This window comes from Falco peregrinus, chromosome 5 (assembly GCF_023634155.1).
Source record: "Falco peregrinus isolate bFalPer1 chromosome 5, bFalPer1.pri, whole genome shotgun sequence".
Taxonomy (NCBI): domain Eukaryota; kingdom Metazoa; phylum Chordata; class Aves; order Falconiformes; family Falconidae; genus Falco; species Falco peregrinus.
In genome coordinates, this window is record NC_073725.1 from 32,467,488 (window position 1) to 32,669,366 (window position 201,879).

At 40.3% G+C, this 201,879-nt stretch overlaps 6 protein-coding genes and 2 long non-coding RNA genes across 17 annotated transcripts; 5 read left to right on the forward strand and 3 right to left on the reverse strand.

Annotated features, from left to right (window-relative positions):
• The first annotated feature begins 416 nt into the window (after nt 1-416).
• On the forward strand, nt 417-11,379 carry LOC129784504 (uncharacterized). Its single transcript, XR_008747326.1, has 3 exons — nt 417-552; nt 722-3,228; nt 5,306-11,379. It is a non-coding gene; the product is annotated as an uncharacterized LOC129784504 (long non-coding RNA).
• Nucleotides 11,380-11,439: 60 nt separating this feature from the next.
• AGR3 (anterior gradient 3, protein disulphide isomerase family member) lies at nt 11,440-24,105 on the forward strand. The gene is made up of 8 exons (XM_005235630.3): nt 11,440-13,337; nt 15,871-16,003; nt 18,103-18,166; nt 19,462-19,514; nt 20,165-20,241; nt 20,493-20,556; nt 21,593-21,676; nt 22,623-24,105. Exons 2-8 carry the CDS (start codon nt 15,898-15,900, stop codon nt 22,670-22,672), a joined length of 498 nt encoding a protein of 165 aa, XP_005235687.2. The 5' UTR covers nt 11,440-13,337; nt 15,871-15,897; the 3' UTR covers nt 22,673-24,105.
• Nucleotides 24,106-50,056: 25,951 nt separating this feature from the next.
• Nucleotides 50,057-56,340, forward strand: AGR2 (anterior gradient 2, protein disulphide isomerase family member). 2 transcript variants are annotated; one of them, XM_055803484.1, is made up of 8 exons: nt 50,057-50,641; nt 52,224-52,361; nt 52,609-52,672; nt 52,748-52,800; nt 53,858-53,931; nt 54,315-54,378; nt 55,324-55,407; nt 56,013-56,340. In XM_055803484.1, exons 2-8 carry the CDS (start codon nt 52,232-52,234, stop codon nt 56,060-56,062), a joined length of 519 nt encoding a protein of 172 aa, XP_055659459.1. In that variant the 5' UTR covers nt 50,057-50,641; nt 52,224-52,231; the 3' UTR covers nt 56,063-56,340. The 2 variants fall into 2 exon arrangements, with proteins under 2 accessions (XP_055659459.1, XP_055659460.1); XM_055803485.1 differs by lacking the exon at nt 50,057-50,641 and having other exon boundaries at nt 52,148-52,361.
• A 4,749-nt stretch (nt 56,341-61,089) lies between these two features.
• On the reverse strand, nt 61,090-78,074 carry TSPAN13 (tetraspanin 13). The gene is made up of 6 exons (XM_055803483.1): nt 77,769-78,074; nt 65,481-65,648; nt 64,118-64,198; nt 63,149-63,262; nt 62,701-62,811; nt 61,090-61,550 (listed from the first exon to the last, which is right to left on the reverse strand). Exons 1-6 carry the CDS (start codon nt 77,829-77,831, stop codon nt 61,476-61,478), a joined length of 612 nt encoding a protein of 203 aa, XP_055659458.1. The 5' UTR covers nt 77,832-78,074; the 3' UTR covers nt 61,090-61,475.
• Nucleotides 78,075-78,336: 262 nt separating this feature from the next.
• Nucleotides 78,337-95,937, forward strand: LOC114011633 (uncharacterized). Of its 7 annotated transcripts, XR_008747144.1 has the most exons (6): nt 78,345-78,430; nt 87,162-87,450; nt 88,444-88,480; nt 91,391-91,541; nt 93,772-94,663; nt 95,348-95,937. It is a non-coding gene; the product is annotated as an uncharacterized LOC114011633 (long non-coding RNA). The 7 variants fall into 7 exon arrangements; XR_008747145.1 differs by lacking the exon at nt 87,162-87,450 and having other exon boundaries at nt 78,346-78,430; XR_008747148.1 differs by lacking the exon at nt 87,162-87,450 and having other exon boundaries at nt 78,350-78,430; nt 91,459-91,541.
• Nucleotides 95,938-96,321: 384 nt separating this feature from the next.
• Nucleotides 96,322-152,844, reverse strand: BZW2 (basic leucine zipper and W2 domains 2). Of its 2 annotated transcripts, XM_055803480.1 has the most exons (13): nt 152,709-152,807; nt 146,699-146,740; nt 133,028-133,092; nt 126,550-126,726; nt 125,298-125,401; nt 122,324-122,389; nt 115,899-116,034; nt 112,430-112,539; nt 109,748-109,918; nt 109,122-109,268; nt 104,959-105,097; nt 98,415-98,537; nt 96,322-96,778 (listed from the first exon to the last, which is right to left on the reverse strand). In XM_055803480.1, exons 3-13 carry the CDS (start codon nt 133,083-133,085, stop codon nt 96,750-96,752), a joined length of 1,260 nt encoding a protein of 419 aa, XP_055659455.1. In that variant the 5' UTR covers nt 133,086-133,092; nt 146,699-146,740; nt 152,709-152,807; the 3' UTR covers nt 96,322-96,749. The 2 variants fall into 2 exon arrangements, with proteins under 2 accessions (XP_055659455.1, XP_055659456.1); XM_055803481.1 differs by lacking the exon at nt 146,699-146,740 and having other exon boundaries at nt 152,709-152,844.
• Nucleotides 152,845-153,112: 268 nt separating this feature from the next.
• On the forward strand, nt 153,113-178,183 carry ANKMY2 (ankyrin repeat and MYND domain containing 2). Of its 2 annotated transcripts, XM_005235626.4 has the most exons (10): nt 153,113-153,333; nt 156,420-156,484; nt 164,900-165,038; nt 166,901-166,999; nt 169,036-169,196; nt 170,452-170,666; nt 171,748-171,883; nt 173,683-173,811; nt 174,243-174,384; nt 176,625-178,183. In XM_005235626.4, the coding sequence occupies exons 1-10, from the start codon at nt 153,267-153,269 to the stop codon at nt 176,846-176,848; spliced, it is 1,377 nt and encodes a 458-aa protein (XP_005235683.1). In that variant the 5' UTR covers nt 153,113-153,266; the 3' UTR covers nt 176,849-178,183. The 2 variants fall into 2 exon arrangements, with proteins under 2 accessions (XP_005235683.1, XP_027639917.1); XM_027784116.2 differs by lacking the exon at nt 156,420-156,484 and having other exon boundaries at nt 153,114-153,333.
• Nucleotides 178,184-181,375: 3,192 nt separating this feature from the next.
• On the reverse strand, nt 181,376-201,130 carry LRRC72 (leucine rich repeat containing 72). Its single transcript, XM_055803762.1, is given in 14 exon segments — nt 181,376-182,428; nt 184,188-184,215; nt 185,469-185,541; nt 185,543-185,631; nt 185,925-185,927; nt 187,720-187,763; nt 187,765-187,807; nt 192,177-192,290; nt 193,768-193,849; nt 196,724-196,771; nt 196,773-196,792; nt 200,226-200,276; nt 200,279-200,323; nt 201,022-201,130. Coding segments are annotated over 14 exon segments (915 nt in total). The 3' UTR covers nt 181,376-182,262.
• Nucleotides 201,131-201,879: the final 749 nt, after the last annotated feature.

The following is a 201,879-nucleotide window of genomic DNA, read 5'->3' on the forward strand; positions in this document are numbered from 1 at the left end:
TAAACATTTCTGCTGGTTGGTTGGTTGGGGTGAGGAACTAGATGCACCTTGTTCTAAGCCTAATTTAATGTGATTATATTTCTGGAGAGTCATGAAATTAAAAAATAAAAAATGCAAAGTCCTGAACCTGGGAAGAGCTAACCCAGTGCAGTGGTGCAGTCTGAAGACTCGACAGCTTTATGAGCAGCTCTGCTGAAAAGGACTGGGGTCTTCCTTGACAATATGCTCAACATGAGTCAGCAGTGTGCCCTTGCAGCAGCAAAGGCCAACATCATCTCGGACCGAATTACTAAATGTCCTGCTACTGATTATTTCTCTTTACTCGGCACTTTAACAGACTGCATATGTAAACTTGCATCCAGGTTCTCTACCCCGAAGTACATGAAAGGTGAAGACAGGCTTTAGAAATATATTTAGCAAGACGCCACCAAGGTGTTCAGGAGCCAGAGCAACTGTCCTGTAAGGAAAAGCTGGAGGATTTGGGCTTAATCAGCCTGGGGAAGAGATGTTTTAGGGAGGACCTAACAGAAGCCTGCCAGTGCCTACTGGGAGGTAAGGAGAATAAGCCAAGCTTTTCACTGGGGGGACAATGGGTATAATTTGGAACAGGGAAGGTTCCAACTGGACTCAAGGACAAAAAAAAAATAAAAAAAAATCCCTGAAGATAATTAAGCATTTAATTAGGTTACCCAGAGAAGTCATGGAATCCCTTCTCTGGCAGGCTTTCAAGACTCAACTGGACTAAGCCCTGAACAGCGCAGTCTGAATTCATTGTCAAATCTGCCCTGAGCAGGAGATTGGACTAGAGACCTCCCAAGGTAATTTCCAACTTGAATGTTTCTGTATTTAACCACCAATGAATCTGGAGTCTGTTAGGAAATGGGAAATAGATTTATCTTAAAATAATTGAAGAAAACATTGATTTTTCCATTTTTAAAAGCATGCTTTGGAAGAAGTCAAAATTTCATGACCTGCTAGCCAGGAAAGCTTTGTGAAGATGAAAGGAAGGTAAATAGGCAAGAAATTATTAGGGTTTAAAGTGTTATCCTGTTACCCAAATGCCATCTCAGAACTGCAGCTAGTTTAGATCTCATGATGCCCCTCTGAAATGTGTTCAGTGTTGTACAAGCAATAGTACAAGCAATAGCTGTTTTTTCCTGTTCCTATCACGATTCACCTTTTGCTTATGCTTGCTTTTTAGTTTGGTGGACATTGTCAGTCTGAGAGACCTCCCTTCAGTAAGAACCCAGGGTCAGCTTGCTGTGTATGAGGATGGGTTAGTTTTAACAGTCCATTCCTCCAGAGGATCCTTCCACTGTGCACTCCCTCTTGTCACCATCTGAAACATATGGGGTAGATTCCCTGCACGCAAGTGCAGATGTCCACAGCACAGATTTCCATATTTGAGCTAGCCAATGTACCTTCCACGAACATGCCTTATGATTAGTGAAAGCACAAAACGTAGAGATCTCCACCACCCAGTTTTAGACTTCTACATTAGAATAAGACTAATCACAGTGCGGGTGTCTGCATTTGCCAGAGGGAATATCACCATGGTATTTGCATTGTATTGGGACTGAGTCTTTCACCTCAGCTAGAATACAAAAGCATGGGAAATTGTGCTATGGCATCCATATAGCACTCTCATGCAACTTATGGCTACTAGCAAGCTAAACTAGAATTAAATCAATGTGCAAGGGAAGGTAAAAGTCTTTGTAAGCCACTAGCATTCTCCCACGCAGCCCATTTCCCATCAATGAGATGCTGTGCCAGTGACCTCCACAGTAACACTACACTGCGGACCTAGTTGAGCATTCAGTCTAATTCATGCTCTTATGACAAACAACAGATGTTCTTTTCAGCACATTTCCACTGATCTTTGCTATGTCATTTGTGCTGGATTTTCCTGCCATAATTAAATATCGTAATTAAATATTTTCTTTCCTTTTTTTATTAATTTATTTGAATTTGTCTTCCCTGCAGTATGGGCAGATTAACTCAGCCATTGGCAGATATTCTTTTTCATTCCAGTCTCACCACTGAAATCTTACAAGTACTGGTGAAAACTAGGTAATTTTCCTCCTGTCTTCACCCCTCAAGGAATGTCACAGATCACTGTGTAATTTGTATGCACATATCAAATGAAAAACTGAAAAATTTTCTCAGTTTAAAAGTAAAAATGTCCCTCCGTGTTCCTCCAATGGGACACCCTGTAGACTTTTTCTGAAAACTTTTCTTTCTTCTCCCTCATATATGATCTTCCCTTAAAAAAAAAACCAAAAAACCAAAATTAAATTAAAAACCATTTCTGCTGTTTTACAGTGTCAATAATACTTTTGGGCCAACATTAGAATTGTTCTTATATATTATCCCAAATAACTATGGTTAAAATAGGGATTTTTCATCACTTAGAAAAACCTAAATGTCAGGAAAGGAATTTTCAAACTTTTTTTTTTTTTTTTTTAACTACCAGAACTGTTAGGAAACTCTCTGAATAAAATTATATGCTGTCAAAAGATGGGCTTATGTTTCAGAAGACATACCACCACATTTCCAAAAGACAAAGACCTCTGGATGTGACGGTACAGCTCCATTAACATAAAGGATAAAGCTGCCTTTTATTGCAGTGAGATTGCTCCTTTTTGTTGAAATGAAAGAAAAGTACAGAAAATAGTCCCAAAATCTTGTGTAAAGTTGATATCTAAGATAAATACAAGACCTACATGCTTTCCTAGGATCTGTTTCCCCGCGTATTTGGGGGTCATGTGGTTTTTCCAGACATGCTGGTTTCTGTTTAAGCAATAGTCCTTGCAGAATATGGAGGAATCTACAGCTACAGCCCAAGGCACCTCACTTTGCAAGTCTCCTCAGTACCTGCCTTCAGCCAACTGAGAAGGAAGGGCTTTCCCAAGAGGGTGACTTGAGGAGTCTAGCTTAGCCTAGCCACAGTACCTTCCTCACTAAAAGCCACACAAAGTTAAGAAATGTGAATACCACTTCACAACCTTTAATGTGAACACGGTGTCTCCATGGGCTGTCCCCCATTTGCAGTGGTGCAGATGTGGGAGAAAGTTCATTAATTTCCTTTTCCTCATGGAAATGCAACATGGCAGAAGATGAGCAAACAGAACCTCAGGGTAATTGCAACCCATCCCTCACCACAAACCACACTTCCTGAAACAATGCACCGGAATCTTTAAGCCAAATACCAGTTGCAGTGCTTTACAGGTACGTGCAACAATAACATGTGTCTTATTCAAGAAAAGGGAAAAGATAAGGTCACTGGAATCTCTTACAATGTCTTCTTTTGTGCAACATCACTGACAGAGATAACAAAGAACTGCCAGGTTACACCTGTCTACTGAGTCATCTCACTAATTCAAACAAAAGATCATCCTTTATTCCAAAACACATTCATGGGAATGTGCCACAGCTGGAAGCTGTCATGCAGGCCTTGGATATGATTGTCAGCAGAATATCGGTAAAATGGGTGTATGGTGATGACTAGGGCACCTTGTCAACTCCTTGAGGTTAACTTCAGTATCAGTAACAGATTTTAGTGTTTCGAATTTCTAGATGTTTGGGCTTGAAACCTGTTAAGTTTTTGGGGGGTTTGGTTTGTTTGTTTTGGGTTTTGGGGGTTTTTTTTGAGGTCTAACATCATCCGTTTCACTGTACTTGCTAAGGAAGAATGCAGATACACAAGAGATTCCAAAGATGTGACTGGAAAGATAACTAAAGGGACTAACATCAGCTGATGGGAGCCAATCTCCCAAGCTCTCTTTATCTGGTGCCTCCCATCCAGGTCCTATGTGGCTTCTCCAGATAGTGATTTAGAGTAGACTTAACCTATGTGTTTGCAGTCATCTCTGTTCATCTCCATCACCTAAAGTAGTGGCTTTAGGGAGACCATACTGCTTTAGGCTATGTATAGCCTGAGTGAATACTCCTATAGGGAAAAATGCAAGTTGTTCCAGTTTTCCTCACTGTAGAGGCCAGCTCATCCACATCTTACAAAGATTGTTAAAGACAAAAAAAGACACTCCTATAAAAAATTCTTTTCACAGAGATTACTGGCAGACATTTCTGCTCAAACTTTGAGGCCTGTCAATTGCAAAAGATCCTGGAAGATACAGATGTGGGTAAAATCATGGTCAGCCGTAGGGTGGATCATACTATTGTTGATCATTATTGACTAGTATTTAAAAAAAAGGCTGTAAGAGAGGCACATGTGACACTAGGAGGTATCAGACAACGGATTTCCAGAGAGACAGAGTAGTTGTACAGGCACACGTAGGACCGTATCTGTAACATAGTGGTAACATTTCTGCTTGGGAAAGCTGAACTCCTACTAGAATAGATGCAGAGAAGGACATCTAGATGAGGTGAATGAAGAAGTTTTCTTGCAACAGGAAACTCAAAATCCCTTCTTTGTTCCATCCAGAAGAAAGAAGACCAAGCTGAGATATTATTTCCCTGCGGAAATACTTACAAGAGAGAGAGTAATTATTTAGAGCAATGCTAGCAAAAGAGCATTTGATTAGAAGCTGCCAAGTGTAAGTTTAGGCTACTTAAATCAGAGTTTGTCTCAAAGGAGTGAGTTTCAAAAGCAGGCTTGAGAAAGAAGAATGGGCAAAATTCCTAAGTAACTTTAATGGATATATAAGCAGGATATTACAGTGTGGTTGCCCCCAGGAGTGGAGGACAGCACTTGATGATTCACTCAGTCCTATGTTTCTGTCTGTCTCCTGTTAATCTTTGGCTTTAAAAAAGCAACAGCAAGAAAATACTCTAGCTAGAAGCTAATCTGAAGCTAAAGATTTTTCTGCATTAACTACATGGGCTTACAAATGTAACAAAATAGCAAAAGGTTATGTTTGGCCAGGCTAAAAATATATTCCAAAACTAAAAGTGAATTGTTACTCAATGGAAGCCAGACAGTGATATTTAACAGCTTTTAATACGCATGGAGATAAAGAAAAGCAACAGCTCAGATACCCGTCAACATTTCAAGATACTCACATGTACTTTTAGATGTCCCCTCTCTCCATCTCTGCCACTCTACTCAAAGTGAAATTGTTTTCAATTAGGTAACGCTAATTTCGTCCTGCTTCTCAGATGTGAATCCTAACAATAGGAGACCACAGCAAGCCATAAAACCTGTGTTTGCTGGGGTTTTTTTAAAACTTCTGATTCAAGTGTTCTGAATATACTAAATATTCACATATATTATGGAGGATAATATATGTGAAAGCAGCTTTCTATTTTAGGAATATGAAAGTCTGTTGTCACTTACCTTTTTCAGACTGAAAGAAAAGTGTTCCACGTCACAACAGATCGCAGATGAAGAGACAACAGCTCCACGAATCAACCACAGTGAAGGAGCTCAGACCTAGGGTAATGGGTGAGCACCACCGAAGGGGTTAGTGCAGGGAATTCAGGTTGTTGCTCTACAAGATGCTCAGGTGAGCTGTTCTACATTGCAAGGACCAAAGCTGAAACCTTTCTGTGGGTAAGGCAGCATGGTCTGCTCAGTCAGTGAGGAATGATCAGCCAGAGCCCCTTTCTAGCAACTGGCTGTTGGGGATGAGCACGGCCACTCCAGGACAGGTCCACATCAAAAAAGAAGCTTGTTTGGCTTCTTTAGGAGAAGCCTTCCTGGGGACTTGCCAGAGACCTCAATCCCATCTTCTCTGATGCAGGATAGACACTTGAGAACATGCTTAACTTTAAGCATATGAGTGGTCCTATGGACATCAATGGGGTTGCTAATGTGCCTAAAGTTAAATATGTATCAAGTGCTGTGCTGGAATAGGGCCAAGGACTCAAAAAACTTGCAGGATCAAGGTTTGGCTGAAGAACAGAGAGTAAGAAGGGAGACAAAAGCGGAGAGATACCGAGTTGCTCTCATGCCCTCTTGCATCAGTCCCTCATGGAAGCAAGCCCGAGGATAAACCCCGTATTGCAGTAAACTTTAAAGACGTACCTGTAAAGAAATCTCATACACTAAAAGATACTGTAAACACATTTTACAGCACACAACGTCTTTTGATTTTGAGATGGTATTACATTTTACAGCAGATACAGTGATGTCACTGCAGGAAAACATCACAGAAACATTGCAGCAGGGCTCCCAGCGCGGGCCTGGCTGACTCACCCTCACAGCTGCGGCAAAGCAGTCCAATGTGTTTCTGGAGAGCAGTCTTGCTTGTGAAGTCTTGATTGCGACACTCTGAGTGCAGGGGAATGCAGCCGTTTTTCGTTTCTTGTGGCAGTCAGAAAGTTTCATTGAATATTTCTGAGCTCTCAATCTCTTCCAAAACACATGATGAATTTCCTGGCTTTCTTCCTTAAAATCTGTTCTGGGTTTCTACCCCTGTCCCCTCTCAAACTACTTTATGTGCACATAAATTAAAAAAAAAATAATATATATATATATATAAAGCACCCTGTATTTTCAAAATTTATTTTTAACTCTTTTTCCAAACTTTGTCAATTTTTATATGCGATCACTTTTATGTTTAAATTATTTGTATTCTGAACTTATCACTGGAATCCACCAGCAAAGTTAAAATAAAAAGTTGTCCTTTTGCTATTAGTAATGCAACACTGCCAACTAGAGGCATTGGGAACGACCAAATTCTTGTCTTATGGACCGCATCGATAAATCTAAAGGGTTGTATAACTATAAACTCTGAAAGATTTTATTTGCTCTACAGAAATTCCACCTGAATCCTCCAACTACATTGGTGTTTGCATTTTATTTTCTTTAGATTTTGATGCTTCATTAAGTCATTATTTAACCCAAACACCACATCACATCATCCAGAAACTCAAACATAATCAAGTCAGATCTCCAATTACTTCAGGTTCCTCAAAGAGTTACTGAGCCATTCTACCAGCTTTTGGAAATATGGCTCCACAAGACATTGCAAGTATTTAAAAGATCAAAAATTTATAACTTTGAGGGAAAAATAAATACTAGCTATCATTTTCTCAATGCACAATTGAAATAAGACTTCATAATCTGTTGGAATAAAGAAATAATAATCTATTCATGTGGGCTAAAATCCAGTTTCTGTAAGTTTTCAGCTCTGTAAGATGGCGTACACTTTGAGGAGAGGTATTTGTTCACTGCTGAAGCAATAAGATTGAACAGAGAGAAAACATGCACTTGACCAGAAAAAGCTTAGTTACTGCCCACTGCGTGTGATTCCCTGACCTGTACGTGCTTGCTAGTTCATTGTATTGGAAGAGACTCAACATGAAGCTGCCGATGTTCGTGCACCGTGCACAGACTGGGGCTCCGCTGACCCTGCCCTCTTCCCTGCCATGCCCATGATGGCAGGGCACAGCACCGTGCAGCTGCCCACTATCCAGCAAGAGGCAGCTGGAGCAGAGGAGGACAGGGACCTTCTGCAGGTCCTCATGCCGGCCAAGGTCCAACAAAGCCTTGGGGAAAGGCTCTTTCAGGTTGCCCCCCATTCATCTTCTGCCATGTGACCAGATCAAACACAACCCTGTGTGCAGGCAGAGTCTACTGGTAGGGAGAAAACTGCGAGTCCTGAGGATGCACCAGGCTTCCAAGCTTATCCACTGTGCTCCAGACTTAAAAGGTACTCCTGCCTTTTCTAATTAAGGACTGTAAACAGAAAACAGCTTGAGGAGCTGTACCTGTAGCAGGTCCCCTGGGAAAAATGTTTCTAAGGGACTCTTCTGAGATGGCAAAATGAATGCAGGCAGGTGGCAATCCTTCATGCTCCTTCACTGCCATCAGGATCCGCCCAGCCATGGCCAGGGAGTGTGCTGTACCCCTCCTGCCTGGCAGCATCTGCCCTGGGGTGCACCAGGAGCTTGGGAGGCCAGAATGGCTTCCAGGGCTTCCCCTTGCTATTGCTCTGTGCTGATATTCAGATGAAGAGAGGCCTGGATCTAAATAAACATGGCTTTTCTTTAGCAGAAGCCTAGAAAATTGGTTGAAAACTACACGGCTAGCACCACAGTGTAGCAGGAAGATCTGCTGGTAGAAGGGCAAGCTCTGCCTGTCAGAGCTGACACAGCATTAAACTAACATACCGTGCAGAACAGTTTGTACTTTCAGACTGAAAGGAGGAGCCAACAATCCAGCACTGTTTCCTTTTATTTACCAAAACACATTTATTCTGTAAAACTCAGCAAAATTCATGAAAAATAATAAATTACATTTTTCCCCCGACAGCCTTCAAAGCTTTATATCTATAAACGTGTCTGTGACATCTGAGAAGCCTGGAGGGCAGGAAAATCATCTCATTGGGAAGTGGAAGCCAGCAGACAGTAGTGACTCACAGATGCACAGAGCAGCAGAGCAGCTGACAGCAAGGTGCCGATTAAGCCTGGAACCAAGTTTTTCAGGGGCTGTCCCACGAGGCAGCTTAAGGATGGAGGAGCCAGTTTCCCAAAAATGTAGAGAAAACCCTGAGGGGGTTGGAGGTGACAGTATTGGAATAAGATGAAGGCTTAGAACCGAAAGCGTAGACATTGGCCTGGGAAGCAGAGAATATGGTTTCCAGCCAGTATAAATCACTGTAAAAACTAATTCAATAAATGTTTTTCCCATTATATTATTATGCTCATGTTCCATAACAATGCCTTTACAGGAATACAAAGCTAAAAAAGTACAGTGGTCCCGTGGAAGCAAACCACTGGGCCCAGGCAACACTGGAGCAGTCTGCCCACTTGAGCATTACCTAGAGCAATGCTTTTAGGAAAGGGGAAAAAAATAAAAAAGGAGGGGGGAAATAAAAAAAAAAAAAGCATCTGTTGTGAATCAGCTTGTAATACCAGAAGTTGCATTTCCATAATGTTGAACCTTTTGAAAGACACACACAGAAACAAAGCAGTATGTCATATCTAGATTTCTGTTAACTTCTGTACTGAAATGAACCAGAAGTTTTCTAATAATGATTTTTGGCTGTGAGTCAAAATCTAAGCCAAATCGACACTTGCAAGGTTTTTCCATTTATTCATTGTTCTGTTTGGCAGTAAAAGTTAATGCTCAGCACTCTAAGCCCAAAGCGTAGTTCTCAGGTCTGGTACTGTGCCCTGAGGTCCAGACCCACTGCACACCGGTTAGCTGTGTCAGAAGTACCTCTCTTCCATGAAAATATGTGCTCTGTGAAGCTTTCTCATATTGTTTACTGTAAAATTTGTTTGGGCATTATGTCTTTCTAATCTCCTAATTAATTTTGTATTGATTTGCAAAGGCAGATTGGGCATATGTAAAAGTCTTTTACAGAGCTGCTGAAGGATGTTGCAGGAACAACACTGAATTACTGTCACAGGAGCTGTGGTCTCATCCCTTGTTTATGCATGAACTAAGGCAGAGCTGGACAGAAGAACTTTGTCAGCAGCCTCCCTTTCTAGGGAAGGAGATCAACAACAAATGTTTAACCCTCCAAATCAGCCCATGATGATCAGTCTTGCTGTTAGTGAGCGCTAGCTGGAGGTACCATCTAAGACAGACTCAAGGACTCTTCAGCTTCTTGCCATCAACCTTTTTTAATTCTAATGTCCTGTTGAAAGGATTATTATAAGTTGCCTATTTATAGTCTCCTGAATCGATGTTTCATTTGATGAGTCTGCCTGCCTGAAGCAGCCTAGCGAGGTAAAGCCTTTAAAACTCAGGGCAGTCACTGGCTTCTCTCTGAATGAACACAGCTCACCTCAAAGTTATGACATAAGTCAGAAGGAAATCAGACTTTTAACAGAAGAATTTTAACAGGGTTTTCAGGATGCCAGGGTGAAAATCAGCTACTTCTGTTTACATCAATATTGTGCCAGAGAAAACTAGCCATTCTGACTGTCAAGGGATAGGCATTAATATTTAAACACAAAAGGCCTTCTGGTGTTTTGAAGATTTTCTTCTCATAAGGCTTTGAAAAATTACAGTACTGACAATGTTGGCTTGCTCCACCATGCACTTGAGTTAGACACATTCTTAAGACAGTTCTCTTTAGCAGGTTCAAAAACAAAGAAGAAAAATCTACCTGCCACTGTGCCACAGTTAATATCCTTTACAAATGTATCACAGCAGTTTTTAAAAGCAAAACTAGGAGCTCTGTGATATCAACTTTCAAAAATAAATTAAAAAAAAGCTCAAACATTGCAATGTTGTCCATCATCACTTAATTCATGATAAGTCTCGCCACACATATGCCTGTGCAATTAAAACTGTAAGGATAATATAGCAGGTATATATTACAAAACCACACAGAATAAAAGTGTCACTATGGGATCTTTTTCCCTAGAAATTCCCTCAGATGTGGACTTTTTTCTTTTATCTTCTGTTCTCATACTAGGAATTTTCATATTCAGCAAATTCAGATCTGTACTCAGCTTAAGGGTTCAAATAAAGACATTCCCACAGGCTGGCAAATCTGATACGGGTATCATGGTAACTAAGCCCAACGTTGCCTGCACTGGTGCTCATGGCCCACAGAGTTCCTGCAGCTCAGTGAACACCGAGTAGCTCATTACACCATCATAACTGAATCACGTAAGTGAGCCATACCTGTGAAAACACTCTGGAAAAGACATAAGTTGAACTACAGAGCCCTAGGGATCTCCGCAGCCTGTGGATAGGAAAGACTGCTCAGACTGGCAGCGATGCTCATCCTCTCACTGACTCGTGCTGCAGACTGCAGCAAGCTACTTGGGTTTGAAGACTCCCTTTTCTGTCTACACCATGGCACCACTTTTGGCACTGAAGGTTTTGTGCACCTTACCCAGGTAAGTATTTTGTCTAAGTTTTGACTCAATAAAATTTTATAGGAATAAATTTTGTTTCTCTTATGCAGTCATTTCAGCTTATGCATAAATGAAAGAAAATGTCATATGGGGTTGTCCTGTTACACCCTGATCAGCTTGTTGTTCCTTGCATAAGGGTATACCCTGCCTTGTGCTGGAACAAACACTAATGAGGCCGCAGAAAGGATGAGATCAGGGAATTGATTAATACAGTTGGTTGGGCTTTTTTCTGAACTAGCATTTGCGCAGCACTATGTAAAGCAAAATTTAAGTCAGTTTCACATTTTGTAAATGGGCTACATGTATAGATATGTACCTAAATCCACTGCTGCATGACTCGCACAAAAGCAGTGGCATGCGATTCCAAGTATCAGTTACCCTACAATGTCTTTTGCTTTCTAGAAGTCTGTTCTTTTCACACGCTTTTTTGCTGCCTTGCTCTGCCCCATATTCAGCTAATTCTTACATTTCCTAATTTTCACCTCGATACAACTGCATATACACAGTTAACCTATAGTTAATTGTACTTCCAAAATGAATCTTTTAGAACGGAAGAGAAAAATAGGAACACCTTCTGCCCACATTACCCTTGAGACTAAGAGCATGCTAATTCAATAAATGAGTGTAGAAACATGTCTTCAGTGCAGGGATTTAATACTTGGTTGGTAACTACACAGACTGGTGATTTGAACACCAGGCAGCACAACTGGTGGCTGGGATGGAGGCACCTTTGCTAGCATGAGCTCTGGCTTCACACTCAGTTGAGGTGTGGATGCTGAACACATGCAGCAGAAAGCAGGAACAGAGAGCTCATAACATCCCACCTAACAAGCACTGATTGAACAGGTATAGCGAAGGCATCCAGCTTGCATTTACAAAGTATTACAGTAACTGTTTTCCAGTATTAAACCTTGACAAGGTCTATTTGACCAGGACTGCCAATCTCTCCATGGCAAGTCTGACAAAGGTTGAAATCCTGATCTTCAAACATAAGACAAATTGCTGAATATCATGCTGCCAAAGGACCCTTGCAGGTAGCTCAACACTAATTTTAATCTGTTTGATTGAATGTCTGTCCCTTTACTCCTTACAATAAGAAATCCGTGCAGCGAAGAATACAGTATCTCAGGGCTGAATAACACAATATCTTGGGGTGGAGCAGCAATACGCTTCAATACACTTGGAAAAAAATCTGTATTTCTAACTACTTAATGTTCTGTAATTAGTTGAAGAGTAAGAAGAATTGAAGCTTCATTGCCTGGAATTGCTGTGTGAAAGCCCAAAGTTTGGATGGAGGAAGGTCCTTTAAATCACTTTTGGTTTGGCATCAGATAGTCTTTCTTACATGCTTAAATATAAATGAATAAATGCATTATAGTACTTTGATTTAAATATCTGCCGCATTTCTTCTGTGACCAAACCACATTCCTTTCTTTTTCATCCATTCCAGGAGCTAAGTGTACTATGGATTTAAATATAGTTACTATACTTCTTTAACTGGAAATGCAAGTTTGAATTGTCCATTACAAATGTCAAAGATAACCTGGCCCTAAAAATACAGAAAGTTACATTTTGTATTTTTTTATACAAAAATAGTTGATAATGCATAATACAAGAACTGTATGTCGTTAATGTTATACATGTCAGTAACAACAGACATCAGGAGACCAAAACGTTAAAGACAAATAAGAATACAGGCTACACATGAAAAGGAGGAGGAAAAAGTGTAACCATACTGTCCATACAAACAAATATACGGAAGAGGAAGAACCAAAAGAGGATTGCTTCTGATTCTCTTGCAAAAGCTATCCAAGGAGGAGGGAAAAGGTGATCCAGCTAATTCCTTCTTTGTGCAAAGTCGATGAATAAAGCACTTTTGCTGTATTAGTCAAATTAGGTCAAAATTATATCAAGCACCATGTCCAAAGAATCAGACCATTTTCAAACTACAGCTCGCAGAAGCAATAATCAAGTACTTTCAAACATATTCTTTAAATCAATAGTTTTATTTCCCCCTCAAAAAAAAGTTCATTTTATTTGTTAATTACATTCCTCTACACAAAGTAACCCTTGTGTTTTCCTATTAGGTTCATACCTATCTTCAAGCACCAGTGAACCCAGCCATTCACTGGGAACAAAAGCACCTACAGTTCCAGCTTTCATTGGTGGTTTCCTTTTTCACTGGACACAAGCCAGACTCAAACTGTTTGAGGGGGAAGCAGCAGACACACATAAGCCGCTATTTATTTGCAATCTTCATACAAGACACCTGATACAAGCCAAGATGAAGAGAAATCCAGGGATTCAATGCATAAGAATGGGAACTCACAAGAGCGAAAAGTTGGAGGGATGGCAGAAAAAGAAGGGGGAGGGTGGAAACACATGAATTTGATTTTCAGCTAAGGTTCCTCTCATTTTTTTCCCAGGTGAATGTGCTGTTGTTGCTACGCAGAGACCTGGGCAGCTCAGGTGTTCTGTGCTTAAATCACACTGATTTTTAACTGAACAGCTCCAGAAAAAGGACCTTCCGTCAGGACGATTGTTCGCTGCTGGTGAGCAAGTATTTCTCATTCTTAACTTTTCTTTAGTACAGCAATGAGGTTTGGTTGACAAATGTGTTACAAGACTAGTTAAAAAAAAAAAAAATAAAAAGGTGATAGATGCTTAGAGATCAGCTAGCAAAACATTTGTTCTGACAGAGAATTGAAGGCAATCTATATGGTGTTGGTTGTCATTTTTTCTCTTTTAATCAGTTAACTAACACTGAATCATGTAACATCAAAAATTCAGAATACCGAATTTAAACTGCCTCCAGCTACATCGCTATAAATTATCCTTCCAAAACCTTATTGGTCTTCAATAGGATGAATCAATTATTTAAACTTCAGATAATTAGTGCAACCTGAAGAGATTTGCACTTTGATTATTTTAAATGAATACATCATGAAAGAAAGAATTGATTCATGCATTCCATACTTGCGTTATAGAGACATTATCTGGTGTGATTTCAAAGCCATAAGTATTTATGTTTAAATAGCATTTTAACATGTTAGCATAGATGCTAGATTTTATTATTAATTTCTGACAGGTAAACTGATACTAAAGATAGTTATTAACTTTCACATAGAATTGCTACAAATACCCTGTCGCCAAGAGTATAGTAGCAGGGTGCAATGATCTGCTTTTGCTGACTGAAGTTAGTGGTCTGCACAAACATAGGGAAAATTTGAATGGAATTTTTATTACAAAAAAAAATCCTCATCCCCCAGACTTAACTAAAAGTCATAGTCTCTCTTTAAGAAACACTGGAAAACTTCACACTCTCTTATTAAACATTGATAAACACCAATCATCAAATTAATGTGCATAATTAGTAAGCCTCAGAGGACATTCCTTTCTAAAACTCAATCAACAATAGGTAACATGAACAAACCTAAAGAAGTTATGTGAAACACAGAACAACTCTGGAGTTGTGATGCCATGTGAGGGGAAAGGGAACTGTTGTGGACAAGACTGAGGAGAAAAATGTTACAATGATCAATTATGACATATCGGTTATTAATTTATGATTAATTTATTGTTGATAATTAATAATGCATTGAATATTTTAGCAATCTAGGGAAATTTCTGCAGAAATACAAGATTCTTACTATAAGATGATACTTTTTTTCTTCTAAAATTTTGCACATTTTAATATGCAAATTGTTCACCAGCCACTTGAATAGAATGCATTTCTTGTCTTGAGATTGCCAGTTATTGAAAGTGGCATTTGAATTCGTTCACTAGAATTTGAACTGTTAACAGGGATGTTAGTGATGTTGAGATTCGTTAGAGTAAGGATAAAAGCTGCTGCACTTTTCATACCTCTCTGTCCTAAGGAGCACAAAGCATCTTCTTTGCCAGTGCTCAGGGCTGTAGCTCCATATTGGATATCAATTTAAATTCAAGTTTGAAATTTTCTTTATCAGTACAGGCACAAGTGCTTTGAGAGGCGTTATTTATTTATTTATTTAAATCAAAGCACTCTCTCAACAGGTCATCCTGGTAACTCCTAAAGCTCAGCCTCTGAAAAACGGAATCTTCAGTGAGAACTGATAAGCCAACTGGATGGTATCCAGGGCTACATGATTTATATTTTTAACTTAGTTCAAACCACCCAGTCATCCACCTGTACATCAAAGCTTTAATGCCTAAAGATGATTGTACCAGGTAGAAAGAAGACTTACCAATTAAAAAAACTTGGCTTTGTAATGCTTTTTCTCAACCATTTCTTTTGTTCTCTGACTTTTACCAAGACCAGTAGTTACTGCATTTCTTATAATGATCTTTGTCAGGAACAGAAGCAAACATCTTCAGAATACTGAAACAGCCAGGAGCACAGATGGATTGCTTTATTCAGCAGGAGTTGAGCTGAAAATCAGTTTTTAAATGTCATGAAGAACGGGGAATTTTTTTGACTTTTCATTGTGAGAAACAGCTGGAAACTTCTTTGATGTTCCTCTTACCATCTTTAACATCCTGGTTCACAGAGTGCAGGCTAAAAAAATGATGGCAATTTCAACATTCCAGAGGGATTTACCAATTTAAAATGTATTATACCTGGAGGCAAATATTGTTCAATATTTCTATTTTATTGAGGATATCATGAGACATCTTTTGACCAAAAAAACTACTATCCATAAAAAAGATCCTATGGTGTTAGACTTCACTGAAATGAAAAAAACTAACAGAAAACAAACCAACTAGTACCACTGACTTGAAATTGTCACGATCCAGTATTGCAGCACTGTACTAGTTTGTAAGAATCAAATACTGGGTGACCAAAAGTGAACTGAAATGAACTTTGTGCCCCTGATCACACTGTAGTGAGAACCATCCCCTGCAGCCTAATTTTGAGAGCTGAAAGCAGTGTTGCACGATAAAAGCCAGCACCTCCATTTTGCATTTTTTGTACAAAGAAAGGCATTTCTAGAAACAACCAAAATTGTCTCTGTAGCATAGATTGTTAGGATACCACTAACACATTGATTTACACTGTGCCAGGTGACAAATCCATGGGACTAAAGCTGTTGCTTTGTTTTCCAGTTTCCTTGCTGCATTGAAAAGGAAATAATGCTCCACTCAACACTGGCCTTGTCCCTCCTGCTAATTGCAGTCTCTTCCAACCTTGCAATGGCAATCAAAAAGGAAAAACGAGCACCTCAGACACTGTCAAGAGGTATTGTATATTTACAGTATGTAGTTACCTCCTTATCTTACCACGTAGGTCAGCAAATATTTTTATTTAGGATGTACATGGAAGCACTCACTAAGGTGTGTTTCTCTAGTGTTAAGTGACACTCTAAATAGTGCATCTTATTCCATGCCATTTCACTTTGTCAGTTTGTTTTTAAGGAGATGGCTGAGGGCCTCATATAAGCTGCATAATTTATATAACTCACAGTGACCCAGTAGAAGCAAACAACCTAAACTGAGCCTATCAAATCAGGATGCACTTGGAGAACTACCAGTGAAAAATTATTCTTTCATATACTATTTAGAAGATACTTTGTTATGGTAACTTACTAACTACTGAAACACTGTTTCATAACTTTAGTTGCTATGACACATTTTTTCTACAGACCCATTTTTATACACAGAAACCCAGTTTGAGTGAATAATTCACTTCCTTGTGGTGCACAGTTTTCAACCTGGATGTTGACTAAAGACCCTATTTTAAGTTATTTATGTCTGATCAGTCCTTAGAAATACAAGCAGAGAAATAGCTTACCAAGGTCTTTCCCTCTTCTCCATCTTCCCTTTCCTTTTGGGCCTATTCACCCCCAAAAAAATCTTCAACTCCCTTCCTGACCTCTTCTGCAAGCTACGCAAAGACTGCTGACCCCATAATTTGCTTCTGAGAAGACATCTTCCCATACAACGTGCTAAGAAAGCCCTGCCTGTCACAGAGGTCCCATCTGAGCCTAGTTGCTCAGGGACCACTTGGCAAAATCATGCAACACCCAGACTAACCAAAGAGAAATTGCAAATCACTCGTCCTAAGTGGTATCCCTAGAGAAAGGTTATAATCTGTCCAGTATCTATTGCCTCTCTTGCCTGGACCAGGATTTATTTTTCCCACTAAGCCCAAATGCATAAAAAGACAACAAAATCCCTTCAATTCTGGCAATTTTGAAAAAAAAAAATACTCACAGAAAGCAAGTGCCAGTTTTCTCATTCTGATGTCAGGCCTTTGGGGATGCCTTAAGCGCTTTGCCTATAATTCTCACAGATCCAAGGGGAACACTTGAACCTGCTGTAAAATGACCCTTGCTGACTCTTCCGTGCAGTTACGTACGCCAGCAGCTGACTTGAGCCAGGGCTGGAAATACGCTGGCCAACACGCCAGAATCCCACCATCAACCAAACAGATCTGTATCCAAAACCGAGTGACTTGGTAGCATCACAAACAATTGTCCCATGAGAAAGCTAACAACAAATCCCTGCACAACCAGGGCTGGTCCAAGCGCTGTGCAGGCAGTGTAGAAGAAACAGAGCCTTGACTTGGTCCAGATCCAGAAGCTGTTCTACAGTTCCCGTGAGGGCTGTCATGAATGGAGCAGCACTGCCTGGGAGGCAGGGATCTACTACACAGGGGCCGGCATCTTTGGGATCGGAAAGCATGGAACCAACTGTAAAATGTGCTATTTGAGATCAGTACATCACCAGCTATGGATGAGCTATGAAGCTGATGTTTTATTAGGATTTTGGTTTGGTGGACATTTTTATTTAACAGCCATTTTTAAATTAGATTATTTAATTAAATGAAGTATTCACAACTCCGAGAATTAAAATTCATTACTCAGGACTTAAGTTTATAACCCAAGACTTTTCTAATGACATTCATATTAAAGCTGATCTTATTTGAGCTGTCTTTTTTTTTTTTTTTTCTCTCTCTTATAAGCACACTTTCTCTTTAAGCCCCAGAGTCTACATGAAATATGGAGCAAACAATATAAAGATATAAAGGATTTGGGTGCTCATTTAGGAATCTCTGAGTATTTAGATAGACATCTAACAGGTTTGCCAAAGGACTTGCAAACTGGACATGCAAGCAGCTGAGGTTTTTGGGGGGGGGTTGGTTGTTTTGGTAGGTTTTTTTAGTCTTCCAGTGCATCTATCAGGAAATGTAGAATTAGCATATCCACAACATTTGGGAACCTTTGACTAAAAACCTCATATCTGATTTGTATACAACTATTGATAAATATTAAAAAAAAGGAATTTTTTATAAGTTACTTGTCTAACCACTAGTTAATCCTTTTGTTATATTTCCAGGGTGGGGAGATGAAATTACCTGGGTACAAACTTATGAAGAAGGGCTCTATCAGGCAAAAAAAAGGTAAGAGATTAAAAAAAAGTTTGCAAGACAAAGCTGTTAATCAGTCACGCCTGAATGTACTGTAATGAAACAGAACCAAGAAACACCATGACAGCTGATCTGCACACCATATAGTTAAATACAACAGATTTTGTGGCTATAAATAACAGCCGTTGTAGGGGTCTGAAGAAACACCATGGGGTGATACTTTAACACTGTCATTTCTTTGTCACAACAACTGTGCTGTCATTTGAATAAGCATTACTAAATAGATATTATAATTTTAAAAATACAACTGTTCTGTTTTTTTTTAGTATCATGTACCGTTGATTACTTCCTTATTCAACAAATGGAAATTGGTTATAATTGCTCTTGCATGGCATTCTACTGCCTCTGGTGTTTTCCCCAACACTTTATTAGTTGGCATATGTGTATGATGTACTCAGAGTTCTTTGCTATCTTTGTAAAAATGAAAGTTCCAATTTGAATCTTCTCTGGGACTTAGCTGAAAATATATATAGAATTCATAGCAATGCTTGTTTAAATCTCTTTTACAGTTAATTTAAGATCATAATACTGTAGCATGAGCTACTGCTAAATTGAAGGCAAATTATTTTTAAGACAAAAGTCAATTAATTTCATATACATTATGTGAAAAGGGCTAGAAACTGAACAATTCTTAACAGCGACAGCAGATCAAGCATTTGTAATAGATTTGCTGAACACTAACAGTAGATTAAAAGAAATACAGGAGAAAATTCAATGAATTGTTTTGTGTTTTGGCATCAAAAATATACAATTTTGGTACTTCACCACACTAGAGAAAATATGATTTTCTGTATATCTGCTCAAGAATGCTTTAAAACCATGAAAGTTTTTATGGGAAATACTTGATGATAAACCAAATTTTATAAAAATTATTTTATTCCAGTTCTTACAGATTATTTTTATTTTCTCAGTCATGTAGAACTTCACACCTAAGCAATATTAAATAACTCTTCAGTTTGATTATATACTAACTGGGAATGAAATGATGGCAAAACTGTTTTTTCTTTATTCTAGAATCTTTTACTTTAGAAAACCTATTTAGATATATAGAAACTGTTACTATATTTCATTCTTTTACAAAGGCGATATGTTCTTTTCCCTTGCTCAAAAATTACTGTAATTCTTTACAGAGTGTCTGTATGGTTATACTGTGGGTTAACATAAGATTAAACATAATTTGCCTTTTCCAGTCCACTAGTAAAATCATCCATTTGTATACTTGTCAAATGATCTAACTACATATTTTATTATTATTATTATTAATAAAGTAACAAGCCACTGATGGTAATTCATCATTTGGAAGACTGTCAATACTGCCAAGGTAATTTTGATTTTTTGAGTGTTAAATTTTTCTGAATATTTTTACAAGTAACTGCATCTATCTATATATTTACCTTGCACTTACTGAAAACTACTTAAAGAAATAGGTAAATGAAAATGTATTTGAAAAGTTAAGAATTTATTACCATAATTTACAAATACTGGACTATGAAACTACCCAACAAAGAACATGAAAAATACTTAGTGCTGTTGTCCTGCTACCCCTAATGCAGCGCTCGTCAGTTTAAATTAGAATACACAGATTTGCTACTGACTCGTTGAACAGATTTAATATTGTTTGGCTCCCCTGAACTGGTAACTAAAGAAGGGAAAGAGGACAGGGCTGCTGAAATCGATCTAATAAGAATTTTCTGAGAATAATGCACTTTTGTCAAGCTGAGACATGGTATCAGTTGAGACGACAGGCTTCATAAATAAATAACAGAAGAGAGCTTCCACTTTCATAGCTGGGAGGTTGTACTGACATGGGTCAAAAAAACAAAAAGCAGTGATAGAGCCCCTAAGTGTCTCCTCAGGAATGCGAATCCGCAGAGACGGGAACAATGTGGCTAGTCTGGCCAACATGGTGCCTAAACACAGATGGAAAGGCAGAGTCTGAGACGGACTTCAAAATGATTGTATCTTTTCTAGCACTGAAGAAAGCTTTTGCAGAAAACGAAGAGATACAGGAAATGGCCCAAAATAACTTCATTATGCTGAACCTCATGGTATGAAGGGTATGGGGTGGTTTAGCTGGTATCTTTTTCTAGCCTGTGTTTTCTCTTCCTTTGTCTTGTGTTTTCATGTAATTTTAGCTAAATATCTCTGGGATTTCAGTTACATGCAAGCACAGGCATTTGTGCCGGTGTATCCACGCACAAGTAGTACCTTTTTTGGTTTTGTCCTCTGGTACAAGGAAGTACTACTTCAGGAAAATTTACAGAACTATTGTATTAACAAGCTTTAATTTCCCTGCCAGCATGAAACCACAGACAAAAACCTGTCACCTGATGGACAATACGTGCCTCGAATCATCTTTGTAGGTATGTACCTTCAAAGATGTGATATCTGAATCTATGGCAGTGTTCTCCTTTGGAGACATCAAAATCATTCATTTTGCAAAAGGAAAATAGCTCAAGATTTATCATTACCATGGCATTAGTCTGAAACTTGGCAGATCTGAGTTCAGTTCTCGCTCTGTCACAGGCTTTGGCCCTCGTAAACTTCCTCAGATTACAGATATGTGCTGGAGGGTACTGAATTTGTACCTGGTGGCAAGATGCTTAAATATCTGTTAGCATCTGGGCTTTTGCTCTCTGTGCTTCTTGCTAGTGCTGTTATAAGACAAATTTTATTCTGAACAGTCTGAATATAGATGTCTACAGTACGGACATTACCACAGAGCAAGTGAATAATCAGTGACATCTAAGGAATGATTTATCCCATCATAAAAGTGACTTCTAGAATAGATCAAATGAATTACGCCCCAGAGTGCCTGTTCCTTTTTACTGACTGTAGAGGGAGCCCAGAGTGAGTAGCTTTGTGGTGGCATCCGAAGTTAGGTAAGATGAAGCCCACAGTCAGAGTGATGTAGTAACAGAAGTCAGTTAATTGACAAAAAGCTTGGAAGGAGAACTGGGAAAAAAGATGTCCACAACAACTTGCTCCCATGATGGAAACATCAGGAATCACAAGATTTTCATTCTGAAGGTTCTAGGTAGGTCATGCTAGTACTGCATTAGATAAACTTCACCCTTATTATGTATGCATCCAGTCAAATTAGCCTTTCCTGATGTAACCCCAGAACTTGTAAAATAGGGGATTTTTCTTTAAATATGGATGAAATGTTGTGTAATCTATCCCTTAAAAACAGTTGCATAACATACAAAGAAGCATTAGCTTTTGTTCAGGATTCCTCCAAGTAAAGAGACGTTGGTTGGAACAGTGTAATGCCCTCATAATTGCCTTGTTGATGAAATCAAAACCTCTCAGAAACAGGGCTGTCAAAGTAGTGCCACAGATATCACCTTCAGCTGCTGTGGGAATGGAAAGCAGTGTTCAATACCATTACTTTTTCAGACCCGTCTCTCACAGTAAGAGCTGATATCACAGGAAGATACTCCAACCGGCTTTACACTTACGAACCACAAGACATCCCATTCTGTAAGTGCCCCCTTTGATGTGTTACTTTGCATTTCACATTGTAAGTAGCCAGATATACCCCATCCCAATCATTTGGGCTTGAGAATCCATTAGGATCTCAATGTAATGAATAAAGGCTGTGTATCTTATAAATTATAATAGCCTAATCCAGGGGTCCTCAAACTTTTTAACCAGGGGGCCAGCGTGCAGATGCAGTGGCAGGCAGTCATCTGCGGCTGCTTGGTTTCCCCCCAACCCCCGGCGGGGGGGGTCTGTAAATACCAGGGGCCGGATTGAGGACCCTGGGGGGCCGTATCTGGCCCGAGGGCCGTAGTTTGAGGACCCCTGGTTTAACCTGTTCTAGCAAAACACTTAGGCACACCTATTGTCTCATTTAATTTATTGGGACTACTCAGGCAAGAAAAATTGAAAGATATGGGTGAGAACTTTCAGGATCAAGATCTGAGCAATGTACTGGAGAGTGGTGAAAGTCACTACACTCAAAGGTATCCAACTACATAATGTAAACAGCCAGTGGTGGGAGGGAATCAGTAAAGAAATGCTGGTGGTTACCTGGGTACCACCTAACACCCATATTTCAGAAAGGAATGTGATTTTTCAGGTTGAGCTAGTCCCTACTCTACACCATCTATCTGATACCCATGCAGTATCTCACCACAAATATGCACATCACATCTGATTACCAGGTTTGCTGTTGAGAAATGAGGGAATTGAAAAGAGTCTTGTCAAATCCCTTTAAGTTAAACATTTTGATTCATGAAACTTTTTACCTTCTACTTTAGTATCAATGCCAGAATTTTCACAATAGAAAGCTCTAAAATATAATGTGACCATAAACTAATTTCAATGTGAACAATTTACTAATCAAACTAGGTGGTGGGTTTTTTTAATTGTACAAGTGCAACTTTAAGTACATTTTTACAGTTCTTATTTATTTTTCTTTCAGTAATAGAGAACATGAAGAAAGCACTGCGCCTCATTCAGACAGAACTGTAATCAGCAACAGTGAAATGACCATAGCTTCTGAGAGGTGCAGCTGCACCTCTTTGTCTCTACTAGCATTTTGAACTCTTGCCAAGCAACTTTGGTATATCAGATTTCATAAGAAAATTCTATGTACAATTTGAAGAACTAACACAGAAAGACTATCATATGTCCATTTGGAAAACAAGAGGAGAAATCTATTACATATTTTGAAATTAGTTATTTGAATAACTGAAAGTGATGGTTATAGGCGCAGTAACTTTGAGCTGTATTTTGTCAATCCAGCTATGACTTTGATAAGTCAGCTATGACTTCTGACCAAGAGTTATAACCAATCTTTTTGATGTCTATTTGCAATTTGTTTTATAATTTAATAGCTGCATCTCAGCTCCCAATTTTTATTTTTATTGCACGAAGCTTGTTAGTCATTAGTGTCCCTCTGCCTTTTGCACTTATTTCTCATTAAAGGAAAAGAAACCTTGCTGGCAAATCGGACAGGAAGGCTCTTCCTATAGATTTTGGAATAGCTTATATAGAAAAAAAACCCAATGATCTGGACTCAGCCTTCTTATGTATAATTCTTTCAATGTAATTCTGAAAGCTGAAAACAGAACAGCCATGACATTTCACGCTGAGCATGTGGTCTCAGTGAGGTGATAATCATCAAATTGCACATACAGGTTTTACTAAGATAAAGATACAGTGAAGCAAGAAAGATGGAAGGAGATAGCCCCAGAACTCCACTCCTGAGGCTAAGTGATGCTTGTAAAGTCTGGTATGGAAAAAATGAGCAGGCTTGTCCTAGCTCTTTTCATTTAAATGGCAGTAAGTCAAGTGAAGCTCATCCCAGGCCATTCCCTCTCTTTCTGTAGCATCCCAACCCAGACATCACAGTGGTAGCTTACTGAGGGGATCTTTACATACAAAGTCTTCACAAAATTTCCCCAGGATCACCACAGGAAAAGGCAGACACCTGTTTTGAGTAAAAAGCTGAAGTTAGTTGAAATAGTTTGTTATCCCAGAAATGTGCTTTTCCACTAGAGCAAGATCATGATTCATCCGCAGTAAGAGCATGTATGTTATATTATGTGCAAAGGATCAGTGTCACTTTTTTGTCTACATGCCATTTCCTACAATCCTGCCCGTATACACATACAAAAGATGAAGCAAGGATCTTTGCAGGACATCTTTGCTAATTTACAATACCTAGTATTAATTTGTCATAAATGAGTTATATTGCACCTATCTATGTCTTCATAATTATGTAAAATTTGGATATAAGCGTATATTCCAACAGTGGTGATAAATGACTTGTAGTACACTAACAGAAAAAAAAAAATCTTGTATTAGTCCTTAACAATACATTTTCATAATCAGTGAAATGATTTTTTAACCTATGGGAAAATGCTAGAACAAAATTAAACTGGTAATCACATTCCTTTGAATTGTGTTTAGCTTTACTCATTTATGTCTGTATCTATTCCAGATTTGGCAACATTTTCCAGTCTGTGGGCATACCATCTTTCAGGCACACCAGACACGTTCAGGAGAAAGGAGTGTGAGCTAGCTGCCAGAGATGGCACAGGATAGCCATGGCAGCACTTTCAAAATAGGGTCAAGAGCAGATTTACTTCAGAGAGAAGCACAGCACAAAATAACTTTGGAAATAATTGAGTATGGCACATTCAAAATATTACCAAAAAGAGTAGGTGGGAAGCAGTGGGTCTTTGCTGTCTTTTTTTTTTTTCTTTTTTTTTTCTTTTTTTTTTTTTTTTTGTCAATTTGCAGGGGAAATTTTTCCCTCCATATATTCACTTTCAACACCAGCCGAGATCACAAGAGACATTGGCCTGAAACAGCCTCTGCTCTAACTCAGACAGGAAATCAAATGCGTAATAGTCACACCACCAGCCAAAGCCTGCTTCACCTACTTCCGATTCGGAAGGCTAAGACTGCAGGCTACCTGGATGGGTATCTGAGGGAAGGCTGCACTTGTGGAAGTATTTGCACAGCTATGCTTTCACTGCAATGCACAACAAAACCTTCCCATATCAGATCTGGAAAGCAGCTGCAAAACAAGCCTGTTGTCCTCCCTTCAACTCCAGTAAATACATCTTTGTCCAATGGTATTTCTTTGGCTACTACTACCATTCCATTAATTGTAAAGATGACAGTGTCTGCCGTAAAAGACTACTGTCATGGATTACCCTAGTTGGTCCAGATATTCCATCAGCCTTTCTGTAAAGGAAGGGCATCGTCACACATACGCATGCTGAAGACCATAAATACACTGAGGGATCCTTTGGCATTACACAGTGGAGGAGCACTTTGCCTCTTCTTTCCTGTTAAGTAAATACATGCACATCCATACAGACCAAACCCAGGGACAATGTCCTTTTTGTGCTGACTGCTGTGACTCCTCATACTGAAGTTCTATACAATTATTCTATACCAAAGAGAGGGAAGCCACAGTCACAGTCTGATATCAGACCACTGCACCATGTAACAGAAAGTGCAGGGGGCATCTTGTTAATGTATATAAATACCTTAAGGGAGGGAGAAAAGAGGATGAAGCCAGGCTCTTTTCAGTGGTGCCCAGTGACAGGACCAGTGGCAATGGACACAAACTTAAAAACAGGAGGCTCTGTCTGAACATCAGGGAACACCTTTTTATGGTGAGAGTGACTGAGCACTGGCACAGGTTGCCCAGGGAGGTTGTGGACTCTCCATCCTTGATGATATTCAAAAACCACCTGGACATGGTCCTGGGCACCTGGCTGTAAGTGGCCCTGCTTGAGCAGGGCATTGGACCAGACGACATCCAGAGGTACATTCCAACCTCAATCATTTTGCAGTCAGCAGTCCCAACTCAGGAGCATTATTCAGTTGGATTTATAACTTCGCTGCTTTTAGGGAATTGTCAGCTAAACATACAAGTCACTGCTTTCAATGACTAGAAAACAACACTTGCTTGTTTAACTGACTGGAGCAAAACCGCAAAAACAAAATAATTCACAGCAACAGGGTCTTACTTTACTTTTACAGTTTAAACAGTCAGGATCATAGAGATGAGGAGTGGCCCTCACAGAAAGTGAATACCTAATAGGCAAGAGCTATTCCAGGATACAAGGACATGCTGTAGTCACTCAGAGATACCAAACTCAACCCATATCTCATGGTTGTCCTCAGTGAATTTACTGTACTGAGAAATCCTGATGTGTAGCCTTTGCTTTGGTTTCTCTGGAGACAACACATGTTGGCTACCCCCACTCAGTCATCCTTCACTGCTGATAACAATTGCTATCAAGATACACACTTGTATATATTTACTTTGGCTGGTGCAGCTTTATATTAAAGTGGAGAGTATTGTCACGCTTCCCTCTTAGCATCTACGATACAGCAGGATATCAAGTTAAAAGACTAGATACCCAAATGAAATACATCTTGGTCCTTACAGAAACACTGAACTCCTGTATATATCCTGTGCTGTACTCAACTTATTAGTAGTTGACAAGTAGTAACAAGGTATTAGCTTGCTTGATCTGAAAGGTGTATGTTTACTATTGTTTTAGAGAAATATTTACATACTTAGGGATTACATTTGGGTCACTTAGAAGCATAGAATCATTTAGGTTGGAAAAGATCTTTAAGATCAAGTCCAACTGTTAACCCAGGACTGCCAAGCCCATCACCAAGCCATGTCCCTAAGTGCCACATCTACATGTCTTTTAAATACCTCCAGGGATGGTGACTCAACCACTTCCCTGGGCAGCCTGTCCCAATGCTTGACAACCCTTTCAGAGAAGAAATTTTTCCCAATATCCAATCTAAACCTCCCCTGGTGCAACTTGAGGCCGTTTCCTCTTGTACTATTGCTTGTTACTTGGGAGAAGAGAAGGACAGCCACCTCACTACAGCCTCCTGTCAGGTAGTTGTAAGGACCCGTAAGGTCTCCCCCAAGCCTCCTTTTCTTCAGGCTAAACAATTCCAGTTCCCTCAGTCACTCCTCACAAGACTTGTTCTCTAGACACTTCACCAGTTTCATCGCTCTTCTTGGACAAGCATCTGCCTTGTTGGCCTTCCCCCAATTCTTCCCCATAAACATTCATCCTTATCATCACTAGCATTAAGCTCTAGACAATCAAAACACTCCCTAACATACAGGACTAGCCCACTGCCTGGCTAGCCATCCATTGCAGCACTCCAGTTGTGCAAGTCATCCTACCATGATGCCACCATGATGGCAACTATATCATAGTTTTCCTGCTGCACAGTGGCTTCCAGCTCCACCTGCTTGTTGCCCATGCTGCATGCATTGGTGTAGATGCACTTCAGTTGGGCTATTGATCCTGCCACCTTTTTTGAGGGAGAAGCCCTAAGTCCTACATGACCATTTTCAGGCACTTCTGTGGTTTCTAATATGTCAATAACCCTTGCAACCTTGCTGCCACATGGATCTCCATCCCCTACCTCCACTGAGACAGCAGACTGAAGGACTTTGCTAGCAGAGCATCCCTCAAACATCCGCATGCTGCCCCCAGGCTTATCCCTAACAGGTTGGTTTTAGCTCCTTCCCCTTTCAAACCTAGTTTAGAGAAAGCTCTTTCTTCTTTTAGTGGATCCATTCATAAGCAAAGACATGGCTGTTAGGAATCCACGAAGCTGGAATCCCAAAAGATTTGTAATTCAATATCACAGTCCAGAACTCACCTGGCCTCAGAAATACTAAACTCCATAGTCTGACTGACCTCAGTGCTGTAAGAGAAAATAAATGGTAAAATTATCACTTACTCAGACTGTGGAAGAAACAAGTAATGCAAGCCCTGGGTCTAGAATTCTACTGTTGTTCTTCTTTTGGGCATTTGGTGTTGAGCCAGCAGGCAGGAGATTAACTATGTGAATTAAATAAAATGCTATATTATAAATAACAAGATTTTCAGAACAATACAATGATCAGTGACTTCCATTCTCAAATGAAAGTTAGCCTTAATATCTACACTGCAATGCATGTTACTTTAACATTTAAATAAAATCTGGATTAATTTCTGAAGGTACTATTGATACTGGTTGCATCTGTAATCTAGAACAGCATTTTCCTCTGCAGAACTTTTCAACGGCTTTGACAAAACACTCATCCAAGCAGACAGCAGCCACTTTCCACAAATGCCACAGGCACATGAAATCCTCTGTGTCAGATAAGTTCTCTTTGCAAAGTGACTAAAGGGAACTTCACCCTCTTCTTTCCTTCCTCAAATCCCCCTAGGTCCCAAGCTGAAGTGTATTCTCAGCTATAGCCTTGAGAAATGAGACTAAATCTTCGTGATTCTTAAAGATTCAGTCCTTTTGGTGGAGCTAGATATTCAGGTAAAAACCACCCTGTATGTTGCACACACATTGTCCATTCACAGCTTAGTTCAACATTCATCCTTGATTTTAGAGCTGCTGCTGTATTTCTGCCTTCTCCCCTTTGAAGATTATTTTGCCAAGTAATACCTCTCCTGATGGAAAGAAACTCAGAGCTCAGATTAAAGTGTCATTGCTCTGGGATAAGATAATAAGCCTGTAGGCTGTGCAATGACAGACACAACATGATTCTTTCCCCTTTTTTCCTCTGAAATAAATAGCATGAGACACTACACCTTCTTTTCTTCCCTTCTTGTCTGCTGGCATGCCATGCAGCTTTATTCACAATATTAGTGGGCAAATTTTTATTCATACTCTTTACTTCCCTCTCTTAAGAAAGAGTGAGAAACTGTTCCTTTTGTTCCTTGGTTAACTGGCACTAAACCAACCACGTTTATTTGACTTCCACTGTTTGGGTTAAAGCCAAAGGAAGAGAATAAAAGACTGAAAATATGAATGTGAGAGCAGAAGTTGTTTTACACAGAATAAATTCAGTCACAATGTAAGGACCAATAGCTGAGAAAGCCTACCTGTGTAGACTGTGTGCTTTTACAGAATTCATAACCTATATACTACATGTATGGAGGCTAATATTAACATGAGCATAACACAGCATCACTGGTGGAAGCACGTTTTGTATAAAGTTGTATAAACTGCTCCAAGTTTTGCCTTTGCTATGAATGTGACGCATTCCAGGAAGCAAACTTTATTGCTACTTGTTCACATACCCCTGCTTACTTTACTGTCTTGACATATCTGCTGTAATCAGACCAAGGGTAGCCAAACAAACGTGGACTTAACGTCAGTGAGGTGAGGCACAGGAATCCGAGAACTGACAGAACAGGATCCTCCCCTCTGTATCCGTCTCAGCCCAGAAAGGTGTTGGCTTTTCTAGGCAGATGGCTGATGTATTGGTCTGCAGACCTAAAGAATTTTCCTGTGTGCAAATATTTGCGCTTCACCAGAACAAAAGAAAAGCCACCGTATCTTTGTGTACCATGGAGGTGAGAGACTTTGGGACACCTCAGCACTTAAAATGCAAAAGTAACTTGATCTTGCAGAATAAGGCTGATATACTTTGGATTGTTTCATGTGCTACACATGTTCTTGCCAAAGGGGGACACAAAGAAATTTCCAAATGCTGAGGTGACCTGCACAGGATCAGCCATGTCACCAGTCTGCTGCCTTTTGTCTCTTCCTTTGTTTAAATGGATGCACAGATCCACAGTAAGAGTCAGGTGGAAACAAAAAGTCTCCATGGCAATTAAAAATTTCAAAAACACCAATCAGAAGGGGAGGAATATTTATTCCTCCACCAGAAAATCTGCGGGATTTGCAATCTACGTACTCGTACCTTTTCCTTACTGTTTGAGATGCTCATGCTATTTATCACTTACCGTCTTGGGTTGCTACTGTGTATTGTAAAGTAACTGACCCACTAGTCACTAAAAGTGGATCTATTTCAGCAGACCGTTTTCTTTCAAGAGGTATCAGATATTTGTTGATACCTTTAAAATAACAGAAGATAAACAAAAACACAGCTTCCCTTCTCTTTGCATAATAAGAAAGAACCCAAATACAGTGGAGTGTACACTGCATTGTAAAATTTCCCTGTAATTCCAACCGCAATTGTTCTTGAGTAGGTGTTCATCAAGTCACCCTTTGTACATGTCTAAGTGTGACCTGTGAGAAAGAGAAAAGATACCACAGGGAGTAATTTTTCAAGGTTGTAACACTCATGAGACATCATTCCTTAGGGATTTTTATGGTGCTTAGACTTGGTTATTGCTTCAGGAAGAAGCCCCAAAATACTCAAAAACATCTACTGTGTCTTCTGTTACCCTCCTGTGCACACTGAAGATCACTCATTACTGCTTTGCACACCCTGTTTGTAGAAGGTTGGCACACATGAACCCACCCTGCTATTTATCGCTCAGCCAGCTGGGGAGAGCTGCGTTCACGGGTACATGCAAACCGCTGGCTTCATTGCTTCTGTTCACATACAGGGAAGAGGACAGTGACTACCTGGAGAAGAAGCTACACCCTAAGGTGAGGTGTACTGTACAGGATGGGAAGAAAAGGAGCCTTGATCTGCTAAGGTATTTTTTGCTCCAAGCCTACAAGCAGGTGGAGCTGTGATTTTACACAGCTCTTGAGCTTTTCTAGCTGAGCCCTGTAAGAGCAGAACAAAAGCCTGCATCTCCCAGACCTGCACTGCTTTGCTTGGAAGACAACTATGTTACTGTTATCAAATATTTTCACATATACATGCCCACTGAGGAGCACTCTCACCCTAATTGAAAGAAATGTTCCTTCACAGCCTCAGTGGCTTTAGTTCTCATTAATTTGTATACTCTTGACCTTGACAAAAACCCACAAAAATTCCAAAATCCCACAATGATTTCCCAAAAGGGAATTCAAATAGTCAGAGCAGCAGTTACACTGGGCCTGGAAACTCAGTCTTTCCCTCCTTGGAAAAACACCCTTTCTTATTCACTAAACAAACAAATTAATACACAGGGAGCCACACTCCAGTGAAAAACCTTACAGGGTGTTCTGCATTCTTGGACTAAAGATATGGGATGTGGAACAACTCCTTTAAAGAGAAAGAAAAAACTTTGGGGTTTGTTTGGTTGTTGTTTATAAAACCCAAGAAACAGCTTTGTTGATGTCTCACGGAGATTTTTAAATAAATAAGTATTCTTTCATATGATATTTCTAGAAGGCAACAGTGCAAACATAAACCTGTCTTAAATGTTTATGTGGTATCCACTCACTAACACCATCAAGTATGACTGCTGGGGATACCTCGAGGCTGCCTTCCCTGACCGAATGTGTTGACTGCACAGATGGTGAGCTGAACTTGTACAGCCCCAGGTGCAGCTATAGGGCATCTCTGGAGCACAGAGCACCAGGCAGCTTAAGCATCAGGCAACGCTGTTATCCACAGGCAGGTACGCTGCCTGAAGGTTGCCAGTGATATGGGAGTAGCATTAAAGAGACTGACAGATCCTTTGGTTATTTACCCTGAAGAGAGTCACAGGAGCTAAGGATGTTTAGCTTTCTTTCCATATTTTTATACAGAAAGACCTAAAACATAGGCAAGTTAAAATCACGCAAAAAGCATGTGGCAGGACAAGGAACCGAAAGTGTATTTATCCAGCTAATATGAATGAAAATAAGCACAAACTGATTAGCGCTGCCTCCTCCTGACTGTGAAGTGTGTTCTATTAGTCATTTGAATTCTTGAAATTCAGGGGGAGAAGGCATTGTGCTAAGATAAATGAAAGAGAGCGTCCGCAATTTTGTAACCAATGCATAAACCTTAAAGCATAAAACCTTCCCTTCCTGCACTGAAACAAATCAAAGGATACGTGTCCCTCTAGAAAAAGGATGACTCACCAAGAAAGCTAAAGAAAATTCTTCCTGTGCTATATAGTTTCATAACATGCTCTACTGAGCCATAAAGAAACCCAGAAGTAACAACGTCTTTGAGAAAGAGTAAATTCCAGAAATATTTGTGGTAAACAGATAATTCCACAGTTTTAGCTACAGTGCTCGAGGTCTTATGGTAGCTACCATGTCTCCAGGTAAAGTCAAAATCAATTTAAAGAAGAAACTGTGGTTCCAAGTCTGACAATAACCAGTATTGCCAGTGCCAGTAAATACTTTGGCATTATTCAATGTGTATATTTCAGTCATGTAGACTCAATACATTTGTGGTAGTATCCTGAGAAATCATGGAAATGTTCAAACTTAATAAATACTAAAGGGCAAGTTGCCAAAAAGATGTCAGGCAGATAACCACATTTTGAAACACCAAAGTTGAAAAACAAGTAAAATCTTCCACAAAAATAATTACAGTAACTTAGAACAGTGTGGGGGAAAAAGAAAAAACTTAGGTATTTGTATGCTTAAATTCTGAATGTATTAGCAAAACTCACTTGAGAAACCTAGAATAAAAAATATACTTCTACTGTATATCAGCTTTGCATGCTGATATGGAGGTGGGAGAATTATGGGTAGCACTGTTATGGCTCCCATGCCTTCTGTAGGTAGCCAGCACAACTGCGTGCCTCTCTGAAGTGTCTGCCCACGGACACACACAGCATGGGGAACAAATAGGAGGAATTAGAGGTCTGTGTATGGTTGGTGGGCTTACTAGGACTGTAATGGGGGGCAGAATTTGGCCCCAACTGCAACACTTAGGTGGACATGAACACGTTTCCCCTTTTGGGCCATTACACCCCTAGCAGACAATACTGGCTCTGTTCAGATGAAGGGAAGCTACAGTACAGCTGCTGTACTATTATTGTTATTCTTGGTTCATTTTGACACAATTAAACAATAATCATAATCCCTTGGTTGATACAACCTTATCTGAAGTTTATCCAGTAGCTAAACACTAGATAGCCTTGTCCAAAGTAAGGAGAAGGGTTATGTTTAAAGGCAGAGCGTCCGCTACAGCTTGAGGCAGCCTACAGGAGGACTGGTGGGATGGCACTGTATCTACCACATATGGAGCTAACTTCTGTTTAGAGAATAGTGATTGCTTTGGTTGTCAGTGTGCAGCTAGTTACCAAACAAATCTTGAAGTTTTCTTACAAGATTTTTTCTCTTATTTTAGCTGTATTGCTTTAAAATCAGAATAACTGTTAGCATTAAGTGCCTGAATTAGAACAGATGCAGTGAATTCCCTATTTGTACCTGAAGGTGAATGTAAAGAAGCATGTGAGGACCTATCACTCTACGTGATTTACCTACACATCAAGTGTGTTAATGCAATTTAATTACATACTTGTAACTTCTTGTCTCTCCTGTAATGGGTGGTAGTATTTTTAATTACTACTTTTATGGCTTATAAGAAGGATATAAACTTATTGCATGAAACATCAAATGCATTGTAAGTGTGTTTCTGTGATTAAATTGTGGGGGTGGTTACAATCTCTTCTTTTAAAACGCTTGCTATAGAAAGGCTGCATCCTCCTGGTATATGTTAGCTTTAATCATTACTTTATGCACTTCTTAGGGGAACAAAACATACCTCCCATTATCCACATAGTTACCAAGGCGATAACCATGCAACGATTAGAGAAAATTTTCAGATTCGTCTCCTATATAAGATAGGCTTTGTGCAACCAGAATAGAACAGCAGACAGGGATTAGCTTGTTTAATAGAAAAAGGAGAGCTTACACAGCTGAAATCATAACACTAGGCAAGAGTAGATACTAAATTAGAATACAGATTTCCTTTTTAATTTTAGGTGCAAATTGATGTAAATAAGTGGTAACATAAAAATGTAACTTATAAGGAACTTACATAGGTGTAGCCACACTACACATTAATTAAGCTTGAAAAGAATATTATTTTTCTACAGTTGTTTATTTTCTTCTTCATTTTCACAAAACCACACATACCACATGGACCTGAAATTCATCTTTATATTTCAACTCATTCTTCAGGTGAGACAGCAAAGGAGACTATAAGTGGACATGATGATTTAGCAATCCATGCTGCTAAACCATTAGTTAATTTACTGCAAAACATCAGATACTAAGGAACATGAGAGTGATATATTTGTTAATTTGTTTTTAAAAAGAATATATGCATCTCAATTCCTCTGGTCATTGGTATTTTGTCTACATAAAATTTCTATCCTCCCCTTATTAATGAGGAAAAAGAAGAAATAAAGCAATGTCAAAGGTAAGACTGAATCCAGAAGACAGTAGAGGAAGAAAGGATAAGCTATTCACCAGAAATTTCCTCTGTATAACTGAAATTATATTTTCCTGAACTTGAGCCAGAATCAAAACAGGAACTAAAACCTTGAAGCTGTCATTCTCTAGGAGAGAAGCAGCATGAGTCAGCTGTCAGTGGCTGCCAGGGGGAGGCAGGGCCTTCACTCTGACATGTATTTTTAAAAAATACTGTAACATATAGTCTTGTCCTACTCAATGAAAGATGGAATGACCGGGGATAAAGCTTACCACAGGCTGTAAAGAACAACAATGTAAAACATGTCTTTAAGGGTGTTTTCTCCATGCAGACCATCCTTGTGAAGTAAAAAAAAAATATATTCTTTGCACCAAAGAAGCTGGTCTGAGTTATTTTAAGCAGCCATTTTCCATCACGGATTTGCCAGGGAAGGAGCTCGGGAATCTGGCCACCCCATTAACAGCAATTACACACTGCACTCTCTCTCATGTCACCAGACCATGCAGCTTCCCCACGCAGGCAGGTTGTGCCTATGTCTTGGTCCTTCCCAGGACAAAGAAAAGGAATTATAGACATGACCAAAGAAAGGCCACTTGGATTTCTTGAGCTGGTAAATGAATCAAAGGTAAGAGTGGCAGCTTCTACAGTGAGGGCTAATTTCTCTCAAAAGTGACTAGAATATTATTTTATCACCAGGACAGATAATGTAAGTAGTATTCATAAAGCAAAGAAATTTTCACAATCAGAAAAAATACCGTAACTAACATGTTTACTTTTAGGTAAAATGGTAGAGGGATTTTTTCACTAAAACAGCACTTTGACTTTTTCTGTACTATAAAACTAGCTGCATAAATTAAAAAAAAAAAAACTAGAAACGAGCATGTATGCATGACAGCAAAATTTTCGTGCCTGCATAGAGTTTTGGTTGTTGCTCAACTCTTCTTTCTCATCAGCTGTTTTATTATATTACTGATTGTCTTCATTTACCTTGAGATCCTTCTTTCTGAAACACCAGTGAGAACAGAAGCGAGCCAAACCCTTCACAATGTAGCTATTCACTGCGGACTCCACTAAGTGGTTGCTCAAGGTTATTCACATCAAGAGCAGTTGCAATTGTTCCTACAGGGTTTGTGGGAGATAACAGCATCCTTTCTCTGCACCACAGGAAGCATACACACCACAAGCATGTGTATCACTGCCCCGATTCTTTGCTTCCTCCTCCAGTGCAGAGCTGCAACCAGCAAGGAAACAGCCAGGAAGGGCTGTCAGTGACCGTCACACCCTCCCTTTTCGGCACAGAAAGCTCAGGGCAGGTTTCTTCCCTTTTTGCTGCATGATGACTCCTGTGTTTTGTTAAAGATTCTACACGTGACAGGCAAACTGGTCCGAGCTCCTATCCACTTTCCTCTTGTCTCCGAGCATCCACCCAGCTCAGCAAACACAGCAAGGCAAAGCCATGTTCACTGCAGCCGCCAGCTTGCACAGCGACGCCACTCCCTCTGCAGAGGCACGGTTGAGGCAGGGATGCAGACACTTAATTTCCGGAGCACATCTATCCTCCCAGGTTGGTTTGCACAAAGCAGCCTGTGTCCCTGAATTCTTTTCCACAGATACGATAACTTTACTGAATGCCCAGCAGGGCCTCACCCTGAGCAATGAACTTAATGTGACCAGCTTAGGGATCAAAGGTCTTACTGAGCATTTACAATACAAAAAGAGTAGGCAAACAATATGGCAAGAATGATCAAGCATTCAAGAACCATTCCCTACCGTTTTATTTGATAGGATATGCTGTTTCCTGTGCTCCCTCAAGCCCAGAACATTACAGGGGGGAAAAAGGCAGCATATTAATCTGCAATAATCAAGCAAGAAGGAAACAGGATGGGTCAGGATGACAGCTACTCCCCCATGTCAGTATATTTAATATCTTTGTTGAACAGGCTACCCCGTGAAAAACCTCCCTATAGTTCCCCCAGTACAGCAGCTTGGTGCAGTTGTTTAATCTCTCATTTCTGGGCTCCTCGGAAGCAAGAACACCATTAGAGCCAGCACTGAGGCACGCCTCAGCCTGGGCTGGCAGACCTGATCCCCTGCCCCTCCCCCACCGGGAAGATCACGCTTAGCATCAGCCACACCATGGACATCACACCAGGCACCATAAGGGGAGGCCTGACCATCTGCTGAAGACAGCATGTCCCCTCTCAACGGCAGATTCGTTCAACTTGACTGTCCCCCTTCCCAGACATGACTTACTGGTTTGGAATAGATTCACCCGTAGGGGAGCAGGCATTGGCTCTGCTTTAGCATTTCTTCTCCAAGGTAATGCCACCTTTGGCAGTGTTGTTAGTGCTCAATGCTGGCTGTTGATCATGATGAAAAGACCCTCAGATGGATAGTCTTGATGTTACTCTACAAAAGACAAGCAGGAAGGTCCATGAGGCTTTCCAATTTTGCAGCAGCAAGCAGTGGTCTTAACGGATACCAATTGTTTGAAATAGCGAGGAAACAAGCTTGTCTTCCATCCCCAAATATTAACCAAAAAAGAGGTCTACTGTATCACTGCTTCAGCAAGACCCCTTATCCTTTCTGGAGTCTGCATGTGTATAGTCATACATATATATTAAAAATATATATATATGTAGATTTGACAGAGAGACACAGTAATTTGAAATTTTTAGAGTAGCTTTTAGTGGTATATGGAGATTTGCATTTATTAGGAAAAGGAATGAAAGTAAACAAGACGTAGGACAGGTCTGAGATTTAGGACAAATCATTTAAAACTAATCATCCTATAAATAATTGCTTAATACCAAAGGAAGTTCTTTGCAACTTAAATAAGCAGCAGCCTGAGAAGCGGAAACCTTCATGGATAAGTATAGCATGGGTATAATGTATCCCTGGAAATGCTCTTGAAAACATCAAGGCAGCAAGGAATAGGATGGCAGCCATTCACCGTCTGACACGTGTTCTTTCCTTCAGTGAAAGTGTTTTGAAAGGGACTTGCATGGCACAAATTCTCAACAGATCTGCTATCGCTTGGCAAAACATGCTGCAAGCAGAACATTTGCAGCAGACATATTATCTAACCTAGGTCACCTCCTGATTAAACATACATAGACTGGAAGGAGATGAGTCATTAAACCAGATAGAAATACAAGCCAAGCTACAGCTTACGTGGAGAAACTATATCCAATTAGCTATGTAAGTGAGCTAAAAGCAGGAATTAAGAGGAATGTAGTTCTAGGACACTCCTGCCAGCACATCCGGTTCAGGATGCCTGAACATATGCACGCTCTATCGCATGTGTGATTTATATTTCCACATTCTGTGCCACAGGGACGGTGTTTCAAAGATTATTAAATCTTGACATCTCCATAACTGGGAAATATGAAAAATGAAGGAATTAAAAGAGTTGAAGCAGATAAAAACAGATGCTTCACCACATTATTTTAAAACCAAGTTATAATCACACATATATGCACCATTGTGCCCCCAGGTCATTCAGGGAGTGGGCTGAGATCTTAGTCTAAGCTGGTGCCTCAGTTCAAAGCCAATCCCCAGAAACTGGACAGGAACCAGGACATAACTGAACATTTACGTGTGACACACAGGCATACCTCAGCCAGCTTAACCTTAAAACCATGTCTGGCAGAAGTGAAACTCTTCATATAGTGCTGGGAAAGAAAGAGGGGTTGAGCAATACAGCAAAGCTCACCCAAGAAGGGGAAGTTCTCCAGCAACTGAGAGAAATGGACATCATCGGAATGAAGGCACTTGGCTAAGCAGTTACCTGATTACCCGTAATTATGAAGCCAAGACACTCCATCTGTCAAACTGACAGTACCATCACTGCTATCTCCCCAATAACCACAGTGCTGCACAGGCCAATTTTATTCCTTCCGGAATTAAAATAGGTGACAGCATCATATTGCATCACCTAAGATTTCCCATTCAAAAGCTTTTCCAAATGTTCATGTAGCTGTGCTGTGCCCAGATGATTCCTTCACAGCTGTGTGCATTTACAACATTGCTCTGCTCCCATAGCTCTGGAACAGGTGACAACCTCAACCTGGCAAGCACTCTGTGCTCCCACAAATTATATTACTTCTCTTTTTGTTACTATAATAGTACAAATTTCATAACTGAATCATTTCATATGTTCATGATTTTTGGTTATTTGTTTCCCTTTTTTCAGGCATAAAAGGTAGGAGTCCTTTAAAGAAAAAATGGATCCAAGTTGTAGATGTCATATTGAGATGCCCAGCAAGAACTCTAGAATGACCCAGGTTCATATCTGAAACAAACTCTTCTGGAAAGGTAAAAGCTGTAGTCCTTGTTCAGTGCTAAACATCTAACGCATGTTTAACAGTTTCTAATCAACAAGAACATGAGGGTGACTGAGTAGAGTCCTGAGTAATGACTTAACCTATTTCATCTAGCCAATCTCCCACCAGACTGTCCACCTGGTTAAATCCTTTCTAAAATGCCAAGTTTGTAACTGACTCATGTTTTCACTTACAGAAATCTTCACACTGCCAGTTCTTAATAGATCTCCATGAGTTAGAGGCAACATCGGCAATTCTCTGCATCACAATTTCACTTTGGGAAGTGAAGCCAAAATAGTTACTTTTTCAAAACAATTTTTATTCCTTTTGCATGAGAAATTTTGAAAGAGTCTTACTTTTCATTCCCAGATTATTTTTTTCCAAAATGACAATTTGACACAATAAAAATCCTATTTTTCGATCAGGCACTCAAATATTAGGCACAAAAACATTAGCATTTCCCAAAACACTTTAGTGATACCACTATAAAGCTGTTATGCTTCAGACTGGAGCTCTGCAGCATGAAGTAAGCAGTGAAAAGCTTAACTGGGATTTATTTTTTTTTACAGATAGTTTTTTTAAAGGTGTTTAGTTGACAAGCAAAAAACTCTCTGCATCTCCAGCCTGCTCTTTCAAAAAGGTTACCCAAGTCATAGTTTTCATCCTTCTGCAGAAGTTTTAATGAAATGAAAAATGAATGAATGAAAGAAAGTGCCCTCCACCCTTCCTTTGATGTTTTACATGGTGCAGAAGCTATGAATAGGCCATGGGGCAGGCAGTATCTTCACTAAAACAAAGAACTAGTGCTATTATTACAGCCTCCAAACATGCATTTATTTTCCAAATTATCAACACTAGCATCTGCAGCTAACAGGGAAAGAAATGTTGCTGGGTCTTTCACTAGTATCTTTAATATTGACCTAGCATGAACTGGAGAATAATACAATCTTAAAAATGGAGAACAATGAAACAATAAACCAAAATTGTAGGGAGGAGCTTTTATTTGCATTTAGTTTTATATCCAGTTCACTTCCCATTAGTAAAATTGCAGTAGCACTTTTTGTACAACTGAGCTGCAATCTATTGTTTAACCAACACAATAAACCCAGCATTAACTTTTAGCCACCTCAGATTTGCTGAGTGAGAACGGCATTCCTGCATTAGGATGCCCTCTCCAGTATGTTCAGAATGCCATTCCATCCTGCATAAAACACGTAAAGAGAAAGGAAAAGGCTATCATGCTTCAGGAGTAGAAAAAAGGTTTTGCCATTCATCTGCCATAATATTTAAACCTTATTACGGTGATAAGCCACAGGTGCACTCTCACTTGCTCTCCCCTTCCCTAATAAAACTAAAGGCAGAAAGTAGAGTATTTTGATTATTAATTAAACAAAGCCACTCCCAGATTGCTATGGTTCTAGAGAGCAGAGAGCCAACACCCAGGGCTGCTGCTATGAGAGATTCCTGCTCACCAGCTCTGCGAATCATCCTGGACAAGACTTGCTCACCAGGCAGAATTCAGTGAAACAAAGAAAACTGGAGAGCAGCACTGTCACACAACTGGTTAGAAGGTGTTACAGAATTCAGCTCCTGCCACGATGCATCTTCCACTTGAGCCAAAGCATTTTATCAAGCAAGATTTCTATATAAACCAGTTTGCAAGGAGAGCCGACAATTTATTATACCAACCAATGCAGCCAGAAAAGCAAGGGGTGTTCAGTCTGAGATTCACTTGACAAGGGCTGACCTGTAAAAATGGAAATTTTTTCATGTCCCCTGACAGACCATCACAGTAGAATTCCTTCAAAAAAATGACCTTTTGACAAGTGGTACAGAGCTCGGTTTTAACCTAAAAATGTTTAGAAATTGCATTACAATAGATTTAAGAGGGAGTGGCACAGAGAACTTGGAAGCTTAAATCTCTCTGCTTATTATGAACCGGATCACTGAATGAACTCACAGAAAGTTTGTTTGCTCACCAAACAGGCAACAGGAAAGAAGCATGGCTACATGGTGTGCTCTCTTGAAGGCAAAACTGTGACTTTCCTGGAGGGGTTCTTTCTAATAGATTCAGGTGTTGCAGAGTCATTCTCCTTTACATGAGCAATGTTAGTGACAGGAAGAAAACCCCAAGATCATGCAGTAATAATACCACCACCTCTGGAATAATTTTTCTCTTCAATTTGAAATATCTGTAAACACAAAGCACCAGTTTAATTTTCCCCACACTTCTGTGAATTTAACACTTCTTCCCTTAAATGAACATCTTTACGTATCCAAGGCACGTCAGTTGGAAAAGATTTGGTAAATTAAAATCTTCCCCCCCCCCCCGCCCCCTTATTTCCCAAATTAGAAAGAACTAAGAAGCTTGCAGGTAATTCAGACCCGAGCTCTGCTAGCCAAATGTACACGCAGCAAATGGCCCTGCTGACTTCACTGGAGCACCTCAGAGTGTGTGGTACAACGCATTTTCACAGCACAGGCTCTTACAGACAGATTCAAACACTATGGCAGCTCCCAGAAACTCTTACAGTCTGCAACTGAAATAGTTAAAAGGAAGAGCTACTTGCATTAGGAGTTTTATATTCCTACATTTCCTGTATTGCTACCCCAGAAGAAATGGGGTGGTTTTATTTCAAATCCAGTCTGAATGCCTGAGAGAGACAGTTTGAAAATTCCTATTATTATGGTGCACCCATGCTTAAGTTTCATTAACATAGCAGTGTCAATCACCAAAAGGATGATCTCGTAGTTCAAGATGCAGCTTGCTACTGCTTATATGAATTCTCAGGCTTTTATGATGACTCTACTTTAATCAACCAGTTATAAGAATGTTATTTATTTTGGGGGCTGAGTCAGGACAGTAAAAGCAGAAAGTGGGACTGGTTCTACACAATACCTACATGAGTGACAAAGTCAAGCAAACTAGGTACTGGTACGTTGCACTTATCAACCAGTAAGCTTGCAAAGAAATACAGGTGTGACAATCTTACTGGTCAACAGAAAGAAGAAACCCAGGTATAACAGACACCTCTCAAAACAACAAAGACATCCTTAGTTGGACCCACTGTCTGGTAGACTGTCATTTTCTTTTAAAAGGGAAGAGAAAGATTTTTATAGGAGACCATGCCAAAGGTCCTGACACCTAACCATAGAGAACAGCTTTGCAAGTACACAAGCATGACATTTGCAACATATGAGAGTCCATGTGAAGCTCACCTAAAGCTGCAAATCATTAGATAAGATCTTTGCCTAGTCATTTTAGGGTTTTAAAACAGAAAACATAGGGAGCTAGAACAGATGGTAGAGCTTACCAGCTGTTTATAGGTTATTCTTTGACATCACGTGAGACAGGTGAAAGTAACATTTATCATATAAACCTTTAATGTTTAGCTGGGAAATATATGGTTATTATATGTATATATATAAAAAAATATTATATACATAATACATACATTAAATATATGTATATATGGGAACATATAATGTTTTATATGAGAAAAGCTCCCATGCCTATGGTCTGTTGGCATGTGGCACCCATATAGTTACAAATTACTGAAGAGTATAGCACAGGCTATTTGTTTCTCTCCAGGTAAGTGACATCATCTACTTGACTGCTATTCATTGAATTCAGTTTATTTTAGCTTTTTAGAAAGATATTTGACATTTAAAACTTACAGTCAGTGGAGGGATCAGCACCATGTATTAAATTAGCAACTTGGATGTCAGCCCTGCCAGCCAATATACCAAAGTAGCAGACACCAGAACTTCACACCAACCAGGCAAAACCAGACATTTCCCCCATTCTTCCTGTGCTGATGATTTACACCCCCTCCACCCATGCCAGAAAGCAGGTGGGTGCTACCAATTGGCCCCAGGTTACTTCTGCCCAGTAACAGCTGCAGAATGCAGCAGGCTGCTGGTCGCAGGCAACCACTGGCTGTAAGTTTTAAATGGTCTAATCTCTGCATGACATGCAATAGGAGTACAAATTGCTGGCATTTGTAATGACTCAACGTATTTAAACTCTGAGAACTCAGTCAAACTAGGATAGTTACAGATCTTTCAACAGAGGACAAGAAATGTCACTGTATTTCATCTTTTCCACTCAGGCATTAAAAGCAGAAGTAGCTCCTAACAGACGGTTGACATAGCAACTCTAGTATGTGCATTTTTACATACGTATGACTCCTCAGGAAGTTTTAAGTGGTCTACCTTCAGATCACCCTCCCTTTTCCATCTTTCCCACCCAAGTTCGTTGTCATGCAGAGATTAGACCACCTATGACTTGACTACATGGAAATTCCCTGCCTCCCAGGGACTCTCCAAGTGGTACAGCTGGATGTAAACGACCGCATTGCCTAAGCTCATTATTTCAGGCATTCTCAGCTGCTGGAACGACCTTACGGGGAGGGAGAGGAAATGAGAGCTGGCTGCTCTGCCCCAACTTTTCTGTGCTAAGCAGAGCTGAAACACATCTCAGCCCTTGGACTGCTGTAAACTAAGGATTTCACAAGATTTGGGATAGCGTTGCTTACACCAGCTACAAAAAACGTAGCTTTAAAGGAGCATTTTGCATTTGAATGCCAAGATAGAGCCACGTTATCACTATGCCACTGGCTGGAACTGGGCCAGGAGAAGAGTGGGAACACCCATCCTCCTTTCTGCTCCCTGTGACTGACGCTGCTTATTTGGTGGCACCACCTGTGGGAGGGTGCTTACCATTTCCAGGCCATAGCATTCGAACAAGACTTTAGGTGCACATTGCCTGAAGTCATTCTAATTGGCTTAAATATCCAGCTAACTATTCTGATAGGGATATTACAACTGTGTTTGTACAGTGTATGACCCACATGGTGGTGAAACATGAGCACTTCATGGGTAAAAGTTAATAACCATTCATTACTGCTCCAGCAATAATATCCTAATCTGTGACCACAGTATGGCATGTTTCCATTAATTTAGCGTTTATGTGGCAACAGGTCGGCTGTAGCTGAGAGCGGAATATGACTGGGTTCGCTTATAAGTCCACCTTTGTACTATTTAACCTTCCTTTCATATATGCTACATATGTAGAATCATAAAATAACCAAATTGTTGGATTTGGAAGGCATCTCTGCAGACTGTCTAGTCCAAGACCCCTGCTCAAAGCAGGGTCACCTACAGCAGGTTGCTCAGGACTGTATCCAGTCGTGGTTTGAGTATGTCCAAAGATGGAGATTCCACAAATTTTCTGGACAGCCTGTTCCAGCCTTCAGTCATCCTCACATTACGGAAATAAGTTTTATCTTACATTTGCATGGAATTTCTTGAATTTCAGTTTGGGGCCATTGCCTCTTGTCCTGTCAGAGAAGAGTCTGGCTTTGTCTTCTTTACTTCCCCCACATCAGGTATTTATAGACATTGATGAGATCCCTCTGAGCCACCTTTGCCACAGAATGAACAGTCCCAGCTCCTTCAGCCTCCTCTCAAAGACAGATGGTCTAACCCTTCATCATCTTTGAAGTCCTTTGCTGGACTTGCTCCAGTATGCCCATGTCTCTCCTATACTGGGGAGCCCAGAACTGGACCCAGCACGCCAGATGTGGCCTCGCTTTCTTTGTCCTGCTGGTGATGCTTTGCCTAATGCAGCCCTAGGAGCTGTTGGTCACCTTTGCCTCAAGGGCATGCTACTGGCTAATGTCCAACTTGCTGTCTACCAGGAACCCCAGGTTATTTTTGGCAAAGCTGCTTTCCATCTGGCTGAACCCCAGCGTGCACTGGTGCCTTCCCAGGTGCAGGTGCTTGCATTGCTGTTTGTTGAAGTTCATGGCGTTCATTTCTCCAACATGTCGCGGTCCCTCTGTGTGGTATCACAACCATCTGGTTTACAAAATGCTTCTCCCAGCTTTGTATTGCCTGTAGACTAGTTAAGGGTGTACTCTTTCTGTCCATTAATAAAGATGTTAAGTAATATTGGCCCCAGTATTAACCCCTGGGGTACACCATTAGTGACTGGCCTCCAGCCCATGCGTTGCCAATCAGAACCCTTTGAGCCTGGCAGTCCATGTCACTCTCCTCTTACTTAGTCCATATTTCATCAGTTTTTCTGTGGGGATGTTATGGGAGATATATCTTCTCTCATGCAAAGTGACTGTGTTATGCATACGTTCCCTGACTGAGGAAACGGCTCAGCTCCTTCAAGACAGATGATCTTTGAGAAGCCACCATCATTGATGCTACTGCTGACAGCTTTCTGCACAAAAACATTCTTTAGCAAGAAACTCAGGGTAATTTACTGGCAATGTGTGCTAAGAGATTATTAGCAGTAAAATGCGATTCTTCAAAGAAATAGAGGGAAAGAGTCTCATCCCTGTGAGATGGGCTATTTTTGCAGGAAGTGGGGTTTAGACAGGAGGAAGATTGAAAATTCAGCAGAACTTTATACTCACACAATCATGGAATGCAAAAAGAGGAAGGATTCTGCCATGGGACTATGTCAGCTGTACAGGGATTTTTTAAAGTGATCTTGGTTAAGACCACTTTATGTCCCTAACATTTGTGTTATATTGGCAAAGTTATATGTCCCTAACATTTGTGTTATATTGGCAAATAAAAGATTATTTTTGGAGGCAGAATATCACCTTAGCATAGAATATAGGCAACCTAAAAAATAAACAATAAGTCCTCAAACTGACGGAATAGTTTGGATCCTTCATCTTTGTAGCACCTATTTAAGTAGTTGCAGCCTGCTATTAGATAGTGCCTTAACCTCCTCTTTGACATATTAGACAAGCCCAGCCAATTTCCTCAATTTTAGTAGAGGAGGTCAGTTAGACAGAAATTTAGAGCACTGCACACTGTGCTAAGAAGCTAAGAAGGTGAAAGCATAGAGGACTTTACCCTTGATCGAAATTCAGAGAATAAGTTTTACAACTTTGTGTCTGAGGCCCGGATAAAAAAAAAAAACAGATTATACTCAGGATCTGGGAAATCCGACTCAGAAAATGAGACTGCTAAATCTCAAATTTAACCTTGACAAAGCAACTGGAATTGTCAAAGCAAAGACCCTCATTCAGTTCAGACTGAAGTAGAGGGAGAAAAAGCTACTGTGATGTGGGCATGGTGGTGACACGGTGGAATATCTGAGATATGACAACTGTGCGATCTGCTGCAGAACAGCAGCTGAACGTCAACACTGGAATCCCTTAAAACTGTGCAGTCTGTGCGATTGACTAAAACTGCACATTCTGTGACAACTACACAAGCCAAGGCAAAGTCAAGAGTTTGGGAGAAGATGGAGGGTGCTGAGGAGCACATCACACAGGCCAGAAGGTGTCAACACCATGAGAGTCTGTACAGCTTGGAGAAAAACAGTGACAGAGACAAACTCAGCAGAACAAATACACTTCATTGCAGAGGTAATGCTGATTACGTTACTGGCCCAAAATCAAAAGCAATATTAAATAATGTGAGATTATCATACAAGCAGTAGTGGGGCTAGGAAAGCAGTTGTGTCAGTGGGTTCAGCTGGAATTTCACTGAGCAGATGTATTTACTGTTCATTAATAAAAAAATTAAAATACAATTAAAAAAAAAAACAAAAAACAAAAAAACAAAAAAAAACCAAAACAAACAAAAAAGAACCCCAAAGAATTACCAGGATGGGATCCTTTTCTTTCTTTTTGTAAACTAAGGCAAGTTGGTAGGAATAAAAAAAAAAAATAAAGACAATCCTGTCTCTTACTACTTAGGGACCATTTCTGGGAATCAGAGCTGGCATCATGTCACTGATATTTACTAGAAGCCAAAGTCTTCTGATCTTCAGGGTAAAGCATTTGGAAAATTGAGAGGGCCTGGGCTGCAAATAACCAAACATAAATTTGAAATAAGAGCAATGAATACAAGGAGCCACACGGAGAGATGACTGTAAGGTGGCAGCTCCAGGAGACTCACTGAATTACGGACATTGTGGCTCAGCTACTTGACCATAACGGAGTTTATCATCCAAGGACCAAGGGAGGCAGGTTTTCTTAAAAAGTTATATTAACAGAAAGGAGTTAATTAAAAACACTCCATGTCATACTAAGTACAAAACTAAGCTGTTCAATACACAAAGGTCTTCCCACCATACCCATATATCACAGTACAGTAAAAATAGGAGACTGCTGGCTTAGAGATTTTGAACAATACTGAAAGCTGACTATCAGTTGCTCAGACAGGGGAGGAATCATTTGCTTTAATCTTGGAGTACAGCAGATTTTCTGGTTTTAAACACAGGTAGTTATTTCCATTAATTAAAATGGCTTTACTTAAACTTGAATTTTAAATAAAAGAAGTATAAAAATTTCAGGCATGAAGCCCTGCTGATCATAACTGACCTGCCCAGTTAAGAAGACCTGATAAACAGTCTTCTTCATAGGCTGTGGTCCACCCCCAGCTTCCCAGTCCCCCTCATCAAAGAATCGCTCTTCACTCATTCACTTCTTCCCTGTGGGTCTGAACAAAACATTTCAAAGTTAAATCTATATGTTGTCAGGACCAGGCTTTCTCTTACCAAACAAAAGTTGAGCAATGAAGTCCCACATACACTGAAAACCTTGACACTCCTTGGTGTAACAGATCATGATAATTTCCTTACTGTTGTGGAAAAGGGCACTAAACAATACAAGAGCGAGTACATCTACTACAGGTGTTCAAATGACTTATTGAATTGAAAACACATCATTCAGCAATGCCTTCCAGACATCCTAGTACTTCACAGTTCAAAACAGAGTGTAATAGAAGAACTGGTTACATTATCTGAAGCTATGTAAAGGATGCTCCATGCTTTTCACACCAGTCTGTCAATTTATATCAAGTGATGGTGATTTGTGTTATAAAAACGCACATGCAAGTGGAAAAGAATACTTTCTTTTATATCAAAAGAGATACCAAAATCCTTATGAATTGGTCTTATGTTTTGAAAGCAGTGAGCAAAAGGTCAGAATGTCTTATTTTATATTCTAACCACCTCTTCCGCTATCCGATTTGAAAATTATGACCAATAAACTGTAGGTTTATTGAGTTAAGTTATGCAATTTAATTGAGTAATTCATTCAACAAAAAAGAGGAAAGTGTTGAGCTGACATATTTGGGGAAATCATCATCCTTCAAACAAGATCATCAGACTCTTAGCAGGTATTTACCTGAACTCCAGTTACCATTTTAAGTGTTCAGCAGTAGAAATCTGCTGAACTTTTGACTTCCCGGCTCTACATTGAAATGTGGCTTTGTTCCGAAAATAGAGAGCAAAATGGTTGAACCATGGTCTTCCACCTCTCAGGAGAATGTCTGAACCACTTATAGGATACCAAGTCCTTCCTCAGCTCTCCTTTAGTAGTGCTCTCCATTTGTGTGTATTAGCAGACATTTCCTGAGGCAATGTGAGAAAAACTGCTTTCTTGCCTAACGGACCAAGAGCTAAGCCAGGATGTGGAGTATCTAGGGTCTGGTACCTGCTCCAGCATACATGACTGCTACAGAAAAAGAAAAGGTCTTGACACGAGTGACTGGGAACATTGCTTGTAATGCCGTATCCCAATCTAGAAAGCACCTGCCTGTAACCTTCCAGATAAGGATTCAAATTATTTCAGGGGGAGAGGGAAACAGAATGAGACCTGCACCTGCTATAGGTGCCAGAAGTGTCTCAGCTCCTAAATTTTGGGGTGAAAGGCTTTCCAGAAAAAATATCAGGCAAATTTCATCCAAGCAGCTTTCAATGATAAAAATTTACTATTCAGTTCATGTGGTTAAAGCACTCACAAAAAAATTCTGACCAGTTCTCAGATTAATGCATTGTACTTTCAACCGCTGTGCCTTACAATATACTGCAACGTTCACAGCACTGGAAGCTCACTGACTCCCAGGTACAGCTGTCTCTGGCTTTGACTCAGAGCACTGCTAGTCTGGGTCTGACTGTACCTTTCATTCATTACTTGTATTCCTCCGATGTAAAGTTGTGCTATTTATTCTGAGCAGCAGATCACAAGACTTGGAGGCACGCCATTTGTTATGAAATTAGAAGAAATGGCTGAATTCTAAAACTTATGTATTACAAAACACAAGGAAAAATTATGTGTTTCAGAAAATGCCTTCAAAACAGCTCTAACATCAGTCACCCGATGCTGTGCTGATTTCTTTGAAACATAATGAGCAAAGGTACCTTCAGACCAGAGAAAAGAATGTCAAAGGAATAATCCAAAGTCTAGTTTTGTAAGGATGTTAAATATTAACAGTAATGGGGTCTATCAAATCTTTATAACAAAAGAGGAAAAACATTCTGGGATAGTCCTATTTTGTTCCAGGCTCTCCTGGGGCAATTCCTGCAGGATTTAGTCACTGAGGTGGAGAAAGTACCCCCCGATAAACAGCCAGAAGCTAGCTCAGTGGCTGGGTACGGTCTCAGGACCCAAGCAGGGAGCTGTGGGAAAGGCTGAGCTCCCCTTCAATAACAAGGCACAAGGATGGTTTAGAGATATGTTCAGCTACCTCCATTGAGATCACTGGGTTTGGGCCGACAGGGCAGTCCCTGTGAGTAGCTGTGTTTGAATTACTGAGTTTCTTGAAGGCGACAATTCTGCCAGAGCAGCACAAAGCTACGCAGAAATAGGCAAAGTTAAGTGCATCTCCTGAAAACAGGAGAAAGCAAAAGGGCAAATTAAATGGAAATACATGTAAGCAGGAGCCAAGGAGCAGGTGGGGGCTTGGTTTTGAGAATGCATTTTTAGATAAAGCCCTATTTAAAAAAAAAAAAAGTGTGTGAGTGGGAGCCTACCTGCTCATTATCTCTTTGCATCACCAGAAAGCAACTACAACTTCTGTTACAAGCTTTAAGCCTACCACATGCTGTTAGGTGTGATCTGAGAAGACAATCAGCAAAAGTGTGTTAAATTACAATCACAAATTGCCTAAGCTGAGACCAGGATTTCAGAAATGGGTACCTAATGTTTGACTCCTACATCTCCACTGAAGCGGATTAAGGATGTAACCTGATCGTCCAAAGCGAGCGCTCGCTCCCATGTCCAAACATGGGTCTTGGAAACTTACTTTGGTATATGTTTTATATCAAATCTATGGATTTTCTGTGGATGTGATTTGGATACGCAGTACAGAAGCTAACAAAATACATCTCTGAATCTTCAGGGAGAAGTGCCTGAGGAGGAGGAGCAGTGATTCATATACAATCTCTCTCATTTAATTTCTTTATCAGGAGAACATACATTTGTCATGAAACATCCAGAAACAGGAGTTAAAATGACTGACTTCCCTGAGAGCTTTGGTTTCACCCTTCTAATAAGTCAAGAGTCTAAGCAAAGCATGGTACTACTGTACATTTGTAAGGAATAACATTTTTTTCTTTTTTTACTGGAGTTCACCATCTTGCTTCTGCACCTTGTTTTCCTAATTACTGTTGACAAAAGATTTTTTTTTTAAAAAAAACAATCATCATCATGATCCAAAGCACTAAGCATGTTCTCTTAAGCATATTCATAAAAAACGGGTGCTGTTAGCAGCAATCAGAGAGTACTGTGAATTTCAAACAGGAAAATCCGTATCTGATGGATTTCATCTACCCAGCTGAGTAATGCTAAGTGTTCACTGCCCGTGAACATGAGATTTTAATCTCACTGAAATATATGAGGCATGCACCAAGGAGAACACACTGTCGTTTCAATATACATTGTTGAGGACAGAATCACACTGACCTCAGAGGAAGGACCATCTGCAGTCAGCACAACAGTAGGGATGGCCTTCCAACCACCCAAAAAGGTCTCGTTTTCCTGAGCACTGCACTGTATTACACATGTATCTGAAACCTACAATGGTCAATTGTCATGTTGTAGTTACAAATAAATGTCTACACAACTAATTAAGCCTGGAATTTGAACTACATATTCATTTAGACCTCTGCTTACAAAGGCAGTTTATTGCTATAGCTTCCACATACATTTTTGTGGAGATCTTTACAAACTTTCTTTTAGGTTTTACTACAGTTTTCCTATGGGCTGTTATATGTGCGTGTGTGCACACATATCTGTATAATGTGCATAGTTAATTATCTAATTAACATCTAAAGTTCTGAGTCATCAATTTAAGTTTTTCAAAGGGCTAAAAGAACAGCATACCGTATTGATTTTCCAGCCAATCGAAAAAGGACAAATCACTCTTCAGGCAAATCAGGAGTCTGGACTTAAGCTTACCTGGACTTGGATCTTTGCCAGCCTTTTAAAATCACCTTTCATTAAATGTCCCAAAAGACTGTAGAATCATCTCTAAGCTTTAGATACAGCGTCGGACAGGAAACAGTAATGATATTTAATCACAAAATTAACCTTGAATGCTTTGGCGGGGAAAAAACTGGAAAGTTTAGTTCTTTGGAAGTAGTATTCAAATTCAAAGCTTGTGGGTGGAGCTGGGGTGTGTGAAGGTGCATAAATAGGCAGTAGGAACAGCCCTGTTCACACTGTAACCGGGACCACCTTCGCGCCCTGGCAGGTGTCTGGGAGAGTAAACAAGGTAAGGCACGGCACGGTGCGGCGCAGCACGGTGCGGCACATCTACTGCTTCAGAAAGTACCTGAGGGAGCTGGGAGCCTGGGTTACCTGGGGCGGGGGCAGCCTGGTCAGTGGGAAGAAAAGACTGCAGCAAAGTAACACAGCTCAGCACAGCTCACAATGAGGAAGAATGTACAGAGAAATGTTGGCTTTGCAGGTTAAAAGAACCAAGAGAGGAGGGTTTTCAAAGAGCATATTTAATGTTCCTCTGTCTTTGCTTTCTGCATCAGCAACAGCATAAAATTTGCCTGCTCTTTGATGTCCTGGTCATCCCATACCTTCTTTTTGCTTTTTCCCAAGGAAGCATTACTTCCGCTACACAGCTTTAACCAAAACAGCTCTCGAGGCAATCCTGAAAATCCACTGGGTTTAAATTAATTTTATGCAATTTTCTTCCTTGCCAAAGAGACTTTTCTTAAGGCAGAAAGGCAGTCTGCGGCAAGAGCCATATTTCATGCCCTTGAAACATGCCACAAAACAGACTTTTTGGATGTCTGAGGTGTGTTGGGTATCTTTGCAAAAAAGAGCACTGCTGGAAACTCAGCTAGCTTCTCCTCCTGTAGTTCCTACCCAGAAAAATGCTTCTGTTTCCCCGGAATTTAATTTTCATCATCTGAATTTTAAAAACTGTCAACCTGTTGTAATTTTTGCATGAATCTTTAGAATTTTCTATATTGCTTTTGGAATATCCGGGATTTTCTTACTGTACCTATTACATTGGTGTTCTAGCTTCTAGGAAGAAATTTAATGGGTAAACATAGGGTCATGTTACTGAGGTGATTTCCCCCTTCAGAGAAGCATCCCTGCTGAAAGGCTGAGGAGCTTCCTGACAGACGAGTCTCACCTCCACCGCCATGCCCCAGAGCCTGCCTCAGGAAAAGCCCGTGTGTTGCTGAAACCAGCAGGCTGCACTTCGGTTCTCAGTGGTCCGGTCCACACAGCAACGTCTCCCCACTCTTTTTATTAAACATCCTACTGGGTTTGAGGATTAGATGATACTTTTAAGGGGGAAGACATGATAGGAAGTTTCAACACAGCATTAAGCTGTGCCAGGGGTTCCCTGTAAAGCCGAGCTTAACACCCTGGCCTCATCTGAGTCACTCCCGCTGCAAAATGGAGGAAGAGCTAAGACAAGCTAATTTTTCAGCACCTGCTGAGTTAGGTTACTACAACACTGAGAGATCCAGGTAAAACTGTGACTTATTAGGACTGGCAAGTACTTTTGGAATTGCCAAAATGCGGTTGTTTTACTGAGCAAATCCAATATATGTAAAAAGGAAAGAGAAGCTAGCGCATAGGCGCGCATCTTAAAAGGATGGCAGCACGACGGCATGAACAGGGCAGCAGAAAGCAGCCAGGTCCTTCCTGGGAACGTGCTCAGCAAACGTGACACTGGCCAGGCCCCCAGCGCAGGCCCCTGCTGGAGCAGCTCCTTCCAGCCCGACTCACCCTGCCACATACCTGTGACCCGGCCTCTGCTGTGTGCCGCAGAGCAGGCGACAGCCTGCGAGGCCCCGCAGCGTCAGGTCTCTCACCTGTTCCAGGGGCAGCCATGGAGAAGAGTTACACGTCCATGTTCCTGCTGCTCATTGCCATCTCCTCTGCTCTGGCAAAGGATATGGGCAAGAAGGAGACAAAGGAGACTGCCACTAAACCGAAACTGCCTCAGACACTCTCCAGAGGTAAGCAGAAGAAAACAAAACAAAACAAAAAAAGGGCAACGCTCTCCTACGCTGTTCTACTAAATTACTTTTCTTGCAACTCGTTCTGCAAATACATTTTCTAGTATTTCCTAGCGTGTACACAGACACACACCCCTTAATTCCTGCTCTGGCAGCGGTTCGGTTCAAAGCCCTTCGCGGCAGAGGCAGGACGCGAACCCGCGGGCTGAGAGCCCGCATATAACGCGCCGCTGTCCTTGCCCCGCAGGCTGGGGAGACCAGCTCGTCTGGACGCAGACGTACGAGGAAGCGCTGTTCCGCGCCAAGCACAGGTACCGCGCCCCGCCCCGCGCCCCCTGTCGCCCCCTGTCGCCTCCCCGCCCCTGACGCGACTCTTCCTCTTGCAGCAACAAGCCGCTGATGATCATCCACCACCTGGAGGACTGCCCGCACAGCCAGGGTAACCGCTCCGCGCCCACGGCAGCGCCAGCCGCGGGGAACCGAGGCACCGCCTGGTCCTCGGTTGCCGGTTAAACGCTGCTTTCAAAAAAAAAAAAAATTATATAAAAAACGCCGGGCACGGTTCTGCCCGCTGGGCAGGCCGCAGGGCAGGCCGGGTGGCATGGGGATGGGGGCGGGCGGACGTTCGTCATGCCGCTGTCCCGCGGGGGTGTCTGCTGGTGTGCAGAAACACAATAGGAACGGTACCGCAGTGCATCCGTGATGCAGAAGCGGGCAGGGGCCAGCAGGCACGGACCCGTCACAGCCAGACCTGGGGCACGTCACAGCCCTGGGGCACGTCACAGCCAGTCCTGGGGTATGTCCCAGCGCTGGGGCATGTCCCAGCCAGCCCCAGGGGGCATCACAGCCAGCCCTGGGGTATGTCACGGCCCACCCTGGGGTATGTCACAGCCCTGGGGCACGTCACAGCCAGCCAAAGCCAACAGCAAGACTCAGGGCAGTGAAGAACAGTGATTTCCTGCAAGGACACACGCAGCCCTCAGCACTGCTGTGATGGAGGCTGAATCCAGCCAGGGACTAGAGCGTGCTGGGCTGGAACTACTGGCTACTCTGCTGGTAACTGGGAGTGCTCTGCTCCCAGCGTTCCCAATTTACCTGAGGGCCCTTCCTCCCGCAAGCCGCGGGGAGCCCTTCCCAGTGCGCCAGGCTGGGCCCCGCACCCCGCCTGGTCGGTGCCTTAAGGGCTGGGGCCAGAAACCACAACAGGAGGCTGGAAGGGTCAGATGCTCAAACTGCGACTGAGGCGGACAAACCCGGGAGCAGGCGGCACTACCCGGAGGAGGGAGGGCCGTGGGTACCATGGCAATTACTCTCCACCCCAGAACATAAGCGGGCTGATCAAATTCCAGTGGAATGAACTCAAAAATTTTATTTGCTCTAATTGCAAACTGTGAATTCTCATTTTGATTCCCTCAGTTTGTCTGAATTTCTTTTTCAAGGACAACATATTTCAGGGGCATATTTTTAATTTTCGTTCCCGTTTGTTTTCACTCTAGCCCTCAAGAAGGTCTTTGCTGAACATAAAGAGATACAGAAACTGGCTGAAAAATTCATTCTCCTGAACCTGGTGGTAAGTTTCCCAGTTACATTTCATTAAGTGAAAGCAACACAGTTCTATTTTTAATTACGGCTTCTCTAGCTATAATTAGTTTAATAGCTGCGGTTGGCTGGGAAAATGGCCAGTGCTGAAGCATAATAGATTTAGTAATAAGTCTCTTTCACCTGTACCTCCCATAAACTCAAAATACGAGGGAATTCAAAGGTTAACATTCACATGAGGTGTTGTCATCAATTCGCAATGCCAGCTGTTAAAAGATCACATCCCAGACAGTGCATCTCTTGAACCGCAAAATGTATTATTTGAGCTGTATTTTGTAACACAAAAGTACATTGGAGAAAAAAAATAATTCTGTAACATGCCCTCCTTAACTGGGAACCTCTGTTTTCTTCAAGTATGAAACCACAGACAAGAACCTTTCCCCTGACGGCCAGTATGTCCCTCGGATTTTGTTTGTAGGTGAGTACCGCAAGCACCACAGCTCATCTCAGACTGAAGGCCCTGCTGTGCCACCCATCCCAAATCCTCAGGCTTACAAGCAGGAATTTATTCCATGAGAAATACAAAATTTCTGCTTGGTTTTGTTGGATCAAATTTCCGAGCAACCCCTGCCAGGTCACTAGCTTCACAGGTCCAGCCTGTGAATCCTCCCTCATGGACTCCTCAAACGATGCAATTCCATCTGCTGTGTTATCGAAACGGAAGTCGCTGGAATGGGTGGGCACTGGCTCAGGCTCCCACACCCTCCTACCTCTAGAAATTCTGTAAACCCCTTGGGTTTTGGTTTGTAACACAACCTCAGACATCGCAGGAGCAGCAGTGATGCCGGCTGCTTCAGGGGCCGATTTCCAAGGCTCAGCGCTCGGTCCTGTCCCCTCCTCACCTGCACAACCCCCTCCCGAGCATTCACGTTTTGGAGACACATTCGTGGCCATGCATGCACCCAGGTATTCCCACTCCCAGCACAGATACGTAGCCTCATGCACTGCACACGTGCATCGTTCACCCATACCTTCATAAATCTAGGTCATCGTGACTATTTTCAACAGACTAAAACAACTGCATTTTCTCTCTTCCTTTATTATTTCTTTTTTAATAATACTCGTTGCCTGGAAGCAGCCTCAGCTCGAGGAGTTGATTCAGGTACTATGCAGTGGCACAGGGTGCAAGGCTGATCAGCACTGATCAGAATTAAACGTATGCCCTGTTTAATAAACGTGCAACTGCAACATTTAAAATTGAAATGTCGGTGACTGTGCAGAAGAACCATCTCCTAGTTGTTCATGGAAGCAGATGTGTCTTGCAGAAACATTTACGAAACAAGCAGAAGTGCAGGAAGGGTTGTTTCCTTCTGCTTGAAGGTCAGTCCTGTCCTCTACAGCTTCTCTCATCCTTTTTTCCCAGATCCTTCCCTGACTGTGAGAGCAGATATTACTGGAAGATACTCAAACCGTCTCTACGCATACGAGCCCTCTGATATTTCGTTGTGTAAGTAGTGTATTCTGAAAATATTCTGAAAGCAGTCACATCTTTCACGCAACAAGGAATAACACCAGGCATTACAGACTAGCTGAATCAGTACTAGCTGAAAAACCGTTAACTAGGATTAAAACTAAACAGGAGGCTAGACTTAAACTCAGCGAGGTGAAGAGAATGATTGCAGAGCCCCGGAGCCTTAAACATCCATCTGTTTAAAAGAAAGCACACGTCAGTAGGAACTTGCATAATTCAGCAGCGTTCACTGTAAGCAACAACGAGAATTCTTGCAAGCAAGCCCTGCCGGGCCAGGTCAGGAACCCTTCTGGGAGCAGGGAAGAGTTGTTTGCTGCAGCCTCCCCCACACTGCTGCCCAGCTCCCATCTCTGCCCTGCGAATGCCTATGCGTTTGCATTAACAGATTTATGTTCTTACCAGTCACAATTAAACAGCTGACTTGCACAAAATGCCTGGAAGAGCACAGTGCAACAGAATCCATACAGCAATGCACATGTGAGCAAAGGCTTTAAGCATAACAACATTTTCTCTACAGTATTTGTAGTCGCTGGCAGAGGAAGCTGGAACAAAAATAACATGTATGAATATTTCATTTCTAGTGTATTCAAACATGCAGAAAGCGCTGAAGCTCCTGAAGACTGAACTGTAAGGGGAAGAAGGAAGCCCTTAAACACTATGAAGTCTGATCTTCCATCTCTTCTCCACTCATTGATGCTGGTGAAGAGACTATTTAGAGTGATACTTAGTGATGTGTAGTGCTGGTTTATATACAGAAACACTACAGTTTTACATTAGCACTTTTGTACTGGGCAGCATTTGTAAAAGCTGGAGGCTTTTAATTTAAGGCATACAGGAGAATACTGTATGATCCAACTGTAAAAATGATTTTTTTTTTAATAAATTCATTTCAAGTGTTTACACACAAAACATTGCTGTGTTTTGTATTTTTTCCATATTAACACCTACCACTATTAGAAGGAGTAAGATCACTGTGTTACCTGAGACCACAGCTTGCAATTTTACATCTAAGCAGTCTGGAAGGAGAAGGGCTCTTGTGGGTTAACCCTGGCCATCAGCTCAGCCCCACACAGCCGCTCGCTCACTCCTCTCCAGAGGGAAGGGTGAAGAGAACTGAAAAGGCAAGAGTGAGAAATCTCATGGATTGAGACAAAGAGAGTTTAGTAAAGCAAAAGCCGCACACACAAGCAAAGCAAACCAAGGAATTCATCCACTATTTCCCGTGGGCAGGCAGGGGTTCAGCCATCTCCAGGGAAGCCGGGCTCCGTCACAAATTAAGTTACTTGGGAAGACAAATGCCATCAGTCTGAACGTGTGAGTGTGTCCCCTTCCTTCTTCTTCCCCCAGCTTTTATTGCTGAGCGTGATGACGTATTGTCTGGCATACCCATTTGGTCAGCTGAGGTCAGCCGTCCTGGCCATGTGCCCTCCCAACTTCTCCTGCACCCCCAGCCTACTTGCTGGTGAGGTGGTGTGAGAAGCAGCAAAAAAAGCCTTGACTCTGTGCAAGTATCAGTAATCACAGAAAACATCCTTGTGCTATCAACATTTTGGTCACAAATCCAAAGCATAGTACCATACAAGCTACTATGAAGAAAATTAACTCTACCCAGCTGAACCCAGCAGAGGAAAGCAGCTTTTGATCTCGTTTCAGCAGCTAGCTAAGCCCTATATTGCTCAGCCTATTTTACCTCCATTTATTTTCTTGTAGCACCAACCTATGCCAAGCTCTCATGATCAGCCCTTTCTTTATGGTTAGGAAAGTGCAAATCTTTTACAGAAAAGTACTCGAGACTAGAGGATGGGATAGTTTACACGCGGGGTTTTTTGGTTTCTTTTTTTAAACTGGCTCTATTCTGAAGTGATCCAAAGATCACCTTATCTACACAAAGATTATTTTTTAACAAAGATAAAAACTGCTTCCCTTACAAGATTCCTGCTTAGATCAGATTGCAGTAAAGCCTTGAAAGGATTAATAGAAGTGACACTGTATTGAGTACGTGGCTGGTGTCATGACTACATCACGGGTTTTGATTACTTATTTGCAAGGCCAAAAGTGACAAGAGAAGTCAGAACTAAAAGAAACCCCACAGCTGAACATCATGGAGTACACACCACTTCAAGGCTTAGGCCGAACGGAGACTTCCCAACCTCAAACATCTAAGAACTCAGCAGCAGCACCAGTGAGAAAAACTTTGCCCAGGACTATACACCTGTATCTTCTCAGCTTTTTGGCAATGTCAGCCATTATTCCCACTGCTGTTACCATTTCTACCACTACTGGTCAATGCGAGAACCACAAGAGAGGAACACACTCGGGAGGGCAGGGCAGGTAAGAGAAGCAAGGGTTTCAGTTCCAGGGAATCTCTCAGGAAAATTAGAAGCAAGGCACCCACTAACACATCTTTGGCAACCCTACCAACCAGAAAATCTCAAGCGGTACCTGGAAATGGCCCCAGACAGGCAACTCGGCACTCCTTCAGCAGTTCAGCAAGATGTTCCTTTCTGTTGCAGCATCCAGAAGACAGCGGAAGAAAAGGATGCAGTGGGGCAGAAATATTCTCTAGAAGCAGCTATCAGCCACAAAAAGCAAAACCAGTGGTTACACCACTTAGCAGAGGGAGGCTGGGGCAACTGGTTATCATAATCATCTTTATCTACTCAACTTGCTAAGGCTGTATCTCTGACATAAAACAAGAGCTGCCTGTGCCATCACATTTTACAAGTCTGTTTTTGTAACAGTACTGAAGTAGCACCATTTTCTTAATCACATGTACTGATGCTATGGATAATATCCAGCAAATGGATATAAGGTATAATCTACAAGGGTCTAGTAGTCTATGTGCTACAGATACAAATACACAAGCTAGTTTAGCCTGCAAGTATCAAGGAATTAATTTTTGAAACTGAAATCAATTTTTTGCACTCAAGGCTATGCTTTTGTCATTTGCTTTTTACCTTAGCCAAATTTTCAAGAATCTTAAAACACAAATGGTCAACTGAATTCTGCTCTTTGCATCCCCTCCACTAAAAAGATTATTAAGTTTACAGAGGCATCAAGCCAAGCTGAGATACATAAAAATACCTCTTCTCATTTCTTTGGAAAACCTGGGAAATCATTGCTGAAGTACACATGGTTGGTAATCTGAAGTACATAGGATGGATGGGGTTTCCAGAATTCCACTACCATTCAATCTTTATATAAAAATCATTTAAATAATGATGCAAGCTAGTAACATTAGCACATTCCTATTCATTTTCAGCTATAGATTTTAAGGTACATTTTTACAGGTATCAATTCAAGTTAGGCAAACCTTCTCTTTTTGTAACAGTTATTTTCATGTGAAAGGAGGCAGACACTGCGCCGTGGTATCAGAATGTTAGTTAAGATCTGGATTTACTTTCTCACACAGGTGCAAAAGAATTGTATTTTATTATTTTATAGCCAGTTATTTTTATTGGATAAAAATGTGTAGGTGTCTTGAAGGAAATCAAGACAGCTTTCTACACATTTCCAGAATAAACAACTTTAAGTAAGCATTTCAACATAACTAAGGTCAAAAGGCATCTAATGTAAGCATTAAGAATGCTCCAAGTTAAGCCACTTTGTTACTTTGATACTCCGTCACTATAAACAGCTTCTAGAAAAGTACACTAACGCACAAGTCAGACTTCCCCTGAAGGAGGCTACTCTCTTCCCCCTGAAAACCAAAGTCAGACTGGATGTGTTTTATTGCCCCCCCTTAAGAATTACCCTCTGAAAGTGAATCCTCACCTCTGATGTGAATTTCAAGGTTTTTAGTGGTTGTGCGGCTTTTTTTCAATCACAATCTTGAAGAGACAAAGTATTATTAATGATAGAAAAACTTTAATCAATCCACACAGATCCACCGATCTGTCTTTTGACTACTAAACCAAATTCATGTTATGAGACATAGTTTGTAAAGCGGTAGCATTTTCAGTATTTTCTCAGCAATGCACATTCACACTCCAATGTCACCTACCACATTGATGAAAACAGACCCGTCCAAAACTAAACACCAAAAACAATTAGGAAAAAAAGTCACAAAGCAGCAACGTGGTATTATTTTAAGCTTCATACACTTGCTCCATCAGACTCCTCCTTTAATTTATTACAGTCATGTACAGAATACAGAGCCCACCTAGACCAGGAAAGTTACTGTCGTTAAAGTCAACCACAAGATGATCCCTGTCCTCTTGCCACATACTGAGAACAGCTGGTAGGTTAGTTGCTTAAACAGGACAGCACCTGGGCGAAAAGAAAAGCTGTGTACATTTACATTATCCTTCAGTAATAGTCTGGAGGCTCCTGAGGTCTTTCAGTACATGAGTGGGCTCTTACACCGAATGTGCAAGTACGTGCCGGAACCAGACGCCCACACGTCTCGACGCACGAAGCAGCGATTCACAGCCCGAGCGCCAGGAGATGGCGCCGGCAGCAGCTGTTGCAGCATCAGCTACACCCGAGGAGCAGCTGGCTGTAGCTCAAGTTCTTGACATCCCTCTGCGATCAGGTTCAACTCGTCCCCTTCGAAACCTCGAGACAATTCCTTCTTTAGAACCACTGGCACAGGAAAGCCTCAACGTGTTCTGATGGGCGTGTATTTCAACCTCTTTTTGCCTGCTCTGCAGGAGTAAGGAGACACTTCCCTAGTAAAGGGAGATCGTAAGAGGACCCACTTCTGTCTGCCCTCACAGTGTCCCTTTCCACCTCGCTCAGCTGCTGTACTCCTTGGCAGATGGCCTTAAAAACTCTCGCCCTTTTCTTCCTGCAGAGCCATCTTTCAGGAATATACTACAGGTACAGCCGCCTACCACAGCAGAAGCAGCAACAAAATGAAGGTGCAGTGCACGTCTGCAACTCAGTGTGATTAGAAACAAATGGAATGTTACACACCTCAGGTGTTTAGATGTCTGATGTGCCAGCTGATGCATCACTTCTAATACAGGTTGGAAGAGAGACTGTGCCTTCCTTCTGCTCAGCAACACTTACACTACATGACAATGTACAGTTCTAACTTCAATTCTTTTCTTTAGAAAGAAAAACAAACGAACTACTGGAAACCATCACTTTTTTAAAAAAAAAAAAACACAACTTTTTTCTTTTTTACACATCTCATGAAACCAAGACTGTTAGCTGGACGACAGAGGAATATACACTGCTGAGTTATTACAGCAATAATTTTACACCATCTGAAAAAATAGCTGTACAACAATTTTCCAGACAAAGTTTCTTACATTAAAGTTGACAGACCACTATTGATTCTGATGTTGTGCAAATACCAAACTTCATTCACTTGTCAAAGAAAAAAAGTTTCAAGTTAATCAGCTGCAGATCACATTCTCCTGGCTTTCTTCATTCATAGTTTTCATAGTGAAGATATCCACTAATAACCAAAAAGATTTATTTTTATTCTCAACAAAATGCTAAAGCTACCAGAAATTCAAAACAAACAGGGAAGGGAAGGAGTGAAGACAACAGTGGTCATTAACACACACTTACGTGCACTACAGAAAACAGTATCTTTCGCTTCTATTTTTAACTTAATAGGAAAGTGGGAGACCATTATTAAGACAAAAAAGTTGACTAGAGTTCAACCTAAAGCCTAATCAAATCATACAGTCCAACCATCCACCATGTATTTTCATCATTTTAATGAGCAACTGTGAATTTTTTGTAATCAATGAATACAGCAGAAAATACTTGTGGCTTTTTTTGGATACCAGTAGTGCTATAAAACCCACTATGTAGAGTTCACCACATCAATTACCAAAGTCTTACCAGAGTTATTTAACAAGCTCAGAGCAGCAGTTTGACTCTGCCCAGCTACTAAATACACCGGTCTACTTCAAGACAGATTCTCAGAAGAAAAATAGTGGGAAATTAAATACGAAAACTACAAATTTCTCGTAACGTTTTATTTTGGGTACATGTAGAATCCCTATTATGGACAAATATCAAACTACAGAGAATCTGCATTTTGAAGCAGAGGGTGCAGAGACAAGATTCAGTCATTTATAAACTCAAAGAAATGCACTAGGGTTTGCACGAGGATCCTTTTGGTTCCTGTATCTATAAGTCAGCCAGACTCCCAGAATCTGAAAACAAAACACAAAGATATTATTAAGCAGGCGGTCTCCACCCCATCTTCTATTTGTTTTAAACATAAAATCCTGACAATTCTGAGTATGCAAATTTAGGATATTTTACTGTTGCTAAAATGGCACCACACACCAGCTTTCTTAATTAGAAAAAGAATACACCTTCTCAGAAAGTATTCATAGCTAGCAACAAACAAAAACCCCAACACTTTATCTGCAATGCAAGATATTTTCCATAGGCATGTCTAGTGTTAAATTATTCTGCCCCTTCCCCAAATTGTAAGTAATAATAAACCTGGTTTTAGTGCAATGATAAATCCTCCAAATTGTTTTATTTTACAGTTACCACTTAATTATGAGGCTATTTTTCTAGTACATTTTCAAATCGTGTTATCCCCCCCAACCTCTCAGCAGCTTCGCATTTTTAATAAAGAAATTGAGGGCAGAAGTCAGAGTGATTCTACTTAAGTTGCTGTAGTACCTACAAACCTTCTCAAAACTGCACTATAGAGCAGGAGGAGTATTTTCACATGCTTTACTGTGGGGTTATGAAAGACCTGCTCTGAGGGTTTTTATCCACTGCTCAATAAAGCCAGTACCCAGTACCATCTGGGTACCAAAGCAAAGACTCAAAGACCTTTTTAACCTGATGTTTAAAGTACATTTCACTCATCATGAAACTGTATCTTTGCATTACAGAAGGCATACACAAAAAAAAAAAAACAATCCCCAAATAAAAAAGGCCCAAATGACCTGCGGGGGGGGGGGAGCGGGAAGTGTAGGCAGAAGAACAGGGAAACAAGGTAAAGTAATGGCACACTTTTAATTATGTTTGAAGAATGGTAAACCTGAACAGCTAACTTTCTGCAAAACTTTAACAGTTTACAGCACCACATTTTAATGTGGTATCTAGTTGCAGTTTGTAGTATAAATAACAAAGATGCAAGAACTCCCAGTGTTGAATAAAGACAAGCCCTCCTCCTGGCAGACTTCAGCAAGCTGACAGCCTAGAAAAATTTGATCTAATTATTTGACTCCTGAGATAGTACTGAAAGTTCCTGTAATAAACCTCCTAAAATTAATTGCTTCCTAAAACAATGCCTTAAAATTGGGGAAAAAACACTGCATTTTCTAACCTCCTACTCACCTCTGTGAAACTGAAGAAAAGTCCTATGCCTCCAACAAATGTCAGCACCATTCCAGAATATTCTTCTATTATCGGTGCACATGGTTGACACTGGCGACTTTTAAAACAATCCTGTAGCAGATACAGAGAATTTGCACTCCCTTGTCTGATGACACTTCATTGACTGAAAGCACCTAGCTAGCCCTCTAAAAGACTGCCAGGCATGAAAAAAACTCTAGCAGTTTTAAAGGACTCCAGAAAAGCAAGCATACAAATAACAATGGGGTACAACCTTTGCAGGGTGCTTTGTGATTACACTTCAAATAAGTTAACAAAAGAGCTTAGTATCATTGTTAACAACTACTTTACACATTTGTTAAAAAGCTCTGCTTTCTGACACTACAAAAACAATTGTACATTTTCAAACAAACAGAATGAGAAGAAGTTTTTTCACACTTGAAACACTTACAGAGGAGCAGGTTTCATTCTGATCAAAAACTCTGAATCCACAACAATTCAGATTTCTCTCAATATCTGTTCTCGCACTGTTAGTGTTATTCCATCCCACCTCTAGAAGTTGACTCTAGAAGGCATAAGCAAACACATGTTAATTGAGCTGTTTTGCATTTCACTGGAAACCAATACACTAGACCAAGTTGAAAATTCCCTAACTAAAACCTTCAGATCCTGAAGTCTAAAAGGATAATACATTAAAGAATAACTTGAATGTTCAAACAGCCTGTGTAGCCAACGAAACAGCAGCACTTAGCAGCAGCACATTCATGGTTGTAATTAATTTTCTTCCTTCCTTTTTCCTAAATACAAGAGCACTAGTAATGGGACATGCAGCTAATCTAACTGGGACTCCTCAGACTTTAAACAAAAAGTGTGTTTACATGTAAAAGCTGATTATTTACCCACTGTACTTTTGCCCACTTCTTATGCGGTAAGAATTAAGTCTCCATACCTCATGGAAGCTGGTTTTACTTTCACATTTAAGGGTCACCTCTGTTCTTAATGTAGTTAACTTTTTCAGTTACACAAGAACAATTCAGTGGCTTTATCATCTTTACATTATGATTACTGTAGATTTCATCAGCTTATCTGGAATTGCTGAACACATGACATAGCCAAGATATCATGCTCCTACGCTTGTGACCCTAAACCTAGGCAGGAAGCTTAAAACCAAATTAATTTTTTTTTTTTTTTTTTAAAAGACAGCTGAAAGTCACTTTAGGACTCAGATGTTATTTCCTTCTAGCTACTACAGCCAAGCACTGCCTAATTCTAGTACTTAATTAAAAGGATAATGTTGCTTTTCTTAGAATAGCCTCTCTCCATTTTGTGGAAGACTATATATAAATATGTGTGCATGTATGTACAACATACGTATTTACAGTATTATGCTATAGATTAACTGAGAAGTCAGGAAACTTACCTGCTGTTCCTTGTTTAGTGCCAAACAGGCACAGGAGACAGAAAACTGGACAATAAAGACTAGCAAAAGAATAATCATGTACTGGAAATAGTTAAGGATATACTCTCAAATTAATTTTGCTTTTATAACACATATGCCTAACGGTATTCCTTATTTCACTGGATAACAGTAAGTGCTTTAAAATAAAAGAACTATAGAAGTGAATTCTCACTGGATGTGGAAAAGATGACCCAAATAATGTTCGCAGACCTCAATCACCATGTATTGCCTCTTTCTGGCTACTACTATACATAGCTGTTATTTCTGGGTTAGGTGTTTCTTGCCTAGCAAGACAGCATGAGCAGAAACGTTAGTAAGAGGAGGTTTCAGAGAGAAAAGTCTACAGCCAATTTCTCCAGCTTTAGGGACTCATGTTGTCATTACTTCATTAGTAATGACAAGATACTTCAATTACAAAATTACAAAAGATACTTAATTACAAAAAGATAACTTTAGCCTAAATGTAAAAAAAAGTGAAAGTTCCTTTTGGAACACAGCCTCACACACTTCTGAACTAATGCATCTGAAGACAGTGTAAAACAAAAAGAACAAACTGCGATTACTAAAGATGACGTTTTGAAAGTCAAGCACTGCCTTCACAATCTGGCTGCTGTGTTCAGAGGTAAATACGTAACTCACAGAATTAAATGGTTTGTAAAGTGGAGGTCACTATTTATTCATAGACTATAACCAGAAAAATAAACAGTTTTATCGAATAAATCTCTTTTCTCATCCAAACAGGCTGATTTTGTTATGCGAGGCAGCACCACAGACTGCATACACACTGTTGGTGTGCACAAAGGGGCAGGAAAACATACTGAGAAGGTCTGCACTCATTTACAGTCTGGGTTCGCAATTAAAGACTAGGTATGAAAAGAAAGTGCTTCTTGACAGGCTGTATTACCAACAATGCACTCTCCTGCCAGCTACGACCAGCTCACTATCTGGAAATACCACCCTTTTCTACTGTTAAACATTAATAGTTCACATACTCTAGCTTGGTGTAGGGTTGAGCATACAGTAAGAGGCACCTGCGACACAGTGAGCCACCACAAAAAGCCCTCAAAAATTTGAATTATTTTAATTTTTAAAAAGAGGAGACATGAAAACTTCTGTCTTCAGAGCACAAACAAGGGAGAAAAAAAAGAAGCTGGAATAAAGTTACATGGGAAGGAAGTTTAATGTAGCCTACATTTGCCCAAAATAAGATTGTGAATTTCTGTTCTCTTTCTGAAGCACCTTCCACATCAGTCTCAGCTGACAGACCAGGTTGTTTACATGGCTTGAACCAAGCTGCAATGCATGTAATGCATCAAAAGGATACAAAGAACAGCAGTACTTGATGATGTTTCACCGCACCGATCAATCCAACTAAGGCAATAAGGAAGAGGAAGATTCCTACTGCAATTGCCACTCCAACAACTCTGAAGCTAGAGATGAGGCCGAAGCCAATTCCCCATGCCGCAATTCCAATCAGCAGCAGGCTTACCAGCTGGAGGGGAGAGAAAAAAAAAGTTAGTCTGCATATTAAAAGAGTCAACCTACACACAGCTACATTCTTTACATTAAAGTTGTTATTAGAAAGGTACAATTTTTCTTTTCAGTGAGAAGAGAAGCAGCACAAGCCTAAATAAACCAATCCTCCACTTCATCACAGAGGTAACTTCAGTTCCAGATGCTTTAAGGAACACATGTTCTTCAACACTGTTAATGTGGAACTGTTACAACTTAATCTACCTACAAAGTCAAGTCATGTTGCATTATCTGTGACTGAATAGAGACATTAAATTGAAGCGCGGATTATAACAGAACCAACAAATAAGCTAAAAACCATTAGCTCATTCAGCTTTAATTCACAGAATGAAAATTCCAAATGCTTTCTGAAACAGAAGGAGTGTATTTAAAGAAAATAGAACATAGAGCTCCACATACATAAAAAAAGCCCACTTTGCCAAAATTTACTGTAATCAGGAATACAGCTGTATTAATTCTACAGTTGATGATGTAACACAACAGTTGGCAAGATCACACAAAAACACTTTTTAGATCTGTATCTCAAGGACTTCACGTAGTAAAACAATAAAGGTGCCCTGTCTCTGCTACATATTTCTTCAAGAAAATAGCTCCGCTATGAAGTCAATCCTATTCCAATACCCAAAACACTCTTACGTCATTTCCTTCCTTCTAAAGATGGTATTCAAGGAAGGCAGGCAGAATCTGTCCCAGTTAGTTTACTCGGATTTATTGTTTATACAGGCAGGAAACTCCAGCCTTTCCTGTTTCCATGCCAAAAACACAGAAGAAAAAAAAAATTCCAACATGAAAAGCTGCAGAGAAATCTGTAATGAGGTACAGCATGAGGGAAGCAGCAAAGCCAATCCAGATGTCCAATACACAAGATGCCTAATACTCTCTTGCTTGAAACAGTTAAACCTATGTGTAATCTACCACCCATTACATTCTCAGTTAAATAAACACCGATTCAACATGCAAATTTTAACTTCCCAAAACCATGACCTCACCAAAATGTACCCAGAAATTGTATCATTATTAAAAAAAAAAAAACCAACAACAAAACTGTAAGCATTTGGTCTAGTCCAGCCACTTGGCTTTATTCAACAGAAAACACAGAGTGAGCACCTACACTTGCTCACCAGTTGCCATTCAAACAAGATGCACCTCATGATGTTTTACTACTTACCCTGAGGGATGGGGAAGAAAAAAAAAAAAGAGGACATTTCCAACTTATTTCAGTATATTTACCCTACAGCAGGGCATTTTTGTTGATTTTAATACCAAATACATCTGTATATTTTTTCAGCTTAAGTACATCTTAGAAAACTGAGCTATGTAATGCTGCTTTTGAAACACGGAACTCTAAAATAACATCAAGAAAGCTAGTAAAACAAGTGGTGATGCTTATCAAGATCAAAATACAGTGGGTGGTTTTTTGTGTGTTCACGGAAGAACACATCTCAAAAAATATTTTTACCAAAAGCCAGTAAACCACATAAGAAATTTATGAGTCTGCAAGAAGAAAAGGAAGGTATTTGTTATACCTACACCTCTCTCTCACCACAAGGAGAGACAAAAGAACAACATACAATTTCAAGCAATTCTTCAATAGCAGTAGAGTTTTAGGATTAATTCACATTTGTCTTTCTTTCTCTTAAACAAAAAGCCTTAACCACCATGTTTATTTAAAACGAAAACACCAGGCTAAGCTGTAGTGAAACTAAATTATGAAGAGGGGAGAAATAAAAAGTAAAACAAAACAAGAAGCCTTGGCTCAGCCACAGACAGATTTTCTGAATGCGCACTGCACATTCCTGATGTCATCATGTTAAAAATTAGCCTTGCTAATCAGACAGTTATGTGCAAAACCTACCTGGTTTGATCTATGCCCATTCACTATATTTCTTCATGTCATACTACCGGGAAGATTTATTTTCCCACGTAAGCATCAGAAGTGAACAACAAAAGAAATCACATAACCCAGTTTCCAGTCAGAAGGTGCTGGCTGACGTCCCATACTCTGCACCAACTTAAAAGCACGGAGGTCACACTGCCAGTAAACAGCTCTTCAAAGTGTTACCTCATAAAAAAACCTCAAAGGCAATGACAAATCTCAATTAACAAAGAAAAGCAAAAAAACTTTGTCCCTAATGATTTTCACCAATACTTCTTCCTTCTGCCTGAGCTATGAGTGTCAATCTTTATTTTCACCAATCTGCCTCCAGGATACCAAAAACTGTATTTGTTCAGCTCTTTCCTCATTTCATAAGAGGTCTAACCCAATTTGATGCAATTACTTTCAGTCTTGAAGTATCAAAATCAAAAGAAGAGACTTGAACAATATCTGTGCCTAAAACACCTACTGGATAAATGCAGTGTGTGAACTGCAGGGTACTGGTTTCTTGCTACTGTTACTCATCCCAGCATCCATTATTCTGACAATATGTACAAGAAATGAGTGCGTATGACACTAAAAGCTATTACCATGACCCCCTGGCCCAAGAAGTTTTTCTGGCAGACACATTATGAATCTGGAACTGCCATGGTTTTCCAGTTGAAAAGAAGCCTCTCTGGCCTTTAAACCCATTCTTGAGCCCTGGATGTTCAGGAATTGTGTGACCGACTTTGAAAAATGAAGTATCATAAAATAGTTCAGTTTCTCTTTTGATCACATTCCAGTTTTAGAGCTATCAGTCTCATTTTCAAGCTTTACCTCCATAATACCAAGGCTGTATTTTCTCTTTTCACATGACAAAGTTGTCCATTATCCAATTCCTTAAAACATCTGGAAATTCAGTATGATCACAGATCCAGGCTACTGGGCTCTGCTTGGCAAACTAAGTGAAAATGCTGTATCCAGTCAGGCAGATACATGATTTAGATAAAAGTAACTATAAGCTACTCCAATTCTGGCCATTTAAACTAATGGAAAACTGACTTCATGTTTCAAAACTGGAGATGGCAGGTTTACAAACCATTCTAGAAACAGATTCAGTATTAAGTTCCTGACTCCTCAGCATGTTGATGTAAAGATGAAATCATGGTTATTCCTTCATTTTCAGGTTTGGATTGGACTATCTGAATGTTGAGCAGTAAAACTATACTTAACACACACACATATATATAGTGCCATAATGTGAAAAACTAAAGTAAACATACTACTACAAGCAGGAAAAATAATGTAAGCTGCTTGGGGAAGAGGTTTTAGAAGTCTGTAAAACAATGCAAGGCTCATAGCATTAGGCACTGTTCAGCCACTAGAAATGACTGCTCTACAGGGCTTATTCCAGTGTTTTGGAACAAAAGGATTTAGATGAAGTATTTCTAAAAGTGAAGCTGCTAAGACTCTGTAGTAAAACGTACTTGAAACGAAAGTACTTAGTAACCATACTTTTAAATGAGTAATATGTACATTCTAAATGGATAAGCTTTATTTACTTACAAAAAAAGTAAAAAAAAGTTCCTTTATTTCTGTTAAATAAAGGAAAAAGGACTGTCTACAGAGCTTCTGAATGTCACATTTTCTTTTACTGAAATGACATTTCACAGCACCAGATTCCCCTGAAGAAAACAGCATCATCACTGGAAGATTGAAACTATATGTGAAACTTCATTTTATGTATATGAGTTGACTTACATAAAGTTAGGCTTGGTTACCAACACTTCAGATTTTTGCTTGGTACATCTATCAGAAATGTATGAAATCACAGTTCAGTTTTTAAGTGATTAGGACTGATCTGGTTTCCCACAGCAGTCTCATAAGCTGAAAAGATTGGGTTGGAGAAATGGCCAGTTAGACTGAATGACAATAGGTTGGACTGCTTGAGCTTCAAGGGTAGCAGCTGATGGCTCATCATCCAGCTGGTAGCAGGTAAGGAACACCACAAAGGCTGATACAAGGCCAATATTACACAGTATCTTCATCAGCAACCTGGGTGATAAGACAGAATAAATCCTCAGAAAATTTGTGGATGATACTAAACAAGGAAGAATGATCAACTCTCCAAATATATTAAACTCAGATAGACCTTGATAAACTTGAGGAATAAGCCAACAGGATCCTCAAAGTGCAAAATTCTGCTCCTGAGGTGCTTCCGGGGAGCCTGGGAACAAACTGGTTGAACAACAGCCCTACTGAGATAGATCTGGAGATCAAACTGGTTGCCAAGCTGAGTATGAGCCAAGAGTGTGTTCTCATTGCAAACAGGGAAAGCCAAGAGGAGTGTACTCAAAGAAAACAACGCTAGTGAGACTGCAGCTCAAATACTGTGTCCTATTTCAAGTCCCCCAGGTCAAAAAGGAATCTGAGAACCTGGAAATGGCCTGGAGCCTTGCAGGTGATGTTTGAGAAGCAGGTGATGGAGCTGTGTTGGTTTAGTCTAACAGAGAGGCTGCCTAGGGATAGTCTAATAGCAACTGAAGCTGGAGGCGATTTGCAACAGCAACGGAGGCAGTGTTCTCGGCTTCACAAGTAACAGCTTTGGAGGTTCAGACTGGACATTAGAAAAAAACAGCTGCAAGGTGGTCTGGTGCCATACTCGGGTGATAATCTTTGTTCTCAGAGGTTTTCCAGACTCAGTAGACAAAGCCACAGCTGACAAGTATTAGTCATAATCCCACTGTGAGCAGGAGCCTGGACAAATGAGCGAGCCCCAGAAGTCCCTTCCAACCAGCACTCCCACACACCACAGCCAGCTCTTCCACGGCGAAAATTTTGCCACTCTCCACATCAAAAATCAGAGTTCTAACAGGCAGATAAGAGACAGATTTAGCACTACGCAAGGACTGTTCTGTACCGTCTAGCTCACTAAATATCTCCTAAACCCCATACCAACAAAACACCTTCTTAAAAGCAGTAAGGTCCCCCAGTAAAAGAGCAATGAATGATTCTGAAGAAGCACTTAAACAGCTTCAAAACCATCGGGACAAGCCAACAGGTATTAAGAGCAAAAGAATTTATTACAGTCTCAAGCTGGAACAATTTGTCCCACGGAAACATGCTATAAACACACAGTGTCTGCAAACCAAAAAAGCAACGTAAACCCATGGGAACTGTGTGCATGTGGCGGGGGGGTGACAGCCAATATTTTAAACTTAATATCCTCATTTACTATATACTGTGTTTCCCATCAATACAAACCCTAGCTAGCAACCTTATTTAAAAAGCACACACACAAACTCAGGCTTAGCATAATTCTACATATAAACGCATCAATTTTGAGGTTAAGTAAATGCTTTACCGGAACCAACCTACAGGTAGCACAAATCCTAAGTGAAGAACAGTAGTTTTCACTATGAGATTGAGCACTTTTTCTAAAGAGTAAAAAAAAAAAAATTTAAGGAAATCAAGCATATTACCAACAGACAAAATGTTACTCCATTATCAGCACCTCTACCAGAAAAATTTTAGGGACTGTAAGTTCAAGAACATTGGAATGGATCAGACTCCACTTTAAGTGATTTCCATTATATATATATATATATATATACACACACACACACACATTTGAACTTCAGAGATATTTAAAAATTAATTTAGAGTCAAAGAATGTCTTTGTCACAGAGATGAAGTCATCACAAGTTTGACTGCCCTGTTTTCCGGTTAATTTCTCATTAACATGATTAAAGCATTAGCCTTTACAATACTTGTCAGGGTTCTCTTTCCCCTTACTGCTGCATGAATTACTACTCCTATCAAAAAAAACCTCCAAAAACTCTTAAATTGCCCTATTCTTTAAATCCAAGTTCTCCTGTGCACACAGCTGCTCATTACCCTTGCTCCTGTACTGGAAAAAAGTATTTCTCTTCACACTTACCCTTTGTGTATTTATCCACAAGGAGTCAACATTACAAGAAGAAAACATGACACTGATGAGTTATTTCTCTAGACCATGCCACTGAGAAACAATGCAAATACCCAGACCAGTTCCTCCTTCCTTCAACAACAATCCACAAGCAAATGTGCTGTTTTAACTAGCAACTATTCAGTATTGCAACTAGCTTGGACTGCTCACAAAGAAGGAAGTCATATGCAGAAGTTTGTTTTCCCACTGTTTTCTTGTAGGCTCAGCCCAAAAGGGAGTTAGTAAAAACTGCATTTCAGAACTTACATGTCAAGAAATACAGCCTCACCATTCCCAGATAAAGAGACTATAGAGCCTTTACACTGGTACCAGCAAAGGAAGTATTTACAGACTACGTGTCAGGCTGGGTATAGAACAGGAACTAAAACCAGAGAGATTACACACATGAAGAAACACATCCTCCCTAACTTCTCTCTCCACATTTAAGTTCATCTTCCACTTCTTTAAGGGGGCTTTAAATTTTAAATCTCAAATGGTATGTACTTCGAAGGCAGAGATCGCCACCACCCTGCCTTTCAACTGGGCCAACCATTTCTGCACAGCCACAGAGACTCTAGAACACAACTGTCCTGGATCCCTGCACTTCATCTAAAACCACCACATTAAAATAAGTGGCAGTATATAGTGGTACACCTTTAGCAAGTTTAGACTAAATTGATTTCTATCACAGCTGTGAGCTAGCCAACCTGTAAGCAACCTTGTCTCCTTACAGTACTTGTTCAGCTTTGCTGAAAGCAAAATAAAGGCTGAGCAGTAAGGAAAACTCTGGGTACCTCCAAAGGATTTCTAACAGAATGCAAAACCTTCCACCCTTAGGTGCCTTATTTAAATGAAGTTATCAGTAGTCTGGTTACTGAACAGCCTTGAGACACATCACGTGGAACAAGTAATTTCTGTGAAAGGCAGAATTCCTGTTATCATGAAAGCCAGTTCTTTCTGTTTCAGGCCTACTTCAGAGTTCTTCATGGCACTGGCCAGCACTTACGGTCAAGTTGGTTTTGACGTGTAACAAGGTCCTTCCACATTAAAATGGCAGAGATTTAACCTATTTCGTACTCCCTGATCTTTGGAAATGAAAGCTTTCTATTGTGTATCAGGAACAATTATGTTCTAAAATATTTATTTTTGCTTCCTTGTTTGTTTATTGTTTTTTAAGAAGCTGTGAAACATTTTCAGGAAGCCCGATGATCCCACATACCCTTCTTCCACACATGTATCTCCTTCAACACAAAACTGATTAGATTAGATCACAACTAATAAATTAAGCTACAAGGCTACAAGACATTCAAAGGGCTTCTCAATAACTGTCATCTGCACCACTAGGATGGCTGAAAACATCAGTGGTATCAAAACATGCCAAGCTCCATACAGCCTCCTTCTTCTGTGCCCTGTCGTTCTCCAGTTCCTTCACGAAAGTGTCTGCCTTCCTAGCTCTAAATGCCACTATGCACTCTGCACAAGGCAAGTCAAACAACAAAACCCACTCATATCTGGTCTATGGACCCAGTACATGTCTCAGTTCCCACCTGCTACCACAAACCGCTGTCACTTTGGCTACAAACTGACAGACAGTACAGCTGAGGGTATTCCCAAGCACTGACAAAAGGTCTTGTAGATCCATGTTTTGGCTGTAGCCGCCCTTTCATGCTCTCAAGCGTGAGCATAGAAACCTTCCCCAAAAGCCAATGAATGCAAAACAAAACAAAAAGGCCAAATGCAAGACTAAATTGACATGACCAACATTAACCTTCCCTGCCACACACCTGGGAGCTTCTGTACCACTTTAATTTACGTGTCAAGACTAGATAGTACAGCTTATACTGCTGCCTTCAAAATGTCCTTGAGAATGACAGAAATAACTTACAGACAACCTGTCCCACTTGCCAAGCACCCAGTAAGGATGCTGAGCTAGACCAGCCCAGCACAGGCTAGTGCTGGGGCAAACTTTTGACTCTGCCCTCTTAAATGCTGACTAAAGACTGTCAGACACAGCAAACAGCAGGCTATTTACTGGTCACTTCTTACAGTAAAACAAACTTATACAAACCAAAACAGAACTGAACTCAGAGATCACAGGTTCATGAAATTGCTGCATAAGGCAAGAACTGTGTTTCTCTAATTCCTGTCTGCTTGTACCTGGCTCCGTATAGCCACTACAGCAGTCAGGAATTATCAGACAATGCAGGAAACAGTCACATCCCCTTTCCATAGGAATATCCACATGTTCGCCCTGCCTCTAACACCAGGTTTCCCCCATGCAGCAAAAAGACAGATGGAGCTAGCACACTTGCATGGAAGATGCAAAATGCTCACTCCTTTGCAACGGAAACTCTGTATTCAAGACGAATGTTATTAAAAACCCTATGATGTCAAGCACACATTGTCCAAACCTGAAAATTTCTGCACTCACCTTTCACACTCCCATAATACAGGCAAAGCAATTTTGATAGAGGGCAGAAAGCACAAACGCACTAACTACACCTCCAATAATTGCTGCATCCAGAGAACAGGCAGCGGTAGGAAAAAAGAAGCTTACAACTTTCAAATACAGTGCTTGAAAATGGATGCAAAAACCAGGACATTTCATAGACAATAAAAAAAACAGGTTCAGAGAACAAAGTCATAGAAAAAGTACATTACTTTGACAAGGTACTTTAAAGTGTTCTGAGGAAATGTGGATGATTTTGTGGAATGAACTCTGTGCCACTAAAAAATACACACTTTAATGGTAAAGGTACCCTGTGTTTTAATTTCAAACAGCCACTCTAGGTGTAAGAAAAACTGAAAGCCTGCTCATCAAAACAAATGTGAGATGTTTACTTACCAACAACAAACAGTTCATGTTTGCTGCTACAGCAATAATTAAGTAGCTGCTTGGGTGACAAAACCAGCACACACCATCCAAATGAACTGACTATTTTTTTTTTTAAATTTAAGTATCTGTGGCCCAGCTACCACCCAATCTTTCACCACTAATTAGCGCTTAGAAATTTCCCTTTCCGTTCTGAAAATCTGATTTGAAATAACAAATCAACTGTTCATACTTCAACACAATTACTCAAGACCTCCTTGGAAGGAACACTGTCTACCTAAGGAAATCCTTGTCTGGTTAACGTGAACAAATACTGGTGGAGCCAGCATCTAGGGTTCTCATACCTGGAAGATTAGAAGTCTTAAATTACATACACATCCTTGAATTTGGCTGAATTCTGTGGACAGACATTTTAAACAGTTTGTATGGGTTTGCCATTTGATGGGAAATATAAGTATGACTGAATAAAGACAGACAAAATTTGACAGAAACCCAAGGCTAGTATCTTAAAGGTCCTTGTATACAGACATTTCTTCCATGTCAGACTTCATTCTGGCAGTACACATAATTATATACACAGAATCAATAAATACTCTCAATTATTCTTCTTGACTCTTCCTATAAGAAATCATACTGAAGTCAGCAAGATTCAGCATAGATGTCAGAATTACTCATGTAAAATACATTTTAAAATAGAATCAGGCCCTAAGGACATTAACTTAGACCAGAGAAGAACCAAAAGTCATTAGCAAAGTACCATCCAAAAAGAACATTAAATAAGCAATTAGGTTAGTGGGTTTCTGGTTTCTTGCCTTAAACCAGTAACTGATTTATTACCGCCAGGACATGTATTTTTCTTGGTGTACTACCATAAAAAGTAATATGCAATAGACAGCAATAGAAAAATAAAATAAAAAGAAATATAATAAAATAAAATAAAAATAAAAGAAAAAGAAAATTAAGCTCCAATATCCTATTCTAGAAGTCTTTTAAAGAAAAACGGAGTATAAACTGTAACCCCCAATATACAGTTCTAAGCGTTTATTTCTTTCAAGAATGTGATACAGCCACATCAATGCTAGCTAGAAAAACATTTGACGAGTGTTACCTATTTGAGCTGATACTCCTTCTTACCCCCACTACTCCCCTCTCATCAATTATTACAGTGAATTAATATTGTTTAAAAAGATGATGCTTTTGCTTGTTTTTATTCTGTCTTCTGTATTTTCTTCCAGCTGGGAAAAAAATAAACCTATCATTCATCACTTTTGCAACCCAATTCTTGTATTGTTAGGGTTTTGTCTAGCCAAGGACCAGAGAAGCCCACATAGTTTGCTAGATCAACTCCACCAGGCCAACTAAACACCTTAAATGTTATTTCTGCAACTCAGAATTTTAAAGCATTAGTCTTGTAACTTGTCTATAATTAATACATAACACAAGCAATAGCAATTGAATATTCCAGTTACTGTAGTTCAAAGAAGTCATTCCTTCCCTTCAGCAAAAATGTGTGGTCTGCATAGGTCAAATGAAAGAATACCATGTGACACCCACAAAGTAAATTTGACTCAAGGAGATATCAGAGCAAGATGAAGGTCACAGGTGCACTGTACAGGTATCACAGACAAAACTACAGAGGTCCCAAAGACCAACCCACCCTTGCTGAGGCCAAATATGTCCAAAAGGCCTACCAGACCTCTTATACCTGGTGAATATGTAGCTATAGGAATAAGTAATGGTGTCTTCAGAGAAAAAAACAACACCTACCATCCAGGTGACCTCAAAATGAGATTTGTGCATGTATTAGGTTAGAAAGAACCAGATTTCTTTCACTACTCTGTCACTAAAGAAACAGTAACAACAATGGCAAAAAGAAGTCTTAAATTAACCTCTGGTTTACTGAAAAGAGAAACCAGGATGGGACTATTTACCTGTATCCTATCCATTGGGACGGTGCAATCCCACAAAAAGCTGGCCATGATGATTTTTTGAGGTCACTTCCAACCTGGGCTATTCTATTCTAACCTTCATTATGACAGTCTACAAACACTGACCTTGCCTCCAACTACAGTTGCCAAACGTGGCAATGCCTGCCTGCTCCCCTCTATTCTGGCTGGGGTTAGCTTGGGCGATCCGTAGCATCACAGGGATCCTGGGTGACTTTCACAGCTGTATAAGCAGGGACTTCCTAAGCATGTTCCACAGACTTTTTCAGGGACATACTCGCTCCGCAAGCTCCTCCAAGGAAGCACGTGCAATAGCACAGCTTCTCCTATATTAAGTTCCCTCTTTTCTGAGGGAACTTTTCACTCATACACCAAAAAATACAACAACTCTGGCTTCAGCACAAGCACTTCTATATCCATTTGTGCTTCGTCCTGGTGACTAGCGTCAGGTCCAGTAACCGACAGCTACGAGAACTCCTTGTTCTGATGAACAGCCTTAGACCTGTTTATCCCACTGTCCTGCCCTCAGTCGAGATCAGGCAGTGCTTTCCGAAAAGCACCACCACCGCTGCCTGCAAGCACTGGCTGACCCCAATTTCAGCCTGCTGGAAGTCATCCCCAAGCATGAAAGTTAACGTGAAACATTAGAGGACATACTACCTCACCAGATGAGCTGTGAGAGGAAGCCATTACATGCACTCACTCCTGTCTCTTGCTGCTTCTGTGTCATTTTAAAATAGATAATGAGGAAAAAAACCTGCAGCTACACCGTAACTGGAGATTTTATTGTTCTCTGTTGAAAACAGGCCCTCCAGCTTGCAGAGGCGAAGCGAGGCACCTGCCTGATGCTCCCCAAGAAGTCAGTTATTTCAGTTTATTACACTACTATTTCCCTGGCCCTCACACACACAGACGTTACCGCCGGCCTGGTCCATCCCCGGGAAGACCAGGGGGCCGGGGGCCTTGTCGCTCGCCGAAATGCACTTACCTCTCGGTGCTACTCCCTGGCTTAGGAATAACAAAGTGATCCCTTCCTCACTCGCGCCCGGCTTGGTGCAGCGACCCTTCCACGCAAGGGAAAAGGGCACCGCAGCGCCGCCGCTCGCCAGCCCGGCCCAGCCCGCCGCCGGGGATGCGGTTTCCCCGCGGACGGGCAGCCTCGCCCCGCCGCCCGCTCCCGGACCGCCCTGGATTTTGATCCCGGGGAGCCACGTCTCTGCAGTGACAAAGCCCGGCCAGACGGGTGCCACCTCGCCCGCAGCTGGAGGCCGCAAGCGAGCGGCGGCCCCGGCTCCGAGTCCCCCCAGCCCCTGGGCACCATCCCGCCGAGAGGAGGCCGCCTCAGCCCGCAGCGGAGCGAGCCCCGCCGCCTCCCCTCCCCGCCGCCGCCCCCAGCCCACCTCACCCCGCCACCCGCCGGGCGGGGGAGACGCGGCCCGACAGCCCGCGCCCCCCGGCCGCCTCGCCTCACGCACCGTGTAGAGCAGGTTGAGGGCGCAGAGGCAGTTCTTGGAGCACGCGAAGCCCCCGCACACCATCGCGCCGCCGCTCGGTACCGCGCAGCAGGAGCCGCCACCCCGCCCCTCGCCGGCAGGCGGGCGCGGCCGCAGCAGGTGAGCGACGGCGGCGGCCGCTGCTGCACACGCCGATTGGCCGCTCCCGGGCACGAAGGTAGAGACACGCAAATGAGGAGACGCGGAGAGGGCTGGGAGCGCGGGCGGCGGCGGTGCCAGTCACCCGCTATCTGCGAGCCCCGAGCGCCCGCTGCCTCGCCGCGGCGTTGTGGGGGCGGGGGCGGGGCTGGGGCCGCCGCGCACCCCTTTCTCCTCCTCTACTGTTACGAAGGCCGCCGGGGCGGTGGAACGCGCCCGGCCCGCTGAGCGGGGCCCGGGCCTGGCCCCCGGGGCTGGCAGCGCCACCTGTCCCGCCGCTGGAGGAGGCCCTGGCTGCGCGCCCCGCCCGCGGGGCTGGCTGGGGAGCGGGGAGCTGGCGGGGGCCGCGGCCGGGGCACCTCCGGCCATTTTGTTGTTCAGGGAACGTGGGGGCCGGCCCCGCCCGCGGCGGTGCCCACCTGTAGGCCGCGGCCCAGTGTGATCGGAAGGAAACGTCCAGGGATTTACCGTCCCAGGGCGTTGAGGTATTTGGAGTACTGTTAAAAGTTTTGCCACCTATTCACCTGTATATTTATTTCTCTTCTTAAAACTGCTGTTTAAAAGTTTTATTAGCAGTCACGTTTCCACTGTGCCAGTTGTTACGTGTTTGCACCTGTGTATTTCCTTAGTTCGAGGGTTAAATATTTTTGCTTACAGGTAGTCAAACTCTTTCATCTCTAGTAATGATTTCCTACTGGTCAGTACCAAGTTTTTGTTACTGTTTTTAACGGGCTTGAATGGTGTCCCAGTTGTCTAGTACCTTCTGAAATCCTGTCTCCACAGTCGCCGTGGGCCAGGCCGTGCTGATGATGCTTTATAATAAATACAACAAATCTGATCACTTCCAGCTACTTGAATGTGTACATGTGTTGCAGGATTAGTGTCCAAGTTATTTTCATTTTTTTGCTGTGCTTCATAAAGAGACAAGGGGACATGTTCCTCCTTTGGGACGTCTGTAAGCGTATGCAGCACAGCAGTTCTACTTTGTCACTGTTTGGAGCCAGAGGAGGTGGTGTGATGGTCAGTTCCTAGTAAGCAGCAGAAGCAGCATCTATTTTCTGATGAATTCATAACAGTTCTTAAAAGGAACTTGTCATCAAAACAATTGAGGAAGGAAATTCCAAAAGGGTTTTGGTTTATGTAATTTGGATGCCTTTTGTCTGGTAAGGGAAGGCACGCAGGCTAATAATCCTTGCCAGCAGTGAGACAGAAAGAGGCTGAACAGCAGCAGGCTTCATCTTGCTTGGTTTGTCACTCAGATCTTTTTGCCCTTTTTTTTTTTTTTTTTAATATCTTCTTGTCATGCTTTTTGATGTTTTGCCAGACTTTTTTTCTCATACAGTAACAAAGACTCGTCACTTTTTAACTGATGTGTGTCTACCTCTCAGCTGCTAGCCAGGCAGCACATTAAAATTCTGCAGTATTTGTGACCACAAATTAAATCTGAATGTTCAACAGCTGCTGAAGCTTTCAGTTTGTTTCTAAACTTGACAGACAGACTGTCCCTGCTGCTGCAGCTTTGTGAAGTGAAAGGATGAGTGAAATATCTGTTGTAGATTTTTTCCCCTTGCTAATTAAATTGTTGATGTGGCTAACTTGGCCTATGGGAAATGCAGATTTACTAACAGGAGCTACTGCCTTTACAGGGCCGTACTTCTGATCTTTTGGGCCCAGGTCTATATACTAGGCCCAGCCTAGTATAAAGTTGCTTGCTTCAGTGCAATTTTACCAGCTGCTTTTAATTCTATTGTAAAGACAGGTTTCAGAAATTGTTTGATGCCCACTCAATAGGAAGGAGTATCTTGAATACATACCCTTTCCTGAACACAAGAAGCCATCAGCATATCAAATGTTTTTGTTGGATTTTTGTTGCAAATGCTCACATCTAGAGTTACTGTGCCGTTGTTCCTTTGGTTATAGTGCTGAATTATTCAGTATTATCATCCACTGCCGCCCTCAGACAATCTCTTTCATTATTAATAATTAAAAGGTGTACCTCCACTTTATTAATTAAGGCTGGTGTTTCTTACTAAGGGACCCAGCTCCTACAGCCCTTTGCGAGTGGGAAGTACCTATTACAGGTTCAGGGTAGGCATTTAACTAGGTCTAATGCAACTTAGCTTGTACCCACTTCTGACCATAAACTCTGGGGCAAAGTTCAGCAGATATAAATAATTGGAGGCTTCAATTAAATAAATAGAGCTATGACAAATTAGTGTAGCTGGGTTCTAGTGCTTTTGGTCCTTCCTCCATTTCTGTTTCCAAGTTGTAGTACAAACTTGGAGTATGGTTTGCATTTAGAATACTACTTCTTGCTGTTACAGCAATTTGGCTGTGCCGCCTACTGTAATTTGTGATAGTGGTCAGAAGTGTGTCTGTGCTCCTATTCTGCATCAGGCTGCAGAAGCTAGCTTGTATTCTGGCTAGAAATGGATCATTACAATTGTTAGTTATAAAAAGGCTCTCTTGCAGTTGGAGGAAAGCCCTTCTCTGAAGGGAAAACATAGATGGTGTTGGGTTTTGTTTGGTTTTTTTAAAGTTTATTTAAATAACTGGTCCAAGTGAAGATCCTAAATATTTATCTCCTCACTCTTTGTCTCTATAGGGGACAAATTCTGCACTCACATCTGTTATGTGAATCTAGAGCTGCTAGATGTAACCAAGAGCAGACTATGCCTTTTCCTTTTCTTCCCTCACGTTTTTTCAGATGCTTATTCTCCGCTTCCTTGCACAGTCTTTGTTCTCCTGCCTTTCTTTGATGCCTTTCAATGGCAATGCTGGCAACAGAAGCAGCTATGAACAGCGTGAATTAGTCGCTCTTTCATGGGAAACTGTGGTGGGGGGAAGAGTCCACTGGGCACTTGTAATGCTGCTGACGTGCACTCAGAGATGGGACAAAAGTATGCGAGGAGAGAGGGGAGTGAACACAGTGGGGCTCAGTGCTGGCATCCTTCTTACTCATCAGAAGAGCTTGAAATTGAGCCATTTGGGTAGTTCACTCTTCATTTCCCTGTAAAGGTCACATCAGCTGGGTTGTTTTCAGAAGGTTTTCTGCATGGGGCCTTATGCTGAAACACTGAATGCAAGCAAATCTCTTCTGTTTCTGTAGGTTGTGATCCTACATTATTGTTGCTGGTTTATGTTATTTATTATGTGCCTGAAATCTAAAGGTCTGTGTCACTTCTGAGGCACAAATTTGAAATGTGAAGGCTGAAGTATATACAAAGTTCTTAAGTATATACTGTTGTCTTACAATTGAGACACTGTAACCTTTTTCCTTACTCTGCTATTATGGAGCATCTAAAACATTGTAAGTGAAACACTCTTTGCAGAAGTTTATTTTCATTGCTTTATTTTTCCCAGGTTTACAGTAAGCCATTCATGGCTCTCTTATTTCATTTCGCTCTTTGTCTTGTAAAGTCATTTTTCTTCCCCTGTTGTTTGTATAAACTCTGTCATGCACATCAAAATCGGGGAGAGGAAAAACAAATTAAAAAACCGAGGTGTTTTCAGGAGCAGGAATGCCACATGCAATCTCTGTACTTGTAACTATTAATGTTAGGATTTAGTTTGACTTTTTCTTCTTAAATGTATAAGCAAAATACTTGTGATAGTAGGAAAAATAAGCATAAGTCTAAATTGTGTGAACTCTATCACAAGACAATCAGGCATGTTAAAACCAGGGCTAATGCCATTAGAATTTTAAACTTGGAATGCACCTTGCATAATTTTAGTTTCTGGCTACATTTGTTGTATTTCTGTTTGTTTTGTTGTTTTTAAAGTCTAGCATTAGTCGTTTTGCTTCCTTTAAGACACTATAGGAAAACCAGAAATGACAGTGTTAAAATCAGTAATTTTTTACTTGTTGCTATGATGATGCAGCATCTAGGGAATTTGTCATTTTCCTTTTATATGTACAAAAGGGCCCCACAGGATGGTTTTTAAAGCATACTGCATCAGCTCTAAAAAACAAGCCAAGCATCTGCTGTCTAAATTGTTTTCAAAGTATTTATTATGTACAGTTGACATTTTTAGGTGTTGGTATTGAAGTGAATGGCATATATGCCCAAAGGGGAAGGGTTTCAGCTGGATTAACTTGGAGTAAATAAAGGGGCTTATCCTACCATGGCAGTTGACCATTAAAGCATGTTCCTGCACTTGAGCCAGTAAGTGTGTCTGAAGTTTGATGATGGCTGTAGGATCTGTGTTTGGGTCAACAAAGTCTGTGAAGTAAAATGCTGTTTATGATCAGCTGTGTCTCTGCATGGGAAGTAGAGGCTCCAATGTCCAGACATTTATTGTGTCACAGAAAAGGGAAATCTGAGTCATCTCAGTCACATGAACTGCCTCAGTTACTCAGTCGTGTCAATTAGTCACCTTAGTTATCAGTAACGCAGCAGGTAGCATATATGGAGTCAATAAAACATACACTTAAAATGTTATCTGCAGTAACTATCGAGGGTTGGGGTTTTTTTAAGCTGAATTCAGTGCAAATGTCATGAAGATACACTCCAGTTGTTTACTGACTCATTTATTAAGGAATTGGCTGTGCCGTGGTGAATTTCTCTCCACTTCCTGGAACAAAACCAGTTCCCTGGCAGTGCTATTGTGCTTGTGCCATTCCACCCGCAATGTTAAAGAAGCCCTTTCTGGCACCAGGCGGTGAGGAACAGCATAGGCAGGTGTAGCTGTTGCACTGATCTTTGCTGTCTTACGGGCAGACGAGCAAGGTGCTGTGGTGGTGTGTCATGTTGATGATTATGATGAGCAAGACACAAGGGAGAGATGATTCTGGTGTACAGAATAAACTTGCCTGTGTTGTTTGGATCAGGCATACATTTCTGCAGAGGAGAATTTTTATTTATTTTTGGCATTTTTATTTAATTAATTTTTAGTGAAGTGGAGCATTGTAGATTAAAAAGGGGAAATCAGAACAGGAAAATAGGCCATTTAAGTACAGTGGCTGGAGCAACCCACAACTAGGTCAGAAATTAGCTCCTCCAAAGGCAAACACACAACAAATGTTCAGTTTAATAAAGTTAACAAGTTGTTACGAATGACTGCTGAAGAAATAATGGTTTGTTCATTTGTGCTCTTGGAAAGACATATGCTGAATGTATTTTTTGATTAACTTTCTGACCAGAATCAAAATCACATAAAGTCCTTGCATTAAGCATGGAAATGTAAATCACTGTTAGAAAACTACCTAGAAGGGAAGCTCTTTTCAAGTAAAAGCAGCTATAGGTAAGTGTGAAGCAGTTGTTCTGGATGGAGTAGCTGGATGTCCAGCCTTGCTTTTTAAGCCATTCTTTATGATTCCCACCGCATCTACCATGCAGTGGGTGAAAATACATTGCAGTGTAACAATAATGTTGACTTGTTAGTTCAGTTGATGCTCATGTCTTTTGAATCGTCTCATGAACAGTGCTTGCCAGACAAAAGATAGGTTTGGTGAAGTTTGTCCCTCTAACATTTATAGACAGGTGAGGGGAAAAATAATACCATTGAAGAACTAAAACAGGACCAGGCCACTGACTTTAAAGGGAAAGTGTATTTCAGAGGTCAGCCTTCGAAAAGTAGTGAAAGAGGCAAATACGCATTTTATAGATTCAGAAGCTAGTTCTTGGGATTTTCTGAAGATCTTACCTTAATTGTAAGAAACACCTTTCAGCACATTTAAAATCCATTTTGATGGTGGTGGAGGATTACGATAAGGAGAGTTTGTTGCATCTAATATATTAAAGAAACAACTGGAGGCTGAAAATAGCAGTATAATGATATTTTGAATAACATGAAAGGCGTGACCCAAAGCCCTGTCCTTCTGTTTGAGACCAGGATTTGGGAATGTCCTGGAACTGGGCTGGTTTCAGTGAAGTCTGGAAGAGAAAAAGGCAAAATTCTAGATCCAGGTAGCGAAGTGGTATAATGCTTCCTGCAGCCAAATCCTAACTTACTTGTGCTGTTGTGTATAAGGCATTTGCGTGTCTCTGGAGAGGTGGATAACTGCTGGGAAGGTGGCCTCTCTGAGACAGTGTGTATCATACTCTGTTCTCATGGGAAGTGTATCAATGCAGTGTGCTGGCACCTGATCCACTGTCACATCTGTTCTTCAGGTCTGATATAAACCCAGCAAACTTCAACAGTAAATACAAGTTAAGACAATAACTCTGTGATTAACAGGACATGTTAACGCCTGTGGACTAACAGTGGGGTGTAAGCAGTGAGAGAGTAAGCAGTTTTCAAATTAATTGTAGTTTTTATTGGTCTTAACTCTGCTGCAGGTTCTCATTACCATCGCATCCCAAAGATTTCCTCTTTATCAGGTTCAGGTGGAAACCATCACCACTTGGTTTTGATTTGAAGGAAAAATGGATACCATCTGCTGAAAGCCCTCCCAGGTGATTCTTTGGGAGAGCTACAAGAAATCCTGAAGTAATCAGGCACCATATGCTAAGAAGCAGAAATCTGAATTGTTTACAAGTATGTAGAACCACAGTAGAGCATGGTCTGAGCAAGACCTTGTATGGTGGGAGCAGAAGGGTGGGGAGAGATGCTGTGCATAACAAAGGAAGTTCCAGCACCAAGGTTCTGATGTAAGTTGTTTAGCTAAGTGCTCCTCACCAGGTCTGTCTGTTGACTGTGTTGCTGCTCACCCTGTGCATGTGAGCTGTGTGACAAGTTGTCATGCATGTCACAGAACCATGGAGAACACAGGTTGGAAGGGACCTCTGGAGATCATCTGATCCAACCTTCTGCTCAAAGTAGGGCTAACTCTGGAGCCACAACAGTTTGCACAGGGAGACGTTCAGTCAAATTTTGAACATCTCTGAGGATGGAGGACCACAACCTGTCGGACAACTTGGTCCAGTGCTTGAGTACTCTTATGGTGAAAAACTTTTCTGTTATCAGAATTGATTGTGTTGCAACTTGTGGCTGTTGCCTTGTTCTTTTGCGGTGTCCCTCTGAGAACAGTTTGGCTCTGTCTTTACTCTAACTCCTTTTAGAGAGTGGGAGACTGCAGTAGGTCTGCCCCCAGCCTTCTTTTATCTAGGTTAAATAAACACAGTTCCATCATCATTTCTGTGTCATTTGTCCAGGAGCCAAAGCAGTCCTTTTTTCTATGGGATGTCATGAGCTGGTATTTTCCTTTGACTTCCTGCTAAATTGGGATAGATCACTTGTGAGAGAATAGACATGTTTGCTCCAAACCAGCAATCCCAGGTAAAAAAAATTCATAGGAAGAAGAGAAACACAAAATGCCAGATTCTGGTATATGTGCTGTTTCTTTCTGCAGTTTCAGTAAAGCACAGTCGGTATGCTCACCCTGCTCTGTTGGCATGGCTTATCTGTAGTAAAGTTAGCTGCTGTGGCCTTCTGATGATGTGAGAATCTTTCAGAAATGGACAATTCATGAAGTATTTTCAAGTATCTTGATGTCTGCCTCGAGTGTCATCTCCATGACTGGGATGAAGTACAGGAAGGTCACAGGCCTGACAGAACAAAGCAGAAGATCCCTCAAAAGTACAGGGTTTATTCCAGACACTGGATAAATCTTGAACTGCAGAAGCAGCTAAGACAGTTCTTCTTTTAAATTGTATGCTTGTTTTATTTGACATTCCTGTGTCAAACATGTGCCCTGCGCTAACCAAATGCTGTAGGCCCCTCTGCATTTGGGGAGTAGAGTACATTTGGTATTTTTATTCAATAGTCAGGTTTTTTTTCACTGTGCTTTATCAGACCTGTTTAATATTCTTTTACTGGGCTGGGTGATTTCTGGTTTTTTGTTTGCCTCTGAAGAATGTATTTCTGCATGTTACAGGCTAGCACAGCAGCGAAAGATGGCTGGTGAGAGGTGGGTGAGTAAAATAATTGCACTTTCTCCAAATACCTTCTCGAAAACTGGAAGGAGTTTCTGTTTCTGATGCCTGTATCTTGGGGGAATATCTGGATTTCCAACATTGCCTTTTTATGGGGTGCAGTAAGAACCCTTGGGAATTCCATAATTTTTCTGGGTTTCTGATATTTTAAGTGGCCTCCTGTGAGAACAGTCAGCATTAATTTCATCATGGAAACAAAATTCCAGCTTAAATGTCATCCACAGCATGGTTCAGACCTTCCCATTGTTGCAAGACTTTAGCTGGCAGGTTGTTGCTTTGCTATCACTCTCTCGTTTATGTTTGTAAGAAGGCAATGCTTTTGTGCTTTTCCTCTAGTTTACTTCTAGGTTCCTGTCTACACTATTAAAGTTGTCCCGAATGGATTCTTTTTTTGATATGGGAAGAAGCTGTCCTTTTTCTTCCTCTCTGAGGATTAGTATTCTCAAGAAGACCACACTTCTGTGCCTTTTTCACGTTAATTCAGGGCTGCTTTGCAACATCAGCACCACCATGTGTTCCTCTTCAGTCAGTTGTCCGTATATCCGCTTACGTCTTTCAGACCTCTCCCAGACCCTGTGGAAACCATTTGGAGTTTAGGGTCATGAGAACGAGTTGCTTTAGGACTTCTTTAGATATATTCATATAACTTCCATTTATCCCTCCTGATTATTCTTGCCTGCATCTGATTCTTGCATTTCATCTATCCTGAAGTTTAGTAACGTATGAAGTTGAGTTTGCTTACAGGGCATGAACAAGTGGCTGTTTGCTTTGCTAGTCCTTGAAGGGAGGCTTGTATTATTCAGCTTTAAATAAATCATCCGGATGTGTACCTGTATCATTTGAGCTGCATTTTGCCCTGAGAATTCTTCAGTTAAAGGAGCACCTAAAAAGAGCTGCTGTTTCAGGAAAGTTTCTTTAAAAAAACTAGCCAATTCAGTTGCTTTAACAGCCACTAAATTATAACACAAATAGAATGACATAGATGCTACATAAATCGCTAAACTGTAACAAGCTGGTATAAAGATATTAAAACTCACCCACACAAACAAAACAAAGAAAACATGTAAAGGAAACTGTGAATGTGATTATGCACAGAATGCACATGAAAGCTGAAATAAAAGGAAAAAAACTCGAGATAAAGCAATCTCTGCACATTGGCAACAAGGACCAGGGTGTGACTGTGGGAGGAACAGCACATGAGAGAGCAGTACATTCATGCTATTTGGTGCAGAAGTGACGGCACATGACCTTGATTTGTGCAGTTATTCTAAATTATCTTTCTGTCTTGCTTTTTGTATCCAGTATTCGTCTCAGGACTTGTACTTCTCTGTCTCTGCAGTATTTCCGGGCACTGGCGTTTCCCCTGACAAGCTGCTGGCCTATTTGGGATCTCTGGAGACTGCATCCCCGTGAATCTGGCTGCTGTGATTATTTTAGCCCTCAACGCAGATTTCCCTGAGGAACAGAGGAAGTCTGCCAGCAGATGTGGTTCATGAGATTTGCTTACCCTGGGCCCAGCCAGGAGGCTGTGTGCCAGCTGGAGGGGCCACCAAGGGGGGTCCAAAGCAGAAGATTTGGTCCCTGCTCCATTCCTTGGGGAAGGAGGGGATCCCCCTTCCTTCCCTGAGGTGAGGGGCTGCAGCAGGTACTGCTGCACAGTTGCTTTGGCACCAGCAGCACAGGAGGGCAGATGGCTCTGATGGCAGGTCCAGAAGTTGAGCTGAGTGTAACAAGATGTTTCCCCAGTCTTTCTGGAAACCTGGGCCAACCTGTAGGGGAGAGGTGATCTGCCTGGGAGCAGAAGGCATTTCCATGTTGGATTTCTTGAATTATGTGTGTTTTCTGAGGAGGAGGGGGGAGAATTCCGGATGTTCTCAGCTGGGTGTAGTTTGAGGTACCCTTTGATTAGAAATCAGCCTTAATGGTTTCTTTTGGAACAGCTTTACAGGTTCAGAGGTTTCTGGGTTTATTAATGTTTTAAGCTCAAAGCAAAATGCAGAAGATAGATAGGAAGTCTGTCATAGCAAGTGGAAATATAACATTGTTTCTGTTAACCTCAAAATCCAACTGTCTTGGTAAAACCACAGAATTTTTATTTTATATTCAAAAGCTGGGAAAAGTGTGATCTTCCGGGTCTGTTCATACACTGCTTCCTTCTCCTGACACGAGAGAAATTTCTGGTTGTGGAAGTGTAGTCTCCAGGCTCTTTCAGAAGACTTCTTTGCATTGGTGTTATCCCAAGGGCCTGAATCATAGGGACAGAAAGGGACAGACTTGCTGCATGGATGGGCACCCAGCCACATGCCAAATACCGTTTTTTTCCCAGTTAGTGTAGTGCTGTCTGTGACCCTTGAGCGAGGAGGGAGAAGTCTGAATGTTCTAGATTTGAACTTCTTCAGGTATCAACACAGTAAGAGAGATTGTGATATCTTTTAACCTTTGCTTCCACTGACACGTCCTACTTATTCCACAAACTATAAACTATGTGCCTGCCCACTTCCCTTTAGAATATCCTTCAGTATCACAGATACCATCTGTTTTCTCTCAGGTGGTTTTATTGATAAAAGTCTAACTACATTGCAGAGCGGTTGTTCTCAGTTGGTTTTTCTTTTTTTTTCAAGGCTGCTGCTTCTATTTTGGACCTGGAGAAGGACTGAGGTACTTGAAAGCTTATTGATTTTTCCCAGCTAGACTAGTGAGCCTAATAACATAGGTCTGCCTACAGACCTTATTTTGGTCATATCCTTGGATGCATCAACAATACTGTTTATTTCTTCTGGTGTAATTTATGGCTGTCAGTGTTACGCAAATAACCCAGCAATGACGTGTAGCGAGATGGAGAGAGTTATGTTGGCCTGTCTGCAATGTTCCTAAATTTCATCAGGGAAAAATAAACAGAAAAATCTCAGGCAACTGATGTACTGGACGAGACTTCAATGCAAATGCATCTTATCATTATGAAGTTGCCGTATACAGCCATTTGTTCATTCTGGGTCAAATCTTTCTTTTTTTATTCCTGTGTGTTCCTAAATCAGAGAAATTTGGTGTTCATGGGTGTGTTAGTGGAGTTCCTGAGCAGTTTGCAGTTTCCCTGCAGTCCCGCAGGGTGACGGGTGCGGGACAGTGCGGAAGCAGACACTTGAGTCTTGTAACACCATCAATAGAAGTGCTAGTGATGAGTGTAGGATGCAGTGGCAGTCATTAACGTTAAGCTGTTAAATGAGACACTTGGACTGAGGTAATTTGAGTTTCTGGCAGCCAACAGCCGTGGGAGTGACAGATCCAAGTACCAGAATGTTGCCTGTCAGTTTGCAGCTGTGTCATATTGGCAGTTCCAGCATTGGGCTCTTTCATCGTGCTGGCTGGGAGAAGATGATGGAATGGTTTGGGTTGGAAGGGGCCTTAAAGATCAGCTGGTTCCAGCCCCCTGGTGGTGGATATCGGCATGTACCGTCCAGCAATGCCTCTCCAGTGGGCAGGGAGCACGTCCTGTACGTCTGCAAAACAGCCACCTGTGTAGTCCTGCTTAGTGGTGGCTGAGACCAACAAGTGCATTTCTCTCTTGCCTCCCTTGTGGGAGAGGCAGCGGGAAAGCAAGCACATACTCTTTGCTCTCCTCTTTGTCTGGATAACTTAGGATCTCAGTCAGACTAAGGACACTGTTCTCCCAGTATGGCCCTTGGTGCCCCAGGGCAGCAGGGAGCAGTGGTGAGGTGAGACTCCAACCTGCACAGCTCCTGCTGAAGCTCCCGAGGTCCTTTATAAGCTCGGGACTTCTTTCTTGTCTGAGAGTAATGTGGGTAAACTGGAAAGAAGAAACCCAGAAGGGGCCAAGCATCTGAAAACACTGCTAGCACGTGGGGTGATAGCAGGCTTCTGTGGGAAGGAACCGCGGCCACTGTCATGCTGGTAATTGGGTCCCTGCCTGGAAAAAATACCAAGTGAGCAGGTCACCCGGGATGCCAGCGCAGCAGCTCTGTGCCAAGGGCCACATGTAGGCTGCGCACACAGCCTGGGAGTGCTCGCCTGCCCGAGTCGTGTCTTCTGCAGGTGTTGGCATAACTTCCCTTCCCTGGATTTGTTTCTGTTTACATGGATGTCTAAAGGCCCGCATGGCTGGTAAGGAGCAGGAATTAACTTTTCTTTAAATGTCATAGCACAAAACCAAAAGCCTGGTGAAGCTGAAGAAGCCAACCCTGAAGGTTTTCTTTTTCCTCCCTGCTAACTCAAAAGATGTGGCCTTTTTGGGAAAATATATGCTTATGCAATTTGTCCTCATTTTGGTTCTTGATAACCAGCACAACTCGGCCAGCATTGAATGGATGGCTGCAATTAACCCATGTAATAGTGTTTATGGCTCCTTTTGAGAAAGGACTGTTATTTCTTAGTCAGCGCATAAGCCTTATTTTAGGTAATCAGAAGCCCCATTTTAAGTGCCAATGTGATTTTAAAGGTACTTCATGAACATGACAGGAACTCAAAGCAAAGCCTTTGAGATGCCAGAGGAGACCTGTTAAAATTACCAGGCAGTTTACCAGTGCCTCAGCAAGGGCATGTTTGAGAGCAGCAGGTTTTGTGACTTCTGTGAAGTCTTCTTCAATTTGTGCTATTCAGACAAACTCAGCAAGGCTGAAGCATCACGTGCCCTACATCTGAACCCGTGGTTTTGAAAGCTCGCATTTTGAGGAAGGGGTTCAAAACAGAAGCCAGAGTTCAGCAACCCCACCCCCTTACACCACTGAAAGTAAGGGATTGGGCTGCATTTTCTCATGCTCTTTGCTTCTCTTGAAGAGCTGATCTGTCATTGCTTAAGTGCACAAGCTGTCTTGAAATAATAATATGCTGCTCAACTACAAGATGCCAAGAAGCCTGCTTCTTGCTGCTAATGCAATACCACAGTTGCTTGTCGGTGCCCTGCCCCAGGCACCACCGTCTGGGGGCTGTGGTGGGAGCTGGAGCCCCACAATGAGCTCCACCAGAGACCCAAAGCCTGAGTGCTACCTGCGGAGGGAGGAAGGGCCTCCATCCCTCTCAGGTTGGTGGATGGGTGTTTGAACAAAGTTCTGCATCTTAAACCGTGAATTATGGCTGCATTGCAGGTCAACGTTAATTGACCCCCCCACCACCCATTTATGAGACCTTGTTTAACACACCTTATGCCTCTAAATGGACTGGGGGGTGGGGGATGGGGTGGTGGTGTGTGCTTTTAAACATTTGAGCAAATGTCTCCTTGTCACTTGAACCCTTGATTTGAGTGTCAAGTGATTATTTGAGAAGCGAAAGAGTTTCAGTGTTTTCAGCAAAAAAAAAAAAAAAGTCATACCTGCATGAGACTTAAGAAAACCCAAAACCTAGCTTTTGTGGAAATTACAAAAATTATGGAAGCTGGCTAATATGACCCTAGAGAGAGCAGGAAAACATGAGCTCCATTATTACAAAGGAGTGTGTGTAGCTTAAAGATGTGGTAATGAGCACTGGTGTGGGTAGTACTGAAAGCATATGTTGTAGCACTGTTTAGCATATTTTATGCTTTTCACGTTATACCACTATCCTGTGTTTATACTTAAGCTTGCTAACCCTTTTGGCCTGCTCTCAAGAGTTGGAAAACGATCATGCAAACTGCTCACTTGTTTCAGTTTTTCTGCCCAGCTCTGTTATATGCCAAGCAACAGGCGTGAAGTGTTTGATCCTCAAAAGTCTTACCCAGGAGCTTGGCTAGGTAAGTCATAAGAGAAACCCCTACCTCATAGCTCTTAATGAAGAATAGGAGCCCTTCTGAAAGGTGTTTCTCAAGCCCAGAGAAGATGTGATAAGAGTAGCTGCTTCTCATGCATGGATGTGCCTCCACATGGCTCAGTTTGTGCTGGGCCATGACGAGGGTTTCAAGGCATTCCTACGTTACAAGTAAAGTTGTTAATAAATAGCATATCCTGAATTATGCTTAAAATACAAAAGAAGTGGTATTTTAAGAGATTTTTTAATAGCCTTTGAATCTTCTAATTTGAAAAGCTGCAGAGGTAAAATAATGCATAGCTGAGAGGTATTAAAAGGTACCTAAAAGCTATTTTACCAGCTAGATGGTAAATTCTGTGTGTTTTCTTAAAGTAGTTGCCCAACTGTTTCTTACAGCACAGGAAGGGAAAAGCTGAATCACTTGTTTGTCTGGTTGTCACCTCAGTTACTAGTGCAGAGTAGGGTAAATTCCAAGCAAACACATTATGTGTAAACAATGCTTCAAAATCCTGGTGTTCTGAATTTTCTGAATGTTCTTATTGAAAACAAGGTTTTTTGAGTAAAGCCAACAATACTCTTAACAAAACAAAAATATATTGTAAAAGTTTTGAAGTTACAAGGTAGTTTATTCACTTTGAAATAACAGCTTTCATGGAATGAAACTGAATTGTAGTCAAAATATTCTGTGTTTAATTATCTTCCTTTAGTACTTCACACATGCTTTGCACTAGCGTGGTGACTTTCTCATGTACATACATTTTAAATAGTTTTCTTAAAAAATAATTTAACATTTATAAAATGGTCTTTGTATATTATTTAAAGATCTTTAATATTCAAATAAGGCATGAATAATGTCATATTAATTCTAAATATGTATTTTCAGCAATATTAGACATTTATAAATTTTATTTCTATTGAATATACTATATTAAGCATTTTAGTAAGTATATATTTTATTTATAATTTAAGAATAATGTTCAAAAGTAGTTTTTCATTTTAAAATCCATTTTGACAATGGACAGGGCCTTAATCAGAAAGAAGTAATTACAATAACTTGGGGTTCTGTGTGGAATGAAAATGTGTTTCAGTTCACCAGGATCATCTATGTCCTGAAACTTTTAAATACTAGAAGAGTAACTAGCCATTAATTTAATATATGTAGCCAGCGGATGAACTCAGTTGCAAGACATGTGGTTAGTTTGTTAGAAAACTACTGACACCTGTAAGACTGCACAAAGAGCTAAATTCCTTAATTTGCTAACTCATTGCTAGAATTACCGAGAGCCACTTTCGTGTAAAAAATCCTCATTGTGTGCACACACACCCCCACCCCCACCCCTGATCTCTCCCTCTCCAAGGTGTAGTCGCAGACTGGACCCTGGGACCCCGCAGAGGTCTCACCTCGTAGAAGCTGGTTTCTTTGGGTGGTAGACGCCCTCCTTGCCCAGCCAGCCTGGAGCTGCCCCAGGGATGAGCTTGGGAGCTTCTCCACCACTCCTGTTAGGATGCGTCTGGCCACTGGGTTTGGGATGTGCTGGCTAAGCAGATGAGAGGGATGCTGGCGTGGAAGGCCATTACATGTCCTGCAGGTAAATCTCTATTGCTCAAAACACGGTGAAGGTGCAAGCAGGGTTGCTGCTGAAAACACTGAAGTGCCAGCTTGATGATGGTTTGTGATCTGCAGGATTATTAACTGCTGTGGGGTAGGAACCCCCTTTGTACAGAGTCTGACACAGACAAGCCTCCAACGCAGTCAGGCAGTTGAAGCCAGAAGAAACAGGAACTGTATCGACACCTTTCAGATTTCTGCCCAGTGCTTTAACCAGGGGAACCATAGAACCTAACTCACTGTGGCATCCCAAGAAAGATGCTGTCCCTCTCTGGGAGGGAACCTGCATGCTAGGAGAATGTTTTAAAGCAATAGAAATGGCTCTCTTAGTTAAAACCTCAGCATGACTTCAGGAGGCAGAGGCCAGAAGGGAAAATCACCTTCAAATTCAATAATCCCCATGTTAAAGTGCATCCCATTGCAATTTATTGTTGGGTAAGAGAGGTGTGTATAGTTCTGACATTTAGGTTCCACTGATGTTTCAAAATTAAATGCAACGTATTATGGGAAGCATATTTTCTATGCAGTATCTTTTTATTTTTGTAAGACAATTTACTCTGTATTTGAAGAATATATTTAGTGTTGACTCTAACTTTCACTTCTTTAGCAGAGAAATGCTACTTCAAGGGCTGTGTTAAAGAAATGCTTTGGATTGGGGACATTTTTAACTGAAATGCAGACTTGGTGAAGGCTTCCAGGGAAGGGTGCTTTGCCTGAAGAGTCACCATCAAAAACCTCGCCCAGCTTCTAAACCACAGAATTCTTGAAAAGCCTAATCATGACATACATTTGTACTGAAATTTGGTCTGATGCAAACAAGGTCTATCTGTATTTGTGCCCCTACCTAGTTTGGTTAACAGCAGGTATGCGAAATGCTGGATGGAAATGCATGTGTGAAAATTCCCCATCTGAGCTGATCTCAGAGATTTAAGTGGAAAAAATTCCTGAAAACTAGATTAAGAAACAGTGCCTAAGCAAAATAATGCATCATTTTGCTGGAGGAGGGAAAGCTGAGAGGGTTTCCCAGGAGCTAAACATCAGACACATGGAAGATATCGGGTTCTGGGAGTTGTGTCACTGAAAATTAGACACCTACCATCAGTCCAGAGTGCAACTCCTCATCCTGCTCTGCATCACAGGTTTCAGCGTGGCCAGCAGCCCTGTCTTAAAAACACCCGTGTTTCTCTAACACAACATCTATAAATGGAGCCTGGGACAACTGCATCAGCAGTCGTAGAATCTCTCAAGTTGGAAGGGACCTATAAAGATCATTGAGTCCAACTTGATCGGTGCCTGGCTTGTAGGTACCTGAACTTCAGTGAAGTGGATCCTACTGAGCATGAATGCGCCTGGCTTGAGGCTGCAGCCAGCATCCGAGACTTGCTGCCTTTTGCCACCAAGTGCCTCCTGCCAACGATGAGTTTTCTCTCCAGCAGATGGCCCAGCCAGCCCGCAGGAAGCCAGCCTTTACCTTGCCATCCCTGGCACTCCAGCTGCAGGTATGCTTATGGTATCCTCTGCACATTATTCTAAATGGGCACCTTTGAAATCGGTTTGAGTTTTAGGCTATACAGAGAAGTAGTTTTACATACACACAACTGAGTATTCATTGGTACCTCAGAAAACCACAATTTTGATTGTGAAATGGTTTTGGCAATAATGACTCAATACTACCACTTCACAGCTGCAGAGTTTGTGAAGAGATGGTCCCCAGGTCAGTAGTGCCTGGCAAATTTATTTTCTGTCATAACAAAGACAAATGGGAAGTGTGCAGCTAATGCATCAGTTCTGTTTTTGAATATGATTCTTACTGTCTCCTCTAAGTTACTGGAAATATCCACATGACATATTTCCCCTTTCAAAGATCAATAAGTGTTACAAAATAAATGTTGTTCTAGATGGAAAGCTGGCATTCAACAGTGCTTGATTTCCACTTGCTATTTGCTGTTTCTAGTAAAGCTAGATACATACTGAGACATTTACAACCATATGATCTGTGCTTTATATGACTTTTCCATAAAAAAAATCTGTACTATTTGTTAGCTTATTGGTTTCTAGTGACAAAATACACCACTTCATTAGTTAATTATACTCTTCCCCTGTAAGAATACAAGCCTGCTTTTTCTTAACCTTACTAATCCAATCACTCATATTTCATGTGGATTTAACTCTTATGTTTAAAGGGAAGGATGCAGAGTGTTTAAGTTACACCTTCTTAAAGAGAAGCTGAACTGGAGCAGTGCTATGTAGCAGCAGACTGACTTGCAACCCTAGTCATTCTGGGCCACCAGCATGGTGAGGCACAGACAGCAGAGGGAGGACTGGGGCAGAAGACTACTTCTAAAGTAACTTGTGAGAAATAAAATCGCAGCAACTGTTACCCAATTCTCTGCTGTGTAAAAAAAAGGTGCAAGTCAGACGATGGTGCTGCGCTGGACCTTTGCTGTTGCGTTCACATCCACAAGGCACAACACTGGATTCCAGGAACTCTGATCCCAAGTGCTGGCTGAGTCTTCCCACAACATCAGGGCTCTGGGCTTGGGTTTTGAGACTTACATGCATGTACTAACCCGTGCATTGGCTCTATTTATGCAACATCCCTGTCAGGTCCCAGGCACTGGAATTTTAAGTGGCATCACATCAAGGCACAAGGTGAATATTCAAGAAAGTGTGATGGGTCCTGAGAAGTTTAAAGATTAGTTTTCTGTATTTCAGTCAAATATCTGACTGCAACATCATGGCGATGTAAATAAATTTCAGATTTCACATGTAATGACTTCTAGTCATGTCATTTTAGAACATTAGCTTCAAAACACATGTTTTCTCTTGAACAATTTAGCCCTCGCCAATAACAAAGTATAGTTTGAGCTGAGACCGCACATTATGCTACTTATCACTTGCATAATGGGGACTCCACAGATTTGTTCCTGTAAATTTTCTTTGAATTAATGGAATAAATCAATATTTGTTACGGAATCTGGCTTATGTCCAAAGTTATGTGGAAATACGGCAATAAAGATTAGACAGTGATCCCAATTAACTACATATGCTGATTTTTTGGGTAAGAAGTATGAAACCAATGTCTTGCTATTCTTGTGTAATTTTCACTTGAAGAATCATAAAAACTTAAAAAGCATACACACTAACACCACAAAACTAAGATATAAAAGCCATTTATTCAAAAAAATGTGGTGGTGTCAAATCACATACACAAGCCAATACTGAGCTACAAACACAGACCAAACAGTTCTATAAACAGAAATTGGAGTGTTCATTTACCATAGTACCTGAAAAAGACTGTTAATAAAAAGGAGTCCATAAGTATTTCATTTCACTTTTTCTACATGGCTCCTTGCTGAATGTCTTTGCCTAAGTTAGTGTACAATGAGCCAGAGGTAGAGTCCCAAGTAAAGCATCTAATGCCTCAGGGCTCCATTAAAAACCTTTATTCTTCTAAACAAAAGGAAAGCCTAGCCTATAGTTTTCTGTATGACACTGAAGTAAAGCCTCTTTGCTTGAACAGTACGGCATTCCCAAGCGCATTTGGCATTAACCTAGATTGAGACTGTGCTTTGTTGAACTGTCTCAGTTCTCCTCCCCTTCAGACTCCGACTCTAGAAGAGAAGAAAGTAAAATGCTTCATGGAGGTTGCATAAGGACAGTGATGTGAGTAATTCTGTAAAAATAACAAGATATCCTTCCAAAATCCAAAATTTTCATCACACCTAGTACCTTCTAGGAGAGGTTGGCAGATTAAACAGTCGACCAAAAAGTAACACACAGCTGGTTCTTCTACTCTGCTACCCTCCACAGTGGAGCTCTTCATTTATAGATCTGTCACTAGAATTTTAACCAGATCACTATGAATTATTCTGGTCCTCATCTGCAGACTCATACAACACACATCTGAGTTTCATAAAGGAACAGCATTATTTGCTAATTGCTATGAGCAGACTGTACTGCTGGCATCCAGGAAGCACCCTTTGAACTGTTTGCTCTGCAAATATCCATCATCATCATCCAGCCCATCTAGAAAGGCAGATGTGCTGCTACCCTACAGCAGGTATGATATCTGCGCACATTTTTTTATGATTTGTATAGCGTAAGGTAAAAGTAATTTAGAAGTAGAAGCAGGAGAAGTAGAAGTCATTTAGAAATAGGAACATACGTGGTGGTTTTGTTACCTAAAGCTACTTTAGATCATACTGTATTTTCAGTCTGTGTTCACCTGACAGGAAAGGGCTTGCTGCCAACAAGTGTCACACATTAGATCAGATTTCTCAGAGCAAACATGGTCTGCGTGTTCTTACAGCAACATTTTGTCTCCATTTGTACTGGACTTGGTAATTAAGGACATCTGGCAGTGGGGACATGCAGGAAAGGATAAAAATAAAGAGCAGCAGAAAGACATACAAGCAGAAGATTAAAGGGGGGCAGGGCAAAATGCTTAATTAGACCAAGATTGCTGGTCCAAAGGCTCAAGTGTGAAAAGAGCTACCATTTTTATACTGCTACCTGCACATGTGAATTGCTGCAGTTTTATCTGCTCCTTGGCATTACTACATATTCCCTTAAAATTTCTAGAACTTAATTATTTTAAATGGGTGAAAATGAACACTAATAATTATACCCCTATCTATTACACATGGGTTGATCTTCCCACTATGTAATTCCTTCTCCATGCAAAAAAAGATAACTTACTTATTCAGTACAAACTGAAGTATTTTCCTGTGCAGAACATGAGAAGAACAACGTTGGGAACTAAGGAAACAAGTTCCTCTCTGCAACAACCACTTTAAAAGCAGCAAATTCAGCCCACCTATCAGCCTGACCATTCAGCTAAAAGCAATTTCAGCTGCAGTGGCACAGGGAGGCTATATTCATGTCTCCAGTACAGATGATAATAGCAGAAAAGGCACTGACACAGTGAGCTGTTCAGTTGGGCATGCTAACACCAAGGTACTTCACACTGTCCTCAGTACAGCACTCCTTCCAGCAGCAGCTTGAAGCATTTATCTACAGACAAGTGGTACCTGATGACTTAAAGACTTCACAAGGACACCACAAACAACAAAAAGCACCAAGTGTTTGTTGTTAGGCTCAGGCGCAACTGGAAACAATTTGGAGAAGGCATGCCTGGTGTTTTTCTATTCTAAGTCTGTATAATTCATATGCCTGGTACAACGAAAATCTGAAAAAAATAAATTTGATTCACGAGGAGGCTACTATAGTTCTTTAAGTAACCCATACCTTCTTCAGCATTTTGCAGCCACTCCACGAATTTCTTCATCTGGTCAAGAAAAACACTTTTGCCTTTAGCAACATGCGCTTCTTTATACCACTTGAGGATAGCTTCTTCACTCAGAACATCAGCTGAAACACAGATCAGTGTTTGTAAAACATCAGTGTACTTCTTAGAGGTTAGAAGATTTTGAACATGAAAGAAGGAGGAATTATTTTTTTTAAAGGCAGCATAAAATAAGTTAATGTGGTCGCAGTGGAACAAGCTCTGCGTGAACTACATTAGGCTACCACTACAGAATATCCGATGCATGAAAGGGACTCCAGATCCAGTAAAATGTGTAATGTATTAGGCTTAAAATAAAGTACCAAGTATTGTGCTTCTGTAAGGAAAAGTTCTCTATTAATCTGCTTTAAATACACCACAGAAGATGGCTGGATTAAAAAAAGAAAAAATCAGTCTGCACATCTTAGAAGTTACCACTATAAGAAATACCATGCTTTTTCTTGCTGTTTGATCACAGAACTGTGCATGGTTCTAGAAATCTGAAGTGACAGACACCTCCTGATTGAACAGTTAAAAGACAGCCAGTAGGGACCTTTGGCAATCATTTTTCCCTAAAGGTTTTATATTGTTTTTAGCTATTAAGTTTTAAGGTCACTATTCAGACCACCCGTTTTAAGGGACTGGCTCACATGGACAGCACAGCTGACTTTTTTATGTCAAGCATCAAGAACAAAACAGCCGTCAGTGAGGGATTGTGAGGCTGAGTACAATTCAGAATAAAGAAATCCTAATAAACAGCAAGGACACTTATTGTTTCCAAGAGATGCAAATTTAGGTCTAGCAACAGACCTCTAGCCCCAGGAACAAAGCTCCTGTGATCCAGCCAAGCCAAATATCTCAGTAATTGATGGCTGTGGAGGCAAAATCTGGGATCCACGATGGCATTTTGGCAGTTACGTAATGCAAGAGGCAAGAACAACAACAAAAAAATCAAACTATATTTGTTCTATAAAAAGACTAAAGACAGCTTTCTACAGCTCATTAAAATTTCCATTCTTTTTGTCTTTCAACAAACTACCCTTGCTCTGCAAAATCAACACATTTATGTCGATTTCTTCACTGCTTCCTTGAGCTCTTGGTGCCGTCCCACCCACTGGGTATTTGCTTGCCAAAGCGCCCATCCTGACCATCACCACCTTCTTCAGCCTAAAGGTCACAGAACATGTGGCAGGGAAGGAATGAGGGCAAACTGAAATAAGTGACACCAAAACCCCAAAGCATCTGATCAAATGAGACACAGTAGACATTTCACATGCACTGTTGAATAATAAACAGATGGAAGCAGCCGGGGATACATTTGAACTTAATCAAAACTATCCCAAGACATCCAACAGTAAGAGAATATGAAGTCTCACTGAAAATCTGGAATTTAGTGAGTGTGACTGAAGTTAGTTACCTTGTCTCTCAGATGCTTTTCCAAAACAAATCTTGTCCACAGTTTGCTGCAAGTGACAGTAAGCTTAAAACGCAGGGAAAACAGGACTGCGCTGGCTCTAGGCTTTTTTCAGTACATATGAAGTTGCACTTGGTGAACCCTCCAAGTGGCGCACACAGCTGTATCTTCCTGAAATCACAACCCACCCCAGTGGACTTTTTCTCCAACGTAACCGGGACACACGACTTAAGACAGAGGCTCCAAACATGTTGCATTAAATACTTGCCAGTAGTCTTTATCAGCAGCTCAAAGGCATTACAGCATTTAACAAATCGGGATTTTCATTTAGGAAACCTCAAAATATTTCACACGGATTCATGGAACTGCAGTGTAATCCCTGCATGTAAAAAGCTTATGTGCACCATAGTCCTGAGCTCACACAACTACATCTGCAGAATTACTCGGGGTGTGACAGTTATTATGATCCTTAGGGACAGGCAAAGAAAATCGGGAGAGGACAGATTTCAGGGGGGAGGGGAGGAGGGGAAAGGGTTGAGCAACCCCCTCCCTAGCTCAAGCTAGCTCTTGGGTGTTGTGGACATTTAAAAACATGCAGCTGCTGTACAGAAGCAGCTGCAGAAGCCCACTGCTGCATTACAGTCCGTATTACAATACTGTGCCAGGAAGCACCTCCAGGCAGGCACGTATCTCAGTTCAACAGTAACAGGATTTACATTTAGTTTTTTGATTTGCAGACTGTACGCTCAAGGGGTTTGCTACCAAAGAGGAAGGGGGAACGTCTCCCTCCCTCCCCAAAACCCCAAACCTGGTAACAGCAGCATGCTTTCTCACTGTGTGCCTCAAAGATTATAACATTCTCAAGCCAGGTGGATGAAAAATTTGCCTGTATGTAACTCCATAGCAATAAGCCTCCTACAGTAACAGAAAAGAACAAAATGAATTCAACTCCAAAAAGGACAACTCCAACTCTCCTTTCTTTTCTGAACAATATTATTTGTAACACATTCGTGCCTCCAGTGCTCATAAGAGATGATATGCTCTTGTCAGTACAGAGATGCCCAATTAAACAATCATGCAGGACAGGGTATAGTTAATCCTACTTCTCTAGGTTGCTTTGAAGCAATGGGAACACTGGGGGAGATGGGAGGAGGAAGGGAATGATTCATTTCGTATATTTATAGTTATTCCTCATTAAATTTGATTATAGATACATTTCAACAGCTGAACACTGTGGTTTGTGGGCGTGTGCACATCATTTTCACCACAGTCCCAGGTGATGTCAGCCTGAGAGAGCTGGTTTATCCTGCAGGTGCAGCCAACTGCCACTCACACCACCCACAGCCAGAGCCTCCAGGGATGTCCCTCATGAAAGGGAGAAGCTGCAGAGCAGAGACTGAAAAGCCCCGTGTCTTTACTGCAGGGTTAACTGGAAAGTTACTTGAAGTTCAGGTCTCAGCTTTGTACTAAATCACCCAGTCTGAATGAGTTTCTGCTTTCAACTCAAGCTGCGTAGCCATCGGCAGTAAAGGGAAAAGCGCACCCTGTCAGCTGCCAACGCAGCCAATCAACCTGCATAATTCAACTCTGTCACAGCTAACTCAGTTGGGAGGACAGAGCCTTAAGGCAAGGGCTCTTTCAATGCAAGGAGTATCACCCACAGTGCAGTTACGGTCTCCATGGTATTTTTTTTTTCTGGGAAAAATTTGCATCTAGTACCAAAAGAAAGTACTTGAATAATGGAAGATATTTCAAGATAATTGTGTTCCATCAAAATGCAAAACCTGTGTATCAAGCGGAACTGGAAGATTCCGTTCTTGTAAGCATGGGATTCCTGCAGCGTTTGAGAAGACAGCCTGCATCATTTGGTTGCAACAACTCCATACTGCAGAAGAGTATCTCTGAGGCCTATTCATGCTGCCGCAAACCAGACTATGACTCCACATACGCTTCTGATTTATTTTCTTTCTGTATATTGTAAACATTGTCCTGAATTCTAATGCAAAAGTACACAGAGGCTTTGTGCCTGCTAAGGGTGTTTGCTGTTCAAAGGGTGAAATTCTGATCCTTATGAAAGGAATGGTTATTAAATTCAATAGGGTCAAGATTTCACTTTTGAAATGCCCAGGTCAGACACAAGCTAAAAAAAGGGGAGATTCTGCAAGTGACTCTGATATATAGCATGTAATCCAATAACAATAATGCTTAATTAACCCACAGTTAAAGGACACACTGCAACACGGAGTGGACTAAAAACCAACATTCAACTTACATAATTAGCAAGGAGGCTGGCGAACTTACTCGGTATCCCTCAGAAGAACTCAGCAATTCTTATTCTGCAGCTGGCACATTTACAATTGCACTGGCTTTAAGTGATAACCAGAAAAACAACCTGATCATAGCCAGGGATCACTGGACAGCTTGTTTTTCTCTACATTGTACCAGGAACAGAAAGATATAATAATGTTGACAAGTTTCAACTGACTACAGAACTGCTTTTGCAGATGATACCTACAAGCAGGTAAGAAGCTGCTCCCCACATAAGGGGAAACAGGGCTTGGGCTTTCATTGGGGGAAAAGGGGATATTCCTCCTTGTTCAGAGACAGAATAAAAGAAACCAAACAGCACAGGCTTTCAAGACCTTCTAGATGCTAATGAGTCCCATCATTCTTGTTTATATGTTTAGGTATCACCAGGTAATTCCCAGGAAAGTAACCCAAGGGCTACTTTATGATGGAAATATCGGAAAGATTTAAATGCAAGATGTTGGACATGCTGACAAGAGGCAGTCATACAATTTAATTTGTCAAAGCATGAGTGGCATTTGGTGCCTATCATCACTGCTGACTACGTTCACGCCCAGGAAACACTCCCTCATAATGAGTAATAAGCAACAAACTGTCATTCATGCTGGTAGATAGCTGTGTTTCTGTCTGCCCATCCACAGATACTTCAGATGCCTTTATATGTCACTAGAAAAAGTTAATTGGGTACCCTGAAGCCTCTCTGATCCTGTGCAGGTTACACCTGAAGCACAACAGAAGGAGAACGCGGGCATCTGTTGTCCCCTTACCACTGACAGAGCCAGTAATAGCTTGTAGGGGTCATCTTCCTTGACTATTAGGAAACACAAGATACGCTGTCATCAGCAACTTATCTACAATGAAGTGTATTTCTCTAAAAAGACTTGATGGCTTGTTTCTAGTTGATAGGTATGATCTGGGGAGAAGGAGGGGGTGAGGTCTACCAGCACTGAAACAAAGCAGAGGCAGGCAGCATGGCTCTGGACAAGCCAAAGCCACGAGCTGCTAAAGCTCAGTAACACCATGTGGGAGAAACGGGAACTGGAGGACTACCAGTGCTCTCGGAATCCTCCCTGGTGAATGCAGTGGCGTGTCCTCACCTAACGGACACCGTCTCACTGCAAAGATGCCTTAACACAGATGGAAACGAAGACTTCCTTGCTGTGCCCAGCACTCAGAAGTGCCCTACGGCCAGCGGCTGCAAAGGCAGGTGGGGAGCTGGTAGCAGGCAGCAGGAAGCCTGCCAAACAGGGCAGAGCTTCAGCCTCCGCGGGCCAGGACGGCTGGCAGCTGCAGCAGGCGCCGAGGCAGGTGCTCCGGCACGCCTGCCTGAGGTATTTCAGGCAGCAATATGGGCACAGCGAGTTATCGCGCTTGTGGGACACGCTGAACTCGCAGCTTCCACCAACAGGCTATACAGTAGCTCCAAACACTCTTCTAGACATCATGTGAATCCTGAACAATATTGTGGCACCCGTAGTGCTGAGGCTAACGTCTTCTCACCCTTCCTAACAAGCCTGCCTGAGAGCTTCTCCAGAGTCAGAACAAGAGCATGCAGGCTGAGCAAGCAGATGGGAACAGGGTTCTTGGACCATGTTAAATTTAACATACAATTTAGTGATTAACGTTCTTCCTTTTTTTTTTTTTTAATGCTTTGGAATGTCAGGGTTGCACTTGCTGGCTAACACAGCAATGAATTCACAAAAATTCTGAAGGGAATCCAAACCAAAACTATTTCTGGTTTAACAATCATTTATGGGCTGAGTGCACAGCAGTTACAGCACTCATTCACCATGTCCAAAGTGAATTTTCTTTTCCAAAGAAAAACGAATAAAGTGCTTGCTGCAGGTTGCAGTTTCAAATCTGTCCTCAGTCATTAATAATGTTTACAATTTGTAGAATTTGACGGTAGCAGGACAAAGTGTATTGCTTTTTCATTTAAACATTGAGGCCATGGCATATTGATGCAGGGATAGAAATAAATCCACATGATTCACTTAATTCTGCCTTCTGAAGCCATGGAATTATTTTAACGGTCTGAACATGTTTGCCTTGAACATGTGCCTGGGCACAACAGGGTGAACAAAGACCAGTATTGGGTTTCTACTCCCACTGATTCTTCTCCTTCAACTATTTATAGCAAGAATGTCAGAACAAACTGTTTAAAGGCACCCCCTCATCACATGCAGTGCAAGACCATTAGTCTCTATGACAACCCCATCAGAATAAACTTGTGAAGAAGTCAACTTCACAACAAAAATGAAATCCCTCAGACTATGGCACCTGTAAGAAATTGGCAGGGAAAGGAAAAGGGAAAGAAGAATAACGAAAGCTCCTTCTACCAGGGAGGGATTAACAAAAAACAAACAAAAACCAACCACAAATCCTGAAAAAAACCATCTTCCTACCACGAGGGTTTGCAATTTCAAGGTTTCTTAAAACCAAGCCCTGATCTACTTTTTAAATCCTCCAGGAATTTGTAGAAACATCTTCCTAGAACTGGTTTTATACAAGGACTAAGCTGCACTTGAACAGACTGTGGATGGTGCCTGGCTCCTGCTGGTGCTTCTTGACTACAGGATAAACGCAACAGAGGGAGAAGGGCTTGTTTTGGCTTTTCCTGCTGCCACACGCTCCTTTGAACTATCAAAGCGTCTTTCAGGGTTCAACTCCAACACAACCTTCTTGTATGCAATACTCTGAGAATGTCTGTTTCCTATCCCATCACAGCTGTGTGGATTCCCTATGCCAACCACTCACAGTATAGAAGAGTGAATATAAATTTTTACCTTTATAAAAGAGTACCACTATCTTCTGAAAGGCTTTCATGAAGTGGATGTTGTCATAACAGTACTCCTGCACCTTCTGGAGAAGAATCAGCTCTGACTGGCCTTGAGTGCTGAACACAGCAAGCAGGGGGGCATATTGCTGAAAGGAAGAGAGGGTAAAAACCAAAATACATGTCAATGTCAGTACTGCTGTTTGTACTTCTCACAAGGTAGCATGCTACTGATTCAGGAGTGATGCTTTATTGATGTTCACGATGTAAGACATCTAAGGATTAAGTGTATGAAAATACAAATCTCTAGTTTCACAGCGGTTTCAGAAGTCCCAGGAACTGGAATTAAATTAATCCCAGTTAACTGTGATCAAGTGTCATTATGTTTTCTCATTATCATCATCCGAGTATCATGACAATCTTTGCTTTGGTGAACAGCAACGTATTCAAACCACGATATTAACTGCTAACGTTATTCTGACATGACAGTAGCAGTACATTTCATTGTCTTTTCCCAGAGTTTATTATTGTAATAAAAGATAAATAAAAAACTTCTTTGTTATGCATTTTTTCCCCTCTTATTTCAGATCTTAAAATTAAAAATTACATTAAAGGATCATATCCCGTTCACTCTGTCCTACAGTATTTATATCCGTATTTCTCCAATTTCCTTTCCTCGTACGCTGTAATGAGTCCAGCTAAGACTGTGATCTTAAATTTAATGCAATATTAAGAGCATTTTTCAGAGCTGAAGGGAAGATGAATTACCCTTGATCTTCAGAGCCCCTAGCCAAATGTACATGAAGGTTACTGTTTAAATTGTTCTTGCACTGATCAGTTCAGCCTTTCTTCATAATTTTCAGTAACACTCTCAGTTTAGTGTTTTTCAGCTGGATTTGCAGTGGCTTGATATCACAGAGTTCTGGTCTGTGCAACCAGGGCTGCCAATGGATGCTGGCCAGTAACAAATGACCCACCACCCACAGCACTGATGGGCATGCTCAAAAGTACATCCACTTCAGGAGTTGTCTACAAGAGGCTAAATCCTGAGGGTTTTACTCAATATGATCTGCGGAAAAAAACTATTCAAAAACATGAAAATCAACTGAAATTTGAAAGGTCCAGAATGTCCTCTGCAAAATAATTATCAGCTATTAACTTAAAGAAAGAGCAAGAAATCACACAGCAACTGTAACAAGAGCAGCTAGGAAGGCAGACAGTATTTTGGAAGAAACTCCTTTAAAAAGTACCTACGACAAATTACTAGATGTAGCTAACACCAGAGGTTGAGTTTTTCCACTTCTGGCAGGTACAGCCAAGTCCTTAGAAACAACGTTACTGTTTTGGTAAAAGCACTGCAAAACTTGTGCAGTCTGTGCAGGACTCTCTATTTTTCCGGTTTGGTCCTTGAACCATCCAGCTGGTTATCTAGGCAGGTTGCAGGCAGGCGGGGCAATACACATTGAGGTTTGTTTATTTTACAGCCTCAGCAGAAGCCACTCCCATCCCCAGGTTTGTGAGGTGCAGCTGTTTATAAGCATTAAGTAATTTATACTAAAAATCCTATATTTTCAATTTAGACAACACCTTAATCTTGCCACATCTGACTAGCTCTCTTCACATGCCGCTATCACTCCTCAACCGGTACAGACTTGTAAGTTTCACAAGTGTCTAACTGACTAAGGAACCATAGAATTAGCTTCTGCTTTGCTGGCTGAGCTAAGTGGCAATATTTTCTATTTGCCTTGGGTTAGGTAGCAGCGGGTCAGCAGCTGCAGTGTCACGAAGCTCACATCCCAGCCTTGCCTGCAGTGCGAATTGGGTGGGGAGCATCCTCCAGACATGGGGAACGTCTTGTCTCTGCACCGAGGGTGACCCAGGGGCTAAGCCCCAGTGTCACAGTGAGGTTACTGGGACAATAAGGAGCTTATCCTGTAAGATTCAGGGTTTAGCAGCTTGCCCTGTCTCCTTCTGAGTGCATCTCTCCTGCCAGTTCTGTCATATGGACGGCAGGCATGACATTTACTGCACTGCCCGAGTACGCTGGTTCATGGCTGCCCACCACCTCCACTGGGAAGCCACCCATGCAGCAAGGCTTGTTAAGAACTGTAAACTATGTCACTGTTCTGTGCCTTGATACATCTTTTCAGGGGTCCCTTGTACACAGCTTACTAAAAGAAATCTAATAAACTGAAGAGACTGGTACCCAGCTGTCAAAGCTTTGGGAGCTGTGCTTTGTTGAAGTTATCTGTCAGGTACAGCCATGCAGGAATAAATCCCACCACCAGGCATGGCCCATGTCAAGTATGTCTTCATACACATCCTGACTCACACCACCAGGGTGAAACGACTCCGTGATAGCTTCAGGGCATGTTGACACACAGGAGAGCACAGGAGCTGGGCTCTGTCATGCTAACATTGCTAACCTCAGTTTGGGAGTTGACTCACACATTGGGGCGGTCAGCTGAGAGCCCAAAGAGAGGAATCCAAGATCGTCTCCATCTATCCACAGTGGAAGGATGTGAAACAAATGCTGTTCATTTTTTAACATGGAAATGTAAAGATAACAGCTAGCGAAGTCTAAATTTCTATTTCTCCTGCTTCTGTTAAAATCTTACCTGTAAGTGCAAATAGTAAATACCCCATACACACTTGTCCTCTGTTTTTAGGCAGCAGATGTAGCTGCAAAGATGCCCATCTTACATAGGCAAAACGCTTTACCTTATGAGTGGGGTTACGCACATAGCTGACGGCTTGGGTCAGTGAGATGCATAGGACTAAGGATCCAGTCAACAATATTTACACTAAGCCAGCTATGCCTCTCTTTTCCCAGTGTTCAAATACTCCAAAAAGCATTTGTTAATTTGCCCTGCAGTACTAAGACAATAAATCTCAGTGGATACTCTATTGCAACTTGAAGAGATATGATCAATTATTACATCAAAAAGAAAAACAATGTCTTTCCTCCTTCTGAGAACTACCTCATCTTTTTACTGCTATTTGGGTCACTTCAGAAGAAAGACTTCAAAGCATTCAATTTTACTATCAAAGACTACGTAAGATCCCAAGAGACTACACTTCTAGGATGACTGATTGGGAAACCAAATTCAGGTTTGGTAGGACAACAGTAGTAAGAGCTAATCCAACGTGGGAACTCCAGATATGTAGAGGCATCCAACGTGAAGAAGAAAGGAATTCAGATCAAGCTTAAAATCCATTCTATCATAAAGAATAAAGTAAAGATTGCTTCTGTCTTAGGGCAAATCTTTGCAGCCCTGGCTATGAGGGAGTATTCTCTTGCTCGCGGTTTACCAGCTTAAAAGGACTAACTGCTGAAAAGCTTCTGCCTCTGTTCTCCATTCAAGTGTCTTGCACCACACGATTCCTTCAGACTTAGATGAGGAATACCAACCATAACGACTCCACAACGCCTCTGCATTGTTTTTCGGTTTTGGGGTCTTCTTGCACTCCAGGGTCACAAGCTTTTTGTACCAACCATGATACTGCAATCTGTCATCACTTAGCAAACTGCAGCCTGCCTTCCTAAGCATTCTGTTCTCTCATCCACAAGGATGGTACCTGGATGAGAGTAACCACACTATAGAGTGCACATGCTCTCAAGCCAGCTCCTGGCTCGTTAGTTGACAAGTCATTGAGTATCCAGCTCCCACAGTCAACATCAGCAACAACCATTTCACAGATTCTGAGCTCAGTACCCTGTCTAGATCTAACTACCTCTGTGCAAAGCCAGCGCAGGTGCAGCCTCACCATGCTCCCAAGAAGTCTTTGCTTCTTGCAAAGACATTGCAAAGGCAGTTCTGCAGGCAGGTTCAATCAAACGCTGAGGCATTTGCTTAGCCCTGTCCCCAGTGCAAGGAGCCTTTCAGGACCTGTTGCACTGAGAAAGCACAATGCAGAGGCGCTCAGGCTGTGACCACCACAGTTTGTGCTGGCTCTTTGCACTGTATGCCTCAGGGCATTCGATAGTCTGAACTACCTCAACCTTGCATTCACTTAACCAAAGGAGAAGGGACTACACACAATGCTTGATGTGCTCAGTATCAGTCCTCAGAATTCTTCAGTCTCCTGGATTTAAACAGGTAAAAACTTGACAGCTGTAGAATGTATTTGTTAATTCACAACAGCCCTTCCACTCTATACACATGCACTCACCTTTAGGTGTTTGAGGGCCTGCTCTGCAACCAGCTCTTCTTTCTTGTTCCATTCCACAGCATTCATGACACAGGTCCACAGGAGACCAATCACTGCCGGCTCTGGCAGCTCATTTCTTTTCATTTCCTCTTTTACATAAAGCACTACCTGGAGCAGGAAATAAGTAATGTTTCCAATCAGCCAAAACCGATGCTGACTTCAATACTTGCAGTCATTTACAAATAACACCACAATATAGAAGTAATAAGAAACAAAATCAAAACAACAATAATAATTAAAAAAAAACCATTTAGCATGCTTTTATATTTAGCAACGTTACTATAACTTAACTAAAGTTTTGTTCCTCCTCTCCAACCTAACAGTTAATGTCGTTAAATGAAATCCATTCCACCAAGCATAACTGAACAAAACCCCCCACCCTGTAGGCAGCTGCACTTATAAATCCAGAGGATGTTTTGTTGCTTTAGCCTTAAGCAGAGTGAACTGATGAATAAATTAAAATAATTAACAGAAAAACAGAAGAAATCTATGTGGCGTTCATACCTGTTTCTCTCAACCTAGTATTGACTTAAGTCTTTGACTATGATTATTTGAACAGAAAGTTGTAAAAAAACCCCACTCTTTACCTCTTTAATTGGGCATTCCTGAGAGAGACGTTCTTGCAGCTCTTTTTGAAGTTCTTTACGAGTCCCCAGTGACTGCTGAACTCTAAGGAAATCTGAGAGCTCTTTTAGACCTGCTTCAGTAAAATACTTGGCAAAATGGTCCACATTCTGCCGGTTGGCTGGAAATAGTTCCTAAAAAGACAGGAAGGCTCTCTGTTAAATAAATAACCAATTGTGACTCTCGACAGAATAGAAGGAACATTTTTTACGAATGAACAATGGGAGTCACCTGGTACTGCACTTGAAAAAAGTCAATGCTTACATTAACACTGGAAAAATCAACAGTTCACTCGTGTTTCATTACAGCGGAGGGGAAAAATGATGCCTGGTTATGCAAAAACCCTAAAACTCAGTCCGTGTGAACTGCACGTACTTATGAATAGCTGTGAGGTAAAGATGTGGCTCAAAACAGCCCCCACAGAAACTACACTTTTTCCAGATTCCAAGAGTCTTGTAGGGAAAGTACAAAGGAATAGATGGTAAAGCCATTACATGCGAAGCACCTTTACTATGCCCTCTCAGTGCCTCCACACACTTCCCTCTTAAAAAAACCACCACACTTAGCAATACGTAAGTGGCCCAGGCACCCTGGCCTGATGTGATCGTTGCTCAGCAGAGTAGCAATCACTAATGCATCGTTTAAAAAAAATCACAAAACCCACTATGTATTGCATTACCTCCTGTAGGCATTTCTAAATCATAGATTGACAGTGTCTTTGAATTATTAAAGTCCAGCTACTTAGAAAATTTGAAAATATTCTTAAACTTTGCTACAGCAAATGTGCCATCTTGACAAGGATTCAATGTCATTTGCTCACCACCCAGCTAACCATCTGTCCTGGTTTCAGCTGGGATAGAGTTAATTATCTTCTTAGAAGCTAGTGTGGTGCTGTGGTTTAGCTTTGATGTGAGAACAACGTTGATAACACACTGATGGTTTTAGTTGCTGCTAAGTAACATTTATACTAAGTCAAAGACTTTTCAGTTCCTCAGGCCTTGTTAGTGAAAAGGCTGGAGGGGCACAAGGAATTGGGAGGGGACACAGCCAGGGCAGCTGACCCAAACTAGCCAAAGCAGTATTCCATACCATGGGACGGCACGCCTGGTATATATACCTGGGGGTTGGCCAGGGCAGGCAGGTCGTTGCTCAGGGGCTGGCTGGGCATCAGCTGGCAGGTGGTGAGCAGCTGCATTGTGCACTGCGTGTTTCTTTCTTCCTTTCCCTCTCGATTTTATTCTTTCCCTCCCTCTTTTTTTTTTTTTTTTTTTTTTTTTACAACTTTTGCCATCGTTATTATTTTTCTTTCATTTTTATTCTATTTCAATTATTAAATTGCTCTTATCTCAACCCTCGAGTTTTACATTCCTTTCCAACTCTCCTCCCCATCCCTCTGGGTGAGGGGGTGTGTGAGAGAGCGGCTGCGTGGTACTTAATTACCAGCCGGGGTTAAACCAGGACACCATCTATCAACAACTTGTGGGACAGCATTTTTTTGTTGTTGTTGCAAAGAAGCTAGAGACCCTCAATATGGTTACTTACTAAAAATGAGATTAAGACGACAGTTTCATGAAGCCATCTATGCCAGGCCACTTCATCTGTTACTTTGTAGTTGTTTAATATAGCAGCATAATGAGACCCAACAGCTGAAAGTTTAAGTCAGTCAAGTTTCAAATAGAAATAAGACGCAGTTTGCTTTTTTCCTCTCTCTAATAAACAGTGTAATTAGCCCATTTCCCAGCTTTACGGCAAATTTTTTATGACTTGGAGTCTTAAAATCAAATACTAATTGAAGAGATGAAGGAGTGTGGGAGGCTGCTTCATTTCTGAAAGATTTTTCCTTAATCATAAATTATTGAGGTAGAAACAGGAAATACTACTGAAATTCTCCAGGCAGTGCTACACAAGATGTAGCATATTTGATTGGATTATCACAGCAGAAATCTTTTTGAGGATTAAAAAAACCCTAATGATCTTCAGACAGACACTGGGAGAGAAAGGCACATGACATTGCTGCATATTCATGTATACTCTAAATACCTCAGGCCATTGCTACAAAGCCAGAACACAGGTTTGGAGTCCAAAGGCTGAAAAGCCTTCCTGCATTGCTCCTACTAGGTCTGCTGTCATCACTGCAGGGCCAGTTACGCTACCCAGATGGCTACTGCTGTAGAAAATTAGCTTACTGTCCTTTTGCTATACTATTTAAACACTGTCACTTTGGAACCTTATATTCTACTCATAACACTTTACACTTTATTATTTAAAAAAGTAAAACATAATTCAAAAAAAATAAAAGTCCACACAAAGCTGCTGGTGGTTTGTTTTGTTAGCAGTGGTTAAGAAAAAAACCACACATTTAATTAATTCCCAAGCCCCATATACACAGTCTTTCAGAAGGCATTTAACCACAGGATAAATAGAGACAGAATGTAAAAACATGTGATATTTAATATCCCTGAACCTATATGAATGCTACAGCCATATGAATATTGCTGTGATTCAAAATATTTGGAAAAAAAAAAAAAAAAAAAGGTAAGAGTCTGAGGGGGAGTTTACATGCTTACAGCAAACTACCATCTGCATTTTATTTCCTTCTCTTTCCTAAGGAGACATAAGGGTTATTGAAAATATCTTGTACTTACTAGCAATCTCTTATCAAGGTTGGCTTTTCTTAAAGCAGAGGTAACAGAATTGGCATCTTTCTCTGCCATCCATGCCTTAAAAAGCTTTACAGCAAAAGAGGCTGCAATCCCTGTTTGAGAGGAAACACACACTTCAGCAATTTTCAGCATGAATTAGAGATGGGCGTAAGAATTACAAGGTTACAACATGGTTACAAGAATATGGAATGTCCATACATTCATGACAATGGGACCAAACATGTAGAGCTGAAATGTTTTTTGTTTTCTTTCATGCAGTATTAATTTTCTGAAGTATGCTTGATTGTTTGAAAAATCTTTTCATTTTGTATCACTCATCATCCATTCACTTGTTCAAAGATTTTCTCTGCAATTTTTTTTCCTACCTCCTCAATTTACAGACCAATTCCAATGCAAAAGGAAAAGTTACACAATAAATCAGTATGGAAATGAAGGCACAAAATAGTAAAGGATAGTTAGGAATAAGAAGTGAAAAAAACATATCTTCAAAGAGCTTTTAAGCAAGTCCTGGAACAGGGTTAAATGACTGCAACTTAAAGGAAACTGATTGTACCCTGTCCTCCTAGGAGGCATTTAGTAGCTGGTAGGACCAGGCACAAATACTATTTTAAGTGGAAAAACTCCTTCCTTAAAATACAACTTAGTGTTTTGTGCATTAAATCAAATGAACTCTACCTCGGCTAGCTGTAGGTTTCCCAGGGAAGCTAACAAACCATTAGCCCCACACCTCCTGTTTCCTAGAGAGCACCACCACGGCTCTGCTCTGGCTTCTTGGCTGCGAGTAGCAAGTGCAGGGAGCTGAAGGAAGCTGAACGGTCTGAGATGGAGACCCAGCTCATCCTTGAGAAAGGTCCTTGACAGGCCAGTTATGCTTCTCTGTACTACACTCATATCAACATTTACAGTGCTATGGAGAGTGGTGATAATGGTATACTATGCTACAGCCGGTTGTTACAGTTTTCTGTTTCACCTCCAAACAGTCCTGAAGCTCCGAGAGCTACATGGGACATACTGGTAGGAAGTAGCTTCATCATTCTTAGTCATTGCACTTTATAGATAGATATCCATTCTTTTTACTTCCAGGACTGACTAAATGAGTCATCAAACAAGAACAGAAGAAATTATTCCCAGAGCAGTGTAAACTTCATTAACATTCATTACAGATCTTGACTGTTACGACAGTTTTGGCAACCTTATTTCTAGAGCTTAGTACTACTTTAAGGATCTTGCATTACAACTATGTGGAACCATGGATGCTCAAAACCACGCCAAGAGAAGCCTACAAATACAACTTCGGGCTTGTTTTACATGTGTACAGCAGGTTCAAAGTGAAATCAGCATGATGCAGCAATTTTAAGTACCGTAGGCTGACCAGTCAAGACTCACAAAGCCTGGTCCACCAGCAGGGAACCTAGGCGTAACTTCCACCTCTGATTTCTGAACCTGCAAACACAGTTCGGCATATCCAACATGGGGCTTACGTGTTCAATACCAAAATTGAATGGAACAGTCTCTGTCACAATGCACTGTCCCAGTACCCATGTCCTAAACCCTTTTTCAAGTTTTAGCTCAAAACAAAACAAGTTTTATGTCAGTACCAGTATTAGAGGAAGATTGTTCTAGGGCTTCACTACTCACAGACGTTTTCAAACTTGTAGTTTACAGACCAAATTTATCACCGGCCAGTTCCTGTATGTAAGATGAATGCCATTAGCTGCTCTTTGCATTTGCACTGGTCTTCCAGCATGGGTGACAAGAAGGGTACACTAACCCTGATGATGTTCCACCACTGTCTAGACCCTTCTTTGTCCCTGCTAGAGACAACCCCCCCCAACATTTTTTTTTACACCTATACATCACAGTAAAAGTAATGACAACACTGAAAATAAGTAATACTAAAACGCATTTGGTATCTGCCCTCAAACTTGACAGATCTCCTGTCTGCAATCTACCCTTATCTCACTTTCAGCCAATTCCTTGATAATATTACAATTCCCATGCTGATCAACAACTCCCTCAGCTCACCTAATCATTTCCTCATGTATTTTAACTTTCCCTGCGGGCAGCATGGGTTTTTGTAAGTCAAAGAATGTATCAAGCTTATTTTTATAACCTGTTTTAAGCCTTGCTCTTTTTCCTGTTTCTCAATTATCTTTGCATCTTTAATTATTCTTCCATAAAAGATCTATTTCAGGACACTGATTGAAAAATCTTTTCCTCCAATGCTGACACAGGTATGTTTTTAGTATATATAAACCAAGAACCAAAAGTATATGTAAGCTCCTGACAAAAGTTTAGGGCTCCCAGAAACATAAGTCCATAATGCAAATGGAATTTGTTCTAGGATTCCTACATAACAATTGTATTCCTAAAATGTTAAAATTTAAAATTTAACAAATTGCTTGAGTTTTAAAAAAATACGAGTTTTCATATGCCTCTTGTCTTTCCCCATAACTAGGAACAGACTACGCTTTAAAAAAATTGCAGGCAATCACCCTAACACATGGATTAGTGCTTGTTTGAATTTTCTCCTACTTAAATTTTGATTCTGAAAGCTGCGAGTGATGACAGAGCAAAGCTGCAGCTGTGTCTTTTCTTTCTGCAGCATTTCGAAAACAAATGTAATGATTATCATGCTGCAAATGAGAACATGAAGTTAGAATACGTTTTTTTTAAATGAAGATTAGAATAAATTTTAGCTAATATATAGTTCTTTAACAAAACCAGAAAGATTTTGTGTAAACTGTTCAGCACTGACAGTGCATTTGTAATTATTTCAGGTAGACAGTAACTGGCAGAGAGAGACATTGTTGAACAAGCATGTGGGAAATCAGGACTCCAAGGCTGATGGCTATAAATAAGTAACCAAATAAAAACCCACAAAAAAAAAAAAAGTCATCCCAAAAAGACATTATACCCTAAGACTGAAAGAACAGTTACTCATCACATGGTGAATACAAGTCCGTGGGAAAGTGTATCAATCTGATCACTACTGGTATGAGGGCAAAAATAAAGGTTTGAGGGGCTTTTTTATTCTGCAGTATCCAGTTGGCCTGTATGTGCTCGCTGTCCCGCTTCACACTCAAATTCACACAATATTGGCAACACTTGAAAAAATCCTAGTAGACATATCTCAGGAATAGATGTTATACTCCACACTTTTATAGTATCACAATAACACATATATTGTACAATTTTGCACACACATGTATAACTTCCAAAAAACATAACTCCTTTGGGGTTTGTTTTTGCTTTTTGTTGCCTTTTTCCTATACTTGACCACCCTCTTACTAGATTTCATAAAGTTAGCCATTGCTGTCTGTATATGCTTCTGCATTAAAATACTGATTTCTGTTGTACAGTTACAAGCTTCCAATGTATAAAATATGTTGCAATAAAATACATCCCCTATTAAAGCTGATATAAGAAAAAAGACCATATAGAAAATTACCTTCTTTGACTATACTGTCGGTGAAGAGGCTTGTTAAAATTGTAGCAGGAAGAGTCCCGTTGGCTAACAGGATGCCAGAAAGCATTGCCAGCTTTGTCTGTTCTGTCTCAGTAAAGGCTTTAAGAAACAGCAGAAGCTGTGGGTCAGACAAGGGGAAAAAAAAAAAAAAAAAAAAAAAAAGAGTTGAGCCATAGGCAATGAAAACAAGTCAAGACTAATGTTAGCACAGTTAAGTTCTTCTTTCTCAAGAAGTCCCACTATAATTAATAGCAAACATGTCAAAATCTGTCCTGAAACATGGCAATACTATTTCACCGATTCTTGTAATTTCACTTTTTGTAAGAATGTAAGCATGTGGAATACAGCCTTACTCAGGGAGACAATCCAAATATACATATATATGGGTAAAACCAGAAATGCTTGGTAAAGGCTCGAGACCCACAAATTACAGGATGGCAGACTTACTGATTTCAACAGGCTGACAGGAGCCTGCCCATTCACATATTCAGACTTTGGACTAAGCCCCGCACAGTTGTAGTGTATTTTCTAGCTTACAAAAACTATTACTTATACAAACAAAAGAAGGATGAGAAAGTTTCCTGTTTTCCTTTTGGGGAAGAGAACACAACACAATCACAACAGATTTTCTATTGGCTAAAATAAGAGATTACATGTAAAGTTCAGGCATTCTTGATAAAGCTGACAAAAGACAGACAGGAACAAAACCTGCTTTAAAACCTCACCATTCCCACTACTAATTACAAGAGGAAAGAGATAGGTTGAAGAAGGATTACAAATCTTAACACCTTAAATGCTAGAAGATCTGAACCATGTATTTAACTTAAAAGTCCAAAAATGGCAATTAAGTCTATTTTAAATATCTTAATATCATATGTCAAAATTAATTACTTGAAAGCGCATTGATGAAGTACATTAGACCTCTTTTCCTTTACACCAGGAAAAAAGTTGTGCAAAACGAGATTTTGTCACTAGCATTACTGTTAACACATTAGCAATCACAATATGGGTGATGGGAAAAAGGAGGCTAGACAGCAAAGGGCAGCTTCATTCGTTGCAAAAAGCTGCTGACTCCATCAGAAGCTCACTTCCAAATTTACTGCCACCACACACACACACAAAAAAAAAAGACTGCAGACATCCATTTCTGGAGTTAAAATGGAACTCTCATTTCCTTGTTCAGCTACCAGCACTTTATTCACTACCTTCTGCTGTCATGATACCCTTTTTCCTTCTCCAAATGGGCAACAGATGCAATCAAAGCAGAACAGCTCATTCTGATGGAAAATTCCCACCCAGTTTCCAAATTAAGGGTATTTCTTAATTACCAAATTCTACCCATACAAAGGGACAGCATATCACACACTCCAGTGCTTGTTTGTTACCACAGAGCGTCAGAGCTCTTCTCCAAGATACCTAAGCAACCTATAATTAACTGCAAACCTTTCTGAATGTAGTGATACTTTAAAAACCTGGATAAATAATGAAGTTAGTTATTAAAACTCACGTCTTGTTTTATGAATAGCTCTGCTCTGTATCAGCGAACAGAACTAAAAAAACCTCATTCATTCGGTGGTACTTACATCATAACATCAGCTTTAAAATTACAGCTTACACAGGCCTGAATGATTCAGCCACAGACAAATCCTTTGGGTTTTTTTAGCAGGCTTCAGCCAAATGACTGCAACACGCAGTTTTAGCTTAAAAGAAGAATTATGAAACTATAAAATCTCAAGGTGTAGTTTTATTTCAACAAACTGTGACCCACAACCAAAAAATGTATGAAAATTTGGGATGCAGATGAATGGAATTATTATTTCTAAATATATGGAGGAGAGAGAAGCGGTGTGCTGAATTTCCAAATGCAGCAATTAACTGGTCCATATAATGGCGCAGGAAAAGGAACTCCAGGGCCACATTTAATAAGACTTTTTTACAGAATTTCAATATAAGCCTAGTGTAAAATGGAGGCCTGGGGATTTAAAGCTTTCTTTATACAAACTTTATCAATAATACTCTACCAAAATGAGATCTGCCCAACAAGAAAAAAAATGCTGGAATTAGACCTTTTGTTCTTTACTGTAACTACTAAGACTGAGCATGTTAACAAAGAGGAAACAGCTTTAGATTTCTGTATAGCCTACTTAACTCTTCTTCCTTCTGCTCCCATGCAAGCAAAAGATGACTATTCTGATTAGAAAGTGGTCACACTCATTACTTTAACACGACAGACCAGGTTTTGACATACTTCTGAGCTATAACCTCCACTGGATTTTGTCAGTAAGGACTAGATCACGAACAGTTTCACCCATTCTTTTCAGATTTGAGTCATAAAAGCAAAACCGGCAGGAAATTCAGCTGCAAAGCCAGAATTATGCAGTCCAAGGTAGAAAAGGATTCTAAGAGAAGGACATCCAAATATTTATCAACTCTGGTTTTGAGAAATCTGTATTTGTTCAAATATTTTGTAAGGCCTGAAATCACCTACCTATGAAGTCCACAGACTCATCCTCTTCCCCTTCTTTTGAAACATGTATCTTGCAAGTCTCTTAGCATAAATCTGAATTATAGGGTTCTTGAACTGTACCCCATTGCAGTATGTTCTGAGCAGCAATCTCATCTCCCACACATCTCTCACTATTTAAACCACTGTTGGTGCTACTAGCATAATTTTTGCTTTACTAATATTTTTTAAAAGCAGCTCAAATAAATGTACATGTCATTTTCTGCTGTTCAAGGATATTATTCTATACTTTCAAGCAATTGTGAAACAGTCTGATTTAGAGGGAGACTGGGTGATAGGATGAATAAAACCTCTAATGAACCTACTTAAAAACCATCAAAAAGAACAAAACATTCAGTTCAAAGCTGTTGTTTCAGATTTTTATCGCTGTTTACTTTAAGAGCTTTACTTTTACCATCATGATTACATACCTCAGCAGGGAAGTCACAGAATGTCCAAGTCACTTCAGAATAGTACCAAATCACCCACAGAAAGTTCTCCAAGCTGATGCTTCCCTGCTGTTAGCAAAGCACTGGCTTTGCTGCTTTTGTTACAGATACAGACTGATTCCAGACATAAAATGCACAGTTCTGGCTCAACATTTTGTACTTCTCTCATAGCTTTAAGAACTCCCACCTATTTAAGTGGGAGTTCAGAATGCCTAATAAGCACAAGACCAGACCTAATGTGCTGTTTCATGCTATTTCTGCCTTTAAAGAAAAAGCCTTCTGGGCACAAAAGATATGCACAAGACATACATGCAATGTTAAAAAGCATACAAGAAAAACAAGTGCTTCTGCTCTCCTCTTGTGATCTGGAAACCTTGATAGTGAAAATTAAGGAATTTTATCCACACAGGAGTGTGGTGTCTTCTTATATCTTCATTATCTGAACTGATCTGTTGGTTTAGCATCTGATAGTTTGTCACATTTGTAGACAGCACTGAATTGTCAGCAATGGAGAAGGCAGCTAACAACAGATACCTGCTGACCCATTCTTGCCTTTCATTTAGCTGACTTGAAGCATCTCTATTTACTCCCCATTTAATCTCAGAATGTTAGTCTCCTCTTATGAAACGTCCCAAGTTGATTTAGGGTTCTTTCATTAGGAAAACAGGACCACAAAGGACCTCGTAACACCTCCCAGTACGTACGACAGCCTCATATGATTTAATAGTATTTACCGCTGTTAAGACCAAAAATGTACTTACCTGTACTTTATCCCAATTTTGATAATAAAAACACCTATACGGAATGCTACTTAAACATGCAAACATACTATATAAACAGCTAATATTGCATTCTTCATCCACTGACCTGAACAGAAATACATACGTAAGAAAGATGAACACAAATTTGGAACTGAGAATTTTACTGAAATTATTGCAAAATGCTGTCATAGGTCTATGCCAGTATACTGGGCAGCGCTCATATGAACTTAAAACTGCCTATGTCAAAAAACAGCAGGTCAACAATGCACTTAATCATCTTTGTCTTCTGTTGAAACTGCTTGCACAAAAGAATTTAGACATAAAACTTCAGAGGTATGATTTGCTTATGTCACTAGAAGAAAGAACAACTGGCAATTTTTGGGGTACAGAGTTAAGAAATGAAACAACCGAAAGCCAGAAGCAGACAAAAAAGGGAAAGGTGCTGGGAAATAATAATGTCCTAATGGCAGAATTTTGAACTGGAAGACAAAAAGCAAATACTTGTACAAATACTGCCATTTAAAACAATCTCTCTTGAAAGAGAAGTCCCACTGACACCATCTGCTTTTTTACAGTAAAACTGCTGGTATTGCCTTTGGTTTTTTCAGCATGACTTCTTCTGTGAGGAGAGCGAATTTTCCCCCAAGTGCTCTAGCTGCCTAATGAATCTGCCAGAAAAATCACTTCCATTGCTGGGACAACCCATGAAACAACATCAAGGAGTCACTTTTGCTTTTCTAACCACCAACTGCAGTAGTCCTTGAACTACTAAATCTTACAGAAACACCTAGAAACACTGATTTATCTATCTTCTGACCCTCTATGAGCACCTACTCTTATAGAAGTTATTGAACACAGGGGTTAAAGCATTAAATAGTTAAAAACCCAGCAGCTTCATCAGCAAGATGACAGTCACTTGGTGGGTTCACACAAGCAGGGGGAGGCAGAAGGTAAGCAAAAGGCATCTATGAACAGTCCTCAAGGGTTTTAAGGCAATGACAGAGCAGGTGCAATACACAGGCCCAAAGACCTTCACAACCACCTTTCTAGTTTCTAATTCTTTGATAAACTGCAATAACCAAGGAAGAGGGCACACCTGGCACCCACACTGAAAGGCCAGGTCCCCAGGAGCCACACAGAGATTTGCACCAGCACTAAGGGTGATGAAGGAAGGGCAGATAGAAAAAAATTCTCCTCAGCCTGGGACCACGATGCAGACCTAATCCCATGATCTGTCATGTAAGATGTAATGTGACACTGAAAAGTATACAAAAAGCACGTACATAAAATAGAGACCTGCAGTCTGCAAGGTGAACAAACCCACTCTGACTCCCCACTTCCATGACTAGGATGCTTCCCATGGCTTTAAATTAGTAGCATGGCTCCAGTCACTCTGCACCTCAAATAATTTCCTTCTCTCAAGCTAGCATATGGCTAAACTTTACATCAGGGGCACTTGTTCTTCAGCTGAAGAGTCAAATTATTATATATTAACCAGTTTCATCTTGTCATTAAGTGTGCAAAGTGAATTCTTAGGAACTTAAGAGGGTTCAAAGCCAAGCAAGTTACAGAAGAGAGAGGAGGCGGCTTGAATTGACATGGTATTTGCTTAATATGCTGAACACTCTGAAACTTGAATGTTATGAGTCAGCGCTTCTCATGTCAGTGATTATAGTAATTAACAGCAAGAACATTAGATTTTCGTGGGGACAGAGGTAAATTTAGGTCTTTAGAATGATGTATTGAGCAACCAGCATCAGCTGATAGGCATGCTGGCCACAAGTGCAAAAAAATTTTCCTATAAGCAAGAATGTATAAATCTGAGCCAAATTTATTCAGCCACAAGAGGTGGTGGTAAGGCATCACTTCCACACTTACCCTCACTTGACTTCTGCAGCAATCTTTCTAACGTTTAAATAATATGGAAATGCTTTCAACAGACATAGTATTTTACTCACAGGACAGGTTTTACCATTATCAGCATGCCTGTTAACTTACAGCACAGCCCACTGTTTATTATTCAGACCATTAGAAAAAGATACATTTGTTACTAGGAACTCAAAACAGACAAAACAAATCTGTATTTTGTTTTTCAAAAATTTCCACCCAGGTTTCTCCTGCCTCCTTAAAATCCAGTATCACAAACCAAGACAATATCCACAAATATCCACTACAGTCTTAACAGGCAAATCCTGAGAACTCAGCCAGCGGTGATGACTTTCCCCTGCACATATCTATGACCTTGAATACAAAAACTTGTGGTTAGGATTCATTCCACAGTGCAGCAGTAGTTTAATACTCGTACATCAGGTGCCATTCTGCACAGTTGATTTGCACCTCTTCTATGGGAAAATCACAGAGAGCTGTTCTGTTAGGACAGTAACACCACCTCTTGTTAAGAGCTACACCCCAAAACATATCGAAGATCTGCACAAAAAAGCCTGGGATAAGAAGATGGGTATGGTCAAAGCAACCAAAGGAAACATTAATTCAGAATTACTCTACTTCAAGTGCTGTCAGCAGTATTCCCACAGAGCTAAATTTGCACACTAAAGCTACCATCTGTAGATTCCATCCTCTTTTCCAGTAGAGCTAAATAAAGCATGTAACAGTGCCACACTTGTATATATACAATTATATTAGACATAGGGTAAGAAATATTAACACTAAAGAGGAGACTGCCAGCAACATTACCTTTTTGATTTCATCTTCAAATGCTTTCTCCAGGTATTTGTATCTCCTGATAAGTTTATTGAAGACCTAAAGATAAACATAGATAAACTTAAAAAACTGTAACAATCACAGCCATCCCTCTCTACAAAAAAACAAGACTGCCACTACTGAATCCATAAAGAATATCTTTTGACTAATCCATGATAAGACAGTTTTTTCTTTTTGTTGTCTCCACAGAAGGAACGAAAAAGTAGGAAGCACTACTGGCTTCTCACACTCTAATATTCCACAGTTCTTTGACATTGTTTCCAGGAATTAAGCAGCCAGCGGAGTATATCTGCAATTATGTGTTGCATTGTCTATCTCATGGCAGACCACGAAACATCCCTCTCTATTAGTTTGTTCACGAGTGGAAAAATACAAGTTTTGCAATTCTTGCTTCACAGAGGAATTTATGAATCAGAATTTACTGCAGTTCAAGAACGGTCTTTTTCGTATTTCTCAAAATTTCATCCATACACTACTTTTCACCCTATCCATAGATCAAAAGCAAGGGAAAGGAGAAGGAGAGGGAGGTTAAATCTGCACCCTTCCCCTGGTAATGCAGGGCTCTGCTCTCTGGGGAAGTTGTCAGGTGTAAGCCAATGGAGTGAGGCAGTCAGGCACTGCTGGGCATCTTCAATAGATGCAGGATCTTTGTCGAACAAGTGAAAAAATCAAGTTGTGGCCATGCTGAGAGGCAGAGATATACAGAATTCTAATAAAGTGTAAGACGAAAATGTAAGCTATCATCTTGTTCACATCTCCAAACATAGTTTTGTGTATTTTCAGAAGCCCTTGTAAATGACAATTTACACTTCATAAGCAAATAAACTGCTAATATAGCAACACGAGCTTTAGTATTTTTTCTTGAAAACTTTTCAGTCTTTGACTGAAACCACAAAAAAAAGCCACACTACTAGTTCATTTGTGAGGCAGAGTAAGAAATTACCTGGAAGATAAGGAAGCTCCAAACACTGTTTTAGTCTAACACCACTTTTTTATAATACAGTAAGAGCTCTATTTCCCATCACGCGTGAAAAAAAAAACAAACTGGTGAGGTATATAAAACGATACATCTCTTCAGACATTAACTACAAAATGTTGACTGATTTTTGTGTCTTTTGGTTTGAAATGCAGTGAATACACTGAAAATTTCACTTCAGATCCGTAAGTCCTCCCCTTTCCATTTTCTAACATGCGACCTTTTACTTTAAAAAAATTCTCCTTGAGGGACTGGTACTGCCAATTTTTGTTACCAAACATTTACCAAAAATACTAAAATTCAAGACGACAGAAACAATGCTTTTACCAATAACAGATTTTCCTGAGGTAAATACCCTGTTTGTAAGAGATGATAAAGCTGATAATATTGACTCCCTTTCCAGAAATAAGTGTATCTTGTGTATTTCACTTTTTCAGACTATCAAAGATGTGTTTTTTAAAGGACCTTTCTGCCATTTAGCAAATATTTGTTACTGATGCAGATGCTGAACTCTGCATCCTTTAAAATCAACCACGAACCTTTTCAGCAACTTACCACCCTCAACTCCTTAAGCAGGGACAGTGGCTTTTATGCTTTCATTCACTGTCTCCAGCATCCTGATAATAACTAGTTATTTTTAAAGATAAATACATTACTTAATTAACAATAGACTTTTGATATATGGGAGTTTAAACGGTGTTGCATTTTTATGCAGTCCTACTTGTATCCAGAATTGCATGGTGGATTCCAACTTTCAATAAGCTTTCAATAGAATTCTTACTGTATTTTCTCACATAATAATCACAATCCGTTAGAGTGTCACACAATGTTAGCTTCTCTTCAACAATGTTTTAGGCTTTGTTGCGTTTTTATTTCACACAGGCCTATTTGTGCAAGCCTTATTCCTGCAAGAAGAAATTATATATCACGTATGTAAGAGAAATGAAAGCTCTTGGAATATATGCCCAACTCCTAACTTGAGCTACTCTTACACAACTGAAGCTCGGAGGCATGAGCTTTATATTTTTTTGTCATTCATATACTTCATAGAACCATTTAGACTAGGAAAGACCTTTAAGATCAAGTCCAACCATTACCCTAGTGCTCCCGAGTCCACCACTAAACCGTGTTCCCCCACATCTACATGCTTTTTAAACACCTCCAGGGATGGTGACTCAACCACTTCCCTGGGCAAGCTGTCCCAATGTGTGACAACCCTTTTGGTTAAATTTTTTTCCATCTAAATATCCAATCTAAACCTCCCTGGTACAACATGAAGCTGTCTCCTCTTGTCCTATCGCTTGTTACCTGGGAGAAGAGACCAACACCCACCTCGCTACAACCTCCCTTCAGGCAGTTGTAGAGAGCGATAAGGTCTCCCCTGACCCTCCTTTTCTCCAAGCTAAACAACCCCAGTTCCCTCAGCAAGACTTGTTCTCCAGACCCTTCACCAGCCTCGTTGCCCTTCTCTAGACAGGCTCCAGCACCTCAGTGTCTTTCTTGTAGTGAGGGGCCCACAACTGAACCCAGTATTTGATGTTCAGCCTCACCAGTGCCGAGTACAGGGGGATGATCACTTCCCTAGTCCTGCTGGCCACACTATTTCTGATACAAGCTATATTTTTGACACAATTCATGTGTTTCTAGAAGTACGCTCATACAAATCTTTCAGGCTGCATACAGAAATGGTCAACAAAAATAATCAGGATGGTGTCTAAAAATATACTGAACCAACAGCAGACTGAAATAAGACTCCTTTCTTTAAAAGAAAGCATTGCCAGCTGTGATCAGATTATCTTAGACATCCTATTTTCTTACCTAAAATTTATAAATTAGGGCAGATTACTGGTTAACTGGATTTTCAATTGCCCTCTAACTAACCTGTTGCAGCCTAGACAGCCTGCAGATGTTCCACTGTAATCCCCTTTGATACATAAATGGAAAACAGTAATGAACCACGCCTTTACTGACCTGAGCATAATTTCGGATGGCATCATGGTCTTCATCTGCAAAAAATACACAGTGATTGGTCATCTTGGTCTTGTCATTGTCATCAATGCGTGTGCCTCCAGGAGCTAAAAGAAAGAAAGAAAGAGTCAAGAAACAATGTCTTACTTTAGAGACTGTTATACAATTACAAGTTTCAATACATCTAGGAAGTCTTATGTTATCACTGTGGTAAAAGGCAAGGGTAAGAGAAAGAAGCGAAGAGGGGTGAACAGAGGGGGCAACTGAGCTTTGCAAGGCTGTGGTGGCACCTGGCAGAAGGGACAGATGGCTGACATGCTGCACCTTGACCTCACAGGACTGAGAGATTCAGTTCACACTAAGTAATCTCAGCTGGTTTTGAGAGCACTAAGTGTGATCAAGTAAGTATGGGTTGGAGAGTAACTTCTGCGCATATTTTAACTACTGCTTTAAACTCCACAATAATGTAAATCCTTTCCAAAGAGAAAAGCATCAGCACTCTGTTACTGATTTGAGGACTTGGAACATCCTCCTAGCCCCTCTAATGCTTACCAGGCCCACATAAACATTCAGAACACTGCTGCAAAGTCTTCTCCGGGCTTATTTTGTTGAGGGCTTTTTTCCTGGGTATTTCCACTGGGTTTTGTTTCCTGCATTACCTCGTCTTACAAAAACATCTTTTCTTCTTGCATACTGAAGAGCAGGAAGCAGGAATCAAACCAGTATGGCCACGAAAAAGTGCCAACTTACCCAAAATACAGAGGAAGGTGAAAGGCATGTTTTTGCCCAAGCTGCCACTAATACTTGGGAGAAATGCCCCATGAACATCCACAAAGCATTCATCTTTCACTTCTCCTCTTCGCTAGCCTTTGTTGCAACGTCCACAAAGCAAGCTTTGCAATAGCTAATAACTGCAGTGTTGTACACAACATTTTAATGCTAATCATTTCCTCTGTTTCCCCTGCTAGGTTTTTGCATTTTTTTGCTGTGCTTTTATACGCTGTTTCAGCACAGACTGAAGACTTCTCAGAGCAGTATCCTTTTGTGATATTTGCAGAATTCCTCACACAATCAAGTCCCTAGGTATTACTGCACTACAAACAACAAACAATGCTATGAGACAAGATGCAATAAACATCTATGTAAGTGCAACTGTAATAGTTTATAATTTCCAGTTTGTAAAAGACGACAGAATCAATCTTAAAAGAAGCAAGGCTGATCATCAAAATTCTGTATCAGGTACACTGCAGGTTACCTAGCATGCTGCCAGCTACCAAAATATCAAAGAGTGTGTCAGCATAGCGGCGATAATCAAGTCGTGAGCCTGTTGCATCCAGAAACTTGGCTATAGCTTCCAGGTCACTCCCAGCTTCATTGAGGCCTTGGACAATCGTATCCCTGAAGACTGTGGGTTCAAATTTCTCCTTTTCATCTAGAACAGAGATAACAGAGAAGGAAAAGGAGAGAAAGAGTCACTTTTCAAACTTTCTGTTAAAAGCCTGTATCTACCAACAACTGAAATGACCATGGCACCTAAACATGTTCTCCCCATGCTGGTCAACACACCAAAAGCTTCCTTCTTTGACTTTTATTGCCTCTGGAAATTTTGCAGTGTTTACCCTCGCTTCCTTCTTCTCATCCCCTCAACACCAAAACACACACAAACATACAGGAACAAGTAAATAAAGAGGAGGAAAAGCAACTATTGAAATTGGCTTCAAATTTCATAATCTTACTTCTCTAATTGAGGATATCGAATGTGCGTATCATTACGCATTGCTAAATCTCATAGCGGAGTAAAGGGAAGGTCAGTAATGTGTGCGTAATCTCACTGTAGGAATACGCTGTTTTTCATTTCTCAGTATTTTTCTCTAAATAACTGTGGTCCCATACCTAAAATGTTTTCAAAAGAGACAAGTCTTCAGGAAAAGATGAGATCAAGGTATTAATAAAAACAGGTTTTGTGTAAACATTTAGGATCAGGCAACATAGTATAACCCAAGAATTTATCTTTCATATTCACAGACTTAAGAGTACTAGGGAACACAGAAATGCAGTGCTCACACTGCATTTGCTACAGCTGTCCCTGGTTGAACTCGATTAAGGTACAGTCTGACCTGCAGAAGACATCCCTATGTCAAGGCCATTAGTCACAACATATATAACTGCAACCTCCAGATAAAGCCAGGTAGATTTACCCATACCTCCTGCTGCTTTTCCTTGCAGCCTGTGAACAGCTTACCGCAGACACTTGAAGTTTCCTAACAAAACAAATTCCAGCCTTTATACAAAGGCACACACGAAATGCTTGTTGCCATCAAAATAACTCTGAACTCCAGAAATAAACCCGGGAGCTGTTCTATGGCACTCAAAAAGAAAGTTTGTTTGCTCCTGGGGTGCACTCATTCTACCATCTTCAGTGCATCACTTGCACATTCTCCCCCTCTTCTAATGCATCCCCTTCCCCCACAACAAACCTGTCTGGGAGGCGCAAAGCAGTCCCTTCCATTCAGCATCCCAGGCCACTGGGAAGCTCCAGAGACCAGTTAACCAGTCCTTCCAAGGAGCTGGGCAGCACCCAGCCAACAGCAGCTGCAGGGCTGTCTGTCAAGTGCTCAGAAGTGCTGGTAAAATGAGCATCCCCTTATTTTCCAGAAATCCCCTGCTATGCCTAGCTTTTAGTGGCTTGTCAACTCCATTACCCATCTCCACACGGCTTGCTGCCTCATCCCCCAAATCTATCCTCCTCAGACCACGGTTGAGGATTACTCAACTCCACGGATACCCACGTATATGCTCACAAAACCACCTGCTCCCAACTCCAGCTCATCCTGAAGTGAGGCATACAACCATAGTGTCAACCTAGATTCTCCCCTATCAAGCTCTTGTCAACCAATAAACTACCAGTATGCCCCTTCTCTGGACTGCAAGTGACTTCTTCCCAGGTTTTTACTTCACCCCAGACCCTGGAGATATTCAGGCTCTCAGCTTTGTTACCCCAGCTTTCAGCTGTGATGAAAATCTGGAGTCTGCAACTGAGTAACCATCTTCCACATCTGCAGGGCATGCCCATGATGGACAACCCATAGAGGGTCAAGTGGAGAAACTGAAGAACGTGCCTTTGCTCTGGAGAAATGCCTACAAAGAGGCATACTACTGGAATCCCATCTGAGCTATCAGATCGGTTACCAAATACTCCGTTTCAGCTCTCGGAATTCCAACTTGAAGCATTAAAACGACCCGAAACAACCAACCCACAAACAAACAAGCCTTTTACTGAAGTGTAAAGTACTTTGGTACGTGTACTTCAGGCAGTTTTATTTGCCCACAAGAAACCCCACTCCACCCATAAGCAAGTATCTGAATATAATTATTCTCTTTCTGTTTACCAAATAAGTATGTATTATTTGGAGGTTAAAAAATAATGTCTGATGACTCATAAACCAGTAAGAAGACAGAGTTCTGTCTTAATAGAGGAGTTAACCCCCTCCCCCCATATTACTTTTTCAAATTTATTTATTTTGTCTAAAAATTTAAGATGTTCATGTCTAAACTGAAAGGTATTATATGCCTGGCATTATGGGTACACATTGCTCAGTACAAACACAAACATTATGATTAGTATTTCTTAGCTATTTTAAAGAGATTCTTCTCCTGTCCCAGAAGTTGTCCTCTCATCTAGAGTACCCTATCATTTTCTTGTCTATCACAATCTAAAAATCTACACAGGAAGAGGAGGTAAACTCATTGCATGAAAAATTATTTATAATTTTATTGAAACATTTTCCTACCAAGCTAATGTATTGAAGAGGAATATGCTGATGTAGTACAACAGGGTGAGTAAGAAGCCATCATCAAGAAGTGGTGACAGTATGTTGAGCTGTCAAGTACACAATTACTGAACAAGCACAGTTTCAATCATGGGCTAGCAGAGGCAGGTGTAGCTTGCAGATGTGATGCATACAATACCCAATGTAACAGTGCTATACACAGCTTTTCATTTTCATCATGTTCCTTATTTCCTTTCTTTTACTTCTTAGAAATCACAAAGTCCATTTAAACCTCTCTCCTTAAGAATTAATCTTAACTCCTCAGCAGAAGGCCCACAACTGTATTTCTCTGGGAGAAAAATGAGATGCCCTGTTTGGTCCTTCTTCTGACTTCACGTTAATGTAAAGGTGTTAAAATTGACTTTTTATTGGATAATTTTCTTCCTGAAAATAATATGCATAATTTTGCTTAGCTTTCTTTTATGCTGACATTTACCTTTTTGCACCATCTTTTTAGCCAATATTAACTCTATGTTACCTATACTACAGGAACAAACTTGGGTGTCGGGTATTGCTTGTCAGCTTGCTTTAAACGCTATTTGTTCCTGTTAATGCTTTGGGAAGCTTTTTGTCCTACAGGTATTTGCCAACTGTCCGGATACATAAACTTTCCTTACTACCTACTGGCATTTTTACTATTCCTATTCCTTCCTCTTCCATTTCAGAACACGCAAAGACATCAATTTGCATGCGTGCAGTCAACACAATCCACAGCCCATGTATCTGCACTACAAGCACAAATACTAGCCAGAAGCCAACTACTGCTGACCCTCAAGAAAAAAAAGCAGTATTCAACAGGTATGGAGATTATACTAAGAACTAACCAAGCTATTTTCTTTACCCAGATTGCTAAAAATTTGATATGGACCTGTGACATGCTTCCTTCCCTCAGAAGGTTCTTCCATTTACGGCATGGAAGATTTTTTTCCTTCAAATCTTTTAACATGATTTTAATGCCTGCCACTACGTATGCTGGAGGCAAGGTTTATACCTTTTATTAGGTTATCTAATAGACCTGGAAGAAGTAGGATTTACAATCTCCTCCTTCATAGTCCTCTCTCTTACTTTAGACACTAAACATGCTTTCAAACTTCAAAGAAAAGAAATGTATCATCTTCCTTTTTTGCTCTATGAAAATCTCAGAAATTGTTCATATTCGGAGATCAGTTGCAGCTAGCTGACCAGTGATAATAGTTCATATGGACAATTATTTTTATTAGATGCCTGATGGCCATGTCACACTTCCACTGTCTCCTCAGATGGCAGTGCTCCTGGCAGCTCCAGAAGCAGAAAAAGAGTATGATGGGACACAAATCAACTGGTAAGAACAAGGAGTCATCTCTCAGCCAGCTCACTTTCCCCAGCATTTGCTCATTTCGGACCCTGCTACCTGCCTGCCTGCTACACACAACAGCATAGTCTCCGATAACTGAAAATGCCATGGTGAAACCGCAGCCGCTGTACTCTGTCCTGTCTGGGTGAAATCCCAAGACTCCCTGATACACTGAAAGTCAGCACAAAAAAACCTAATAGCATCTTCGAGTCTAAGTCCAGGATATAACAGTCTGTGACACTGCTATGATTATGATACAAAAAGTATATACAAAGAGAAGGCAACAGACATGCTAAGAAGCCATTTCTCTACCTCAAGCCCTCCTCCTCCAGAAAGAAAACAGGTATCTACAATTTTCTAAGCAGGCCCCCACCATAACTGAAGAAGAGATTTTATGCTTTAAGCACATAAAGAAGTGTTTGCGTGTTAAAAATTTTACATTAAAGCCATTTAATATCCCAAACCCCATTTAAGTAATCTCTCTCAAAAAAAAAAACCAAACCCAAAACAGCCCCCCAGTCTTCCAGACACCCCCCACCCCCCAAGTGTCTGTCTTCTTCCTTCAAGGCCAGGCTGGACGGGGCTTCGAGCAACCTGGTCTAGCAGAAGGTGTCCCTGCCCACAGCAAGCAGGTTGGAACTAGATCCTTAAGGTCTCTTCCAACCCAAACTGTTCTATGAATTTATGATTCTAGGTGGTTAACAAGTGATCTAGTGCCACTTCCAATCACTGCAACAGAAATTCACATTGGCACAGAATTACAAATAATATCTTTTTATTCTAATTATTACTTGTATAAAATAGGAGACAAAGACTAAATCTGTATTAGGACCCCTTATGCCAAACACGGTGCAAAACATGGACTGAAAAGGAAGTCTTTATGAGAGAACATTTTCTAAGACTTTTTTTTTTCAAATAACATATGTACCATAACTGACTGACCTAGACTAAGTAACATATTGGATCAATCCAGCAGTGTGCATATCTGATTGTTTTTACAAGTTGATTTGACAGACACTTCTTCAGGGATTGTTAATTCCACTGTTCTCACTACATCTATGGTATTGCTAGTTAATGCAGTGTACAGCTCCTACTGCATAATGTTCTGGACCATTCTGATACAAAGTTAATCCCACTAATTACGTGAGCATCGTAATTACAAGCAATATAGGTTTCTTTTTTTAATGAATTATACCTACAAACATTGTATGTGCATCACAGAAAGGACATTTTCTATTTAAGAGACCACATCAGTCAAACTGAAGAAGTGACGTGTGAAAGGGAGGAAAGACGAGAGTTTCTTAACACGACTGCTTTTCAACACGACTGAAACAAACTAATTTGCAATTCTCATCCAAGCTTCGTGATCATCCTAGATCTTAAAACACTCACTCAGCTCTTCTGACTCATGATAAAATCTGTAATTTTCTAAGAAAGGTTACTAACCCTTTTTGTTTCTCTCATTCACACTGAGAAAACTGTCTTAATTACATCTTCTGTCACAAGACGTTAAAACCAGTAGTTAGCTTTTGATCAGAAACAGGACATTCAAGATGGAAAAAGTCTGTCACATGACAGATAGGAACCCCACCTGCGTGTGCTATAATAGTTTGCTATTGCAACAGCAAAAGATCTAAGTCTTCTTTTCACAAACAAGACTTTCTTTTTCTGAAAAAAATCACTTATTACGTATACTTTTGCTCTCTGCCTCAAAGTGTTGGGCATTCCTCTCAGACACCTACATCGTGACAAATGAACTCTGAGTATAATATAAGCAAGAATGTTAGGATGATGCTTGCTGAACAAAATACATGGATGATCAGTATAACTAGCACCACTTTGCTTTCTTTACAGATTGATGCAAAGAAAGAGTGTTGGGTCATGTTTACAGAAAATAAGTATCACAATGAGTAAAATGGGACTTACACAATGGTAATTGATTTATTTTAACAATAAAAACCTAAACTACACTAACACAGCAGAAGTATTTGTGAAAAAGGAGCTTTCTGACCTCTGTTGTTACAGAAAGCAGGGCCAATGAGATGATCTGACCATTTCATGGAGAAGGAAGGTGAGAGAATTCCTTTTTAGATGTGAAAGGTTCATTTATAGAATAGAGACGGCATTGATTTGAGCCACAGAAATAAAAACAAAAACCAAACCCCAAAAAGCCAGATAATACTCTTTACACAACCTTTAATTAAACACTCATATTTTGCTTTCTCAGTTGAAAAGGGCATTTTAAGGAACACCTAAAAAACCCCCATCTAATAAGTTTTCTTCCTTATATGTTAATATACCATAAACTCCATTAGAATCTAATTTTTAAACTGAGACTTCTACAAGACTTAACAGCTAATAAACCCAAATTTTACAGAAAGTCCTAAGATATATAGCAGAAATAATAACATTTGTAGTGCCTAGTTAAAAATAACATCTGGACTCTTAACATGGCTGAAGAGAAGGGGAGAAAACCCTTATTCCTATTCAACTTTCAAGTTATTCCACCCGCCCTGTTTCCAGTCCTTTTAACAGAAAGAAAAATAAGTAAAAAATGTAACATAACCTACCCCTCTTCCTAGTTTTGAACCGCTGGCCTGTTAGCACCGGCTTCTGATTCTTATTCATAAAATTTCTAGAGAAAAAGAGAAAAACATATTTTTACTATGGCATTTACAGATGACAGTTTAACCTAAAGGCAAAATAAAGATTCAGTGAGTAAAATCTCAGCATGTGAAAGGGAAAGTTCTTGATGTATACTCAAAGAATAATTCACATTATCTTAAATATGAGGAGCGCTACAATCCAAGAATAACTTCAATGAGATGTGCTTCTCTCAAAACCTGGCTCTTCACATCTCTACAAAACACCCTGAAGGTTCAAACCTGAGCAGAAAGGTGATGGAGGCTCTGCCCTTACTGCTGCCCCTGCAGCTCACGAGGATGCTCAGGGGCACAGAAGACAGCAGGTGCAGGGCTGGGAGCTGTCCTGGTGGGGTTCAGCATGGCACAGGTCTCACCCTCCATGCCAGGCAGCAAGTTCACCAGGCAGATTGACTCCCAGGACTGCACGCTGTCCTGCTGAAGATGTGACTGCTGTTTAACCATTTAGGCAATGTTTTAACCATCAAATCCCGCTCAAATGTTTCTTCCAAGCATCGCTGTATCTTGTTGCTAAAAACATGTTGGTGTTGTAAAAATAAAAGATAACCAAATCCCTCCCCCCATCAACTTTGTGTATAAATAAATAGTATTCACGCTACACACGGAGTAAAAATATTCGGTATATATTACTTAAGGCCTTAACAGTGAATCTCAACATGCAAAGTTTACAAATTTGGGAAGTAATCACATATTAATGCCATTTTATCTAAATAAAACTATTTTTCAGCCTTGGATATAATTAGTTTAATGACACAAGACGTAGCTGAACGCAAACAAAAGTGAATACAAGGAAGCTTTGCAGCATGTAGTAATCATCACGGCTCATCCCCCTGTCTTGCCAACAGCAAGTGCCAGCACTATGACTTTCAGGCCACCTACTTCACACCCTGCAGGTCATTAGGTCACTGTTAGGTACGATTCACTCATCCAGAAATATGCCTTACCAAGCTTTGTCCTTTGGGCATGTTCTCCTAATACAAATTTTTGTAAAACTAAAGTTATCATTTATATTTCTTCATTGCAGACTCTGCAGGTCTAGTTTAAATGTACATACATTTTCCAACACTTCTTACCATGAGTAAAGAGAAACTCGAGGTCTGTGGCTAGAAAGATGCCATCAATCACATGTTACTATCCAAGTAATGCTCTCTCTACCCCTGAAAGTTAACCATTATGTTAACAATGCACCAGCTATACAGTATGTTCCCATTCGCCAAACTTCCTCATCTAGTTGCAGCATCACTAGCTGGCCACTTCTGCAGCATTTCAAATGTTTTAACTTGGCAAATCACTGCTTTCTATGCTTTCTAGTCTAGGTCTACCCCTTAGCCACAGTCAAAAACTGCCTGCAGGCACTGGAAATAGCCAGTAAAGTTCAGAGTCAAGACTGGTTCTGCTTCCTGCAAGTCATGAAAAATACAAAGATGCAACAAGCAGTTAAACTGAGAGGTTCGTATTCACCACTGAGATTTAAAGCTATGGTTTTAACAGACCAAAGGGCATTTCAAAACATCTGCAACACTGAATAGTCTTCTGGAAAAAACAATCCGCCCATCGGCAAAGAGATTTAAAAATGGCAAACCACGATATCACAGGATCTTCTAAAGCACTGTAGGATCCAAGCCTCCCTTCACAGCAGAGCTCAAAAGTCTCCTTCCCCCACTTAACCCTCTCGGTGGCAGAGGGACAGGAGCTGCTTTACAAATTAATTAGGCAGATGAGGTAGCAGTCCACAGGGATAAGCAACAGCCCAGCCTCTAGCCAGCTAGATTTGACTTATTTATCTGGTTTGCCTTTCTGACCTTCAGTTATCTGCAAGAGACTGATCTGTAAGATGTAATATTCACCCATGTATTTTTGATTGTTTTTATGCTTGGCCCTGATACCTTATGCCTTGCTCTGGGTCTAAAAATGTTCATTTCAAGAGACTGCAGGAGCCCAAGAGGTTAGGAAAGAAAGTGTCAAGCAAGCCACGCAGCAGATAATAATTAATCCTCTTGTCACAGCTATTTCAGAGCACAAACATGGCATCGGGCTGGGATTGACAGTGCCCGCTTAACGAACACACACAAGCCTTGGGGGCAATGAAATTAATGACACCTGACCTTCAACCCAGCCATACTGGTATGGCTTCCCACTTGCTAGAAAAGATATAAATGCACATGCTACCTTTCTAGCACTAGACTTCTTTCCTTTGACAGTGTCTTTTTAAACTGAGAGAATTGTTGCATGCACCTGAAGCTTGACTATCTGATTTTAGAACTGTTACCTGTGAACTGTGAATATAAAATATGCCCTTTAAGACAGCTGGGAACAAGATTTTAACAAAAAACCCCAGTTAAAGTAAGGCTCACCACTTGCGGCAGATTTAATGACTAGAGGTTCAGTGCAACAGAAGAGACTCTTGAATAGTTAATTACTAGGAACACAGGATCTGCCTTCTTCTGTATTTAGCTTTAAATGCACTGCGCTCTAATCTGTTATCTGAGTGAGGGTCAGGCTTTATAAGGCGATTCCTCAAGCCCAGGGAGAGCACGGGCACCTCCATCAAGAAACTGCAGCACGAGCCTGAGCAAAACCAACCCAGTGATCTACATGACAGCCCAGGATGTATCTATACTACAAATAACATCAGCTACTGCAAATAAGACTTTCCAGTGTTGTTGCCACCACAACAAGTGCCTGGACAACAGCTTAAAATTTACAAAACAAAGCAATGCAAAATTTTTGGTGTTTTGTTTTTAGTCAAGAACACACCAACAACAACACAAAAATGATGTCTCAAGGTTGTAAATTCAGGGTGGCAGCATATCAACTTGTACGGTACATTCGATTGCACCGCAGTGCAGCCTGCCCCTCAGTTGTCATGTAGCTATAAAGCCTTGAAATCATAAAATAACTTGAAATATTACATATATTCTCTATTTTGAAAGGTATAGAATCTGGGTAGGTCAAAGCCAAAGTCAAATTTTTAAATGCCAGCTACAGAAGCCGTAATTGTTTCAGAGCAGTAAAGATCTTATGGATGGGTATGGGTAGGAAGGAAATAGCCTCAGAAAGAAAACCCAAACCACTAGTCAAAGTTATATCTTGCAGCCCAACATCCTCCAGGATTGATACAAATTGCTAGCAGGAAAGTGAGCAAGAGATGTGGAATTGATAGCTCCTTAGCACACGCCTTCCACAGACTCCACTCTTCTACAGAAGAAGGGAGAAGCTCAGCAATAAATGTTTTACTCTTGATTCTCCCTTTAGGATTCATAAAACCTCTTGTAGAAAATTCATGTGTTTAAATTCCATAGCCAAACACTTTTATTTTATAAGCAGGTAAGTCAGAAGCTGGGCTGACTCAAGGAGGAGATGGCAGAGAGCAGCACAGAACCAGACACCACATCCTAAAACAGGTTCATTTTCCATACAAACCTCAGAATGTCTAAGCCTGCTGATAACTAACTTACAGCTACAGAAATAATCAGAAAAATAAAAAAAATGCATGACTTAACAAGAGTAGGAGTGGATTTGGGAACCTGTTTTAACAGGCTTCTGCAAAACAGATTCATATTTAAAAAAATACGGAAGTTGTTGAATTGTTACACTCTCCTGAAACTGCTTGAAGTGCACAAGTTCAGCTTTCTCTGCAGCTGATTCTCACTTACATGCTAAAGACCCTGAACAGTTAAAACAAAACTGAGGGATGTCTACAGTTGTAGATACCTGGACATATATTATATAGCAGTTTCTATAATCAACCAATCCTTCCCACACAATTAATAAAAAATTGCAACAGATTCAATTAATAAACATAGCATTAATTAAAATTAATTTATAAAGCCAGCAACAGATGAAGTAAAAGTTACCTCAGAGCTTCACCAAGTTTGAAGTTGCTTAACAAGTTAGAAAAGTGCCGTCTTTTATCCATACCACAGGGAAATTCTTACAAAGATTAACTCCTAAATTATTTAAAGCCTTTGTAAGGCCAAAGTTTCTACCAAGCTACAATACTGGAAACATTTGGTCTTGGAAACATGTTGCTCAAATTAAACAAAAAATAATAAAATACTGAAATCTTTTACCCAAACAAATACTATTTTTCTAAGCATCACTTGAAATCTCAGAATCATCGGAGATTCTTCAGCTATTAACATGCTCACAATGAATTCAGGAACAGTTGCTTCTCAGCAGCAAAACTTCACTGTCCTACTTAGAGAGAGAAATCAATGCCAGACAATATTAAAAAAACCAACTGTTCAATAAAACTCCCTACCAAGAGTTTATGGCTCTACGTACGCAGGGCACTGTAACAACAGCAAGGGAGCCCACAGGGGCAGGTGGCGACCCTTTGGGCAGCCGACCAGAGGGCTCCAAGGGATGCTGATCCGGCTGCAGGCACTCCTGCTGACAGTGTCTGATTGACAGGGTGCTGGAGAGAGCTGCCAATGCACCACAAACACAGCACCACCAGCTTTCACAGGAACAGATGCTTGGCAGGAATTACTTCCATCTTCTTCCCTTGCTCAGATATCATGCAAGACAGGAGCACTCATCACAAAGGCAAATAAAATAAAAGCATAGATGGGGAGAGTTTCTACAAAGGAAAAACCCCAACCCATGTATCAAGGCCAATCTTTTTTCCCCCCAAGAACTGGAATATCCAGAACACTGAAAGGCTTTATTGGGTCTTTTTCATCCAGCAATGTTTACTACGTGTTTTCATCCTCTCACTGTTACAGTTCCAGGTTTAGGATGAAAACCTGAAGAGGGTTTTCCTCTTCTTTCAGCAGCGAGCCAAGGAGTTATGTCAAAATCAAATTACCAAACTCGAGCAGCATGGAGGAAGAGCTGCCCTTGTACTTCTGCTGCAGAGGAAACATGTCAGTGTGCAGCCAACAGCTGTCTCCACTCCCCAGGAAGGCAGCAGGCAGCTAGATTACGAGCTAACAAAATCTGTAGGTGCAAAACGCATAAATCATTACCAGTACAGAGGTACAGAATGATGTAAGGGGATGACAGGACAGAGCGGATGCAATGCAGCCACCGGTTCTCACCAACTCCTTGTCAGGCTTCCCACTTTCCACTGGGCCACTGAGTCCCTGTGGGGACTCCTGCAGCTCCTACTTTTCCACAGGCACTCCCCAACACCTGGGTGCAGCGAGAGGCAAGCAGACACAATGCACATCGGTCACGCAGCCCTCAGTTGCTGCAGCATTCACTGCCATGACAGCTGTGAAACATTTTCTGCTTTAACACAGCTTTCACACCCTCATAAGGCTAAAAAATCCACCTCAGCTGCCAACATTTCCAAGGTTTGGTCAGTATGAAGGAAAAGCACTTTATTTATACATCTCAGGCAGTACAGTGGCTAGCAGTGTCAATGCTCCCAACCTCCTGCTGCAGCTCATTTTGATACTGTGGAAAAAATAAGGAAGTAAGAAGCTCTGTTTGCTGCTTCCCAGGGTTCCAAATGCAGAGGAAAGGACCAGAGCAGCGCTAAGAAGCCACCCTTCCTCTCTCCTTCATCGCACATCTGGGGAGACAGCAAGAACAAACCCCTACACTTAGTGAGATGCATTGGATTGTCTTTACACAAGTTGACAACTGTTATTTCAACACCATTTTCCAACTCTTGCCCTCTGTTCCTAAAACATAGGGGTTTTTTCACAAGTGACTAATAACCTGGAGGTCTGCAAGTTCAACGAAGGTGTAAATCAGCAGTAAGGGCAGCACTGGCAGCCAGAAGGTTTATCTTGCTATTTTGCCCACAGAGGCCACCAGCTGAGTTACAATGTTTATGAGACCTTTACCCCAAAGGTCCCACTCATTACAAACAGTAAACCCAGAGCCAGGCTCTTGCCACATTAAAATCCCCTCACTGATTTTACTGCACAAATGACCTCGATGGCAATAGGGAAGGACTAAGCAGCCACATAATGATGTGCAGGGTAAATACAATCAACCTCATGTTTTAATAATTACATAAAAAAAGGATACTGCTAGTCTACATGTTTATTGCTGAAAAATACGTCTTCTTTTATGGATTGATTTTGCTTATGACATTATACTACATGAAGCAGCAAGATACTGACCTTTGATTTCATACTTGGAAGGATGCCCTAGTCACCAGTGGCTATCGGGTATTATCTTAAACCTGCTACAACACTATCTTTTGACATACACTAAATGCCCTGCCTTTCCCAAAAGAGCCATCCAAAGCTCTTAAAGCACTTAAATCTTTTTTTTTCCATTTTTAATACAGAACAGTGTTTTTCCACAGTAAAGAGTAAGTGTCCACTCAAGTAAAAGTATTGCCCTTTATTAGTATGCCCAACAGGAGAGAGAAAACAGATGAAACAAGTGGAAGTGGTTTTCATTCTGTGGCAAGTACAAATACTAAAATAGAATGAAACTTAGCACACCCTAAATAAAGTAAAAAACTGTGTTAATGCAAGACTCTCCAGCCAAGAATTGTGCATGCAACTTGTGAGTAGCTATCCAGCTGAGAACTAAGTAAGACCAGAAAAAAATGAGAAGACAAACTCACCAAAATTTGCATCATCTAACCGCTAAACTGGGATGCGCAGGAAGATGTTTCTTGAAAAACAAGTCATAAAACCCCATGCCACCAATCACACACTGCATGAGAGATCTAGCTCAATACACCTATTTCAGCAGAGCAGGTGTTTATTAGGTCACTAACCAAGAATTTCTACAGAAGCAGCTCAGCCGAATAACAAGGTAAAACCAGAAGTCTCCCATGACCAAAGCACTCCAGATGCGCTTCACAAGGCCAAGAGAACTGTAAATTAAACCACGAAGGCAACACACTTCTCTATTTCATAATCAGCGATCATATGAAAAATGCATGAGTCAGCACAGAGAGGAATAAAAACCCCCAAACCCCCCAAAATAGAGGTAAAAATTCTTGATCATCAACAGATGAAAATACAAGCCAAGAAAATTAAATCATGCACTTGGGCTGACACACACAGAGTTATCTTTTGGTAACCAGGTTTCTTTCAGCAACTAAGAGGAGGAATTGGATATAAATTCTTCAAGGACTAGGTATTAGTAGGAGCTTTTCTCAGACTGTGGAGAGCTCTCTAAGGCAGCTCCTTAACTGTTCCAGCTAGGCTCCTAACTGGAGTACCCTGAGATAATGGAGAATGTGTATTGCTACAGTTCAGTTCATAACCAACTGACATTCACTTTAAGGTGACTGCTAGTCATCCAACTCCATGGCAAACGTTGCCAGCAGGAAAACCTCTTAGAAAAGGATAAAAAGCATCAGCAGAGATTAGAATCAGGTGAACTTAAAAAACAAGCAGAGAATGGTACTCTTCCAAAGCTAACAAGGTTTTTTCCTTATACAAAATACCACTTTCAATATATAGTGTACACATTAGAACAGGATTCTTGAATTCAGAGAGACATTGGATGTCCTGTTTATTCTGAAAAATATAATCATCTCAGCAATCCTCACAGGAGATGATGCTGCTAAAGGGAAAATGGTGTAGGTGAAATCCTGCAAAAACATGATTATAAAGGTACTGCTGCAATTTAGCTTAATCCTTCATTAATGCTTGGCAGAGAGAATTCTACTAACCACTGTTCACAGTACACTTGGAAGAAATATTTTTATAGGGTCCCCCTGAACCAGGTCTCCAATAAACCAATAAATGCAAGTATTCAGAACAAAACATGTTAAAAAAAAATACAAAGAGGCTTCACTTGTAGCAATGAAGTCCATCAGACACGAGACAACAACAGCTCAGTAATGAAGGCCAGTGCAGGAAGAACAGCTTTCTCATCTAGAGTACCACTCCTCTGCTCAAGTCCACCCTGCTTCTCTGTCTTTAATGTATCAGCCCTCTGAAAGTTCTTACAGTGTTGACCCTACCCATACAATTCAAGTATCACAACAATAAAACTAGAAGATGAGCCACTTCCATTTTTCATGCTACTGCAAAGCTCTGACCAGCAGCAAAAGCGCAGGAGATAACCAGTGTCTCCAGGATACAGCACTGCAGCATTTGAAAACCCAGAAACTGTCTTCAAAATTACACAGACTAAGCTTAAAAATAAAAAAAAATAACCACAAAGTGTGCATTCTCCAGAAAGCAATGCCCCCCAGCTGCTAACAGTTTATTATTTCATGAACTAAGTACAGTAATCGGAGGAGGGATGTATTAATAGCCAGCACTTCCTACACACTTGCAAGTAGCGAAGGCCTTGGCTTTCACAAAACGACAACTGCTGTAAGCAGTAAAGCAAGTTTTAACTTAGAACTCCCTAATTATTTCTTCAAAGCATGTGCAAGGGCAAGGAGTTCACCAAGTTAAGACAGGGCTTTTTACCTACAGGACAGTGAATCAGCTTCCAGATACCTGAATTCTGGCTAAAAAGAGATGGCATAAAGAGCCAGCAGTGGAAACTCACAACGCTTTTCACCATGTCAGCTATTCCAAACATACCAGCTAACACTGATTATGCTGTTAGCAGCATTCACTTGCATGGAAAAGGAGACCATAACTGACTTGTATCACTCTGTATCCCAAAAGCGGTCCCACGTTCCCTGTGGCTGTTTCCTCCTCCTCAGAGTGGGCTGAACATTTTCACAGAACACACTCATTTTGATGAGCAAATTCGTGGAGCAGGGGATAAAAGTATTCAATGCTTAGATTGCTTCAACCTGCAAATAGTTACTTTCTAGGCAGTGATGGATACAATTCCTCTCACACCCAGCTGTGATATTCTACAGCAACAGATAATGATTCATATCCACAAGTTGGGTGCTGAAAAAAAAACCCACAACAACCAACCCCAAAACTCACCCAACAGTGTATGGCATGGGGTGGCTACACACACAATCAGCTATTATCCTAGATGAGTCAGAAAAATAGCTATTACAGATTGAACATGCAGAGAGGGGGCACACAACACTTGCTATCCTACCCACCTCTTGGCAGCTCACATACCAGCACTCTCACCCTTACTTCAGAAAGTCATTTCTTCACCTTTGTGCAGAAGCCCAAAAGCTCTCGGATGAATCCATAGATTGCTCTGAGCCAGCCTGTAAAGAATATTGTGATTCAACCCACATATTTCTTTTCAGTGATTGGGGATGTCCAGCATTGTGATGGTGAGTATATTGTAGAGACCGGTAATAGGAATCATATCGGTATTGCAGTTGTACTGTGTATTGCAACTGTTTTACTTTGTTACGTGTAACTTAAATTTGTATTGTGTTTTCAATACATTTGTATCACTCTGCTACATCATAAATCCCATGTAACACCAACTATCTTCAGGTAAGTAAATTAGGTATTAAATATCACACCCTCCATATGTGGAGTATCTAAAAGAAGCTGGTCAGAGTATCGGACCCCAATACTGTTCACACATCAGAACAAACTGGGAGATCAGTTTCAGTCTGGTAACCAAAAAGCTCAAATGCTAAGCAAACACATATGGCAGCGTCCTCTATTTTGATATACCATGCATGGACATATTCACAGAAGTGCTCAAACCACCACATCTTCTTCAGTTTCAACAGTACAGCTTCCCTTTTCTTAGCTTTCTTTCATGCTGTATCTGAACATAAATGACACTAAATGCAACACTTATCTGAAAATATAAATGCGTAAAATCATGAATATGTCTTTGTTGGTAATCCAGATTCAGGAAACTCTGAAGTCCATCAAACTAAGCCAAAAGATTCAGAGTCTATCTATAAACACAGCATTGCAAGCAACAGCTATTATGAACGCTATGAATGCATCTTAATAGTTTTGCTCCTCAAAAAGATCTATTTATAAGCCATTTTGATCATTACTGCAATCAGATGAAAACCCCGTTCTCAGAAATACATTTATATATGCAGGTGGCCAAAATCTCAGAATTAAGAAACACTGCCACAAAAGGAAGTCAAAGTAGCAACATAAACTACCTGAGCTAGAAAAAAAAATATATTAGCCTGTTGCTTCACCAACTTGTATCTATTTTCCAGTATCAGCATCATGTACTAACAGCTTAACCACATTACAAAAAGCTAGTAGAAGTTATTGTGAGACTTGCGTCTCATCCATATGTAGACCAGAGCAGGTATATAGTATTTCACCCCACTCAATCACAGAGGCAGCAAATCCCACCTGTGGGCAGCACCACTTACACTGCAGCAGTACCTGAAGCACTTTGTGCCCACACACTGGAAAGGGGAGCACAGGCAGCTGTCAGTTCAGTCTAATGCAAACCCAACAATTTAATTGATATTGTTAGTTGTAAGGACCACTACTTATTTCACTATCGATCATTTTAGGAGGCAATCAGTTAAACTAAAACTCATATCCACTTTTTTTGACCAAACAGCCCAAATATGAACCCAAAAATGGGGTGCATTTGACCTAACTTTAAAAATCAGCAACAGATACCTACGTCTGACCCTGTGATCCTTGCCTCTTTTCACCATTGATGTACGTAAATATTTCCAGAAAATATCTTATTCAAAATATCCTGCTTGTCCATCTTAAGGTGAGATCTTAAGGGAGTCTCTTGTGAACAGCTTCACAGCTTCAGCTTTAGGCACTTCAGATATCTGAACTAGATCAAACTTCATCGGTTTCTACAACAGAATTCACACCTGCAGACTAGCAATCTGTGTGAGTCTATAGCTCAGTGCCCTCTGAAAATGTCTCAGGCAGAGTTAAGAGTTTAATTACACACCCAAAATTAACAATAGGACAATTACTAATGGTGTATTATTCAGTTCTATAGTTAATTTAGTAGACCTGCTTGCTTATCTTTCTGAAATCATTCACAGAATTTCCATTGTTGGCTGAGAAGTTTCAAAATCCAGCGTGCCACAAATACACTGTGAGAATGTGCTCAGTGTCAGACCACAACCACACACCCACACCCAACCCAGTTTCTGAAGCCAAGTGTTATGCAGGAGTTACAGATTTCTAACTGGAAGAGGCTTACCATCTTTTTAAATGGGCATAAAATATTACCACAGCAGCCAGCCTAGCCCCCATCGGCAGAAACAGCACACATCTGCTTTGTGGTTGGTTGGGCTGTATCAGTATCAGCTCAGCACAAGGGTATTTGACACTGTTAATAGGGAAATTATTTTCCTGTTTACAGCACTGTTGTTCATGCACTGGAAAGACCAGTATCAGCAACCTGCTTCTGCAAACAACCTAACAACGGTTCCACGCGATATGTATCTGCAGGTATATGCATAAAGATGTACACACAAGAGAGCAGGAATACCAATAAAAAACTCTATTAATAGATTTCTACAACTTGCTTCCTATGAGGATGCAAGATAGGAAGAATTTAAAAGGTTTACTAATGAGAAAGGTTTGGCTGGTTTCTCTGAGGACTTCAGAAAGACACACCAGTTAATCTAGGGCTCTTGAGCATGTATCTAGAAGGGATTCTACAAAATACATTAACCTTCAGTGAAAAAGGGGCATATACCTTTCAGTGCTACATCTCCTGTCCTTTTGAAAGAAACAGAAGCTTCCAATAGCCAAAAAAAATGTTAACAGCTACTGCATCTATCATACAACAAGGAAAACTAAAAGAAAAAAAAATAATCTAATTTTAAGAAGTGAATTGATACTAAATCCCAAAATATATATCTGTTCTGTCATGGATACAGCCAGACTCTCAAAGTCAATTAACTGACTGACGAAGTCCATGCAGACCATTGCATTTGCACCCCACCTCGAATGTTGCTCTGCCTAGTTTGATATGTTCTGTAGAGATGAAGGACTAGAAAACCTGATATATGTTCTTTCCTAATGGAAGATAAAATGCAAAGTTAGCGAAGCGCCAACCTAAATTTAGGCTTTTATAAATCTAAAACAAACGAAAGCAGATGTTCAACATGACTCTCAAGCAGGGGCTTTGCAATAGATTGTATTTTTCCTCTATTCTTGACAATGCTACAAAAACAGAGCTGATATTTCAGATTAAGGATATGGTGATATGAACCTTTATTAACCAATTGTTGAGAATATTAATTAAGGTAGCTATTCAGTAATCTAATAACCTAGTTATTAACAGGAACTGAGTAACTTCTACTGGGATTACAAAAAAAAAAAAAGGAACAAGGTGGTTGAAAAGAATAAACAGGGAACATCTTGGTCTACACTAGGAACAGTGCCCTTTTCCCTCATCACTGACATCTTGTCCTCCCACAGCTTCAAAAGATTTTTTTTGTGTTGTCTCCTCATACCACAACACTGCTTTTGCAGCACTAATACCTACCAGGTCAGACTGAAAAGGTCAACAACCGTTTAAAGTGACAAGACAAGACAAAGGAAAATGGGGAAAAGATCAGGCCTTCCTATACCCAGGAAAAAAAAATAATTAACTTGGGGAGAGAAGCTAATCAAGTAATCCTAGCATCAGACAGGCTATCCATGAAATGCTTTGGCTCGACACACTCAGCTTCAGGACCACCGCTTGCAGATGGAAGTTCAAGAACTGCACAACTCCCATCACAGGAGAGACCTGACAGTCTGAAGCCTTGATGATTCAGCAGTGTAGGTCACTACAGAACCAGTTCACTATCATAAAGAAGGATCTTGGAGGCGTAACTGCAATACAAATAGATTGACATATTGATGGCAGGGCACACTGGGAAGAAGGCACTTCTCAGTATACAGCATAAAATATTTTAACAGAAATAAAACAACTAAAAATGAAAAGCCCTTCCCTTGGATCCGTTGGAAAAGTAAATTATGAGTATGTCTTCCTTTCTCTAACTCAAGGAAAAATCTTCTAATAAAGCTCTGCATAACAAGATAGCCAAACTCAAAACCTGGCAAAAGATCTCATCCATGTATTCAGTACAGGAGAAGCAGGTGTTTCCCTGTGCTGGGAAGGGAGCTGGGACTGATGGAGAGGACAACTAATCTCAAGGACAGAGACAAGGCCTCAGGTGGCCCTGGGAACACTGACTGAGGCCTCTTCTTGCCGCAAAATGTAGAGGGGAAAAAAAGCATCTCTGACAGAATAGGATTCAACAGCACAACACTGGGCTTCCATAGCACCAGCTGACTGGTTTGGGGATCCTCAGGTCTCAGTCACAGGAAAACATGCATTAAGACAATATAGTCAAAGCAGACCTAGACCAGCACAGGCTTCAGGAGTACCTCAGAGAGGCGCAGAGACATGGGACAAAACCAGGAACAAGACTCTAACCAAACTCCTACTAAAACTGGCACATACAGAGCAGGTTGTAGACTGAAAAAAAAAAACAACCCAACCAAACTCACCACCCTCTCTTCTTGGATTGACTTCTACTTGACTATTCAAAACCAATAATATACTTTATTTTTCTAATTTTCTATCGCATGAGGCGTGAAATGGCAGTGAAAATAAATGACGATCTCTGGATCTGCTAATGCTCAGTAACATGTTCCTAAGATTTCACCCTTGTGCCTTATCAGAAGAAAAATGACTAATGTATAACTTGAATGCATTTCATAAATTTTCCCTCTTGAAAACGCTTCTAGAGAAGTAAAGGATTTTATTTACAGAATTAAAACTTAAAATGAAAGGATCACTTACGCCTGCAAATTACAAACTGTGGAACTGCTTAGACGTCTTTTTCTGCATGAAAAGAAAACATTTAAAGGAAAACACATGAAATAGTGGTTATTACAATGAAGTACAACTCCAAAGCTATATTTAATTGTTCTGTCTGCAGTAGTTGAAGGAGGTGCAGAAGGGTGTGACTCATTGGGATTCGAGACACCACAGGATATGCTTCCTTCCTGCATCCCTGACCAGCCTCTCTGTCCCAGACTGCATCTAGCATTTTCCTTGCCTGACCTGTCTGTCCATCATTTCAATTCTTACCAGAGGTAATCCATCCTTCTTACAGGCTGACTAAAAGCAATAATCTTTGTTTGCTACTGTAAGTCTACAATAACTGCAAGCAATTTCTGTATAAAACTTCTCCATCTGACCTATCAGATTTTGCAGAGTAAATCCTTATACAGAACTCCAAAACATGCCTATGTATGAAATACTCAATGACTTTTAAAATTCCTACAGAAAACTCAGCAGTTTCTGTACCAGGAAAACCCACATTTCTAATTTCAAAAGCTCTCAGACACATAGAAACTAGCAGCTCTTACTGACGTTCCTATTATGGTAGATTTATTACCTATTTACTTCCTGGAAATACTTTCTTGACTTCTGGGAATTTTAAAACCAAAATACATAACAACAAAAGATTATTTGTTTTATATGACACATCTGAGGAAGTTTTTTTATCATATTAAAATGTACTTAGTGATAAAAGCATATCTAAAGGCAAGTGGGAACAAGACAGAGCAACAGGGGAAAAAAACCTCCTACTGCGTGTACGAGCCATTACCCAGGTTTCAGCCTCTGTACTTACTCACAATTAACTTACCTCTGAACTACTTTCCCTTTGCCCAGGAAGCATGTACCAAAACTTCCTAATCTTGCAATCTGATCTACACGAGCTGCCATGTGCACCTATAACCCCATTGCAAAACTGTGATCCCAGTCGGAAGGCTTACTAGCAATGTTACAAATACATGATTTTCCTTTATTATGCTTGCAACACACAGCCTCACTTTGCAGAAGACCAAAGCTGTTAAACCCTGAAACTCAAGTGTTTCATTCTGCTGTCAGCTTTACAGTACGTAAGAGTCTTGAGAAGCACCGCAGTGCTGTAAATATGGCCACCACACCACTACACCCACCCCTTTGGTCACTGGACTCTCTCTTTATTTTGCTTTTTATTTTGGAACGAATAGCTTTTATTTTTACTTTTGCACTCTCTTACAAGATCCATGTCTAGATTTAATAAGTACAGTATGGCAAGTTCAGAAAGCTTTTCAGGCATGGCAGAATATTACTGCACTCCACAAACTTCTCTCTAGAAAGAAGCAATAGATTTTTTCCATTTGTCAATTTTCTTCTCACACACCAGCACTATCTCAGAGTGATCCTTGAAGTATTTCAGTTACCTTTGAATAGACAGTCACTATTTTAAATTAACAAGTAAATACTGCTGCAGTTGTTCATATTTAATCAACAACAGATCACATGAAAAGAGAAACAGTATCAGAAATCAACTCCACAGTTTAAATGGAGAACCATGCCAGTTCACAGGTAAAATTAGATATAAGAATGGAATTACCTTACCTGTAGGCTCAGGCAGTGAGATAGGTATAGGTGACAGCCTATTTACTGCCTTATATACATCACAGACAAAGGAATTCTTGAACAGGAGGAATGAGGACAGAAAAAAAAAAAGTAAAAGATGATTGATGTCTCTTAAAACAATCTGAACTTAATAGTACATATCCACTCAATGCATAATTTTATTCCTCTGTCCTGAACAATCACCTTAAGCCTACAAACAGGTACGTATCTGTAGATGACTACAAGCAAAATTTAAATAAACTTGCCTTAGGTTAAGAAATTACTCAGAAATTAGATTAATTAGATATCTTTAGCCCAAGGGCCTCCATCATTCTTCACCAAAAAAAAAGGTTTAATTGTCACTGACTAACTGCTGCCAGCACATCCAGAATTTTGATTTTTCCCAGTATCGCACTCATGATTCCCAAAACTTGGTGCAGGGTCTATACAGGCTGTAAAGTTTTTCAGTGTCCTCCTACAGAGATGTACAACCCTTGCAGCTTTATGTAATTTTATTTACTTTTTATCTCTTAAGTTCTGAATTTATGTTAGCAACACCTGTCCGAAAAGCCATGGCAAATCAGCTCTCACAGAAGCTGTGCTAATGCATGATTGGGTTATTGCCACCATTTGCAAAGCTTAAGTGGGAAAGAACTTAGTTTTGCAAAAGTGCTCAGCTGGCCCCCTGACACATACTGCTGTGCAGTCACTGAACACATCTCAGTCCTTTTATCAGCAAAATGCTGCTTGTATGCCATTTCTTCTATTACGCTTACAAAAAACCTTGAAGTACCTACCTACATGGAATTCATATTCATGAAACTACTTGTTTAAAGCCTGGATTTCTCTTAATCAAAGAGAATCACAATGACTTGAAGTCTCATATGAAACGCAAAAAAAGATGTATGGTCTGAGCAAGTTTTTCATACTAGGACCCATCTAAAACAAACAATTAAGAGAAGACGAAATCAACTGGCAAAGGAGCAATTATTTTTTTTCCCCTAAATCATACAGACAATGCTGAGCATAGAAATGGAGCAAGGGGTATACGTATCTGCTTCTGTTATGGAAGTAATACTGATTTTTTTTTTTAATGAAACTTTTAACCAGGTAGTACAAATGCACACTACCCAAGCACATAAGAATTTTTTCTTTACACCATTAACCCTCACTATCTGTGGGGAGATTATGTGGGTTGCCTTTGCATGATGAGCAGTTAAAGATATACACAAAAATAAAAGCAGATACTCAAAAATGCAATATACAGCCTACACAAATAAACTTGTGAGCAGTTTTTTCTAAAGAGAACTCTGTAGATGGCTGCTATGCTGGCTATATTCATGAAGTAGCCAGTTCAAAAACAAAGAGAGGCCCTTTTTCAAACAGCTGTGAAAGTTATAATCACAGGATGCTGCAGACACAAAGTTTACCTAAATTAAAAACAAAACAAAACCACCACAGGCTATCAAATACAAAGGTAAGCACAAAGATACCACTTTTTGCTGAGGAAGTGCTTAGCTGTGAACCAGCAAGATGGGAGCTAGGAGAGTAAGTCATAGGAATATCAGTACTTGTTTGACCTATACTTCTATTTTTCTCTAGATAAAATGCAGTGGGTCAGACCAAGCTTCTGATCATGCCACACCCAGGCACAGAAAGAGGCTACAGGATCTTTGACCTGCCACGGGCAGAGCAGCAGAGTACATGGCCATAACTCAAGCAAGCCTCCAAGGCACAAAGGGTAGTCATTTGAGAGAAAACAGATTGAAACCAGTGAAACCAGTCCAGCATCTCCTTTTCCTCTCTTCCATGTGCAAAGACTGAAAGTTTCATGGTGCACTCTGCAAGGCATAAGGCAGTCCTCCCCTAGCTTGATCCAAGAAAAAGCTTATTGTTTTGTACATCCAACAAAAGCAAATGCTACTCAGTTAAAGGAATCCTTATTTTCTTGCATGAATCTTACTCTCAACAACTGCAGAAAACATGAGGTGTTTTGGATCACCTATACATTCATTATAAACCATCATAAATTCCCACAAGCACACCTGCACATACTAGAACCAGCAAATCACAGGGGAAAAATATCATCACTGGTACCTGCTTAGCAGATCAAAAGTATCAGGTGTATCACCTGATGAGGAAATGGGGAATTTTTTATATGCAATACTTATAATTTGAAATCTAAACAATATCTTGAGTTGCAGTGAGGTTAACATTTCCTTCTCCCTCTGTAATACCCAAACCTTACATTATTAATTACCATCCACAACTTAAATAAGTGAAATAAGCAGATACAGTAGATAAAAGAAAATGCATTTTGGGCAAGGCATAAAGGTACAGAAGCTGCGTTTTCATGTTCCTGTTCCCTGCCCCGACACAGACTCCCCATGCCACCTTGAAAAAAATCACTTGCTGCCTCCATGCTTCAAATTCCATACATAAAATGGAGGCAGTGCCACTTTGTTACTTCGTCATGATCTCGCAAGGATAAACCGAAGATTGTGAAATGTCTGCCTACTACAGGTCTGAAGGTCATACAGAAGCCTTCCATAAGTAACAGTAAGAAACATTTTAAACTAGTGTTAAAGTATTTTATTACCCTTGCAGATGGAGCCCTCCTGCACCCTTAGTCACCAAGTGAGCTCCATCCAGTGAGACTGCCAAGGAAAAACTGTGTCTGCCTGTTAACTCCGTGACTTAGGGTGCAATGACATTCTGACATTTAAAAAAACAGAATGCAATATGCACAGTTTTGTACATTGAATGCCTGACAGGATTTTTTTTGAGTACAAAAGGAAGCTTGTAGGCTTGTTATTTAATAGTGCCACAGAGATTATCAGAGTACTATAATATCATAAAATCTGTCCACAGTGGGTAAAATCCACACCCTGCAGTGAACCAACAAAAGAACACTTAAACCCCAATTTCAGCCTTCATGGTTGAGGCAGTGACAGATTTCTGTTAGCACTACATGGGGCTCTCCTTCTGGACCAGGATATAAAAAGAACTTTGGTCTTGAGGGCATTTCCTTTAGGTATTTTTGGTTTTCTAAAAAAAAAATTTAAAATATGTCAAGGGAATCTGTTATAATCTGAAGTCCAAAGCAATCTTTCCTATTTACACTTGTTGACTGAAGTAAAACTAGATGGTGATACATCCCTGTATTGCCGTGATTTTTAAATCAGGAAACCATACAGAATTTAGCTGTTTTGTTAATATAAAATCGTATCACATTTTGGTTTTCTACCCAAACAGTTACAGAGGTTGGCTAGATTCAGAGAGTGGTGCTCTTCTACAGACCAGGACACAAACAATGGGACTTCGCCATTCCTTGAAGGCAGTCAAGCAACTAACAAACGTTAAAACAGAGAGGGAGATTAATATTTGAGAGACCTCAATATGTAACAAGCCATGAGATGACCTGCAAGTGCTAAAAGAAAAAGAAGAAAAAATATAGATATAAAATTAGCTTGCTGATAAAGCCATGCCTTCAAAGATTAGTTACAGGATAAAACAGGTTCCTTAAAAGAAAGCATACACAAAATATAACGGAGTAGTAGGACAAAGGAGGGTAAAAAGTCAGCACGGAGCACGGGGCCCCGCTCTGCCCCCCCGCACAGGCAGCAACCGCGGCCGCTGTAACCCTCAGCCTCTGCCCCTCGCCGGGGACGCGCAGGACCATCCCTGCGCCCTACCGGGCTGCAGCTGCAGGAGTGGAAAGTTGGATCTGTAACAACGATCGTTTTTCCACCCAAGGTTTAATTTTAGAAAGGCGCTAACAAAAGGCACCGCTCTGAACACCGCAAGCGCGTTACTTCCCAATTCATCAAAATCTGCTTCCTTTCGGAGACACGCTGCCGTGACACAATCGCGGCTTTATTCGGCCGCTTTAGCGGAATAAACAGCTTTTCCTGACTAGAAAGCACCGCCCCACACGCCGATGCCAGGACGAGGCCAGGCGGCAGACCCCCGCGGCAGGACCGGGCTGCCGGCCCGCCCCGCCGCCCCCCGCCAGCAGACCCAGCGCCAACGGGCTCCCCCGCGCCCGCAACAGGCGCCCCGCCGACCCCCGCGCCGCCCCACGCAGGGACGTTTCGCCCCTCGCAGCGGTCGGGCGCCGCAAACCCGCACACGGCGGCGTCCCCCGGCGCGGGTTTCGCCCGCGGCCACCCGTTCAACGCCGCCGCGGCGCCCGCCCGGGCCCGCCATGGCCGCCGCGCACAGGCACCGCGCCTCGCCCGCCCGCCCGGAGCTGCCCCGCCGCAGCCCGCGGAGGCCGCCCACCGCCCGCCCGGGCAGCGCCGCCGCGGGGCTGAGCCGCCTCTCCCGCGCGCCGGCGGCCGTGCTCTCCGCGGGGCGGGGCGGCCCGGCCGTGAGAGGCGCCCGCCCGCCGCACCTGTCGGGTGGTTGCGCGGTCCGGGGAGGGCAGAGCAGGCGCGGCGGCGGCGGCAGCAAACAATGGAGGAGTGAAGGACAGACACATTGACACACGGGCGCCGCTGCGGCCGCCCCCTCCGCCCGGCCGCCCCACTCCCAGAACTGTCCCGGGGGGGCATGGAGGAGGAGACGCAGAAAGACCCGAAAGAGGGGGAAAAATAAAAGCAAAACACGTTTCTCAACTTCACAAAGACGGCGAAAGAGGAGGGGGTTCCTTCTTTGCGGCAGCGCCCTGCCGGGAAATCGGCGGAGGGAAACAGCCATCACCCAAATCCCCCCACACCTCGGTGAGAATGGTTTACCCCACGGCCGGCCCCTGTCAGGGCGGAGCTGTAGGAGGAAGTCACCATGAGGAGCGGAGCGGGGTGGGGGCGGGCGCTGCCGGGCCCGCTGCGGGGAGGGGTTGCGCGGGGGGTACTGTCGTGCCTGGCCCGTCGTCGCGACCGGGCTGCACTCGCCTCGCTGGGCAGCACCGTCCCGAGTCGGCCTTACCGCCTGCGGGAGGCAGGGCGGCGCGATGGCTCCCTCCAGGAGAGGTGACCTGAGCCCGGAGGAGAAGGATTTACTGGCAGTGATCGCCACAGGTGAGCCCGGCTGGGCCCTCGCCCCTCCGTGGCGGTGGGCGGTAGCGCGGCCCCGGCGGGTCTGGCCCCGGCGCCTCCGCCTCCCGGCCGCGGGTGGGGGCGGCTGCCGCCGGCGCCCCTCTCGGCGGAGTCTGTGCGGCGCAGCGCACCTCCCCGGCTGCGCTCCGCCGCCGCGGGCCGGGCCGTGTTGCAGCTCCGGTGGGCCTTGTAGAGCCCGGCCGCCCGCCCCCCCCCCGCCGCGCCGGCCCCGCCGCTTGTACCCCAGGAGGGCTGGCTTTCGCCCCCGCTGCCGGCGGCGTTAGTGGCGGCGGGCGAAGGGCAGGCCCCGGGCTCGGCAGGGCGCCTCGGGTCGCCGTTTTCGGGGGGCCGCGATGCGGCCTTCCAGCCCCCGCCTTTGGGCTCCGGCCCCCTTCGCCTGTCGGGGAAGATGGCTGTGCCCTGGCAGCGGGGGCGCGCTGCCCTCGGCTGGCCGTGCGCGGGCGGGCTGTGCCCCCGGGGGCGCGGAGGGGGGCGCGGGGCTGTACGCTTCGGGCTGGGCAAGGCCAGCTGGGAAGGTTTAACTCTGCCAAGGAAAGCTTACATCTTTCTTACGTCTATTCATGCTGGTAACGGCCGTTGACATTTATCTAATGACTTCTATTAATATGTTGTGCAAAAAATATTAAATAATTTCTTGGGGATAATCCATTGCTTAGGCTGTTACAGATTTCCCTATGTGCTGTTGCCACACCAGGATGTCCTTGCAGACAGGGTGTTCTTAAACTGACAGAATTTGAGCTTGTCCAAGGTATTGTGCACCTCTTATCCCTTACACTGTTTTATTTTTGCATTTCCTGAAAGTGTTGTAGTTTTACCAGGTTGTGGAGCATATGCTTATTGCTGGGGAGCTTAATGTCACACTTGGTGTAACAGTTGGGTTTTGTGGTCCAGCAAAATTAATTTCACAGCCCTGTCTAAAAAGTTATACTCCAAATGATATTTTGAAAATTTGTGAGTACTGTTTGTTAGTTGGAGGTAAACTAAAAATACCTGATACGTATTTCATGCATTTCTATATGTAGTTTTGAGGCAATTTGCACCTGTAAGAAATTATATTTATACTTTTGGGGCTTTACTCTCAATTGTATTTAAATGTTCCTCTGTGTTAGAGACACAAGCATAGGACGGTCTGCAATGACTTTATGGTGGATCAGAATCAGTCTGACTGACTTTAATCAGAGTTTCAGGCCTTCATCTTGCAGACACTTCTGTCTAACTTACCTGATGCTTATGATTAGGGTCATGGGATAATTCAGGTTGGAAGGGGCCTCCGGAGGTCTCTAGGTCAACCTCCTGCTCAAAACAAGTCAGCTACGAGGTCAAATGAGATTGCTTAGGGCTTTATCCTATCAGGACTTGAAAACTTCCAAGGATGGAGGCTGCACAGTGTCTCTGGGCAACCTGTTCTGCTGCCTTAATGGGCTCATCCTGAATGTTTTCCCTTATATGCAGTCTGAAGCTTCTTTTGCTTTCAACTTCTGCCTGTTTTCTCTTGGCCTCCTACCATGCACGACTGTGAACAGCTCCAACTTTAAGCGCTAGCAATTCTAGAAGTCTGACTTCCATCAGTTTAGTGTCTTGTTTGGAAATCCTTCAGTGTTTTGTCATACAGAACTCTGAACTTGTAGATGCTACTTTGCTTTGCTTTACTTGCATTAACATTTACTTTGAAGATAACCCCTTGAAGACTTGTTCTTTCTGATGTTTGATCTTTTGCTAAGATGTTCTTCTGAAAACTATTCCAGGTCCTAAGAAGCTTCTCACATGTTTATAATGTATATGGGGGAGCAGGCTAGTTGAAAGTGCCCTGACTGTCAGTGTATTTTACTGGGTATTTATCAAGTGTGTGAGATGACTCAGCTGACTGGCTTTCTTTCTTTAAAAAAAAATCAAAAAAGGGTAAGGAAATCTGTTTAGTATTGTTAAACCACACCAAAAGCTTTATGAAAATAAATTATTTCTACTATTTGTAATGTTTTTTGAAAGAAAATGAGGGAAAACTAATTTGAAGTTGCAAGATTTGCTGAAAATTTGCTGGAATAGCACCTCCTTGTGATACAGTGAAGATGAAGCCTGTCATTAAAATGAGGGATGTAATACTTTTATTAAGTGCATCACTGCTGAAAGAGCTTTGCTTATGATTGAATCAATGATCAGAAGTTTCTGTTAATTTGCAATAAATGTAATTCCCCAAACTTAGACTCTTTTAATATTCTTTTATTTCTATTTGAATGCCTGTTGAAGCTGCATTGGCATTACTGAATAGCTCTTCAATGGGCTTAGATCTGTGGCTTAACTGAAAGAATTCTTGTAGCAAATGGAAAAATACAAAGTTACAGCCCATTTTTCCTTGCACATATTTTTCTTTTTTTTTCAGACTTCAGTCTACTTAACATTTGGTAGTTTTTAGAAATGTCAGTGGTGGAGCTACCTTGGTCCTTGTCCTTTCCACCTCTATTCTCTGTTACCAAAAGCAAATTTCTTCCATTTCTGTGGACCTGGGAGGTAGAATGTTGCAAATTTCAAATTTAAACAGTAAAGATGTGAGTAAATGATAAAGCATGTTTCATTCAGACCAGAAGAGCCTTTAAAATGGGATCATTTCCTTTTGTGAGACTTCAGATAGCTCTTTTGAACATAAGATGCTCCAAAAGAAGTCGAAGTACAGAATGCGTTAAAATGCTCAGTATCATTTTACTTATTCAGAATGGCTCTGGTGCTGTTTATGAAGAGACATATTAGTGTCCTGTTTGTGTGTGTGTGTGTGTAGATATGTTAATTCACCGAAAAATGGATGTTTACATCTAGTGCGTGCTCCCAGACTACTCTTTGATGCTTGGCTTTTAGCATCTAGAACGGAACACTTCATTCCTAAACCTCTTTACTGAGTGCAGTTGATTTATTGGTGGTTAATCTACATCCCAAGTGGTTAATCTACAAAGATTTTGATTCTGATGGGAATGGAACCGAACTTTTTCCTCTTGATTCACAACTTATTCCCTTTCTCTCTCTCTGTCTTTTTTTTTTTTTTTTTTTTTTAATTAAAGGAAACACCGAGGAAGCTGGAAGGCTACTGGGCAGCAAGAATGTCCGTGTCAATTGCTTGGATGAGGTACAGCAAAACTGTACAAACGTTATGCTGGGGGTTCAGCAAGGAAAATACTAGGTCTGAAGGGCTTCTTGTTGTTAAATAGCATTGCTATACAGACTCCGGGAAATCAGAGTTACTCTGAAGATATTTCCAGCCTGCAGCTGAGTAATGAACCTTCGAAGAGCTCTTACTTTTTTTTAAAAAAAAAACAGTTTAAAGATTAACGTTACTTTCATTACTACACTGTTTTCTCTCTGAAGTTCCAGCATGAACTTTGTTGTCTGTAAGGTAAGATGAACACTGCAGCAGGACACGTGGAGATGCTCCCTGACTTATTGTCATGTTCACCAAACTGTAGTCCATCTGCTTAGATAGCAGCAGACTATCTGGATAAAGAATACCTGTCCCCACATCACGCTTGCAGCTTATCACCCAAAGCCTCATCTTTGCAGAATCATAAACATACTTGGAGAGTGAGCAGCTAGGTCATAAGTGGAAAACACACTGTCCTTTGCAATGGCACATGATAGACAGGTAAAAGATAAAAACCTTAAGTGCTGTCTGAAGGTGGGAGGATGCTTGTGGAGAAAGGAACCTTGTGTGATGTTCATACCTATTTACTCTTTTTCTTTTTGCAATGTCTTTTTTAAAGCATGCAACAGTAATATGAAGTGTTAACATGGAAGCAAAACTAATTGCCCACCATGCATGTTAGATCAAAGTGTAATTTATCAATTTAGATGTCAGTTTGTGTTTTTTCCCCAATGTTACCACTTCATAGGATCACTGATAAATTCAGACTAGAAGGCACCTCAGAAGCTGAGGTTCAGCTTCTCAGTTGAAGCAGCTTCAGCTCTGAGGTCAGATGAGATTGCTCTGAGCTTTATCCTGTCTGGCCTTGTAAATCTCTAAGGATGGAGTCAGCACAATATTTCTGGGCAACTTTTCCACTGCTTTACTGTGCTCACAGTGAAAATGTTTCACCCTTGTGTCTGAACCTCTGTTTCATCTTAGGCTTATTGTCTCTTGCCCTTGTGCCACTGTAACGCAACAGTTTGGCTTTCTCAGTGATCTTTCTGTAGGCACTGGCAGGCTGCTGTTGGGTACCACTAAAGCCATCTCTTCTCCAGGCTGAACAAGCCCAGTTCCTGCATCCTCTCTTCACTGCACAAGTACTAAAGTTCTCACCATGTCTTGGTGGTACTTCACTGAACTTGCAGTTTATCCATGTCTTTGTTGTACTGGAATGCCCCAAATCGGACAGGGTATTGTACATTTGGTCTCACGAATACTGAATGGAGGAAAAATATGGAATATTGTTAGCCTTTTTTTGCGCTGCCAACAGATCCATTTTCTGATTGTTCTTAAATACAGTTAAAATATTTAAACCTTCATTTCTAATGGATGAATTTCAAGAAGTTTCTGACAAACTAGTCAAACTAAGCTTCACTGTAAACTTTAAGAACCCATGATATATGTAAGTATGTTTGCAAGTGTGCTTTATTGCACGGACTTTAAAAGCTTTTTTTTTTTAGTATGATTGTTGAACTAGTGCTGAATGACTGCACACTTGATGTAGTATTAGTGCAACATGCAGGATTACTGTTGAGAGGGTATGGTTTATTAGTAGAATCCATAACTGACTGGTGCCTCAGGCTATTGTTAAAGAAGAACAGTATTAACAAGACCTGTGTAATGCTCACACCTGACTACACTCAAGGCACATAAGATTCAAAAGTTCATGCAATGGACTTCTTGTAGTCGTCTTTTTAATCCCCAAGAGTAGTGTGTAATGGTGGATATTGATCAAGAAAGGGTTCAAATTTGTTTAGGATTCTTAATCCGTCAGTCTTGTCAAGTTTTAGAATTTTTCTATTTTAGACCACTTTCCTTCTAATGTTTTACTTTAATGGAATCATTTATGTTGGAAAAGACTTTTAAGACTGTAGAGTCCAATCTAGCATTGCCAAGTCTGCTACTAAACCATGTCCCTAAGTGCTACATCTACACACCTTTTAAATACCTCCAGGAATGGTGACTTGACTGCTTCCTGGGCAGCCTGTTCCAATGCTTGACAACTGTTTTGGTGAAGAAATTTTTCTTAGTATCCAGTCTAAACCTCCCCTGATGCAACTTGAGGCTGGTTTCTCTTTTCCTGTCACTTCTTACTTGGGAGAAGAGACTCTAATATCTATGCATAGAGTTTGTGAACCCCCGGTTAAACATTAGCTTCATCTGTTACTGAGCATTGCCCCAATGGCAGACTGCTTTGAATGCATCAGGTTGTATTTTCTTCCTCTTATACCTTAGCTGTTGATCCTGAAATTCACTTATTATTTATATTACTACTGTTACTTATTTCGTTAATGTTAAGAAGTGAGGAAACAGCCCTGAAAATTAAATGCTTAGATACTGAAATGGAAGTGCAATTCAGTTGTGAACGAGGAACTAGTTTCGTTCCTTAAAGCCCTTTTTACATGAGGGAATCCACAGAATGAGCACAGGTTTAATGTAGTTCTGCTTCTGTTTGTGGTACAGTAAACATGGCAGTTTAATAATTTCCACAAGCTGGAGAATCCACAGCATTCAGAAGCAGACTGTTACATACTATGCTTCCTGATATTTAAAAAATAAAAATGTAAGATGTTCCTTTAACTTTTTGTTTGACCATATATTCTAACTGCTTAGATCTGTGTTCTTGTAGATTACTGACAATTTGCAATCTTTTCTCTATGTACCTTTAGACAAGGACCAAGTCATATTTTAACATCTTCCAAATGCATTGACTTTTTAAGTACCTTGCCTAAAGTTATGTTTCTTCAGCAACTGAGCTATAATCATAGCTGTTTTCCAAATCCTTTCCAGTTGTTTCAGCTGCTTCCTTCAAAAATGTAGGCATGAGCTGGACACAGTATTTCAGCATTGCTTCTGCTGTTGTTACATGCGCTTAAGCAAATAGACTTCGAGGAGCAATTTTTAATTTTTTTTATTTTTTGTCCTGCCCATGTGCCAAGACTTACTCGCCCTTCACCACCTCCTATTTGCAGTGCTGTCCTGGGAACAGTAGGTCGCTTGAAAGCAGAGTAAGATCCCTTTAATTAGATTCCAGTCTGCCAGAAGGTTGTAGATATCCAGCAGATAGTCCTGGGTTTTTTTTTCCAGCATCCTTTCTGACCAAATCCATTTTTTTGTTGTTGTTTATTTCTTGATTTAGGTAGTCAAAGAAGGGAAAGGTTTTAGGCTTAACTGCTGTCTTTAAGAAAACAAAGAAGTATATACCTCTTCCACAAAACTTGTCTTAGCAGTTTGACTCTGGCAACTTTACAGCTTCAGGGGTATTTAACTCAGGTGTTCCAAAATATTAGGACAAATAGATGGACAATGGAAGTAGATGCAAAATAAACACAAATATATTTCATTTAAATGCACACTGCTTTCTTATTTTTTGTCCTGTTCTAGATGGAGTGGTTGCTAACTTGGATACATAGCATGGAAGAAAGCGTTCAGGAATTTTCTTTCCCCTGGGAGTACAGAACTTGCACATAGTGTTGTGACTTCACAGTGGCAGTTTGCTGACTTTAACCCCATTCATTTGCAGGGTGTGGCTAAGAACTTTCATATTATTATGGAAAGGCAGAGGAAGCACATAGGTTTTCTAACTGTGGAAATTTTTCAGTCATGTTGGTAGCTAAAGTTGCAAAAAACCACTGTAGCACTATAATCCCATATTTTCTGCAGATCAAGCAGAGAGACTTGACCTGAAAAGGCTTCACAGTTTTTCTGTATTTAAAATAATTTTGAGGTCATTCATAATCTTACGTAGAGAACTATTATTTGGTATTTAGCAGCATTGCTTTTTTCCTCTAGTTTGGTAATTCAGCTGTTCACTTTGTAATAAAATTAGTCTTTTAGAAACAGTCCACTTCTGTATGCTAATTACAGAACTGAATATTTTCTGTGAATTACAGCAGCAGCCTGCTTATTTGTGTATGAGATGTGTAGCTTTACTTATACTGATTATGTTCAGTAGGTGGTTCTTCAGTTAATCTGTCTTGCTATTTCAGTGTGAACTACCTATGCTAGCAGAAAATGCCCAGATCTTTGGCCTTTATTGAGAAGAGAGTGTTCTGTCTTTGGATGTTTTTTACATAATATTTCAAAATGCACAAACTAAAGAAAATTCAAGAGCTATTAAGAATTATCTGGTTTCAGTTCAGGTTGCTAACTGATGTAGACTTTAACTTCTCATCACTGCAGATGAACAGAAAAATCATCAGAGGAATCTAATGTATTACATATGGAAAACCAACAGCTCAGCAGGTTGACTATAAAGGAGGAGAACTACAGCTATGATCAACACTGACAGAACAGTATTTCATATTCTCATTAGTTTGTACTTGGCTATAGCTAAAATCATGCATGCATGTATCTGTTGACCTTCCAAATCCTGCTTGCAGTAAGTTTAAGATGGGTAAAGGAAACCTTATTCAAAAGCATTAAGAGTTAAATTTCTAAAAGCTTTCTACCAATTAAATGTCAAGTCATGTATTTCTAGACTAGCAGCATTCAGTACCATTTCTGTGAAAAGTCAAGATGTTCTTACAGTCAAATTCCAAATACCTACCTGAACCAGTCTTAATGAGTTAGTCTAATTCCAGTAGTGTTCTTCCTTTTTATTTAGGAGAGATGATTTTGAAGACACACATCAACTAGCATTTTTGTGCTCCTTGTGGCACCTGTTCTTTTTGCATCATTTCCTTTTTAGTAACTTCTCAAATAAAATCCAAACCTACAGTCTATGTGTTTAGTTTGTAATTTTCTGAACTAATAGAACTGGTATAGTTGCCTTGAATTTAAAGAATAAAATACGGTGTGCTTTCTATGTTAATGTGGGGCTGGGTTCCTTGTTGCAAAATGAACTGGGAAGGGAGAGGTGGATGCTTTAACACTGTCAGCATAAAAGTATCTACAGCAGTTTTTCAGCTATGATTTTTACAGCCCTTTCCCACTCTACTTAGGTAGTTAGTATTCACACATGCAATGTAGTGGTATACCCTAATACCTGCTGAGGGAGCTGCCTCAGTGTGATCCAGCCTGTGTGTGCATCTTCTTGGCCAAGTTTCCACAGTTGAGAAGATGGACAGAGCGAGCATGAGAAGTGTAAAAGACTGAGAATGTTGGGACCACTTGGGTTCCTGTTTTCTCTTGGGTAACACAAGTCTGTGGCTACTTCAGTAGTAAATCATCAGTGCATTAGCCACAAAACAGTGGCTTTTTAAAACATACATGTATCACGTCTGTGTTTTTACACAGTCAGCATGAGTGTTTAAATGCTGGCAACATAGTCGGTTTTTCTGCCAAATATGCACAGGTGCCTGGAATGTGAGATCGTCTGTGATCATTTTGTTTCGTTTGTCCCAACTCTTGTTCCCTAGCCATGCTGTGCTCCCCAGTTCCTGTGTCAATGAAGGCTGAGAAACAATGTTGAAAACATGCCTCATAGTTCCTAGAAGGGAGAAGGTTGCTTTTGCAGTTCGTTATCTTTATAAATTTGGGGTTATCCATCCTGTAGAAGTGCATCCCAGGTGCTGAAGACAGGCCTGCTTTCTTCTTCCCCCACATGGCAGTGCAGTCCAACAACTCCCTGGTTCTGGTACTCGTCTGTCCCTCCTGCCACCCCATGTGTTCTTTTCTTCCCTTGTTAGCTGATTCTGTAGTATTTTTGTATATATATTTTTTTTTCTTCAGTTGGTTCCCCTACAATGGCTGCATTAGGTCAATTTAGCTCTTGGAATCCCATCCCTCAGTCTGCTTCTGGTGTATTTTCCACATCAGGAACTGGGAAGGGTGGTGCGTAATGGCTGGGCTGGCTGTACCGTGAGGCAGAGCCCTGTTATACCAGGCAGTCCTTGTTGGCTGATGAGCTGAAGAACCTGGTCAAGGGAGGTGCCAAGCAATTTAGGGGCACTGCAAACTCTGTTCCCCTTGTACAGTCGGACTTACAGGGAATACTTGCAACCCTGCAGAAGACAGGAGATGTTAATTTTCTTCCCTGTAAACCATATAGCATCCCTGCAAAGTAAACAAGAAACTGGGAAGGGTTAATTTTTGTCCTAGGGAATGAGGTTAGAAGACTTGCTCTTTGGTTGGAAGAATGTTACATAGTAGGTGCTAGAAAATTGATTCCTCATCCTGTGTTCCATACTGGAACAATAAATAATTTATTTTCTCTGTATGCTTAATAAACTGTCTGCTAGTTTAGCCTTTTAAGTATGTTGTATCGACAATCCAAGTGTCATGTGTCAGAAAACAGACTGTTGCTGGACCCGTCTTTCACATGCAGCCCGAGTATTTGTAGTCATTTCAGTTTCTGCGTAGGGACATAATAGAGGATACCAAGTCTTCCACAGATAAGCTTGTGTCTAGCCTGTCCTTTTTTGTTTAATCTGATTGTGAAAGACTGCTATTAGTGTGACTTTAAATCAAATTTTCTAACAACTGTCCATTCTGCTTGATACGTTTTTTTTTGATTCACACCACAACAGCCTGACACTTTAAAAACTTAATCAAAGGCTTTTAAGAAAAGTTTCCCAGGAGGAGAGGATGACAAAAAAAACCCACCAAAAAGCAAACAAAAAAAATATCCCAAAACCAACCCTTTCCTTTGTCCTACAATCTTCAGACAGATCTTTTAAAGTTAAACAGCTGGCATTCAAGATATAACCAAACTTAAAGTCATTGTTTTCTTAAGTTCCTTCTCCAGTCAAAAACCTGTGTTCATATCCCCTTACAGCAGTCCTTTTGTGGCTGCTAAAGGAGATGAATCTATACTATGACACCAGACTGGATTGGCCCATGAAAATTGCTGTCAATGAAATATAACATAGCATAATAATATAATATAATATGTTGTATATATTAGGATAGAAGGCCTTTACTTAACTTTTGTAGAACCACAAATGAAACCTAGTAAAAACAGTCACAAATTTTTTCATGTTTGTGAAGTGATCTCTTCAGATCTTTCATTTCTTTAATGGTAGCTTATATTGCAATTTACCAAAATGTTTTGGGTTACTAAAATATAATGCATCAGGTAATTGTTTTTTGTTGTTTTCAGTTAGGATGGGGAATAATTAAGATGATACTCAAAAATTGTTCTTAAATTTTAATTTTTGCAATTTCTCTCACATCTAGGAATTTTTTGAAAATTATACAGATGAATTTAAACTCAGTTGTGTTTTATTCTATCAAAAATTGAAATGAGAAATACAGTAAGGTGCAATCTGACAATTACATTATTTCAGTGTGTCACCTTACCATGCTTTTAGAGAGCTGCAGTAGCGGTGTACATGGGTGTATTCATGCACACAGCCTTAACCTGCAAAAAAAGGAAGAAAACGCCATTTTGATTTTCTTCAGGGACAACCTGAAGCATGCTGCCTCGTATTCAGTGTTAGGGAATGTTCTTGGGCAATTACTGTGTCTTGGCTGGTGAACATGAATCCTGACTTGATGTTAAGTGAAAAATAAACATATTGGAAAATATATTGGAGAAAGTGTATCAAATTCTAAACATGGAATGTCATGCGATTTTCTCAGACAGAAATGTGCTTCTCCCTGCTCTTTGAGAGGGAGAGAGCCTGCACTAACAACAATTCACCCTAGTTCTGAAAATTTCCCCTGGAGTTTGCCAAGCTTTGTGTTTATAATCGCACCAGTGCAACTCTAATAAAAACTCAGTGCCTCCCTTGCTGAAGCTAATACTTTTTGTCCTGGTGCAGGTTATCAAAAGGCAAGGTTTGACGCTGTGTGGTTGTTAAAGTCCAGTTAGAGCTGTGTCTTTACAAGGGCTTTCAGAGCTCTGGCTGATGTAAGATCACAGGCACAATACCAAAAGGGTGGGTAAATGGGAGAGAGGAGGATAGCACAATTGCTGGTAATTATGACTGAAAATGAGCAAGATGGGTTTCAGAAACTGCAAGTCGTCATAATGGCAGAAACAAGAGCCTATTCCTGAGTTTCTCGTTGCTTAGGGTATAATGCAGGGGAGAAAAGAAATAACTTAGGAACCCGATAAATTATCTAAAACAAGCTTTTCCCACTAGCAGAAGCATTAGTTGACTTTCACACTAAGCCTTGTACAAAAGGTCAGTGACAAATTAGCTGTAAATGGTTTTAATTCCCTCAACAGTAGTCTGTTTTCAAATATATAGCACAGCATAATCAGAACATTGACGTGGAAATGGAAAATCTACTTGTTTGTAACCACATTTTTTCACGAAGATTTTCCTTTGCTGTTGCTAACTTCAATATTACGTGAGGGTTTGTTAATTATACTGAATGTGTATGTACAAGTAAAAACTATCAATGGTATGAAAATCGAGAGATATAACTAATCCTTTTTTGTATGCTCCTTCCTTCCTCTTTCTTTTGTAGCATGGCATGACCCCGTTAATGCATGCAGCGTACAAAGGGAAAGTAGACATGTGCAGATTGCTCTTGCGACATGGAGCTGATGTTAACTGCAACGAACATGAGCATGGATATACTGCTTTAATGTTTGCTGGACTTTCAGGTAACTTCTTGCTAAACTTAGATCACTGATTTTTATGACATTGATGGGTACAATTTGCCATAAATTAATAATTTAAAGGAAAATATTGATATGTTTTTATTATTTAGGTTTACTGGTACTTATATGAACCATGCAAATATGTCAAGACCAGTAGAATCATCAGGACAGGGGAATAGGAGAGCTGCTGTTCAGGCTTGGGATCTTTTTTCATATAAAAATTGATTTTGTTCAGTGTTTTGAGGCATATAGTCATTCTATACTTTGTCCTGTTTGCTACAGAACTCAAAATTCAGTCTTCCGTCACTGTTTTCTTGTGCAGTGGGGTACATTGTTTAATTATATTGTGTTACACTGAAAAAGATGCTGCACCAAACCACCTTTTTTAAGACTACAAGTCATTAGCTTTTAGTAATATTTGAGGCTTACCAAATCAATCCAGTGTTTTTCAAATTTTGCCTTTCTTCTATATTATTCTTAGAATTATCTCGTTGGCTTTTAAGAATTTATTTAGTAAGTTTTAAAAACCATGTTTTCTCAGTTTAATTTTCCCTCACCTCTTACACTTTCATTTTTTTCTCATGAGAGTACTTATAGCTGTATATATCTTCTGTCTCTAGTGGTGGTTTGCAGCTTTTCTCTTGCTGTTATTTTTCCTGGATGAAATGAACAATTATTTCCTTGAGTGAGAAAAAGACTCCATTAAAAAAGATTAGGTGTGGTAATATTAGGTTGTTTTAAGTATCTGCTTTACTAGGCCACTTCCCAAAAAAGGAGATTCGAGGGAGGTAAGATTGCTTAGCAGGTTGAGTTTAAACTCTGGCTTCTTTCATCATAAATATAAAAAAAGAAAGGCCTGTGTGTGTATATGAACGTGAACTGAATCGTCAGATTGCTTTTCTGCTAAAACTTTGGTAAAAAGATTTGGAAATTTTAGTGTTCTGTGGGATTGAGCAATACCAGAGCTGCAGCAGATAGATGGGAACAAACTCTTAGAGGTTGTTAAATGACTGCAGCTTTATGGAAAATGCTGGATTTTTACCAGTTTCTCACAGCTGAGCTTTTAACTTGTCATCCTGGGCTCGAATTCTTCTGAATGTTGACTTTAAGGTCTGTTATCTGTGAATGCAAAAGGTACATGAGCACTACTGACGCAATGCCTTTGTTTTTAAATCAGAAACATTCATTTCCATCTGCCACCCCCTTCTTTTTTTTTATATTCACTTTTCTGTACTTAGCATATGCACAAAAACTGATAAAGAAAGAATACCTTTGAAAGCAGAACCAGGAAGAGCGGTGACAAATGTCCTTATTAGTCTCTGAAGGGCACCAATTAAGTCATCTAATCTTCCCATCAAATTTTAGCTTAATTTTATTTGGTATTTAGCCCAGTCTGAACACCCAGTTCCCGCTGTGGAGAAAGGAACAATCTGTTCTCTTCTCTATGCTCCTGCTACATAATAGTACTGGATTTGTTTTTCTTCTTAGAATAGCAAATGTTGTAGTTGAACTGTCAAACTAGATTAATAGAATTTTCTTCTATACTGCTATCCAGAGGGACCAAGTTCTAGTGTAGTTACATGTATATGACTCCCATAAGCTCCCTGGGAAGGTGAATGTGCATTACAGGCAGCAGAGTTATACCCTGCCTGAATTGAGTTTTTACTTTGATTTGACTCTCTGGAACCATAAATAAGGAAGCAGCACTGTGCCTTTCTGTTAATCTGTTCTTAAAGTAATGGCATTAAGAACATTTCCCACAGTGTTATTCTGGGTCTTTAAGAAATTCACTCCTTGTTTTTCTACAGTATAAAGAATTAAAACTTTGTTCTCTCTCATTCCCCATATTTTCCCCCCAAATTCAGGAAACAAAGAAATCACCTGGATGATGTTAGAGGCTGGAGCAGAGACTGATGTTGTCAACTCTGTGGGCAGGACAGCAGCTCAGATGGCTGCTTTTGTGGGTAAGGTGAAAGTCTGTTATCCTTTACTAAATTTCTAAAGGAGTTAAATGTTAGCATCTGATGCTTTTTATTGGAGAAACATTATTTAATAACCTGTTCTGAACTGACACAGTTCAGCTTTTTTCCACATCTCATCCTGTAACAAGAGTAAATTTGTGTTCTATTTCCATGCTTTGTTTCATAAAAGCATATACGATCTCATTTGTAAGAATAGATGATGCTGTTCTCAAAGTGTGTAAGTATTTGCAATGTCACCACTTTTCAAATAGTAAGAGGAAGCTGGTAACGTTTGAGGTATCTGAAATGCAGTACAAATTGGAGCTTCCTTTGTGGGAAGGAATGAATTTAGTGCTAGGAGTCAGGAACTCTCATCTGAGCTTCGCCACTAGCATGCTGTGTGCTAGTGGTCAGTCACCTACTGCCCTTCTCCCTCTGCATTTGGGAGAGGGAGGTGTCTCGGAACCTGTTTGGAGGTAGTCAGTACTTCCTGGCCTGAACTTCACTAGAACAAGATAAAAGATTTGTTATTCCAGTATGCTGTGTGATCCTGGGCAAAACATGGAACCAGGCTTTTTTTCTGTTATGTTTTTTTCTGAACCCTTTTTTATTTCTTTACCTGCCTTGACAGTGCTGGGTTTCCAAATACAGCACTTTATTTCTAGCAAGAAGGTATAATAAAATATTACTAGAAACAATGGAGTCGTTTTAAGGACAGCTATTGCTGTCCAGATGACCTTCCCAAAAATGAGGACCAGTATTTTCTCCTCAACACAACTGTCTCATATTGCTTAAACGTCTGAGAACCCCCTTGCAAGTCCATTAGCTTTTCTGGATTCAAGAGCCTACCTTGCCATTTAGATTAACTTCCTTGAAAAGCAAGTTAGTGCGGTTTCAATTTGAATCTTGCCTCATTCTGTTCTTTTAAAGAGGAAAAGATTGACATTGCTCACTTGAGGTTTAACCGGCAAAACCTTAACTATTAACTTAATATGTCAGAGAAGTTCACTCCTATTATTTATACCTTGGATTAGGAGTATCTTTTCTGACGTGATGCTGAATTGAGTTGTTGGTGAGCTGGGAATGTTCTCTCTGACATAATTTTGGAGAATTCTTGTTTAAAATCTTATCACATTACCAAGATAGAATAAATATTTTCAGGCATACTGAGGTATGCTACTTGTAACAGTCTGAACGTTGGAATCCATTCCCATCCTTTTTTATTCTCTGTCCAATCAACGTTAATTCATCTGTCTGTGTGTGGGAAGTGAGGATACTTCTTCCCCTGTCATTTGTCTTACACTGTGCTCTGTTGGCTTAGAACAGTCTCTTCTAAAACAGTGAATGGTTTTAAATGCTGGAATTTGGTTGGCTGTGTTGTCTTCTACTAATTAATAAGGTTAGTGCCAAGATAAATCAGTCAATTTAAAGAATATGGTGCTGAACTAGAGAAGCTAAATTTTACTTTCCCTTTAGCCACGTAATCCATCATATTGTCAGATGTAGAAAACAAGAAGGGGGTGTAACTTCTCTCTTGTTAATTTCATCACAGTCCTTTTTTTGGTAAATTTTAAGCATGTTCTGTTTTTATAATTTCTCCCAATTTAGGTTAATACACTACTGCCTGTCTGAAAACTTACAAGTCTCAATGCAAATATCATTAATTTCTGAAAATACAAAGTGGAGAGAACTTCTCTAGAAAGGTTTTAACACCAGTATAAGACTACTAGTATAGTAGTACTTTGGGTAAAAATACCTATTCACTTAGTTTTGGCTTACCAGGGAAAGAGGATGTGGGAAGGGGACAGAGTTCTCAAAATGGAATTTCATGAAGTCATTTCCTGCTGAGAGTCAGTAATTTACACTTAACTGAACATAAAAGTTACATACAAAAGAATGGCGAGAGTTGCCTGTAACCAGTGCTAAGCTCCTTGTGGGTAATTCTCACCTGTATTGCTTATATTAGATTTGGGGTTGGTCACTTGGTTTTTTGTTATTATTTTAATTCATTGGTGATTTTTTTTCTTGTGTGCCTTTAGGTCAACATGACTGTGTGACTGTCATCAACAACTTCTTCCCACGTGAAAGGCTGGACTACTATACTAAACCACAAGGCTTAGATAAAGAACCAAAACTGCCAGTGAAATTAGCTGGGCCTCTACATAAAATTATTACTACTACTAACATGCATCCTGTTAAGGTGGACTAATATGTAAATTGTATGTGTGTGTTGGCATGGGAACTGTTTCTTCATCAGAAAGCATTCAGCTCTTTTGAGAGTCCAAATGAGATCAAAAGCATTATCAACTAACTCAGATACTTCTGAAAATGAGGAAGAATCAGGCTCAACATTTAGACATGATTAAAAAATGAAGCTATTTCAGTGTTTATATACACCAGAATCTTGAACTAAGACCTTTAAGTGGAGAGATTCTTATTTTTTACATCAGTGACCATAAGCTGCTTTCTTTTTTGGCTTTCTTTTTTTCCTCACCTCATTTGAAGTGGGAACATAAAACAATTTCCTGTCTTAACAAAATCTCATTGTTCTTCCAATGCTTATCTCAGCAAGTATCTTCCTACCTTCATCACTGGTTCAGCATAGTAACATCTACTGCTACTGCTGTTTCTCAAAGTATGCACAAGAGACTGTTATTTTTACTTCCTAGTCTGTTTGCTGAAAATGTCTCTTATGGTTCATACTGAACTACATGCCAGTGTAGTTCAGGGAAATTAATACACCTAGCTTCAAAGACAAATTCCTTGGGCTTGGCATTCAAAGTCAGGAATTTGTCAACAGTTGCCAGCCAGGTATCTGCAGTACATACAAACAGTAATGCACCGGTGGCAGCTGATTTAATGAGCAGAGTATACAGTTTCCTCTTAAAATGGTTAGTTCAGTGCATTACTAGTCTACCTGAAGTACTCCAAGTTTATGTGAGATTGATGTGTCCTGTGAAACTGCTTAGATCGTACAAGTCTGGTTTATTTTAGATGGTTAAAAGGAAAGAGCTTCTAGAACAGTGTACGGTAATTTCTGTAACTGTTTCTTTTGAAATGCTTTTGATTCTACAGGTCTTATTCTGAAACAAGTCCTTACTGGTTTTAATATCATTCTTTAATTTTAAATGTTTCTTGTCTGGAAACTGTGAATTACAGTATGCAAAATAATAATACTAAATAATGACTGAAAACAGCGGAATTATGAAATAGCGATATTAAATAAAGACTGAAAACGGGAAAACTGCATAAGATGGAAGTAGAGGAATATTAGAAACTCGGCTGAAATTTAGCTACAATGAGCTATATAACCTTTAATGCTAATGCATGAGTTTAAAAATACTAGTTCCTTACTAATATATTTTATTTACTTAATATTATATAATATTATACATATTTACTATATATATTAGTTCCTTACTAATATATTACATTATCTTTACTTTTTCTTATAGATCGTGTTGCTGGTAAAAGAGAACCCTCTATTGGCCGAAGTAGAAGCACTGCAGAAATGTTACAGGGTTCTGGATCTAATTTGTGAGAAATGTATGAAGCAGAAAGATATGAATGAAGTACTTGCTATGAAAATGCACTACATCAGTTGCATCTTCCAGAAATGCATTACGTTTCTAAAAGAGCGAGAGGATAAACTAGACGGATTTATCAAAAGGTACGTATTCTACAGAGAGGTCTGAAGGCATATGTATGAGCCAGCTTTACAGATATCGGCAAAAGACAACTGTAATTATAGATTGAATTGCCTTGGCTAAAGGCTATGCCAAGTAAATTTTGAAATAATCCCGGCTGCAGTCACTTCAGGGTGGCACTGACTTGCTTTTTTCTGTCTGAATTGGCATTAGCCGTTCTCGGGGTACAAAGGAAACATTCCTAGAGTTTCAGCTCCCTGCTGGAACTGGTTAGAGCTTGGCAATCACACATACACTATGAAGCAGCAGAGAGCAACATGTGGTGGAGAAAAGAGGGAGTGACAGGCTTGAAAAAAGAATTTCTCAGTGCCCAGTACAAATCATCTGGGAACATTTCTCTGGCCATTTTGCTCTCCAGCAGTCATACAGGGTGGGATTTTTTTAAAAACCCTTTAGCAACCGAGAACTGCAAATCCCACTGGCTCTGGGTGAGACGTGGGACTCTTAAATCACTTAGATCTTTGGAATCTACTTGGTTACAAAACCAGCCGCTTGATCTTAAGTGTCAAAGTAAGTGGCCATAGACTTTAGTGGATTTCTTTGAGATACTGAAAGTAAATTACAAAGTCAGCTTTCACGTACTGAAATTGAATAGTTCATCAGTGATCCATATAAAAAACTAGGAGCTAACTAGATAAATATAGAGGCATCAGGACTATAACATATTATTCAAGTACTACCGTGCATTCCTGAGTGTTTATTTTTACGGTGCTCATTTTTAAATACAACAAAGCATTTTGCTACTTTAGTCAGATGTAGATACTAGTCTGCCTGTAGATGATGATTTTTCTCTGTGTGGTTGAATTAGTAAGTAATAGTTTCAGAGCATACATTTAGTTACCTTATATTTCATAATGATTTTGCATTAGAATAAAAATAATCTAATTTGCATTTCGAACACTTTTACGTATGAGGTTGTCGAATTATTTTGGATTATAATTCTTCTCTGTAATTTGAAAGAGGACAGAGTACAACATGCTGTGTATTTGTTCTTGAACATTTAGTATGTGATTTCTTATTTGACTTCGGTTTTCAAAAATTTAGTCTCTTGAAAGGAAGAGATAAAGATGGTTTCCCTGTATATCAAGAGAAGCTAATTCGAGAAAGTATCCGAAAGTTTCCTTACTGTGAAGCTACGTTGCTTCAGCAGCTCGTGAGAAGTATTGCTCCTGTTGAAATAGTAAGTTCTTCCTATGAAGAAAATGCTTTCTAAGCAACTTGCGTAGTAAATTCAGTTTAAACGATGCCGTCTTTCTGTTTCTCAGCTTCTGCAATGTATTAAGTAAAGGTTTTTGATGTCCCTGATCCCTGGCAAACTGGAATTTTATTTTACATACTACAGGAAAATGCTCTAAAATACTTCAATGAGTATTTTTTTCCTGTGCCCATAATGATTGCTTAAATACCTCAGCTTTTAAAGAAAGCTGAAACAATTTTTTTCTTGTCTGAGTTTCTTTTCCTACTCTGGGATATCTATTCAGTTTTTCTTTGCCAATTCACTTTTACAAATTGTAGTTTCAGACACAGATGAAACTCATTTTACATTCCTTTTTTCACAGTGTCTAAATTCAATTTAAGATTGAATAATTTCCTAGGTTTGTATTTCTAGTGTACATGAAAAGTTAGTAATATATGATGGTAGAAATAGAAAAAACATTCAGTGAAGCTCTTTTTATCACAGGGAGGGGCAAGATGATGCAATGTAGAGCAAAATGTATATCTACATTAGGAACTCAAAATTATGAGTAAAAAATCTAGTTTCAGTTTTCCACTGAGGCCTCCGCTAACACTCTTCATTATAGTACTATTAATTACTTCATAATGAATTTTACACAAGTTACTATTCTTTTTTAAGAATGTTCTTTCTGGTCTCTGAGAGCTAGATGTTATATGCACTTACACTGGGGAGGTGGAACCATTTTGTGACGTGTTTGGTTTATGCTGAGAGAATTAAAAATAGCCTCCATCTTAAGTGGCGCCAAGTCCACTAAAATGTCCTGAGGCTTAATGCAATCTCTACTGTTTGTCTAAGCCAGAAAAATAAACAGTGTGAAAACATAAGCCATCGTGATGCATTAAGACTTGCTTTAGAGTAAACATTTTCCTTCCTGTCCCTTCTTTCTTCGAAGAGCTTGCAGTCTTTTCTGCCTTTAAAGACACACAGTTTGTTACATTGGATTTCTGTCCATTATGCAGAACTAGAAAAGAGGAGATGCTATAAATTTTTATTTGTCTGGAGGCCTTTGACCTTTGGCATGCACAATTACTTGGATTCAGTCTGGGCATCTCAGCATTGTCATAGTAGTTATGATCGTGCATATTCCATGGCAGTCTTAACAGTTTAAGGATTTACGTAGAGCTGGAGCAACCTGGCATTCTTTTTATCTAATATTTAAATCATTGCCCAAAAGAATAGTCTTAATATATGGCTACCAGTAAAAGATACAAAATCTTTCTGTGTGTATTGCATGGGAAAGATACTGCAAATAACATCTAAATAATAATATGCAAATAATTGTTCTTGAGATGTTACGTTCTGACCATTTGGTCTGTAGCATCTGAGTACACTGAGCGCAACAGTGCAGCAGTGACAAGTAAAATACCTTTCTTAGTGCCAGCACTGAGACTAATCTGCGCTGCTGCGTATGATCCACAAGTAGGTGACTGTGTGTAAAGAACACTGACTTCATTAATAATTTACAGAGTAAAAAAAATGGTAATTTTTATCTTCCCTTCTACAGAAGTGAAGGACTAAGTTAACTATATAAAAAAAAATTATCTAACCATATAAATGTTAAGTTGTGCATGTTAGTTGAACTTCCAAGACTTAGTTTTGTTCTTGCAGCTACAGCATCTTTACTGAGGCTGCAGCTGGCTGGTCAGAAGCTTCCATTGCTTGTTTTGTTTTTCTCTTGTGTGTCTGTTTTCATGATGGTGTTGGTTTTTAGTCTCATTATCACCTTTTGTCTTACCTTTCAGGGTTCTGATCCTACAGCGTTTTCTGTACTTACGCAAGCTATTACTGGCCAAGTGGGTTTTGTGGATGCTGAATTCTGTACAACTTGTGGGGGAAAGGGAGCAGACAAAAGATGTTCAGTATGTAAAATGGTAAGAATCCATAAACAGTTACAATGAATCACGAAAAGTAGTGCTGCTGAGGTGCTGAGGATTTTGAATGGTTGTCTATTTACTGTGTAGACTTAAGAGGAACAGCATGTATGCCTGCACTGAAAATATGTAAGCCATCTACTTACGGGAGAGATGCCTGAAATACACAAGTAGGAGTATTTGGATTTCCAAGTGTGTATGTTTAAGAATGAAGAAAGAGTAAAATTTCTGGATGTCCAGTATTAACAAACAATCTATTCTTTATAGATTTTTATATAAGTTAGAATCACTCCATGTGACCTTACAAATTGCTTAAAAATACTATTAAGTACTAAACGTAGAGGGATTTAACTTGGTACACTAAGAAATGCAATAATACTGTATATTTTTTTAGTGCATGAAGATGAATTGATAGCTCTGGTAACTTTCAGGTGATGTACTGCAACCAGAACTGCCAGAAAATGCACTGGTTTACCCACAAAAAAGTCTGCAAGACCCTGAAGGAAATTCATGAGAAACAAGAACTAGAAGCTGCCAAAGAAAAAAGGAAACAAGAAAAAAAGCAAAAGAAAGGTTAGGATCTGTAGTTTACTTGCTGAAACTAATGCTGCGTTAACTGCATCACAAGGAACAATAGTAATAAGTCTTAAAGTCTCTAACAGCTGAGTTTGAAAGAAAAATCTTTCTTGTAACATACCTGCACTTGTTAGAATTCCGGTCTTTCAATTTACAAATGCTGTGTACTTTCTAAAATCTGCTTTTTAATGCTAGAGTTACACAGGTTTCTACAGCTAAACCATTCTGAATTACACTGCACTGTTTCAAAATCTAAGTCTAAAAGTCATGCAGAAGTTTCATGCTACTCTACCTTTCATTGGAAGAGTGTTAGGACAAGTTGGATAATAAGCAAGCAGCCCACTCCTTCCAGTTGCAAAGGTTAATGCAGATGTTAACTCTCCTGTAGTACTTTCTTCTTCATAATCACAGGATCAAGTTAATTTTGTTGTGTACTTTGAATGTGAGAAAAGGAAGCATTAGTCTATGAACTCTTAATGGCATTTTTCTGCCTTCAGTAAACAAATAGGTAATACATAATAAGAGAAAAAACACAGTATCACACACACACCCCCCGCCCTGCAACTTACTCTGATACAATGTCTCTGTAAGTGAAATAATAGGAAAGTTGGTGAAATCAGTTTCTCTTTTACAACTTAACTAGATTCCCCTTCCCTTGTTTTTAGGATTGTGGAAGTGCACTGGACAAATCACACTTGTCTTACAATGGTAGTATTTTTCACTTTAGCTGGGCTCCAAAAACTATAGCAGGATATAAATTAGTTATTGGTGAAGTTTTCAACAGCTTCCTGTGATGATCCTATTACAACAAGAGTTGCTGTTGCATGGGATCAAGATGACTGCGGAAGCCGGAGGCAAGGATACTAGAAACCCCTGGATACATTGCGTACCAATACAGCAAAACATACTGAGCTGCGAGCAGCGTGATGCCTTGCACTGGTGACAAATACAGCCGTTTGCAGATTCACGAACAAGTTAGTGGCCAGGTGCTGTCCTCTTCAGAGGGAGAGACAGGATCTTGGTGGATGGCTCTTCCCCTCCCTGCCTAAAAAGGGAAGCTAACATCTTTTTTTGACCTGTTACTGCTGCACTATCTGCAGGTTACTCTTCATTAACTTCTTCAGATATATAGCCAATGTGTTGTACACCTTATCAGATCATGTATTGGTAGCAAGACCGTGAATTCATCCTAGCTTCAAGTCACCTTCTGAATGGTGTTGTATCAAAGCTCTTCATGCCAACAGCAATTTTATTTCAAAAAGCTAATAACACCCCCTACAAATCCTATATATGAGGGGGGAAAAAAGGTTTAAAAATCCCACAGCTGCGACTATAAGCAAAACAAAGAGTTTAAGACTTTCCACTGTACAAGGGTGAGTGTTAAGGAAGTCTGTGCTTCAGCCTGTGCTTAAGGCAGTTGGCTCCATAGCAAAGTAAGACCTTGACAGGGCTTTGGCAGTGTTGTGGCTAGCTGGGACAGCGTTTTAAGCGGGCTATCAGTCATAACAGAACAAGAAACCAAGATTAACTACTTCTGAAGGTGCCTGGGCCCCCAATTAGGCTTTCCCTTCTTTCTTTTCATAATTACTAGCACGCAACCACTACTTAGCAGAACCAGGGCAAAAAGTTTTAATTTTTTTTTTCTCCCAAAAAAGCTTGAAAAGTAAAGATGCAGCTGATTCTGTTCCGTGCAGTCAGGTTATAAATTTTAGGATGACTCACTTCACCCACAGTTCGTTGTGGTCAGCTGTTCATTAGCAAATAGCTTCGGTCTTTTACATGCAAAAATGCTTGTTGTGTAATCATGTATATGCCTCTTTCTTTTTATTTGCTTTTTTTTTTTTTTTAAGAAAAACAAAGCCCACCTGGACTCTGTGTTTAAACAGCCTGCAGCTATTCTTTGAAAACCTAACTGTAAGAACAGTGTCAATGAAGTATGTTTGAATTGAAAGTTACAATAAATGTAGTGTCCTACTCTGTTTCTTTATATATTAAAAAGAAATGTGGCAAAATAGAAGTTAAATTAATGACAGCTTTGTGTAGGGTTAGTTTCAGAGTAGTCTTAGACCAACTTGAGCAGAACTCAAGTGTCTTAGGTCTTTTTTTGATGAAGCTTGGTTTGATCGTTTCTGTAATTGATGCAAAGTTTCCTACTGATTATTATTCTTCAATAATAAAAATCTTTGCTTGCAGATGAACTCATTGTTTACTGATGATGTGATATCTCTTTTGTTTAGATGAAGTGCAACTAGTAGAGGGTAGTTCTACAAGTGAAGAACAGTCAGATCTTGGCCCAGATGCTACCAAAGAAGTGGATACAAATCATGCTACTGACCAAACTGAAGAACCTGAACTTACCAAAGAGATGGAGGCACTAGCCCTGCACCCTGGAAGTCCACTGGAAAGTGAGACCGGTTTAGCTGACATCACTCTTCAAAAAATTCAAGATTCTGAGGAGTAACAAGGGGCTAGGAAGGGACTAAGAGTTCGGGCTATGTCCCTGTACCTCAAGGGTCCTAAGGAATTTTTAATGCTGACCATGTCTCAGTTCTTACAGCATGGCTTATGCAAGACTCCCTTTGAAAAACAGCATGTCTCTGTTCATCATGAGATGAAATACTGGCTGATTTGTGTATCAGTACTTCAGGTTCCGTTGTAGATTGTCAAAATAGGTATGTATTATATGATAAAAACTAGAGTGACTTAGAACCATCTGTAAGTATACCAACAGTAAGCATAGTAAAAAACTCTGAGTATCTGTGGTTAGTCAACCACTTAGTGAAAAATACAAAGCATTTGATTTGGATTACTCATGTTTTCAGAACCAGAAAGTTATTTTAGTTGGGGTTTTTCTGCAAGTACACAGAACTGTAGTTAAAAGCATCAAGAAGCCAACTGCTAAATTACTTTTTTTACATCACTTTATGAAGCTTTATCTGAAGGAATTCAGTAGCAGTTAAATTTCTGAAATACTTGCCTGAATTCTCAACTCTTCATGACATTACTGTAAATAATTTTTGACTAGTGAGTGCACAACAGTAGTGTCTATTTTGTGGTAATTTTATTCAATGATACTGCTGTTTCAGATGTCTGGAGCTGACTGAAACGTGTGTTTCAACAGAATTATTTCACTGTTGGTTTGATCAAAAATATTCCAAGTTTATTGAAGTCTAGTGAAGGAAAGAACAGAATGACTTAAAATATTTTGACTGGCAAGAATAATGGTTTCTAAATTTCAGCTTTCAGGTAAAGATACCTTCAAGCACACTGGGATGTTGCTTATGAATTATTTCATAAATGTAAAAAGATGCTTAATATTGTTCATGCTGAACCTGGTCACAGTGAATTAGATAGGAAAATTCATGTGTGGATTGATTCAACTGGGATTTCACTTAGGCTTGCAACTAAATACCACATCTAGAAAATAGCTTCCCTTAACTATGCTGTTCTCACTGAGATTTACTACTGCGTCTCATGAAATGAATGGGAATGCCACAACTGAAAATACCACTTGCTGCATAAGGATGGCAAAATCTGAGATTCTTTAATTGTTGGTTGAATAGCTGGTGTTTTGAACATGGCAATATCCTTCAGCTTAGAGGAATAAGGCCCATCCTCAAAGCAGAAAAAATGCTATTCATTTTTTTACTATCTAATATATTGAAAATTTTTGTTTAATATTCTGAAAACTGTAAGAGCGAAGATACATAAATGCACCTGTACAGGGAACGTACCTGTGTTTTTATTTCAAGGATTAGTAAACTGTGAATAATAAAGGGAAGTTTTTTTAAAAGAAGGGAGCTGTGTGGCAATTCTGTTTACTGCATCTGTAATGCCTGTCATTGTCGGTGACATTCTCATTTGACATGCGTGGGCCTCGTAACTCGGTATCCAAGTTTAATTTCATGACGGTTGGCAAGCAAGAGATGCGTGCTTCAGCCTGCAGTAAGGAGTCACGATGTAGTCACTGTCCACTCTTGGATCTGGGAATGCAGAAGTGCTTCTGCTACCCTATTCTACACATCTGGGGCTTACGGGGATGTGTGGCTCTTTAGGGTTTCTTTGAAAATCCCAGCTCTTTAGGGCAAATGGTTCAGGATTTCAGAACTGTGGTAGAATCCATAGCACAAATCCTGCTTTCATTCTGCCAGCCAGCAGTTTTTCTTGATAAAGAAGAAAAGCCCACGCCATAGGAAAGAGTATGAGCATTGGAAATAGGTGTTAAAGTGTGGGATTGTTGATGCAGATTATGGAGTTGCATTTGTTCTCCTAACTTGAAAAGTCGGAGGCCACTCACTTCCCTGTCTTTGCAATGAGTCTCAGGAGAGTCAGGGTCCTGGTGCACACTGAGCTCCAGAGCTTCCCCTGCCTGCCTTAGCTTGAGCTGGTGACAGCTCTTCTGTTGGAGGATCGTGGTTGATACGTCCTGCAGAAACCTGGGGTAATGACTAGCTCTCTTGCATAATCAGGAATTGGAGGAAACATCTTGTGACATGTTACTTATAAGGAACTTGAAGTAGAATGAAAATTCATATGCAATTTACTGATGCCTTAAGCAAGGTTTTAAGTGACAAGAGGGCTGTGGATTGCAAAGCCAACAGACACGCTCTTGCACCTTCAAGGGTGCGTGATTCGAAAGACCTTCCTGCCCTCCGCTAGGAAAAATGGAATTCTCACTTCTCCAGCTGTTTTGCTAGATAGAAGGACATAGCAGCTATGAATCTGTCTAGCCTGCTTCATCACAATTCTTGCTCCCTGGTTTACTTTTAGGCTAAGTGTCTTTTACTATCAACTATCTCTTCATCTTGGGAAATCTGATTGAATTAAGAATATATAAAAGCTTCTGAAACTGAGCACATCTTTTAGTGAACTAAACGTTGCATGTTCAAATCACTTTAGATTTTTGATGCAAGTAGGTTTTCAACGTTTTTCTTCATCTAACTAAAAGGGAGTTTTCAGCAAGATTTGCAATTACCTTTGAGTATTTCTTCATATATAATAATCAACGTTATCTTTTTTCAATAATGGCTCTAAAACAGACTCAAACCTTTTGACAAAGTTCAAACGGATGAGTATGTGGAAAGCGTTGCGTTTTAAGAAAGGTGGACACGGCAGTCAGTGATTCTACTGATTGTGGCTTATTGGGCAGCATCCAACGTTTACAAACTACAAATGTGAACAGGTAGCAAACATAATGAAGAGCTTCTGAATGCCATGGTAGGCTTTTTCGTTGTTGTTTAATATATGTATTCCTGGGACACCTGTATGCAACAGTGGGAGGGCCAAAAAATCTAAGAGGTTTTGATGACTTTTCACCATCAAAGATTATATATACATATATATAAAAATCACCTCATTGCCTTCTCTGAGCCCATTTATACCTCAAAAAGATTACAAGAAGTCATGTTAAAATTCTTCAACAGTTACTCCTGTAAAATACGTATTTTCTTTTCAAAATCTATATTCTTTGGGGAAAATGTTAAATTAGTTGTTAAAAAAGAACCTGTAATAATTTTTTTGAAGTTGAAACATTGCATTGCAGCATTCTCTGTGCAGAAAACTGAAACAATCCTTCACTTTCATTTTTCTTTAATCTAAAGAAGACAGGGCAGGAGTATATCCAGGCCAGAAATACTGGGCCTCTGATTTGATACAAAAATTTCAAATCAATGAAATTTACTCTGAAATGACATTTCTTACTACGTTAGTCTAGTTCCAAGTGGGATACAGTCTACTTTCAGAGAGAATCTCTTAAATTCAGCCTTTTCTATGTCTATTATGACATGTAAAATCTACAGGTTCTGGGATTGTGAAATTGCTGCATAATGATTACATCATCGACTATGTCCATGAGCACAGTCAGCTGTCGGAGTTCAAAAGATTCAAGACAAACTATGGATTACACTCAGTAAATCCTAATGGACAGTTACTTAAAGAGGATCTCTTTAAGGAAACATGCTAGCTGAAGCTTAGTTTGGCCTAGCTTCTCTGTAGACTGATTCAATTTGAGAAATTAAACATTCTCAAAACCTGATCGAAGCCAAGATGTTGATCTACCTTTTAAATCACAAAATTGAGGCTAATTTAAGGGCATTTACAATATGTGTGGAACTTTAAGCAAGAAAAATAAGGAAGGTGAAATCAAAAAGTCAGGAATCTAACATCAAAATATCAAAGAAGTGAAAGGAATTATGAGATGTAACAGAGATGAAGTCCTGTATCTGGGATGGAGTAATCCGAAGCATCTGTCTGGGACTGCTGAAAACGTGGTCTAGTGGAGGGTGTCCCTGTCTGTCTCAGGGAGTTGGAACTAGATGATCTTAAGCTCCCTTCCAACCCAAACCATTCTATAATTCTATCAAAAAGACCTGGAGGTCTGGAGTGCAGGCAGCAAGCTCACCTGCAGCCAGCAGTGAAGATAAATAGTGACAACAAAAGTCTAATATATCCAGCAGATCAAAGGTGTAACTATGGCACTTGGCTTGGCAGTTGCTAGGCCACATCCGGAATACTTTGTCCTGTTTTGATCAACTCAATTCAAGAGAGACTTAAACAACAGGAGAGGTCCAGTGAGGGTGCCACCATGATGATCACAAGGTTGGAGGAATTTAGTTTGTTAGAGAAAAGATGACTTTGGGAGATCTCATCACAGTCTTACAATACCTAGAAGTAGTTATAGAGAAGATGGGGGATGCACAGGGGCAGCACAACAGCCAACAGGCCCAGGCTGTTGCAGCTGAAATTCCATCTGAATACAAGAAAATGCTCTAGAGTGCAATTAAACACTGAAAGAGATTGCCAGGAAGTGGGGGTATGTCCCTCATCGGAAATACTTGACTCACCTTGACAGGGCACTGGATAACCTAATCTCAGACCTGCTTTCAGCAGGAAGGTTGGACTAAACAAGCTCCAGAGATCCCTGCCAGCCTAGAGTGTCCTGTGGTTCTGTGCTAACTTAGCAAAGAAGGAACTCGGAAGACAAGCCACAGACTGAAGAAGGGCTTTAATACATCAGAGAGCACTGACTTAGCTTTTGGCAGAATGGAGGGGAAAAGATGTGAGGAAATGTATCATTTTCCCTCTGTGTGCACATTTCCCACTAGTTTCCTTAATGGTAACAGGCTGTAGAAGCCGGATGTGTCAGGTGTGGTGGTACAGTGCTGCATGACCCACTTGGCTATAAAAGAGCATGTTAAAACCAGCCAGCAGTCTCGGGGCAGCGCGTTGTGCGCAGCAAATCCTGCCTCTGCGGAAGGACTGGTAAGCAGAGGCCTGCATCCCCGGAAAATATTAGCAGCCACAGCCAAGAGGGAGATATCGGCATGCTTAAGAACTCATGGTTCCACCGCACTGAGACTAAATGAGCATCCTCACAAAACTTAAGAGTTTTCAGTGCATTTGCGGAGCACACTAATTAGCAAATTGAAACTTTGATCTGTCTCAGAGATGAGAAAAGCTTACTGGTTGCTTTCTCATATCTTTATTTTGATGAAGACAAATTACTGCCAGTGAATGCAGTAAGTCTAATTCTTCAGTAGAAATGATAATGAATGAAATTATTTATCCTTAGTTTCTTAAAAATTAACTTGCAGTTTAGCTTTAATAATTTCTGATAACGAAAGTATGGCAAGGATTACGCTCCAAGCAACTTTTATTCTAACATTGCCACTATTTAGAATTTGTTTTCTTATTTTCTTCACTCTCCATATTACATATCTAATGATAAAAGGAATGTTACACTAACACTTTTTTGGCTGGAAGTTCATTTAATTAGATGCATGGTTTACTGTACTTGTTTTATAGAGAGATTAACTAACTTAAGGGGCTTATCTCCACGCTAGAGAGGAATAATTTTTTTCTTAAGGAAGAAAGCATTCATCTAAATAGGACTGTCAGCTTCTCATGGGGTTCTTCTGCTTTGTTTTCAATCCATCTTTCTTGACAGGTGGCTACTTTGTTGCAGTCAATAGAGGAAAATTCCATTAACGATCTTGTGATTGCCTGTAGTAAAATGGCATCTTCAGGGTTCTCAAATGGTACTCTGCAAAAAGAACAAAGCAAATGAGCATTACCTGAAACTTTCCAAACTACTTTGGAGATAATTTACTACACACACTCTGTGTAGCAAGTGAAGTTAAAAGTCATGAAGACACTGAGAATTTGAAAATTTTCGATTTTTGGAAGGTTTCCTTCCTTTACCAAAATCAAGGTGGCAAAACAAAATAAGAAAAGGTCAAAATCACAGGATTCTAAGGAAAAAAAAGACCATGCTAGAAATTATTTAAAATACATTTATAGTAGACTTAAAAATATTTTGTTATTTTCAACTGCTTTTTTCCCCCCCAGAAATTATAATTGTTGTATACTTTTAATGCTCTTATTAAAGTCATAAAACTAATTTTATGATTTCATAGTGATATGATGCCCATTAAAGCGGGGGCCCTCAAACTTTTTAACCAGGGGGCCGGCGCGCGGATGCAGTGGCAGGCAGTCATCTGCGGCCCCTTGGTTTCCCCCCCCAACCCCCGGCGGGGGGGTCTGTAAATATCGGGGGCCGGATTGAGGACCCTGGGGGGCCGTATCCGGCCCGCGGGCCGTAGTTTGAGGACCCCTGCATTAAAGCAAATACACATTTATTTCACTGTGGTTCTTTTCACCAGCCACCATGCTGATATCCCTAGTCCAACCTCCGAATCCAGAACACTGCAGGCTTATGTTCATGCATCCTGCCACAGCTGCAGGCTGGGAGAGAGAAGTGGCAGACACACATCATCAATGCAGAATTGACAAGGACTTCATGTTAGATCAAATCCTTTTAACTCAGATAAAATATTAAAACGTGATCTTCTAAGAACTTATTTCCTGAAGAGGTACCTTTAGTGACACACACCTAATATAAACCATGGGACTGTGTCCACCCAGTATGACACACTTTGTCATGAAAAGGTACCTTGCAAAGTGTAAGCGTCTACATAAATACGATGGAGGGGAAGCTGTACATCAATTCTATCAATAAGGACAATTAACTCCACTGAAGGTGGGCAAGAATTTTTAAATGTAAATTAGCTTCATTGTAAAGAGCTGTATTCAAGTGAGCAGCGATATAAAATCAAATTGTTAAGAATATCATCACGTGTAGGTTTTTATCATTTCCCTTAATAATTTTTTCAAATATTTCCACAAGTAAAGCTAGACAATAAAAACAAGCCTGATATTTGAAGTTTGTAAATTTGCTGTTATAAAGATGGCATCTAAAATGTATCACCTCAAAATGCAACACTCAGACTGCCTCAATCCAGACACAAAGATAACAGAGATAAGTTTTACATTCATTTCTATGATTTTGAAATTTAAAAGAATAAAAGTAACATCAAGTGCAGGCCAAAAAAGTTGAATTCTACAAGTCATGATATTTTCCAGAGAGTATGTACTTTTGAACAGCCAGTCAGGAGAAAGTTTTCTGGGCCATAATATAGAACAGCTCTTCTGATGCTTTAATACTTAAAGCCTGTTTTTTCTAGTGATCAGTATTTGATCTTATAAATAAACAGCATTTTTATATACCCATTTCCAAATGTGGAATACCTTTCAATATTACATTTCAGACAGCAGCAAGTAGGTTGTCTCATCAGAATAGTATAGAGTTGCAAGTATGTTAAATACAAAGACCAGAATTTTTTCTGAAAAGCTCATTTTTACTGGATATTTTCTCTGGTTAGGGTATTTTTTTAGGCAAGAGAAGAGGAAATTGAGTAAATGCTTCAGAGATGGAAAAGAAAAAAATCCCCCAAATTAATTACTTATTTGTGGGATTTCCAAATTCAAAACCTTTAACAAAAAGTTCAAATTAAAACATTAATGCTGTACAGCATTTTGATTAGCTGTCCTAACTGATCCTAAATTCCTTGTTCAAATGAACTGAAAACTAGCAGATGATTTGAAATGTTCAAGTTAATCTTTTATTAAATTACTGTGGAAACAAGTATCTGTTGGGTTGGTTGTTTAAAAAATTTATGTAGTTCTTGTATTTTATTTCCTGTAGACATACATTTCCATGCACTTTTTTTTCTTTCACAGAAAAATGATGTCACTGTCTATATATGTGAATGATTGCATGGTAGAGATAAAGACAATTATAATTATCAGAAAAAAAAAAAAAGAAAAAAAAAAAGATTAAACTACCCTTTTTTTCCCAGCCTTTTCAAAATTCCTGTTAAATACACTACTTTCAGGTTTACTTTTTTGATATACACATTAAAGAAATATATATAAATTGCAGGTATGTAATTACTGTTCTAAACATTATCTACATTACTGTTTAAAATGATACCATTTCAGTCATCTATGCACAACATTGTTTGGTTTTAAAGCATCAAAACAGCAGATGAGACTGTGTGGGATTTCAAGGTTTGTTCTGGATGGTCATATAGTACAAGTCAGAGGTGCCAGGTGATAGTCACCTGCTTGCTTGTGCCAGGATCATGCTGTTTTCCACATCTGAATGTTTTAAGAAGTCTAAAAATTACGTGATATGCTATTATAAGACATCATTAAAATATTCTCAGCTTGGGAAGCATAAAAAGGAAACTGCTTACCAAACTAGGCAAGATACGTAAAATTTTAAACACTATTTAGAAGAAAATACTTTCTTCAAGAGATTATTTTATAAAAGCACTAGAGGGCATCAAAACTCTACGATGCTGATCACTGTCTTGAGACTCAGCCTAGAACTGTATTGAGATGTTTTTAATTAAATAAAAGTAAAACTAAACACTGACAAGACATATTGGAAAAATGATATTTTGTTTGTTCAACTATCTTTAAAGAAAATTCTGGAACTACAGGGAGAGCCTAGAACTCGCCACAATACTCTCGGTAGAAGGATTCATTTGCTGCCTCTTGCTGCTACTACTACTTTATGAAGCAATTTCGTTGACTTCCTGATGCATTTATACTTCATTACTAAAATATTTTTATTATTATTATTATTACTAAAACCCTTTTATCAGATCAATAAAAATAACTTTATCTAATTCAAATTGCCTAAAAATGTATGCCTTTCCTTAAATTTTTATAAATACCTGAGGGCATCATCAGTCTTCTGGCTGGTTGCGTGCATCTGCTAGATCCCACTGTAGTCCCTAGGGGCGTATTTTATTCTCTTTCCAAAAGCCATTGACTACATAACACAAGACCTTTCGCGGTTACAAAGATGAAGTGCTGACTCCCTTTCTCTTTGTGTAACTGTTGTTAAAAGGGATATAAAAAGTTTATTTGTTATATCAACTGAAAAGGCTGGTATTATCTATCTGATTGCACAAGGTGATTCACTTTTTTTGTGCAGAGCTTTGTAACAATAGCAGTGTAAATCTTCAGAATTTCACAATTCAAAATGGGAACATGGAGTGATACTTCCTAAGGCTTTAGGGTAAAGCTCTGTCCAATAAATTAAAGTCTTTTCTTCTGAGTGCAGTAGGATCAGAAGTTTTAAACCAAGAAACCAGAAAGCAAGACTTTTCACACTGCTTAAGTGAGACCTACTGCAGAAGTCCATAAAGATTTGGAAGTTTCTGTATGAACAGCAAAACCAAGTCCTGGTTCAAGGCCAGTTCAATTCCCATTGCTTAATTACAGAGAAAACTGTAGGACTGCAATGAAAACAAAAGCTCAAATTTTCCTGGTTTGCACTTTAATTAAAAAATAAGTTTAAATATTAAACAACAAGTTGGAGACCGTTAAGTCAAATAGGGGATAACTTCAATGATCTGAACTGCATATTAATCTAAGTACTTCAGCTATGGAACAGAAGTGAGCTAAAAGGTTTAGAACAAGTAACTCTGGCAGAAGCATTTTGAATTCACGTATGTTTATAAGTCGTGGTGTCTAGGGGACCAATTAGGAAGGAACTGCAGGAGTCATGCCTGGAGGTAACAGAAGTGTGAGCACATGTCTGGTGTAAAGGAGACAGCCAGGACTACGCTGTGGTAATGTTCCACAGATGGTGAAGAAGCTTTGTAGTGTTAGAGAAATAGTTCGCTAAATAGAAAGTCCAGGGTACAGCCTGATACAAATTAATGCCTCCAGTCTTAATCCAGGACTGATTACAGCATAACTGTACTTAGGAGATTAAGTCCAGGAAAATTTACAGAAGTGTTTCTAGAGCTGTAAATGCAACACGTATTTTCCAGCACATTAAGCCTCAGTCATCACTCCCTAGTCAAAAATGATCATTAATAAAACAGTCTGACAGACGTGCTGAGCACGGGTGTAATACAAGACCAAAGATTCGAGAGACTGGAGGTACCAGTGCAAAGTGAATGTGTCAGCAAATAGCCATGTGGTCAGATCCAGCAGCTCCTCATCAACCCCTGGCACTCGCTGCAGCCCACCTAACAGCTCCCCTTCCTGACAGAGCGACGCAGTCTTCCAGCACCTGCAAATCCTGTGGCTGCATGGCTCAAGTCCTGCACCCTGATTCTCCTAAAGACTGGGAGCAGATTTTCTAGATTACTTAGTTTTTCCTTGCTTCTTTTCTTATAAGGTAGAGCTGGGGTAGGAATCAACACCTTTCTCTGTGCTCTCCAGTAATTGTCAGTCTTCCTGCCAATCGCACAGCTCTCTGAACACCAGAAACAAAGATCGCCAAAGATCACCAAAGTTGATATTCTGGGTCCACTGTGGCATGTTTATGGATTGATTTATCACCTGGCTATTCTTAAGACAACAAGGGTTTTTTCTGTAGAATTTACAGTAGACAAGCTGTGAAAGACCTCTTGATGATTTGGCAGTCCTGGGTTAACAGTTGGACCTGAGGATCTTAAAGGTCTTTTCCAACCTAAATGATTCTATGATTCATGAAGATTTATATTTGAAAGCTTGGTCAGCGTGTACCTCATCAAGAAATGTGCATATACATATTTGAACTGTACAGAAACACGTAGATAGCTGAGGATATTACCCGTATCTAAGTAAGCATGCTCACCGTTGTGAACATACTAGTTTGAATGCACAACTGTAGGTACACGTTTCTAAGCACAGGCTTTTATCTGTCTTACCCCCCAAAAATACAGACCAAGATACGAGATAAACATACACAGTTTCAAATGAAAAAGACACAAATCAAAAGTATTTGGCAAAGTAAACTATTTGTGCCATACAGCCTCTATTTTCTTGACAAATCTTGCAAATAACATGGGCAGCTGTTTGTTAGATCTTTTGCTATACCAACAAATGCATGTAAAAGAACAGGCAAGATTAATTTATCTGTTTTCTCAAACCGATTAAAATCAAAAGCAACTATCAATGCTTTGAGAAGAGGAAAGCAATTCTTACACTTCCTGTCAAGGAACTGTACTGAAGGAAGCAAGTATATCACAAAGCCAATAGCCTGGGCCTTGTGCCAGAGGGTTATGGAATAGGTCTATAAAATGTATACACAAAACCCAAACAACATCACAAAAAACCCAAACCCAGCAAAAGAAAAACAACTAGCTTTGCAAGGCAGAAAAAGTAAAGATAACCAGTAGCTGAAGATTATGTACAAAATATTACAAAATTCAAATTGATCTTATGCTAAGTAAACAAAACACAGTCTCTTTACACATGCAAAATTATTCAACTACACTCAGACTGCAAGAATTGGCTTATTGCAGAATATGCAAAATACCACAGGCAAGAACTGAGTAAAGGTGCCATCACGCACTCCAAACCTTTGAAGTTTTTTTTCTATTTTTTATGATATACAGACAAAACCACTAAGTGTTTGCCTTTGATTTTCTTATGTATTGTTAGGTGATGCTTATTTTAAATAATAGTAGTCTTTTAGGTGTGACAGCTTAAGGGTAAGACACAAAATTTGTAGAGGGAGAGAGTTATTATAACCAGATAAGCTTTAGGATACCTAAGGCTTTATCGTAGCTGATATATAGTTTTTATCCCATAGACACAATATAAAATGTAAACACCCAGTCCTCTAATGTTTTGGCAGACGATGAGTTTGAAAACTCAAGAGACTTAAAGAGGAAAATGTTTAAAAGGGCCTGAATTTGTGAGAACCTGGGTCCCGCTAACTTTCATTGAGACTTGAGGTACTAAGCTCTATAAGCCCATTAAGAACTTGACTAAAATACTCAGGTTCAGGTTCCTATCACCTGAATAACCGAACCTTTGCAACCCAGAGACAGGTGTCATCCCTGTGCTGCTGCTCTGCCAGATGTGGAACATTTGCCTAGCTGGCGTGTCAGATCAGTATGTTTCATGAGAGTGATATCTGAGGTTGATTAAAATAGAAACTGGCTCATTCCTAACTAGCTACCTAGCTAACAAGTAAACAAATAAAAAAGTGTTTCTGGGTGGAGTTTTTTCCTAAATGAAAAACATAATAGTGCTATTTTTCTCATTTCTATACTAATTTTAATTTAATAGAAATTTTCTCATTTCTATACTAATGCTGTTCTTCTGAGACAGTAAAAATAATCAGGAGGCTGCCACCTTGATATTGGAGCAAAGAAAAAAAAATACCTTAAATTAACAATTTTGATACCTTCTACCAAGGTTTACACTGGTCTGTTTTTCTTTTTCTGAGGACAGGCTATGGCTAATAATCACTCTAGGGTAAAAGAACCTGTTACATGTAATTTTAGCAGTTAGGGAAGAAAAGATGGTATTACAGAAGCAAATAAGAGATACTAGAAGAAGAAAAAAGTCTGGAAATCTTTCACACAGATTTGTAAACTACAAGACACCATTTTATGTTCTTCAGGATAAGTATGACTGCCAAAGACGGCCCACTGCCTGATGTGATTTAGCGGTTATTTTCAGGGCGCGGTAAGGTTGGAATGGGTATTTGGTATCTCCTACACAGGAAACACCTGTTCATGTATTCAGAGAACTAAAATATTAAAATATTTTAGTTCTTCAACAGCTTTTAAAAAGTTACTGTACTTAAAAGTACTACAAGACCCACAAGGTGGCAGCTAAAAAAAAAAAAAAAAGTTCCATTTTTACCAAAGTAGCATATATCTAGTTTTTCTACAAAGTGTTAATCAGAAAGAAGATTAGGTATACATTTGATAAGTCTGTTCTCGAGTCAAGAAAGTATGTGATAGCATTCCAGAGACAAAAATGTTTCAGAAAGATCTTTAAAAGCAGGTATGTTTGGTAGTGGGATGGAATAAAGATTCAAGAGAGATTTTTCTAAGGCACAAACCAGGGCTGATACTAAGTACTTCTGAATCCGGATGATAATCGGAGCATGTCCCTCCTCAACACTTACTTGTAGGTTTATTTTAGAGTATATGAATTTTTCTACTGCTCATTCTTACAATAAATCCATCCATTGTATGGATCAAGATGGTCTTATTTTACAAAACATCTGGGATCCATTCTTGGCTCTGCTATCTACTTTCCTGTCAAGGTCATGCAATTTTACTTTTACAAATTAGGGATAATGCTTTCTTCTGCCACAGTTTTGTCTGTTTTCTCTATTTGGAATGTAGGAAAACAGTGTGCCTATCCCACATGGGGCAGAAAAGAACTACTGTGGTAGAAACATAGTGAAGAACAAAAAGAGTTTTCTGAGGTCTAGCAGCAAGATGTTATCAGCTGTGGATAATAAATCAGTTCAGGCAACTTACAGAGTACATAACAAAAATCTTGGATTCCAACAGGGAGATGTGAACACAAGGTGAGCCCATAAAGAAACCTTCTGTATCTCCCAGAAGGCTGCAGTTGTGAGCAACCCATCCAGTAAATCTTTAGAAGCTGAGTGTCTTCCCTGAATGCCTGAAGAAGAATAGTAGTATGCTATAAATCCAGTGCAGGGCAGTGGCTAAAAATCACAAGACGGCCTTAAGGAAGAGAAACACAACATTTTGGCAGCTGAATACTAATTCTAAAGTGAACAATAGTAGTGTATTAGACTGCCCCATTTTAATAGTTCTAATGTCCCCAAAAGCTACAAAATAATAAATTATTATGCATCCAGAAGCTCTGTTGAAGGCTAGCAAGCGGGGTTTTTAATCAGATTGTCTGGCAATAAAAAAATCAACCTCACAACAGTGAGAACTCTCCCATTCCCAAAACAGTTTTTATTTTATAAAGGTGAGTTATGGGCACAGCCCTCTCCAAAGCTACACAGTGCAAATTCTGCACCCATTACACATTTCTTAATATTGCAAGAAGGCATACAAATTATATAGTAATATGATCTGATATATAGGATATGACTTTTAAATTTTATTTTGTTCATTTATTATTGTAATTTACTTCAAATATGACAGTGTGTTTTATTAAACCAATAGAGTCCTGTTAATTTGAGAACTCATTATGAAATCTCTTTGAAACAAACACAACGACAGTTTTTTCATGACTACAAAGATCAAAACAAAGTGAACGTAAAGTTAAAATTATTTTCTTCCACTGATCAGTGTTTACTCTCATGTCTTTGAAATAAAGAACAATTGTCTTTTATCAGGGTAGTTTGGTATATTCTATATATTGCTTGATAGTTCTCTTAAACACTTGCTTTTCTGTGGTCCCAGCCACTTCAATACGCACCCAGTTTTCGCTATGCCATTGTGACTGCCATTTGTAATGTCTCGGCAGCACTTTAACTATCTGCTATTTGTCTTTATTTCCCACAGACTGTTGCAACAAGTACAACAAACCCCCTGTGCTTGTTGAAGCTCCTTATTAATTTGTAGGCTATAACATTAAATTCAAGTGACTGCACCATTCATACATAGGATGTCTGTCCAGACTTTGTGTAACCACTTCAAACAACTGCATTCTTAAATCGACTATTTTTTCAATCTTGCATATAATGAAAAAAATTACAGTAATTTGGGTGGCATGTTGTCTTCCTAAACACTTGATTGTTTTTTTAATTTTGGCCCAGTATCAAGTTCAATTAAAAGTGTACTTTCCGAGTCATATTTTCCCTTCCTGCAATCAGACATCCAGTTTTCTAAATGCATAAGGGGGTATGGCTTGATGACATTCACCTCCATTAACTGGGTCACTAAGATGTGAAACTTGTTTCCTGTTTTCTCAAAGTACTGAGCGTTTGGCATGACCTATGATGACATTCTTTTAGGAACCATGGAAAAAGACTGCTTACAATTTCACTTTCAATAGGTTTATAGCATATAATCCCGCTTTCCCTGGAGGCTACTTCTTATATTTAACTTCGTGGCGCCAATGCTGTCATGTATAACTTGAAATTTCAGAGCCTATACTACTTTCATTTCCAGCCAGTATATCAAAAAGTATGCTACTTAACAGGTATTATTATACTTAATATCTAAAGTATATTTATAAATACAGAAATCCACAGCCTGCCAAAAGATGCAGAAAGTAAGTTCTATGAGCAACAGAACTAATGAAGCAGGAGTTTGGGTTCTATAACCTATGACTCACACTCTCAACAGCAACAACACACGTTTCTCAGCTCCCTTCACCTCTATGATAATCCCTCTGTACTCTCATGTTCCCTTACAAAAAAGCAGCAGTAAACTCCTTTGCCTCCAAGCTACTCATCCAGAAGACTGGCTAGCCAGCAGCCAAAACCAGTTAACTTCTGAACTCATTTGGCAGGTTTTTCTTACTTGAGGTACTCTCTGTGGAGTTTTCATGTTTTGGATATCTCTTTCTTCTGTCAAATTCGGTTGAAATTATTCATTAGCTTCAAAAGCTATTGAGAAGTGATGTGGAAACAGACAAGTAACATCCTGATAGGAAACATTAAAAACTACTGCTCGCTGTTCTGCAAAATAAAAACAAGGTATTACTTAGGGTCTGCAAGCTTATCATTCCTTTCAGTTCCTTCACTTATTTGCCAAGTTTTTTTAACTGGTTGTTGCGAAGCAACTGAATCGGTAATGCACATAAGTGCTTCAGAGCACCTGAAATAAAATTAAAAATAATTATTATCACTATACCTACCTGCCTTTATTAGATAATGATTTCATTCTGCTGCACACTGAATTTGATATTCTAGTTATCCATCTCTGCCTGCCTTTTGATAACATTTCGCATGAGATTAATAATAAAAAAACCCCAGAGATTTCAGTATCGCTTTTATCTTTCCAGTCACATACTCACATACTTTGACTATATGTCTAACTTTTTTCACTCCAGTTCCTTCCATTTGTCCCCATCACCCTTGTCTCAACAAATCAACATCAGCATCCTCTCTTCTTCCTCCCTTCCCCCTATTATCCCAGTAATCTTTGATACATCTTTACTTCCTTTTACCCTGACCTAGTGTTACCTTTGCCTCACACGTAGCACTATATCCATCCCTAATACTACATTTACCTCACAAGCAATAGTGAATTCCTTAGAAAATAGTTCAGTTTCAAATAAGTATTAATGTGTTAAAATGTTATTACAAAATGTTGTTGTGGCTGACCCAGACTATGTGTTCACATCCTCACATCACATCAGTCTTAGACATCTCATTTTCTAAATTCTATACAGCATTTCTCATCCACGTTTCTCTACCAATGATACTTGCCCTTCTGGTTACCCATATTTTGTTGTCTTTTGTATTGTCTCTTGTGCTCATATTTTTTCTTTCAAACTTTCATTTTTCTCAAAATCTCACAGAAACTAATCAACACCATTTCTCATCCCAACATTCTATAGGGACAGAGAAAAGTAAAATATTAACATTTAAAATGTCTAAAATATACACAAATCTATTATGCTTTGGCCTCTTCATTCACAAATTCACCAGTCTGGTACAGCCACTTAACCTACAAGAGCAAGCAAAACTGAAATCGAACTGTAAGACATGTAATTTTACAATTAAACGGTTTTGCAGCAGCTTTGCAGAACACCTCTGACTATAAATGTAACTGTATCAAGAAGAAACTGCAGAACTTTAGTGGCTACATTAAAATGGGACAACTTACTAATTTATTACCCTTTTATTTATTTTATTTATTTATGTTAATGTCAGCACTGCTATTAGTTTTTCATCATTTAAACACAAATGGCTCTCAAAAGGTACTTCTATCAGCTCACAGAGTACCTGGTCAGCAAGAAGACTAAAAATCATCATGTAAAAAGAGCTCTGCATGTTTATTTTCAATATGAAATAGGGTCACGTGAGATCAAAAACATTTCACAATTGCCTGAATTAAAGTGAATGACATTTCATCCCTTAGACCAGGATAAACATATCACCTTACTGCCACTCAGGTATGCTGGAACAATTAGATTTCTAATAATTAACACGTAATGTTATGCATACATAGGAGCTTTCAACCATTAAGTTACTTGCTGTTGTCAACTTTCACAAATTTGAATGCCAATACACAGAAAATGAAGTACAGGCCCCTGCTTGACAACCTGAAAACGGAAGAGCGGTGGTACCTGATATATCTGCCAGTTCATTATTGTTGAGATAGAGCTTTGTCAAGCCATAGTTTTTGATCAAGAAAGTTAAATCTTAGATCTGATATTAGAGTTAGGAAAACTGTTACGTGTCAGTCTAAACTGAACTTTGGAGAAGTATAAACTCAGCATGTTGAAAACGATTTAACTGTAGGTAGTTTCTTGCATTTCTGTTCAGAACTCGTGGTTTAAGTATTCTCTTGACAGCTGAATCTTCATTAAAAGTACTGATTACACATCAAATACACATAGCACAGCCCTATCCAATTTTTTTAACTACAAATTTAGTACTTGTATTTGGAAACAGATTTCATTGAATTACTGGTCTTCATATTTTCTTTTACTTCTATTCACATTTGAAATATTTTTTACTGTAAGAACACCCTTATAGAATGTAATAATTCCATGTTGATTTAAAAATACTCCTGAAATAAACCCTTGCATAAGCCCAGCATCTAATTTTAAAATTACTTCTTCATTAGCAGGTCCAAAGAGCTTACATATGTTCTAGACTTCCAAAAATGACATTTAATGAGAGTTACAGAATCAATTACAATTACAGAACAAAAAATGTATGTATGGGTATATTCCCAATAAAGAGTTATCTTCCGTCCCTATGAAAACTCATCCCCTTGCTTGGAGAAGCTGATTTCTAATTATTGTCTTGACTTGAATGCAAGGTAAAGTATATGCAATGGGATACCAAACTGACCATTATAATAGCTGAGAACTGGGAGTAATAATGGTGCCTAAGTATTTCTCCTACAGTTTAAATGCAAGAACAACAATTTTATTCCTGACATTACTTTGTTTTCTGTGATGCAAAGTGGAGGAATGATTTCCGTCCTGGAATTGTGCCACTGATTTTAAAACAAACATGCTTTGCTCTGTGCATTAACAGTATTTGAAAGTTGGAAGGCGGAGATTGAGACAGAGATTTTTCCATTCCTATGTTCTCTGAAATCCTCTGCGAAAAGATACTTCACAGTTCAAAATAACACCATTCTCTGAGTCTTGCCTCACCTCAGAAAAAGCTGGTTCAGTGAAAACAGCAATATTGTACAAATGAAAAGATCTTACTCTTCACAACGATTCTTGTATGGTGTGAAGCCCACACACCCCTACTGTATATAGCGGTGTTTCCCTATCTTTGACAAGTTTGGGGGGTTTTAGGATCATCTGAAAGTTGCTTTTTTGTGACAAAATTATTGTGATGAATTTTTAAGGAACAAAAAAAGAGGTCATCTTCTGAGTTCAGAAAAATATGCTTCCCCTATTAGAGCATTTTTCTCCTAAGAAAAGCCACTGAGTGGCTTCTCCACATATGTTATATAGAAAATGACATTTCCACACAAGTTGTATAGAACAAAAGAAGAATGCTCTTTGTTACTGCCTAGGTAGGAAAGTGAGATTGGTGCAAAAATCAGATTTATTTATCTTTTAGGGTCAGCAAGATCAGTTCTGCTTATTCATCTGGCCATTTCTTGTTCTTTAGTGTCCTTTAGGAATACAAGGGAAGGCCTTATTATACCTGTGGTTTTAGTTCAACCTTTTAATGTATCCATATTTTTGCTTTTTTTGAAAATAGTTGGATAACCACAGGTCTTTCAATGAAGGTGACAGGCTATATAATTGATGTTAGCCTGGGGCAGCAGATACACATACACTCCTAAGTGACATGGAATGTAAATTTATTTTTCTGCTGCTCACAGAGCTACTTATTTAGCTGAGCAAGCAATTCTGGTGTTTTAGAACTTTGGCCCACTGTGGAAGTCATGTAAACTACTGTACAGTAAGATATTTAAATGCAGTTTAGAAATCTGTGGGGTTTATCACTTTTCTTGCTTTTTAACTACCGGTGGCTGACGGTGAAGGTTTGGATTCAATTCAACTATTTAATAATGGTTGGCTACGTGTTTGGAGATTTCTAAATCAGATAATTCTACTGTCAAGTAGTTGATTTTGTGTAACATACAATGTGCTTAGACTTGGCTGGAAACTGTAGTGTCCAGAAACTTTGACAGAGCATTGTCTTAAACCCCCTATAAGGATATAATAAACACCATAATCTAGATTTGCACAGATGGAAAAAGTAAGGCATGTCATTTGCGTAACTGATTTAGGACCCTGCAGTGCCGCATTGGAAACAAGAGAAATTAATGTGGCCCAATGTCATACTCCAATTATTTGCCTGGAAATCTGGAAACTGAACATGTTTAGGTGACATAACAGCCTGCATAATGGTTGAAGATACCCCACCAACCCCAGCCTTGCAGAGCTACTTACTGTGCACAGGGAGAAGCACATTTTAAAGAGTTTTATGTCACTCTTGTGGGCATCTGGGCAGAATGTAGTCTCACTTCAGCCACCAGCCTGCCAGGAAATAAATGATGCGTGTCTGCAAAAGCATAAAAAAACCCAGCTACACATTTCCTGCAGTCCATTCCTTTCCTGAAAAACTAGGAAGACCAGAAGTTGTCACAAGAACACTTTACAGCCATAGCACCCCTCCGCCGGCTCCAAGAGCTGCCCACTCTGGTGGGTAGAGTATACTTGCTATGAGTTACACTGAAACTGCTACCCCAGACCTCAGGTATCGGTATGCTACCAGGCAATTTTGCCAATAGTTTAGCTCAAAATACACTCGATGTTTCTTTTTATTGCTAAGGTATTAGCACAAAACCTCAGTTTCTTAAATACACAAAATTTATAAATGTGATGCAAATCTAAAAGAAAATATATCAGCTTACACTCTCTAATGCAAAAGAATACTGTTTGTTCAAATCTGTCATGTTTAAATCAGTTAAATTTGCCGGGAAATTAAAAATAATTTAGTAGCTTGACAATTACATAATACTTCATGTTAAAAAAATAAGAAATAATAATCAGGGAGTGTAGATGTATAATTCTGCTCTTTAAAGGAATACATTCTTACCTTGTTGCTGTTAATCCACAAATGCCTTAACCTATGAAACCGTGATAAGACTTGGGATACTTCTTAGTCCTATGGTAGAAGGAAAGAAAAACCAAAACAAGAAAAAAGAGTAACAAAGTTTTTAACATTAATGGTGCTTAATCACTTTATAAATGGTTTATTTTTTTATAAATAATATTATACAAGCACTAAAAAGCTATACTTCTGTAGAAATCATAGCAGAGAAAGATGCAAAGAACAAGATGGCAGAGACAGTGTGAGCATTCTACACACCTGAAAGTACAAAGCAGCAGATGGTAAAGAAATGGAAACAAACTAAGTGATATATTCTTTTTTTTTCCATAACAGCATTTATTTTTCCAGGGAGTATGAGCCCCATGTACTTTGCAGTTTGTAGAAATCCTGCTTAGAACACAGGAGAAGTTTGGCATCCTGGCATCACAAACCTAAAGGGAAAGTTGCATTGAAGATGCAGTGTGGATTGTCCAGCCCCAGCGCCAGACAGGCAACAGAAGACAGACACCAAGCACATCAATGTACATGTTTCTTATTATTTTTCATATTACTGCATATTGTGAAACCTCTTGCCCTTTTTTCACCCCTCTTCTCTCCTGTCATATAAACTTACTATTTACACACATTCATTAACCATCTTGTTTTAAATCAAACAGCACATCCACTGAGGCTGGAACTATCTCCTATGTGCTCGTAGGGTTTTTTTGTTTAATTGTGTATCTACCACTTTGAGCTTGCTAGTGTACTATAAATAACAAATTACCTACTAACCAGAGAATATTAGTGAGCTGCCAAGTAATTTTCACTAATTGCTCCTCTTTATTTTTCATTGCTTTAAACAAATATTCTTGATTTCCACTAGAATAATTATAGATGACCTTTACATGACAAATTTTAATTGACACACTAAAACTTTCCTTGTGGATTTTAACATGTTGCAAGACTAGCACCAGTGTTTTAGAAAAAAAATAACAGGACTGATGATAAAAATTAACCTCCCACCATCAGCCTAAAATGATCTACTCGTTTTCCAACTGCAAAGCCTACTTACTCTCTAGCTTCCCAAGATGCTGGTGTTTGGGTTTTATTTTAATAATCCCTCCAGATACAAAGGGGAAGCAGATACCTTTTCTGATCTTGCATTTGGAAAAAAAAACATGTCAAGAGCAAACCCTACAAAGTTGAGGTGCTTTAGTTTTAATCTCCTGTATGTCTGAAAATGAGATGATCCCATATTGCTACTTTCTTAAACTGTTTATTTGGCTTCCTCAAATAATCCATAAAAACAAATACATATTTCTGTGTCTATTGTCACAAGTAACCAGAAAAAAACATTACTGCGAGTAGTAAAGACAAGCAGGTGAGTCTTGACAGGACATACAGAGCTCTTACAAAGCTACTGTCTAATTCTCCTGTACATCCCTGAACTACTTTTCAGGTGGAAAAGCCAAAATTTCCTCATATTCTTTGTCACTGTGGTTCTATACCTAGTTTACAGGTTTATATTTTAACTAGCTTTACTCCTTCTTTAGTAACAGCCTCATCTTGACTATCTCCAAGCCTTGATCTGTCTGGGTTTTTTTCTGGTATTAAGGTATCTAATTTGCCCCAGGTAGAGCTTAATTCCTCTAACATTTTAAAAGAACTTGTCCCTTTCTGTATGCCTTCCAGACTTTGCATGTCTCTTACAAACTGATCCTTTTTGGCCTGCAGCACTCTTCTCCTACCTACTGCTAAGTTAATCAGTTTTCCTAGGATCACAGGTTTCTGTGTCCAAAAGTACATCTTTTCATGTCCTTTTAACAGCAGTGGTTTAAAAACATAAACTCATTCCCTCTTATATGATTGACTTTAATTATTATTTTTTCATTTTCTTATTTCAGCCAGCAGAACATTATGCCAAACCAACAGGTAAGGAGGCATTATCTGATACTGAGATTGGCTGAGGTTCAAGGTTTATATAAATTGGTATAGAATAAAAGGAATTAACTTCTCTCCAATCATCAAAGGAGCCACCTTGCATCATCTTTCTCAAAAAGGTTTCATGGGAAGACAGATCACTTATGTGTCTGTGTCTGCCATCTGAACATTTCTTTTTATTCCATACCAAAAAAACATTTCAAAGCCAGTAAGGGCACACACATTTAGGTATTTAAACTCAGAAAATGTGCCTATCAAGACTGTTTACACAGTCTTAATTTGTTTACACATAGGCATTATAATAATTCCTTGTATGACTTAGAAAAAAAAATATATATAGTAATTTACTCATTATTTAAACTTCTTCCTTAGATTTTATGGGTTTGCTTCTTTCTAAAATACGTATTTTAATAATTTTGACAGTAAGTATATGTTTTACATTTTCTTTTCACAAAGCATCAAATACCCTTGGTGTAAATCAGAAGTTGTACTAGGAATTTAAAGATACTAGTGGGCAGACGTAGATTTTCAAGACCATCTGATTTCCACTAAAAAAAGGCTAGACAACACTGAAACCCCTTAACACGCTTTTTTTTTTTTTTTCATTCATAGGACCTAGAGACCTTGAAAACCTTGTCCCTGAATTATTAAATTACATTAGTTCTTTATCTATGATATTAACCATACAAACAGTAGATGCAGTTGTGAGGCTGCAGACAGGTATGCAACACTTGGAATGATGCCCTGGCCAGAAATTCAAAGTACGCTTTCCAAAAACTTTGAAGTATGCCCTGTCATGTATCCATCTTTCTATGGTAGCCTCTCAGCATGTTCATCTGACAACATACACTTCTATCAACCTAGAACACCCACAGGTTCATGAAAGCTTTGCCTTCCTTCACTTCGCATGGTTTCTTCTCCTCATCTGCCCTACATCTTAAGCTGTTTCACAAAGCTCTCGGAGATCAGTTCTCTGATCAGTACTGCCAGCCCCAAACAAGTGCTCCTGTACTCACTTCATGTTGCCCTGCCCTCCATTCTTAGTAGTAGAGATGCAGGTAATTTCAAAGGTGCTACCACTGAGTTTTACTGTTGCAATAACAGATTTCTTCAGGGAGGTCAGAAATTTGGCAGTTCTTAGGCTGGGCATGTCCTGTGTTTTTTCGTTTGCCTTCTTGATACTCTTTCCACCCAGCCGTACGAGCCAGTTAGAACAGGCAGAGATCAGCCCATTAAGCCTCACTCCTCTGCTCCCTGTGGTAGAAGTTCACGCACAACTCTGTGAACTTAAAGACCCTCAAGCAATTCTGGGTTGCCGGAGAAGGATTGTGTATCTAGGGCTGAGGCAGTTAACTGCTTACTGCGAGTACAGCTCTGCTGCGTATGTCAGTATATCTTCACCATTTCTTCCTTCACAACATGTATGGACTAGGTATAAATATGATTTACTGACATTTCACATACAAACGATGTTCAGGGAACATCTGATACAGAAAGTACTATGAAAGGTTACCATTTACTGTGTGCTCTACTTTTAGTAAAAGCCAAACCGAGAAACATACTTTACTTAACTGTCCAGCTGGATACAATGCTAAGACATCCACATTCCTCTTAAAGCACACATCTTCAGCCATTTTTTTATGGCCTGACAGTCAGCAGAATATACTGCATAATTTTAGGTTACATTATAAAATATGCATATTCAGTGTCTAAATTAATATGCACACCAGAATTAATATATCACAGCACCTGGCAAACTATAACATAAGTCTAAAAGAGTTAAAGAGATACTGAATTAAAAGACTCTATTTGTAATTGATAAAAATCCTCCAACGATTATGTTACACTTACACTAATCATCTTTTCTGTGGATAATCACAGTTCATAGACACAAAGTGAAAAAGTAATGTTACGTTGACTGGAGGGTGGGCTTCTCACTCAGGTCAGCCAACCCAGCACAGGGGATCAAGAAAACTGCTTACCTTGCAATGCAGTCGCAACTTTATTTTATGCAACTTTATGCACATGATGTTTTAAATCATGCATCCAGAAAACTCTGCTTGTTCATTTCATGTTGAAAAATACAGACACAATTTTGCTTTTTCAGAGGATATTACTGATGTGCTATGATTTGCTAGAGCAATGAATCCTAGTAACGTAAGGATTATGGACCTGGGTTTTCTAGCAGCTGATAAAATTATCGATCAGAAAAAAAAATGTTTTTACTGCATGTGTTGTTATGCCCTACATCATTAAGATCACTATTGCTGAAAACACAAAACCGGGACTTGGATGGGCATATCTGGAGCGGCCTGTATTGGCTGCACGACCACTCCAGCGCATCCTGGGCGCATTGCACATACACGCAGTGACTGCGGCGGGTGTGCCGGGCCTGCGGCACCTCCTGAACAGCAGAAGCAAAGGCGCTCGCAGCCGCTTGTTCCGCAGAGCTGGTGTTGGGCCAGTGGCCATTTGCCGAGGAACTCGCTGGCCCACAGCCTGACCGCAGCTGTCAGGCAGGGGCGGGGGGGAGCTGGGACAAATGGCCGTGTCTTTCTTTCTACACAGATAAAATCTGCAGGTGGAACAAGTGCTATCTAGAGAAGAGCAGCTGTCCGCCAACTCCAAGCGTGTCAACATCTGTCCCAGGGAGTGCCGAAGGCCGGCAGGCGTACGGATGGGGATCGGACAGCTGCTTCAGAGGGCCGGCATCTCCGATACTGCCTTCGCCAGCCGCCAAGGCCGCGCCCCACGGCTTGTAGCCCCCCCCTCCGCTGCCCCAGCCCTCGCCCTCTCCACACGCTGGGGCCGCCCCTCCCAGCCAGACCCCCCGCCACAGCGGCCGCTCCCGCAGCGCTCAGGCGTGCGGCTCCGCCCGGCCGGGCGCTCCCCGGGGGCAGGCTGTGGCGCAGGTGCCGGGGCCGGCTCTCCCGGAGGAGCCGAGCCGCCCGCTGCCGCCCTGGGGCGAACAGAGGGTGGCGGGACCGCGCCGGGCTGCCCGGCCGAGCGGGGGAGGGCAGCCCCGCCGCCAGGCACGCCTTCGCTCGGTGCGCGCCAGCCAGCCCTCGCCTCGCCTCCGCGCCCCCGGCCCCGCACTGCGAGGGGGCGAGCCCGGCGCCGCCCGCCTGTGGGGCCGGGCCGGGGGCGCTGCGGGGGCGAGCGGGCTGCGAGGGGCCGCGCAGGGGCGGCCGCCGTTCCGGGCGGGGCGCGGCGGGGCGAGC

Excerpts from the sequence above, each read along its gene's own strand:
- AGR3 (XM_005235630.3), top strand. The coding sequence starts at position 15,898 with ATGCTCCACTCAACACTGGCCTTGTCCCTCCTGCTAATTGCAGTCTCT. Across the intron at positions 16,004-18,102 it reads ACCTCAGACACTGTCAAGAG|GGTGGGGAGATGAAATTACC; the intron begins GTATTGTATATT and ends TTATATTTCCAG. Across the intron at positions 20,242-20,492 it reads TCATTATGCTGAACCTCATG|CATGAAACCACAGACAAAAA; the intron begins GTATGAAGGGTA and ends TTTCCCTGCCAG.
- AGR2 (XM_055803484.1), top strand. The coding sequence starts at position 52,232 with ATGGAGAAGAGTTACACGTCCATGTTCCTGCTGCTCATTGCCATCTCC. Across the intron at positions 52,801-53,857 it reads GGACTGCCCGCACAGCCAGG|CCCTCAAGAAGGTCTTTGCT; the intron begins GTAACCGCTCCG and ends TTTTCACTCTAG. Across the intron at positions 55,408-56,012 it reads GCCCTCTGATATTTCGTTGT|TGTATTCAAACATGCAGAAA; the intron begins GTAAGTAGTGTA and ends TTTCATTTCTAG.
- TSPAN13 (XM_055803483.1), bottom strand. The coding sequence starts at position 77,831 with ATGGTGTGCGGGGGCTTCGCGTGCTCCAAGAACTGCCTCTGCGCCCTC. Across the intron at positions 62,812-63,148 it reads AGAATGAAACCTGCTCCTCT|GATTGTTTTAAAAGTCGCCA; the intron begins GTAAGTGTTTCA and ends TATCTGCTACAG. Across the intron at positions 61,551-62,700 it reads TTTTCTTCAGTTTCACAGAG|ATTCTGGGAGTCTGGCTGAC; the intron begins GTGAGTAGGAGG and ends TTTTGTTTTCAG.
- BZW2 (XM_055803481.1), bottom strand. The coding sequence starts at position 133,085 with ATGAATAAGAATCAGAAGCCGGTGCTAACAGGCCAGCGGTTCAAAACT. Across the intron at positions 126,727-133,027 it reads GTTCAAAACTAGGAAGAGGG|ATGAAAAGGAGAAATTTGAA; the intron begins GTAGGTTATGTT and ends TCTCTGTTCTAG. Across the intron at positions 122,390-125,297 it reads CCATCCGAAATTATGCTCAG|GTCTTCAATAAACTTATCAG; the intron begins GTCAGTAAAGGC and ends GTTTATCTTTAG.
- ANKMY2 (XM_005235626.4), top strand. The coding sequence starts at position 153,267 with ATGGCTCCCTCCAGGAGAGGTGACCTGAGCCCGGAGGAGAAGGATTTA. Across the intron at positions 156,485-164,899 it reads GTGTCAATTGCTTGGATGAG|CATGGCATGACCCCGTTAAT; the intron begins GTACAGCAAAAC and ends TTTCTTTTGTAG. Across the intron at positions 171,884-173,682 it reads GTATTGCTCCTGTTGAAATA|GGTTCTGATCCTACAGCGTT; the intron begins GTAAGTTCTTCC and ends CTTACCTTTCAG.